The sequence below is a fragment of the Miscanthus floridulus genome, chromosome 6, assembly GCF_019320115.1.
Source record: "Miscanthus floridulus cultivar M001 chromosome 6, ASM1932011v1, whole genome shotgun sequence".
NCBI classification, from domain to species: Eukaryota; Viridiplantae; Streptophyta; class Magnoliopsida; order Poales; family Poaceae; genus Miscanthus; species Miscanthus floridulus.
This window is the reverse complement of record NC_089585.1, coordinates 109,209,348-109,493,549: the sequence shown is the minus strand read 5'-3', so window position 1 is coordinate 109,493,549 and position 284,202 is coordinate 109,209,348. Positions and strand designations below refer to the sequence as shown.

Here is a 284,202-nt window from a genome sequence, read left to right as displayed (position 1 = left end):
ACATGCAATAGCCAGGACTCGACATGTGGACTATTAAAATCTGACACGTGGAAGGAAGTCGTGAAGCCACGTGGATGAATAAAAACATGAAATATGGACGGACAGCGCTGTGACACGTGGTCGAATAAGAAACGACCACATGGACTAATAAAAATACAACACATGGTCCAATGATGAAGTGACACGTGAACCAACCACTAACATGACACGTGTGCCAATAGAAAACTGATATGTGGAACAACAAGGGACCCGACACGTGGTCTAGTACGAACCTGATACGTGCAAGAACCAGAGATCACCACGTTGTGCAATAAGAAGGTGACACGTACCTAAACCATCTCCAATGCAACCGGCTATAGCATGTACACATGGGCTATAGCATGTACACGTTGAAAGCATCTCCAACTGGAAGTACCCACCAGCGTGGCAGCCCCCTGCTATGCATGCCAAAACAGTTCTATGACGATATGTTTTTCATCACAGATCTAAACACTTCTATGACGATTCTGTCAGTTTTATCATAGATGTGCAAGAATGACGTGACTTCTATGACGAACCATTTTTCATCATAAATTCATTATAAAACTAAAATTATAACAAATTTGACTCCTTCAGTGACAAAATCTTTTCATCATAGAAGTGGATATTTCTACTAGTGGGGGCGTGGAGGAGGAGGAGGCCGCTGGGGCCGGTGGTGTGGGAGCGCGGAGACTACCTCCCGACGAGGAGAGGTCGAAGAGGACGAATCCAGACCAGATCCGTGAAGGATGCTGGCGTGGAGGCAAGACGGCGGCGCCTAGGAGTTGGGCAGGCATCGCGACGGTGTGGAGCGAGGACGGCAACGCCTGGGAGCTAGGCGGCGGCGTAGAGGAGACTCAGGAGAGGGATGGGAGCCGCTGCGCTGGAAGCCGGTGTGCTGTCGTCGCCGTGCTGGAAGTCGTCTCGGGCTATACGGTTGCATGAGGGAGGGCATGGAGGAGGCGGCTGGTGGTACAGACTGTGGACGTGTGGAGCCGCGAGCGGGAGGCGAAGAGTGACTGAGCGTGCGACTCGCGAGTCGCGACCACGAGCGTGAGAGGGTACGACGGGTGGGGGAGGGGGAGGGGTGAGGGGGAAATGAGTTAGCAGTGGGCTTTGGGGTTAGGGAATAGGGTGGGCTCTTAGCAGGCCATGGAGATCGCCGGACCGCCACCGGACCTTTTTATAAATGTCATGCCGGGCCATGTTGCCCGTCCTGCCTAAGTAGCGGCCCAGGCTCGACCTGCTCCTACGTACCTGGCCAACCCAGGCCCGCTTGCCACTAGGCCAGGCCGTGCTCATGCTGGGCCAAAAAGATGAGCTTTGGGTCGGGCCGCTAGGGCTCCAGGCTGCATGCCCATATATACTAGAAACTATTCCAGCGACAGGTTTGGAAGGCACACAGGAAACATGAGATCAACACCGCCAAGCACGTAATAGACTGCTCTGTTCACTTGAATTTATCAGTCGTACTGTTTCAACGAAATCACAACATCTTTCTCTCATAATAAATCAGGCATCAACATAAAAATTAATCATTTTTCATCGACCATTTTTCGGCCAGCCGAACAGAGTCAGAAAGCGCGTCCTAGCCGCCGAATCAGCCGCGTCCACGGGCACGGCACCACAAGTCCACGTGCAGGTAGGATATGTGCCTTGCTTCTCGTTGCTGCTGCGGTGCTGCCTCGAGGCATGTGATGTGTCCGTCTACCATCCCAGGCTCCCAGCTGCCTGCTTCAGTCCGAATTGACCCCAGAGACACGATGAATGGAAGGAGAAGTAAGCATTTTCGGCAAAGGAGCAGTTGATCATTGCGTGAAAGACGATTGCTGGTGCCATACTATACCAGAGCAGCCTGTTCAAATGCCGGACTAGGCCATGGACCGAGACAGCCTAGAAACATTTTCTTTGGTCTGGGCTGGTTCTTTTAGGCTTCATTGCCCAAATTAAAAAACAGGAGCCTCAGCCCACCAGTTGTTCTTTGTTTGGTCTAAAAAACAAAGCCTGGGCCCGCCTAGAGTACTGGCCAGGCTAGGCCTAGGTGGCGTCTTCAAGCTGGGCCGGGCTTATCATAAACGTGTCTGAGCCTGACTAACAGATTCTATTTCGAAAAAGTTCATCTCACCTCCCACAACTTTTTTTTGAGAGCAATCCTATAAGCATCTCCGGAGGACTAAACTGGTAGATCTTGAGAATCACGAAGTCACCACAGCGTTGTCAATGGGACGTCCCCTACCTCTAAAAACATAGCATTGTTCAATCATAGAATAAATCCAAAAAAATACGAGCACCCGTGCCAAATTGATAACATGAATCCGGATGGACAGGTTCCACAAGGAACTTGACCAACTAATCTATGATCAGTACACACCTCCCACGACTATTTATGTTAGTAATTCACAAAAAACTATTACATGAGTAAGATTTGTCTCTCAACTAGAAAACCAGATTTTTATAGACTTATCTACTTTTTGAAACTGACCAGTTTACCTCTCTAAGTGGTTTTGAAAGCAGTCTTAGCTGATGTGGCACCATGTCAACCATCCTAGATAGTGCCGCTCAGCCACGAGAAAGGTAAATCAGACTTTTGTGATAGTTCACGGAGGTCAATTAGACTTTATAAAAAAATTGTAGAAATAAATTTTCAAAAATATCTAAATAGTTTTTAGAATAAATATGCATTTAATATTACTAAAATCTATTTAATATTAGAAAACTCATAGAAAATTGTTTTAACTCATAAATTGGAAAGGGGACATGATCTAAACCAACAATAAGACCTTAACTTAGGATACAAACTCAAAACATCGGACTTAAACCGAATTATGCAAAGGCTAGGACAAGTGGTTGTAGGACATGAAAAAATTGTTATCGACTAGATCTACAACTTTACCGTTCAAATTTTTTATTTAAAATTGTTTGGGATCTTTAAAGTATGATTTAAGTTTGCTGATTCTAATTTTTTTTTCTAATTTTCAAATCGCCTCGGATGTAGAGACACCCTAAAGCAAAGTTGTAGTGCTCGATTGGATCTAATACTTGCGGTTTTTTCATTTGATATCATTTAAGTTTTCAAAAGTTTGATTAAAGTTCTAAAATTTTGAAATTCATTTTCTAAATTTTTAAAATGACCTCAGATGAAGACACCCTAGACCAAAGTTATAGTGCTCAACTAGATCTAATACCTTTCAGTTCAAATTTTTTTATTTGAGATTGTTTATTAGGCTGCTAAAATAAATAGTCCGTCCAAGATTCGTGAATGCTAATACTACACAATAGCACTCTATACTTGGTGATAACTGGCTATATGGCGTAAGTGTCAGGCAGCCTCGTGCGACGGTGCGAGGCTTGAGGTCTGTATGTCGTGTGAGAAAACACCTGAGTTGCCTGGTAGGATTATCCCATGATTATTTTTTTGCTATTTTAAGGTCGTTTTTATTTTTTAGAAAATGGTTTACAAAGATAGGCCATGTTGTCAATTGCGCAAGAAATCATTTTTAAGACGGCTGGATATCAGTATCTGAAAATCATGAATTTTTTTGGAAGTGCTAGTGTGTGGACGCCCAACTTGCACCAGCACACTCCCTGCCCCCGCCCACGCGGGCCTGCGCCACCCGGACGCTGCTCGCGTTGTCAGACCCTCCGCTTCTCACGTGTATTGCAACATGTGCAATACCCAATCTACTTTTAAAATATTTAGATGCAACACTTACAACATACGTCTGAAGACAGATGAAATACCTGAAGTATGCATTTGAAACACTTGCAAAAATATCCTAAAAAACACTTGACACATTGCAAACATACGCAACATCGAGATAAAGCACTTGCAACATATATGTGAAACATATGCAACGTTCTGATAAACACACTTGCAACATACGTCTAAAAAAATAGATGAAACATTGGGATGAGAAGCCGTGTATAACCATTGTAACATATGCAACATCTTGATTTATTTTTGCAACATCCATATAAAACACCTGCAACATACCTATAAAATATCTGAAATACTTGAAACATACATCTGCAACATGTGTTTTTAACCCTTCTTTTGAACGACATAGAGCAGAGCGAGGAACAACCGGTTCCAGCCAGCCTACGACCGAGGATGGTGGCATGGTAGTGGCCAGCTAGCCTACGCCTGTCCTGGGGCCGGCCAATGATGATCGTCGCTCTCTTGGCCGCCTTGCCACACACGGTGGGTGGAGATGGAGGATGCCACTACTAGAAATATCCACTTCTATGACGAAAATGCTAATGAAGAATCTGAAATCATCATAGAAGATTGTTTTTTATGATGAATATTTATGTTTTGTCATAGATCAGTGGTGACAATCTTACAATCCTCCCTTTCTACGATAGAATCAAGCATCGTCATAAAAACGTCATAGAAGAGCATAGGATTTCGTCACAGATCACTTGCGCGACTCATCTGTGCCAAATTTGTTTAAACCTACGACGACCAGGGCTTCGTCATTGAACTAATTACATATCTGTGCGGACAATATTTGATCTGTAACGAACGGCTTCGTCATAGATCTCCACACTGTACTTTCTCTATCCGACGTGTACCTGTGGGACTGTAGTTACTCATCCATGACACTTGCAATTCCTCATAAATGTCTTCACTCCATCCTTTCTCTATGCGACATGTACCCGTGGGACCCTTCTCCATCCGACGTGTACCTGTGGGACCAGCGGTTACTCATCCGTGATGCTTGCAATTCGTCATAGAAGTCTTCGCTCGGTCCTTTCTCCATCCGACGAGTACCTGCGGGACCCTTCAGCATCCGACCTATGGGATCCAACAGCTTACGTGTCACGTGTACCTGTAGAACCGTTCTCCATCTCCATCCGACCTGTGGGACCCGATGGCTTGCGTGTCACGTGTACCTGTGGAACCATCCGACCTTTGGGACCCGACGACCAGTGGGACCTTTTTTCATCTCCATTCGACTTGTGGGCCCCGATGGCTTGCGTGTCACTTGTTGCCACTAGGGGTTTAATAAATTCAAACTCAAAAAAAACCATGAGACCTGAGAGTCGAACCCGAGGCCCAGATCAAGGAATAGACCATCTTCACCATTGCGCTAGAGGCCTGGTTGTGTTGACATGTCTTTGGAGTCCTAATAGTAGTATATGTTCTCTGTGTGGACAGGTTGACTTATATATTGGATGTATCCCTTGCAAGTTTAAACAAATCTATGCCCGTTGGACTTGCGATGGCGGCGGCGGCGGCGACGGAGGATCCCCAGTGTGCTATGGTGGCTCAGGCATCCTTTTGGAGGCTAGGCGATGGGTATTCCTAGTGGAGCACGACGGCATTAGCAGTCCGTGTCCATCGTGTGCCGTGCCAGAGGCGACATATTTGATCCATAGGTCTCATTTCTCGCCTTTTCCTGTTCGCTTCACTATTTTGGTCCTTGCTTGAATATGAGGTATACAAGAAACATTGTAGCATTTCAGATCTGGTTAGGCCAATGATGATGAAAAGAACTAGGAGGTGACACCGGTTGGTTTTCTGCCAGCATGTGTCACTTGCAGATCTATCTAGGCAAACAAACAGGCCCTTCGCTTCTGCCTTAAACTATTTTTTTCTGTCCAGTGCTTGCTTGATTCTATATTTCTGTTTCGTATGCTTTAGTGCCACCAGTGAGTCCTTATGGTATCATGAACTTGTAATATATCTGAGGCCACATTTCTATGCCAATGATGTCTATATGGCTATTGGATGTATTAGGATGCAGCTCATATGTTTGCTTTCTTTGTCTTCTCCTTGTTGGCAACCAAGTTATCCATTTGGTTCCAAACAAGATGAAGACATTAAAAGTAAATCAATGCTTTGTGTCCATCATTCACATGATTGAGGCCACTAATTAATGTCTAAGGTGCACATGGTGCTACTGATGCCAATGATGATCACTACACTTGTTCACTGACATTCTACTTGTAAAAACTAAGGCAGCCTGTTTGGGTTGTGCAGATTTGAGATGAGTCGTCCCTACTATGTTGTGTTCGATGACCATGAGCCAGGAGTTTACTACAATTGGCCTGACTGCCATAGACAAGTTCATAGGTTTTGTGGTGCTTGTTATAAAAACTACAACTCCTATGAAGAAGCAATTGCTGCCTTCAAGTTAAGAACCAACTCAAATCCAGCCTTAGCTCATGATGAGGACTTCTATCTTTAAAACCCAACAACTGCTCCACCCTCTTTGCCGTTCAAAACTGTTGTAATTGTAGTCCTCTTAATCTTTGTCTGTCTCCTATGGAAGAAGATCTGAGCTCGTGTACTGATTGTAAGTGTGATGGGTAGACTTGATTTAGCTGGAATTATAATGGTTATAGCTCCATTAACTGCTACTCTAGTTTGAGTTATATATATATCTATGTGGTGCTACTCTAAATTTAGATGAGGTCGTACCATGAAAATTGTTAATGGTTGTTAAAGTTGCACTTTGGTATGAGTTGTGGACTTCACTGATGGATCTTTGTTGGATTATTTTCCTCCTCAGTGATCTCATTACTGAGCAAGCTCATCTTCCTTATGTTGGGAGTACGAATGGAGTATATATTGTTATTCTTTCCTTATGTTATTACTCTTTCTTATTATGTATCTTCCCTTGCATTTTATGTCAGACGTGTTCAAATGTATAGAGGTTTTGATTTGTGAAGTCTGATTTGCATGTTTGTGTTTACTTTTGTTGAACTTTGTATTAGGTGTGTTAAACTCTGTTGAGCATGGTGTAGATAAGGTCCTTTAGTCAATTGGTAGCCTGGTTTCTAGCCCCTGTTGGTTGGTTTTGCCTATAAGTTTCTTTCTGGTTCTCTTTTTGATCTATAGTATGGTTAACATGCATAACGGAATTCATCCGATCAAGTCTCACGTCGATGTAATGCCTAACAGAGGAGCTCTATACTATATAGTGTCTAACAAGATCAAATGTGCTGCATTCAGACTTTCTTGCAAGCGTAGTAAAATATGGGAATGAAGCGAATACGGTAGGAAAGCTCAACACAAGAAGTGAATCGAGAAAAAGAGCTTTTGACCACCATAACATGCTTAAGACTTGCATGCCTGGTGCGATTGTGATAGGTCTTTTCTGTACTTATTTCACTCCAATCCAAGCAGTCATGACATTCGAGGGGTAGATTGATTGCTAAGACACTACTGTCCTACGAGATCAAATACGTAGCGACCGAACATTCTTGCGTTCGTAGTAAAAGTCAACATCTTTGGCTCCTCTATTTTGCATTAGATCAAGGCGAGACTTGTTCAGATGTACTCCTCACTACATGGTTCTTTCAAGTTCAACAATTTTTATCGAAGACACAAGTTGGCTTTAACAAAGATCAGTGGCACTCATGAATGTTTAGCAAATTAAGTTTCAGGAGCTCTAGAGAGAGAAGACAGTAGGTGTATAGCCTTCCCTCTCACCCCTTGTCTTTGCTGCTATAGTTTGGGGGAAGTCGACCATCCCACGACCAAGATGTTTGCATGGGTGGGCGGTGAGGCTTCGCCCCGTCATGTCAATGCGATGGGCCAGAAGGCAATGTCCCCTACTGTAACTGGCTGCTGACGCCACCCATGCGTGCGCGCCTACATAAGAATGCAGGAGCACATCGTCTGGGTAGTCAAGATTTTAGATGGCCATACCTTGTGTGATCCTGTGAAGTATAAAAATCTTGAATAAAAATAATCTTTGATGCATGATTCTTGCAAGTTCAACAAATCTTATCAAATACACGAAAATAAGATAAGTTGGGTTCAACACAGATCAAAGCCTCTAATGACTACTACTACAACTAATACAAATTGACCAAGTGCACTCCGTAGGCAATAGTTTTACTCACTAGCTCTGTACTGTATAGTGTCTGATGAGATGAAATGTGCCGCATCAGACTTTCTTATGAGCACAGTAAAATATTAGAGTGAAGCGAATGCGGTAGGAAAGCTGGACTCATAGCTCTGTACTTGCGGCGGCGGTGGCAACGGAGGATCCCTAGTGTGTTGTGGTGGCTCAGGCATCCTTTTGGAGGCTAGGCGATGGGTATTCCTAGTGGAGCGTGACTGGCATTAGCATTCGTGTCCATCGTGTGCCACGCCAGAAGGCGACCGATTTGATCCATAGGTCTCATTTCTTGCCTTTTCCCGTTCGCTTCACTGTTTTGGTCCTTGCTTGAACATGAGGTATATAAGAAATGTTGTAGCTTTGTAGATCTAGTTCGGCCAATGCTGATGAAAAGAACTAGGAGGTGGCACTGGTTGGTTTTCTACCGGTGTCTTGGTTTTCTGCATATGTTCAGTGTTCCTACTGTAAATACCTATGCACAACTAGGCCTGTTAATTGTCAAGTGCTAGCTTCATTATACCTATCTGTCTAGGCGAACATACAGGCCCTTCGCTTCTGCCTTAAACTATTTTTTTGTCCAGTGCTTGCTTGATTCCACATTTCTATTTTGTATGCTCCAGTGCCACCGGTGAGTCCTTATGGTATTTTGAACTTGTAACATATCTGAGGCCACATTTCTATGCCAATGGCGTCTACATGACTATTGGATGTATTAGGATGCAACTCATATGTTTGCTTTCTATGTCTTCTCTTTGTTGACAACCAAGTTATCCATTTGGTTTGAAACAAGAGGAAGGCATCGAAAGCAAATCAATGCCTTGTGTCCATCATTCACATCACTGAGGCCAATAATGTTTAAGCTGCACATGTTGCTACTGATGCCAATGATGATCACTACCACTTGTTCACTGACATTCTACTTATATAAACTGAGGAAGCTCAGTTAACTGTTAAAATTGTAATGGTTACAACTCCATTAACTGCTACTCTAGTTTAAGTCATATATATCTATATGGTGCTACTTTAAATTTATATGAGGTCGTACCATGAAAATTGTTAATTGTTGTTCAAGTTGCACTTTGGTATGAGTTGTGGACTTCACTAATGGATCTTTGTTGGATTTTTTTCCTCTTTAGTGATCTCATTATTCAGGAAGCTCTCATCAGTACTGCACATAGATAAAATGGAGGAGGCCTCCAACAAGAGGAACACACTGGCTAGCTTCACGGAGGATGTCATTTTTAAGATCCTCCGCCACCTCCCCAGCCCGCTCCTTGTTCTATTGCAAATGTGTCTGTCACGTCCTAGAAAAACCTCATCTTGGACCCCAACAACCATATGAAGCTGCCCTAGACTGTGGCTAGCTTCTTCTACGACCATGGGAATAGCAATCAAAACTTCACCAGTGTCGTCCGTGGTGTACGCCCCTGCTCCTTGGAATTCTTGCACTTCAACATTGACAATGTAGCCCTCTTAGATTGTTGCAATGACCTCATCCTATGCTGGTGCCTTAGGGCTAATGGATACCTACTATGTTGTCTACAATCCAATGACCCAGAAGTTTAAAATATATCACCTAGCACCCATGATGTTGACCATGCTATTGGTGAGGCTCGCTCGGCTGTTCGATCCAATAGCCTCATCTCACCTCCATGTGATCGAATATGTGGATGTCAATGTTGTGTGTGCAGGTGTGGAGATCTACTCATCAGCAAACTCAACATGGATCTATAAGGAATCTGAATAGGGCGAGCATACTGATGTGACATTTTATAGACAACCAAGTGTGTTTCTTAACTGTTGTCTGCACATTATGGGGCACTCTGGTGGGGGGTACTCTATGATACTTGCTATGGATATGGATTGAAGCACATGGAGGAAATTTGATAGGCCGATGGTCTTCACCACTCCATGCATCATGCTTAGGGTCACTTGTTGAAAGGTCCTTGTTTGGTTTTGGTAATTGAGTGACAACCCTAGGTGGACTAATTATGTTAATGTGAGATACATAGGTGATTAGTCCACAGGTACATGTGTGTGGGCAACATATGTCATGGAGGTGAAAATGGCGTGGAGATGTTGTAAAGCTCACACATGTGATGATGAAGGAGCTCATTGCACATGAGACATGACATTGAGTCATGTGATCAAGGTGGAGAAGATCAAGACAAGGCTTGGCTTGAGTGATTTAACTTTGCATCATCGCTAGGATCGAGTGGCATGGCAAGTTGATTGGCTAACCCTTGAAAATGTTTGTGAAAATATGCTAAGACACATACATAAAGGTGATGCACATTGTGTTTAGCACTTGGGATAGTCCGACTGGTGCCATCAGCGCCCTATATAGAAAAGACAGGGTTTCACATAGTGCACTAGATGCTGGTCATGCAGTGATCGGACGTTGGGGTCCTATGTCCGGTCAGTGGTAGCAGTGAAGGCGCAGGCATTAGTCTTTGACTAGACACTGGGTCACTTTTTGACCTGAACATTGGGTGGGTGTGTCCGGTCCCACTGATGTGGCGGCACAAAGAAGTGGAGAAAGGACTGGACGTTGATGCTGCATCCAATCATGACCGACTAGACGTGTTCACTCATGGTTGAGCAGCTCTAGGAGCTTACTAGAAGTGACCGGACGCTAGGAGTCCTACGTTCGGTCGTGATCAAACTGAACACATCCAGTCGTGAATGGAACCTCTCTGGAAACGATCGGACTCGGTAGAGGTGCGTCCGGTCTTGGCACTATGCTGCGTCCGGTCATCACTTGACCATTGAGATAAAGCGACTGAGATTGAACGAAGGCGACATATGGCATGCATCCGTTGACCGAATGTTGGCAAGGTGCGTCTGGTCTATCTGACTAGAGCATTCGATCACCCTAAGCTATACCTAGTGAAGGGGTACAATGGCTCTATTTTCATGGGGGCTATAAATAGAATGGAGTCTCAGCCTTGGGCTGTTAGCTGAGCACACTAGAACCTTGGTGGCTTATGTGGTAGTGCTTGGGAGACCTCCATCTCACATATGTTTGATAGTGATCATCTAATTGTGTGAGAGAGCGATTCTAGTGCGATTGCATCATGAGGTTGCATCGAGTGGCACTAGGTGATCGAGTTGCAAGCCAGTGGTGCTTGCTACTCTTGGAGGTTGCCATCTCCTAGATGGCTTGGTGGTGGTCTCTGTCGAAGCCCGCAAGAAGCTTGTGCGGTGCTCCAGAGAAGAGCTTTGTGAGGGGCATTATGCTCGCCTCACGGGAGCCACGAAGAGCAACTCTAGTTGAGCGTGTCATTGAGCTACCCTCACTTTTGGGGTAGGTTCTTGCGGTGCCTGAGTGCAGGCTTGGCAGGTGATGCCAATTAGCTACCGAACTACCAAGTGAGCGGTCGACACAACAGGGACTAGCGTGTTGGCAAGCACGTGAACCTCAGGAAAAATCATCGTGTCATCCTTGTATTCCTGTTGGTTGCATCCTCGTTACACAAGCTTGTAATTACTTTCATATACATTGTGCTTGTGTAGTTGCTTTTGTAATTAGTTAGCTTGTGTAGCTTCTTTAGATTTGTTTCCTTTAGAGAGCCACATAGGTATTCAAATTTGCTAGTTACCTTCTTGCTTGTGTAGCATAGAAGTAGCTCCCTTGCATGGCTAATTTGGTTTGTGTAACCTTGTTAGTCACATTGCTTAGTTTGTGTAGCTAAGTATTTGCGCTCTCTAATTTGGCATTGGTTGCCTTGTTATTGAGCATTGCTAGTGAGCTTAGTTGGCTTTGTAATTTTGCTTACTATCATGTGTAGGAGCTCCCTTGTTGCTAGAAGTACTAGTGGCATAGGTTTGTGTGACCTTGCTTCTAGAATTAGTTAGGTGAGTTCTAGCTAGCCCGGCACCTCTGTTGCCCAACTAGGATCTTTATAAGGTGCTTAGTGAACTTTAATAGAGGGTGTAGTCTTAGCTAGACCGAATTATTTTAATTCTGCATTTGTTTCGATTAGCCAACATGCGATTGAATTTAGTAATGACTATTCACCCCCCCTCTAGTCGCCATCTTGGCCTTACACTTGTGTGTATGTACTGTTGATGGTCCCAATGATTCTAAGCTTTCAATCTAGATCCTTGAAGACTATGGTACTGATAATTGAACATTGAAGCATACGATCACCACGCAGATCCTGTTTGGAAGGATTAATATTAGATTTGGTTACCTAGATTTTGATGACGAGGACATAGTGATCACCGTTCGCCCAGAATATAATTTGATTTTCTTTGCTAGGAAGGATGGAACAATCATCACAGTATAACATGGACCGTAAAAAAGTTCATGTCATCCCTATCTGTGTCTTTTGGTATAATAGACATATTGTTAAAAAAAGTTCATCTGCAGACCATATTATCTTCCTTATGTTCACTTGTTCTTGGATTCATTAGCAGAGCAGTAAATAAAGCCGTATTTGATGTATCTCTCTATCATGCATTTTAAATGGACAAATGTTGTTTGCTTGTCTATGGACAAGTTAATTTTCTCAATGATGGATGTTATCATTATTTTAGCTAAACTAATGTGTCATTTTTGTTTTGTTTGCAAATTGAATTAATTGTCTAGTGCACACATGTGTTACGGTGGTGTTACAGCTCCTATCGTTGTTTCATCCATTAATTCAGCTATAGTACAATACTTATATTGATTTCTAATGTCATGGGTACATGGGGTATGCTGATGAGGGCACTCTAAAATACACAAAAATGACACTTCAAAAGCACTACAATGCACCCGCCATATTGTACTACTAGGCTATGCTACTATTAAGTTAGCCAAACTTAAAATCATAAACGACACAGTAAAAAGCATCTTAGGAAGATGAGGAGAACTATGGAGGATACTGTCAGACGCGTTTAAATGTACCGAGGTCAGACTTTCTTACGTGTGCAATAACATTTCAACACCAATGGCTCCTCTGCTCTACATTAGACTGAGGCGAGACTTGCGGTCGAACTTTCTTACGTGTGCAATAATATTTCAACACCAATGGCTCCTCTGCTCTACATTACACTAAGGCGAGACTTGCTCCTTGCTGCAAGGTTCTTGCAAGTTCAACAAAGATTGACAAAGACACCAAGGCAACAAAAAAACAAACAGAAACCAAACAACCTGAGCTACACCATGCTCAACAGATTATAAGTGTGAGACTTGCTCCTGGTGTTGAAATCATAATAGTTGTCACATGTACCTTCTTTAGATTTGTTTCCTTTAGAGAGCCATATAGGTATTCAAATTTACTGCGCACGCAAGAAAGTCCTAGCATTGTAAATCTGACCAGGCTGGACACATCTCATGTTATACATAGAAACCTATTTCGTATGAGTACTTTCATTGAATCCCTAAAGGAAACAAATAAAATTAAAATAAAACTACATAAAAGCAAAAGCAAAAATAATATTCTAGACTTGTTCATATGAACTCCTCGCTGCATGATTCTTTCATGTTGAACAAATTTTATCAAAGACACGAGTTGGATTCAACAGATACCAATGGCACTTATGAATGTTTAGCATATTATAGATCAGATCAAAGACAACTAAAAAGAAATCTATAGTGAAAAGCAACCAACAGGGGCTATAAACCTAGCTACAAAATGACTAAAGGACCTGAGCTACACCATGCTTGTCGCACCCAATTTTGCATAGCAAAACCAAGTACTTATATATGTGTGCCCAGGATGTACAAACACACACATATATCACAAATTGCAATAGTATCAAAGTAAAGTACTTATTACATCGCATATCTCATCATAAAGTAAATACAGAGTTTGCTCAAAGGCAATATTATTACAATCACAGCAGAATAACTAGCCCAACTGCCACAGGGACTCCAACTGGTGAACGTCTCTCGAGTAGTCCTAGACATCCTCCGGAAACTCTTCATATCCATTATCTGTTACCCATCTGGGATTTTCATTGGATGTAAAGCAAGTGTAAGCTCACCATGCTTAGCAAGTATATCAAAGGGATCTATGAGGCTCAAAAAGGCTTGACACTGTTTGACTGCGGTTCGCAATTTTAGTTGATCAAATTTTAGCATCCTAAATCACTACTTTAATGAACAGTCCCAATTCCCAAGTGGTATTAAAGTATCATCAAGTTTTATCTCAAATCCCAACTATGCATCATCCACAGTAACCACTAATCTTGAAGGATCCAGACCGCTCATATCCGTGAGCACAGCTGTTATAACAGGTTAATATTTCTACAGAAATTTTACATCTTTACCCACCGAGCCGTGATTCCTAATGCTGGGGTTCGCGAGACCCACTACACCTCTTCCCAGGAAGTGTGACAGAGTTTTACTATGAAACCCTTAGCTAGTTGCACTAACAGGTCATAGCTACAAAGGAATGGCATGCATGGGCATCGTAGCATGGTGCACACCCTAATAGAAAAAGGAAAGATACCCTCTTACCTTTACTGGAGCTACAAACGAGCTAGTACGATCTAGTTAATAGGTTAAAGTCAGAGCCATGTAACACTCAGGGTTGTATGGTCCCTCCTGGGTTGCCGCTTCAAGATTAAGTCCTTATGGAGAGGCACTAGAGTACTCAACCCCGTACTCCAGCCCCCTATCTATTGCTAAAAAGTTCCATTTTATCACATTGCATATAGCCTTTAATCATGTTTAACAATTACTTCATGTTAACCGCTGCAGCATCTATCCAAAATGCCTACCCAATAATCCCAGGTATCAAGGATATGTGGTACAAGGAATCATCTAGGTAAAGTCCTTAAAGGCAATTCAAATTAAACACATGCATGAATGTAAGTAGTAGTAGTTCATAGGTAACAAGGGGCCTTTAGTACACTTGCCTTCCTCAAAGTCGTCCTAGGAGTACTACTGATCCTGCTAGGGGTCCTCAGTCACCTCAAATGGCTCACCCTCTAATCGTGATCCAATCATCAATCAAGCATCATACCAATCATTACATGCATACAAGATAGACTTCCATTAGAACAGTACACTAGGTAGTGGAAACATAAGTTGAAAAGCTTACAAAACTATTCTACGCATTGCTATGAACACGTGAACGAAAGAATCACTCAAATCGGACTTAAAACGTAAAAGTTATGCATGAAATAAGATATAATGGTATTTCTGTAAATAAACTGAACCAATTTTTGAATTAAAACAATTAAAAATGTAAATTATCACGGTTATAGGACTATGGGCATTAAATCTGAAAAGTACAGGGGCCTAACTGATTAAAAATAGGACTAAAAAATAATTATTTTGAATTAAAATGGACTGCGGGTTGATTCTGAGAAAACCGAAGGGCTAAAATGCAAAAATGCTCAGCTTGACTGCGGGTTTGACCCTGGGTGCTGATGGGTCGACACATGGTGGCTTCTGATAAGGGTGGAGCACCACGCAGGCATGGGCGCGCTGACGTGGCGTGCTGACGTGGCCACGGTGGACCGAGTCCACGGCGTACGGTAGACCGAACCGGTACCGTCTAATCTAGACCATCCACGCGAGATCCAACGGTGCAGGGTGAGTGCGGGGCAGCAGGTCGCTAGGGAAGAAGGGCATGCCGGCGGTGCCATGGCCGATGATGGCTGGGTTCACCGGTACGGCGTTCCAGGGCACCAAAACGCAAACGGAGGGTACGGGAGGGATCGACAGCTCATCGTGAGTCGAATGGGGGCGTTCTCAGCATTCAGGACGGCTCCAAAGGTGAGGTCGACAGTGGCGGGGCTTTGGAGATAGAAAAAGCCAGCGGTTGAGGTTGAATCTAAGGTTTTCATGACCAAAATGATGAGACAAGGGTACCTTTGGACGCGGGTGGTCATGGCGGAGCTTCGAGCGGCGTCGGCGTTGGCGATTGAGGCGCGAAAGAGGGGAACTACGGCGGCGGTGGCTCTCGGCTGCCAGCAGAGGATGGAGATCAAGGCGAGGCTCTACTCGGGGTTATATAGGCCAGCCGGTAGGGGAAATAGGGAAGGGAAGCGACGGATTCAGGCGGAGGGGGTTGCTTTCCATCTAGGGGCGACGACGCGTGGCTTGCCATATGGGAGCGCCATCACCGGAAGCAAGCAAGGAAAGAATAGCGCGAGGAAGAAGGGAAGGGCGGCGCTGACGGGCGGGTCCCGTGGAGTAGTGAGGGAGAGAAGGAAGAGAGCGGCGAGCGCTGCGGGCCACGGTGCTGGGCTGGGCCGCCGAGTGGTGCGCGCCCGGGAGGGACGCAAGGCAGGCTGAGCCGTGGGCCAGGCGGCATGCTGAGCTGCGCGCAGTAGCAGGAAAAGGCCATGGGGGGGGGGAACAGGCCAGTGCAGGATGCTGGGCCAACTCCTGTTGCTAGGCTGAAATGGAAGAAAAATGGATTTTTCAAAATCAAATCTATGTCCTCTATTTTCAGGTTTAAATCAAATTCAAATGTGATTTGAGTTCAACTTCAATTCATCTAACCCTACACTCAATCAAAACCATATGCTTCGGCATGAATGCAACAAACAAGTTTCTAAACTTATAGTTTATTTTATTGATCCAATATTTAATATTTAGCCTAAGTTAAAAATACATAGAAAATGTATTAAAGGATAAGAATTTAATTGCTAACTTGTAGTAAGAATTTTGGGTGTTACAAACCTACCCCCCTTAAGATGAATCTTGTCCTCGAGATTCGGATGGTTCAAAGAGATTGGGATAGTCAGTTCTTAGATCTTCCTCTCTTTCCCAAGTTGCCTCATCCACTGAGTGTCTATTCCACTGAACCTTGCACATTCTTATTATTTTGCTCCTTGTGATTCTCTCCGCTGTTTCCAGGATTCTTACTGGATATTCTTTGTATGATAGATCCCCTCAGATATCTAGTTCTTCCAAAGGTAGTTGTTCCTCAGGTACTCTCAAACATTTCTTAAGTTGTGACACATGGAAAACATCATGAACACCTGAGAGCTGCTCCGGTAACTCTAACTGGTAAGCAACTTCTCCTCTCCTGTTGATGATCTTGAATGGTCCCACATACCTAGGTGACAACTTTCCCTTGGTATGAAATCTCTTAACTTCTTTCATAGGTGAAACTTTGAGATAGACAAAGTCACCAATTTCAAACACCAAATCTCTTCTTCTTGTGTCCGCATAGCTTTTCTATCGGGACTATGCAACCTTCAAGTTTTGCCTTATTGTTTGTACTTGTTTTTCTGCCAGTTGCAAGACATCTGGTCCAAAGACTTGACTTTCCCTCGTTTGATTCCAAAACAATGGTGTTCTGCACTTCCTACCATATAATGCCTCAAACGGTGCCATCTTAAGACTCTTTTGGTAGCTATTATTATAGGAGAATTCGGCATAAGGTAAACTCTTATCCTAACTTGTCCCATACTGTAGAGCACAAGCTCTTAGCATATCTTCTAAGATCTAATTTGTTCTCTCGGTCTGTCCATCTATTTGAGGATGGTAAGCTAAGCTAAAGTTCAACTTTGTATCCATTGACTCATGCAATTTTTGCCAAAAATGTGATGTGAACTATGTACCCCCTATTCGAAACAATTTTCTTTGGTACTCCATGTAAACATACAATCCTTTTCATATATAACTCTGCTAACTTTGCACTTGAATAAGTTATCCTTGATCGGAATGAAATGTGCCACTTTTGTCAGACGGTCAACAATCACCCAGATAGAGTCAAATCCTCTCCGTGTATGGGGTAATCCAACTATAAAGTCCATTCCAACTTCTTCCCATTTTCACTCGGGTATCTTCATAGGCTGTAGCAAACCTGCTGGCCTCTGATGTTCTACTTTTACTCTTTGGCACGTGTCACATATAGCCACATGTTCAGCTACATCTCTCTTTAGTCCATACCACCAGTATCTCTTCTTAAGATCAAGATACATTTAGTACTTCCTGGGTGTATGGAATAGGCTGAGTCATGAGCTTCCCTCAAGATAGACTCCCTAATAGATTTTACTTCTGGCACACAAATCCTTTTACCAAACCATACCATCCCTTGATCATCCATGTGGAATCATGGGGCTTTACCAATCACTATACGCTACAATATCCTTGATCCTCTCATCATTCAGCTGTCCCTTACGAATCTCTTATTCTAGAGTGGATTCTACCTCTAACTCCATGGTGTTGGCCACAATACCCAAATTTTGGTATTTGAACTCCTCACACAACTCTTTAGGTAGTTGAGTTGTATAGGCCATGTTCACATAACTCCTTCTACTCAAGGCATCTGCTACAACATTAGCCTTTCCCGGGTGATAGTGGATATCCAAATCATAATCCTTGATTAACTCTAGCCAGCTACGCTGCCTCAGATTTAGATCTGACTACGTGAATATGTACTTCAAACTCTTGTGGTCCGTATAAATCTCACACTTATAACCAATCAAGTAGTGCCTCCAAATCTTAAGAGCATGCACCACAGCTGCCAATTCTAGATCATGAGTCAGATAATTTAACTCATGTTTTCTCAGCTGTTTGGATGCGTAGGCAACAACTCTGCCTTCTTGCATAAGAACACCACCTAGACCTTGCCATGAGGCATCACAGTAGATAGAGAAGCTTTTGGTGAGATCAGGTAAGATAAGCACTAGGGCAGAAGTCAATCTCTTCTTCAACTCCTCAAAACTATCCTAACATTGCTTAGTCCATACAAATTTGGCATTCTTCTCTAACAAAGCAGTCATGGGCTTGGCTAACTTAGAAAATCCCTCGATGAATCTCCTATAATACCCAGCCATACCTAGAAAACTCCGAATCTCACTAACATCCTTAGGTGGCTTCCAACTCAACACATCTCTAACCTTCTTGGGATCTACTGCTACTCCTCCATTAGAGATTATGTGACCAAGGAAAGATACTTCTTTTAGCCAGAACTCACATATGCTGAACTTGGCATAAAGCTGATGTTCTCTAAGCTTCTGCAACACCAACCTCAAATGTCCTTCATGTTCTTCTTCATTCTTAGAGTACACTAGTATGTCATTAATGAACACGACGACAAACTTGTCAAGGTACTCCATGAACACTTTGTTCATCAGATACATGAAGTAAGTAGGTGCATTTGTCAGACCAAAAGACATGACTTGTGAACTCATACAGTCCATATTGGGTCACAAAAGCGGTCTTGGGGATGTCAGTATGCCTTATCCTCAACTGATGGTATCCAGATCGAAGGTCGATCTTGGAAAACACACAAGCCCCTTTCAACTGGTCAAATAGGTCTTCAATTCTAGGTAGTGGGTACTTGTTCTTAATTGTGACCATCATTAAGTGACCTGTAGTCTATGCACATTCTTTGTGTACCATCCTTCTTTTCTACAAACAGTACTGGTGCACCCCAAGGTGATGAACTAGGCTGAACATAACCCTTATCTAACAATTCCCTTAATTGTTTCTTAAGTTCTGCTAATTCATTCACTCCCATTCTATAGGGTCTCTTAGCTATGGGTGTAGTTCTAGGTAAAAGTTCAATTATAAACTCGATGTCTCGGTTAGGTGGCATACCTAGCAATTCCTTAGGGAAGACATCGGGGTACTCATTTACTATCCTTATATCTTCTAAGGTTGTGCCCTCCAACTGATCAACCCGGCAGATGTCTACAGCTGACTGAGTTGCCACATACACAACTTCCTCTCCAGATGAAGTGGTAAGATTCATAGAACTATTACCACAATTAATAACTACTTTCTACAACCTTAGCCAATCCATACCCAAGATGACAGTCAATACCGGTGGAATTTATGACTACAAGATTTGCTTGAAATTCTACCCCCCTTATGCTGAGACTAGCAGCTAAGAATATCCACTCTGCTTTCATTACCCCACCAGGTGAGCTTACTAACATGTGTTTCTTCATAACACTTACTGGAATACCATGCTTCTTTATGAATGTATATGTTATGAAGGAATGCGAAAGCACCAGAATCAAAAAGTACTGTAGCTAAGTTTGAGTTGACCGAAAACATACCGATCACCACATCCGGTGCCTCCTGAGCTATTTTAGCAGTCACGTGGTTCACCTTTCCCCAAACATAGTTCTGCTGTGAGTTAGCCGTCTTCTTGGGGCATCTATTGGAGTAATGTCCCAACTCTCCATAATTGAAGCATTTGTTGTCATTAACTGCATTTGGCGCTTTTGGTGCGCCATTCCTCTGTGGAGCATTGGGGGCATTATTCCTCACCAGTACATTGTTGGGTTGCTGCTGGCGCTGAGCTGGTGCCTTATACTGCTGCTGCTGCTACTGTGCACGCTGGTGCTAGTTGCAGTTGGGACCTGTCTAACCTTGATAGCGCTGCTATGGTTGAGCTTGTTGAGGGTTGGTACAGAAGCAAGAGTTGCTCCCGGATTGCTGTCCTTGAAATTTCCTCTTTTTGTCCTCCATCTGGTGTCATTTGTTCTCAATCACTAAAGCTTTGTCCACTAGCTGCTGGAAGTTAGCAAAGGTATGAGACAACAGCTGGTACTGGAGACCATCATTCAAGCCCTCCATAAATAGCTCCTGCCTCTTTCCATCCTCATCTACCTCAGTCGGTGCATACCATGACAATTGTATGAACTTGTCACGATATTCAGCAACAGTCATGCTCCCCTGCTTGAGAGCCAAGAACTCCGTCTTCAGCTTCATCAGTCCTGCAGGCACGTGGTGAGTGCGAAAGGCACTGTGGAACTTAGCCCAAGTGATGGGATTAGCTTTGGTATGGCTGAAGCAGAATGAGTCCCACCAATTCAGTGCAGCTCCTTGCAACTATCCCGAAGCATATAAAAACTTCTCCTTATCTTCACACTGGGCAATCTCCAGTTGCCTCTCAATGGCACGTAGCCAGTCATCAGCTTGGAGTGGGTCGGCAGAGTGCTTGAATACAGGTGGGTGTCCTTTCAGGAACTCTCCCCTCTTATCCCTGATATGAGGGGGTGCATTCCCATTCCCTTGCCCCATGTTCTGCATGTTCTGGGCCATCTGCTGAAGCAACTAGGTCTGCATCATCATCAGCTGCTCCATGGTGACTGGGGGTGGTGGTGGCAGTTCCTCGCCTCCCTGGTTGTTCCTCCTAGTGTTCACCATATGTAGATGCACCATATAAGTCTCACATGTCCAAGCATATAACTCTTAAAAGATACTGGTGTAACAATAGTAGGTGTAGACAAGAGATATATGTAGGGTATGCAGGAAGATATTTATTCTGAACTTTTCCAGCGAGTTGGACAACAGTAGTGCTGTAAAACTGAGCATATCTCACTCTCTGTTTATCATATGATTGTATATTTTACCTTTCTGGAAAGCTTGTGAAATTCTATACAACTTTCATTTAGAACACTTTTCCAGATTCTAACGTTTACTTAGTCAAATACAGACAACAATCAATACTGTTCTGGAATTCTGACAGCACAAAAACCTCAACTTACAACAGCTGTATCTCACAATTTATAATAGGCATTGAGGTGATTCCAGAGCCAAAAGAAAGATGTTGAAGTCTACTTATCTCCATAAAAAATTTATGATCATTGGACATCTAGATTATGAGATATGAACTGATAAAGACAGACTGCTCCAAATGAATACAGAATGGACAGCATGATAAAACGAAACCCAACTATTTATGCATAATATCCTTAAACCTTAACCTTAACTAAATGACCGTGGACATGCCCACAAGTCATCACAATCATATCAAAGATCCAAATCAAACATTATTCATAATGATAAACATCCAACCATGCAACTAACACTTGTCCAACCATTAAAAGAAAGAAACTAAATACTCTCTCGCGTAACTACGCGTGCTTATTACATATTTTTAAGACTCTCCTATGGGTATGGGTCGATGTTGGTGCTGGTGCTGGGGTCTCCAAACTCTCCTCTGGTCCTCAGGGGGTGACTGAAGCGGGTACTCCTGAATCATTCCACATCTGGACCTCCTAGCTGCCGCTTCAGTATAGCATTCTCATGGGGCCAGCTGCATGTAGGCCCTCCCCATGACATCGAGCTCATCCAGGATCTGATCCAAGTCGGTGTTGATCTCAGCCAAGCACAACAGGGTAGGCCTTAGCCTCAGGTTCGCCTCTCCAAGTGGTGCAGCGATGTTGCACGTAGACTATCCGCTCCGACGGCGGGGAAGATAGTGGTCATCCTCCCAGGCGATGTCGTCGAAGTGACGGTCGCGGTTGACCATCAACGCCTGTCGAGCTACATACCTAATGATGGCCGCACGTGTGAGCCATGCAGTGGTGGCGTGGTGGATGTAGCGCACTCGAGTCCCCTCTCGGATGTACACTTCTGTCTCCCAGAAGCTGATGTAGTCGGGGTGGGTCCAATGCTCCGTCCTGTACTAAACAGTGCCTCTAGGGTGGTAGCAATGCACAAGTGCGAGAAGCCTAGGGTGGTAGTAGCCATCACCCTCCAAGTCGTAGTGGATCTTCGTAGTCCATCCCTAAGCCAATAGTGCATTGTGATCATGATCACTGTCATCACCCCCATCTCCACCATCTCCACCATCTCCACTATCTCCACAATCATCACCTCCATTAGCATCAGAATCATCAGAACCATCTCCATCATCGGGGTCACCAGCTCCCTCCTGGCCACCTTGTTCATGCTCCTCCTCGAGATCCTCCTCAGACTCCTCTATCTCAATGGGCTCCTCGAACATGGGTCCCTCTTATGTTTCTTCATCCATTGGATCCTAGAGCAAGTCCTCCAGAGGTTCCCCCATGGGCACCTCCATAGGCGGTTCCTCCTCCTAGGTTCCTCAGAGCTTCCACCAGATGTGTCGGGACACGCTTGCCCAAAGTGAACCTGGTCCTCCTAGTGGGCATCAGGATGGTCCTCTTGCGCGGGGTCTGCTTGGTATGGGCCATCTACAAGAATGAAAAGGTTGAGTATTAGAACAAAATAATTTTTGGCAACAGATAAAGAACAGAATATAAGCAAAAATTTTATAGCAAAGTAAAAGTAGTAAAATAAAGGTAATGAAATCCTAGAAACATCCATTTCTAACTAGGTTGTTCGTCCTACAGTCAGTTATAGCTTTGATACCAATTTATCGCACCCAATTTTGCATAGCAAAACCAAGTACTCATATATGTGCGCCCAGGATGTCCAAACACACACATATATCACAAATTGCAATAGTATCAAAGTAAAGTACTTATTACATCGCATATCTCATCATAAAGTAAATACAGAGTTTGCTCAAAGGCAATATTATTACAATCACAGCGGAATAACTAGACCAACTGCCACAGGGACTCCAACTGGTGAACGTCTCTCTAGTAGTCCTAGACATCCTCTGAAAACTCTTCATATCCATTATCTGTTACCCATCTGGGATTTTCATTGGATGTAAAGCAAGTGTAAGCTCACCATGCTTAGCAAGTATATCAAAGGGATCTATGAGGCTCAAAAAGGCTTGACACTATTTGACTATGGTTCACAATTTTAGTTGATCAAATTTTAGAATCCTGAATCACTACTTTAATGATGTGGGCGCTGACGTAGCCACGGTGGACCAAGTCCACGGCGTACGGTAGATCGAACCGGTACCGTCTAATCTAGACCGTCCACGCAAGATCCAATGGCACAGGGTGAGTGCGGGGCAGCAGGTCGTTGGGGAAGAAGGGCATGCCGGCAACGCCATGGCTAGTGATGGCTGGGTTCGCTAGTATGGCATTCCAGGGCACCAAAACATGAACGGAGGGTACAGGAGGGATCAGCAGCTCACCGTGAGTCGGATGGGGGCGTTCTTGGTGTTCGGGACAGCTCTAGAGGTGAGGTCAATGGTAGCGGGGCTCTGGAGAGAGAAAAATCCAGTGGTTGAGGTCAAATCTGAGGTTTTTGTGACCAAAATGACGAGACAAGGGTACCTTCGGACGTGGGTGGTCACGGCGGAGCTTCAAGCGGTGTCGGCGTTGGTGATTGAGGTGCAAAAGAGGGGAACTACGGCGGCGGTGGCTCTCGGCTGTGAGCAAAGGATGGAGATCGAGGCGAGGCTCTGCTCAGGGTTATATAGGCCAGCCGATGGGGGAAATAGGGAAGGGAAGCGGCAGATTCGGGCGGAGGGGGTTGCTTTCCATCTGGGGGCGACGGCGCGGTGCTTGCCATATGGGAGCGCCATCATCGGAAGCAAGCAAGGAAAGAATGGCGCGAGGAAGAAGGGAAGGCCAGCGCTGATAGGTGGGTCCCACGGAGCAGTGAGGGAGAGAAGGAAGAGAGTGGCAAGCGCTGCGGGCCACGGTGCTGGGCTGGGCCGCCGAGTGGTATGCGTGTGGGAGGGACGCAAGGCAGGCCGAGCCGTGGGCCGGGCGGCATGCTGAGCTACGCACAGCAGTAGGAAAAGGCCATGGGGGGGGGGGGAATAGGCCGGTGCAGGATGCTAGGCCGACTCCTGGTGCTAGGCTGAAATGGAAGAAAAATGGATATTTCAAAATCAAATCTATTTCCTCTATTTTTAGTTTTAAGTCAAATTCAAATGTGATTTGAGTTCAACTTCAATTCATCTAACCCTACACTCAATCAAAACCATATACTCCAGCATGAATGCAACAAACAAGTTTCTAAACTTATAGTTTATTTTATTTATCCAATATTTAATATTTAGCCTAATTTAAAAATACCTAGAAAATGTATTAAAGGATAAGAATTTAATTGCTAACTTGTAGTAAGAATTTTTGGTGTTACAACGCTCAACAGAGTTTAACCCACCTAAGGCCTTATTTGGATGCGCATGTATTCATCTCGATCCACATGTGTTGAATTGGATTGGAGTGGAATTAAACTAAATTCTATTCCATTCCACTCCTACACATATGGATTGATATGGATACACATGCATCCAAATAAGGCTTGATACAAAGTTTAACAAAAGTTAACACTAACATGCAAATAAGAGTTCACATATTTTGCAAGGGCGTCCTGTAGATCAAACTTATTCATGACTACTAATACTACTGATATGTCCCATAGATCAAGGGTCGAGGTTGGCATGTAGGATCTCGTCCACATCCACCTTCGGTAAGACTATGTTGGTGGCCGGTTCAAAACTCTCGATCAGATCAGCGATGTCATCGTCCGTCGAACATGGTGGAATACCCTACTTCACCACTATGAGGTTCATTGCTATGCCAATCTAAAGTTGGGCAGCAACCAGCACTGTGGCAGCCCCCTGATGAATAGCTTCGGTCACCACGGCTTGAATTTGGGTCGGCAGGGCTCGGAGGTGCTCCTCTATGGCCAAGAGATTATCCACTCTTCCAACGGGTAACGCCATGTTACATACAGCTAGCACAGACATCTGTAAGGTGTTGACCTGCGTGCTCATGTGTTGGGCCTACGGCTAGGTGATCGCCAAGTCAGCTCACGCATGGGAGGCTAGATTCTTGGAAGCTTGAAGTGCGTCGCATGTGGCGTCAGCTCACCGCTCAGCGTCTCAACATTCATCCTAGTTGATGACAAATCTGCTTGGACCTCATGATAATCCTTCAATAATTGATGGCACTCTATGTTGTCTGAGGATTCACACTCTTCTAATGATTCATCCACTTTAGAACCAGAGGGTTGTGCGGGGACAAACGGGCTTGGTAGCAGCAAGCGACGATGGGACGACTCTTCGACACCACCGGGGGAAAGCCCCAAGACCTAGGATGGCACCTTCATGGAGGAAGCGCTGCACAATGCATGCCAAGTTCAAGCCCATATAGGATAAGGGGGAGAGCGATCTGATTGAGAAGGCAAACGACTTTTACCAAACTGAATGGTGCAGCATGGCACAAAATCACGGGTGGCTGTCTCCATCAAGGGATGCATCACGGGGCCGCTTTCCGAGCGTGACCATGGATGAAGAACCGGGCACCGGGGTGAACAAGGCTCAGGATGCCATCATGCCCACTGAACACCTATTGAGATAGTAGGCAAATTCTAAATACTAGTTAAATTAAGCAGCATGAACACAAATACTAGTGTGAGCATTGCTCGCATAATCTAGTTAAATGAAGATAAACAACTTGACGAGCGGTGATGATCTACCTCACAAGGGTGAACTGGTGGGTTAGAGAGCAGGACAACAAGAGATCCATCTATCGGTGGAGGATTGCCAGCGTTGAAGGCCTCTAGGGACTCCACATTGATAGACAACCTCATCCGCTCCACCATGGTCCTAGCAAGAGGCATCGGCGGCGTAGTAGGGTGGAAGGCAAAAGCTTTGGGATGGAATCAGGCGCTCTAGAGAGAGAAGGCAACAAGTATAACCTTCCCTCTCGCCCCTTGTCTCTGCTGTTATAGTTTGGAGGCTGTCAATCACCCCATGACCGAGGCGTTTGCATGGGTGGGCGGCGGGGCTTCACCCCATCACATCAATGTGATGGGCTAGGAGGCAACATCCCCTACTACAATAGGCTGCTGACGCTACCCGCATGCATGCCTACACGGGAATGCAGGAGCATGTCGTCCGTGTAGTCAAGATTTCAGACGGCCAGACCTTGTGTGATCCTGTAAAGTATAATGTTTATGAATAAAAATAATCCTTGATGCATCATTCTTGCAAGTTGAACAAATCTTATAAAATACATGAAAATAAGACGAGTTGGGTTTAACACAGATCTAAGCCACTCATGACTACAATTACTACTGATACAAATGTTGTGTCCGAGTGCACTCTGTAGGCAATAGTTTTACTCACACTGTATAGTGTCTGATGAGATCAAATATGCTATATTCAAACTTTTTTGCGAGTGCAGTAAAATATGAGAGTGAAGCGAATGCATCAGGAAAGCTAGACACAAGAAGTGATTCGAGAAAATGAGCTTTTGACACGCTTGAGACTTGAATGCCTAGTGCAGTTGTGATAGGTCTTTTATGTACTTATTTGATTCTAATCCAAGCAGTCACAATAGTCGAGGGGCAGACTAAAGGCATATTCAGCTCGGTTAGATTTACAATGCTCGGTTAGATTTACAAGGCAAGATAAAGATTTTTTTCCATCCGGTGTGCTTCGCCTCGGGTGCTGTCGTAATCCCTCGGGAACCTCAACCAGTCATACCGTGGAAGGCGTGTTCAACTGGAGATGTAGGAGTATTGATGTTCCCAAGCGTACACTGATGAAAACAGAGCATGTCTCCTCCATTTACGCCAATGTGACGATGTCAATCTCAACGCTGGTTTTTACTACATGTTAGCTCCTCCACTGATGCCCCAACAGTGTGTGCACTCCGTGCATTTGTGACAACACCAGAAATACAGAAAAAAGAAAGCCCCCCTACCACCACGACCACCATGAGAGGATAACGAGAACATAGACATACCAGCAAGGATTCCTCAAGACTATCAAGTTCCCTAGTTGGCACGGCAGGGCTACAAGAAGACTTGGTAGGACCGAGCCAGAGTGACCTGGAGTGCATGAAGATCCTTCTTCCTAGATTGTATGCAGAAACATTGGTAAGTGCCCATTTTCTATGTGCTAAATCCGATCTGCTGGGGTTTGCCTTTGGGAATGAACTTGTCCCTCTATTTGGCTATGTTGATCGTTGTACATGTAGAAACTGATGGCTACAATGGCTTGGGCCGTCGAAGGTCGCCAAAAACTCGAGCTTTGTCTGGATGACGAGAAGACCCTGGCCCAGTAGAAGGTGGAGGTGTTCCTCGATGGTGGTCACTTGTACCTCCGCCAGGGATGGAAGCACTTTTCTCTTGCCCTTGACCTCCAAGACGGGTTCTCTCTTGTATTATGGTGTGACGGCCGATCATAGATTAACGTCAAGGTCTTTGACCTTACCACCTGACGCAAGTAGTACCCGCATGACTTCAAGGCCAGCGGTAGTCCGCTCTCCCTACCCATTATGGAGACAAGGAGTTTTGTAGTGATCCTAAAGAAGTACCACCTCAAAGCAAAGTATCTGGTGAGCACTTGCATGATACGTAGAACATACTGACGATGTCACAAGTTACCATTGTCCTCTTTGTCATTAGTCTTTTTTTGCGTGAGGCGAAGAACATGCCAGTGGACTTCGAGTGAGCGCACGACAACAAGCAGCAGGCGCATGGTCAAGCTGCAGATGGCTGGGCTATCCTAGTTCATGGGCTTGGAGAGGACCCACATGAACTAAAGTCTTGTGAGTGTCATTCAAGTACAGGTGGGGCACCTTCTACGCTAACAACAACCCTAATGTCAGTGACACTTGCTTCTTTAGCGTGATTCGTGAGGCCACCTGTAGTAATGATAATGAGGAGGAATGGGAGGAGGAGCTTGGAGGATGATGAAGCTAAGCTCAAGGTGGAGGTGCGCAAGACAAATGATGGATGGAGGCAGGTGAATTTGACGCAAGAGTTGACACGATCTAGTATTTTGTTGTTTCATCAATACTATTATCTAGCCTGTCGAGATTTCTAAGTATCAGACTGTCTTAGGTCCTTTTTGGATGAACAACGACTAGTTAGCCATGGCTAAAAATTAGCCAATTAGTTGTTTTATTGGTCCATACCTGTTTGTATCAGTGAACTAATTAGTTGGGTTCTATGGACTAGTTGGATGGCGCCTGATAGTTGCCATAACTGTATTTCATTGTTCATTCGACTCACAGTGATCTAGATCATCTATATTTCCTAGGTTTAGGACTGTCTTAGGCTCCAGAAAGTTTCAACTTCTATACGCCCATGTCCTCTGATCAGAAAGGGCAAACATTGTTACTATACTATAGATCAGAAAAGGAACCAGAAAGAAAACTGCATGCAAAAGCAACCAACACGGGCTAGACAGAGTTTAATCTACCAAATACAAAGTTCAACAAAAGTTAATGCAGACATAGTGATTGCGTGGGCTAAACTCTGTTGAGCGTGGTGGAGATCAGGTCCTTTGGTCATTTGGTAGCCATTTTCTAGCCCATATTGGTTGGTTTTGCCTGCTGGTTTCTTTCTAGTTCTCTTTTTGATCTATAGTATGGTAAATATGCATAACAAAATTCATCCAATCAAGCCTCCCATCGATCTAATGCCTAACGCAGGAGCCACATAGCTATTCAAAGTTTGCTACTCACATAAGGGAGTCCGAGCATTATAAATCTGATCGGGCCGGACATGTCTCACGTTATACAGGAAAACTTGTTTCGTACTAGTACTTTTGTTGAATCCCTAAGGCCTTGTTTGGATATGCATGTATTCATCTCAGTCCACTATATTTGAGGATAAATTTCAAATACCAGAATACACTAAATTCGAAAAGAGTGAATTACTAGTTTCTTATTCCAATTTCCCATTCGAAAAAATAGATTTCTTGGCAAAGCCTATAGTCCTCACTGAAATATAGAGCCCTTCATTCTAAAACAATGCATAGCCATAGATGCCACCTATGCACAGAAGATCACCGTACACCTGTGCTAGCGGTGACAGCGACAACTTGCCCCACGTCATTCGGACGACCACCTCGGCAACCGGGAGGCGGCACAACCCACACAACTTGTTGCTTAGCCACCTACTTGTTGGTCTACCACCATCTCCTGCCACTGCTGCCTATGATACTTCCTTGCCCTCGACCCATCTTATGTACCGCCTCATAGTGTCGTCATCGCCGGCATCGCCATTGTGCCTATAGAGCAATAGAGCAATCAGATAGGCCACCAGATTGTGCTCGCTATCAGTGGCACAGGTGAGATCATTGAGGCATGGCTAAGGGCTATGCTTTTCCATGAATATAGTTTGTATCCTGGTGAGGAAGCAAGCCTTTGGGTTGCCAACTTGTGTCAGGCTAGCAAGGATGGCTTCGTAGTTGATGGGGTCGTCCCACATCCTCCCGCATCTAAATTGATCTAGTGCTAGACGCCGGCCAATGGTGGGGTCACTACAGATGGGGCGCATAGACGAGCAGGTCACCCATAGGCTGTGGAGGTCGTCCATGGGCTACTCTGAGGTCGCAATGAGGTGGCCCGCAATCACAATTTGCACCTCAGTAGGGAGCACCATCAGCGACATGATTGTCACATGGATCGAGCTACTGGTGTGTGGACGGTGGTGAGCCGGAGGGCTAGAGAGGTGGAGTGGCATGACGTATGTTGATTGAGGAGGAGGCAGGGGAGGCCACCAAGCAAGGGAAATAGTAGGAGTCAAACAATGGGAGTAAGGCCAGGCTTTGTACACATAGGGACAGTTAGGGTAGGAACAGGCTTCTGACGTGAGCGCACCATGTTCATCATTACTAGTATCTGAGTAATGAATATTTTAGTTGGGTCAAACCTTCTATCATCCAGTGAACTATATAGTGCAGTCCTATCCAAGCAGTCGCAGGCTCGCAGCAGCTAGCTAGAGATGACCACATTATATGGTTTCATAGGTTCTAATCGTCTGCACTCCCTTGGCTGTGTTTGAAGCTACCACTTTAGGATTCATGCTTGTAGCCACAGATGATGCAGCTCTTATTTGTAGCATAGCCGATCAGGCAAAAGTTCTACTCATAGATGTACAAGAGTTACATGTCTGCCCCATTCAAATTTATGCTGCTTGGACTATTAGGCGAGCATATGGTTTACAAGAAATAGGTAAACATCATTTCGTCTAATATACTAGAGGGACGTGGTCAGGGAAAAGTTATGGTCGATAGTTGTAGAGTACACATCCTTGGTATGGAGATTAATGCAATGCGCACTATCGGATGAGGGAAGGGGGATGCTCCTTTCATATAGACCTTGCACGGTTGACGAGAGTGAAGCAAATGCGGCAGGAAAGCTGGACACAAGAAGTGAATTGAGAAAAAGAGTTTTGGACCACCATGACACGCTTGACACTTAAATGCTAGGTGCGGTTGTGATAGGTCTTTTTTGTACTTATTTCACTACAATCCAAACAGTCCCAGCGGGCGGACTTTCTTGCATTCGTAGTAAAAGTCAACAGCTATGGCTCATCCATTCTGCATTAGATCGAAGTGAGACTTGTTCAGATGAACTTCTCGCTGCATGATTCTTTCAAGTTCAACAAAATTTATCAAAGAAAATTTCAACATCAATACACCTACATCCTCCGATCAGAAAGGATGAACACCATTAGTATATTGTAGATCAGAAAGAGAATCCAAAAGAAATTTGTAGGCAAAAGCAATCAACAGGGGCTAGAAACAAGTTACCAAATAACCAAAGGAATTGAGCTACATCACATTCAATAGACTTTAACAGACCTAATATGAAGTTCAACAAAAGTTAACACAGACATGCATGCAAATAATTAAGAATTCACATATGGTTGTCTCACAGACCAAACCTAGCCATGACCTGTACTACTGATATGTCCTATAGATCAATGATCGAGGCAGTCGTGCAGGATCTTGTCCACATTCACCTTCGCTAAGACAGTGTTAGCGGCTACCTTAACGTGCTTGAATAGATCATCAATATAATCTTCATCTTTTGGTGCTGGTGGAAAAGCCTGATGTACCACCCAGACTTTCACCACTACACCAAACTCAAGCTGGGCGGCGACCAACGCCATGGTAGCCCATTGATGGATGTCTTCGGATGCCATGGCCCAAATATAGGCTGGCAAGGCTCGGAGGCGCTCCTCTAGTGTAGGGACTGGATCATCCACTGTCTACACCGGGAAGGTGGCGTCATAGGTGGTAGTAGCATCGACAAGTAGGTTCTGGACCTCCGCCTTAGAGGCCACCTTCTTGTCTCGTGCCTAGGGTGGCTTCTTGTTTGGTGATGCCAAGTGCGGCGCGCGTGGCCTTGAACTCATCGCGTAGCTTGTCGGTGTCCAGACTGGCCCCTGAGTACATGTCTATGACCTTAAGGTAAGCCTCCTTTGACTTAAAGTATTCTTTGTGGTCTAACGATGCATCACTAGAAGACTGTCTGAGGTTAGACGGGACTTCGTGGTCTGATGATGCATCACCAAAAGACTGTCTGGGGTTAGACTGGGATCGGCGATGGCATGTGGCTGATGGCATGTCTCTCTGCATAATGCAAGCCAAGTTCAAGCCCATAGGATAAGGGGGGAGCGATCTAATTGAGAAGGCAAAAGACTCACGAGACTATCCAGAGCAGCATGGGATGGAATCGTCAGCTGGTGGCTGCCCCCATCAGGGGATGGTTCTCGAGGCCAGCTTTCTGAGCATGACCACGGATGAAGAACCTAGCTCTAGGGCCAACGATCCTCCGAACTGCCATCATGCCCACATCCACCTATTGAGAAAGTAGGCAATTTCCAAACACTAGTTAAATTAAGCAGCATGAACATAAATACTAGCGTGAGCATTGCTTGTAGACTCTAGTTAATTTAATGAAGAGAAACAACATGAACAGCGGTACATGAAAAATCACGTCGTCTAGGAGGAACTGGCAGGTGGGTGTGAGACCACACGTCGACTGAGAAGTCCTTCTATCAGTGGAGGATGGCTGGTGTTGGTATTTCTTAACGTGTCACTTGTTTGAAGTACTTAGCCACCTATCATAAACATGTATCCCTAACTTTACTAGGTTGTCATCCCTAGTGTTGATGCAGAGATATTTGTTGGTACTATATAGTATTACTACTAGAATAACACTATGCAGTTCTTTATTAATTATGTGACTAGAGAGAATATATATAAATCTATGAACCAAAAGTATCCGCAAGCGTACAGATAATATACCATTGTAGCATTTTACCCGAGAGTATTCTAGGTATCGTTATTTATATTTTTACCACTAGGAAGGTCTAGCATGGATATGTACTGATAACTTATACTATTAAAGGAGAAATAAACCATAACCAATGTTCTACTCATAACAGGGATAAGTCATAGGATAAGATATGTATATAATAAGTAATAATAATGATAAATCACTCAGAGCACTCCTTTCTATAACATTAGCATGGTCAGGTAGAAAATTAGAGGAATAATTCCTAAGTCATTCTTAATTACAAATCAAAGCATACATTTGATTAGTGCAATTACACCTAGTAATCATGGCTAAGATCATCATCATATCTACATCTAAGGGATATTACTAAGGAAGAATGAGGGTAGAGCTCGTTCTACCTTCGTAATATTCGGGGAGTGGACTACAAATGACTCAACGAGAGTGTCACATCCACGATCTACCACATGACCTAGAATATAGGGTGTATCCATTGGTAAACAACATATAAGCACTATGCTTACACAATGCCGACCACCCACCCCAGTGTACATAAGAGTGAGCGCAATATGAACTTATGCATAAACACAATGATAAACTAGCTATACTAAGAATATAATCAAAGTAGACATTGAACATCATAATGAAGAATATGAATAAGATGAACACTAAGATTGTCATAATAATTGTAACTAGCATATAAAAATAATGGAGAAACAAAAGAGAGAGGGGTACAAAGTTTATATCAAACCACGCTCTTGACAAGATCGGGAATCCAAGCAAAGTCCTGCTTGCCTCCCTCTAGATCTATCCTAACTAGCTATGCTATGGAGGAGGAGGAGCTCTGAGGAGATTAGGGTTTCTATCTTCTCAAATGACTTGATGACTTCTGATGCCTAGGGGGAGATAGGCGCTGGATTATATAGCCCTGAGGGTCCAACATGATCCCTTGGATCAAACCGACTTAAGCAACTGACCTAGATGCAAACTCAAAGGCAGTGGGAGACTAACATACGAAGCTAGCTAATAGGTGGGCCTAGGAGGGCCCCACCTATAGGTTGGGTGGCCCCACCTATCAGGGGGTGGCCCTTCGCTTTGGTGACATGGCTTCTGTATCCTTCTAGAGTCTTCCCATGTAGGTACCATGGTGGAACTCCATATTTTCCTTTGACGATTAGGTTCTCCTTGGCGGTTTTCTGATTAAACCCTGCTAGAAACATAGATTCATCAAAACTTGTGGAATTTATTAGTTTAAACCCCTAAACCTTCATTGGTGATTATATTTATGCCCTTATGTAAGTTTAATTGATGGTTTAAATTGGTTATTAACTACCGTCAACAGCCAGCGCTGAAGGCCGCCGGGGACTCCCCCTACCAAGATCCATCATGTATTCTCCCATAACCTTCATCACCTGTTGGTCTAGGTCATTCTCAGGGATGGTGACCCTCGACTCGATTGTAGGATCCATTGGGCCTCGGAACTCCCACTGGGGGTGGTGCCTCATCTTCAAGGGGAGGATCCGATAGCCTATGAAGGTACGGATCACCCTCGTTCCCATCAGGCCCTGGTCCTTCATGTCCTTGATCACATCCAACAAGTTGGGCATATGGTGCCTGTAGGCCTCTAGGGGTGGTAGTTCCTTCCATGACTCTAGGAAGTCACCACGTAGCCGGTCAGGAGAATAAGACAGCAGCGGCAGGCTCTCATTGGGGATGTAAAGCCATGACTTTTGCCACCCCAAGTCCATGGAAGGGTAGCGGTAAAGGCTTAGGTACCTATCCTCCAATTTGAAACAAAGTTGGATCATGGCACCGCCTATCCAAGGAAGATGGACCCCCCGAGCGCTAAACGTACCACCCAAAATAAAGACCACCACGGCTTATAGTGGGTAGGGACTCCCAGGAAGCCCTCGCACAACATGATGAAGATGAAGAGGTGGAGGATCCCCTCTAGGGTCAAGTTATGGAGGCGAAGCCCATAGTAGTATAGCAACCACCGAAGTAAGGGGTGCACCGGCACCCTGAACCCAAAAGAGTGGAAACAGACGAAAGAGATGACCTCATTCTCCTCCGGCATCAGCTCCACTTTGGTTCTTGGTGGGACTCTCCACCCGATCATGTTGGTGGCTTCTGGGATCACCGCATTCAGTTGTAGCTCATTGAATGCCTTGCGATCGACGGACAACTTCATCCACTATGTGGTCATGGTCCTTGTAGGAGTCGGCGGCGGCGCAAAGGGCAGTAGGGTGGAGGGAAAAAGCTTTGGGATAGAAGGAGGAGATCTAGCGAGGGAAGGTAGATGATCGTAGAAGGCAGCAGATAACCTTCCCTCTTGCGCCCTTGTGTCTTCTATAGTTTCTCGACCACTAACATGTTTGAGTGGGTGAGCGATTCGGCTTTGCCCCGTCATATCAATGCGAAGGGCCACTGAGGTGACATCCCTGCTAGAACTACCTACTGACGCCACCCACGCGCGCACTGCCTGCACGAGAATCTAGGAGCCTACAACATGAAAACAGACGCCGCACGTCATTCATCAATACTACTAGGTAGTCATGATTTCAAACCACTGGACCTTCTATGATAGACCTTATTGCTCCATAGTGTTCGGCTAGTGAAAATTTTAAAGGATCGTTCTGTCTATAGGGTGCAGAAACATTTCAACAGCTATACATCTAGTCCTTTGACGGTTACGATCAGCCCAAATCCGAATTCAACTACTCCCTCCATCCCAAATCGATGAGTCAGATTGTTAAATTTGACAAAATAAAAAAACTCAATGTAATAAGAATGAACCGAAGTATGTGAAGTATGAAAAAAATAAAGGAAGATAAATATAGTTGGACCAACATAAAAACTTCATTCCATTATAGAGAAAAGTACATTACATAGTTTTCTCTAATCTCTAATGTCTAAAATAACTCATCTTACCAAGGGGACTCATGTCAAACGGTTGACAAATTTCATACAGTCGATCAACATGAGTGAAGATGACAGAGTCTCCTCCCATAAACACAGTAACACTACCAAGTCTTTTCATTTGCTTGAAATTCCTAACACGAACAAAAATATCGCCACTATCATAGTCTTCGACAACTGTAACCAAGCAATTTTTACCAAGCTTATAATGAATTGCAGCTTCAACAACGATCTGTCGGGGCTATGGATGAACATGATGTTCCCAAGCAACAAGCACCCCTTGTACGATACCTGGTGACACTCCTAGCTGCCAAAGCGCAAGCTTGGTGATGGAGTAAACACAGGTGTTGTGGTACAATGACATCTCTCTGTATACATATAGAACAAAAAACATAAGGAAAAAATCATTAGAAAAACCACATATGAAACACTACACCTTGAACAAGCAAGAACCAACACAAAGCAATAGAATATTTCCTAGGCCATATCTTATCCTCGATTGAGATCCTGACTAGAATAAATTGACAAATAAACTAAAACTCACCTCAACAAGGATGATCACTATTGTTCTTTGGGCAATAGCTACTAACAAAGTTGTAACATTGCCTCCTTTCCTTGGCTAGCAACTTACAAATGATAAGTAAAAGAGACTAGGAAGGATATTTATACTCGACGCTGATGCTAACAAACGTTGGAGTCCCCATAACATTACTAATTACTAATAAAATAGATTCAGAATGCGAGCAGTCAGAGTTGTAGTGGAGGGGTTGGCGCGTTTTCCTGCTCTGACTATGAGAAAGTCCGGTGCGTTAAATACACAGAGCCATGGACTTTCTTGTTATTAGAGAAGCAAAACGCATCAACCCCTCAACTACTACATGGGTGATTCGAGTAGTAACAACGACGAGCAATGGGAATGTACTCGAGCGATGGCATGTACAGCACCGACTACGACTCTAGTGAGGAGGAGGATGATCTAGAGTACTACGACTCGTCCAGCGATGAGTCTTGCGAGTCGGTGAATCGCTAGAGCACTAGCGAGGAGGAGGATGCTTTTTCACTTTCTCTGGAAACTCAAATCCCCTTAGAATCCATGACATTTTCTAGGTTGGAAAATCCAATAACCCATTTAGTTATTTATGGAGGGTTTTCCATCCCTAGGGCCTGCCTTTCCCTTGCTTTCAAATTATAGGCCTTAGTTCAAACAACCGTAGATGCAGTCACACACATAAAAAAAATAATCGGCAGATACAACACAACAAGCTACAGGGAGTAGGCTTTTTTGGGTAATTTTTATGTGTCAAATTCATGCATCTTTAATTATTTATTTATTATCATCCTCTTTTAGTTTTATGTTTATTTATATTATTATGAAAAAACCAAAAAGGCAACAACTAACTCATCGGATATATAAATAGGTGCATAGGAGAAAAAAATGAATAGACGGATATTAGGTAAGTAACATTTTGTCATAATCATTTCCTATTAAAACATGGAATAAATTCTGGTCTCTGCTGAGCACCGCGCCAAGTAGTCCCGCCAACACACCCTGAAAATTTGATTTCGCACCACGCTGAGCAGTCCCTCCAACACGCACGGAAAATTAGATGTCTCTCTTTTGCCCTCCACGCGGAAAATAAGTTTACCACGCCATTGATTTCAGACAAGGGCATTTGTGGTAATGTGATGGCCACATAAAAAGCAAAAAGTCACCATCTCCGCCTCCATCTCCATTCTCCACCCACACCGTCTCTCCTTCAGTTCCAAATCCTAGTCCCATGGCCTCCCTCTCCACTCTCTAGCCACCCCCTCTACCACCCTGCTACGGACCCTAGGTGCCATCGGCATAGCATCTTGACTCCCTTTTAACTCTCTAGTCGTACCCACTCTCATACATTTCCAAACCCTAGCCTCGACGACGGTATAAGCTAGATCCAGATCCCCTACCTCGGCACCTGCCACAACCTATCGGATCGGAACCCTAGCCGGAGCTAGATCGGTTAACCCTATGTCAACGCCAGCCGCACCAACTCTATGACCACAATGACAAGATCGGATCTAAACACGGACACGGAGGAAGAGGTACCCAAATTTCTTTTATGATGTGTGATCTACTGTAGAGGCTGAACCAAGGATATGTAGATAGCGATGGGGTTACATATTTTCTATAGTTGAGTGTAGCTGACTTGTGCTTTATCGAATTAATGACTTTCGTATAAGTTGTAGTTACATACTAGTTAGACGCTTATCTGCATACTATTGCTCTATTGTGTTGACATTCCATAGGAGCTTTAGTTAATAAATGCCTTTGTAATCTAGAAAGATGAAAGAACTTGGAATACGTGTGGGCCCAAAACCTGTGTCTCCAAAGGCAAAAAAGTAAAGCACAAAGGGCAGACACGGTAAAGATTTAGAATATATCCTTGAACCAGTCAAGGCTTTACTTTTCATTCATACTACTACGTGCAGTCAAGGCTGGACATTGACAAGGCTCACCCTCCAACACAAGAAGCTTGCTGGAATGTATTGCAGTGTGGGGTATGGCAGGCATGCTATAGGTTGAAGCAAACCTACTTCAATGGTGTCCCTGCTAATCAGATCCGTACAACCTCTCCTGTCATGTGCATGAGTGATGCACAGTGGTGTGAACTTATCGAGACTCGGTCTAGTGTTAAGAACAAGGTATGTGTGAACCCGTCGATTTCATATCTAGTCTTGCTATGGTCTACTTGCACTACAGTCTAACACAAATGAAGCTATAGGAAACATCTGAGACAAACAAGCAAAACTATGCAAAAGTCTATAGGATCTCGCTCCTATATTGTCTAGCTACAAACAGTTGTAAGTGATGGTTGTGTTTTATTGTTACTCTTGCCTTTGTATATATATAAACATAAATTCATGTGCAATGTGAACAGAACGAGAACAAGAGGAAGGCCGTAGAACACGATCAAGGACTTGATGAACAACATGATGATCTAGGATTTGAACAACATGGTCGACCTAATGAAGATGTAAATGTTGTGGAAGTCTTCAAGGACTTCCATACTAGTACAAAAAAGGGCCTGAGCGATGCTGTAAGAGCAGCAGTTGTAAGTACCATCATTTGCTTTCCATGAAATCTACTGAACCCATTGCAATAAAAGAAGGAAACACAACAGGAGCCTAATGTGGCAACATTATTTAATTTTGTAGTTATAATTTTACACCATTCAACATGGTACCTGTACATTGTGCTTATGTATTCTCTATCGGCAATAGGCTACAAAAGACCTAAGCCTTGTGCTTATGTAATCTCTATCAACAGTCATCTAAGGAAGTCCTATTCATTACTTGTTATGAATTAATCTCTTGGGTTTTTAGTTGAAGTCCTCTTCCACTATCTGTAACCTAATGTTTTACTGATTGAATTTTGTAGGAAGCTATGAAAGCTATGCAAACAGAACCTGTTGCTAATGGGCAGCAACCAATGACTAGTGTTGATGTTGTTTCCAAGGTTCTCTATCTCTACCAGGGCAAGCGCCCCTCCCAGGCAAGAAGCAAAACCTTTTTTGAATTATGTTGGTATCCTGAGAAGCTCCACTAGAGCAGAGACATCAGTAGAGATGACACTTCAGGGGCAGCTTGCTGGTGAACAGAAAAGTACATCTAAGCTCGTTGAACTAGTGGATGAACTGAAGGTGAGGAGAGAAAAGGCTGAAAGGGAGCATGTGGAATTCAAGCAACAGCAATAGGAAGAGTACAAGAGGTTCAGTGAGCTAGTCTTGTGCTTAAGCTCTCCTAGTAATTAACTCTCTATCTTCAACTCCTACGACTTGATGCGGTGAACATTTGAGGTTTGTTGTGTGAACGCATGTGATGGTTTGATGTTGTGATACTCTATCAGTGGTTCGCTGCTGACATGTGAAATCTTAATTATGGTTATTTGATTGCCAGGCTAAATTGTTATGTAGTCAATCTGTGTAGTGGTGACAATCTCGAATTACTTCTATGACGAATTGATTGTACTCCACGCGGTAGAACCAGAATAGGCCACGTGATCAAATAAAAATACGACACGTGGAGCAACCAGTGCATGACACGTGAAACAACCAGAGCATGACACGTGAGCTATTAAAAATCTAACATGTGGAAGGATGTGGTCAAGCCACGTGGCCGAATAAAAATACAAAACATAGATGAATAGTGCTATGACATGTGGTCAAATAAGAAACAGCCACGTGGACCAATAAAAATACACCGCATGGTCCAATGAAGAAGTGACACGTGATCCAACCGCAACACGACACGTGTGCCTATAGAAAACTGACATGTGGAACAATAGAAATACGACACGTGGTCCAGTAAGAACCTGAAATGTGCAAAAACTAGAGATGGCCACGTTGTGCAATAAGAAGGTGACACGTACCTGAACCATCTCCAATGAAACTGGCTATAGCATGTACATGGGGAAAGCATCTCCAATGGAAAGCACCCACTAGCGTTGCAGCCCCCTGCCATGCATACCAAAATAGTTCTATGACGTTCTGTTTTCATCACAGATCAAGCCACTTCTATGATGTTTTGCGAAAATCATCATAGAATTTCAAGTGTGACGCGACTTCTATGACGAACCGATTTTCGTCATAAATTTGTCATAAAACTAAAACTATGACAAATTTGGCTCATTCAGTGACGAAAGCTGGTCATCATAGAAGTGGATATTCCTACTAGTGTGTGGTGGAGATAGAGGACGGAGAGGGAGAAAGTACTACTAAAAATGATTTATAGCAAAGCCTTCTTTTTTTAGGGGCGGCTCGATATTGAGCCACCCCTACAAATGGTTCACAAACAAGTCATCCTTACAAATCCATTTATAGGGGTGGCTGGTGTTATCAGCCGTCCCTATGAATTCGATTTGTAGGGGCGGCTCTATATTGAGCCGCCCCAACAAATTGACGCCCAATAGTAAAAATTAAGTACTAAAATTCAATTTTTTCAAACGACCTTAGATGGAGAAATGAATAAAATAAAAGTTATAGATCCCAAAAAGTTATAGAATTTTATTGTTTACAACTTTTTCATTTGAAATCATTTACTGCTTCAAAATAATGTTTGAAATTCAATTTTTAAATTATTAAAAAACTCTGATTTCTCTTTTTAATCTCTGGCTAAAACATGTAACTAGTCTTTCTCCCTCATACTGACTTCAAATTTGATGATTTTTTGCTAAAATTTTCTTAAATCTTGCTCTTTTAATTTATTGTGTTCTTACAACTAGCAGTAGTATGCCTGTGCTAACACTATGATAGCATTAGGGTGTGCAAATTAGAACCACAAAAAATATCACAAACTGACGCTCCCTCAAATTACATTTCAATGTTTTACTTTATGGGTAATTACATTGCAACTCCACTAATTACCATACAACTACATGCATAATTGGAACTTGCCAGCGAATCCTGACCTGGGCAGTGGAAATAATCTCTACCACATCACCGTCAAATGTATCATTAGCACAAAAAATTCATCTCTTGGATGTGTTATGAATTTTTCAGTTGAGGATGAACCTTGACCTGCACTTGACCTTTTGTGTGTCTTGTCTATGGTGGGTGATCGAGTATCATGTTTGTTTGACCTGCCACATGAAATGAAGTGCAATGCAAGGAACCCAACAACCATTTGTGTTCGACCACAAAACATAAGTGACTAAATGAAAAGGAGAAAAAAGAGATTTTGTTAGTTGCGTTTTCATCGAGAGTCCTTTGACTTAGAACCAAACAAGAAAAATAGTGACTCCCGGTGCCATGGTAGTACCATGGACTGCTCCTCATATAATGCCATGCTTGTTTCCTTGGCTATTGGTTAGCACCCTTTCTCTATTTACTACCCAAACAAAATAATAAGACATTGTATAATAACAAAAATGGCTTCTAAGAACTTAAATCTAAGTTCCATAAAAGATAATTGGATCAAAACATAAGAAAAGTGCCACAACAATACACCCAAATGTAGACATGTTGGATATATAAAAAAGGAAAAGTAGGGACATGTTGGTATATTAATTAAAATAGTAAAATGCAAACAAAAATTATTTTGTTTATAAAATCAATTTTTTCACTGATCTAACTTATTTGATGCAAGGCATAAAAGCGAATCGCTTGACAACCAATAAGTCTGATATAATAATTGCTACAACTCTGGTCATTAAACTTGCTTTGATAAGCTCTCAGCTTCCATGTTTCACATCACTACTTAGCATGGCCATCATGTTGAATTGTTGTGATGAATACAACAACTGATAGAAGATGTACTGAACAATAAAAGCATGTCAATGCTAGTTATGAACCTATTATCAGATTTCATCTAGAAAAATAAAGGGCATGAGCCAACTGTATTTATAGTTGTGTGTTATTTTTGTCAAACAAGCAGTACGTGGGAATGGCATCAGTGTGACATACACTATGCAAGTTGAATTGAAGGAGAGAAACCTTGAAGCTAACCTATTCGATCGTGAGGCAAACCTCTTGCAGAAAGCTCCTGCAACAAATTAAATAATAGATTTCGATTTGCACCATAACTATTCTGCATATTATGTTGCCACTTCCTTTTGCCCTTTTGCAGTTGCATGGTTGACCTCTAACGTTCACCTTGTTTCTACCTTTAGTTGCAAAATAGCAATGGCACTTTTATGAGCATATGGGCTGCAATGGGTGAGGTTAAGCACAAATCTTATGATACACATGCAAGTATAGAGTACGGTTGATATTGATAAGGAGTTAAGGAGCTAACTGCTTTTCATCAGATAGTAGAGGCAATAAGAGTTTGCATTAGTATTCAATTCTAAAGAATCAACTGCAGGCAAGCAACTGACCCAATTCTAAATCACATACCTCCAAGATGTAGATAGGACTAGAACTCCTCTTCACAGTGGAATACTATCGAATACCTACATTGCATCCAAAAGCAAAAATTGATTAATTTAAACATGACCGCCTACAATTGCTAGATCCAATGCAGAGGGAGGTAGAGAGTGGATCTCACAGCCATAGAGATTGTGGAGGACAGAGACGTTGGCCATGGCCGCCATGGAACCAGCTTCCGCCATCGTCATCGGCAGGGGCGGCGCAATCGCTGCCGGCAGCGGCTGGGTCCCCCTCTCCATCCACGGCGGCCGCCTCGACGACGACGTAGCCATCACGCTCGATCCGGCGCCCTCGCAGCCGGCATCCTTGAGGCCAAGTGGCCTTTCTTTTCTTTTCTTCCTCTCCTTCCGTACATAATGACCATCATTATTTGCTTTCCTTCCTAATTCCTTTGACTCCAGTTGATTTGCCAAGAGATTAGCGCTTGCCATCGTGCACACGGGTGGGAATATTTTTTTCCCATGTGATTTTTGTGCTGGCGATTAGCTGAGGCGTGGGATTCGATCCTCGGTCGTAGAGGACGTGCGGGATGTGGAGCGGAAGTGTGGGTTTGCGTTGAAGCCTGGAGGTGGGGAGATCTGAATAAGGTTGGCCATCGGATTGAGTTGAAGCATGTGCGGGAGGATTAGTAGCCATAGATTTTAAAGATGTTGAAATCTTAGGTGCAATTTCATTGGTGCACTCTCTTAGCGGTTAGCGGGGGACATATTGTTTGGTGTACCTAAAATAGTTTGGATTGGTCCCTTATAGTAGAGAAGATAGAGATTATTTGAGCCATCTTTTCATATGACTTTGTTTTGTCAATTCAAAATTTGAATTTCAAAAAAATGGTAACTTTAAACAATATTTTAAGGCAGTAAATGATTTTAGCTGAAAAACTTATGAACATAAAAGTTGTTGAACTGATCAAGATCTACAATTTTTATTTTAGTCATTTCTTCATCTGATAAAGTGATGGTAACACTGTTTACAAATTTTATATCTTTTTGTTTGAGCGAGGAGGAGAGGAGACCAAAGTGATGTTGCGGACGGCGTCCAAGGACATCATCACGCTGCGGGGCTCCATCGCCATCATCATCGAGTTAGAAGCGTCATTGGCAATGTGCTAGCTACTGCAGCGACATCGCAAGGGCAAGGGAGCGACGATGGCATCATGTGGGCCGAGCAGCAGTGACAGCGCACATGCTGAGGAGCGGTGGAGGTCACGCGTAGGCACCAATGTTCATCCTAATGTCTGGTTCTTTCCTTGTGTGCCCTATCCTTTCTTCCTGAATCACATGCAGTTCTAGTCGTGATTCAGTCAGTTCTTCTCAATCGGTCACTATCATGGTGAATCCATGCTCAAACTAAGGAGATATTATCAAGGAGACCACCACTATTGATTTAATTGTAAGATCGAGGCCTGCTGGTGGGAAGTCATGGATTTGGATGTGATGAAATCAATCTTTTATTGAAAATGGGATTCATATGATCATATCTAAGATCCCAAACATATTATCTTCCTGTAGCTTCAAATACGTGGAATTTCTTTCTGGTGTGTAGTATTTTCTTGCATACATGAGCTCCATAAAATTTGTATACTATTGATGGTAGATCTTTTGTCTTTGAAACCAAATGTTGCAGAATGGCTGAAGGCTGGGAAGCTACAACAGGTTAAACTGGTGATCATGAGCAAGGCCACCAGCGAGGTGCTGAGCTCTAGATTTCAACATCATCACAGATGCTGAGGTCATCGAGAAGGGGTGCGCCACCCTTACTCTTATCCCCACTTCTTCACCCTCTTCCTAGGACCCTAACCAATCCATAAGTAGCAACTACGTGCATCATGTGTCATGGCTTGATTGCATCTTCTTTTGATGGATATGCCCAAGAGTCAAGCCCGAGGCCCAATTGGATTGGCCCATTCTTGTGCTGGCCTATATAAACTAATCACCGGCCATACGGTGTGATTAACCCTAATGACCTAAGCCACCACGATAGAGAGCAAGCAGCCGCCGCACTAGCTTGTGCCTGGACATGCACACGGCCGCCGCCGTGCATGCAGGCCCTGATCATGCTTCTCCGCTAGTACTGCTGCTGTCCCTCGAGCGCAGCATTGAGTGATAGCACACTCCATCGCGTTGTTCTCCTCTCCGTACATGTGGATGTTCATGGAAGTGTTGTCGCATTGCGCACTACGTCATATGGCATTTTGACCATAAACATTCCACCCAAAAAGCATGATGAAGTGAGGTAAAACATCATCACATGTGTTGAATTTTATTTATAACTCTTTTAGTTCCACTTGCACTTGTAGAATTATTTGTATGCAGGAATTATAGCAAAATCTGTGCTAAATGGTGAAGAAAATAGACAAGGGAGGCAAGTGGACGTGGCAGGGGGCCAGGGGCCACATGCCACGCCGGCCGGCCCCACCATGGCACTGCCCATGTGCCAAGTGGCCCTGCCATGTCACTGGTCCATGTGAGCTGCTCCACAAGCCTTCTTGATGAGGACATCACTCCTTTGGATGTACCCGCTGATCCTCCAACCGTCATGCAAGGTCCAATGACCCGGGCTCGAATGCGTCAACTCAATTTAGAGGTGAGCTCGTTCTTAAGCGATTCTTTTTATACTTTTGAGAATAGACTACTACCTAAAGATGTTATCTTGCTTAGGAACATTAGAGAGGGTCATGAAGGACTTAGAGGACGTGGTGGAGGTGAAGATGACCAGCAAGGACGTCCAACAGGAACCAGAGGGCCGGTCCAATATGATTTCGAGTCTGCCTCGGCCTCCAGGACCAGTCTGCATTAAACTGGTCACCCAGGACGCATCCGGACTCCGTTTTCAATGATCCACATATGGATCGAAAGCTAATTTGATAAGGAAGCCAATCCAAGTGGTCTCACATCAAAAGCTCTTCGGAATCAACGGGAATTGTCAAAACAAGTCAGCATCCAGAATCTGCCAGGGTGCTGCGACACCGTCTTTTGGTCCGTTGGACTGTGTATCGTGTTTGGGCCCATTAGGGGGCACGTCCAGGGTAGGCGATGACCCTAAGACCTTTATAATCATACGCTGCCACCATCATTAGATTTTGGGTTTTTCTTAGATTATTCTGTCAAGAATAGTTTCGTCTTTCATCGGTTTGTGAGACCCCAACTTCATGAGATTAATCATTCATCTGCAATTTGGCTGCGTTCTTTCTTGTTCTTGCTTGTATTCTTTGTTGCATAGGTAGGGATTAGCCTTCTTGGCGAGGTCAACCTGGTCCATGACTTGGTTGATAACTAGAGGAGTTGTGGTGCTAAGATTGCAGGGTTTGATCTTTCGATCTGAAGCCGTATCGTTGTGTCATTCTCCGCCACAACGATAGTTACCTCTACCTGACGGAAGATCGGGATCCCCATTTCCATTAAGTGGTAATCAGAGCTAAGGTATACCATCAGGTTCACATTTATTCCCTAGTTTGAGTGTTTCACATTTGTCTCATAGTCCAGTGCCATACTCGTTTTTCCTGTCCTAGAACCTTCCGCGCCATAGCCTTTGCATATTTCAGTTTCAGAGTTCGTCGTGTCCAGTTTGTGTCCTAGTCAAGGTCTTGTTGCTGGTTAGGTCGTGTTAGAGTCCAGTTTGTGTGTTTTCCCCCATCATTTCCATCAAATATTTGCTGTTGTGACTAGTTTTATGCACATTGTTCCCGTTTTGTCCTCTAATTCGGAGCTAATTCTTAAAACTGGTCTAGTTTTCACATACGAACTCTGATTTCGACGTTCCATATATCAAAATCGATCAGAAATTTTTTTTGGATCCATCCATCCCCCACGTTGTTGGGGTTGGAAATTTTTAAATTGGTCAAAAAGTGGTCACAAGATCCTCTTTTCGTGGTCACAAGGTTTGTGTCGATTTTGAGCAAGTTTTCTAAATTTTCCACAGGTGGTCTTTCACTTGTTTAAGCTCATATTTTTTGTGGTTACTTCTTTTATGCTCCTAAGTAAAGGAAAATATCAAAAAAATAAAATAAAAAAGTTAAAATTTCCCAAAAAAACAACGACAACCCAAAAATAGAAAAAAAGAGAGGGGCAAAAGAGTAACAATATCTAGAGGAGCGCATAGAGAAGACCAAAGTGAGCTGTGTTTGTGTGTGCTGTCTGGTTCCTTGTTTGTGTTACTGTTTCCATCCATCATACTTGTTTTTCATACACCTGTCTCCTTGCTATCCACCATACTTGCTTGTTTGTTACACACCTGGTACTTGGAGCATTTTAGACCAGCAACAAGAACAAATACTTTGGACTATAATTCAGCATTACTTTTTGTTACTGACTTGTGTGCCAAATATACATATTACTCTTTGTTTGCCTTCCAAGCTCCACAAATTCTTCAGATCAGTACAGAAAAGGGCTTTGCAATCTTGGTACCACTGCCTCACAGGTATCACGAACCAGCCACCGGTTGTACCGCCCACTGCTTGCATTGGTAAGAACTTTATAAGAGCTTGGTAAGACACTTCCACTTGCTGTGAAAAGTGACACCACTACAACCACGTAGTCATTTGGTAGGGATAACTTTCACCGTTTGTTCCTGTTTTTGTGTTTATAATGGCAGGAGGTGATCAGATTGAAGATAATAATCCCAAGGGTTTCAACGAGTGTGTCTACCAAGAGCAACTACAAGCTGTTGTAGAGGATGCCCAAAAAAGGATGAATGAGGCCGTCAAGAAGGCCATCACTGACACACTCATTGAACTCAACATTGGCAACAACATGGAGAGATTGGACAAACAAATTTCCACGCTAACCGACAAGGTTACTGAGTTGGAAACTTTGGTGGCGGTCAACAACAATGACGTCCCTAGCAGCAACACCAATGGTCTCTTGCTAGAAGACACGGTGCATGATGTCGTGGGGAACATAGATCGAGCAGCCTTCCGACAAGCAAGATTACGATGACGTCTTCGCCGCAATACGACAGGTATGGGTGGTGTCCACCACCATCAAGGTAATAATCACCGTGTACCCGATGATCCTTATGCTAAGATTAAGTTCACAATACCATCTTTTTCGGGTCATTATGATGCTGAGGGATATCTTGATTGGGAGATGACAGTAGAACAAAAGTTTAGTGCCCACCTTGTGCCTGAGCATCATAGAGTTTGACAAGCTACTAGTGAGTTTAAGGATTTTGCCATTATTTGATGGAATGGGTTAGCTGCTCAGGATGCTTTACCTAGTATGTGGGAAGAACTTAAGGTAGCTATGCGTGATCGCTTTGTTCCTCCGTCTTATCATAGAGATTTGCGTAAGAAATTGATGCGATTAGAACAAGGAGATAAATCTGTACAGGATTACTATGGTGAGCTTCAAAAGGGATTGATGCGTTGTAGTATTGTGGAGGGGAACAAAGATGCCGTCTGTCATTTTTATTTGGGTTTGAGGCATGAGATTTAGGACATTGTTGATTATAAAGAATTTAACACTGTCAACCAGTTGTTTCAGTTTGCTATGCTTGCAGAAAAGGAATTGCAGGGGCATGAACAGCAGAGCAAGAGCAAGGTTAGCACCACATACATGCCACGCTCAACACCATCTTCGGGGCTGGCCAAGCCAACCACTTTTCGGGCGCCTCCACCAGTGAGCAAGCGACCAACAGACTCTGGAGTTTCTGCTACACCTAAGGCACCTCCCACACGACCTTCAGATTCAGGTAAAAATTCTTTTGCAGGTGCCTACCAAGAGTGCCTCATCCGTTGCATCGACAGGACGCACTTCGAGCATTCAGTGCCACCGCTGCCATGGCATTGGCCATGTGCAGAAGGACTGCCCAAGTCAGTGGGCATATATTGCTACAAAGGATGGTTACATTAGCACCTCTAACATTGAGGATGAAGAAGACCAAGATGCAGATGAGGAGGATGGCAAAGTCCTTGGTGACGAGGCCACGGTGTCCTATAGGAGCATCATTGTACAACTGGTGCTTAGCTCACAAGTCCAGCAACCTAAGAAGCTACAACGTTATAACTTGTTCCAGATTTTCTTTGTCATCAGCAACCGTTGAGCATGTGTCATTATTGATGGAGGTAGCTGCAACAATTTAGTGAGTTCTGATTTGGTCAAGAAGCTTGGCTTGACCACACGCCCACACCCACGTCCATACCATATTCAGTGGCTAAATGATTCTGGTAAAGCAAAGGTAACACAAACTTGCAGAGTTTCATTTTTCCATTGGTTCTTATGCTGATTCTGTTGATTGTGATATGGTACCTATGCAAGCTTGTTCACTTTTATTGGGTCATCCTTGGGAACATGATAATGATGCTATACACCATGGTAGAAGTAATAAATACACTTTTGTGCATAAAGGAAAGAAAATTACTTTGGTACCTTTGACACCTACTCAAATTGTATGAGTGGTTAGTTATGCCTTTTGGTTTGACAAATGCACCTAGCACTTTCATGCGCTTAATGAATGAGGTTTTAAGAGCTTTTATTGGTCATTTTGTGGTAGTTTACTTTGATGATATATTAATTTATAGCAAGTCTTTTGATGAACATATGGATCACTTACGTGCTGTTTTTAATGCTTTATGTGATGCACGTTTATTTGGTAACCTTGAGAAGTGCATCTTTTGTATGGATCGATTTTTTTTTCTTGGCTATGTTGTAACTCCACAGGGCATTGAGGTGGATGAGATAAAAATTGAAGCATAAAGAGTTGGCTAGTTCCCCAAACCGTCACATAGGTGGGGAGTTTTCTTGGTCTTGTAGGATTCTACTACTGTTTCGTCAAAGATTTCAGCACCATTGCTGCCCCATTGCATGAGTTGATGAAGAAAGGGGTGGTGTTTCATTGGGGAAAGGCACATGAGGAGTCCTTTGACACTTTGAAGGACAAGCTTACACATGCACAATTGCTACAACTTCCAAACTTTGGTAAGACTTTTGAGCTAGAATGTGATGCTAGTGGAGTTGGCATTGGAGGTGTTTTGATGCAAGATGGTAAACCCATTGCTTACTTTAGTGAAAAATTGCATGGCCCTGTTCTTAATTATTCCACGTATGATAAGGAATTGTATACACTTGTTCGTTCTTTAAAGACGTGGCGTCATTATTTGTGGCCTAAAGAATTTGTTATTCATTCTGATCATAAATCGCTTAAGTATCTTCGCTCTCAAAATAATCTGAATCGTAGGTATGCTAAATGGGTTGAATTTATTGAATTTTTTCCTTATATTATCAAACACAAGAAAGGGAAGGATAATGTGATTGCTGATGCTTTGTCTAGAAGATATACATTGCTATCCCAACTTGATTGTTGGATTTTTGGTCTTCAATCAATAAAAGAACAATATGTGCTTGATCCTGATTTTAAAGACATGTTGCTTAATTGTAGAGAGGGACATGCATGAAATAAGTTTATGATCAATGATGGGTTTTTGTTTAGAGCTAACCATCTATGCATTCCAGTTGGCTCTGTTCGCCTTTTGTTGTTGTAGGAGGCACATGGAGGCAGATTGATGGGACATTTTGGTGCCAAGAAGACGGAGGAGGTGCTGTCCACACACTTCTATTGGCCAAGGATGAGGCGAGATGTAGAGCGGTACATGGCTCGGTGTGCCACATGTCAAAACGCTAAGTCGCGGTTGAACCCACATGGTTTGTATATGCCTCTTCCTGTTCCTTCCACTCCTTGGGCTGATATATCTATGGATTTTGTGTTGGGTTTGCCAAGGACTAAGAGGGGGAGGGATAGTATTTTTGTGGTGGTTGATCATTTTTCTAAGATGGCACATTTTATTCCTTGTCATAAGAGCGACGATGTTGTTCATATTGCTGACCTTTTCTTTCAAGAAATCGTTCGCTTGCATGGTATGCCTTCTACTATTGTTTTAGATCACGACACAAAATTCTTGAGTCATTTTTGGCGCACGTTGTGGAATAAATTGGGGACCAAGCTGCTATTTTCTACAACATGTCATCCCCAAACTAATGGGCAAACTAAGGTTGTGAATCGAGCATTATCCACCATGTTGAGAGCAATTTTGAAGCATAATTTGAAGATGTGGGAAGAGTGTTTACCGCATGTGGAGTTTGCATATAACAGGGCGGAACATTCCACCACCAAGGTAAGTCCTTTTCAGGTAGTGTATGGTTTTAACCCCCGTGCTCCTATTGATCTTTTGCCTTTACCTACCACTGAGAGAATACATAGTGATGCTAGAGAGCGTGCTGATTTTATTCATAAGTTGCATGAAACAACTAAAGCAAATATTGAAAGAATGAATGAAAAGTATAGAATTGCTGGTAGTAAAGGTAGAAAAGAGATTAAACTTGAACCGGGTGATTTGGTTTGGTTACATTTGAGAAAAGATAGATTTCCTGAGCTACATAAGTCTAAATTAATGCCAAGAGCAGCTGGTCCTTATAAGATAATTGAGAAAATAAATTATAATGCCTACAAACTTGAGTTGCCACCCGAGTTTGGGGTTAGTCCCACCTTTAACATTGCAGCTTTAAAACCTTATTTGGGAGAAGATGATGAGCTTGAGTCAAGGATGACTCCATTTCAAGAGGGGGAGGATGATGAGGACATCACTCCTTTAGATGTACCAGCTGATCCTCCAACCATCATGCAAGGTCCAATGACCTGGGCTCGAATGCGTCAACTCAATTTAGAGGTGAGCTCGTTCTTAAGCGATTCTTTTTATACTTTTGAGAATAGACTACTACCTAATGATGTTATCTTACTTAGGAACATTGGAGAGGGTCATGAAGGACTTAGAGGATGTGGTGGAGACGAAGATGACCAGCAAGGACGTCCAACGGGAACCGGAGGGCCGATCCAATATGATTTTGAGTCTGCCTCGGCCTCCAGGACCAGTCTGCCTTAAACTGGTCACCCAGGACGCATCCGGACTCCGTTTTCGACAATCTACATATTGATGGAAAGCTAATTTGATAAGGAAGCCAATACAAGTGGTCTCACATCTAAAACTCTTCGGAATCAATAGGAATCATTGAAATAAGTCAGCATCCAGAATCTGCTAGGGTGCTACGACACCATCTTTTGGTCCGTTGGACCGTGTATCGTGTTTGGGCCCATTAGGGGGCGCATCCAGGGTAGGCGATGACCCTAAGACCTTTATAATCATACACTGCCACCATCATTAGGTTTTGGGTTTTGCTTAGATTATTCTGTCAAGAATAGTTTCACCGTTCATCGGTTTGTGAGACCCCAACTTTGTGAGATTAATTATTCATCTACAATTTGGTTGTGTTCTTTCTTGTTCTTGCTTGTGTTCTTTATTGCGCAGGCAGGGATTAGCCTTCTTGGTGAGGTCAACCTGGTCCATGACTTGGTTGATAACTAGAGGAGTTGTGGTGCTAAGATTGCAGGGTTCGATCTTTCGATCTGAAGCCAGATCGGTGTGTCATTCTCCGCCACAATGATAGTTACCTCTACCTGATGGAAGATCGGGATCCCCGTTTCCATTACTTCTCAAGCATATATTTGATGTCGGTTTGTAACAAAGGACATGATGGAGTGGCCTAGGATTCATGGGCCCATTGTCATGGACTAGGAGCCCTCCAACCGACCTTGGAACTGACCGTTTGTCCAAATTTTGACATGTGCTGCCTCTACAACTGACTTTGCGAGCCAACCAGCTCTGTAGGATGCAAAGGCGGTGCATCCTAGGGCCGGCCGGCACCCCCTTGCTGCCACCTGGCACCCTAGGTGCTCCACCGACCTCCTAGTTGCCTACAAATACCGCCACTGCCTCTACACACTATAAATAGAGGGTGTGGAGTTCGGTGGAGAAGTACAACATTCATTTCCAAGCTCTCCAAGCTTCTCTAAGTTCTCTAGCTTAGTATCTTAGAAGTAGTCTAGTAGTGGAGTAGAGCAAGAGCAGGAGCTTCTCTCAGAGTCTGAAAGAGTCTTCTGGGTCTAGTATAGCTTCTTTGTAATTCTTTCATTTAGCATTTACTTTATTCAGTACTCTCTTTTTAGTACTTTATTTAGTATTATTGCTTTGCTTAGTCCAAGTTCTAGTTCATTATTGTTCATCATTAGTGAGCTTAGGTGCTTGCTCTCGGCATTAGTATCATAGGTTATCTTTTAATTAGTAGTCTTTTGTTAGTATCGGTTCCACCGTCTGGTTAGGGTGCTTTGATCCCATTTCATCGAAGCTCAGATCAAAGTAGTAAGTTTATAGATTAAGCGAGGTGTTTAGGCTATAGTTTACCTATGGATATGACTATAGTTTACCTATGGATAGATTGTGGTAGTTAGCAAGTGGTGACAGACTTGTCTATCCTCTGTATTCCACCACGTTAGGTCTAGTTATTAAATTGTAGGGTTCATGGCAGACCTTGTCTATTTAACTCTCCTAGTTGGTAGGCGGGCTATGCCCTAAAGTACTAGCGCATTTCTCCTAGTCATTTGTTTACCCTTTGTTACAGAAAGATAAACTGCTCACTCACCCACCTAGCTATCCTACCTCTAGTTTAGCTTGTTTAGTAGGTTACTTAGTAGTTTACACTCAACCACCATTATCATTTGACCACTTAGGATACACTTAGGCTCTTCCTTAGCAATCCTAACTGTAAAATATAAATTTAACCTTCCACCTTCCTATGGGAAAAATATAAATTCGACACTCGGTACTCACCGATCGAAGTGCTATGCGATAGTTCTATATGCTTGCGGAATCCCTCCACTAGACGTTAAGAAGTATCAACAAGCATTTCTGGCATCATTGCCGAGGAAGGCAACTGGCATCGAATTTATTTTTTGTGCCAGCTTTGCTAGCTAGGCTTTTAGTTATCCTAAGTAGTTTATCCTTTTTTCCTCAAATCCTATCACTACCCAACACGGCCATGGGCGATAAGTTCATTCGTGATTTTTCCACACCCTCGGCTGCACCAAATCCAATGTTATCAATGGGGACGCTAACTTTGAGCTTAAGTGAGCATTAATTATGATGGTTCAAGCTAGTCCATTTTGTGGAAAAACCCACGAGGATGCAAATGCTCACCTCTAACACTTTTTGGAGGTCTGTAACACATTCACCTTAAGGGAGTGACCTAAGAGGCTATATGTCTTCATTTTTCCCCTTCTCTTTGTTAGGAGGGGTTAAGCAATGGTTTTACTCTAACTACAACACTGTAGACACCTAGGACAAGTGCTCTAAAGCTTTCCTAGTCAAGTTCTTTCCTATGAAAAAGACTAATGCTCTTTGCAATAAGATCTCTAGTTTTCAACAACTAGCAGATGAGTCGATTCCCAAAGCTTGGGAACGAATGCAAGAGTATGTCTCTGCATGCCCACACCATGGCATGGAAGACTGGTTTTTGACCCATAACTTCTACCATGGGTTAGTTCCATTAGATAGGAGTCATTTAAATGTTGTTGGTGGTGGAGCGTTTTTTTCACTAAGTGTTGTAGATACTAAGACGCTAATCGAGAATATGGTCTCCAACCAAGGATGGAGCGACTATCGACTCCAACCCCGTAAGCGAGGTATGCATTCAATTAAAGAAGTTGACATGCTTACAACTAAGATGGATCTGTTCGCAAAGCGAGTAGAACATTATGAGAAGATGAGTGCCCAACAGACACTCAAAGCCATGGAGTCCCACATGACTTACAAAGTCTATGGAGATGTTGGACATTTGGGAAATGCCTATCCCGAGACCTAGGAGGATCTCAACTTCGTCAGCAATGACAACGGGTTTTGTCCACAACAACATCAAGGATGGAATCAGTGCTCCAACAATCAAGGAGGTAATAATTATTACTTTTCTCAACGTTTGAGTAATCAAGGTAATAATGGTTATGCTTTCCTTAAAGATCTTGTTTATAGCAATGGTCGAATGATGGATAGCATTAATAAAAAGTTGCATGCTCATAACTAGATGTTGGAAAATATAAAAGCTAAATTGGATGAATTTTCTTCTTCCTTAAAGAATCAACTTAGTTTCAATAAGATGATAGAAACCCAATTAGCACAAATAGCTGCTGCTATCCCATCCTATGAAAAGATAGAATTCCTAGCAAACCTGAAGGAACCATGGAGACATCCACCCTTGTCATGGCAAAGTGTGGCTATGCTTTAAGTTCTTGGGGTTCCTACTTAGTAGATTCCCCTTTTACTATTAAGAAAGATGATCCTGGAACGTTACCTGCTCCATTGGAACCCATACCTTCCATAATGCTCTATGTGATCTAGGATCTAGTGTTAACATCATGTGTAAGAAAACTTATGATAGATTGTTATACACTACCTTAGCTCCAACCTCAGTTTACCTATAGTTAGTCGATCAATGTATTTGTTATCTCGAGGGAGTAGCCACTGACTTGTTAGTCAAAGTAAGGAGTGCTTATGTTCCTGTAGATTTTATGATCTTAGACATGGGCAATGACAAGGATACACCGTTAATCCTTGGTCATCCTTTCCTTAATACTACAAATGCTTGCATATATGTGGCTTCTGGGCAAATCCAATTCCACTTTGCTGGAAGAAAGGAAATATTTGCTTTTGCCTCTGGACAACCCCTCTTTGATGAGAAATAGGAAAAGAAGAAGCATCCGACGAAGAGAATCAAGATGAAGAAACCAAAGCCGATTAAACACTACTACACTTAGACCTTTCACAGCCATGTAATAACCACCATCATAGCTACATTTCAGCCTCGGTAGTAAGCTATCAACAGTGATGGTCATAGCCCTCACTGTCGGCATCTAAGACCGACTATGGTGTACACTATACCGCTGCATTGGCAAATGATCCACCTATGTGGAGGCTATCATCACCATCATGTGGGCACATCAACTGCCTATGTAGTGGTCACCAGCACTGTCACCTTGTACTTTGACTCGACTGTCTACGGTGCAGCTTCGCTGTCACTTCGACGGCCAAGATGTCTGTAGAGGTAAACATCACTGTCGCTTCAGCGTATGAACCATCAGTACAAATGTCATGGTCACCGTCGCCTTGCACCATGATCCGCTTTTGATGATCGTTTAGTCGGTGTTGGGTTACTAATTGATTAGGCGGTGATATACTTTTATCCCTGCCACATAATATGTATAGCGACGGTGTTGGACGTTTGCACCACCAAGGGCGGTGGTGATAACAAAACAATAAATGGCCCTTAACAACTTACTAAACACAAAGCATATAGATATAATCATTGCATCCATAAACCATGTTCTTACAATAACAATGGACGCTTACCATAATATCTTTCTCAACTGATGTCCTAACACAAGCGGTACATAGATTGCAAACTAAAGGTACTGATCTCTACAGACTTACATAACAAAACAACATAGCTCTGCTCCTCCTATGTGACACTCCTACTTTGTAGGCAAAAATGAATATAATTAGTGCATCCTTCAAATTGGTAGAAAATGCACTATGGAACCCATCTTCTTCCTCCTAGCCAATGCAGGAAAATTATTTAAAAGCACTTAGACTCCACCTTCACAAAGCAGCAGAATTAATAATATTCAACACACCATTCCTTTAGTTACGATGCCCAAATTGGCCTATATATAGAATCAAAACAACTACCTACCTGAACAAAGGCATGATGTAATTATAACAAAATACAACATATGCATCTTTACTGCTCTGCTAATGACTCCATGAACAAGGGAACATAAGGAAGATAGTGAGGTCCGCCGCTCATACATAATAGTTTCTAGGTACTTCTAGGATAGCCGATGGCTCAGGCAGGGAGGACATGAACTTTACTACGGTTCATGTCATATGGAAGCAGTCTTTTGTCCTCCCCAACAAAGAAAATCAAATTCCATTCTAGATGAACTGCAATCACTCTGTAGGCCACATCACAAACCTTGGTACCAATTTCAATATTCTTCTTTCCAAATAGCTCCAGCGTGGTCACCTTATGCTTCAATGTCCATTTACTAGTACCATAGTCTTCGAGGATCCAGATTGAAAGCTCATACCTATTCAAAGTATCAGCAGTATATAAGCACAACTGACCCTGAGCTTCATGGACGGAGATTGCATGACCAGTTGGCCTATGAATTTTCCTCAATGTCTTTCCCTCCACATCAATAGCAACTATCTAGGTGAACTCTAGCATGTGCATAAAACCATTAACAAACACACCTTTCCCATATGTGGATACTACAATACCCTTGCCCCATTCAGATTCTTTAAAGATCCATGCTCCAATTTTAGATGAGTAGATGTTGACACCTAAGGAGTCATCATCGTTGATCCCATATTCAAACACATGGAAGTGCAAGGAGACTATCAGATCAAACCCCAAGCAAGTTGAACCACAAGAATGGTTGCTACCCGACAGTAGCAACCATTTCTTAGTCATCGGATTATAGACAACATAGCAAAACCTAGAGTACCAGCAAAGGATGAGGCCTCGGGAGCAATCTGAGATCATGACATCCTAAATGGGGAAGGGCAAGAAGGACAAGGAGGGGTATTCACCGTTGACACTAGTGAAGTTGCGTTTGCATTTCTAGCTGTGGTAGAAGAATCCGACAAGAATCTAGGGCAGCTCCTTATGGTACTCGGATCTCGAGATGAGGCTATTCTAGGAGCGACAGACACACTTGTAGCTACACAATGAGCGAGTGGTGAGGCGGCTAAGGATGAGGATGAAGACATGGTCTATGAGTGAGGATGGCCACTTTGTTCCTCTTGTTAGGGGCCTCCTCCATCTTGACGAGGATCTGGTGGAGCGGGGACGGCGATGGAAGCGGCGGCGCTGTCACCTAAATCAAAGAAGTAGTGACTACAAGGATGTGTTCATGAGCTCATTATTAATCAGATGGAAGCTTCATTCGTACTCAGATGAGTGAAGAAGGGAATAAAAATCCAAGAACAATGCATAAGGGAAGTGCGAAACCATTACCATTGCCTTTGGATCTTGTGGCATTGAGCTCAAGCGGTGATGACGGTGATGAGTACTAGCCTAGTCATCGATGGATCTGTGTTGTCTACCTATCGATGAGGCGTACCGGTGATAGCACTAGCTTGTCGGTGGTGGCTGGCGGCTTGCACATCGCTGAGTTAGGGTGGTCACGCAGTTCGGTACTAGGGAGCAGGGGCGTGATGAGGTATATTGGCACTGAGGAGGAGAAAGATATGGTGGGGTTTCCTTTATAAGCAACTATATTAGATGTGTGAATACAAATTTCTGCAAAACTTTGTAAATATGCATGGGAGTGACGCGTAGGACTCACACGTGGGCTTGGAAATTGATGAAAGCGGCGATGAAGGCTACCGGTGGTGGTGATTGGGAGATGTTAGCACCTACCAATGATGGACGTGTCATACGGTTTGCGAACTCTAAGGCACACAAATGGAACATTCAAGTCACAGCAAACATAGATGAACTCAAAGTAATAACTACTAAATATTATGAATATTTTTATTTAGAATGCATAGGCATGTTACAATTGAACTACTCACAGGGAGCGTTATGAATGATGTCCTTTACATCCACCACGGCCAAGATGCCATCGCCCATGGTGGAGAACTCGCCGATCAGGTTCTCACGCTGTCAATAGCTCGTCTCTCCTGGGAACCCCGCTCTACCACGGTCAGGTCCTCACCCAACCGAAGCTAGGCAGCGTCCATGGCTAAAGCAACCCTTAGGTGAATGCAGTATGTGGCCACCTCTACAACCCGTGGTGGCACAGTGCGGAGGCGGTCCACTAGGGTCATCCCCATAGGCACAGGAGGTGAAAGCACGTGGACATCGTAGCATGTTGCCATGTGGAGGTTCTAATAGCACTTGTTGCTCTCTACCACCATCTAGGAGGATACATAGGTGTTGTCCTTGGTTACCTAGTGAAGGTGAATCACCTCCACCACCTCGCCCTACGCGGCAATCATCTGCTTCTGGATGGCTAGAAAGGAGACAAGAAAACACTACAACTAAAGATACAACGTCGCACGTAGTGAAAGAGCAAGATCATATTGTGCCGAATGCCTTGCCAGCGAGGCACGCCTAGGCCTCGGTGGTGGCAAGCTCCACCGTGGCCGTTTCTTGCTTTACGGCGGCAACATGGAGGCATAGCCAGTCCACCTCCTGGCTTTCCTCGTGGACGGTGGAGGTGGCCATGTCTAGCTGCTCCACCAACACGAGGACATCATCCGTCCCTTATCGTCGTTAGAGGAGATAGACAGAAGCAGGGATTGGCTCTCTTGTGGCGACGCCACTGAGCTGCCCTCCCCTGTCTTGTCATAGCATCGCATGAATGCTGGCGACGAGTAGGGACAACCTTTGGTGACTCTTCCATTGGGTGCTTCATTGCCCGATCCACCATTGGATGAGATCTATAAGATGGGGTGTCAATGCAGAGCACCGGACAAAGAAGATAGAACGAAAAGATAGGTAAGTGTAACAAGTTTAGAAAAGAAAAGGAATTGTGTACTTGCTTCCCCGCCTTAGCCTCCGCTTTTATAGAAGGATGGGTGAGATAGGCGCCTATTGGAGTTCCCTTCGATTGCACTGATCGAGAGTAGGAGTTAAGTCAAGGCCATGTCTCGCACGATCTTAGTGAAGCACGCTTCTCCCAGTGGAAGTAATGGTGATGGAACGATGTTGGAAGTTGGACAGAGAATGAAGATTGACTTCCCCGAGATGTTCAGCATCCCCATACTACGAAACCTTCAAGAATGGAGTGCTCATAAAATCCTAAGAGGGTTTTTTGGAACTCACCTTGCTCCGCTCCGATCCCCCTCCCTAGTGCTCCGCTCTGCCGTGACGTCGCTCCCCAACCCAAGGATCTATCTTTTGCCACCACCGCGCGTGTCCTTGTTCCATGGACAAGCTCCCGATGGAGGTGGCTGCGCCACGCTTTGATTGTCTACATCATCATGCTCCAAGGATGTCATGGTCATCGATGGAGGAGCTCCCAATGGAGGTGGCTGTTGAGATTGCTAGCCGTGTCGCTATGGCTGCAGCGGATCCCATGGAAGATCTTGTCAGCCAGCGTGCAACCTATTTGTAGATGCGTAGGGTGTGCGGCGACGCCGTAGTGGAACGAGCATACCACTATAGTGGGTGCTGCTATGTGGGATGTAGCATGGGACCAAGAAGTGATTATATGACCATGAGTACCGCACCAAGCTCATCACCAGGCTTGCTAGCGTCGACAACCCGGATGCCTGCTTCTACGGTGGGATGCGTGCCATCTTCATGGAAGACCGTGACGTGCTCATGCCATGGCCTGACATGCTTGAGCGCTCCACCACGATAGGCCATGATGTTGCTGCATTTGTTCTCTCCCTTGTGCTCCACGGGTCCAATAACAGTGCCGGCAATGACAACATTGCCCGGCAGTGGTTGAGGAAGGTTGAGGGTGATGAAGCAGGCCCAGCGATGAATGTGACGTGGAAGGACAAGAAATGTACATGTCGCCTCCAATAGGCCATAGGGGTGTTGCAGGACTTGGTGGTGCGGTCGGCGCCAGGTCAGTCGAGTCCTCTGCCTCCTCTAGCCATGCCGGTGTGTCCATGTAGGAAGGGAAGGTTGGGAGGAGTGGGCTATGTTCTATAGCGAGGAGTGTAGGATCCGCAATGAGTGTGATAGGTTCTTCAGAAGTATGTGGTAGATTCTAGGTAGATCAATGTTGACATGTATATATCTAGATGATGGGGATTTGTATGATAAACTCTTCATTCTCCTTAATACAATGACATGCAAGTACAATTCCTTTATAAACTCATTACAATTACCTTCCTTCTCATATGATATGGTTCATATTCCCCTACACATGTTTCCAATTTCTTAATACAAGTTATTCAAGTCATCTCCATTAATAAACATGAGCAGGGAAGGCAACAGTCAAGGTCCATGACATCCACGGCCACCCATGCGAGTCACGGGCAATGAAGTAGGGAAGACGACGTGGATCATTTGATTCCCTACACTTTGCAATCTCACACTAATGCTGAATCACCATATGAAATGGCGATAGGAGCTGCAATAATGATAATTTGCAAACACACTACTAACTTCTAACCCTTGTGCAACGATTGAAAAAACATTGCAATAGGCCCAATTTGGTTGCAAAAGGTAGATGTTACAACCAAATCGCGGTCGTTGCCAATGGTTACAAAAATTCATGTTGCAATAAGGTATTGCAACCGTTGCAAGTTTGGTGTTGCACCAGTTGTGGTTTCTTGCAACCATAGCTATCCATTGCCAAGCATGGCAATAGAATGTTATCGCAACATTCACGATCATGGCAATATAAGCACTTGCCACATTCATTTTTGTAGCAAGAAGTGGTACATGCAATGACCGATAGCGTAGCAATAGAGACATTTGCCATGAACAACATCATTGTAATAGTCTATTGTTGGGGACCAAATACTAGGGTACCCAAAGAGGGGAAGCTAATAACCATTAAACATTGATGCTTCTGAATAGAGAAGAACGCGACTACGCCTTTTGTCCAAATGACTGAGAGTTCACTCCGTCCCGTCTGACCCCCAAAGGTTGGCTCTGCCTCGCCTGTTGTCCAGGGGCTGACTACTCCCCGCCCGATGTCCGAGGGTTGGCTCTGCCTCGCCCAATGTCTGGGGGCAGACTCCACCTCGCTTGACGTCTGGGGGTAGACTCTGCCTCGCCCAATGTTCGGGGGCCGACTCCGCCTCGCCCGACGTCTGGGGATAGACTCTGCCTCGCTCGATGTCTGGGGGCTGGCTTTGCCTCACCCGATGTCTAGGGGCAGACTCTGCCTCGCCCGATGTCCAAGGGCAGACTCCGCCTTGCCCGACGTCCGGGGGTAGACTCCGCCTTGCCCGACATCTAGGGCTAGACTCTGCCTCGCCCAACGTCTAGGGACAGACTCCACCTCGCCCGACCCCCAAAGGCTGGCTCCACCTCGCCCAACTTTGAGCATTGCTCCTTCATAACTACGCACGTAGGTAAGGCAGGACACTCAAGTCAACCACAATACCGAGGATCATACCCTGCACCATACCCTAGACACCTGCAGGAAAGTACCGATAGGATATGACAAGACGAGCGCTTTAAGGCCTTTTCGGGCATGTTAGAGCTCGAACAGTGTTGTGGGTGCCAACATTTGTTTTAAAGTGTTGTGGGCACCGCTATTAGCCCTCGGGCGTGGATCCTGATGGAACCATATGGCAACTACTATGGTCCAAGAGGAGACTTGCGTCCTCTACAGTGATGGACATGTAGTCACTGCGCCATCCACTCCCCGTGGGGTTGTGGATCGACACCCCGGTCCATCGTGCCGCCCGCTGGGGTGGGATGGGACGTGACCACTTGTTGATCAAGCTAGAGCATGGCATCATCAATGGACAGATGCTTAGCATGGAGCTATCCCTAGCACCATCTGCTCTGTCAGTAGGGCGAGCTCAGAGGGAAAGGAAGACTCAGCACCTTCGAAGGAATGTTTTGGCCTTTGGTTTTTCTCCTTTCCACCATGTGTAATCCCTACTTCCCCTTGGTCTATAAAAGGGAAGGCAGGACACCCCACTAAAAAGACAAATCAATTTCCACAGACACCACATAGCTAAGCAGCATCCAAGCTCTCAGCACCCGTTCGACCGTTCCATCAGAGACTTGGGACCTATCCCTCTCTCGCCCGTTTGTATCCCCTACTATGAATCTTTCAGTGCAAATAACACGAGCAACAACCATGAACTAGACGTAGGGACATTTTGCCCGAACCAATATAAACCTTGTGTCTTTTTAGCACACCATCCGAGCCTAACACACAATAATACAAATTTACTTGTTGGTGTTTACTCAAAACACCAATAGTTGGCGCACCAGGTAAGGGACCTTTGTGCATTCTAACATTAACATCAAGCCATGGATGGCTAGCCATGGAATTAGCTGGGTCCTGGGTGCACACGTGCGCTTCGGTGACCTAGACTTTTATCATCATGGTGGGAGGAGAGTTGGCATTGGCTCACGCCACCATTTAACCTCTCCCGTCCATCAGCCTCAACTATGGGAGGCTTGAGTGCCAGCTTGGCATCTCCCTAGGATCCCAGTCATCTAGGGAGGAACCGTGCTGCCTCACCCTCTCTCTGGAACACCCCACACGAAGCGCCCCAATAGTGCTTTCGTTCGGTCTCCGCAATGCCACGTCGATCGTTAGCCACCTTATGGCACAGCGCATGATCCTATCCCCCATGAACAATGAGTTCATGGGGGTGATTGAACGCGTCATAGAATCTTTCCATGACCTCCTAGTAGAGGAGCCAGGGTTGCCCTCTGGCTCTGACTCTAGCAGGGAAAGCCATCACCTCTCTCGTGAACGCCTCATGGCAGGCACCCCCGAGGGGCATGTCAAAAGTGTCCATGAGGGGGAGGCCACTCCAACAAACAGCCTCAGTGATGAGGCCAAGAGAGAGACAGTGGCCCCATCACGCATGCTGGTGGAGCAGCTAAAAGCCCAACATCAAGATATCAAGGAAGCGTGACTCTAGCTCGAGCAGGAATGCATGGAGCTCGACTAGGAGATAGAGCGCCGCTGAGATGATGCGCGCGCACACGCCATGGCCCACGATGTGAACTAGAGGATCATCGCAGACGATGAAGCCCTCCCTCGCTTCGCCCGAGCAAGCTAGAACATCACCACCGCAGTGGCCTTGCTCCATGGCCTTCTAGAGGCCACAATGCCCGAGGATTGTTAGGACCACCGTGAGATCTGCACGCTGCTCGAGTGTGCGGCGGCGTAGTAGGCCGAGAGCTCATTGTCTCGACAATGCGAGCTCGACGCTTGCCAGCGCACTCTCTTAGAACGCCCTAGTAGGAACACATGGGTCCACTAGGAACCACAAGGAAGTAGGCAGCACACCGTGGTCAGGGTGCATCAGCATCTCGACCTCAACCGCAATGCACGCAGCACCCTCGATGCCCATAGATGCGCATACGATGAGCCAAGAGAGGGAGCCAGACATGGCTATCACCCTCGTCGTGGCGGATGCTATGACAGTGGCAAGGACCGAAGCCCGAGCCCCAGCTTGCTGGGGCCTCAATCCTTTAGTCGACACATCCTCAAGGCTGCCTTCCCACCAAGGTACTGGCCACCAACCAACATCTTGAAGTACTCTGGGGAAACAAACCTCAGACTATGGCTCGAAGACTATCGGCTAGCCTACCAAGTCGGTGGTGTGGATAATGATGACTTCATTATCCACAACCATCCACTATTCTTAGCCAATTCAGCACGAGCGTGGTTAGAACACCTACCGTCCAACATAATCCAGAGTTGAGCAGATCTAAAGGAGATCTTTCATGGGGAACTTCCAGGGCACATACAAGCACCCTAGGAACCCATGGGACCTCAAGAACTGCTAACAGAAGGCCGATGAAACCCTCCATGGGTACATCCAGTGCTTCTCCCAGCACTGCAACAAGCTTCCTAATGTCATCAACACCGATGTTATAGGAGCCTTCCTCTTTGGGACCACCTGCGAGTCTCTGGTTCATAAGCTAGGACGCAAGGGCCCGTGAACCACCAAGGAACTCCTAGACATCACCACTAGCCATGCCTCGGGCGAAGAAGTGGTTGGAGCAATCTTCGATCACCTCGATGGCAAGGCGAGGCGAGAGGAGGACGCCGGCAAAGGCGCATGCAATCATTCTACCAAAAAGAAGAACAAGAAGCAACTGGTGTGAGGGCTCTCCCATGGCCGCTACTAACTGAAGAGGTGGTCAAAAGCCCACGGAAGGCACTCTAAACCATTTTGAAAAGTTACTCGAGGGGCCATACCCAAACCATGCTTTCTTGGTCAAGCATCTGTACAAGGACTGTAGCCTCATACGGTGGTTCTTGTCTAGGGGTTCCAACAAAGGGGAGCACAGAAAGGACCCTGACCCCACCATGGATGACGTTGAGTAGAAGGATGGTAGCTTTCCAACACCAGACGGTTGCCTCATGATCTTCGAAGGATCGGTGGCCTATGACTCCAAACGCCATCAGAAGGTCACGCGCCCCAAGGTCTATACGACCGAACCGGCCACACCTGCCTTTCTCTGATGGTCAGAGTCCACCATAACCTTCAATCGGATAGACCACCCAGAGAGCATCCCGCATCCAGGGAGATATCCACTCATGGTTGACCTGATCGTTGGCACGAAGTGGCTCACCAAAATACTAATGGATGGAGACAGCGGCCTTAACATCATGTATGCCAAGACACTTGACAAAATGGGCGTCGACCGGACACGCGTTCGGCCCACCAAAGCACCTTTCCATGACATCATGCCCAGAAAGCAAGCCATGCCACTTGGGCAAATCGATCTGCCTATTACCTTTGGGGATCCATCCAATTATTGGACGGAAACCCTCACCTTCGAGGTGGTTGGGTTCCCTAGAACCTACCATGCCATCCTAGGACATCCATGCTACTGTGAAGTTCATGGTTGTCCCCAACTACACCTACCTCAAGCTAAAGATATTGGGCCCCAATAGGATCATCACCATTGGCACCTCCTTCCAGCACGCCTATGAGTGCAAGGTCGAGTGCTGCGATCATGCCGCAGCAATCAGTCGCCTCCGGAGAGCTCGCCACCATAAAAAAGGAGGTTACCGAAGAAGCGCCCGACCCCAAAAAGTCGACTAGGTCTTTTGAGCCTACGAAGGGCTCTAAAGGAGTCCTCATAGACCTCAAGAGCACCGAGAGAAAAATGGTGCGCATTGGTACCACGCTCTCCTCTGAATAGGAAAGCAGCGCTCGTTGGCTTCCTCTGTGCCAACAGAGACATCTTCACGTGGAAACCCTTGGGCATGCCACGCATTTCGAGGGAAGTCACCGAGCCTACTGTCGCTTCAACAAGGGGAAACATGGGACCATCGACGAGGAGATCGCAAAGCTTCTGGCAGCCAGATTCATCAAGGAAGTATACCACCCAGAGTTGTTAGCCAATCCTGTTCTTGTACAAAAGAAGACTGAGAAATGGAGGATGTGTGTTGACTATACGGGTCTCAACAAGGCATGCCCAAAGGATCCATTTCCTTTGCCACGCATAGACTAGATAGTTGACTCTACCTCAGGGTGCGAAACCCCCTACTTCCTTGATGCATACTCCAAGTACCATCAAATTACGATGAAGGAGTCCGACCAGCTTGTGACATCATTCATCACCCCCTTCGGATCATTTTGCTACTGTCATGATGTCATTCGGTCTAAAGAACACTGGGGGCCACATACCAATGTTGTATGCTCAAGTGCTCTGGGGACCTCATCAGGTGGACCATTGAGGCCTACGTTGATGACATCATGGTCAAATCCAAATGGGCTGACCACCTCATAGCTGATCTTGAGCAAACCTTTACAAAACTCCAAGCAAACAGCATCAAACTCAATCCCAAGAAGTATGTTTTTGGGGTCCCAAGGGGCATGCTGCTTGGTTTTATCGTCTCCGAGCGTGGCATCAAAGCCAACCTGGAGAAGATCTCAGACATCACAAGGATGGGCCCAATTCAGAACATAAAGGGGGTACAGAGGGTTACGGGGTGCCTCACCACACTCAGCCACTTCATCTCATGCCACAGCGAATGAGGTCTACCCCTTTATCGACTTCCGAAGAAGGCCGATCACTTCGAATGGGCATGTGAGGCCCCGGAGGCACTTGACATGGTTAAACAGCTCCCGATGAAAGCCCTGATCCTGGTTCCTCCTACCGAGGGAGAACCCCTTCTTCTCTACATCATGGCCACCATGCAAGTGGTTAGCGCCGCCCTAGTAGTAGAGCGGGAGGAAGAGGGACACGCCCTCAAAGTACAGCGCCCTATGTACTTCATCAGCGAGGTCCTATCCGACTCGAACACCCGCTAATAAGGACCTGACCTCCATGCATACAACCATTCTTGGAGATAGAGGATGAGGAGATCAGCAAGGGTGTCCTAACCGAGAAGGAGGCCTGAAGCTCATCCGGTTCGAGTCACCAAGGTGGAGGCCCAAATCAAGTTTGAGCCCATCTCGGGTTCTAGGACCAGTCTGTCATAAAACTGGTCACACAGGCGCGTCTAGGCTCTGTTTTTGACAATCCATATATGGATGGAAAGCTAATTAGATAAGGAAGCCAATGCAAGTGGTCTCACATCAAAAGCCCTTCAGAATCAACGGAAATCATCAAAATAAGACAGCATCCAGAATCTGCCAGGGTGCTGTGACCCCGTCTTTTGGTCTGTTGGGTCGTGTATCATATTAGAGCCCATTAGGGGGCGCATCCAGGGGGTGACGTCTAGGGATATATAATTAGCAGCCGTCACTCTCCTTAGGGTTTTGATTTTGTTTAGTTCTTGATTTCTGTGTGAAACAGACGCCGTTTTGCTGCAACTGTGCCGCTAAGGCCGCTTGCTGTGAACTAGGGCCCTAGTTCTTGATCTTGTTCGCATGTGGCGATTAGTCCTTTCGAATAAAGACTTGAACTCCTTTTCGTTATCATAAGCCTCATATTTATTTGCAATTTTAGATTGTGTTTATCCCATTCTTGCTTGTGTTCTTGATTCGCTTGTAGGAAAGCTAGGTCAATCGCGTTCGCGTGGTTAATAACCAATGGAGTAGTGGTGTAATGGTTGTGGGGGGTCCAAATCAGTCTTGGTTCGAAGCCTAGGTCATAAACATCGAGTCTCCACCAATCGATGCTATCGTACCTATCGAAAGATCGGGCCTTGTCTACATCAAGTGGTATCAGAGATATTGTTGCCCGTTAGGTATACTTTTATTTTCCCTTTTAGATTGTTACTATTTTTGCTTTACCTATAGTCCACAAAAAGCCAAAAAAATATACATTGCCTCATATTCCCTGTCCTATAGCCTCGTTGTGCCATGCAATTTCGTCTCTGTTTCGCGTTGTTGAGTTTGTGTCCTAGGGCAAGTTCGGGTTGCTGGTTTTAGATCGTTTTTAGTCCAATTTGTGTCTTTTCCTTTGTTGATCATCATAATCCGTGAACACCTTCAAGTCTTGTTGTGTTTCCTTTGTATCCATCAAACCTTAGTCCATGGCATCTAATTTGTTACACTTATCTTCACTATTTGCATCTATCCATAGCCGCCACAACAATTTTTACGCGCATTGTTTCCGTTTTGTCCTCTAATTCGGAGTCAATTCTCAAAACTGGTCTAGATTTCGCATACGAACTCTAATTTTGACGTTCCATATATCAAAATCAATCAAAAAAATTTGGATCCGTTTGTCCTCTGCTTTGCTAGGTTTAGAAAATTTTATTTTAGCCAAAAACTGGTCACAAGATCCTCTTTTTGTGGTCCCAAGCTTTTTGTCCATTTTGAGCACATCTTCTAAATTTTCCACAGGCCACGCCTTTCATTTGTTTAAGCTAACATTTTCTGTGGTTACTTCTTTTGTGCTCCTAAGTGAAGAAAAAAAATAAAAAAATAAAAAGAAAAAGTCAAAGAATCCCCAAAAAACAACGACAGCCAAAAAATAGAGAAAAAAGAGGGGTAAAAGTGGAACAATATCTAGAGGAGCACATAGAGAGCGCCATTTGAGCTGTGTTTGCGTGTGCTAATTTCCGCCTTGTTCCTAATCATATTTTTGTTGTTCACATCACTTGATACATCTGGTACTTGGAACGGGAATAGGCCAACAACTAAGACAAGTACTCGGGATACTTTTTTAGCTTTGCTATTTAGTTGTGAATATTGCTATTCCTTGCTACTATGTTGTGCTTGTCCAAGCTCCACTTTCTTCTAACCAAGTATAGGTTCGCCTTTCAACTATTACACTCAAGCTACAATGGTATCACAGTCACCGACCGATTGCACCGCCTGTTGTTTTGGTAAGAACACTTATAAGACCGTGGTAAGACACTTGAGAGTGTGTGACTTTACTCCTTGACCACATCCTATAGTAGCTGATAGGAAAATACATACTTGTGTGTTTTCTTGTTTGATGCTAACAATGACAGGTTACAACACGTACCTATATGAGACATCAATGGTGCATGAGCCACGCACTATTGCTGCTACACCTCCTCCCATAGGTCAATCTATTCTTTGTTCCCCGCCTACTTATGATGGTATTGGTGCTGATGAGTACATTGAGTGGGAAACTAAAATAGAAAATATTTTTACACAAAGTTATATGTGCGGATAGAGGAAAACTAAAAATGCAACTAGTGGTTTGAGATAATCTGCATCAACTTGGTGGGAGTCTTTAAGTTTTCCAGATAAACCTCACACATGAAATAATATGAAAGATCTTATGAGAGAAAATTTTGTTAATCCATCTCTTGTAATTAATTCAAATGATGAGGTGCATTAACTAGATCAATCTCTTGTTATTCCTCCTGTTATGCCTAACCTTTTGCAGGACAATGTACAAAAGAGCGAGGATGACATGACAGAAAATGAGATGCTCACAGTCTCATGTGAAAATTCAGAACCATCAACTATTACTCCTACTGAACATGAGAGCAAAGGTAATGTCCATGATGCTAAACTCATAGAAGGTGAGAGTTCTCTGGATGTGCTGAATTTTTCCACCAATCATGCTATGATAGAGCAAATTTTAGTGTAGCCTTCGCTTGATTTACCTTTGTCACAAGATGATTTGCTTGATGTTCCTTGTGATGAAGATGACTTGCATGATGATATTTGTGTTATACCCATGCAATCATTGAAGAATGATCATGCTATATGTGTGCTGAAATCGTACACTTGTGCTGAAAATAGACTTGTTATTCATAATGCTAGTGAAGTTGATGAGCTAAAATTGTTGTCTTCTTTAAATACCTTGGGTTACATTGAATTTGATGTTCCATGTAATATTAGTTCTTTAGAGGAGAAACTTTATGCATATGCTGATTTGACATGGTTCTCTAGACATACATATTATGTTTTTTTGGCAAATATAACAACCAAGGACAATATTTGATACGAGTTTACATTTGTACAAATCTAAATTCTCCGTTTGTTGTGCCAAGTAATGATCAACTAGAGGACAGTAAAATCAACACTATTGTTATGCCATATTCATCTAGTTTTTCTTTTCAAACACAAGTGGAATCCAAAGAAAGGGAGCATATGTTTCTTGTTAGTACTAATCTTTTGCAGGATAGTATTGGCAAAGATCGTGTGTATTTCAATCGAGCAGACTACATGTCTATAGGACAAGATATGCTACAAACCTACACATGTGGTCATATTCTTTCTCACAACATTGTCCATTCCCATGATTTTGGAAACCTCGTTTGTCCTCCTGTTGTGCAGGATCGACTTCAAGCAAAATCGATGTCGAGGACGACTTTTCATCAAGAAAGGGAGGATGATAAGGACTTGAGTTCCATGCATACAACTATGCTTGGAGATAGATGATGAGGAGATCAGTGAGGGTGTCCTAACCAAGAAGGAGGCCCGAAGCTCATCCAGTTCGAGTCACCAAGGTGGAGGCCCAAATCAAGTTTGAGCCCATCTCGGGTTCCAGGATGAGCCTATCATAAAACTGGTCACATGGGCGCGTCCGGGCTCTGTTTTTGGCAATCCACATATGGATGGAAAGCTAATTAGATAAGGAAGCTAATGCAAGTAGTCTCACATCAAAAGCCCTTCGGAATCAACGGAATCGTCGAAACAAGTCAGCATCTAGAATCTACCAGGGTCCTACGACCTCGTCTTTTGGTCCGTTGGGCCGTGTATCATATTAGAGCCCAATAGGGGGCGCGTCTAGGGGCGTGACGTCTGGGGTTCTATAGTTAGTATCCATTGCCCTCCTTAGGGTTTGGGTTTTGTTTAGTTCTTGATTTCCTTGTGAAATAGACGTCGTTTTGCTGCAATTATGCCGCCAAGGCCGCTTGCTGTGAACCAGGGCCCCAGTTCTTGATCTTGTTTGCCTATGGTGATTAGTCCTTTTGAATAAAGACTTAAACTCCTTTTCATTATCATAAGTCTCATATTTATTTGCAATTTCAGATTGCATTCATCCTATTCTTGCTTGTGTTCTCGATTCGCTTGCAGAAAAGCCTTCTCGGTGAGGTCAATCATGTTTGCATGGTTGATAACCAATGGAGCAGTGGTGTAATGGTTGTGGGGGGTCCGAATCAGTCTTGTTTTGAAGCCTAGATCATGAACGTTGAGTCTCCACCAATTGACGCTATCATACCTATCGGAAGATCGGGCCTTGTCTACATCACCCGCTACCCCCAAATCCAGAAACTTCTATACGATGTCCTCATCACTAGGAGGAAGCTACACCACTACTTCGAGTCACATCTAGTGATGGTAATGACATCCTTCCCCCTTAGCAAGGTCATTCAAAACCAGGACACCATGGGGAGAACCATGAAATGGGCGCTTGAGCTGATGGGTTAGGGCATTGCGTATGGCTCCTAGATAGCCATCAAGTCCTAGGTGTTGGCTGATTTCATCGTGGAATGGACCGAGGTCCAAATGCCACAAACAGTCATCGATCAAGAGTACTAGATGATGTACTTTGATATATCACTGATGAAGTGGGACATCGGCATAGGTCTAGTCTTCGTATCACCCCTCAGGGTACGCCTAAGGTACATGGTCCGTCTCCATTTCCCCTCATCCAATAATGTGGCCAAATATGAGGCACTCATCAATGGCCTACGCATTGTCGTCGAGCTGGGCATCCGATGCCTCGACATTCAAGGGGATTCCCAATGGGTCGATGACCAAGTCATGAAGGAGTCAAGTTGCCACATTGCCAAGATGGCTATGTACTGCTGGGAAGTCCGCCGGTTGGAGGACAAGTTTGACGGCCTCAAACTCAATCACATCCCGAGGCATCTCAACGAAGCGGCCAACACACTTGCAAAAGCTGTGTCTGGCCAAGAGCTGGTGCCAATGGGCATCTTCGCCAGTGACCAGCACAAGCCCTTGGATCACTACAAGGAGTCAAAACAAGGCGGTGATGGTCCATCCAATCCTAGCTCGGGGGCTAGACAACCCCCAGCTACATTCGACTCCGAAGTCATGGAGCTCGAAGAGGATCTAGCGATAGAGCCTGACCCTCTGGTCAACTGGAGAACGCTCTACCTCAACTACCTCCTCTATGACACACTACCGATGGACAGGATGGAGGCCTGATGGCTCACACATCGTGCCAAGTCCTTTATTCTTGTGGAGGGCTAACTCTACAAGCAAGGCCACACAGGGATCCTACAGCGTTGCATCCCCTTCGAATAGGGGAAGCATTTGCTAAGCGATATCCACGGTAGGGTCTGTGGTCACCATGCCATGCCTAGAACCTTGGTCGGAAATGCGTTCCGCCAGGGCTTCTACTGGCCTACCACAGTAGCCGATGCCGAGCAAATCGTACGCACCTATGAAGGGTGCTAATACTATGCTTGGCACACTCACCTATTGGCCCAAGCACTCTAGATGATCCCCATCACCTGGCCATTTGCAGTCTGGGGACTCAATCTGGTTGGACCACTCAAAAAGGCACCCGAGGGCCACACCCACTTGCTTGTCACCATTAACAAGTTTACCAAATGGATAGAAGCTTGGCCAATCTCCACGATCAAATCCAAGCAAGCCATGCTGTTTTTCCTCGACATCGTCCATCACTTCGAAGTCCTGAACTCCATCATAACGGACAATGGCACACAGTTCACTAGAAAGAAGTTCCTTCGATTTTGTGATGAGCATCACATCCGCATCGACTGGGCCATCGTCGCGCATCCTTGAATGAACGGGCAGGTCAAGCGCACAAATGGCATGGTCCTTCAGGGCCTCAAGACTATGATCTTCAACCGGTTGAACAAATTCAGCGCGCGCTGGGTCGCCGAGCTTCCTTTAGTACTCTAGAGCTTAAGGACAACCTCCAGTCGAGCCACCAGCTACACGCCCTTCTTCATGGTCTACGGTTTTGAGGCCATCCTCCCAACCGACCTTGACTATGGAGCGCTAAGGATCAGGGCATATGACAAACAGGGAGCCGAGGCATCCCATGAGGATGTCGTAGACCAGCTTGACGAAGCTCGTGACGTTGCCCTCCTCCATTTGGCCAAGTACCAACAGGCCTTGCGATAGTACCACAGCCGATGGGTGTGGGGCCGAGCCTTCAACGTCGGGGACCTAGTCCTTCGCTTCGTTCAGAGCAACTAGGATCGCCACAAGCTCTCCCTACCATGGGAGGGATCGTACGTCATCATGGAGGTACTCTAGCCAGGCGCCTACAAGGTAAGAACCATCAATGGCGAGGACGTCACCAATGCCCGGAACATCTAGCAGCTACATCGCTTTTACCCCTAAATAAACGCATACTTTCTCTTATCGATTTTGTAATCAAAATCCCCGATCTTGTGTGACATCTGACCACTACAAGGGCGAGGGGTTAGGTCTCACCTAGGGGCTGATATGAGTGTATTTACCTTGCAAACATTCTCTAGGCTAGCCTCCCTTTCTCACATTGATGCCTAGGAGCTAGGTTTTTGGGAACAAGCTCTGAGTATAACTAGTTGGATTGAGAAAAACCTACGCCCCAGCGGCTATGGCACCTTTGCTCACCAGCATGATCAGAACTGGCTCGCCCGCACTCCAAGCTTTTATGGCCTTAACAGCAGAAAGGGTCAGAGCATGCTAAACCCTTCTGTAGAAAAAGGGGGGAAGAGCTGAAAAGCTATTTGTTGTAACGAAATTTGAGAACTTGTCCATTTTTGCACAAATTCATCGCTTGGCTTATCTGTACAACTAAATTCTTGTGCGAGATACTCTCGTTCTCTACTCCCACAAGAAATCTTGTCTCAATAGGAAACACAAGTCGACCGAACGGCTTGGCCACTGCCTAGAAATGGGTCGATCGAATGGCTCAAAACCACCGCCAAGAGATAAGCACCCTTACTCACATTACATATTAAATTTGTTGTCGAGCCTCCAACCCCAGCAATGGCAGGGGATCAGACATCGCTTGGGGGCTGGCTAGAGAGTCTACTCGCTAGACATTTCTCCTTGCTTGACCCCTCCTTATGTTTAAAAAATGGAGGCGCGATGTGTGGGCATAAAACATTGAGTAAAACTGGGCGAACTGCTAGAATCCTACGGCCCGGTAGCTATGGCATTTTTGTTCACCAGTGTAATCAAAGTCTATGTCCCCGTACTCCAAGCTTTAGCATCCACCTTCTCGAGAAGGGTTCGGATGGGCCTACTTGCAGAATTTCCATCAAGAAGAAGCTGTCAAGTCACCCAAGCCAATCGAATGGCTTGGATCACTGCCGAGAGACGGAAGCAGAAAACTGGGATGCTCGTGCAGTTTACATCGGCCCCATCACGAACATCGAACCCGAACCCCACATGGACATATCTGGTAAGAGCTCCCAGAACCCATCACTCATGCCATCAAGGTAACGTTACCGCCCCCCACCTTTTCTTTATGCTCATTCATTCAATCATCCCATACATCTAAACATTGCACATGTGATTGCTGCATCACAACGTTTCACATTGTGTCACGAAGTGGTACTCGTCTCATTCGATATGAATGGCGATAGACCGAGGTTCGAAGGCTGGCCCGCAAAGGGCTCAAGGCCGCCTCGTGTCAAATACAGCTAGGGGAGAAAAAACGAGATGAGCCCTAGTGGCCTTGCCCGACCCCGCTCAGAAGCGGACAGGGACATCTCAACCTTTCTCATTCGATTCTAACCTCGAGCCAAACCCATAGAATCTCCATCGAGGAGAGGCCAACGGGCCACCCAAGCCTATCTAATGGCTCAGGCATCTGTCGAGGAGTAGGTTAAGAAATAGTGGAATGCCACATGAGGGCTCTACTGACCCTGTCAGCGGATGATGGGCCCGGATTCCACTCAAACACGCCTATTAGCGAGCTCATTGAGCGCGACACTCGAGCCATCGAGGCAAGTGTCGTTAGCTCAGCCCCTCTAGTTGTAGAAACCGAGGATAGGGTGATGCATGAAGCATGGCCAACCCCTACCGAACCCCATGGGGCTCAGGAGCTTGAGCCACTCGATCCTAGATCGAAAGGCCAAGGTTCGAAGGCCGGCTCATGAAGGTCCGAGGCCACCTCAAGTCGAACAAAGAGCCAGGGGGGAAACATAGATGAGCCTCAGCGGGCTATGCTCATCTCACTTAGAAGCGGACAAGGCCATCTCAACCTTCTCATTGGATCCTAGCCTCTAGCCAAGCCCATAGAATCCCCATTGAGGGGGAGTCTATTGGAAGACGGGTTAAGGAGCAACAGAATGCCCCCGAGGGCTTTGCCGATCCCATCACAGGTGATAGGAACATGTTCGATGTGCCAAGACCTTCGTCGCGCTCAGTGACAAGCTCTACACTTCTGACCTTAAAACTTTTTCTACTCTCCACATACAACATGTGGTACTCCATGTTAAGTCATGATGTGCATCCCCACCAATGAGGGGAAGCAGCTCCTCCTCGAGGTCCATGCCGAGATTTGCGGACATCACGTGGCCCCAAGGTCGCTAGTCAGAAAAGCCTTTTGCTAAGGTTTTTACTGGCCCACTGTGCTACAAGATGCAAAGGAGGTCGTCCGTAGGTGTGAAGGATGCCAGTTCTACGCTCGGCAAACCCATTTGCCAGCACAGGAGCTTCTAACCATCCCCATCACCTAGCCATTCACAGTCTAGGGCCTCAACATGGTGGGGCCCCTAAAAAAGGACCCAGGTGGCTTCACCCACCAACTCATAGCAATTGACAAGTTCACCAAGTGGATAGAGGCCAAGCCCATTACCAACATCTGCTCGGAGGAGGCAGTCAAATTCTTCCTCGACATCATCTACCGATTCGGTGTTCCTAACTGTACCATCACTGACCACGGGACTAACTTTACTAGAAAGAAGTTCCTAGACTTCAGTGATGGATACGGCATCAGGATCGACTGGGCCTCGGTCGGACATCCACGAACTAACGGCCAGGTCGAATGTGCCAATGGCATGGTCCTCCAAGGACTTAAGTCACGCATCTTCGACCAACTCAACAAGTACATCGGGCGATGGGTTGCAGAGGTCCCAATGATCCTCTGGAGCCTAAGAACGACCCCAAATCGATCCACAGGGTTTCTTCCTGGCCTACGGAGCCTACGGAGCTAAGGCAGTGCTACCCTCCGAGCTCGACCACGGCGCCCCAAGAGTGAAGGCTTTCGACCGTGACCGAGCCACGGAGGCTCAACAAGACACGGTCAACCTACTCAAAGAGGCCCACGAGACGACCGTCATCCGCTCCGCTCGCTACCAACAAACCCTCCACATGTACCATGAAAGGAAGATCAGAGGGAGGACACTTGAAGTCAGCGATCTCGTACTACGGAGAACCCAATCAATGAAGGAAAAACACAAGCTCTCTCCACCATGGGAAGGGCCCCATACAGTGACCGAAGTAATCCAACCGGGTACCTACCGACGGGAGGACAACAACGGCAACGTTCTTACCAACACTTGGAACATTGAACAGCTATGTCGTTTTTCCCCTAAATTTCGTCTAACCGCTTTTTAGTCAACACTTGCTCCTGTAAAGCACCCAGCCCGAATACTTTTAGCCCAGGTCGCTCGAGGGCTCCATAAGGGGACAATACTACCTCTCATTTTTACTCTCTTTTTTACTGTTACATGGTAAACAACTTCATCCCCGAACGGAAGCGCATTCCTTTTCCTTTGATTGTCCTATGTAACTTTTGTTCTTACTCCTAACCGAACGCACCCCGCCATGACCTACGGTTACGAGTAGTCGAGCCCCGCGGGCCATGCCCAAGCTCTTAAAAAAGTTGTAGCCTACTGAACTAACGGGCAGGTATGAAAAAGAAAGGACAAAAAACAAAAGATATGCTAGGATGAAAATAAGGAATGGATAGTGATTTCTATCAAAAAATAGTACTAATGTATTCATTGATACAAGAAACACACCGAGAGACAGGTAGGAAGCGAAGGGATGCCCCATGTAGGCCATGTTGACTCCATCACAAACGATGAGCATGGGTCCCGGTCGGACATTTCCAACTGGAGCTCTCCAAACCCTGTCACTCGAGTCATCAAGGTAACACTACCAAACCCCCTCTATTTCTTTATAAATCATTTTATACATCCATACGCGTATTCATTCTATACGCCCATGCCTCCTAGACGATTTGGGCCCTAAACCGCCCGGGGGCTCGAGAACTAAGCATCGCACGTGCAGCGAAATGCATCACAACGCTCCGTGTTACATCATGAAGCGGCGGTTGCCTCATTCGACATGAGCAACCATAGAGCCAGGGGAGAAAAACGTAGATGAGCCTTGTGCGTCCCTCGCCCTTTCTAGCAGACAGGGTCATCTCAACCTTCTCGTTCGATCCTAAACCTCTTACCAAGCCCACATAATCTCCATCGAGGGGAGGCCGTTAGGCCACCCGGGTCAGTCTCCAAAACAACCCAGGCATCTGCCGGGTTGCAGGTAAAGGAGCGGTGGAATGTCACAAGAGGGCTATGCCGATCCCATCATGAACGACGGACCCGAATTCCACTCGATCATACCCGTTAGCGAACTCACTGAGCGCGTCACTCGAGCCTGAGCGATTAGGACAAGCAACAAAACTCAGCCCCTCCGGTTGTGAGGAACCAAGGACGAGGTAACACACACAACTCACACCGACCCCTACTAAGGCCCAATAGGGCTCGAGGGCTCAAGACACAAAACGCCTGGGTCTACAACCCCCAACTCGCCCCATCCGGCTACGCTCCGACTACACTCCAAACACCAGGGTCTACGACCCCGAACTCGCTCCATCCGGCTATGCTCTAACTGCACTCCAAACACTTAGGTCTACGATCCTGAACTCGCCCCATCTAGCTACGCTTCGACTGCGCTCCAAAACACCTGGGTCTACGACCCCAAACTTGCCCCATCTGGCTACACTCCGACTGCGCTCCAAAAAACCCGGGTCTACCACCTCAAACTTGCCCCATCAGGATCTATAAGCTCTGGCTCGCCTGATCCCAAACTAACCAAACTAACTGCCTTGCCCGATCCCATGGCGCGCATCGACGCTAGGATCCACAAGCTCCCTCTCAACCGATCCCTAAAAAGACTAAAGCACCTCGACTGCGCAACGACACCTTGGTCAAACAAAACTTCGTCTCGACTGAAGAACACGCACACACGCCCGCTAACAAACACCCCTAGATGATTCTGCCCGAACCGCCCGGGGGCTACACCCGTGAGTGCGCTCGCGCGCACCTGCTGACAAAATGAAAACCTCCCTCGCTGGCAACACGGAAAACCCCCCAGATGGTTTTGCCTGAACCGCCCGGGGGCTCGGGGGCTACACCCGCCGTCGAGGCAAAAATCCCCCAGACGATTCTGCCCGAATCGCCCGGGTTCTCGGGGGCTCCTGTTGGGTTCATAAACCCGGGGTCCCTCGTGGACTGGCTTCCCCGTAAAGGCTCGGCCCAAGCAGGCGGCACACAACTCATGGATCGGCCCAAGTGTCTAAAACAACATGCCAGAAGGGCGGTCTAATCACCGACTGGAAGGTCAGGCCAAGGAGGAACAGCGCCCGCTTGTCGACTCCGGCCCACCTCTTCGACCGGAGCGCTCACTTCGGTCTCCAGCGCCTCCGGACGGTCTCTCCGACCGGAAGGCCTGGCAAAGCACTATCTCTGACTCCGACCCTATGTCTCCGACCGGGGTATGTAAAGACTCTGTTCACTACTCTTCTCCGACTGGCGCAACCAGGACTGACTAGGACCAACCGACCGGGGACACCCGCTCGGAAGGGACCAGGGAACAGACGGAGAAAGCAAAGCAAGGCGCTCAAGTCAAACCATGATACCAGGGACCGTACCCTGCCACCTATAGGAACAGTACTCTGCAACCGCCCTGACACAAACCGTATTGTAGACGCCGATATTTTCCTCTATAGTATTGTGGGCGCCGTTACCTCCCATACGATAAGGCCCCCCACATGCCTCTGGGCATCGACAGTGTTGTGCGTGTCGGGATTTACCGTACCAAGTGAACATGGTGAAACTCCTCACATGCCTCTAGGCTTCAACAGTATATGCAGGTGTCGACATCTACCATACCCGAAACAAGACGACGTAACCTCCCATATACAACCGACATCCAACAGTGTTGTGGGCGTCTATCATCCTCATGTACCCGCCGGCGTGGGCAACAAGACTTAGAAACATACGAACTCTCTCCATCTCACTTGTAAGACCATCCCCTTCATCTATAAAAGGGGATGCGCTCTCTTCTAAGAGACTAAGTGGATTCAAGTTCATACAAGTCATTCCAGATTCATTAGATCAACCAAGTTCACCAGCTCACAACCACAGAACCGCCAGGTTCGGACCTCAAGCACACGTTTGAACACTTAGCTCATAGAGAAGCTCCTGTCGCTCTCGGCCCTTCCGACCGAAGCCGACCGGACCTCTCGTGTACCCCATCTTTCTCCTTCTCGTTTGTAACCCCACTACAAACTTCGAGCATCTGGACTCAAAAATAAAGTCACCGACCGACTAAAACTGGACGTAGGGCACGTTGGCTAAACCAGTATAAACCATGTGTCATGAGTGCTAGACCACCTCCGATCACAACGTACGGCAAAATTATAAATATTTACTTGTTGGTCACTTTCGGCATCGACAAAATGGTTGTATGCAAAACTCTTACATATGCCGAATTAAAAATTCATTTTTTAAAAGAGTTAATATTGTAAATTCTTAGATAAAGTATGTAAAAAATTAGATTAATTTTTCAGAAAAATTCTGTGTAGATTTGTGATGTGCGAGGTGGGGTGTCGCGAGCGCGGCGCCATTTGGCGGCAAAAATCTATGTGTGGGGAAAAAAAGCGCGCGTGCAGGCCGAGAGTACGAGCGCGAAACAGAGCCAAATCACAGCAAGTATATAATGACTGGGGGCGCCTAGGTCACAGAAAAGAATTCGATCGCACCATCGGTCCTCCTCGCGTCGCCGGCTCGTTGCCATCGTTTCTCGTTGCGCCGCCGCTGGCAGCAAATCGCTAGGAGAATCAGCCCTGCTCTCATCACCCATGCCATCTCTACCTCCTCATCTCCTTGTCTCCATGCACGCGCCCATCCTCCCAGCCTTTTGGTGCTTCTGAGATGAGTTATCCTTTTCCCCTTCTCTTCTCTGTGACTTGCCAATTGCTAAATCTCTTTTTTGAGGGAGCCAATTGCTAAATCTTAATACGCCATGTTTATATTCTGTAAAAAAAACTAGTCGAGGTGACGGTTCGCCTACCGCCGCACGCGGACTCCAGGAGACGGCGAGACACGATGCCTTGATCTGCAGCCGCAACCCACAGGTCCGCAGAGGCCCAGGCGTTTAAGCGATGCGTAATAAGCGGAGAAAAAGTAGGAGCTAGGCGTCACTGGCATGTCGGCGGGCGGGCTCACGCGCGGGAAAACAGCGCGGCGCGGCCACGGGCAGGAAATCGTGAAAGTAGAGCGCGGGCGGCCACGGGCGGGAACTGCGAAAACAGAGCACGGGCGGCCACGGACAAGAACGCCAAAACAGAGTAGATAAGGTCAATCTTGTCCGTGCCCACGCTCTTTCTGCAACCCCGTCCAATCTCGATCATTCTGCTGCTGATTGCCGCCCTCATAAACTTGGAGATCGGATCTTCTGCCGACGATCTGAATATATCTGATCGAAGCCGCCGCCGCCATGCATCAGAGCCGCCGCCGACTGCGATTCCTTTGTTTCTCGCGGCTTTTCGCGGATCTGTCCGTGGGCGCGCGCCTCCATTCGGATGATCCCCAACTCTCGTGTTCGCTGTGACGCCTTTCAGGTTTCAGCCTTTGCTATCTTCTCCTTTCTTGCTTGATCTGCTACTGCTGGTTGCTCTCGGTGGAGTTGGGGTCGTCTCTGTTCCAGAACATAGGCGCTACCAGATTTATGGCAGTTTACGTCTAACTACTGGAGACTGGACTAAGAGCGAGTATAATAGCAGGCTGTAAACTGACTAAATGCTGAGATGGAGGAGAGAGGGGAGGAGAGAGAGGAGAAGCGGGCTGTAAGCTTACAGCCGGCTTGGGCACAAGAACCAAGAAAGTCTGTGAGAGAGACAAGTGGGCCATGTGTTAACTGTAAAGAGCCAACTACTATATGAGTGGGCTGAGAGAAGGCTGCAAAGAACCTTACAGCCAGCAAGCCGGCTGTATTATTAGCCTTGCTCTAACAGAGCATAGGCCCCTAGCGTTGTTGCCGGCACAGCCCTGTCCCACCAGGTGCTTATATGTGGTAATTTATCCTTCACTATATTCTCTGCAAGGCAGCAAGTTGATTGATGAATTATTGTCACAGATAATGACAAAAATGTGTTCTTTCACTTGTATAAATACTGCAATTTGTTTGTCTATAAATGTCACTGGATATACACTGCATCATTTGTGTGCTGGTACCTCTCCCAACAACAACAAAAAAAGAAATAAAAAAGAAATAAAAAAATGTTTAATCACGTTTAATCTACGTGTAGTCAACCTAGGCGCTAGATAGTGGCCGAGCGCCTGCCTGGCGCCTAGGGTTTTTTGAACCTTGCTGCTTGGTAAGAGTCAAAATTGGTTGTGCTTCTTCCTGAGTTCTCGTTTACAGCTTAACGCAGGACAACGCGAGAGTTTCGAGTCAGCCAATCAGGCTACGATGGCATGACAGATGACCCCATGTTGTTTTTAGATCGTCCTGCAGTCCATGCATACTTAAAGATTGATTAACTGTATTTAAACTAAATTTCAACTTTTTTTATATCGCAACTCGTGGAAAGTCAGCCAAGTGCTAGCATGGTAAGTCTTTGATATATATTTGACACTATTTATATCGTAATTACTGGAAATTTTCAACTTAATCTTTGAATTATGATTTATCATATTATTTTTTGCATACCCTTTAATAAAATTATAGGCCAGCCACTTTCGAGTGGCTGAGTACGTTGAGAATGACCTGCCGCAGCTAGACTCCAACATATACCAGAAGAGAACGATAACTAAAACTACTGTCTGTTTATTTTATTTTGGACTGTTGAATCTGAAATAGAGAATGATAACTAAAACTACTCTCTGTTGCAAGCTTTCTCCTGAGTTAATTTTAGCCAAAGTTAGGTAGCATGATTGGTGCTGCTATGTATCCGATAAAGTTGGAATTTTTCTATTAGATGTTTACACTAGTGGCGCATGTATCAGTGCACCTTTAATTGGTTGAATCGCCTGCTTTCAGTAGGATTTTATTACTACCTTGTTGCTGCCGTTTCAATTTCTAGGACATGTCCAATACTTACATTTCTTGGAGATTGATTTCTGAAATGTTGCTGCTTTCTAGTTCAATATATAGATATTACTTTTGGCTCTTGCATGAATGTAGTACTCCTGTTAGGTAATTAAAACATGAATTGAACTTCTTGTTCATCAGTGTAGGTTTGCCCATGACTGGACAGCGTACACGTACTTCAGACGATGAGGAAGATGACTATTAATACGTTGGAGATGCATATTATAAGTCAATAAAACGGTTTGTGGCCTTTTCAGCAGCAGGGAAGTCAATGTGAGATAATTGCATGCATGGTTGAATTTCTCAGGTTGTGCACTTGCTTTGGACATGACAACAAGGGACTTCCAATCTGCTGCTAAGGTGGGTGCTACCTTTTGTAGTTTTACAGAGTCTTGGAGTTATGTTAATTTATGCAAATCATCTTTTGTGAATTGCAATTGAAAGTAGAACATTTTTTTTGTGCGCTTAGACTTCTTCGTCTAATTTAATTGTTTGAGATTATGCTTTTCTAGTCCTACAGTCTCTTAGCATTCTGCAGATTATTTATGTGCAATTATTTTGTCTCTAGAATATGTCATGTAGAAAGGCTAGAGCTGTAGCAAATATAAGAGTTTGAGATTATTTATGTTTTGCAATCTGGGTACCAGTGTGCTACCTATCGCATGTGCCTCAATACATATATACATGATGAACGAGATAAAATTTACTGTCTTCTAATTATTTGGCATGCTCTTTGTTTTAGGGAATTGATTGAGTTCTCCACTTCCAAGGTGGGGAATCGTGGCCATGTCAAGCACTCAATTTGTTACGTTAAAAAGTCTGGTTTTGCTTTGAAGTTATTGTAATATGATTTATTACTGGCGTGATAAATACATGTTTGGGACTAAGATTTTCGGCATGTTGGTTTTGTAGTTTTTAAAATCTTTGAAGATTTTTTTTTCAAATCCGTGAGATAGCTTTACTGTATATGCTTGTGTACTTTTGCTTTTTTAAATAGTGTTTTCTAGCTTGCACAAGTAACAACCTTCATTAGCTTCTAGTTTTTTTTCTAGCATATACAAGATAGCACGTGGACATCTTCATTGTATTTGCTCCACCGTGGATCTGCTACTCTCGATCTCAGTTTACAGTGGTGGAGGTCTTCCAAACCGGACCTAATGACTATTGCACTACAACTTTAGCTATTGCAATGATTTATTTATTAGTTGCTATATGTACAGCCTTATTGCAATGCAAGCGACTATTACATACAACGAAACATATTCGTTGCAACATAGACATGCTATCGCAACCATCAAGTAAAGAGTTGCAATATCATCTAAGTATTGCAACAGCAATAAAACTGTCTGCAACGCAAATCAAATCGTGGCAACAGTGATTACTTATTGCAACCGTTCTACAATTGGTTGCTATAACACTTACTTTTCGCAACGATCTCCATACTTAGGGCCACGAAATGATTTGGGTGGCAAAAATCCCATCTACCGCAACCGAAAGTGCAAATGGTTGCAATAACACTCCCTGTTGCAATCAAATCTTATCGTTGCGACAAAAAAGCGTGGCATAAGGGTTGGAAGTTGGTAGTGACAACAAACCAATTTGCAAATAAACCAAGTCAAATACTTCCACCCCAACACCATCTCAGTGAGGTGCTTTATCTTATGTCTATGTAGCCAAGGCAAATACTACGACACTTCAAAAAATAGAGTAACAAGCATCACAACCATTCATTTATTAATTGTTTTTAAGGAAAAAAAACTATATATAAACGACACAGTAATAATTATCATAGCAATTTCATTGATAACTTCAGTTACATTCCACAGTTGTACAATAACAAAGACCTATCGAAGACTATTGGATGTACAATAATAAAGACATGTCGAGTATAGGTACATCCCATAGTCGAGTCTGGAGACAGGCAGTATAAGCTAACGACGAGGCAGCACCTCGCAAAACTTCCACCAGCATCTCAGTGAGGTGCTTTACCTTCCCTGCTGCTGCACCTCTCATGGTCGCAAGCGCGAGAGAGATAGAGGCAAGAAGAGGAGCATCTCAGTGAGTTGCTTTACCTTCCCTGCTGCACCTCTCATGGTCACGAACGCGAGGAAGACAGAGGCATTTACCTCTCACGGACGAGAGAGAGGCAAGAAGAGGAGGTGTGGAAGAGAAGCGTTGACGTCGTCACTGCTGCTCCAGAGGAAGGAGGATCGCCAGGGCGTCGGGATGGTGAATCAACAGTACAAGAAATGCGCAGGGCAAACCAGGGATACCAAAGTGCATTGAGTACCCCTTGGCTTGCCCAAATAAGAGAACCCCCCTTAATTGCAAAACTTTCAGTAGCACCTAGATCGAGCAGCCCCCGCTGCGCCTAGATGCTAGTAGTACCCAATCTTGAAGGCCTTCTCCCAATGTCGCTGCTGTCGCCGAAGGAGTTGGAGAAGGAGCGCCATGGTGATGAAGAAAATATAGATGGCCGACTGGGATAGCTTTGTCTGTATCTATCTGTATCTAAGGAGGAAGGAGCGTGTGGATTGCCAGGAGTGTGTGGATTGCCAAGAAGCGCATCTAGCCTCGGCTTAAATAGGCCAACCTTGAAGATGGAGAAGCAGAGAGGAGCAATTAATACGCATCAGGGAAGACGAGGCATACTCCGTAGGAAAGTAATGGTGATGCAACTGTGCTGTGGGTAGTTGAGAAATGGGGAAATAACTCACACTGAATTTACTACCGCTGGTATACCAAATGGTCGTGTAGGGCCGACGGCCATAACACCTATCCCAGTCGGCTTAGCTTTTCATACGACAGAGAAAATACCACTGCCACATCTATTGTTAACCCGTGGATGGTAGAAGTTTCAATGGCTGGTTTCATTCCTTACTAGGCCTCCCTATTAGTCCAATAGGCGGTGGAAGTATCACACCGTCGCTTCTATCGCTACGGCAGTGAAAGTGGCGACATTGATATATCAATCTATAGTAGTGAAAGAACCAGAGAAGCCTGTCAAGAAGAAGAATAGAAAGAGGTGGCATAAAAAGAAAGAACCGTCCTCAACATCGTCAACCCTGGATCCTGACAAGGCCTCGGAGGTGGAACAAGAGAAAACACCCCCGCTCAAGGAAGAATAACCTTGAGACCCCCAAAAGGTAAGTTTTCTATCCCTTGCATATTTATCGCATTTTAGTAGTTGCATCTCATATTTAAATGCCAATAAAAGTTTGCTTTGCATTACATGATTAGTTAGTGCATTCAGCTACTCTATGTTAATAAATAAAGTTCTGTAGTAGCTATGCATGATAGGATAGGGTTTGCATTTTAAAAAACATTTAATAATAATGAATAAGTTATCTAGTAGTAATAAGTTATCCAGTTAGTCTTTTATGCATCATTCTAGTGGTAGTCAGTTAATAAAGAAAGAATCATAGAGCCGCCAGAAGATATTCCAACCTATGCAAAAGGCAAGCTTGGGGGAGACGTCTCTCCCCGCTCAGGTATAAAAATCCTAAACCCTCTCTTTACATTCATGTTTTACAATACCAATGTCACCATCCATGATCATAGAATGTAGAGAGGAGTGCCCTGAAATTTATCTTAAAAGAACTCTGCTCTAATAAAGATGATAAATTTGGAGATGATGAATAGTTTCTCTATGATAATTTGTAAAAGCTTGTCATACAACCCGATACTTCTTAAGTTTTGAGCATGATGATTTCGAATTCATCTTAAGTTTAATGTTTTTGTGGGTTGCAAATGCTAGAACCGAGTCTAAGTTCTTGTGAGATATGTTGTAGCCAAGATTAGAGTAAATCTTTGAACCTATCTGAGGAATGGTAAAAACAACCTAGGGTTTTTCTTTTCTGCTTCTGAAAAAGGCTTCTATAGATTATATGCTATGAATAAGATACTGTTTGCAGTACATCAGTCAGATCCAAGAGTTTGCATATCATGCTGAACCACTATCTCATCAATAACCACAGATATATTAAACATGTATGGACTATATACACATTGGTAGAAACAATTAATGCCCGATTTCCTTGTTGGATATGTATGACAGGCAAATTACTAGTATCTTGCTGCATAAAAATATAATAAAAATAAGTAAATGCACACCTATATTAGGCATATCAGTGCTATGACTATCAACATCTTCATCGGAAGTTTAATATTGTCCACTCAATAAGGATGACAAAAAGAGAGAAATTAATGTTCAGATTGTTGTTCTCTTCTTCTTTAGCCTTTTACACCTTTTACAGAATATTGATTCCTTTTACTGGAAAAGTGGAAATTTTTGTACAACATTGTTATCTTCGAGAGAAAAAGAGATGCTTCCGCTTTTCGGCTTTGAAAGTAGTCATGCATGGACTATGAACGACAACTACTCTTATGTATCTATGACGATATCAGATATTGTGCTCAATCATTCAACCACAACCACTACCGAAGTGCATTCAAAAGATTGGAATCATAAGAGAACCAATGTCAGAAGTTTTATGCAAAGGCCGGCGTTGGATACAATAAAACAATATCTAGTTCACCAGCATAAAATCTGAGCGGTAAGAAGTTGGTATACAGAGTCTACATGTCTTTGTAACATTTACTCGTAAATAAACCTAATTTTGTCGCCAATGTAGCAGAGAAATCCAATTCATGTTGCTACCTTTTCATTATTGACCTTCCCATTTTTCTTAATTCAATTAATCATAATAAGCTAATGCATGCATTGTAAAAAAATATATATGGACATGCATACGTTTTTCCAGGTATCATCTCTTTATATCTGGTATGTTTCCACTCCCAATGCAACTTTTAATAAGGTATATATGCATATTTTACCCTCCATGTGAAAAAAGAGCTAGTAGATTCTACTTGCTTAGCATTGGATCGAAAGAAAATAGAATATCGATATCCTTATCATGAAAAGAACGAAAGTATTTGTCGACTTTGGAATACTAGTTGGCTAGCTAGAACGATTTCACTTTCACAGTCCAAAATCTAGCATATGCATGATAGCATAGAAAGACCTGTGCATGCACCGAGATGGCCTGCGGCTAGATAAGCTGCCATATGAAGCAAGCTCATTGCGTGGCGGTTGAGATCCATAAGCTGTTTTGGGAAAGGTACTCCGTAAAATATAGGAGAAACAAACACCGGCATGGAACTATATATAATGGTTTTCTTTATAATGTAAATATAACGAAAAATGGTAGAAACAATAGAAAGAAAGTTCTCTACATGATCCACCTAGCCCCACCCAATTATAGCCAATAGCATACAATAAGCTTACTACTACCTGAGACATGTTTTATTGCATAAAATAATAAAAGGCATTCATTTAACTTCTTGGGCGAAGCCCTATCAAACACTAACTCAAGAAACGGCTTCGCGAGAAAAGTTCTAGAGGAGAGAAGCCATTTTTGTACTAGAAGATGAAGCCGTCTAAACGTGACTTCTCTGGCTTCTTGAATAATACTCCTCCATCCCATAATAAATAAGTTTCTAGAAGTTTTTAGACATATTAAGGACGCTCGCAAAATACACATGTGCCCTCATCTCATTTCCTTTTCTGAAAGACATCTCTTTAATTTGGCAGTTATCGTTTGCATGCACCCATGATTAGCTTCCGTATTAGAAGGCAATATTCCATATTTGTGTAGAATATTATTTTTTAGACAAATTTTAAACCCTAGAAAGTTATTTATTTTGGGAATGAGGGAGCATGTTGCAAAGAACCCCTACCAAGCAGGGACTAAATACAACAAACTATGGGCTAGATTGAGGATCCAAACAAGACTTGACTAATAACCTAGCTAATAAAAAAACTAGTAGCTAGCTTTCCAAGCTGACAACTAGTAACAATTAACTTGCTAGCGTAAAACAATGTGATGATATGAGGCAACAACAAAAACAACAATGTGATGACAAAACCTAATGAAACCAGTATGTCTTATATATCAATGCATCAAAGGCACAAGAAAATTGAAGTGTTAAGCAGCAATATTAGTTATCCATGTTTCCTAGGCAGAAAAGAATCCTACAACCCAAGAGAACAAGTAGTCAATGAATGCATAATTAGATTGTTGGACATTATTTTTCTCTAGTAAACCAAAACAAGCATATAACGGCACAATGCTTTACGTGTAAAACATGTAAAACTCCTCGCAAATGAAAAATAGGAGAAACATTTACACTAAAACATTATGCATAGCTTGAAACAAGCTCCGTTCTATGCAACATGAATTGATGCTAGTATCTTATCTTTCCAAAATGCGTGACCATGACAACCACCATACGCACCTATAAGTACTTCATGCTTGGACCTGGTTTCTCCAAGTCGACATTGAGCAAGGCAAAAACCGCCAGACAAGACCAACAACAAGTTGTCCTTGTTCTCCAACAAATGTCTGAGGTGGAACCATTGGTTCTGGCTCATGTGATACGAGATGTGTTGGATTCATTTACACCAACTATACCCCTTAGAATAACCTACAACAATAGGCTACTTCTCGCAGGTGTTGAGCTGAAGCCATCCGCAGTTGTGAATAAGCCAAGAGTTGATGTTGGGGGCACCGACCTCAGGGTGTTCTATACACTGGTAAGCAAATAAATATGATGTGCTTCTGTCATGTGGAACCATGACATCATCCACTAATAAACCTTTTATATATTGTCAACATGACTACAACAACTGAAAGTTTAAACAACTCAATCTCTTGTGTTCTAACTTATTGGTTCTTCATTCACATAAGGTATTAGTTGATCCAGATGCCCCAAGCCCAAGCAATCCATCACTGAGGGAGTATTTGCACTGGTAAGTTCATTATTGGTCAAATGGCAGGTTTGCAATGTCTTTATTAGCTTTCCTAGTAAACTAAATAGCTTGAGTGTTGTCCTGCCACGACACACATTATAGGTTACCTTTTAGATATTTCTTCCTCTGATATCCTCGTTTTAATATATTTTGTGCTGCATGCAGGATGGTGATAGATATTCCAGGAACAACTGGAGCCAACTTTGGTATGATCCCATGAAATCGTCTTTTTCATCTATATTCTCAGTTGTGTTAACTGACTCACAATCAACAAAACTAATCTATCACCTTTTAGTAGTTACAATGGCCCTAACTAGGAAAAACGGTTCCTTGAGAAGTTGTATAAATAGAGAAAAACACGGTCAAAATAAGCTAGTATGACTCTTGCAGCTTCGGCGTTCTAGTGCAATGAAAGCTATTGGGAGAAGTGTGTTCAAAAAATCCTCAGTTGTGTTAACTGACTCACAATCAACAAAACTAATCTAGCACCTTTTAGTAGTTACAATGGCCCTAACTAGGAAAAACGGTTCCTTGAGAAGTTGTATAAATAGAGAAAAACACGGTCAAAATAAGCTAGTATGACTCTTGCAGCTTCGGTGTTCTAGTGCAATGAAAGCTATTGGGAGAAGTGTGTTCAAAAAAAGCTAAAAAAAGTGTTGTTTGGCTTCTAGTTTTAGCTTATTTTGTCCATAAACGGCTTATAAGCCATACCAAACGAGACCAATTTAACATGGTAACAGACCCTGTGTTTAGGTGTGGTGTCTTTGATTTTCCTAGTAGGTAGTCCGTTTCAAATTTGAAGTCATTTTAGGTTTGTCCTAAATTAAAGTTTTCTTAGATTTAACCACATTTATATACAAACATCAAACAAGATCCATTAGATACACCATAAATTATATATGTTTTGATAGTGTATTTTTTTGGTGCTCTAGATATTAATATATTTTTGTATAAACTTAGTCAAAATTAGATAGGTTTGACTTCAGGATAAAACTAAAACAACTTACAATTTGAAATGGAGGGAGTAGAACAAAAATCTATATATCATATACCAAAAAGGCTAAAGTTTATTTTTAGCATTGTGAACAAAATTGAGTTCATAAATATAATTTATACATATATACAAAATACTTGCAGGTCAGGAGCTCATGTTTTACGAAAGGCCAGAACCGAGATCTGGTATACACCGCATGGTATTTGTGCTGTTCCGGCAACTTGGTAGGGGGACAGTTTTTGCACCAAACATGCGACATAACTTCAACTGCAAGAACTTTGCACGTCAGTACCACCTGTACATTGTGGCTGCCACATATTTCAACTGTCAAAGGGAAGCAGGATCTGGGGGCAGAAGGTTCAGGCCCGAAAGTTCGTAAGGAATAACAGATCACTACTACAACTATATATTGCATGCATGATCGTCGTCCTACAGAGTATAGCGATTGTTATAAAATAATGTGCATGGAACTAATACCAAATGCACCCCTAATGTCTGTTACACGCAACAATATATATAGCTCTAAGCCTCTAACTACCACCTCATATGTACTACCCGTATTTACAAGATCAAGAATTTAGTACTCCGCAGTGCTTTCACACCCGACTCTTCGGGTCTGCTTGTAGTCTGCAACGGTTTCTCATCAGTATACTATTTGTAAGTTGTAACTATTGCTATTCGATGATCAACAAAGATACTAATTAGCATGGTTTTCCCCCGCTATATATCATAGTGTCACGAGATACCACACCCTGCTGTGACCCATCGCTGCTTTCGCTAATACTCCCAACTCTAGTTGCCGCTAGCTGTTCATCTCCACACGTGGGCGGCATCCTCGACGGCCGAGAACCCTCCAAAACCAAACGTGCCATAGCGCCCTTGAGATCGAGCGCGGCAGTGCGCTAGGCGCCACTGCCCTTGAGCGTGACTGCGTGACAGTCCTCCAGCGATAGGCCGGCCAACACAGCCACATGCGCGGGGCTGCTGATACCCAACAAGAGCGAGTAGTGGCGCCGCCGCCGCCGCCGCCGTCCTCAGACGCGAGGGCGAGATTAGCTGCTGCTAACGTGCCACTGCACCAACAGGGGAAGACGGCGACGTTATGCACGGGCACGGCACGACCATGCACGAAGCCGCCGGCCACAATGAGTACGACTACGAGCGCGGCGGCGACATCACCGACCGACCTCCATGCACAGGCTTCCGGTTTTCACAACGTGAAACCGTGAAGGCCGCGGCCCGCGGCCCCTGTGCCTGTCGTACTTGAGCTCCTCTCGTCCAACTACAACTATTAGTTTTTTTTATGAGAACAAGAGGGGCATGCCCCTACTGTGATTTTATTGAAAGAGTTCTGAAAAACTTATACAAACTTACATAACAAACAGAGCATAGAGGAAGCTGCTCAAGAAACAAAGAAAGAAATAAAGAAAATAAGCCAACTAAGAGAAGTTAAACTAGATTGCTTAACCATTGACTAATAAGGGGGAAATAACTTTTTTTGCGCGATAGAGAAACAGCGCAAACTCTGACTTGAAGAACCTTTTTGCCTGATCCAAATTAGGCTGAATCTGACTGAATATTAAGTCATTCCTAGATTTCCAAATGGTCCAACACATGATGAGAATAACTTCCATAAAGAAAGGCACTCATTTGCACCTTAATCCTTTCCAAGTTTTGGAAAACGTCACGGTGGTCAAAGTCTGAACCTGAATCCAATTCCAGCAGCAGATAGCAAACGGGAAATTAAAGAACAAATGAGCCAAGGTTTCTTCAGTGGGTCCAATGCAAAGAGGGCAATTGTAGTCTTCCAGGTCCATGTTTTTTCTCCTTAGGATATTTCTTGTGCTAAGCCTGTCCTTTAACAGAAGCCACCCAAAAACCTTTATCTTACTCTGACGGGAGTTTTGTTGGTCCCGAGATCTCCTGCATGGGTGAGCCGACCGCTTATCGACGTTCTCGCACACACACTACGGCTGGAGGTAGAAGAGGGAGCGAGAACAGAGCGCGCACACACACAACACAAGCATCAACGTTGGCCGGAGCTCTACAGAGGAGATGGCAAAACTGAACTCACTCATTTCACTGAGTTACAGTGGAAAGCTATATATACAACTCTACCAATCTAATCCTAGTACACAGACATGCCAGGCTGCCATACTGCTACAGTGACTATATGTGACAGCAAGGAGCCTTTCGACGCCTACCCCTGCTGTGGCTACAGTGCGGCAGAGGAGCCTTTCGACGTCTGCCCGTGCCGCGGCTACAGTGCAGCAGCAGGGGAGCCCTTTAGGCGCCTGCCCCTACCACGCGTACAGAGGGAGAACAGCATATTACTTTACAATTCTTCCCATAATCCTGCTGTAACCCTAGAACCTCCACCATGCCGATCATCTTCTTCAACTCCGTGAACCGAAGACGGCCGAGTGGCTTGGTGAGGACGTCCGCGAGTTGTCGACCAGTTTTGACGTACTCGATGACGATATACCCTCCATCGACACAGTGCCTAAGTAAGTGGAACTTGACGTCGATGTGCTTACTCCGGTCGTGGAGAACCGGATTCTTCGTGAGGGCGATGACGGGCTGGTTGTCCACCATCAGTGCTGGTGGGTGAGCTTCCACACAGGTCAGCTCGTCCAGCAGCCGGCGCAGCCACACAGCTTGGCACGCCGCTGTGGGCGCCGCCACGTACTCTGCCTCGCACGTGGACAGCGTCACCACCTTCTGTTTCAGCGACAACCATGAGATTGGAGCCGACCTGAGAAAGACGAGCACGCCAGAGGTGCTCCGCCGGCCGTCGATGTCGCCCGCCATGTCTGCATTGCTAAACACAGTGAGCTGCAGCCTACTTCCGCCAGTCTTGGGGAAGACGATCACCTGATCCACCGTCCCCTTGACATAGCGCAGCAGGCGCTTCACCGCGGCCTAGTGATCCTCTCGAGGATCCTCCATGAAACGGCTGACATAGCCCATGACGAACGCAATGTCCGGACTCGTGTGGACTAGGTAGCGCAGACCGTCGACGATGCTCCGGTAGAGTGTTGCATCTACCTTCGCCGCGGTACTGGCCTTCGTCAGCTTCAGCCGCTCCTCCATCGGAGTCACGCACGGCTTGCACTCAGCCATGCCGCTCCACTCCAACAGCTTCGAGGTGTACGCGCTCTGACCGAGCGTGAGCGCCTCCTTCCCCTGTCTCACCTCGATGCCGAGATAGTAGGAGAGCGCGCCGAGATCGCTCCTTCGAAAACGAGCCACCATCTCACGCTTGAAGCTATCAATGTCCTCCACACGCACGTCGGTGACGATCAAGTCGCCCACATACACGCCAACGACGAGCTCCTCCTTCCCCTGTCGCCGCGTGTAGAGCGCGTGCTCGATTGCACACCGCGTGGACCCATGCTCGTGTGGCGTCAAGCTTGGCGTTCCACACTCGCGGGGCCTGCCGCAGCCCGTAGAGCGCCTTGCGTAGTCAGAGCACCCTGTGCTCCGCTCCCTTGACGGCGAAACCCAGAGGTTGCCTGACGAAGACCGTTTCCGCCAGCTCGCCGTTGAGGAAGGCCAATTTTATGTTCAGGTGATGGACACGCCAGTCCTTCGCTGCTGCCAAAGCCAGCAGCAGTCGGATAGACTCCATGCGTGCTACCGGCGCAAAGACTTTCTCGAAATTGATGCCCTCGCGCTGAACAAAGCCTCGGACGATAAGGCGCGCCTTATGCTTGACAATGGCGTTGCGCTCGTCCCGCTTGACCTTGTACACCAGGCCGATCGGACGATATCCTGGAGGTGGATCGACGAGCTCCCAAGTCTCGTTTTCCACGATCGCCTTCATCTCCTCCAGCATCGTCCGTCGCCAATTTGCATCGCGCTCGGCCAGCGCAAACATGGGTGGTTCCTCTACACTGACAAGAAGCAGCTCTGAGTCATTGAGCAGCCGACCCGCCAGGCCTGAGGACCCTGTGCCGCCGACGATGTCGTCCAGCCTGCGGAACCGCACCTCCTCACCGTCGTGGAAGACATCCACGAACTCGGTGATGTCGCTTGGAGGTGAGGCGAACTCGATCGGCGTCGATAGAGTCCCCTATTCCGTCGAAGTGGTCGGTACAGCACCTGGAGTGCTCGGCACCCCGGCTGCAGTGCTCAGCACTACTCCTGGACCGCTCGTCACCACTCCTAGAGTGGTTGGCACCACTGCAGGAGTGCTCAGCACCAGTCTTGGAGTGGTCAGCACCACTGCAAGACCTTCTCGGCTCCGCTACGGGAGCGTTCGGCACCCGTCCTAGAGTGGTCGACACCACTGTAGGACCGCTCGGCGCCACTCCTAGAGTGCTCGACACCCCTCGCGGAGTGCTCGGCACCGCCCTAGGAGTGCTCGGCTCTGTTGCTGGACTGGGCGGCACCTCTCCAGCGTCTCCACCACCGTGGATGACCAGGTGCTTGACGACTGAAGGTGCTGGTGAAGCCGCCAGCTTCCCCCATGCTCGGATTGTCCCAGTCCTAGGCCGCCTTCTCATCGAACACGACGTCGCGTGAGACAACCACCTTGCCTCCGCATGGTTCAGTAGAGCCGATACGCCTTGGTACCTTCCTCGTAGCCTAGGAGCGCCATCGGTGTGCTCCTGTCCTCCAGCTTGGTGAGGACCTGACTTCGTCTTCCTGATGTGGCTGATGTATTCGAATGTCCGAAGGAAGGACACGCTCAGCTTACGCCCATACCAAGCTTCGAACGACGTCACACCCTTTCAGGGCCTTTGTGGGCGCACGGTTGAGGATGAACACCACCAGTGGTCACCGCCTCTCCCTAGAACTTTGTCGGCATGCTTTTGGCCTTCATCATAGATCGAGCCATGCCGACCACCGTCTAGGTTCTGCTGCTCCACTACGCCATTCTACTGTGGTGAGTACGGCGCGGTGTGGTGTCGCACCACACCCTGATCCGCGTAGTACGTAGCGAACTCCACCGAAGTGAATTCGCCGCCACGATCTATCCGCAGCACGCGCAGCTTCTTGCCGCTCTCCGCCTCCAGCGCCGCCTTAAACTTCTTGACCACTTCCGTCGCCTCGTCCTTGCTCGTTAGGAGTTACAGCCACATATAGCGACTGCAATCATCTACTGAGCAGGAGAAAGTACCATCTGACCACCATTTGTGGCTGGCGTGATTGGCCCACAGAGATCGTCGTGGACGAGCTTGAGAGCGTCCACCGCGCGATACTTGGCCGCCTTTGGGAACGACAGCCTCCTCTGCTTTCTGGCCAGGCAGCTGTCACATAGCTCGCCTGTGTGCTTGATGTGGGGCAGCCCTCAGACCATCTTCTACACCTGACTAAGCGCGTCGAAGCTGAGATGGCCGAACCAAGCATGTCACAGCCACGGCTCCTCGGTGTGCCATGTTGCCAGGCACAACAGCTGCTCCACCTTTAAGTCGAGCAGGTACAATCGATTTTAGGACCTCCTCACCCTAGCAAGAAGCCGCTGCTCTCGGTCCCTGATCATGAGGATGCCATCCTTGAATAGTACCTTGTTGCTGCGCTCATTCAGCTAGCCAATGCTAATGATGCTTGAACGCAACTGCGGGATGTAATATACATCCGTCAGCGCACGGTGCTCGTCGTTCTGGCACCTAAAGTTGATGGTGCCGGTCACGTTGTCGTCGAGCTCAGAGAAGGCTTCCTTGGAACCCGTCATGTGGTTGCTGGCGCCAGGAGTCCAGGTACCACCGCTACTCCTGCTCGTCGCCCACACGTCCGAGGTGGACTTGGCGCGCGGTTCGTCGAGGTTGACAACCTTTAGAGCCTTGCCGTGCCATTTAACTGCCATCACCTCTCCCTTCTTCTTGGCCTCAACGTTGTGCAGTGCACAGAACGTCGCCATCAGAAGAGTGGCCTCATCATCCTCATCAACCTGCACTAAATGAGCCTCAACCTTCTTCTCCTGCTTGCGATTTAGACACTCCTTTGTCCAATGGCCCGTCTTCCCATAGCGCCGACAGGCATTGGGGTCGACCTTCTTCTCCTCCAAAGAAGCCTCACCGCGGCGCTTGTCATCGCCACTGCGGTTGAAGGAGGCTTCCCTAGACTTCTTCTCCTTCATCCGGGCAGCCCACTCCTCCTCTGTCAGCAGCAGCTTACCGCTGTCCGACGTTGTTGTGGCCTACTCCATGCGCTCGTCCACCACCTACAGATGGCCTATCACATTCTCAATGGTGAGGGTGGACAAGTCTAGCATCGTCTCTATGGAGAGAATGATCTAGATGTACTTCACCGGCACAGAGTGGAGGTACTTGGAGACCGCCTCTTCTTCGTCGATGGTGATGTCGTGGCTCCTCAGCTTGCTGATGAGTGACTGCAGGTGGAGGGAGAAGTCCTCCACTGACTCACCATCGTTGAACTTGAGGTTGGCGTACTCCTGCTTCAGCAGCTGGGTCGTCGCCTTCTTTGCGCGATCGGAGCCAACGCGCATCGCTGCAATGGGCTCCCACGCCTCCTTAGCAGAGTTCTTTGCCCCCAACGGCTCCCTGTACTCCGCTGGCACAGCAGCGAGGATAGCCTCTAACGCTGACATGTCTTCTTCGTTGTCGGTGCCCTTGTCAATAGCATTTCAGAGCCGACAAGCTCTGAGCTTGACCTTCATGGTCACCGCCCACTCACCATAGTTTGTGCAAGTTAGCGTTAGCCAACTGGTGCCGCTGACCTCCCGCACCGTGCGCACAACGACCTCATGTCATGGCTGGGCAGCCATAGCAGCGCCGCTGCTATCACCTATCTCCGAACCGTCCGTCATCGCCTGCGGTTAGTCCGACGACGATGCTTGTACAACTTTGATACCACTTGTTGGGCCCGGGATCTCCCACACGGGTGAGCCGACCGCTCACCGATGTTCTCGCACACGCACTACGGCTGGAGGTAGAAGAGGGAGGGAGAACAGAGTGCACACACATAGCACAAGCACCAGCGTTGGCCAGAGCTCTGCAGAGAAGATGACAAAACTAAACTCTCTCATTTCACTGAGTTGCAGTGGGAAGCTATATATACAACTCTACCCATTTAATCCTAGTACACAGACATGCCATGCTGCTACATTGACTAGATGTGACAGTAGGGCTGACTTTGGCGCCTACCCCTGCTGTGGCTACAGTGCGGCAGAGGAGCCTTTCGGCGCCTGCCCCTGCCATGACTACAGTGCAGCAGTAGGAGAGCCCTCGACACCTGCCCCTGCCGCGCTTATAGAGGGAGAGCAGCAGATTACTTTACAAGTTTTTCCATAGCCAATCAAAACTTGGATGAACTAATCTTTGTCCACTTAACTGTCTATATGCTTTAGATGCTGAGAAATTGGGTGAGTTCCAGATATACGTCCATCTATCAGTCTGATCATTCAGGTCTAGAACTTGCAAATCTTGCTCCAACTGAAGGAACTGTTGAAAAGCCTGCTCCGAGGGAGGGAGATGAAAGAAGCTCAAGAGGTTTGTGCTTAGTTTCCCTGTAGCCACAGAAGTTGTCTGGGACTTCGCATAGGAAAAAAAGCTCCGGGTACGAGAATTTGGGGACTTTGTTGTTCCATTGGTCTAGCCACAAATAACAAGATCTTCCATTGTTAATATTTACCATTGCAAGGCCCTTGTATTTATCCAACAGTTTGAAGATGTCTCTCCACCAGAAAGAGGCCGTCTTTACTTTGGATTGAGGATGTGCATTGCTGTAGTTGCTTTCCCATATCAGCAAAACCCAAGGTATGTCTTCCTTATTTAGAAATTTATGGAGATGTTTGAGGAGGAGAGCCTCATTTTGTGTTCTAAGATCAAGAACCCCAAGGCCACCATTATCCTTGGACTTACAAACTTCAGTCCAAGCTACCTTTGGACTTTGCTTAGCATTGATGTCTGCTCCCCTCCACAAGCAGTGTTTCCTGAAGATGTCAATCTGCCCAATCACAATTGCATGAATAGAGAAAGTGCCCATGCAAAACATTGAGAAAGCTGAAAATATTGAGTTTGTCAGTTGAAGCCTTCTAGCCTGATTGAGGAAGTTTGCGGTAGCTGCTAGTCTTCTTTCACATCGGCTGACCAGGGGGGAGAAGTCAATGATCTTTGGCTTGGCCAAACTGAGGGGTAATCCAAGATAAGTGAAATGTAGAGAGCCTTTCTCACACTTGAAGGTTCTTGCTAAGTGAATAAGTGATTCAGTCTGTCTTCCTGGATATTAATTGGGACCATAACTGATTTGTTGTAGTTGACTTTCAATCCTGTGGATTCACCGAAGGAGTGTAGTAGAGCTTTCAGAGTAATTAACTGCTTACTACATACTTCCATGATGATCAATGTGTCATCTGCATATTGAAGGATTGGGAAGTTTGAAGAACAAACCAGAGGCAGGGGTAGTTTCAACAGGTTTCTATCTTTGGCTTTATTGAGAATTGATTGTAGTAGATCAGCCATAATCACAAATATTAGAGGGGATAAGGGGATCACCTTGCCTAACCCCACGTCTGTAGTGAACTGTCTTCCCTAGGACTCCATTCAACAACACTGATGAGGTTCCTAAAGCTAGCAAGTTTCTGATCTAGCTTATCCATCTGTCTCCAAATCCCTTAGCTTTCAATATTCTTAAGATGGCTTCATGTTTAACCTTGTCAAAGGCCTTTTCAAAGTCAAGCTTAAGAATGATGAGTTCCTTTCTTGACTTATGACAGAGATGAATGTACTCTAGTGCCCAAGCTAGACAATCTTGTATAGTCCTGCTTTTGATAAATCCATACTGATTTTTGTGAGTAATTGGTTCGATCGCCTTTCGTAGCCTGTTTGTAAGCAACTTTGTGATGATTTTGATTGAGGAATTCAGCAGTGATATTGGCATGTAGTCAGAAACTATAAGGGGTCCCTCCTTTTTTGGGATTAGGGTGATGAAAGAGGAGTTAATACTTTGCAAGCAAATATCATTTCAGAAGAAAGCTTCACACAGCCTGTAAAAGTCCTGGGAGATCAGTGGCCAACAACCCTTAATAAATTCATTGTTGAAACCATCCGGGCCTAGAGATTTGTTGTTTGGAAGCTTAGCAACTACTTGGTCAATCTCTATTTTAGTGAAGGGTACCTCAAGGTCTGACAGGTTTTCATCAGGGGAAAGGATTTCATCTAGATTGAAAAACATATCATTAAATTCTGACTTCCCCAATCTCTCTTTGAAACTTTCCCAAATCACTCTTGCTTTGTCCTCATGACTTGAGTAGAAATCTTCTGTCCCTTCCTGCAATAGTGCAATAGTGTTTTGTCTATTTCTAATTGTTGCATGGGCATGAAAATATCTAGTATTGGCATCACCCTCTTTTACCCAATTTATTTTCCCCCTTTGCTTCCAATAGCTTTTCTGCTGTTTGAGCAAAGAGATCAACTTATCACTGAGCATGTTTCTAAAATTCCACTCTAGGAGAGACAAGTCCCTAAGACTTTCAATTGTTTCCAACAGATATAGCAGAGACTTTACATTAGATATTGCTGCTGAAAGATTTGAAATGTTTGCTTTCCATTGTTTAATTATTCTCCTGAGATTCTTAAACTTTCCTGAAATGTTTCTTGCTGGATCAGTGTGCAGGGGAGTATCAGGCCAACCATTTAGAAGAATTGGAATGAAGTCCTCCCTATTCAGCCAGTAGCTCTCAAACCTGAAGATGCTGCCTTTTGGGACTTTGGAGTCAATCTCAACCACACATGGCCAGTGGTCAGAGGTCTCCATCATAAGTGCCTTCACTAAAGTTCTAGGGTATTTTGTTGTCCAGGAGCTTGAGGTAAAAAACCAGTCCAATCTTTCCAACAGAGGGTTGAATTGTTTATTTGTCCATGTATACTGTTTGCCATGCAATGGAATCTCAATCAAGCCTAGCATACTGATGGCCTCATTAAAATGGTACATTTCAGAGATATCACCCCCTCCTTATTTTTGTCTTCAGGTTTCCTAATAAGGTTGAAGTCTCCAAAAATGAGCCAATCTATGTGATCTGGCATTTGGATGTTTTTGAACCATTCCAGAAAATCTCTTTTGCCAGTGGATGTACAAGGAGCATACACAGTTGTCAATATCCAGCTCTCATCATTGATCCTTGAGGTAAATTCAGTTGATATTGCAAATTCATTCTGGAAAATCTCTGTACCACTAAAAACTGCACTTTTCCAAATTACTACAATTCCCCCCGAAGCCCCCAGAGATGATCTGAAGACAAAAGAGTCAAAAGCTTGGGGGCAAATGTTTCTGATAAAGCTTAGGTCTATCATCTCCCTTTTTGTCTCCTGAAGACAAATAATATCACAGTTGCTTTATAGCACTTTATCTCTGATAGAGTTCCATTTCTTATCAGCATTCACACCCCTAACATTCCAGCACAGCACCTTCCAAAGTCTACTTGTCATTGGATTGACAAAATGAATTGATGCACATCTGATGGGAGAGCCAAGTCCCCATCCTTAACAAAAGGACTAAAGCAACTGAGGAAAGCAGAGAAATTAGGCTTCTTCATTTCCCTTGCTTGGCTTCTTCTTTTGCTTACTGATTTTTTCATCATTCTTGGTGTCATTGTCACCCTTCTCTTTATTGTTCATAGGTTCTGCTTCACCATCTTCATTAACATTTCCTGTTCCACTTCTTTTGTTCTTCTTCTTGCTGATTGGAGAGGGCTTGTTCTTCTTTGTAGTCAGCTGTTCTTGAAGGAGGTCTGAATCAAACTGGCAGAATTCAGCCCCAATTTTCTTCAAGTTCTCCATTGACAGGGTAGGAGGATTGATGGAACAATCTAGGCAGTTCTTGACTCTACACTGGTTGCTCTTGAAGCCATTTGTTTTTTCTCTCACCCTGTTGCTCCTTCTAACTTCAGTGTCCACTATTGATGATTTAGCTTTTGATATTTTAGCTTTTTTCTTAGGGGTTTCCATATTTTGACTGAAGTCATCTTCATAAATCTGCAGAACTGGTGGCTTGAGTAGTTTGCCACAAATTATGTGGTTCTTAGGGTAGGATCTGGGGATCAGAAGTGTTGAGGCTTCTCCCTGATGTTGCAGACATGAAGCTAAACCAACATTGAGGAGTTTGCTTGTCCAGTCAAAATGATGAGGAGAGTGAAGCAAGCAATCAAAGAAATCGACCCATCCCTTTGGCATCTCCACTAGAACTTTCTCTGTGTTTGGATCACTGCCTTGGTTGACCAAATCTTTCTACAAACCTAGCCTTTTGGGGACATCAGCAGTAGGGAATATGTCTTTCTGAAAAGGAAACTAATTTGGATGGTAGCTGCCAATAATCTTAACCATCCCTATCTGAATATTTTCAGCCTGAGCAACTTTGTTTTGCTACCAGTCCATGAGTTGCTCATTTTGGGCCTCTTGAATCTCATTGTCATCCATGAGCTCATCTTCAGAAATTTCTCGGTGCAAAGAATTGTTTTCCTTTCTCAGCAGATGAACAGGTACCACCTCTACCTCATTTTCAGCCACCTCTTCTTAGATGACAGATAGAGTAGGCTGTTGCAGCATTATTTCCTGCTCTACTAACTGATCAGCTCCCTGTTGTGGCTCCCAGTTGTTCTGTGCCTGGTTTGCTCAGATACCTGGGTAAATCAATACCTCCTGAGCATCATCTATCATTGAGGGGTCATTGAGGTTTTGGAGCAGAACAAGTGGTGGAACATTCAGATTTATTTCCATTCCAGGAGCTTGTAGCTGCACTTCACCCTGTTGAACTGCTGATAAATTTTCAGACCACTGAAGCCAACCATTATTATCCTGAGGAGCAGCTTCCCCATTCATTGCATTTCCAAATTGTCCCTGGTTCTGCTGATGTTGGTTTTCTTCCCGGTGGTCCGGAGCCTGCTGCCCCAAACCAAAAAAATCAAAAGGAATGGGGTTTTCTTGAGACTTTGTGACAAAAGTATGAGCTTGAGTGAGGTTTTCTTCAGCTGGAATGGGTTTTTCTTGAGACTCTAAAGCTCTATTTGTACAGCGGGGTGTAGCTCTGTTAATAGCCATGGAAGGCAAAGCGCCCCCTAGAGTTAACTCAGTGTTCACCTCAGCTTGTGTCGCTGCATTGTGGGTCATGACTTTGTTATGGCCCACCATTATTGAAGAGCTAAGAAATTTACATGGTATTACGATCGGCTCCAGCAGGCTCACTGAGGATTGATACAGAGGCGAAACTTTCCACCAATCAACAAAGGAGCGAAAGCGCGATGGGTTGCTTGTACTCGGCCCAAGGTCCATGCACGCGGCCTCGGAAAACAACCTGGGCTGCACGAGGTCACCCTTTTCTTTATTGTGAATTGAAGGCTTAGTGCGCATGTAGCTCCGATGGATCTGATGGTTGTGAATGGTGCAATTAACTACAATATGCCCCCAACCCATGCATGCCGGACATTTGATTGGGCTCCTGCAAGCACGCCTTGGATGCTTGTCAGAGAGACAACGCGAGCAAATCCCAGGAATACTTCCCCTTGATGGATATTGGGTCGCAGAGGGATGACCCATCTTCAAATTCAAAGTTGGATCTTCATCACCATTGTCCTGAAGCGCTCTCCCCTGACTAAAATCTGGTTGGCTCTGAGCATGAACTGAATCATCCATGCCATGAAAAGAAGCTCAGAACTGCTTTGAGGTTGGAAACTGTAATCTAGCAAAAGCCGATACTCTCCCAGAAGCTCTGTTTTCTTTCAGAGGAATACGATTCGCACCTGTTAAAAAACCATTCTTCACTGCGTCTGCAAATGTGTGATGTTTGCTGAAGTTATTGTTTCTTTGATCTGCAACTGTAGCTGATGAATGTTTTTTTAAAGAAGAATTCCTCCGGACCTCTAACCAAGCTGCTTCTTCTTCCTTGGGAAACTTAAAAAGTTCCAGATCCCAACAAGGGCCACCATTACCCCAAAGATGAAAGAAGATTTTATAGGAAGAACAGAAAAAACTTTTTAGCCTAAAAATATGAAAGCCCGCCAGCTTAGAAGCAACCGAAAAGCGAAAAACACGATCACCAAGCTAAATCACATCAAAGCCAGAGGCCGAACCCCCAATGGTGGCTTGGAGAATCTAACCAACCGAAAAGGGGCAAAGCCTAAACTTGCAGTGACCAAACAAGGCAACCAAGAAGAAAGGAACACGAAAAGAGCCAATAGGCGAAACAGAGAGGCCAAACTTCTGCTGAATCGTAGACTGAACACCATGGCTAGGATGAAAGCTGAGACCTGGGAGAGCCATGATCTAGTAGAGGGAGCTTACAGGCGAAGAAGCACAGCTATCGATGTCGACCAAGAGACGACGTGGTGAAGAGCTAGGCTCAGCATGGAGGAGAAACTCCAGGCGACGGTGCTCTCTTCAGTTTCCCATTCCGGCAAATCGTCGAGCAGGTTGCAGGTGAGTTCCGCAAAAGCCACCCACTTCCAGCTCCAGCTCAGAGGAAGGGATGGTGGCCACTGGAGTTGCTACACAGCCAAAGCTTGGGCTACAGCCGTTGCCAGCAGTGATAGTCAGCAGCGTGAACCCGGGCTAGGACCGGCTGGAAGAAGACCCATCTTCATGGCGTCGTGGGAGGGAACGGGCGCAGCACAAAAGTGGGCGCCGGTGCAGGAGCGGAAAGAATCGATTTTGGCTGGGGACGCCGGGGCCGGAGTGGCCATCGGCGGGGTTGCGGCGGGGGCTTAGCAGAGAGAGGTAACTACAACTACAAGTGTCCGCCGGCGTGACGATCTTGTCCTGCTCACCCTCGGATGGAACTCTCTCTCTCACCGACCATCTGAATATCTGATGACCAATACCGGCATGCCGCACACCTCGACGTCCCTGCATGGACGATGTCATGTTGTCGTCGTGGATCTATAGCACCGTCTCCCCCAGAGTTTATGGAGGTCTTGCAGATCCGCAGAAACACCACCTACACGCCGCGTGGCTCATCATCGAACATTAGATCCTCAGTAACGAGGAAACTCTCGATTTACATCTAGCTGAAGCTGCTAGGCTTCGGGTATCACCAAACTTAGATAGGAAATGTTTACAAGAGGCATTAAGATACAGAATTAACCATTTGTGCGGCGAAGTAGCCGAGGGTTGAGTGATGGGATATTGTTGATTTTGGTGATCTGCACGTTGTCCGTGGAAAGAAAAAAAGTCAAGTTCAAAGAAGAAGAAAAGTACAATCAAGAAGGGGATTAATTTAGAGGTGATCAAATGAAAGCGTCGGACTAATCTAAACTTTTAGAGAAAGGTTTAGATTTTATTATTTATCAGAAATCAACCGGAGAGATTTTCAGAAAATCTCTTAAAAACCTTTGTGGTGGTAAAGACCTTTTGGTTTGTAGTTTGCAAGTCAAGGACTAAAATAGCGACCAGAGTTGGGAGGAGAAGAGGGGGTTGAATAGGAGTCGATTAAAATTCTTTGCTAAGAAGAAAATTTGGTCTGTGGCCCCGTTCACTTCGTCAAAAAAACCAAGCCAAAACACTGTTCCACTTGATTTGTTGTAAGAGAAAAATAATGTTCCGGCTAAAAAAACAAGCTGAAAAGTACGGATTATAAGAGAAGCGAATATGGCCTATACCCTGGTTAATACCCCAACACACGCCTCTTTAATAATTGCCAAGATCACTCATCTACCAACTAGTGGTGTGTCGACCCTAGCATACTATGTCAAAACATATAAGTGGTAAAAATTAGAAAAATATGTTTTTCTTAGGATTCAAATTCGAGACCTCAACATCTATATTCTCTCGAGCGCACATACTAGCTGGGCTATGTGACAATGTGGTTGTATAGCTGACGCTATCTTTTTAATACATAACTTTGAATCTTATATTATATATTTGACACTCTAAACGATCTCAAATAAAAATATTGTTAACTGCAAAGTTGTAGATGTCGTCGAGTACTACAACTTTGACTTTAACTTTGACTTCATCTCCATTTAATATTGTTAATTATCTGAAATCTAATTCGAGAACTTATATTTGGACTTGTAAATCATCTCAAATTAAAAAGTTGTCAATTACAAAGTTTTAGGTCTCTTTAAGCTCTACAATTTTGATATAAGTTTATCTTAATCTGATTTTATATGAAAGAGTTTTTTTTTTGCAAACAACCTATTACTATCGGTTCAAACCACGACTCTGCAGTGAAGGGTCATTACCAGTTAGTGGCTTCAATCGGCAGTGATAAGTACATAGCTTATCATTGTCGGTTGTTCTATCACTATTACTGTCGGTTTTTAAAAACAACCGACAATGATAGTTCGACATGATGATCTTTCCTGGTGTAGTGGAAACAATTAGGAATTTCTCGAAAACACTCTAGGAACTGACCAATTTAACTAGAATTAGATCATTGGACATAGCTAAAAGACTGCAATCTACACATCACTAGCAAATGTGAGAACTAATGTACAACAAAAATGAACAGCATGAATACTAAACAAAGCAACACCAAGCACTTGATCAAGCAAAAGACAAATAAAATAGCTAGAACTCATTGATGAGCTAATCATTGCTTGATTAGTAGTTCACTATTTCTTGGAAGCAACATGCTACAAAGTAAACACATGTAGTAGCTGCCTAACTACTGAATGGAGCTACAAAAGAACAGAACTTAGATGTACTGAATACCTGGACTACCTAGCTGCAATTGTCGGTCTACTGCTGGTTCACTGATGAGAGGACAACAAGTAGCTGAAAAACTGAAGACTTATCCAACTGTTGTGGCGGGTTGAAGAACAACATAATTGAAGCAATTGTCGATGAAGAAAAAAATGCAACTATCAATCCATTTTCTTCAGAAGAAAAACAGAGAGGAAAACAAGGAAAAAGAGTAGCAACACAAAGCCTGATGTAGCTTTGATGCAATACTAAACTAAATTGATGCCCTGAAGAAGCCAATGCAGCTGAACTAATGATGTTACTGAAAACCAAAGAAGGAAAACAACTTTATGCTAAGGGTTTGTTTGTATCATAGCTGGATTATTATAATCAGGATTATATATAGGATTATTATAATCAAGATTATGGATTATAATAACCAAAATGTTTGGGTCCTTAGATTATGGTGATTGATTATGGTTAGTTAAAGCGAGAAATTCCTATCTTATCCTTTAGCTTGGCAAGTTGGGCAATCGATTGGAGGCAAGTTAAAGTTTCAGCATCCATAATCACCTAAAACTCACCTAGATTCTGGGGTTATGGTAACAAGAGGTTTTGATTATAATAATTCATCATATAATTAATCATGTCTGGATCAAAATTTAATTATATAATCTGATTATTATAATCATAGAGTATTCACACCGGGCCTAAGTAGAACTACATGAGCTGCACTTCAAATGAACTAAAAACCAACGTAGCTGTGCTATCACTCTTTTGAAAACAGAAGTTTCAGAAATGACACAGTACATAGCCTGTAGACCAGATAATAAACACAAAAGAGCCAAACCGAAACCAGATGAAGAGAGATTTGGATCACAACCTCACTACATCACAGGAAATCTATTCCAACAGGAATCATTCAGAAAGATTAAAAAAATGTCATGAATTTCGGAAATTCGAGAAACCCCAACAAATGAAAAATTTTGGAGAAACTTCGAATTCGAGATGCTCAAGTGAGGGATTTTGTTAGGGGATTGATCTAGCCTTGCTCACACGTACCCTAGCACCTATTTACCCCCCCCCCCCCCAAGAAATTTGGTCAAAATCGCAGCCAATGAGTAAGAACAAAAAATCACACAAAATAGCTCCCAAAATCGCAGAAAAGAAAACTTCATATTTGGGGGAGGAGATCGAGTGGAGCACGAATTTGATCCTTAGGTTAGCTCAAGATGTATGATTACAAGACACTCTGTTAACAGCAAAAAAAAGGTCTGAGTAGGTTAAATTTGTTTTAGAGGTTGAGATGTCGGAACTTCCAACACCTATGGGAAGTTCCGCGAGGCTCCCAAGTATTAGGAGTTGGGCATCGGAAGTTCTGACATTCCGACGCTCTTAGGTCTCGAGAGTTGGGCACTGAATGAACCATTGTCATTAGAACTTCCGACGTCCCTGTACTGACTCCAGTTGTTCCCAGATTCGATCCAAACTTCTCCGATCTTGTGGGAAACTTGAAGGTTGTCTTTGGGAGGTTTCCTACTAGGATAAGACCAGTCGACAAAAAACCAATATACTACCATTCTCTATCTCTCTTTTGCCTTAATTTCTTCCAACTCCCATGTTGTTGTTCATCACTTGATCCATCGACCAAGGATGGCATCCTAGACTTGTTGGCCAACCTAGGGCAACCTGTCAGTGTCCTTGCCCCGACGGGGTCTCCCTCGGGCGAGAGTTTTGATGGTTCCTTTGCTAGTCATTCTTCATCACATAAGCGGGATAGTTACCCTTTATTGGTTTGCTTATAAACCTTGCCACTCTTCATCAGTGAAAACATGTTGGTTATCCGCTTGGGTTCTTCGATCCATTTGTGATCTGGGCGACCTAGCCCTTGCTGGTGTGTGACCGATCTTTGCATCAACATATTTTTGGTGACTCTACTAGGGAAGATTTGTTTTGGCTCTACCTTGCAGCCGAGTTTAATCTGCACTAGCCATAATCTTGATTGATCTATCCATCTTGTGTTTGCCATCACCATTGCATCCTACCCAAAAGGTTGATCGCGTATGGTTTTGACCCCTCATGATCTTGCTTGTTGTTGTGCAACATGTTCTTGTTACTATTGTAAAAATCAACAAGTTGGTCAAATTCTTAATCATAGAGTACCAAGATGTTGCACCGCAACACTACTACAACACACCCAAAGTGCAACTTGTAAATACATCATAAGATTTTAATAGTTAGAGTGAATTACATTGTGGGTCCTTAAACTTTTTCCCACTTCTCGCCTAGATCCATAATTTGTTTTCTCTCATCTAGGTCCATGAACTGTGTCTACGTCCTAGTCAGTCATCCAAAGCAGGCCACAAATGACTCTGTTGCCTATCTGGCCGCTGATGTGGCGTCACGTGCTCTTTTTTTATTTCATAAACTAGCTGAAACTTTCAAAAATGGTATAAACCATAGAAAAATCGTAAAAAAGAAAATCCAACTTTTGTTAGACTCACATGAGTATATCTATGCAATAGATATATAATATGGCATGCTTTAGTTTAAAGTTTTTGCTGTAGTTGTAGATCTATGTGTTTCTGTGTTTAATTCATAATTGCAGATCCTGTGCTCCAACTGTGGTGATATTTTTATGGTAGGCTAATAATTGTATGATTGAGCTATGTAAAAATTTCAGCTGCAGTGGATCATGTATGGCTGGGTTATTGATTTACCTAGGTTTATGCTTGTTTAATAGTTAATAAATAGTTAAAAAGGTGTAAAAAAGGAATGGTGGTTCCATTTCCTTTTGATGATGTTGTTATGCATTGTGAGCACTTAACATCACCATGTTCTTACAGGAAAAATATTGAGCTTTAGATTTATCTTTGCATCACATGCTTTCTTTCAATTAAAACTTGTATTTATTGTAGTAATTGATCTACTTATTGTGGGCATGTATTTTATATTAGCTATGTTTTGTTATCATCTATCACCCATAAAATCTCAGATTCAAATTAAATATTTGGTACACCAAATTATAATGGGCATGCTTTAACTAGTCATTAACTATTAAACACACATAAACCTAGGTAAATCAATGACTCAGTCATACATGCTCCACTGAAGCTGAAATTTTTACCATAGCTCAAGCATACAATGAGTAGCCTACCGTAAAAATTTCACCACAATTGGAGCACAGAAGCTATAGTTATGAATTAAACATAAAAACACATAGATTTATAGGTACAACAAAAACTTTAAACTAAATCATATCATATTATATATCTATTGCAGAGATCTACTCGTGTGGAGTCTAACAAAACTAGATTTTACTTTTTATGATTTTTCTATGATTTTATTATCATGACCCAACAGTCTTTCCAAATAAAACTTTCTCGAGAACCTCCTTAATAACCTTGCGCAAGCCCTCTTAGGAAAAGAACCACCACATCAATCTCTCCAAATGGTTCCTAATACTCTCTACTTGGGCAAGGACATGAAATTTGCTAATCAACCTCATCGTTTCCCCAAAATCAACTTAAGTCAACTAGGGTCAACCCTAGTTAGCTATAGTTGACTTAGAGAAAGGTACTCTCAAATGGATGCCAAGTAAGGTACTCTGAAATGGATGCCAAGTACGTACCTTTCCCAATTTATCTAAAGGTGCTTTTATCAACCCTTGGGGCAAAATCAATGGCCCCGATGTCAAGCCTCTCTCTCTAAATAAAATTCTCCAATTTCAGTGGTCTCTCGGACCGTCCGTCGATCCGATGGACCGTCTACTAGGTCACTTGTTCAGCAGATTCAGTTTTGGTGAGCTATCTCTCTCTCTCTCCTCTCCCTTGGTCCCACATGTTAGCACAAAATACACAAAAGCATCAGCACAACCAACCCTTCCCCACTCACTCACTCACCCATTCCCTCATTCCCCATTCTCCCTCCCTCTCTCTACAAGGAAGAACAAGATGAAGAGAGAAAAAGAGGAGAAGAAGAGAAGGAAGAGAAAGAAATGAAAAAGAAGAAGATCAAGTGCTTAGCATCACCATCACAAGATGAAAGGTGGAGATCTTCATCCCCATCCCCATCTTGGTGAGATCAGGAAGCTCGTTTCTCATTTCTCTCACTTTTGAGGGCCCGATTTTCTAGGCTACACTCCAATAGTAGCCCTCAAAATAGAGCTCTTGAACCATTCCAATGGAGTATGACAACTGGTCCCCGCTTGTCACATACTTACTCAGGCCCCATTTGGGACAACGTTTCTTGCTGTGGCGGTCGAGGGAATCTTAGAATCCCGCCAAATACAGCGCAATACGCTCAAATTTTCCCACCGCCCTGACTCAACTACCGCGAGAATGGACTACAAACCCAATTTTATGTATCGCGGCTCCCTAATCGCTGCACAATGGGAGACTGCTGTCCCAAATAGGGACTCAGCCAAAACGCTCAAAATCAGGGGTCACGGGTGGTTTTGGGGAGTCACAGGCGGTCGTCGATAGTCGCTCGGGGCACGAAAGGGGAAGTTACTGGTAATCTCCCGGGTCATGTCCGAGGGAGTCGTCGAGGAGCGTGGAGTCATGGGGAGCCACTAGGAAGTCATCGGTGGAGTCATGCTGCGATGAAGTCGCTAGACAAGCAGGAGAAGAACGTGCGCTCGTGGGGAAGTCACCGGGGGTCGCGTGTCGCGGTGGGGCGTCGTGGTGGGGAGTCACGAGCGGTCGTCGAAGGAGTCGTCAGTAGTCGCCGGGGTATGACCGGGGAGTCGCGCTATGGAAAGCCACAGGGGAGCCGCCGGGGAAAGTTGCCAGTGGAGTCGCGTCGCGGGGAAGTTGGTGAGTAGGAGAAGGCGCCCCCACGAGGAAGTCACTAGGCAAGCCGGAGAAGAAGGCACGCACGAAACGGACTAAAACTGTCGTTTTGGGGCTTGCCCAGAGCCCCCAGGAATGAGGGCCAAGGGGAGAATTTGGGTGCCCACCCAAATTTGAGGGCTAGTAGGAGCTTTGCTGAAGTTACTCTTAATGGAGAGGGAATTTGGGGGTCAATCAACAAATTCGGAGGCTAATAAGCCTGCTAGAGGTGTTTTTTTCTTCACTAGCTATAAAGCAGGGAACTGATAGTTGGTGTTGCTGGAGATGCTCTTAATTAGCTAACAATGTCCCCAAAATTTTGGGTTTCATATATGTGTATTGGAGCCTTAAATCTCTGGAATTTGTTGTTTGAATTTATTTGTAGCTTGGGTAAAATTATACGGCAAGTGCCGCACAATATTTTTTCCTTTTATTTTATTATTAGTCTGTTTTTTTCAAAATATTACAACGTGTGAGCTTTTCCACCAGATTCCAAAACAAAGAAGTCAAACTGCAATTCAAAACCATGCATTCCATCAAGAGAGAACAAGCAACCTTTCAAACATACACAGCATGACAACATTGAAAGCGGGCTTTGAAATATTTGGCTAGCATGACAACGTTGAAAGCCGTTAACAACAGCAAATCGTCGAGCAAGATGTCCCTTTACTGACTAATAATAAAACCAACCGCGGCACGAAATTAAGAAAAAAAATTAAATGAAGAAAAAGAAAATCCAGTCAAACCCAACCACCTCAGCAGCGGGGTCGCCTTCCCCTCCTCCGGTTGTCCCGAGAAACCGTGTCCCCAACTCTCTCTCTCTCTCTCCTCGATCAACAGCAACAGCGGCGGTCAGAAGCTTCCGTCGCGACAGCTCCCGACCTCCTGCCGGTCTTCCCCTCTCGTAGCCGGCGCGAATCCCGAGGCGGAGGAGGAAGAGGAAGAGGGGGGCGGAGTGGGGGCGGGCCCCATCAGCCATGAGCCTCGCGGGCTCCGCCCTGGAGGCGGCGCTACAGGCGGTGGGGCGCGGCCTCGACGCAGCTGGAGACCACCGGCTGCTCTACTGCAAGGGAGCCGGAAGGCTCGTGGCGCTCGAGGAGGACCGTGCGCGGGACCTCCCGCTCCCCGACGGCGGCGTCCTCCCGAGCGTGCCCCCCGACGTCGAGGTCGAGCAGTGCCACAGAGAACCCCAGCGCATCCGCAACTTCCCCTACGGCCCAGGCTCCGCCGTAGCGGACGCGCCCTTCGTCTGCAGCTTCGATAAGGTGAGCTGGGGTGCTTCGTCCCGATTGGAAACTTCCGATCGGATCGTGCGCCGCGTTCTGTTCTGTTTGTTCTGCACTTGTGATGCGAATCCTGGTCGATGCCCTGTGCTCCGCGGCCGTTTACTTCGCGTTATGTGACTCTGATGCCTTTGTTGGCAGATGGCTGAGTATTTCAACGGGAAGTCAGGCTTGTCCGAGACAGTACCGCTGGGTTCCTTCAACTCTCTGTTCAGCTTCACCGGTTCATGGAAGAATGATGCGGCGGCCACGAAGGCCCTTGCGATTGATGGCTATTCTCTGCCTCTGTTTCGAGTGAAAATTAGGAGTTCTGAACTGACGCTGCTTGAGAGCGTTAAGCGCGCGATCCCAAATGTTTGGGATCCATCAGCATTGGCTAGGTCAGTAGGTAATCTTCTTATTTGATACTGTTATCAGGATCCATTTCTGATCAGTCCCATTCTGTAGAACTCTTAGCTTAGTACTTTACACACCCTATTAGCTTAAGCCACTTACTAGCTGAAGCCTGAAGGTCTTGTTTCACTTGTCTGCAGCTTTATTGAGAATTATGGTACCCATATTATTATCTCTGTTACGGTTGGTGGCAAGGATGAGGTATACATTAAGCAGCATTCATCGTCCCAATTGTCAGAGCTGGAGTTCAAAAATTATGTGAGGGAAATTGGGAGGGAAAGATTCTCAGATGTGGAAAATAAGTCAAATGCAACTCCTATCAACTACAGTGAGAAGGTTAGCAAACTCCTTACTGCTTTCTTTGTCTAATTTTACTAGAGGTGTTTTGGCTACATTATTTGGTTTGTCTGAATTGTTATACAACTGTTTGTTACAAAGGATAGTTTGTGCATGATTGGTTGCTTTTTTTATGAGCACTTGATGCATCTCTAAAAAAATGGGTTAGCTATTGTGAATAAACAGTTACAATCAGTTTTTTGAAGGAAAAACTGTGGGGGAGTTCCCCCACAGCACTTCATTTTTTTATTTTTTTTATAAAAAGAGAGTATAACATATGTACAGAAAGAAAAGAAAAATAGATTACACAAGTGACCCTAGCCATTGGAAAACAGAAGGTTGAAGATCTTCTCTGACTCAATGCATTTGGAGGATGGACTGTTCCTTGAATCCCGCGACCCAGAGGCTATGACTAGCACGATCTCCATAAAAAAATCCATTTCTGAGTTTCCAGAGCTCCCAGCAGGCTTCCATGAAAATCTCCATAAAGAATTGCGAATGTGAGCCTCGTCTCACTGCTAAAAGCCTCCCATGCAAGTTAAAGTGTAAATCCCACTGTATGTTGAGAGTATTCCAGCACCGCGTAGCAAAAGGACTGGCAAAGAAGAGATGCTCAATATCTTCCTCCATGGATGTGCTGTTGCTTTTCCTGAGCATAGTCCTTGTATTTAGTCTGTCCACAAACATAAGCGAGGCAAATAATTTAATTCTCAGAACATATGTTGATTTCCAGATCCATCTGTGAGTATTAGGGACTTGGACATTCACAAAGGGTAAATTATAAAGTTTGCTGGAGTGTAAATCTGATTTACCCATATGAAGGACCATTGGTCGATGGCCTGTGTATCAAAGGGCACCATAAGCAGCTGCCTTTGTAAATTCTGCAACTTGTCGTAAGCTTGCTGAGATAGTGGTAGCATGAAGAGGGAGGTTAGGTCTGGTGTGAGAGAAGATTGTTTGTATGTGGTCATTCAGTGGGAAAAACAGAATTTGTTGAACTCATGCTGGAGGAGTTTCATACAGCTTAGCATTGTAGACTTATACTTACATGAACTATAGATACCTTGCTAAGAGCATGCTGCATGCCTAGTGTTGGTTAGAAACAACAAGCTGATGAAAAGCGAACAGAAGCTTGGTTCAGTAGCTCTAATAAACTACAAAAATCGGTTAGTGGGACCATGCCAAATAAAAATGGAGAAAACTGCTCTATGCTCAACTTCCGAGGGTCTGTTTTCCTGTGTTCCAGCCAACTGGATCCATTTGTTTAGTGCCCTCTATTCGAACCTAAAACATGGTTCACTTTCCACAGTTTGATTCCCAAGCGTACAAAATCAAACCACACTGGTTCCCCCCTCCCCCAACCCATGCTTTCAGACTGCATTGGAGTTGCTGTAATGAAATATACTAGTATATGCAAGTAAGCACATTAGGGGCCATTTGGTAGCGCTCCTGAGCCAGCATCCCCACTAGAATCTGAGGAGCACTAACAAACACTGCCGCCTGCTCAAGCTCCACTCGTTAATTGCACGAATCGATTCACCGTTTTGAGACTGCACTCAAGGAGCAAAATACCTACTATCCTTTATTCACTCTGCATTCATGCGTTGGCCGAGCCCTCTCCACTTGCCCTTCTCCACTGACTGCGGTGCCCATCTCTGTCGCCCACCAACCCTCGCTGCTGCCCACACCATCCCTTTTCGATGTCCGCTGCTCCCCCAGCTGCTACTTAAGGGCGCTCAGGGCAAGGTCAAGCAGGATTGCCTGCCACCACTGAGGCCAAGTTGGCAACCGCAGATCCGGCATGTGTTGCACTGCTGCCAGAAGATTGTGGTCTTCTCCGGACTAAGGCAGGTTTGCTTCTTCGAAGACGGAGCCAGGAGACTGTCATTGCATGAAATCCACTTGTGAAGCTATACCAGATGGTTAACACAACAATCCGAGAGGAGCAGAAGCTAGAGCGAGTGGAGTTGGAGCCGGAGCACTACCAAATGGGCCCTTAATCACCTGGAGAACCTACTCCCAGTCATAACCTGCCTCTCCATCTAGTACCAACATGAACTCCCTAGCACGTGTTAATCTACTCACCAGTAACGACAGTAAGGACAGAGGCACATAAAATTAAATCATATGTCTTTGTAACTGATGTTTTAATGTGCGCATGTACAAGTAATGAGAGGCATTGTAGAGTCACCTGTAGATGGAACATGCACTCTCCTGGCACCTGAACTGCCCATCGTTCTAGCATTTATATGTAAACATTGATTAGCTGTTGCTTTATCCTTCACAGGATATGACAGTAATATTCAGAAGGAGGGGTGGTTGTGATCTTGTTCAAAGTTTTAGTGATTGGAAAGGAACTGTTGCCTCAGCACCAGATGTCATAGGCATGACCTTTCTCTCAATTGTCTCTCTTCTTGACGATATACCAGGAAAGAAGCACCTTGCTCGTGCAGTTGAGCTATACTTGACCTGTAAGACCTGCTTTTGATTACTTATTTTGTCCTATGCATTTATGCAACTCATTCGCCACATTGAATATTGTGCATTTACAATACCCTGAGCTTAAAGCTAACATATAATATGATATCTCTTCGGTTATACTGTTTTGATAAGTTCTGTTTTACAGACAAACCTCCAATTGAAGAATTACAGTACTTCTTAGATTTTCAAGTCCCACTAGTTTGGGCTCCAGCTCCACCAGGTATTGCTGGTCACCACAGGAAGGAACCTGTCTGCCCATCGCTTCAGTTTAGCTTAATGGGCCCAAAGCTCTTCATTAGCACAGAACAGGTAAAGGCTACCCCTTAAATCTGAACATATGAGTACAGTGATCACTTTTTCTAATTTTACACTAGAAAGGCTATTTTAATTGTTCTGAAGAAATGCTATTTTGTATTAGCTGAGTCTGTGAAGCACAGTTACCATCATAAACATTTTTCTACTGGGCTGAATAATAATATAATTCTAAAGATCAGGGCATGCAGAAGAACACATATGTGTAAATTGCACCTGAGGCACAAGTGTTGTACCTATGGTGCATTTTACTCATAAAAATATATATTTTTAAGACAATCAATTTTTGGTGAAAATGCTAACTCTGAATGAGACACGTGCAGATCTCTGTTGGGCGTCGACCAATTGTTGGCCTCAAACTGCTCTTGGAAGGAGCCAAACAGAATCGTCTGGCTATTCATTTGCAGCACCTTGGATCATTACCAAAGATATTCCTACCTCATTGGGACTCCCATATTACCATTGGACCTCCAAAATGGCAAGGCCCTGAAGAACAGGACAGCCGATGGTTCGAGCCAATCAAATGGAAGAACTTTGCTCATGTTAGCACAGCACCGATAGAGTACACTGAAACAAATATTACGGACCTATCTGGTGTTTATATTGTTACAGGAGCACAGTTGGGAGTGTGGGATTTTGGTGCAAAGAGTGTTCTCCACCTTAAACTTTTGTTCTCCAGGGTTCCTGGGTGCACAATTAGAAGATCAGTGTGGGACCACAGCCCATCAAGTTCTTCGATTCATAAAGCAGACGAATCTTCATCATCCTCAAGTGATAATGCTAAACTTCTGAAGATCGTTGACATGACAGAAACATTGAAGGGCCCACAAGATGCGCCTGGCCACTGGCTGATCACAGGTGCTAAGTTGGGTGTCGAGAAAGGCAGGATTGTTGTGCGTGCAAAGTACTCCTTATTGAATTATTAACCAAATGTTTAAAGCATTCATTCACTCACTCTGATATTGAGCACTGTGTTTTAAGGTAGCATTTGTTCTTTTGTTTTAAATGTATGGCCTTCCGCCCCCCCTGTAACTTGATGTGGATCCATGCTTCTTGTTGATGCCGTGAGTGAAGTAGCATGAAGATCTTTATGCTCAGTTCAAAAGTGTTTGATCTGGCCTCAGTCATCTCTTCCACAGCCATCTGATCGTGACAGTGAAAATGATGTGTTCCATGAGTTTTGACACTGGTGTTTTGCTCTCCAAAATTCATCAGTGGAACATAATTAGTATATTCACTCGGTTGCTAAGTGCTAACAGTTTTATCGATTTTCATCAATTGGATTCATGTTGTACATCTGGGCGAGTCACTTTTTGACTGCATGATTGACGTTCTGGCACAGATGAGAATGGCAGTGCCATGTTTGTTGCATATTGGCATAATTTTCAGATTCAACAGTTGATAATGAGTATGGAATACTTCAAAGTTTGTTCTGTCTCACATAGATATTACTTGGTTACTCCACCAGACGGTTGGTGTGAGCGATGATACTGCCTGTGTGGGTGAGGGGATGCAACACTTCTTCGTAATAATATGTAACATGCATTCATGTATCCTTTTGTGCTAGTGTTAGCTAACTTGGAGTTTACAACATGCCGTTGTTGTGTTTGTTATTGTTCTAGAAGTAGCTATGTTGTAGCTTTCTGTTACATGAATGTGTCGAGAAGAGAACAAAAGCAGCGGTAACAATGTGTCGCTCTTCTTTCAAGAGAAGAGAAATGAGTCGCTGTGAACAGAAGTACAAGAATTGCTCTTGCGTATGCTTCTTAGTTCTTATAGCTTTGCCTGAGCTCGACATGGTAAGGGACGAGATCAGAAAGAATTGTTTTGCCTGGATCAAGGTATTCATTGTCTTTCGTAATGCGATATCGTTGCTATGCTGAAATTCATGTATCCTTTTTGAGCTAGCGTCAGCAAACTCAGCTCGTAGATCGTATAAAAATGTTATGTTGACGTGTTTCCCATCTGTTTGGAAGTTGCTATTTGTGCTTGTCTGTTACTCCACTCTTGGAATTTGAAAACAACTGCGGTCTGTTCCCGCTCCTCTGATCAACATAGCACTTCTAGAACGACAACAGACACAGCATGTTTGTGCACTCCACAAAAGGATACAAGAATTTCAGAAACATTCATGTTGCATATAGGAGTGCAAAAAAAAGCGTGGTACTCCCCTGACCCATGCAGGCAGTATGACTGCTCTGATTAACTGACCGGTAGAGTAATAATCAAGCAAAAGTGTTACACTATGTGTGTCCAGTAAGGGAACAAAGTATAAAGATATCACATAAATGGCTACAGCGAGCCGTTCTCATTGAAAGGCAGTGCAATCTCAGTCTATGTAACTGTAAATAAAAGGGCATGTGCTCTTCTTGATACTGTTGATGAGTTGATCTTTTGGTATCTTTTTTTTTTTTTTTTTTTTGAAAAAGATGGCAGGAGCTCTGCCTTTCAAGAGGGAAAATGAGTTTTAAACATGATAAAGACAGAGAGACCTCGCACACATGCCCCAAACCACAAGGGCGCCCCACTCAAGAAGACACCAAATAGAATTTCATGTAAGTTACATCGAAACAAGCGCCCTTTCCTTAACTCGAAGTCTTCTTTTACTTTCATAGCCACTTCTTGTGCTGTCATGAAGCGGTTTTCAAAATTCTCCGATGCCGCTATCTCCATAGTTCCACATTACGTAAATGGTCAAGCCACTGAAACGCCGCCATTGCTCTTTTTCTAACTTTTGTGTCATTGCCTCCCATCAAGCGATGATGGACGATGAATCCAGCGGCAGAGCCTGACATAAAACAAAGGAGGTGCAAAACACAACAAACGTGATTGGATAATGGATGTACTGATGCCTGAGCTTGGCGCTAAACAAGCTAACTGTAGCCTACCTTTAGAAACCTGTTCAGAGTAGTGTGTGTGTGTGTGTGTGTGGGTGGGGTGCAGCAGCCTAGCTTCGCCTCCAAGAGGCTCCGCCAGTGCCAGTGGATGAATCGTCCACATGTTGGATCAGACCAGTGTCAAAAGTGTTCCCAGACCAACGCTTGATGCCAAACAAGTTTCGCAAGAGGGCAATGGAGGCACAGGTGTAGGCAAGTTTGAAGTGACCCATTACACAGAACGCAACCACTACTAGAGAACAGACTTTAGAACGATGTCCCAATTTGACATTAGCCTCGACATTTTTTGCCTCCGGGACTAAAGGTTCCTGCCCAACGGCTACTGCGGCAGACATTTGCTGCAGGGGACCTTTAGTCCCGGTTGGAGCTACCAACCGGGACTAAAGGTTAACTTTTACTCCCGGTTGGTCTCCAACCGGGAGTAAAAGTCTACTCCTGGCTGGAGGCTACGTCCAGGACTAGAAAGGGACATTTAGTCCCGGTTGCTGTCTCCAACCAAGACTAAAGCTTGAAATTATAACAGGCAGTCTTTTGAGCCGGGACTGACAGCGTGCTGTCCTGGTTGCATTTATTGCCGTGCTTTACTTGTACTAGAAAGCTTAGAGCTTGAAACTTCAGTCGGGACTAAAGCTTAGAGCTTGAAACTCAAACCGGGACCCATATGCATGTTTCAAGCTTTTAGTCCTGGTTGTCGTGCTTGCATTTGTATGTAGGAATTGAAACTCCAACCGGGTCTAAAGTAGCAATAAGAAACGAAGACGTACTTGATGGTGCTTTACTTTACTTTATGAGCTTTAGTCCCGGCTTGCATTTACCTTCTTGCATTTACGAGCTTTAGTCCCGGCTTGCATTTACCTGCTTGCATTTATTGCTGACACCGAAAACGAAGACATTTAGTCCCGGCTGGTCCGATGCAACTGAACACGACCAAATCAATTAGTCCCGGCTGGTATTACGAGCCGGGACTAAAGGTATACCTTTAGTCCTGGCTGGTATTATCAGCCGGGACTAAAGGTCTTTTAGTCCCGGGCGTTTACAGGAGCCTCGATGGGCCGGCCCAGTACGCAATATGCTGCTATTGCTGGCCAGTTCCACCTATTAGCACCACCTCGCTTGCTCAGAAGAGTGAAAGCTAACTTAAAAGCTCAGCTCTCGAACCAAGTAGCACGAACTTGAACAGGATTGTACCGCTGATCCTTGACTAAAGGTCCTTCGTACTATAGTTTATACAAAATATTGAACATTATAAACGTACGTATATTCTAGCAGCGTAGAATGCGTATTCAAAAACCAAAACGAATCATCAATTAAAAATAGGAAAAAAAGAAAAATAGAAATAGAAACAAAAAAAACCTGGTAGCAGCGTGAAAATAGAAAAAAAAGGAAAATAGAAATAGAAACAAAAAAAAGGAAAAAAAACTTTAGTCTCGGTTGGAGTTACCAACCGGGACTAAAGGGTGGGACTAAAGGTCCCTCTTTAGTCCCGGCTCGATGACCCGGGATTGAAGGTTCCACCTTTAGTCCCGGTTGGTAACCGGGACTAAAGGCCGTTACCGTCCGAGACAACAAGGCCATCCTGTAGTAATGAACAGTCCTGGTGGGCCATCCCCTTAGAAGCCAAAACATCCACCGTGAGAATTTTGCTTTGCATGAGCGTCCACACAAACAACTTACACTTGTTTTCTATGTGAGCTTTCCAAATTAGGTTTGGCTTGTATCTTCTATATAAGCCTTTGAACTGAACCCGGTCCGTTGAATGCGTGGAATATTGTCCATCTGGTGTCCATCTCCAGGCTATTGAGTCTGGGCTGCAAGTGAACATTTTGAAGCCTAATCCACATTGAGACGAGCTCCTCAATTTGGATGGTTGTTGCAATGTCGCTGGACAGGATTCGAATCCAGGCATCATTGTGGAGCTCTTGCTCAACAAAATTGTTTTTCCTTTTAACTAGTTCGAATAAGTGTGGTGCCAAATTTCTTGGTGCTTCCCCATCAATCGAACTGTGGTGCCAAAATCGTGCTTTCCTGCCATTTCCCACCATTATTGTGGTGGATGCATTGTAGATGAGTCGGTCAGCTGCATTGCAGGGCACATCGTTCCTTCCTACGGTTTAGAGTCATCCACCCATTCTTGCCGTAGCCAAGGAAGTCGTAGGTCTCTTCCAAACTTGTCCAAGTCAATGACTCCCAACCCTCCAAGGTGTTTTGGCTTCCTGACTGTTGGCCAATTGACTAGACAGTGGCCACCATTTATGTTGTCGTCCCATTGACTAGATAGTGACCACCATTTGTGTTGTCGTCACCTTTTCATAGAAAAGACCTTCTAATTTTGTCAATTTATTTTCTTGCCCATACCGTTAGGGGGGATATTGTGAGATGGTATGTTGGCATAGAGGAAAGCAGTGATGTGATAGGCGTTAGACGCCCTGCCCGATTCAACGTACAATGCTTCCATCTTGGTAGCCTTTTTCCGATTCGCTCGATGAGAGGTTGTACGTCAATTTTGTGCAATGATCTGGTCTGAAGCTGCAATCCTAGGTAGCGGCATGGAAAAGTACCTAGAGTTCCAGGGAAAGGTTGGAGCACATGCTCAAGATATATATATTTTTTATAAAGGAAGCTTTTATTAAATTCTCAAAGCATTACATCAAAATGATACAAAGCCTTGAAAATATACTTCTGGCCTCTGTCTAACAAAGAGGCACACAACCACAAAAATAAAAGGAGATTGACACATTCTAGTGACTATCAATTCGTAGACTAGATTCATGTGCTGGGAGAAAATATTCTTGGCCACCTACCCCAACTATTACGAGACCACCACAACTAGGGTTTTTAATTTCGGTATTGCAAAAATTTCGGCCACCACCGAAATTACCGAATTTTGCGAAATTCGGCCAAAATTTCGGTGAATTTTTTTTAGAGACTAGCACATGAAGCATGTTTTTTTCTAAAAAAATATAGATCTAAATAAATATGAGTATGATTTATGACTACACATTTATTGAATAGAAGAATATGCAATATAAACAGTAGAAAATATGAGTCTAGAGTTATATAGCATATGTATTAGTGTATTAAAAATTTTTGGATTTTTTTTTCGGCCACCACCGAAATTACTGAATTTCGTAAAATTCGGCTGAAATTTCGCCAAAATTTTAAACCCTACCACAACCAAGTCTTGAGAAGCCACCTTCTGTAGGATAACCCAAGTATATAGCCAGTGGATGACCAAATAGATAACCTACACATGAAGAACATGTTTTTTCTTTTGAATAACAATATCATTTCTACTAAGCCAAAGTGACTCGCAAGTAGCAGCCGCTCCAAGCAGATGTTGTGGTTTTAATTCTTTACTAAATCCTCCTAACCAACCACCAAATAAGTGAGAAACACTGCAAGGTTTAGTTAGTCTAGTAACCACTTGAATAATCGACCAATAGAGAGAGCAAAGTGGCATTCAAAAAATAGGTGCCTAATTGTCTCATTTTTATGACAAAAGCATCACATTTTACTACCGTGCCAGTTGCGCTTAGCAAGATTATCCTCGGTCAATACAACTCTTCGTAAATACCATGAAAAGATTTTGATTTTTAATGGGGCCTTCTGTTTCCATAAACTTTATTAAAATTGGGGACATCAACATTTATTAATGCTTGGTAGTGTGATTTCACTGAGAATTGTCTATTTGGGTGTAAATTCCAATGAAAAACATCTAGCTCCTAGGAAAATTGTATGTTAGTAATGTGTGGTAACATATTATTCCAAGCTACTAACTTAGGACCTGTTAGATTCTGCGCCAAGAGAGATTGGGTGAAAAAAAAAACACTTTACCTAGTTACATGTTTAGGCCTGGCTATATTATAAACACTTGGATATTGTTCTTGCAAAGTTGTGTTTCCAAGCCATTTGTCCTCCCCATAGTTCCCTGATACCGTATCGGCCTATCGGCCGACCTATCGGAGTATCCAATACGTATCGTGATAGCGATACGCAACCTGGTGAAAGATCGGGGTATTCTAGCCCTTGACGCGCGCCGCGGCATCTTTTGGCATCTCATCTGATGGACCTTAGGAGATGCTTGAAGTTGACTTCCTTCCGCTTTCCCTGCAATTTTACAAATCGTATCCTGGTGGACCTTTACTGAAACGTAAGCTGAATTGATTCTAAAGAAATTTTCTCCCGACTATACTATTTAAATTTCAATGCAAGTTGTGCTCCGTTGCTCATAATTTAAAATTGCACATGATGGATCTCCTAATGCAAAGTAGATAAAGTTGGTCGTAAGCTGAATTGATTCTAAAGAAATTTTCTTCCGACTATATATACTATTTTAATTTCAGTGCAAGTTGTGCTCCGTTGCTCATAATTTAAAATGCTGCACATGGATCTCCTAATGCAAAATAGATAAAGTTAGTCGGAGGGCAACTCTTTTAATTTAGGAACAGAAATATGCAGAGTGCAGGCTGGGAGAATTCTTAACCAAAGATTCCTCCTGCGTCCTTGTGCCTTCTGACTTGGTGTTTCCGCGGGGACATTCTCGTCGTCTCCGTGGAATTGTGGATTGCTCCTTAGTTTTACATTGCTGTCTAGCAAAATCCATCATGTGCCAACGCCGGCCCTGGCAGCAAGTGGAAAGCAATGCTCCAATGAAGTGTCGCGCTCTCGAGGGCTGTTTCAGTGTTTCTGAACCATTTTTTGCTTCGATTTGATCGCCGTCAGTGAGGAACGAGAGTAGGAGACACATGGTTTGTTTTCAGCATTGTTAAAGTACAGAAGGACGACGTGTGATATGGACAGGAAAATCCTTGAAGAACACATCTGTGGATATTTCCATGGTGAGTCTACTATGCATTATGCATATGACAGAAGAGCTGGACAAATTGACTAATCTTTGTGTGCACTGAGTTTGCTAAGTTCTAAACCAATGTCTGGCAGTTGTGATTGTATATATCCATGAAGTTGCACAAAAGAATTCGAAGAACTCCACAGTTAATGCCTGTGTCAAGTGCCTCAGCACCCAACGACGCAGGACCGCGGCTACGAAGCTCGTAGTCGCGCTCCAGGCTTCACCGCGAGGTTTTACCCCTCTGCTGGTGGCTTGATGAGAGTAGAAGAGAATAGATTAAATAGTAATGACTTGCTTAATTGATATTGTTCTGGGTACAGAGAATATAAAGGTCCAACCGGCCACCAATCTTGAGCTAATTGCTCCTACATCTAAGGAACTCGAATTAGCACTTGCCTAAAATATCTCTAGCCACTAACCTGACTTTCAGCGGCAGCCGGCATGGAGGCCGCGTCCCTGGGCGCACCAGCGGCCCTGCAGACATCACGGGCGCGCCTTCTCCTCTCATATGCATGACCCCACATGACATCTCTCCCCCCCTCGACTACGAGTTCGTCCTCGAGCTGGAACGCCGGGTATTTGGCGACGAAGGAGTCGACGTCTTCCCATGTTGCCGAGGCCGCCGGTTCTCCTTTCCACCGGATCAGCACCTGGCGGACTCCACGAGCCAGACGAGTGCGCAGGGCGCGTTCTGGTTCAGGAACAGCAGCACCGTGATGGATGGCAGGCAAGGCTGGTGGAGCTGCAGGTGGAACGCCCACGAACTGCTTGAGGAGGCCGACATGGAAAACGTCGTGCAGACGGGTGCGCGGGGGCAGCTCCAAGCGCACGGCGACGTCGTTGATCAGCTCGACGATGCGGTACGGGCCGACAAAGCGGGGCTTGAGCTTGCCTGAAGTTACCTGAGGAAGTGAAGCAGCCGCACGGTGGCGAAGGCGTAGCAGTACCCAGTCGCCGACCTTGTAGGACACCTGCCGGTGGAGCTTGTCGTAGTGGCGTTTCTGCATGGCCTGAGCTTGCTCCAGCCGGTAGCGTACATCAGCGATGAACTCATCGCGGTCTTCCATGTTCCTTGCGACGGCAGCCACCCGAGTATCGCCGGGCTCATAGGAACGCAGGGTCGGCGGGTCACGACCATACACCACGCGAAAAGGAGTGTCGCGCAGCGATGTCTGGTAGGCGGTGTTGTAGACGTACTCCGCCCAAGGCAGCCAACGGAGCCACTGGCGAGGATGATCCCCCGTGAAGCAGTGCAGGTACATGATGATGACGCGGTTGGCTGCCTCCGTCTGGCCATCAGACTGCGGGTGGAATGCAGTGGTCATGTGCAGCTTGGTACCCATGAGGCGCATGAGCTCACGCCAGAACGCGGAAGTGAACACCGGGTCGCGGTCCGACACCATGGACTGCGGCATGCCGTGGAGACGGACGATCTCGGCGAAGAATGCCTGGCCCACGGACTCGGCGGTGTACGGATGCGCCAAGGGAATGAAGTGACAGTATTTGCTGAAACGGTCCACCACAGTTAAAATAACCGACTTACCCCCAACCCGGGGTAGTGCTTCCACGAAGTCGAGTCCGACGTCCGCCCACACCGACTGCGGCACCGGCAGTGGCATCAAAAGTCCGGCCGGGTGCAGGTGCTCAGACTTGTAGCGCTGGTAGGTGGAGCATGCACGCACAAAGTCTTGAACCAGCCGACGCATATTGGGGAAATGGAAATCACGGCGCAGCCTATGGACGGTGCGCTAGACCCCTTCATGGTCGTCTTCATGGACAGCGGTCAGCACCTCGTGCAGGAGAGGAGACGCCGGCGGAATGTATAGCCGACCATCAAATGCCACCATGCCATCCACCAGGGACCACGGTGCCGCTCGGGCACCATTCTGGAGGTCGTCCTTGATTGCCACAAGCGCTGGATCAGTGTTGTGCGCCTGGTGCAGCCGCGCGAGGAGGTCGAAGCACGGCGCTGAGAGAGCCAACAGGGCACCCTCGTCGGTGTCCGTGTCACGGTGAGATAGGGCGTCAGCCACCGTGTTCGAGGTGCCCGGCTTGTAGTCCACGGTGAAGTCAAACCCCAGCAACTTGCCCACCCAATGGTGATGTGGTATGGTGGCAAGGCGCTGATCGAGGAGGTACTTCAGGCTATAGTGGTCCGTCTTTACCAAGAAACGGCGTCCCCACAGATACGGTCGCCAGTGACGGATGGCGTGGACGAGGCCGATGAGCTCCCGCTCGTAGGCAGCGAGAGAGCGGTGGCGAAGAGCGACCGGCCTGCTGAAATAGGCGACCGGGTGCTGCTCCTGGATCAGCACAGCGCCGAACCCGTGCGTGGACGCGTCGCACTCGACAACGAACAACTTGAAGAAGTCGGGCAGCGCCAAGACCGGGGAGGACGTGACAGCGAGCTTGAGGGCCTGGAACGTAGCAGTCGCGTCATCGTTCCATGTGAAGCCCTCTTTCTTCAGGAGCGCCGTAAGCGGTGCCGCGATGGAACCGTAGCTGTGGACGAACTTGCGGTAGTAGCCCGCCAGCCCGAGGAAACCGCGCACCGCTCGAGCCGAACGGGGCTAGGGCCAGTCATGGATCGCTTGGACCTTCGCCGGATCCATGGTCACACCGGCCTCAGATATGATATGGCCGAGGTAGGCGATGGAGTCGATGCCGAAAGCGCACTTGGAGTGCTTGACGAAGAGGCAGTGTTGGCGCAGCATGTTGAGCACCTCACGGAGGTGTCGGAGATGATCCGCCCACGATGCGCTGTAGATGAGAATGTCATAAAAAACACAAGGAATGGCACAACACATCGTTCATGAGCGCCTGGAACGTCGCCGGGGCGTTGCACAACCCAAACGGCATCACCAGGAACTCGTACAGGCTGTCATGGGTGTGGAACGCCGTCTTGTGCACGTCGGCCGGCCGCATCCGCACCTGGTGGTAGCCTGAACGGAGGTCGAGCTTGGTGAAGTACTTGGCACCATTCATCTCGTCCAGAAGCTCGTCGACGATAGGGATGGGGAAAGCATCCTTGACGGTGATGGCGTTCAGGGCGCGATAGTCGACGTAGAAACGCCACGACCCATCGACTTTCTTGACGAGGAGGACCGAAGACGAGAACGCCGACGAGCTGCGGTGGATGAGTCCCTAGTCCATCATGGCGGCGCACTGGCGTTCCAACTCATCTTTGTGCGACACCGGGTACCTATAGGGGTGGACAACCACCGGATGGGCGCCCGGGGTAAGCGTGATGCTGTGGTCGTGGACCCGTGGAGGAGGGAGCCCGTGCGGCTCGGCGAAGACATCGGAGAAGGAGCCTAGCAGCTCATCGAGGAGGGTGGAGCTGGCTGCTATGGCGCAGAGGCCGAGGGCATACGGGCCAGCTGTCCCCGACCAGCACACCCGCTGTCCCACCCGCTGGAAGGACACCGTGTGGCCTGCAAAGTCCTAGAGGAGGGGCCCCAAAGTGGCAAGCCACTGCGTGCCCAAGACAATGTCATAGCCGATGAGGGGCATGACGAAAAGGTCGGTGACGTAGACGTCCCCGGCGACGTTGAACGTGGCGTGCCAAATGACGCCCAGGCATGCCACGCGCTCGCCATTCACCACCGTCGCGGTTAGCCGAGGCCGCTGCTGGATCGGCAGACCCGAACGCCGCGCCACGTCCTCGGAGACGAAGTTGTGCGTCGAGCCCGTGTCCAGCAATGCGGTGAGAGTCGAGCCGCCTAAGGTGACCTTGATCTGCATCGTGTCGGTGAAGGCCACGCAAGCGATCGCATGGAGAGAGAAGACCGGGCTCTCATCGGCGAGGGTCTCCTCGGACGACTCCGGAACATGGGAATCCTCCTCCTCGATCATGCCGTCGACGAAGAACAGCCGCTTGCAGACGCGGTTGTGGCTTCGGGCGAATTTCTCATCACAGTTGTAGCAGAGGCCGAGACGACGGCATTCCTCCTGTTCGGCCTGCGTCAGGCGCTTGACTGGCCGGCCCTTGATGTTGACGGTGTTCGGGGCAGCGGAGTGGACCGGCGGCGGAGCAGGGAGGGCCAGGCGCGGGCAGCAGCCCCTTGTTCGTCGCGCGTGGGGCTGGGACTACGTACTGCTCCCGCAACTCCAACTTGCGTGCCAGGCTCATAGCTCCGGCGAGGGACTGCGGGTTGTGAACCTCGACGTCTAGGCTAAGCGGCGGCTGAAGTCCGCCGATGAAGAGTTGCACGCGCTGTTCCTCATCGAGGGGGCTAGCACGGGGCAGTAGCGCCTGGAAACGATCCTGGTACTCCGCGACGGTGCCCGTGCGCTTGCACGAGGCCAATTCGTGGAGAGGGTTGGAGCACAGGGGCGGCCCGTAGCGAAGATGGAGGAGATCCTTGAAGCGATGCCACGAGGGAGTGCCCTCGTCCTCCTAGACCTGGATGTACCACATCTGGGCGCCCTCCTCCAGGTTGTAGGAGGCCATCCATACCTTCTCTTCCTCCATGATCCGCTGTTGATGAAAGTAAGACTCGCACCGGTTGATGAAGATCAGCAGATCGGACTTCCCATCATACTGCGGAAAATCCATCTTCTGGAAACACGGCGGTCGATCCTGATGGTGTTCGCCATTCCCGTTCTTGGAGGAGGAAGATGACGGGGAATGGTCCTCGCTCAGGCGCTTGATCGCGTGGGTGTTGGCCTCGACAGAGGTTTGGAGGGTTTTTAGGGCTGCAGCGAGGGCGTCTAGGGTGGCTTGGAGGGCGGCGTTGGGTTGCTCTCCCATGTCGGCGGCTGGTGGTGGTGCTGGAGGTGCGGTGGCAGTGGGGCGTGGAGGGGAGGATTGGGTGGAGTGCGAGCGAATCGGCGGCGGCGGCGGCGAGACGGAGGAAAGTCTGGATCTGGATACCAGGTTGTCAAGTGCCTCAGCACCCAACGACGCAGGACCGCGGCTACGAAGCTCGTAGTCGTGCTCCAGGCTTCACCGCGAGGTTTTACCCCTCTGCTGGTGGCTTGATGAGAATAGAAGAGAATAGATTAGATGGTAATGACTTGCTTAATTGATATTGTTCTGGGTACAGAGAATATAAAGGCCCAACCGGCCATCAATCTTGAGCTAATTGCTCCTACATCTAAGGAACTCGAATTAGCACTTGCCTAAAATATCTCTAGCCACTAGCCTGACTTTCAGCGGCAGCCGGCATGGAGGCCGCGTCCCTAGGCGCACCAGCGGCCCTGCGGACATCACGGGCACGCCTTCTCCTCTCATATGCGCGGCCCCACATGACAGCCCGTAGCAAGAATAAACGAATCAAGTGAATATCAGTATTGTTAAGGTACCGAAATTGACGTGTGTGATATGGACAGGAAGGTCCTTGAAGAACACATCTGTGGATATTTCCAATCGAAGTGACTAATTTTTGTGTGCATGAGTTTGCTAAGTTCTAAAACAATGTCTGACGGTTGTGATTGTATATAGCCACCAAGCTGTACAAAAGAATTCAAAGAACTCCACAATTAATGCCGGTAGCAAGAATAAACAAATCAAAAGAATGTCAGTATGCTAGGATGACTCGTTCCTGCAGGCTGCAGCATGGCTTTATATGTCATTGCAGCAGCACCTTCTGCCTATTCCACTTAGTTCTTGGCCAAAATGGTAGCTTTGCTTTCTCTCTGTCATTTCCAACTTCTCATCATGCCAATGTTCTCATCTGTATGATTTTCTTGAATCTTAATAGGAACCCGAGGAGATGAGCAAAGCATCTGAAGCCAACGGCAAGGCAGACTCCATCTTCATGGTATGTGCCTTGGTCCTTGGTTCCCATATATTTTCCTTTTGATACAGCTGGTGCTTAACTGCTTATTAGGAGTATTTCATATAGCAGAAGACATGATTGCTATTACCTTTGTATGAAAACTGCGTGTGCATGGATAACTGTCAACATGACTGTCTCCTTTTCTTTTATGGATTGGATTCTACACTCTGAACTTATTCCTAAAAAAATATGAAACCAAACAATCACGTGCCCGCATCCATGGGCGCTTTTATTGATGACTTGGCAAGAACAAACAAAAAAACAGAGAACTTAGTCGTGTTATTGGCTTATTGCATCCGAACACTTATAGATACCGGCGAAACAATATCAGACACTCATTCATGAAGAAGCTATGGTTGTACGTACTACCTTAAGTGATACTCATCAAACGTTGTGCCTGAGCTGAGCCTACTGATCATATGGGCTGTCCAATCTTCTCATCATAGCGAACTATGCGTAGCTAAGCTGGTTGGGTTCTTTGTGATACAACCTATCCACTTGGATTCAAATTCTCGGCTTGACGCGAGTACTCAATTTTCTTGAACTCGTTCTAGGATTTAATTGTGTTATTCTCCTAGTGGTTGACGATGTGTTTGTCAACAACGAGTCGCCGATGATGATATCGATCCTTACAATTTATTGCTTCCCCGTGACCCCGCTTCAATATCTCTAGCTCACTTCTCCTTCAATCCTTACAATTTATAAGGATTAAAGTAAAGTATTGCTTCCCCGCTTCAATATCTCTAGCTCACTTTCCCTTCAATCCTTACAATTTATAAGGGTTAAAGTAAAGTATCCGGATCCAACAGCAAAGCAGATCACTCCAGATTAAGTTTATATCTGCATTTAATGCTTACTTATCTATATCTGCAAAGACATATTTTCACAAACTTGATCCTAAGCCAAAAAGGATGACAAAGGCATGGCTTGGTTATTCACATATATTATCTGTGGACTAGGTGGAGACACGTGTTGTTGGAGGAAATACGTATGAAGTCGTTGAAGGGAAGGTTGATTGGCGGGGAAGACCTGCATTGCGAGGACGCCATGGTGGTTTGGGCAATAGTTTCTTCATTCTTGGTACCTCCTATTCCTAACTGTTTATATTGTCTCTTAGAAAGAAAAGGTGTAATTAAAACTTTATGGTTTCTGGACTGAATTTGCATTCAGAAGAATTTATTTCTTAAGTACTCAAGTGAATGCACTTGCGAAACTAATTCTTTTGAGCCCATATATTCAGTTTTATCGAGCTAATTCTGTTGATTATAGATAGTAGCAATTTTCTAGACAATGTGTTTCTAGATGATAACATGAAATCGCATCATATGCTGAATGTATATAAAAAATAATAATACCCCATCAAGGGACTATTTATTATGAACCAAAAACATTAGGCCTTCTGCAGTGTTGAGCTAAAGTGATGCCTGAAACAGAAAAAGAACATTTGGGCATCACTTTCAACATTGCAGCCAGTGGTGCCATCTACCAGTGATGCTACAAAAATCGGGAGCGAAGCATGTATAGGCACCGCTGCCCAAATAATAAACTAGCATTGTTTCACTGTAGCACAGGGTGGAAGACTGGATAGGATCAGTACTTTTCTATTCCCTTGGGCCCCCAACATGCAAGATAGCAGCGATGCCTGCATTTTCACACACTGCAGCTTCGTACTAGTGATGCTAGCTTTTCTTGCTGTGGGACCCATTTTATTTGGGCATCACTTGCACACTACAGAAGGCTAGGCGATGGAGTCAGAGAGTTGCTATGCCTGGACTAATAGTCCCCTCCGTTCCAAAATGTAACATGTTTTAGATTTATTCTAAGTCAAACTCTTTAAACCTTCACAAAGTATAGCATCAACATCAAATTAGTTTCATTAAATATATTATTTTTTTATTTAAGTTAAACTTTTTCAACTTTGACAACATCTAACATATTAAATAAGTGCGCTATCATGACATACCTCATGGTATGTCACGATAAATGTTGTCAAAGTAGAAGTTTAACTTAAAACAAAAATAAAACACCCTACATTTTGAACTCATTTGACCAAGTTGAATATATATAAAGTGAGGGACTAGTTAGGCAATTTCTAAAGTAAAATTAACCACTGTACAACCAGTCAATCAATTAGTACTCTGACATGGCCTACAATCTCATCTATATAATTATTAAAATTTCATGAATAAATTTAGTGAGTACAACTAATCAGAATTGTTTATCTTTACTCTACATATCTTTATTCATTTTCTAACACATACGCATAAATACCCCAGATATTTGTTTTCATATTTTGCATTGCACCTTTGACTTGTGGATATTTAATGTGTATTTAGTAGAAACTTTTTCTTATGTTATATCAGCTCTTGTTATATCATATTATTAACATCTTGATTCTATACTATAGCTTTTGATCCTATTAGTTGTTGTAAACTTTTATCCACATGTTAAGTTGAAACTCTAGTACTTATTGTATCTTTTATTCAGAATTGTTCTTTACAATTTTATTTAAAAATTGATCCTAGGTCCTATACTTATTTTTACTACAATGCCAAAATCGGTCATTTTAGTATGTGCCACAGTACTCAACATGTTAAATTTTCTCTATAAAAAAATTATATTCGCAGGGGTATTGAATTTTAACCACCAACATTAGTATATCATAATGTTTAATTCAAAATTATGAACCCATCTAAAATAATGAATTATAGAATTTAGTATAATTTAAAATGAATTATTAGTATCAATACATTGGTACATGGTCTTTTTAAGAGGACATTTTATTCACAATCAATAACCAACCTATTATAGTAATCCTAGCATAAAATATGCACGTTTACTTGGTCTACATAGTGGCACATAACATGTATGATACTTTGAAACAATACATGTAATTTAGAAACATATAGAACATACTTTATGGTTATTGAGTTTGTTTTCCATAATACCTCACATTGGTATTTTAGACGTAATTGAGATTTAGTTTACTTTATTTTTTTATAATGATAAATAATTTAGAGATAAATTAAAGTGGGTAATTTATATTATCTTTCGTAAAAACGTATGTGGGTAATTTAGATGCAAATTTTAGAGATTTATTTAAAATTAAGTTTTATAATGGTAGGGTGGATAATTTAGATGCAAATTGATGGGTTACTCTATTTGTTGTTTTTGTGAACGATCCAATGACTATTATTTGTGACGATGATGAGAGTGTAGAAAATTAGGCAAACTTAAAGGGGTTAATTTATATCATTTTTCATAATGGCAGATTTGGTTAATTTAAAAGCAAATTTAGGGGTTAATTTGCATTACCTTTGATAGTGATAGACGTGTGTAATTTAGATGCAAATTTAGAGGGTCATTTTTAATTTATCTTTTATGATGATAGAGGTGAATTTGGATGCAAATTAGAAGGTTACTTTATTTATTTATCGTAATGGTAGAGGGTAACCTATTGGAAAACAAAATAAATCCAGGGTTATTATTAACTATGTTGATTAGAGTCTACCAAATCAATAGCCAGATGTTTCCGATTATTATGTGAATTTATGATATATCTTTTTTTCTAGCACGTCTCATGAAGATTAACATGGAGCGTCTAATTAATAATATTAAGATACCAACATGTTCACAAGAAATATATAAGCAGCACCAAGTGTTAATTACGCGACACTAGTTACCAGATTTGCCGTAAGTGGCCAAGAAACATCTTTGAACCAAGCATAACACTCGGAGCCGTGGTGTTGATTTTGCAGTCAATTTCGGACTTGAGAACATGGCCACCTTGTCTCTGGCCGTGAACCTCATGATCTACTTCCTGGGCGTCATGCACATGAACCTTGAAGACTCCTCAAACCTACTGACCAACTACATGGGCACCAGCTACATGATCGCCATGCTCATCTCCGTCTTCGCGGACGTCTTCATCGGCCGATACATGACTGTGATCCTATCATCAGTGGTTGAGCTCGTGGTACGAATGCCTGTTCTGTGTCTGACGGATGGTTTCCCTGCTGCTTTATCGATCGCTTGCGTTTATCTGTGACGTCAGAGGCGGATGCACAACATGATTGAAGGAGAGCTGGTCTCTTTTTCTTCATCTCTCTTCATTTTTCTTCTTTTCTCCACCTCTTCTTCTCCCTCACCATTCCCATATTTTCATTGATGCACCAGCTGTAGGGGGGGGGGGGGGGGGGCTGGACCCCCCAGCCCCCCTTTAGATCCGCCCTTGTGTCGCGTTTCTTGCATTTGCAGGGGCTCCTGCTGCTGATGCTGCAGGCGTGCTCCGACTGGCTAAAGCCTCCCCCGTGCGACCCTAGAGAACCGCTGATGTGCCAGCGGGTGCACGGTGGCAACGAGGTGCACCTCTACCTGGTGCTGTACCTCATCGCGCTCATCTCGGGAGGCATCAAGCGGCCCTGCCGGCGCATTGCGCCGACCAATTCGACGCCAAGCACCCCAAGGAGAAGCTGCAGATGTCCACCTGCTTCAACAACCTGCTACTTAGCCTCTGCACCGGCGGCACCTTCAGTGTCACGGTGTTCGTGTGGATCCAGGACTAGAAAAACAAGGGATGGGAGAAGGGGTTCGCCACCGCCACGGGCGTCATTGTGGCAGAACTGCCTAATCTAATGCTCTCCTAAGAATACTTGTCTTTTATTAGACACTAAGTACCCAAGAGAGTGCACTAAATCATGGTGTTCCGTCGAGCACACCCCAAGAAAGAACTCGAAAATCCACATTTTTATATCAGGATCATAAATGAGAGAATAAAGCTTACAACATTTTTAACCATTTCTTACATCACTTTATTACAACATTAGAGTACTTAAACAAGTTGAATGCAATAACAGAATTAAGACTATTTGACATGTAAAAGAGTTTATACATTTTAGGTTTATATTTTTATCTTGCAGCGGAGAACAACATATGATCAGAATTACAGCGGAAATAAAGATTAATGGTGAATCATAAATCTTTTCTTCAAAAAACTTTTAGTGAGGGTTATAAATAAACACTACGGTTGTAGCGTGAAAGAAATCCTCTCTGAGCTCACCAGGAGGTTTCCACACATAAAGTCGTCTACCATCCATCGGTCACCTGCAACAGGGGGAATAAAACCTTGAGTACTTGATTGTACTCAGTAAGACTTACCCGACAGAAGAAAAATAAAAGACTCTAAGGATATGCAAGGCTTGTTTGGTTTGTGGGTTATTGCATTTACGGAAGCATTACTAAATGTGCATCCTTATATTAAATTTTATTAGTAGTCATTATTAGTCTATTAACTATCCATTCTATGTAAGCACCTATGCTACTTTCAAGCAGGTGGTAAGCAATCAGAACCATTTTACCATATTTCATATTTCAGTTCTTACTACGGTGCTAGACCATAGCCAAATCGGTGCCGTCTCACAGAAACGATGATTCGCGAATCAATGTATCCCAGTTGGGTACCCCGAAACACATGTCCCATTTATACCCCAGACACAAACGAGACCAATCCATTTTACTCCTATCGAGGGGTCCAGGTTCCCGTCCAAACTTGGACTCCAAGCCCCTACACTTGAGACCCGGTCTCAACATGGTGCTTAGACCTCCACCTTTCCTCGCCTCCAATCAGTCGGTCCGGAAAGAGCTGGAACCCATGACAAGAGCGCAACGAGTCTTCCCGCTTCCATAAGCAAGTATGTGCTCAGGATAATAAGTCTATGACATGACTACCATCAACAACAATGGACGGTCCTCAATCGACATAGACGGAACAAGTGCAATCCGAGCCTTGCTCGAATGCCTAACCAACTCCAGATCCAAAGTACCATTCCGCTCGGTTTCCAATTATACTCTATATATATTCCATGTGATAGTAATATAATAACAACAATAATATATTTCCTATCTCTCGCGAGTGACAGGTAATCACTCCAACTTCTTCCGGATCCTATAGCATAACAGTCTACATGATCCTGATATACTAGTAGGACTCATAGGATATGGATATATATATGCAAGTGGTTTTCATTCAACTCCTTAAAACTTAATGCACAAGTATAAAATAAAGTACAAAATAATAGGGGTTATGCACCGGAGTTTGCCTGGGCAAGAGGTAACCAAGGATTAACATTCCATCATGGTAACACAATCACCAAGACACCATCTTTTCTGCCACTTCGGTCGACTCCATGATCCATCGTTGTTCCTATTATAATATACATAGATGCAACGCAGAAAATGTAATTAACCCACGACAACCACAACTTTAAGAACATGATTACGCCTCGCAAGCTAACAAGCTAGCTCTAATGACTAGCGTATTAGGCTATGTATCCACATCGTCGAGTAAGGCTAACAAAACATGGCCATCATCGTATTCATCGCTGGCACGCCGATGTACCACATGGCCACCGTGCAGGGAAGCAGTGCGCTAAAGGAGATCTTCCAGGTCAAGAAGGGGCCTGTTTGGTTCTAAATAAGTCACCTACTTATAAGTTAAAAAATAAAATAAGTGACTGATTTTGTCAAACACCACCAACTTATAAGTTACCCCTGCTTATAAGAAATAAGCTGGTTCACCCCTGCTTAAAACTTATAAGCCACCCTTTTCCACATGGGGCCCACACCTTTCACTTAACAGGCATGAGCTTATAAGTCATCTACAACCAAACAGACATGACTTATAAATCACTGGTTTTCAGTCACCTGACTTAATAAGTCACTTGACTTATGGAAACCAAACAGGACCTAAACACCCTCTCTCTCTCTCTCTCTCCCTTTCTCTCCATTCTTCTACCTTTACCATAGGATAGGAAGTAACGAGGTGCGGTAGTTGTGTTTAGGTGTACGTCGCTGCAATCAGGAACAGAAACAGCAGGTCCCTGAGGACCCCGACGAGCTATACGAGATCAGCAGGAACAAAGCTTCTCCTGACATGGAGTTCATGGTGCACAGGGATAGGCCATTCAGGTTGACGCTCAGTTCACTACCATGCTTATATAAAACTACTGTTCAGCCTCAAGAAACTACTCCTGGCAGGCAGGCACTGACGGCACTGTTTGATTGCGTGCTCATGCAGATTCCTGGACAGGGTGGCCATAGTTCAGACAGAGAAGGATGAGGCGGCGAACCCATGGCGTTAGTGCCGGGTGACACAGGTGGAGCAGGCCAAGATGGTGCTGGCCATGGTGCCCATCTTCTGCAGCGCCATCATCATGGACACCTGCCTCGCGCAGCTGCAGACCTTCTCCATGGTGCAAGGCACCACGATGGACATGGCGCTCGGACCGCATTTCAAGATGCTGGTGGCTTCCATACCCATCATCCCACTTGTTGGGGAACAATACTAGGGTATCCGAAGAGGAGGAGCTAATGACTATCAACATCGATTCATCCAAGCAGTCAAGAGCGTGACTACAGCTCCAACCGACCTCTAGGTACACAGGCTCTGCCTCGCCCGACCTCTGGGGGCGGGCTCCGCCTCGCTCGACCTCTGGGGATGGGCTCCGCCTTGCCTGACCCTAAGGCCACAGGCTCTGCCTCGCTCGACCTCCGGGGGTGGGCTTTGCCTCGCCCGTCCCCAAGACTGCGCGCTCCACCTCGCCCAACCCCGAGGCCACGGGCTCCGCCTCGCCCGACCCCGAGGCCACGGGCTCCGCCTCACCCAACCCTGAGGCCACGGGCTCCTCTTCGCCCGACCTTCGGGGGAGGGCTTCATCTCGCCTGACCCCAAGGCCATGGGCTCCGCCTCGCCCAATGGGGTCCCATATAGCCGCCAACCACTCTAGGTCCAGACGTATGGGCCTGGGTCAAAACTCTGACACCAAGGAAGAGACTGGCAAGCCCTAATGTAACCCGTGGCCGTGACGGGCCATACCTGAGGGTTCACATTAAGAACAACATTAGGTGTGCCATTGCTGTTTTGCCTAATGACTAGCGTACTAGGCTACGTATCCATGTCATCGGGTAAGTCTTGTTTCCGGAAAAATATTTTAGTCCTACGATCCCAAGGTGTTTTGGCTTCTTATTGATTAAATTTATATATTCGAACTATGGCTCATTTAGCTACCTTAGCAATTTAATTATTATGGAGCTACAAAAAAATACAATTAGCATCTAATAATGTTAGGAATTTTCTATAAAAATTCCAAAGCCAACAGTACTACCAATTACTCACAATAATTCCTACAAGTTGATGTTCTAACAATATTAAGTGCTTCTAATTAATTAGATTACTCTTGAAATTTTCATAAAACTATGTGAACAAAATACACTAACAGGTAGATCATGATTTTAGGAACCGAACAAAATTGGTCTCACAATTTTTGGTCAACTAGACAAATTTCTATTGAATTTACAAGTTTGGTTTTAGAAACTACTTTAGGAAATGCTTTAGAAAAGAAAAGGGCTTGTGGCGACTTAATCGGCCCAGCAGCCCAGGGCGGGTGTGGCCACGTGCGCGTCGCGACAGCCCAGCGTGGCCCAAGACCGGAAGGCCCCCGCGCGCGCTCGCATTTTGCAAAAGAACCCCCAGACTAACCGGTTATTACGCGGCGCCTCTGATCACTATTGCACAGGAGACGTGTTTACATTAAGGACCTTGGAATATGTTACCTTCACAACAGGGCGGTCCCTGGCGTACCCGTGCGTGACAACATGGCACACCAGCGGCAACAACGGTTACGCCGGGCAAGCTAGACCCACTACGACAGGAATAAAGGGCCGACCACCATCTATAGCTAAACCCGTAAGCATGGATGGCGGTTGGGAACTCAGCAGCATATTGCCTGGAGTGGCAGTGGTGAGGGGCTAGCCGTGGCGGCGGTGTGCCTGTTCCGACGAACCTATGCACTCTCGGAAGGGTAGAGGTGGCGGAGAAGCATCAGTAGCTCACCATGGTGCATGCTCCAATGACGGTTGAAACATGGGAGTGCTAGGGCGGTCTAGCCACGTGCAACTGAGCGGGTGGCGGCTCTCTGAGCGCGGCACTGTCACATCACCGCACCCATGACAAGAAACCAAACCAACCTGTCATGAGCACCAGCTAGAGTGGATCAACACGAGTCTGGAAATGCCACCAATTGGGTTCTTTCCCCATGAATTGGGACTTACCCCCGATCCACTGGTTGCGGTGGTGCCCATGGCCGGCGGCGAGCAAAACACTAAATTAGCGGTCGGTAGCGCTTGACCGGGCATGGGAAAGATGGAACGCCTAGTTGCCTTCTTATGCCACCTGTCGGTATGAGGAATCAAACTATGAAGCCCTGAGCTAGGCAAATTGGAGGGTGGAAAGGCAGAGCTCTAGCCATGGTCATGCCATGGAGAGTGCACCCGAGCGTGGGCGAGTGGATTAAGACAGGGCAACTCCATTTGATGGCAGGTAGCTCAAACATGTCCGCACATGTGACGGTTCGTGGGCTTGGCGCGACGCGCTTGAATGGAGCGGCAAGACCCGAGCGAGGGCTCACTGGCGTCAGCTAGTGAGTGAGGTAGGGAAACATCTCATCACCATAGTGACCGGGGTCGTCGACCTAGGCGCGGCTATAGCAGCACACGTCTAGAGACTCGACGTGGTAGGTAGGATGAAAGGTGGGGTGAGCACCACGATGGCAAGGTGGTGACAGCTATAGCTCTGCCACGACCTCGCACATGGCTCGATCGCTGGCATTGGCACGCACACACTGTGGCTGGGTGACCAGACCACTGCCAGCCGGGTTGGGCCATGCAAGATCTAGGCGCAGCATGGCATAGGCCTAGTGCACGCGGTGATCTTGGTGCCACCACGCCATGCCCGCGGTGATCATGACCCTAGTCTGAATGGCTGCACTAGGTGACGTGCACACATTGCAAAGCATAGCAAAAGTCATTAACGATCATAGTTGAGGTCCAACTAACTCCCCTATCGTAAAGTCTATATTGCCAATGACCTAGCAACGCCATCGCCATGACCAGAGGACCACCAGGGAAGGAGGTAGATGGATGCCAATGTGAGCTCATCGGTCTGAACATTAGTTTGCGAACAGAGCGCCAATGACACAACTTTGACATGTTTTAACGAGGTTCGGGCAATTTTTGTGAGGGTATCGTGACACCCAACACCACTACCACCTAAGACATGCTCAAGTACTCACTTAGAGGCAACCAACAGTACGAGAGCATGAAGTTAGTGTTTAAACAATTTGGTTAGAATTTGAGTGTCAAAACGGCATTGTCTACTATCATTTCTAGACTTAGAAGAGGGCAAGGTTTGGTTAGAACTAACGACCATTAACACTTTTTGTTGCAATTTTTAATATGTCTAAACCTTATTAATTTCAACCAATGAATATTTCACACAATAGCCCATACTACATACTAACCCATAGGAGCAAAACATTTAAGCACCTTTTAACTATTTTGCTCAATATAATTCACCAAAAATAACGTTCGTAACCTAAGTTCAATTTCTTGTCGATTCAACGGAAAGTTCTAGTTTAAATTTTGGATTCGATTTTTGTGCTCCCAAAACCCTAGTTAATAATATTCACTTCCCAAAATTAAAGTTGTATTCTTATCTACACTATCTGCTCACCATTTTTACATAAGAACTATACATATGTTATATTTTGTTTTTGTTTACAGAAATTGTTTTTCGTTGCCTATGTGTTTTAACTTGTTAAAATTCAAAAACTCGTTCGACTAGATTCTCCAAGGCCTTAACCTAGGTGCTAAGTAGGTTCGTAACACCAAAGGTGTTACAATCTTCCCCCCCTTAAAAGAATCTCATCCCAAGATTCAAAACAAGAATCAAAAAGGGGAAAATATGATTACCTTCATTGATCTGAATTTACACGGAAGATTACACGGCTGTGGATACTAAACCACATAGAGATTTAGAGATACATGATTAAGAGCAATCTAGTACAACCAGGGCTTAATCTAGAAGTCTAGCTAGATGAGGGTAATGGAGAAATAGCAAGATAATGATCAACCACAACATGGCGTATGTCCAATAGATCCAGAAGCACGAGGGTGAGAAATCAATCATCATGAACCCTAAGACCTAACTAACCAGAGATAGACTTGAACTTTCTTGACAACACCAAATCCCTTCTTCTCAGATTACACAATCACCTCTGACTGACGACCTCCATTTCATGAGCAACGACTGGATCTCCTAGCTCTATCTCCGACTTATACTTTCTTGACTTAGTTGATTCCCGAGCTACTCCAACTTGCACGAACGGAAGGATCTACTCTATGAGCTCTACTTCAGAGGCGAGGGGGATGGGGGAAAAGAGGAAAGTAAAGACATATTATAGTGGGCGAACGGAGGTGGGGACGCAGCGCATCGGAAGTGGAGGCAGCGTGGAAGGGAGGTACTAGTGGTTCACGAAGTGGGGGAAAAGTCGGCCATGGTGCGCTGCCTACGCGAGCTCAAGCGGAGGGAGGAAAAGGAGGAGGGAAGGGGATTCGCTTGACGAGGAGGCATGCAGATGGCCGTGTTCCCAAAAGAAGAAAAAGGAGAGGGGAAGGGGTGGGTCCGGTATGGGAGTGAGGGCAGGGATCGAGAGCGAACAGGGTACTGGGAAAAGGGGAAGCGCACAGTGCACGAGTACGGTGGATGCGGCATAATGCTGTGGTCACACGAGAACAGGGTGCTAGTGGACCCTAACACCAATGGCGTCCATAGGGCACATGACAATAGTGGCTAGCATGTGTAGCGTGGTCAAGCTAGTCACAGCCTTGGGACATGACATCCAATCAAGCTTTTCCAATCACTCCCGACTATCCGAGGACCAACTTTTCTTGGTCGCTCTTCTTTTCCTTCCCTTCCTTGACCATAATAGGCTCTAGTCTTTCATATAAACTGAGATCAAGACATACATACTTCCTCCAAAACCATGTCCTCTTGGTTACTTTGAGGAAACACTACTTCATCAACCCGTTGTGGATTTCCCGTTTGCACACCGGAATGTTTTCCAAGGAGAATATTTTATAGCAAAAGCGGTACGGTGGTGTAACTTGGCAAAGGTGCTGGTCAACAACCTCGATACCAATGCATGCCGAGCAGCGTCTCCATGTGGCAGTTGTTCCACAGGGGCCCTTGGTTTTGTCGTGGCATCATAAGCTATTAACCAGGCAACTTTACCAACTTACACGTAGTGAAAGCAGTGGAGTCATTGACCACAGAATCAGAGGGGTATTGCAAGGGAAGATTCAGACAACAAGGATTCCTTATACAACAAGGAATAAGGAAATCAAATCCCACGATGGAGTTAATTTATGGAGACTCAAGTGTTCTATTGGGGACATCCATAATTAGTTGATACAGTGTCCTCTGTTATCCAATCCTAACTATTCTGCTTGCATCAGAATGGTTGCTTCTCCCATAACTACTGGACATCATCTCGAGAACCCTAAGCAAGTCTAATAGAACCTAAGGGTAAATTGACGTATCAAACACAATAGAATAAACAACATGCATGTTCCAAACGCCCTTACACTGGTACAATGTACTGGCACTTACTCTCCCACTCTCAACACATTACGTGCCTCCTATGACCAGACGATCTTAACAATTACAGATGAATACAATGGAAAGATTATAATACTGGAGGACAGCGATGAAGGACACTACTGACTATGGTTACATCTACCCTAAGACAACTAATCTACTTCATCAGACCACACAGCTTCACTCCTAGGCTCGGTGGTTTCTTTTATTGCCCGGCTATGGATCTGCCTCCTCTCTTGGTAGTGGCTGAGTGAGAGGAAGAAAGGGCTCTCCTTCTGACACCTCCGAGGGTGGGGTTGCTGGTGGTACTGCAACACTGGCTCTCTATCTTTCTGGTGGGTGGACAGGAATCCCATCCAAGATCAAGGGATTCTACCACTCAGCGGCGAGCGTCCTTCACTTAGCCCTAGTGACAAGGTAGGCCTCTCCTAGCTGATGGGCATGCTGATCTTCAGCCTCCTTCAGGGCTTCCAACATAGTAGTTTCATGATGCTCTGTGGCTGCCACACCGGCATGTGCTTTAGCGAGCTGTACCTGAAGCATCCTGGAGAAGATCTTGGCTTTCTTGGCTCATTGAAGACACTTCCTTAGCTCCGAGGCCTGCCAGTCATACTGCTCATCTAGAGCGAGCAAGTATGTGGTCAAGCGCACCATGGTAGGGCTATATTCTTGTGCCTCTCGCCCTTGCAAATATTCCATGCGAGCCCTCCATACTCGTTGATTCTTTTCCAATGGTGGAAAGAACCTCATAGGGGTACGAGATCTGGCAAAGGTGCCGCAAGGCTTTGCGGGCCACAACCTAGTAGGTGTCAACGAAGTGAAACCCAGTTGCAGTCACATTCTAGGCCTCAGTGATGTCAGGGAACTCCTCACTCTTCCCAATATAGACGGTAACTTCACACCGCTCAGTGCCATGCTTCTCATACTCATGGCCCTCATACTCAGGATGATCTTTGACTTCGAGCTTTTGCAGGGTGGCATATAGGATTTTGGGGAAGCCTTCAGCATTTAGGCAGTAACTTCTAACCTAGGCTCCTGCCATCCTGATGGGTGGTTGCAAGGGAGGATTAAGCAAAAAGCTTGCTCAAGAGGAAGGGCTAGGTGAGCTAGAGTGCACTGAGTGGTGATACCAATGGCTAGGCTAGGCCTTTTGTAATGGCAGAGCAGTCTTTGATCCTGGCGCAGTCCACCCTTGAGTCTTGCATGGGGACCAATAAAAGGAAAGTAGTAGGATTTTTATGCATACGAGATGAGTGATGCCCGAGGCCATAAAGGACTAATATGTCTGTAGGGCAAAGATCCAACAAGAGCGCAGAAGGAGTATGGAAAGTCATGAGTCACGACAAGCATGAACCATAGACTAACATGGAGCATGAAGTCACAGTGCAGCAGTAACTCCTGAACAAGGATGGGTCAGTCATGCATAATGCGACCCATGTGACACCTATGGATGGCGCACCTACAAGCAATACAATCATGACAACTAAGGCAATACCAACACAACGGACTTAAAGATCATATACTATGCGAGAGTTAGTCCACCAGAGAAAGCCTAGTTAAACCTATTTCGAATACTATCATAGTAATAGGGCTACTTATATACTTCATAGACAAACATCCTAACTTTTTGCAAAAATAGGTTATCAAATTTTCATTTAGAAAAGGATTTTGAAGCTTTATCTCCTCATTTATGCTCTGATACCACCTATGACAGAACCGCCTAATCTAATGCCCTCCCAATAGTACTTATCTTCCATTAGACACTAAGTACCCAAGAGAGTGCACTAAATCATGCTGTTCCATCGAGCACACCCCAAGAGAGAACACAAAAATCCTCATTTTCCATCAGGATCATAAATGAGAGAATAAAGATTACAACATTCTTAACTATTTTTTACATCACTTTATTACAACATTAGAGTACTTCAACAAGTTGAATGCAATAGTGGAATTAAGATAGTTTTACATGTAAAAGAGTGTAACAGAACCATCCAATTTATAAGAGCACAAGTACAATGGCAGCCCATAAGCGGTCGCACTATCATACTTGAGCCCATATAAACCTGGTAGTCCATCGAGTACCATGAAGGTCTTGATTCATCGCTAACATACAACCAAGATCATACATGATTCAATATATATGCCACATGTTACATAAGGTTCACAAATACATTGCCATACATCAGAGTGCGATTACAGTTATTACAACCCAAGTTCCAAATACAGTAGTAGTAGCGGAAGCAAAGTAGTTTTTAAAACCAACATCTCACACCATTGTTTAATGCGGGCTACTTTGTGATCACCACCCACAAAAGCATAACAGATAAGATATATAAGTAGAAGCGCCTTGCTCAGGGCCTACTCCTTGTCCACAGCGAGATAGAAGCAATTCTTACAGTAGTCGTGATACACGGTATTATCTGCAACAAGTGGGAAATAAACCCTGAGTACAAGAAGGTACTTAGCTAGACTTACCCGTCATAAACCAAAAATAAGGTGACTCCAAGGAACATGCAAGGCTTTATAAGTGGAGCTAGCTTGACAACATTTTGCATAAAAAACCACTAATTCAACTATATATTTTATAATTCGGTCACCAAGTTAATTATAGCTATTCATCTCTAGATTAACAACTAACCTATGTCAAACATGTGGTATATCATTAGTGACAGGACAATAATAACCATGTTCATTTATTATCTTATTCTCAGAACCATTCCACTTGCCATTAACACTATGATAGAAGGAAGCTTAGTCAAGTTTCTCACTATCCGGGAGAGATGGCGATTCGAATCGATTTCAACCAGCTGGGAATTTATTTCTAACACAAACCCAGACATACCTACGCCAAGGTAGTCTTAGGTCACCTTTGGTACAACTTAGGTCTAATTCACTTGTTCGATTAGCACTACACAATCAAGGACACTACCACATGTGAGGTCTATCAGGACTCTAACCTACCCTTGGCCTCACACTAGTTCCTCGCACATCCTTACTACCTCTAGTGTGAGCACTCTAACAGAATGAGGCCTGGCCTGAGTTGAGCTACTCAGCTTCGCGGTTGGAACGAGTCATCTGGCTAGCTAAGTGAGAGGCATGCATTCAAAATGACCAAGGACCAACAACGATGTGGTCCTTAATCGGCGTAGACGGAATTACATGAGTCTACCTACAACATAGACTCCGTCTGGCCTCGATTTACAACATCCCATGGTTCTTTTACACGATAGTAAATATAGCTAACCGTTGTTCAGTGTCCACCTATATCTCGCAGGTGATAGGAAATCACTTGACTTCTATTGAGCTAAGCATGGCTAAGTAGTTATTTGATCCTAGACCTACATAGGATTCAAGGTATATTTCTGTACAAGGTAGTTCTATGCATCAAGTATTTTCAATCAACTCTTATAACCTAATGCATCAAACATAAAAGACTCAAGTGATATTTGTAAAAGCATAGGAGGCTTAGAATGCTCTGGGGCTTGCCTGGGATCCGACACAAGTCAGTTCAGTTAGCTTGCACCGCCTTGGTGATATCTTTGGTCTTAGCACTTGCGTAGTCCTTCCATCTTTAGGATAGGTCCACCCAACACCATCTTCGGGTTTGGCTCTAACATCACATCCTTCACATGGTGCATCTAGCATACCTAGATGAGATGAAAAATGCAAGTGCATGAACACTAAGAATGGTAAGATGAGATGCATCACATAAGAGCATTTAAGACAAGCACAACATTATGCAAGATATAGGCACCTAGAGTTATTTAACTATACATCAACCAAGCACAACAGGTGGATATAGCCAGCATATCAAGCATGACATACCCGTTAACTTAATTTCAGCTATTGAAAACATTTATCAATCAAGAACTAACTAACAAGTTTAGCCAAACAAGAGTCAGCTAAAGCAATCACTTAGCCCATGTATAGAAATCTGGACAGCAGCACAACAGTTACTCGTTGTAGCCATAACTGGAGTTACAAGCATTCAATAAAAGTGATCTTTGACTTTCTAGAAAACTAATAAAATTATCTATAACTTTTTTATTCATACCAAAAGCTAATTCATAGGTTAACAAGATCAAATATGCCAATATTTGAAGTCTACATAGACAAGGATAGAAAACTGATAGTAACTTCAGAGATGCATAACTGGAGTTCTAGACATTCAGCAAACATGATTCTTAACTTTATGGAAGGCTTATTAAGTTATCTATAACTTTCTTATTATCATCATCTTAAGATGATTTCACATCCAACAAGGCCAAACAACACAATGAAGGCATCTCTGTACAGATTTATACATATTCTAACATTAAACTTGAGACAGCCATATCTTTATATTTAAGCCACCAAAAGGTGTATCTTTAACAATTTGGAAAGCCTATAAAAATCACTTCAACTCTCCTATTATCACCAAGACATAATTCCATGCTTAAATAAATCAAACAATACAATCATTTAGATCTGTTTAGAGGACATGCAAAAGCTGATAGCAAACTTGTAAAATCTGTAACTCCTAAACCAGGAGGCCTAAAATCATGAAATATTAGGACAAGAAAGATGAGGAAATTATATACAACTTTTGTATTCAACATATCTACAGAAAACATTATTTGCATCACAAAAATATCACCACCACAGAAACTATATATGCAGCCATTTTCAGCACATAAGCAAAGTGGTGCTTCACTTCATTCTTTAACAAGGCCATACATGTACCACTAATCACATGGATCACAAACTACTATTAACATAGTCACTCAAAATTAGTTATTGTTAGCTTAAAAATCATCTTAACACATCTCCAAAACATAGATGTTACATATTGATGTCCCTTTCTCATTTTTATTCTATGGGCACTTGTTTACTAATTAGCAAACATAGACAAACCTATAAAGGAAAGCAACCTGCCCTAAGGTGATTAAGGGGCTGGCCTTAACAACACACAAACATACACTAACATACACATAGCACACATTAGAGTAAGAGCTAAAGCAAGGACTAGAAATATGCATAGACAACGTACTCGCTAGTTATTATATTAACAAGAGAGCAAGCACATAAGACATTGAACTAGCTTAAAACCATTATTGCTCCTAGCTCAACAACATTCAACTTAGGGTAAGCAAGGGAGCATCATATGACTTAACTACATGCATCTACTAGCAACTTTTACTCTCCTATTTATATATATAAAGCTATATATTGATTTTTTAGGTGATGTGGCAAACATCTAGTTTGGACCTAAAATTTTTATGGATGTAATATGATAACAAAACATAGCTACTCTTAGAAGATGACATGCTCAAGTGGTATAAATTAATTATGGCAAGCAAATCAAGTTTTAATCACAATTAAACATGTGAGAGCAAGATAAATCTAAAACACACTATTTTCTTCAAACACAGTCATATTATGGACCAACATGACATACCAATGTCATGCAAAGGTAGAGGAAAAGCATTTTCCATTTTTACACCTTCTCAAAAATTATAACTCATTTAAAACCATTTATTAAGCACAAAGCAAGTTAAATCCATAACTCAATCACACATGCACCAATAAACCTGAAATTTTTACCAAAGCACACATATGGCATCAGTAGCCTACCATAAAAATTTCACAGCAATTGGAGCACCACAACTCTATATATCAATTTATTCCTAGAAAACCATAATTTACAAGAATAATTGAAAACAACAAAAACTTTCTACTAACACATATCATATTATGACTCTGATGCGTAGATCTACTCAAAAGGATTCCAAAACATGTTCATTTGCTATTTTTCAATTTTTCTATGATTTACTATGAATTTCCAAAGTTTCAACAGATTAATTGTAATAAATAGAAAAGGAAAAGGAAAAACACTTTTGCAAAGTGAACACAGAATTTTCCCCTAATTAACTAAGCCCATATATGAAAAATCCTTCTCTCTACGCATTTTGCATCTGGACCCAGCAAAAACTTTCTATTTCCTTATCTCCCCTTCTTCTTCCTGGAGCCACACAGAGAGTAGAGGATGGACGATGAAACAGCGACATCAGCCGAGGGAGGGGGTCGCCGGTGGCAAGGAGGGCGTCGCGGCCTTGCAGTGGCCAGCCATGGCCGTGCCATGCCCTGGCTTGGCCTATAGGTTGCTGACCAAGGTAGTAGGTGGCCCGACCATGGCAGCAGCAGACGGCGGGAGCAGCGTACTCGGGTTTGGGTCACGGGCATGAGCACAGGGTGTAGGAGTGGGAGGCGGGCAAAGAGGAGAGGTGTGGGACTGGCTTGAGGAGGCCACTACGGTGGAGGAGTAGCGACTGCGTGACCTCTTATGCTTAGTCTTCCATCGAGAGAGCGAGGGAGAGAGACATAGAAGAGAGAGCGAGAGAGATAGAGAATGGGAGAGAGCGAGAGAGAAGGGAGTGCGCTCGGCTTCTCCAAGATGAGCGAGCAAGGTGCAATGGCGAGCATGTGAGCGAGCGCGAGGGCAACACGGTGTGCGTCCCTTGGAACCAGTCGACCACGATGCTATTTTTGAAGATGTTCCAGCAGCCATCTCCTTGACTAAAACAACGATCTTCATCCTCCTCTAGTTCTCTAACCATTTGATGATTGCTTCAACCAATTGCTCTGTGTTGTAGAGCTACATGAGTACTCCAACTTTGATTAAAGGAGTTTGGTCCAAATCAAAATGGTTTGCGAGATATAAATTGCCAAAGTAGGGTACTTGTAAACTATAAACTGAAAAGTTCAGTCCCAGACTGAGCCAATTTTTGGAACCTGAAAAAAAAACAGCATTGGATTCAAACTTTGGTTCACTATTTTCCTGTGCTAGAGGTCAAACTAGGTCTTGGTACTTAAACAAAGGTTGTTCTACTTAAACTAAACTACAACTTTGCTTAAAGAATCTAGGATTGGTTCAACTAGGTCAGGAAGATACAAGGCTCAAAAGTGGGGTACATGAAACTAAAACTGAGATTCACTTAACTCCTGGAAACAGTTAATCTTTGCTAATTTTGAAACTAACTTCGAAGATCCAAATGAACTCCAAACTTGATGAGACTTGCTTCATTGTTTCTAGCACAAAAGTGTACTTCAACTCATATTTAGGACTCCAATTGAGCTGCCATATGAATTCAGAAGATAAAATTTCACAAACCTATCAACTCACTGTTGCCGATTAAGGACTTAGGGAAATTATGGTGGAACCCAAAACAACACTGGATTTGAAGTTGAGGCCACTGTTTGAGTCACTTCGGAGTTGAATAGAGGCTTGGTTCAAAAATAAAGTTTGTTGTACTCCACATAAACTTCAACTTTTATTAAAGGTAAAACTTCACCAATGGTGCTAAAATCATTGTTTCATCTTGGTCAAAGCAGCATCCCAATAAAGCCTAAATTAGAGTTTTAGGCCGATTGATGCATTTTCTTGGCATTTGTTCAACATGAACCTTTCATGACTTTTGTTGTAGAGTTCAATTAGAGTCATTTGGGCAAGGTAGCAATGTTTGGTCAACATCCTATGTTCCCATTCACCTGATGAAGCAATTCAAGAAAGATTATAACTTATCATTTCTTATGACTTCTTGGCTCCAAACTTTATGAAACTTTTCCAAAGTTCACTATGGATGCATGTTGATGTAATGTACATGAAATAAGCATGTTTAACATTACTCATGCATAATCTTAACCAGGGTCCACATATAAGCAAAGGTGTGTTGTCCAAGTTCAAGTTGGGCTTATTTTCATAGATTTGACCTCAACACCATCACCATTTTAGAGATAAGGAACTAAAGCTTTTGATTGCCTCTTGATCTGTCATGTTTGAGCTCAAACTCATCGCCTAACAAGTGGCTAACACCCAAGGTGTTATAGCCCTCCCACTTATGAGAATCTCGCCCCGAGATTCGGTGTGAAAGACTTTTAAGGGAAGAGAAGCGTGTCATCCATTTTTCAACATCAGAAATAGTTTTAGGTTACTTAGCTTTGAGCATCAGAGAGGCTAATTTGGTCAAGACACTTTCAGATACTTGCTCTTCATAGTAAGTTTTGTCTGAAGAATTTCCTTCATTGACCTTCATGAAGCATTGTTACTTTGCGAGGAATCCAAGATAGCATAGCACTTCATTGTCGGAATACGAAGAGTGCTACGGAGCATAAACTAACTACTCATAAATATCTATTTCTCTAATGGGTATAGCATGTATATGAACAATCATGCTCTACAAAACCCTTCTTGTCAGGAAACTGGCCTACTAGTGGAAGGTGTTTGCGTCGCTGGTGACTATTCAACCACTCATATGCCAACTGAGGAAATGCTACATAAAGTTCCATGTGTACAATTCTCTTTCTCTAATAACAACACTATATTATCTAAGTCTGTTGAGTGAGCGGTGAATGTGATAGTTGACTCTGTCGGCTTAGCATTTTTGACGATCATTATTTAAGGGGATCCTCGTATCCAAGTGGTAACAGTTATCTAGGTTGAATCTGATGCAACCTCTTGGGTAAAAACACATGGAAGGTACCAAAGGACAAGTCCGCCTTGGAAATCCTTGCTGAAGAAGGATGATAGTGAGGTCTAGAGGACAACAAAGGTTGCAAGTAATCATTAACTGGAGAAACAATACACCACCAAGATTGAGTACAATTTCCCTTCATGGTGCTGTTGCACAGTAGGTTGGATTGACTTGCACTATAGCAAAACTAGCCTTGTTGGACTACTTTTGGCATTGAGGCTTCTTTCTAATATCAATCAACAACTCAAAATCATAATCTAAAATCTATTGTTTGACACTTTTTAAATTGTTTTTGACTCATAATGGCACAAATTGACTTGTAGAACACCATGACTGCTCAACATTATTGATATGAGAGGGCAAAAGCAAGGCACAAAGGGGTGTTAGGAGTCTCCTCTAGGGCACCTAAAGGATTATCTAATGGCAAAACATTGAGCATGTTGCTAATCTTGGCATCAATTACAAACACCACCTTCTATTCTGAGGGGTGATAGCAGTCCACAGAGAAATCATAGATTCTGTACACTTTGGTTTTAGTTCATATCTCACAAATTACTGCTCCATTGTGCACAAATTTTGGTAGTCATATAGACCCATGAGTACTCTAATTATTGACCAAAATTTGGCTCAAACAGACACCATTTGGCTATCCAAATAAATCATCTACCAAAACTGCTCTGTTCTAAAAATTTTAGTGTCCCCAAACTGACAAAACATCTCTCAACTCTAATGCTTTACTCAACCAATGCTCAAACCAACTTCATACATCGAAGTACCCCAAGTGAAGAATGAGCTCGCTAAGTTTTGTGACAATCCAACCATGTTTGAGCTTCTAATCACCGGCTTAAAGACAACTGGTTTGGTGCCATGAAATCTAGATAGATTTCCTGTTCTTCTTTTTCTTTGCATCACACATTATCGAGTGTGTTGATGGAGATGACTGCTTGTTATGTGTGAGCTTGGTGCTTAGTAATAGTTGCTTAAGCTAATTGGATTGAGTGTTTCAAATGCTTGCTTAAGACCATGATGTATGTGTGGATGCTTTGTTACCTAGGTAGCATCAAGTCATTACCCCTTTTGTCCACGGTGAGCATACAAGTGTTGAAGAGCCTAATCCTACAAGTTATGTTAATTTCATGATTGTCTCCTAGTAGATTCCCTTTGCTTAGGAGCTTGAGCCTGTATGTGTGATTATTAGGCCTTGAATGTGTGTATCCATGCCTTTGCTTGACTCATGTGCCTAAGCTTAGTTCCCTTGAATGCTTGCATGTGTCGTGGTTGTTTTGCTCCTGTGTGTGAAGACCCTACCCAAAAATCCTTGTTGGACCTCTCTGCTTCTTATCCTAAAGATGGTCTAGTGCAACACTAATCTCTATCTGCCCTGGCTTTGGAACCTAAAAAATAGCATTGGATTCAAACTTTGGTCCACTATTTGCCTATGCTAGAGGTCAAACTAGGTCTTGGTACTTAAACAAAGGTTGTTCTACTTAAACTAAACTACAACTTTTCTTAAAGGATCTAGAATTGGTTCGGCTAGGTTGGGAAGATACAAGGCTCCAAAGTGGGGTACACGAAACTAAAATCGAGATTCAGTTAACTCCTAGAAACAGTTAGTCTTTGCGGATTTTGAAACTAACTTCGAAGATCCAAATGAACTCCAAACTTGATGAGACTTGCTTCGTTGTTTCTAGCACAAAGTGTACTTTAACTCATATTCAAGACTCCAATTGAGCTGCCATATGAATTCAAAAGATAAAATGTCACAAACCTATCAACTCACTGCTGCCGATTAAGGATAGGGAAATTATGGTGGAACCCAAAACAACACTGGATTCAAAGTTGAGGCCACTCTTTGAGCCACTTCAGAGTTGAATCGGGGCTTGGTTCAAAAATAAAGTTTGTTGTACTCTATGCAAAATTCAACTTTTATTAAAGGTAAAACTTCACCACTGGTGCCAAAATCATTGTTTCATCTTGGTCAAAGCAGCATCCCGATAAAGCCTAAATTAGAGTTTTAGGCCGATTGAGGTATTTTCTTGGCATTTGCTCAACATGAACCATTCATGACTTTTGTTGTAGAGTTCAATTAGAATCATTTGGGCAAGGTAGCAATGTTTGGTCAACATCCTCTATGTTCCCATTCACCTGATGAAGCATTTCAAGAAAGATTATAACTTATCATTTCATGTGACTTCTTGGCTCCAAACTTTATGAAACTTTTCCAAAGTTCACTATGGATGCATATTGATGTAATGTACATGAAATAAGCATGTTTAACATTACTCATGCATAATCTTAACCAGGGTCCACATGTAAGCAAAAGTGTGTTGTCCAAGTTCAAGTTGGGCTCATTTTCATAGATTTGACCTCAACACCTTCATCACCATTTTAGAGATAAGGGACTAAAGCTCTTGATTACCTCTTGATCTGTCATGTTTGAGCTCAAACCCACTGCCTAGCAAGTGGCTAACACCCGGGGGGCTACAAAGAGTTTATACATTTTAGGTTTACATTTTTATCTTGTAGCGGAGAACAACATATGATTAGAATTACAACGGAAATAAAGATTAATGGTGAATCATAAAACTTTTCTTCTAAAAACTTTTAGTGAGGGTTATAAATAAACACTACGGTCGTAGCATAAAAGGAATCCTCTCTAAGCCCACCAGGAGGTTTTCACACACAAAAGTCGTCTACCATCCATCGGTCACATACAACAGGGGGAATAAAACCCTGAGTACTCGATTGTACTCAACAAGATTTACCCAATAAGAGAAAAATAAAAGACTCCAAGGATATGCAAGGCTTGTTTGGCTTGTGGGTTATTGCATCTATGGAAGCATTACTAAACGTGCGTCCTTATATTAATTTTTATTAGCAGTCATCATTAGTCCATTAACTATCCATTCTATGTAAGCATCTATGCTACTTTTGAAGCGGGTGGTAAGCAATCAGAACCATTTTATCATCTTTCATATTCCAGTTCTTACTATGGTGCTAGACCATAGCCAAATCGGTGCCGTCTCATAGAAACAGTGATTCGTGAATCAATGTATCCTAGCTGGGTACCCCGAAACACATGCCCCATTTGTACCCCAGGCACAAACAAGACCAAACCATTTCACTCTGTCAAGGGGGTCTAGGTTCCCGTCCAAACTTGGACTCTAAGCCTCCACACTTGGTCTTAGCATGGTGCTTAGACCTCCACCTTTCCCAACCTCCAATCAGTCGGTACGGAAAGAGCTAGAACCCACAACAAGAGCGCAACGAGCCTTCCCGCTCCTATAAGCAAGTATGTGCTCAGGATAATAAGTTTGTGATCTGACTACCATCCACAACAATGGACGGTCCTCAATCGTCATAGGCGGAACAAGTACAATCCGAGCCTCGCTCGAATGCCTAACCAAGTCTAGATCCAAAGTACCATTCCGCCTGGTCTCCAATTATACTCTATATATATTCCAAGTGATAGTAATATAATAACAACAATAATATATTTCCTATCTCTCGCTCGAATGCCTAACCAAGTCTTGATGCCTATCAGCACATCCTCATTCTCTAGGTTGTCCCACTCAATATCATCGGTTAACGATTTTTCTTCCTCCATCACCTCATCATCGTCACCATTGTCATCGTCATCATCGTCATCAGTGTCCTCCTCTCATTCCCATTCCTATAGCTTTTGCTGCTTCTTCCTCTTCTTGTCCTCCTTTGCCTTCCTCAGTCGCTCGCCCTTGGCATGATTTACCATCCTCAAGGCCAAATCCCTCGGCAACGGTGTTGAGTGATCCATAAGGATGAGGTCCCTTGGCTGGTCCCGCCCCTCACAAAGTTAGTATCATGGGATTAGGAAATCAATTGAAGAGAAGGCAAGAGAAAATGAAACTTACAAAGATGATGTAGCCTGGCTCCGACTGCATCAGAGGATGCCCCGACACCAGTGAAAGCTCTATTTTTGTTTTGGTGAATTGATGAAACCCTAAGTGCTAACCTAGTTTATCAAAGTGATTATGAGATAGGTAGCACTACTCTAAGTGGTGAAGCAAATGAAGATCATGACATGATAATGGTGATGCCATGGTAATGATCAAGTGCTTGGACTTGTGAAAGAAGAGAAAGGAAATAAAAAAGCTCAAGGCAAAGGTGAAATTGAAAAGAGCTTTTTGGTTTAGTGATCAAGACACTTAGAGAGTGTGATCACATTTAAGATCGATAGCCATACTATTAAGAGGGGTGAAACTCGTATCAAAATGCGGTTATCAAAGTGCCACTAGATGCTCTAACTCATTGTATATGCATTTAGGATCTAGTGAAGTGCTAACACACTTGAAAATATTTGTGAAAATATGCTAACACACATGCACAAAGGTGATACACATTGTGTTTAGCACTTGGGAGCAAGGGTTCAAAACTTCACCGGCACCCTATACAGAAAAGACAGGGTTTCACAGCATGCACTGAACACTGGTCATGTGGTGACCGGACTCTGGGGAGCAGCGTCCGGTTAATTATAAAAGAAGATGGTATTCTTGGCCTATGACCGGACGCAGGTGACCAGACTCTGACTGAACACTATTCAGTATCTGGTTGTGCTGATGTGGCGGCGTAATAGAGAAGAGGGAGAGTGATCGGACGCTGGGCGCCTCTAGTCGGGCATGACCGGACATGTCCGGTCATAACTAGTACCTTACTAGAAGTGACCGGACGCTAGGTACTGTGCGTCTGGTCCTACACTATAGTGCATCCGATCGTGACTTAACTGTTGAGATCAAGCACTCAGCATTTAAAGAGAGGGACGACGTGGTAGCCATCCATTGACCAGACACTGGCAGGGTGCGTCCGGTTGAAAGTGCATCTAGGCCTTGAGTGGGTTTTGGATGATTGAATGACAACGTGATTAAAGGTCTAACCCATTTGCTAAGTGTGGACAGGTAATAGGTTATCTCACATGTACTGAATGAAAGCCAAAATGATGTGTTATTGTATAAACAATCTAGTTCAAGCACAAGACAACAATGCAAATGGAATTCATGCAAAGGCTTATTTATTATGGGATTTCCATGTACTATGTGAAAGCAAGCTTGTAAAAATTAATTAATAAGACATGAGGGATTGCATATAGAATGGTCTCATATTTGAAGCTTGCTAAATTAAAATGAAAAAGATAACAATACAAATGAATGGTTGATTCAACATAAGATGTGACTTGATGGCTTGAGATGGTGAAGATAGCAAGGAAAGGCTTCGAGGTACTAAGCAAGGGTGAAGGGCAAACGACGGCTTGGCGGCTGAAGAACCTAGATAGGGTAAAGAAGGAAGTACTCGCATTTAGTTGAGGTACTAATCAAGCTATGTGGTCATATTGATGTGGAGGATCAAATCTATATTGGACAAAGTGTTCGAAGTGACTTGATGCATTTGGAGTTATTCATATTTCATGAATGGAATCAAGTCATGTGCTCAAGATGGCTATGCTCAAGTGACAAGATCAATATCAACATGTTGGCACCCTTACTTGATGAAGATTGAAAGAGACAGCATTAATTCAAAAGAGGTCAACTCAAGCGGTATAAATTCATTTTTCCTTTAATCTTGAGTTTAATAGGTATGCCATACTATTAAGAGGGATGCATCATGTTGATAGATAATGTTTCATAAGTGCTTAAGCCAACCCATGTGAGTTTTGAGTATTTGAGAGACAAAAGAGCAAACTAATTTCTTACTGGTCTGGTAATACCAGCCGTGTCCGGTATTTGCCCAGCAGTGGTAAAATTTTTGTTCTCGGGTTGGTTTATCGGGAGTTCTAACATAAGTCGGGAGTTCCAATGGTCGGAAGTTCTGGCAATGGTCCGGGGTTCTAACATCTCGCACTTTAACTAACTTGGAGAGTTCACTGTGGTGGTCATACTGAACGTGTCCGGTATGGATGACCAGAGGCCAATGGCTAGTTTTCAAATGCCTTGAGAGTCAGGAGTTTTGATGTAAGTCAGGAGTTCCAACGGTCGGAAGTTCTGGCATGAGTCAAGAGTTCTGACACCATACATACTTAACTCAGTTACATGGTTTTCAAATATGCTGAGGGTCAGGAGTTCCGATGTAAGTCAGGAGTTCTGACGGTCGGGAGTTCCGGCATTCATCGGGAGTTCCGACACCTCACATTGTCATTGTAACTTAGTTACCGTTGGGGTAGTATAAGTCATATCAGACGTGTCTGGTATGGCAATGGCTATAAAATGGCTAGTTTTTCCAAGGGGGCTATAAATACCCCCAAGCCTCCACCTTTGGTGGCTGCTAATTCTACTGATACACATACATGTTTTGAGCCTTGCCAACTCTCCCAAACCCTCTCTTAGTGAGTGTGTGATCCAAATAGCAAAATCCATTTGTGGGTTAAGAGATAATTTTAAAAAAAAAGAGCAAGCCACCACTTGAGCACTTGTGGACATTGTCTATTTCATGATTTGCATTTGTTACTCTTGGACTTTTCAGTCCTAGATGGTTAGGCGTCGCCAGAGAGCACCCGAGAGATTGTGGTGTGCCTCAGAAAGTTTATAATGGTCGATTCCACCACCTCGGAATCAACTAGTGGAAGGAGGAAAAAGAGTTGGAAAAGACTCTGGCAAGAGTGACCTTCATGGTATCCTCTAGGGCTGACCTTAGATGGGTCGCCTGTAGCCCCCTCAATGGAGAGTAAGACTCGAACGAGTCTGAACTTCGATAAAACAAATATCGTGTCTCAATTCGCATTTCATTTGATATTTGCATTGCTCTAGCTCTTGTGTAGGCTTTCTGTGTATATTGTCATATCTAGTAGGTGCCTATAGTTTGGTTTGAAGATAGAAATCGAAAGAAGCAAGTTCGGGGGTGATCTGCAGAAATCGTGTATACCGGACACGTCCGGTATTAAAGCTCAGTACTGAAAATATTTATTCTCTATTCTAACTTTGTGTTGCAGGGTTGTAGCTTCTAGATATATTATTTATACCTTGTTTACTCTGTGGCCAACTTGTGATGGGTGGTATTACTCTAAATTTAGAGTTTCCATTTTGGAAACTTTCTTTTCAAATTGTTTCCGCATTTAAAGGTGTTAATTTTCAGAAACGCCTATTTACCCCCCCCTCTAGGCGGTATCTTAGGTCCTTTCAATTGGTATCAGAGCAAGGTTCTCACCTAAAGCTTCACCGCCGTGAGAAAAGGATGTCGATGCCTATCGAGTTGGAGTCGGTGCTTCTCCAAAATGATGGTTCAAACTTTCTACCTTGGTCAATTAATGTACTCAATGCTTTTAGGAATATTAGTCCTTTTGTTGAGCATATTGTGGATGCAAGCATAACTCTTCCTATAGTTGATTGGAGCAACTATAAAAAATTGTCAAAAGAGGAAGAGATATGTGTGCAACTCAATGCTCAAGCTATTAATGTCATTTTGAGTACATTAAGTGTAGAGGTTTAAGATAAGGCAATCTTCAATGGACAACCACCTCTGGAGAGTGCTCATCTCATTTGGACTAGACTTTTTAATTTATACAGAAAATCCGAATGTGATGATGCACTTGAGATTGAGTCAATGGAAAGTATGTCCATTGTGTCTTCATGCAGCAAAGAAGCCTCACAAAACCTCAAGAGCACCAAGCCAGAGCAAGAAGTGCATGCAGCGCATGACTTGCTGTCTGCCTGCACATACCGGACGTGTCCGGTATTGCCGAGGCAGCAGAACAACAAATAGCTGTTTGCAACGATGCTCAAGCCCGGTGGCGACCAAGTGATGAGTCAACCTCAGTATTTCATGATACTCGTCACTTGTGTCTCATGGCCAAGAAAAGCAAGAAAAAGAGTAACAAGAAAGATCAAGAAAAGGAGAAAGCACAAGTAGATGATCAAGATGAGAGTGATGTTGAAGTTGAAGACAACTACAACCTTGATCATCTCAACCGCAAAGACAAGTTTATCATCATGAAGATAATTGAAAAGAATGATGAGCTTGAAGAAGAGATTGAGAAGCAAGAGCAATCACTTCAAAAGCAAGAATTGTTTCTCATCTCCAAGATGGAAGAACTAAAGGCTCTAAGTGAAAGGTATGAAAAATTGTCAATTGAGCATGCTTTAGTTACTAACTTCTCTTCTAGTGTTTCACAACTAGAGAAGGAAAACTTTGAGCTCAAGGCAAGGCTAGATGAACTATCAAGCAAGTATAATGTGCTATAAGCAAACTATATTCATCTAAAGTGCTCTCATGATGAAGTAGTAGAATCAAGCTTCATGCTTGAGGTAGCTCATGAGGTTGTGATCACATTGGTAAAACTTTCTCAACCTCTCACACATTCACTCACTAGTACACCATCTCAATTAAATATTTCTTGTATTAATGAGTGTGCTCCTCAAGCAAGCCAATCTTTGATTGAGCTAAATCTTATAGAAAACATAGAGCTCAAAGAAGAGGTGAAAAGTTTAAAGGAGAATGTGATTTAGTTGAAGGGTAAGGAGAAAGCACAACCTTCTCAAGATAACCATGATAACAAGGTGAAGAAGCTTGAGAAGGGTTCAAACCTTGCTTCCTCCAAAACCCAACAAAAGAATCACACTTCAAGTAAGGCCAACACAACCAAGAGCAAGAAACATGGAAAAATGTTATGCTATGGTTGTGGATTATATGGACATGAGTGGGCCATGTGTCCACATAAGAGTTGGGCCAACAAGTGTGAAGTAGCTGAACAAAAGGCCTCAAACAAGTTGGCCAACCAAAAGAAAAGTGATGAACAAAGTGCTTGTCTCATGAGCAAGAAATTGGGGCATCCTACCAAGAAATGCCCAATGATCAAAGAGGCAAGAAAGGAAGCCCAAGTTGCAACAAAAAGATGCTATGGATGCAATGAGATGGGTCACAAGGTTGATAGATGTCCATACAAGCAAAACAAGCATAGAGCAAACAAAGGCCGCATATGCTATGCTGTAGAAAAAAGGGGCATCTAAGCTATGAATGTCCAAATGGTAATGCTCCTAAGCCGAACACATTTGTTTATAATGATAAGCTTAGGAAGACCACAAATGGAGTTAGCACTAGCAAGGTGATGTGTTCACCACAAACTAGTGCTAAAGCCATTTGGGTGCCTAAGCACTTGTTGACTAACTCAAAAGGACCCAACAAGAGTTGGGTACCAAAGTGTACTTAGGTTAATGATGTAGGTACTTGGTGATGAGATGAAGCCATCGGGGTGGTTGAGCAAGCAATTTGATAATATTCACTGAATCTATCAACCAATTCTTATCATAACCTCTTATATGGTTGACCCAAAGATAATTTAATGAATATATTATTTACTTCATCTTCACCATTGGTAAAAAGTACCTAAACCTTATAGGATAGCCACTTCATTTGTTTTGTGCTCAATGACTCACAAATAGGCATATTTGTAAAAAAATTGAAAGTGGCTAATTAGTTTTACTTGATAATTATCATGTTTGTCATATGGTGCTTATATCCTGCACCTATCGGACGTGTCCGGTATAGACAGGGACAGAAAGCAAGTGTTTCTGTTCTGCGTATTCTGGACGTGTTCGGTATACCTACCGGACGTGTTCGGTATTGCAGGAACTAGAACACTGATCGGATTGCAACTGAGTCTTTGATCCATACATTTTCATATATCCTTAACTTACTCAAAAGCTTGTGATTTAGCAAATCTAAGTGGATTGTGAGCATCTCTTGAACTCAAATTTAAATATGGCAAATTATTTGGTTATGGTTCAAAATAAAAAATTGACTCCCAAATTCTTAATAGAATGAAGTGCTAGGTGAAAGTCATTCAAATTACTTAAAGCACTTATTTAGGGGGAGCTCAGTTTCTATTTTGCACCTTGTGGACTAACAAATTTATCTAGCATTATTTGTAGTCCTTTGGATGAAAAATTGATTTCATATCTAGCATGATTATTTGGCAATCAAGGTCAACATAAAGATTATCATGATATGTATCTTCTTAGTGGTATTCTTGTGGGCTTAAGGCAAAGGTATGTATTTACATACATGCATTGTAATTGCATCTAAGGCCCTTTATATGTTAGAATGTGCATTTGTGTGACATAGGAGAGATGTTTTTTCAAAACTCATTACTGGCATGTGTAGGTGGTGTGAATTTGAAAAAAACTATTTGAATCTTGGTCTTTGTGACCCAGCCTTGTCATGTGATAATTATAGCTCTCCTTGATTGTTTGATTGGCTAATTACACATGACATGGCTTTCTTAAGTCCACAATCTACTATGTCTCACAATCTCTCTCTCAAGTAATCAAAATCTATATATGCCAAATATTTGGAAAAGAGAAGTGCTACTCATGGCATTTGGATAAGAAAAGTAATTACACCTTGTTTGGATCAAGAACATACATGTTTTTGGATCAAGAAATGATGGTGAAGGGGATTGGAATTAAGTGAATGAAATTTGGAAAAAGAACAGCCAACCCGCAAATACCGGATGTGTTCGGTATGCAGGGGTTATAAAATAGCCGTTACCCATTCAGCCAAGTGAGGTTTTTCATCTTCTAGCCAACCCAGTCGCCTCTCCTCGACCTTCATTAGCGATTTTAAGTTTCCACCATGAAAAGGAATAGAGGGAGATTGGATCGGAGGAGATTTACATCAAGATCGAAGACTCCTGGACTTGGATTTCCAAATCCTCATTCACTCTCTCAAGGTACCCTAATCCTAGACCTCATCCGATCTAAGTGGTTAGGGCATGATTTTGAAATCCTTTCAGTAGAGATGCTACATTACCTATTTGGAAGCAATGCCTAGAGTTTGGATTAGATTAGTTGAAGATTGAGCGAAGGACCCTGGTTGGGGTTGGATTAGTTGAAGATTGAGCGAAGGACCCTGGTTGGGGTTGTTTTCTGCTCATAATACCAGACGTGTCCGGTATGGGACAACATAGTAGATTTTGCTCTCTTGTTTCAATCTTCTTAGTGGTTGATTCTTAGGACTAAGTTTAAGTGTCTATTGTATTTTGTGAACCTTTTGACCTAGTTTGGTTGAGGTGATTACAAAGAATAGGACAATATTCTTATTTCTATATATCAACTAAAATAAGCTATTGTTTGGGCATGTATCTAAAATTCCTTGAAAATATTTGGATATAGGACAATAGCTATGAGTGGAAGACAGGAGCCTAGGTCCAAGCATAGGCATGATCTAGCTTTGGAGAAATACAAGAAGGCAAGACAGAAAATGCATCCCAGATATAGTTAGCAGGAGTAGGGGAGCAGCAGAGGACTCTCTAGGGCTACTAGAGGTGCTCCACAATACAAAGGGGGAGACAACAGTTCTTCCTCTAACATAGATATAGAGGAGTATAGAGTGGAGCCCAGTACAAGAAAGAGGAAGAGCACTGACAGAGGTTCAGATGGTGGCAGCTCAGATGATGAGCAAGAGATTGAGGAGGAGCAGGCAGTACCTCCAGCTCAGCACCAGCCAGGTCAGGGTATGCACTATGGTTTACTTGAGCCACATCCACCTAGTGTACCCTCTTATGTTTCTAGAGTTGACTATCGAGGGAAATGCATGACTAGAAGGGCTAGAGATGAAAGAAGAATTGATCTAAGGGGCTTGTCGAGGATTCAGTTTGATCATCGATTTCATACAGCCTTTCATATGGACTTCTACACTAGTGTGATCCTCGCTAGGAACCTAGTGATTGCTAGGTCTCAGTGGATTGACTGGTAGTACATTAGAGATTTGCAGAAGGCCTCCATTGATCATGCTATTACCATTTGTGAGCATACAGGGGTTTATGAGATTATGGAGTTCTAGCATGACTAGAACACAGAGGTGGTAGCTCAGTTCTATGCCACCCTGTATGTTGAGGAGGATGAGAGGCGTATGCATTGGATGCTAGAGGGTCAGTGGTACAGTGTGGATTATGATGCTTTCACCGCCCTACTTGGTTTTTTAGAGGAGGGTCTTTAGAGGGACATGATCCATATAGAGTAGGTACTTCCTTCAGAGCAGCTGGCCTACATGTACCCACCAGGAGGTGACAGAGGAGCAGTGGGCAAGGTTCTAGGTCTTCACCCTACTTATAGATACCTAGACAGGATGTTTAGGAAGACCATTGATTGCAAGGGTGGAGATAAGGGAAACATCGTAGATTACTCCAGGAACCTGCTCCATAGGATGGCACCTGATGCTCAGCCCTTCAGTGTTTTTGACTTTATCTAGTGTAAGATCAGGAGTGTCGGCGAGAGGCCCCTCAAGGGCTGTGGTTTTGCTCCCTACATCATGCACATGATTAAGCAGGTCACAGGGCATACCTTTGAGTATGACAAGGTACATAAGGCCCTAAAAATTGTTGCAGATTTGCCTGAGGTTAGGGTACCTCTAGTAGGACCAGGAGGAGCAGCAGCACCACTAGAGGCAGATGCACTAGTAGGTAGTGCAGCAGTAGGATGAGCTTCCCCTCTACCACATGCTCATTCATGTTCTTCTTCACATCGCCATAGTCCTCCTTCTCCTATTCGCAAGATGTTCAGTGCTATCTTTGGGATGTGCAAGGATATATGGACCTGTCAGCAGAAGGAGAGGGAGGCTAGAAGGAAGGATACTCGGACTTTGAAGCAGATTGCTTCTAGACTTGAGCTTGATCCTCCTAGATCTCCACTATCAGATAAGGCAGCTAGTGAGCCTAAGACTGAGGAGGAGCAGCAGGGTAGGTATGACATAGAGTTTGCTAAGTTCCTTCAATGACAGCAGCAGTAGTAGGCTCCAGAGCACCCTGACACTTTACCACTACAAGCTCAGGTGCCTACTCACTCTCAGCCATGTCCCGATGCTACAGACGAGTATGCTTTAGACTGGTGGAGTGACCTCATGAGTAGTTTCTATGACCCATCTAGTGTGGGTGGTTCTCGTCTAGCCAGTGCTACATGCTCAGATGATGAGGATGCTGGTAGAGATGAAGATGATGATGAGTGATCACAGCTTTCAGAGACAGCTTGCAGCCCCTTTGTCCTTAGTATGTTATTGATAGACCTTTGTGGTGATAGATGACAAAGGGGGAGAGATACTAATTAAAGCTTTAGGATATTTGTCTCTTTTGGCTTATCTTTGCACCTGAAGATATGTACTGTAGGCTGTAGTTTGTGAGCTTCATTAATATAATCTTGTGAGCCAGATTGTATCATGTGAGAGATAAGACTCACATATGCTTTATCTATGTATCTCTTGAGACATGATCTTTATTTATATTATATTAGTGGCTTGTGGACTTGAGAAAATGTGTAATGAGTGCTATGTGTGACATACATGTGTTATATTTATTTTCATAAGGACTATGCATGCTAGAATGAAAATATTTGATGTGATGTCTTTATATTTATTCTTGTGTGATATATCTTGTTATATGCATCATGGTTTTTACTTATCACACACACATGCACCCCACGGATGCAATGATTTAGGGGGAGTCTTCTATATGTTTTAGTATGTGCAATTGACATTTGAGGTCATTTTGTGAATTCTAATCATAAGCACATATTAAGGGGGAGCCTCTCATAAATCATTCAACCCAAAAGCTTAAATGTTTATATTCTTTTGTAAGTTTTAATCAAGTTGTCCATCACCAAAAAGGGGGAGATTGAAAGTGAATCTAGGCCTTGAGTGGGTTTTGGATGATTGAATGACAACATGATTAAAGGTTTAACCCATTTGCTAAGTGTGGACATGTAATAGGTTATCTCATAGGTACTTAATGAAAGCCAAAATGATATGTTGTTGTATAAACAATCTAGTTCAAGCACAAGATAACAATGCAAATGGAATTCATGCAAAGGCTTATTTATTGTGGGATTTCCATATACTGTGTGAAAGCAAGCTCGTAAGAATTCATTAATGAGACATGAGGTATTGCATATGGAATGGTCTCATATTTGAAGCTTGCTAAATTGAAATGAAAAAGATAACAATACAAATGAATGGTTGATTCAACGCAAGATGTGACTGTATGGCTTGAGATGGTGAAGATAGCAAGGAAAGGCTTTGAGGTACTAAGCAAGGGTGAAGGGCAAGCAATGGCTTAGTGGATGAAGAACCTAGCTAGGGTGAAGAAGGAAGTACTTGCATTTAGTTGAGGTACTAATCAAGCTACAATGGTCATATTGATGTGGAGGATCAAATCTATATTGGACAAAGTGTTTGAAGTGACTTAATGCATTTGGAGTTATTCATATTTGATAAATGGAATCAAGTCATGTGCTCATGATGGCTATGCTCAAGTGACAAGATCAATATCAACATGTTGGCACCCTTACTTGATAAAGATTGAAAGAGACAGCATTAATTCAAAAGAGGTCAACTCAAGCAGTATAAATTCATTTTTCCTTTAATCTTGATTTTAATAGGTATGCCGTACTATTAAGAGGGATGCATCATATTAATAGATAATGTTTCATAAGTGCTTAAGCCAACCCATGTGAGTTTTGAGTATTTGAGAGACAAAAGAGCTAACTGATTTATTGCTGGTCTAGCAATACCAGACATGTCCGGTATTCATACCGGACGTGTCCAGTATTTACCCAGCAATGGTAAAATTGTTGTTCTCGGGTTGGATCATCGAGAGTTCCGACATAAGTCGGGAGTTCCGGCAATGGTCGGGAGTTCCGATGTCTCGCGCTTTATTTGACTTGGAGAGTTTACTATGGTGGTCATACTGGATGTGTCCAGTATATGGACGACCAGAGGCCAATGGCTAGTTTTCAAATGCCTTGAGAGTCAAGAGTTTCGACATAAGTCGGGAGTTCCGACGATCGGAAGTTCTGGCATGAGTTGGAAGTTCCAACACCTCACATACTTTAACTTAGTTACATGGTTTTCAAATATGCTAAGGGTTGGAAGTTCTAATGTGAGTCGGGAGTTTCGACGGTTGAGAGTTTTGGCATTCATCGAGAGTTCCGACGCCTCACATTGTCACTGTAACTTAGTTACCGTTGGGGCAGTATAAGTCATACTGGACATGTTCGGTATGCGTGTCTGGTATGGCAACGGCTATAAAACAGCTAGTTTTTCAAGGGGGCTATAAATACCCCCAAGCCTCCACCTCTGGTGGCTGCTGATTATGCTAATACACATACACGTTTTGAGCCTTGCCAACTCTCCAAACCCTCTCTTAGTGAGTGTGTGATCCAAATAGCAAAATCCATTTGTGGGTTAAGAGAGAATTTAAAAAAGAGAGCAAGCCACCACTTGAGCACTTGTGGACATTGTCTATTTTGTGATTCACATTTGTTACTCTTGGACTTTTCGGTCCTAGATGGTTAGGCGTCGCCGGAGAGCACCTGAGGGATTATGGTGTGCCTCGGAAAGTTTGTAACAGTCGATTTCGTCACCTTGGAATCAACTAGAGGAAGGAGGAAAAGGAGTTGGAAAAGACTCTGGCTAGAGTGACCTTCATGGTATCCTCTAGGGCTAACCTTAGCTAGGTCACCTGCAGCCCCCTCAACGGAGAGTAGGACTCAAACATGTCTGAACTTTGGTAAAACAAATATCATGTCTCAATTCGCATTTTATTTGATATTTGTGTTGCTCCAGCTCTTGTACAGGCTCTCTATGTATATTGTCATCTCTAGTAGGTGCCTGCAGTTTGGTTTGAAGATAGAAATCGAAAGGAGCAAGTTCGGGGGTGATCTACAGAAATCGTGTATATCAGACACGTGCGGTATTCATACCGGACACATCCAGTATTAAAGCTCAGTACTAAAAATATTTATTCTCTGTTCTAACTTTGTATTGCAGGGTTGTAGCTTCTAGATATATTATTTATACCTTGTTTACTCTGTGGCCAACTTATGAGGTGTGGTATTACTCTTAATTTGGAGTTTCCATTTTGGAAACTTTCTTTTCTAATTGTTTCCGCATTTAAAGGTGTTAATTTTTAGAAATGCCTATTCACCCCCCCCCCTCTAGGTGGCATCCTAGGTCCTTTCACCGATGGATATGACTGGTGCGTTCGGTCACCATGATTTTTCAGTGAACACAGGAGCCAACGGCTCTATTCGTGGGGGCTCTCTATTTAAGCCCCATGGCTGGCTCAAGCTCTCTCTCTCTCTTGGCCATTTGCATTGATATAGCAACCTTATGAGCTTAGCCAAAGCCCTCCCACTCATCTTCATCATTGATTCATCATCTTTGTGAGATTGGGATAGAATCCAAGTGTATTGCTTGAGTGATTGCATCTAGAGGCACTTGGTATTTGTGTTTCACTGCTGGATTGACTTGTTGCTCTTGGTGGTTGCCACCACCTAGATGGCTTGGTGTAGCAGAGGAGGATTGGCACGAATTGGTGATTGCTCATGGCCATCTCCCAATGATTGTGAGGGGACTCGTGCCTTCCCCGACAGAGCACCGAATGGTAACCCTAGTGGATTGCTTGTGTTATTGAGTTACCTCACTTGTGGATAGGTTCTTATGGTGTCCAATTGTGTGGACGAGGTTTGTGCAACACCTCTTAGCCGCCAAACCACCAAGTGTTGGTCGACACAATAGGGACGTAGTGTGTTGGCAAGCACGTGAACCTCGAGAGAAAATTGGTTGTCTCTTGCCCTTTGGTATTCTCCTAGTGATTGAGTTAGTATTCATCTTGTGATTGGTTCACTCCTCTACATGGCGGTATAATCACCTTACTTACTTATTTACATACCTGCAAACTAGTTGTAGTAAGCTCTTTAGTGTAGCTAGAATTGAGAGCTTGCTTTGTATCTTAAGTTCATCTAGTGGAGCTCTTTAGTGTAACAAATGTGGTGACTTAGTAAATTGTGTGTGTAGTGATCATAGTAACTAGAATTGTTGGATAGGTGGCTTGCAACCCTTGTAGAGCTAGAGCAAATTTGCTTTTCGCTATTTGTCATACTAATCAAATTGCTCTAGTTGGTATGTAGATTTTTAAATAGGCTATTCACCCCTCCCTCTAGCCATATTATGACCTTTCAACTGGGTAGACGAAGTCGAGGGTGGCACCCGCATTGTCCCGCAAAGGCTCCATTGCCTCCTTGATGTGTTACACGATCTTGGAGTTGGGGAGCGTTTCCTCAGTGAGCGTTGTTCCATTGAACGATGCCTCGGGCGCCATCGCGTATAGTGGGAGCACGCGTGTCATCAACGGCGCCACCCTCCTCACGTGGTAAGCCTCGATGATGCCCGACCCCTTTAGGCCATTCTCCTTTAGGATGTGGATGGCGGCGATATGGTCTTGGATCTTCTTCTTGTCCTTCTCTAGGACGCCCCACTTGTAACAGAATCGACCAATTATACGAAATTAAGTAAGAAAATCATCCCCAGAGCAGACGATTTAGCAAACTTAAGCCCGTATAACCCAGTAGTCCGTGAAATCACGAAGGATTTCAAACCAACTTCCATTCCAGCCAAGATCGTAATAAGTTTAGCGGTCACCATCACATATTACATAAAAGTTCACAATCACAGGTACATCAGAGTTTCAACATAGTTATTATAAAACCAGTTCGAATAAAAGTAGTGGAAGTCATTTGTTCAAACCACACACACACACACACTCACGCGGAGTTTAAATATAGTGCCAGCGAATGATTATCTCCAACAAAAGCATCAAATGAGACGTAAGTAATGACCATGCCCATGGTCCTAAGCATCACCCATCGCAGGATACAGGCAATTGATACAGTAGCCGTAATACATCTACCCATCTGCAACAAGTGGGAATAAAACCCTGAGTACGAGAAGGTACTCAGCTAGACTTACCCGACATAACCGAAAATAAGCGACACCAAGGATTATGAAGGGCTTTATAGTAGGGTAGCTGACTCATTTGCAAAAAGAAGCATTTTTAGCATTTCAAGAACTTCTTGAAAAGCATTATTGCCAAGTTAATTATTATTAACCTGTCGACTAGATTTGCACCTATACTAGAGTAAACATGTGATTAAGCAGATAATGATAACCAATGATCATTAAACAACTTCCATACTGTCATATTCATTATAACTGTCCAAGTGTTCCATAACATTTACTATGATGAAGTAACTCAAGTCAAGTGCTCACTATCTAGGAGCGATGGCGATTCGAATCGATTCCTAACCAGCTGGTGATTTATTCCTTACACAAACCTCACTCACCCGCTAAAGTAAGATGTTGATCACCGAGTCAACTTTCTAGGAATCTCGAGTTTGCCAGGAACCACATGTACCCAGGGGGCCGACCGACTGCACTTTGGTCTTATCATCCCGCCCCCGTGTCCTACCACACCTGCTTCGGCACAGTGCGTTGCGGGTAATCTACTCGGCCCGAAAAATCTCCCAGCTTCGTGGTCGGAAGGTACTTTATCCGGCCAGCTAAATGTAAGGCATGCGTTCAACATGACTCGAGGCCCAACAACGGTCGGTCCTTAATCGACATAGACGGAAAACACTACAGTCCAAAACTCTGCAAGTCTCCGTCCGGTCTCAACTTCATTTAACACTTAGTTATACCATGACTTCATAGTCATCCAAATAGATTCAGGTAACCACCTGTAGCTCGCAGGTGACAGGAAATCACCTGACTTCTACCGGTCTAAGCCAGCTAAGCATTGACTCGACTGCGGATACCAGGGTAACAAGGATATAGTATAACAAAGGTAAACAAGGTATAATGCAGCAACAGTTGCAAACAACTCCTGAACGTAATGCATCAATTAAAGTAAAGCATTTAATTAACAATTGCAAACCGGGAGAAATATGCTCCGGGGCTTGACTCTCTCGAAGGAGCTCGGATGGTGATCGGGGCACTCTGGAAGTTCCTCAACGTCCTCCTCGTCGGCTTCTGGCACTTCCTGCGGCTGCACCTCGCACTGCTCCTCGGGCTCCTCGGGTATGATGACAGGGTTCTCGGTTTGTGATCCTGTATGATGCAATGCGCGTAAGTGATTATGCAAACGGTGCATCGAAGGAGATGAATGCAATGGATATGTTTAAATGCAAGGTAGTCAACATCATCCAATAAAATATACTACAAGCACATGTCATCTACTGCATTCTCTTCTACTACTAATATGTTTAAGTCAACACACCTTATCAAATGCTTCAAAGATACACCAAAGCTATTATTATTAACTAATCTTGTATTAAAGATGATTATTTTATTTCCTTTTTAAATTAGGGCTACAACAGCAATCTATATTTATGGTGCTTATAAAAATCTGAGAAAATTATAGTACCATGGTACTACTCTAATTAGACTACCATCAGATTTTCATGGTGTTTGAATGAGTGGATTAGCCTACACAAAAATCACAAGCTATGGCATGATTTTATACATAAAAATACTTTGAACTGTGAAAAGTGTCAAACAACATAATTAGTATTTTTCCTAGGTTCTTCATAGCATATAATGACTGTACAAAAATTGTCACATGCATGTTTTATACAAAATTTGCTCTCTAGCTAAAATAACAAAAATCAGCTATTAAAGGTACTTGAACTACACCTAAAAATTTTCCCACAGCACATGCATGAGACATATTTTTCCTAGGAAGTACATGACATAAGAAGATTAACAAACTTGGAATCATATTTTTCTGAAGACTATAGATTTTTCTACATGTTTTTCAAGTTATCAGCAATATTCATGATTAAATAAAATTCTACAGCAAAGTACCTCAAAAATGACATGCACAATTTTTCCCAAGTAGATCTGATGATAAGGAACCTAGCAAAATTTATTCCAATAGATTTGGAGCTAAAAGGAGTACACAACATTTTCTAAAGCATTTAAATAGAATTCTGAAAAATCATTTTTGAAATCCTATTAAACTTCATGCTCAAATCTGCTAGATCCACCCGGTTATCCACCCAAAACCCATGCCAGAGAGACAGACAGGCGGGACCCAGCGGGTCAACCGGCCCCACTGGTCAGCCGACCGGAGGCACGGGAGACCGGTTGACCGGCCACCGCTCGACGACGGCGAGCAGTCCGACGAAGGGAGTGGCACCAACGTGCACAGCACGCGGCCCCACACTGATGGAAGTATCAAATGGTCCCCCTAGCTAAAGCGGAGGAGGTCGCCGGCGGCAATGGCGGTCGTGGCGGCGCTGTGCGAGGTACACCGGCCAACTCCGGCCCTAGCGGCCCGATCTGAGCTTGGCGTGAGCATCAAGGTGACGTAGGGAAACTGAGGAAGGGGAGAGGAAGGAGGGATAGAGCTCCGATGGTGGTCGTCCACAGCGAGCACAACCCTGACTCCGACGGCAATGGCAATCCGCGGCAGAGAAGAAGAAGAAAAGGCGCCTACCTTGACTCTCTGGCTCGGTGGCGAGGTGGAAGAGCTCCAGACGACAACAATGGAGTCGCGGACTAGATGGAGTGAGAAGCGAGGCAATGGCGAGGTGCACGGGCTCGGCAGAGCAATGGCACGGCGGCGGCTTTTCTTGGTGGCTCCAGCACGCGCGAGAGAAAGAAATAGAGGGTGAGGACGAGTGGGATGGCAAGCGGGCGCAGCCTTCAAGTGTTCGCCAGCGAGCAACGGCATCAGGCCAGCCACGGCGCGTGGCGGCCACGCAGCGGCCAGGAGCTGTCGCCGGTCGGCACTGTGCTGAGTTCAAAATTTCAGCAATCAGTTGAAACACGAGTTGACTGACAGCGTTACTTGTTGGCGCTAGATCTCTCAACTCATGGTGAATCAGTGCAAATCGTATACATGAAAGTTGTAAAGCTATGTTAGGGCTACAACAATGCTTTAGACTTTATCAGCTAATTCATAAAGAATAATGAGTTGTATCAAGCCAAAGTCGAGTAGATGAAACTGGACTTTGATTTCTAACTTAGAAAATTCTAAGTGTTGAGTCAGCACCACAATCCGACTTGTGGGCCCAAATTGAACATGTGGTGTTCATTTTCATGAGTTGGTCATAAAACAACTTTTGTTCCTTATAAAATTTGCTACAACTTTGCTTTAGGTTGCCTAGACATGCAAACATTCTAAGTTGTACTTTTTAAACAGTCAAACCAAAACGACCTAGGGTCAAAACAAGTCAAACCATGATTTGAAATCTTAATTAGGCAAAATGATCAACATGAACATTGTTCCTAATGACTTTCTAAGCATAGCTAAGATGTTTAATAATATATTTAGCCATACCACACATTGGTCATACAATAATCAAGCACTAAAGGTACTGAAATGATGAAAAATAATTGAAATGATACTCTTGTTTCATAATCATGTTTCACATGTTTCAAGTGATATATGCTCATGAATGGATGAATGATGCTCATGATCATGAAATGCAAGTGCAATTAGGCAAGACTAACACCAGGGGTGTTACAGCCTTCCCCCCTTATAAAAATCTTGTCCCGAGATTTGGGTTACGAACCATTTGTTATAAAATTCTTCATAAGCTTTTTGCAGATACTCTCCTGTTTCCCAAGTTGCATCTCCCTCATCATGATGATCCCACTGTATCTTGTATGTTTTCACCACACTATTCTGAGTAGCATGCTCCTTAGTGTCTAACACTCAGACTGGTTGCTCACGATACACCAAATCTGATTTGAGTTGAATACCTCGAGGTTCTATTCTTTCCTCCGGAACACGCAAACATTTCTTGAGATGTGATACATGGAAAACTGGGAAAACGGTACTCGTTGTCTCAGGTAACTCTAACTTGTAGGCTATCGGACCTCTTCGTTCCAAGATCTTGTATGGTCCTACAAATCTCGCGGCAAGCTTTCTTCGGATTCCAAACCTTTTCTTCTTCATTGGTGTGACTTTCAGATAAACATAGTCACCAACTTCAAACATAAGGGGTCTCCTTCTTCTGTCTGCATAGCTTTTCTAACATGATTGGGCCGCTTTCATATTCTGCTGAATAATATGAACTTTCTTCTTGGCTTCTTCTACAAAGTCAATGCCATAATACCTTCTATCTACCAGGCTCGACCCAATTTAATGGTGTTCTACATTTTCTGCCATATAAAGCTTTGAATGGGGCCATCTTGATGCTTTCTTGATAACTATTATTATAAGAAAACTCAGCTAATAGTAACCATGACTCCCATGATCCCTTAGAAGACAATACATAGGCTCTTAACATATCCTCCAAAACAGCATTTACTCATTCAGTCTGAGCATCTGTCTAAGGATGATAAGCGGTACTACGAATCAAACTAGTTCCTAAGCCTTTGTGTAAGTGTTCCCAAAAGTGAGCCATGAACTGTGAGCCTCGATCAGATACTATGGTCTTTGGTATACCATGCAACCTCACAATTTCTGCGATATACTTCTCAGCATATTGAGGTGGTCGATAATCTGTTTTGACAGGTAGGAAATGAGCGGTCTTGGTAAGACGATCCATAATTACCCAAATCGAATCATGTCCTTTTTGAGTAGTGGGCAAACCCATGATAAAATCCATACTGATATTGTCCCACTTCCAACTAGGGACTGATAAGGGTTGCAACATACCAGCAGGTTTCATGTGAATGGCTTTCACTCGATAACATGTGTCACATCTGACAACATATGCTGTAATTTCTTTCTTCATTTTGGTCCACCAATAGCGAGATCTTAATTCTTGATACATCTTACTACTTCAGGATGGATAGTTAGCTTAGAAAGGTGAGCTTCATCCATGAGTTTATTCCTTAAGCTCTCGATCCTTGGGAACCACAAGACTGGTCGTCAAACCACAACACGCCTTGTTCATCCACTTTAAAGTGTTGAGACGGCTTCTCTTTTATTTTCTCTTTGATGTGGAATATCCCCTTATCAGTTTTCTAACCTTCTATTATCTTACTCTCCAAAGAGCAACTAATCTGAATACTATGTAACATAGCAGGATGCATTAGATCGAACCCATCTTCAAGCAATGGCTGCACATTCAAGTAATGTGACTTTCTGCTCAAAGCATCTGCCACTACATTGGCTTTTCCAGGATGATATTGCACATTCAAGTTGTAATCCTTGATTAATTCTAACCATCTGCGCTGTCTCATGTTTAGCTCTGGTTGGGTAAAGATATATTTAAGACTCTTGTGATTCCGTGAAAATATTGCACACATTACCCAGTAGATAATGTCTCCAAATTTTTAGGGCGTGCACAACTGCAGTAAGTTCAAGATCATGAGTTGGATAGTTGACCTCGTGCTTTCTCAATTGACGTGATGCATAAGCAATGACTCTCCTTTCTTGCATAAGAACACAGCCCAATCCAGTCTTTGATGCGTCGCAAAACACATCAAATAGGTTTCTCGATATCTGGTTGTGCTAGAATAGGAGCAGTGGTCAACAGTTTCTGCAAAGTGTGGAAAGCTGCTTCACACTCCTCTGTCCACATAAACTTGTGATCCTTCTATAGGAGGACTTGTCATTGGTTTGGCAATCTTCGAGAAATCTGGTATAAAGCGACGGTAATAACCGGCTAGTCCTAAGAAACTTCTAATCTCAGGGAACTGTGGTCGGTGCTTTCCAATTCATAACTTCTTGCACCTTACTTGGATCGACTAAAACTCCATTCTCTGACAGAATGTGACCAAGGAAAGGAACTTCCTTCAACCAGAATTCGCATTTGCTAAACTTAGCATACAATTGATGATCCCTAAGTCTGGTCAAGACAGTTCTCAGATGCTCTTCATGATCTTTCTCGTTCTCGGAGTACACCAGAATGTCATCGATGAATACTACCACAAACTTATCCAATTCTGGCATGAAAACTGTATTCATCAAAAATATAAAGTATGCAGGAGCATTTGTCAAGCCAAAGACATGACAAGATACTCATACAACCCGTATCTGGTGGAAAATACTAGTTTTTGGTATATCCTGTGGCCTAATCTTGATCTGATGATAACCTGGATCTCAAATCTATTTTTGAGAACACCTTGGCCTTGGATAATTGGTCAAACAGAACATCAATATGTGGCAAGGGATACTTATTCTTGATGGTCACAGCATTGAGTGGCCTGTAATCTACGCACATTCTCAACGTGCCCTCTTTCTTCTTTTTCACAAACAAAGCGGGACATCCCCATTCAGACTTGCTTGGCCGAATAAACCCCTTTTTTGACAAATCTTCTAATTGCTTCTTCAGCTCAGCTAACTCATCTGGAGGCATCCGATAGGGTCTCCTTGAAATCGGAGCTGTTCCGGGGACTAGCTCAATTCCAAACTTCAATCTCCCTATCTGGTGGAAGACCAGGTAGCTCATCCGGGAATACATCCAGAAATTCACACACTACCAGAATCTGATGAATAGGAATGACTGCCGTAGCACATGTAACACTTATAAGGTCTGTTCTCCGAGGCAATGGTACTTGGAAAGTACCCTCACCCAGGGGATCCTTAAGGGTAAGTACTCAACTTCCAGTATCTATGACTGTTCCCCAATCCTTCATCCAATTCATCCCTATAATGACATCCAAGACTAACCCAGGCATAACTATCAAGTTCACTCGGAACTTCCTGCTACCTAATTCAAGGGTTGCCCCTCGAACCATCTGGTTGGTCAAAACATCAGCCCCTGCTGAACTTATACGGTACCCATAACCCAATTCTGTGCATAGTTGTCTATGTTTCTGTGCAAATGCTTGACTCATAAAAGAATGCGATGATCCAGAATCAAATAGAACAACTGCAGGGTTTTCAGTTGACAGGAAACTTATCAGCAGTGACGTGCTCTCCCTCAGGAATTTCATCCACTATTGTACTATGCACTCTAGCATTATAAGTCTGCTGCTTCTTCTTGGGCGGGTACGGACAAAACCTTGAGAAATGGCTGGGTTGATCACAGTTATAGCAGGGTCCTCTCACTATCCCGGCAGATCCCACAGCTCCCTTGGAACTACCTTGTACCATAGTTGCGGCTGCTTTGTTGGGCTGTACTGCCATCTTGTATGGCTTTTGAGGTCCACGGAAATTCTGACTTCTTTGCTGAGGTGGCCGGAACCTAGCGCCAGGTGCCGATGGGCGATATGGGGGACAACCTCCCATAGGGGCTCTAGCTTGAGACGGCCCACCTTCAAAGGCTCTCTTACGTGTCTTGGCTGCGGTGCTGGCATTGTTATTCTTCTCCTGCTTCAGACAGTCACTGATGAAGTCATTGAATCTGACGCGGTTGTTGGTACCAACATGCTTCATCATTTTTGGATTGAGACCCCTCTTAAAACTAGGCTATTCTTTTAGCATCTGTGTCAACCATGTTGGGAGCATAGCGACACAAGTTGTTGAAGGCATGCAGGTATTGCGTCACAGGTCTTGGTGCCCTGGTTCAACGCCAGAAACTCTCCCAACTTCATCTCGGTCAGCCCTGGTGGAATATAGGCTCCATGGAAGGCCTCAGCAAACTCTCTCTAAGAAATCTGAGCATTTGGAGGGAAGGTGGTGCGATGGTGCTTCCACCACATTCCCGCCGGTCCCTGTAATTGAAGTGCAGCATACTCTTTTGTTAGAACCTCAGTCATTCTCAACACATGGAATTTATCTTCCATCGTGTTGATCCATTCCTCAGCATCGAGTGGCTCTGTTGCTTCCTTGAATACTGGTGGCCTGGTGTCCATGAAATCTTTGAAGCTGCTATATTGGTTCACTCCCATGCCACCACCTTGATTGTTACCACGTTGAACGTTGTTGGCGATGGTTCGAAGAAGATCCTCCATGTTCTTCTGGGATTGTTCCGCGTTGCGCTGACTCCCGAGCAGCTGTGCGAGGAACATCTCGGGGGTAAACGGGGGAGGAGGTGGCAAATGTGGTTCATGGGGAGGTTCATTGTTGTTGCCGTGGTTTCCACCACCACCACCAGTCCCCGCACCGTTAGCACCGGGCTCAGCGGCCTCATACGTGGTTCGGCGAGTGTTTGTCATCTGCATATTTCAGCAATAAGTAATGATTGAGTGAAGCTGTAATAATTGCGAGTGAAGGAAAAATTATGCCATACTGAATTTACTGGAGAGAATAAATTCATACAATAAAACAGAGGCACAACAATCGCATCCCAATTAAAACAACAGCACTTAATCGAATTACTTAAACGGCAAACATCGCGTCCATACAATTAAATTGCCAGCATACATACACTGGACTTTTTATGCGTTCAGATATCGCATTCGAAAATCAAGTTCCAACCACATGCCAAGTCTCATACGTTCGAAGCAACATCCGATAGGTTACATGCCAACAAAAGAAAGGTCATCGCGACTGAGACCTAGATACTAGCGCAAGGCAACTAGCCTACTCCTCGGGGCCATCGTCGGGATCGGAGACGTCACCATCGCCCCCAGGTGAAACTATAGGCTCGTCCTCGTTGTCGTCGTCGATGTCCATGCCAGCGGCGTCTGGTGGAGCATATGGGCCAACCCCATTGTAGAGCGCGTGAAACTCCTCGTGCAGGTAGCCGTTGTATTCCTCTAGCTCATCGACCCTCTGCAGCAGAAGGTTTCTTGCGTTCCAGGCTTCATTCCTTTCCTGAACCAGCTGTCCAATCATGCGGTCTGTATTGTTGTTGGCTTGAGTCAATGTATGCACTCGCTGCATAGCTCTATCACCTCTCTCAACCGCCTGATCTCGCTGTAAGTTCATATCAGCCAACTGCTCCTGCAAGCTAGCTATAGCACTGTGCCTATCTCTTCTTCTGCTTCTTTCCTTTTAGCTTATCCTCACTACGCAAGCCAGTCAAAGTCCAGTAGGTACTCTCAAGACCTTCATATGCTCTGATGGCGGCGAACATAGCACTCATTGCCTAGTTGTCGCTAGCCTGTCCTTCAGCTGGACCTCTGACCAATGCACTTCCTTAAGGCTGAACCCAAATGGCATCACGAGGATCATCCCTAGGAAAAGTACCAGCTAGAGCTGCTGCAAGCTCACTGGGAAATCTGCTCATAATGTCCCTGATGACACGGAAGGCTGCTCCCTCTGCACCCTCAGCTAGAGTGCGACCCTCAAACTCCAAATGCCAACCATCCCAATCTGGAGCATCACTGAGAGCAGGAACCGTGATCTCCACCACTGCAAGTCCATCCTCTGCTAACTGGCTCTCATTCCAAGAGTACACCGGCTCTTGACCCTCTGGGTACCCCACATCATGGAGCACTCTCCAAAGCAAAGTTGGCATGCCAAACTCGCTCAAGAAGGTGTCCGTGGTGCGGTGCTCCCTCAGGGCCAACGGACATCGAGGTGCTCTTCCTCCGGTGGACTTACGGGCGGTCTGCTTCGTGCGGGCCATCTATAGCAAAAGTTCTTTTATTACCTCGGGGAAACATATTTTAGGTGATACAACTTTTATCAAAAGAGATAATCAATTTATAAGGGGAGGAATGCATGACATGAATGAAATGCACAAGTAACATGATGTATGTACGTGCCGTACGTTCTCACAAACTTAGGAAATAAATAATTTCTAACGACGAATTCGGTGGCATACAACGATCTCTCAATACGTAGCTAATACGTTCTACACGATAGCGTTGTTATGTACCTGCAGAAGATTCATTTCAGCCCAATTCCCAATGAATGCATAAAAAGCAGTAACTTTTATCTACACGCTCTACACGAATCCCCAGATACGTGTACAACGGTAGTAACTACCCGAACCATCGTCCTATTGACGGCATCGCCTCCATAGACGGAAGACCCATACATGAGATACCTTTGTAAAACATTGCGTAGAACATGTAATTACTCCAGCATCATATAAGCATTCACCCTAGATCGGCGGTGTATCCGATCATGCTCTCACAACTCACACTTACCGATGCGTAGAGGCAATTGATCCATTCATTACCACTCAAACAAGTGGCACTCATACAATAGCACGCCGTATGAGCGACGAAAGAGAAATATGATGCAAGAACCCCAAGTCAGTACTTAATTAGGCCACCTAAAGTCCTTAACTGGGCATAAAGGATATGATCACTGGCACACTTTATAGTTTTAAAATCACGTTTTCCAAATGCCTTTTTGTTTTAAATACACTTGTGAACAGTAACACGCTAAACCATGCTCTGATACCAGCTATAACAGAACCGACCAATTATACGAAATTAAGTAAGAAAATCATCCGCCAGAGCAGACGATTTAGCAAACTTAAGCCCGTATAACCCGGTAGTCCGTGAAATCACAAAGGATTTCAAACCAACTTCCATTCCAGCCAAGATCGTAATAAGTTTAGCGGTCACCATCACATATTACATAAAAGTTCACAATCACAGGTACATTCAGAGTTTCAACATAGTTATTACAAAACCAGTTCGAATAAAAGTAGCGGAAGTCATTTGTTCAAACCACACACACACTCACACGGAGTTTAAATATAGTGCCAGCGAATGATCATCTCCAACAAAAGCATCAGATGAGACGTAAGGAATGACCATGCCCATGGTCCTAAGCATCACCCATCGCAGGATACAGGCAATTGATACAGTAGCCATAATACATCTGCCCATCTGCAACAAGTGGGAATAAAACCCTGAGTACGAGAAGGTACTCAGCTAGACTTACCCGACATAACCGAAAATAAGCGACACCAAGGATTATGAAGGGCTTTATAGTAGGGTAGCTGACTCATTTGCAAAAAGAAGCATTTTTAGCATTTCAAGAACTTCTCAAAAAGCATTATTGCCAAGTTAATTATTATTAACCTGTCGACTAGATTTGCACCTATACTAGAGTAAACATGTGATTAAGCAGATAATGATAACCAATGATCATTAAACAACTTCCATACTGTCATATTCATTATAACTGTCCAAGTGTTCCATAACATTTACTACGATGAAGTAACTCAAGTCAAGTGCTCACTATCCAGGAGCGATGGCGATTCGAATCGATTCCTAACCAGCTGGTGATTTATTCCTTACACAAACCTCACTCACCCGCTAAAGTGAGATATTGATCACCGAGTCAACTTTCCAGGAATCTCGAGTTTGCCAGGAACCACATGTACCCGGGGGCCGACCGACTGCACTTTGGTCTTATCATCCCGCCCCCGTGTCCTACCACACCTGCTCCGGCACAGTGCGTTGCGGGCAATCTACTCGGCCCAAAAAATCTCCCAGCTTCGCGGTCGGAAGGTACTTTATCCGGTCAGCTAAATGTAAGGCATGCGTTCAACATGACTCGAGGCCCAACAACGGTCGGTCCTTAATCGACACAGACGAAAACACTACAGTCCAAAACTCTGCAAGTCTCCGTCCGAGTCTCAACTTCATTTAACACTTAGTTATACCATGACTTCATAGTCATCTAAAGCAGATCCAGGTAACCACCTATAGCTCGCAGGTGACAGGAAATCACCTGACTTCTACCGGTCTAAGCCAGCTAAGCATTGACTCGACTACGGATACCAGGGTAACAAGGATATAGTATAACAAAGGTAAACAAGGTATAATGCAGCAACGGTTGCAAACAACTCCTGAATGTAATGCATCAATTAAAGTAAAGCATTTAATTAACAATTGCAAACTGGGAGAAATATGCTCCGGGGCTTGCCTCTCTCGAAGGAGCTCGGACGGTGATCGGGGCACTCCGGAAGTTCCTCAACGTCCTCCTCGTCGGCTTCTGGCACTTCCTACGGCTGCACCTCGCACTGCTCCTCGGGCTCCTCGGGTATGATGACTGGGTTCTCGGTTTGCGATCCTGTATGATGCAATGCGCGTAAGTGATTATGCAAACGGTGCATCGAAGGAGATGAATGCAATGGATATGTTTAAATGCAAGGTAGTCAACATCATCCAAGAAAATATACTACAAGCACATGTCATCTACTGCATTCTCTTCTACTACTAATATGTTTAAGTCAACACACCTTATCAAATGCTTCAAAGATACACCAAAGCTATTATTATTAACTAATCTTGTATTAAAGAGGATTATTTATTTCCTTTTAAATTAGGGCTACAACAGCAATCTATATTTCTGGTGCTTATAAAAATCTGAGAAAATTACAGTAGCATGGTACTACTCTAATTAGACTACCATCAGATTTTCATGGTGTTTGAATGAGTGGATTAGCCTACACAAAAATCACAAGCTATGGCATGATTTTGTACATAAAAATACTTTGAACTGTGAAAAGTGTCAAACAACAGAATTAGTATTTTTCCTATGTTCTTCATAGCATATAATGACTGTACAAAAATTGTCACAGTGCATGTTTTATACAAAATTTGCTCTCTAGCTAAAATAACAAAAATCAGCTATTAAAGGTACTTGAACTACACCTAAAAATTTTCCCACAGCACATGCACGAGACATATTTTTCCTAGGAAGTACATGACATAAGAAGATTAACAAACTTAGAATCATATTTTTCTGAAGACTATAGATTTTTCTACATATTTTTCAAGTTATCAGCAATATTATGATTAAATAAAATTCTACAGCAAAGTATCTCAAAAATGACATGCACAATTTTTCCCAAGTAGATCTGATGATAAGGAACCTAGCAAAATTTATTCCAACAGATTTGGAGCTAAAAGGAGTACACAACATTTTCTAAAGCATTTAAATAGAATTCTGAAAAATCATTTTTGAAATCCTATTAAACTTCATGCTCAAATCTGCTAGATCCACCCGGTTATCCACCCAAAACCCATGCCAGAGAGACAGACAGGCGGGACCCAGTGGGTCAACCGGCCCCACTGGTCAGCCGACCGGAGGCAGGGGAGACCGGTTGACCGGCCACCGCTCGACGACGGCGAGCAGTCCGGCGAAGGGAGTGGCACCAACGTGCACAGCACGCTGCCCCGCACCTGATGGAAGTATCAAACGGACCCCCTAGCTAAAGCGGAGGAGGTCGCCGGCGGCAATGGCGGTCGTGGCGGCGCTGCGCGAGGTACGCCGGCCAACTTCGGCCCTAGCGGCCCGATCTGAGCTTGGCGTGAGCATCAAGGTGACGCTAGGGAAACTGAGGAAGGGGAGAGGAAGGAGGGATAGAGCTCCGATGGTGGTCGGCCACGGCGAGCACAGCCCTGACTCCGGCGGCAATGGCGATCCACGGCGGAGAGAAGAAGAAGAAAAGGCGCCTACCTTGACTCTCCGGCTCGGTGGCGAGGTGGAAGAGCTCCAGACGACAACAATGGAGTCGCGGACTAGCTGGAGTGAGAAGCGAGGCAATGGCGAGGTGCACGGGCTCGGCGGAGCAATGGCACGGCGGCGGCTTTTCTCGGTGGCTCCAGCGCGCGTGAGAGAAAGAAATAGAGGGCGAGGACGAGTGGGATGGCAAGCGGGCGCGGCCTTCAAGCGTTCGCCAGCGAGCAACGGCGTCAGGCCAGCCACAGGCGCGTGGCGGCCACGCGGCGGCCAGGAGCTATCACCGGTCGGCACTGTGTCGAGTTCAAAATTTCAGCATTCAGTTGAAACACGAGTTGACTGACTAGCGTTACTTGTTGGCGCTAGATCTCTCAATTCATGGCGAATCAGTGCAAATCGTATACATGAAAGTTGTAAAGCTATGTTAGGGCTACAACAATGCTTTAGACTTTATCAGCTAATTCACAAAGAATAACGAGTTGTATCAAGCCAAAGTCGAGTAGATGAAACTGGACTTTGATTTCTGACTTAGAAAATTCTAAGTGTTGAGTCAGCACCACAATCCGACTTGTGGGCCCAAATTGAACATGTGGTGTTCATTTTCATGAGTTGGTCATAAAACAACTTTTGTTCCTTATAAAATTTGCTACAACTTTGCTTTAGGTTGCCTAGACATGCAAACATTCTAAGCTGTACTTTTTAAACAGTCAAACCAAAAAGTCCTAGGGTCAAAACAAGTCAAACCATGATTTGAAATCTTAATTAGGCAAAATGATCAACATGAACATTGTTCCTAATGACTTTCTAAGCATAGCTAAGATGTTTAACAATATATTTAGCCATACCACACATTGGTCATACAATAATCAAGCACTAAAGGTACTGAAATGATGAAAAACAATTGAAATGATACTCTTGTTTCATAATCATGTTTCACATGTTTCAAGTGATATATGCTCATGAATGGATGAATGATGCTCATGATCATGAAATGCAAGTGCAATTAGGCAAGACTAACACCAGGGGTGTTACACCACTTCCTCCACTGCTCTAGGGCCTCTTTGATCAGGCACCTGATGAGCTCCGGTAGAGGGGCGGTGGCGTCATTCTTGAGGTAGAACCACTACGAGTGCCATCCCTTATTGGACATCAAGAGACACATGGATGGGAACTCGCTGACCCGATTGTTCCAAAGTTGGATGCCGGCGCACCCCATCGGCATGTGTAGCTCTTGCCTACCACTTTTCTCCCTCTTCTTCTAGAGGTTGATGGCAAAGAAATGCCTCCATAAGTCGAAGTGGAGGCAGATCCCTAGGAATCCCTCGCACAGCACGACGAATGCCACCATGTGCTGGATCCCATTAGGATTGAGATGTTGTAGTTCAATCTTGTAGTAGTGCAGTAGCCCCCAAAGAAATTTGTGGGCGGGGGTCGTGAGCCCATGCTCTTGGAAGTGGGTGAATGACACCACGTAGTCGTCGGGCGGTGATGGCAAATCCTGGTCACCGGGTGTGGGGGTATTAACCCCTATACCCTTACAGCTAGGCTTGGCCCGGCCCGAATCAGGGGGTTTGGTCCACTAGAAGATGACCTATGGCAAGGAGTCAAAGTAGATTTGGAGATCAAGCAAGATCCTGCGCAAGGGGTTCGGCCCGAATCAGGGGGTTCGGTCCACTAGAAGAACGTGAGGCTTGGCGCGGCCCGGTCAACCTATTCAGAGTCCTACGCAAGGAGTCAAAGTAGATTTGGAGATCAAGCAAGATCCTGGTCGGTTAGAATAGGAATCCTTATCCGACCACCTATGGCAATTGTAACTGGCTAGGATTAGTTTTCAGATCTGTAACCCTGTCCCTCGAACTATATAAGGCAGGTAGGGACCCCCTCTAAAAGACATCTCTCATTGATATACAGCAATACAATCAGACGTAGGGCGTAGGTATTACGCCTTCTTGGCGGCCGAACCTAGATAAAACCTCGTGTCTGTCTTGTATCACCATCTTGTTTGTGGCTTGCGCATCTGTCTGCTGACAATCTACTACCTTGGGCATACCCCTAGGTAGACTGCCGACCATATTTTGTCAACAGTGGCGCGCCAGGTAGGGGGTGTGTGTACTGCTCTCCAACTAAACAAGATGGTCATCATCCTCGGCTCCATGGCTACACTGAACAGCCTCACGTTCACCGTCGATTAGATCACCTAGACCACCGGCTCCGATGACTTCACCTCCATGACCACGGAGGAGGCGCAGATTCAATCTACGTCGACCGCTGCTTCACCTGCATCAGCTATGGCTCTGACCACAGTGGATATGGCTCCAACCATGGTGGATATGGCTCTGACCATGGTGGATACGGCTCTGACCACGGTGGATCTGGCTCCGACCATAGTACATCTAGCTCCAACCATGCCCGAGTCATCTTTAGCCACATCGACAAACCATCATCCGCTTCCTCACTATAAAGGGAAGCAGATCGACAACACCGACCTTCTCGACTCCATCGATTGAGTTGGCACCAAACTTGCTGAAACCCTAGCTTTGGTAAGTTCGATTCAAAGTCAACCTAATGAGCATGTAACCACAACCCACAACAGAACTACCTGACCAACTCGAGCCAGTCATCCTACATGACTCGGTATAGATCTCATGGTCACATCTACTCCTAAAGGGCGCTCCGCTTGTCGTTGGCCAGCCTCCGCGATGGGTCTCTGGCTTTCCAAGCACGAAGCCTTAATGGAGAACTACCAGGTCCAGCCCTACGGCCTGCGAAACACTACCTCCAACTATGTGTACAATATACAACGCTGCTCGGATCTGTGTTTTATACATCGACCTCGATCAAAGCCATGCAACTTCGTCAACATGATCCGGATTGAGGATTATCAAGAAGGATCCGTCCACACAGTCCAAGAGGGTGACTCTAGCTCCTCATCTGGCATTGCATCTAATGCCTCCGTCCACACCGAGCTCTAGCATCACAACGATGAAGGCATCGAATATGATTTGGATATCCTAGACCACGCCCCGGGGTTCCCACAATTCCTGTCTTTCCCACCAAGGCGAGGGGATTTGATCAATGTTGTCAGTAATGACAAACCACCAGCAGTTGGCGAAATAGAACAAGAAAGGATTGCACACAAAGCACACAATATTGACCGGTTTAATCACCGACAAATCGAAGCTGAAGCAGAAGAGGAGGCACAACGCATAAGGGTCCAGCCATGCGACCTCAACAATGCCTTCGATAGGGTGGGGGACAAATAGGTCTTTAGGACTCCCAGTGCCAATATAGCCATTGCTATGGCAACAATGCAATGGCTACCCAATACCCCGGAAACCCAGGCAGTTCGCGATGATATATAAGCTTACCTGATGGCTACTATGGCCTAGACCGTAGAGATTGTAAATCAAGCCTGGGCTCCATCCATCTTAGTCGAATCAAGCTATAGCCGCCAGTACTCAAGTCGCTCACAGCCACCCAACCAACGTGGCTCATGCAACAACGACCCGTCAGACAACCATCAAGGCAGAAAACGGTGGCCATGATGGTGGTTGGGATGACAACCGCCATCAGGAGGACAACCACCATGATGTTCGGGATGACAACCGCCGAGACAACCATGATAATCGCCACAATAACCACAGTCGCAGGGTTAATCAAGATGGCAACAGAAATCATCATGATGGCAATAACGATCTTCGCCATTACCTTGGAGGACATGATCTGTGCGATCACATCAACCAAAGAACCAATGATCGTGCATCCCATGAAAGCTATCGCCGTATGGAATATGATACTGCCCATGGCCCACCAGGTTTGAAGCAGTTTACTCCGCACCTTCGCCAAGTCATATGGCCCAAGAACTTCAAGCTCGAAAAACTTCAGAAGTACGACGGCAAGGAGAACCCTGAATTATGGGTCATGCTCTACAAAACTGTGTGTAGATCAGCCATGGCTGATGAGCATGTCATGTCTAACTACTTCCCAGTCGCTGTTGGCCATGTAGGTCACCAATGGCTGGTCATCTTGCCGGCGAACTACTTTGATTCTTGGCAAGAGCTCAAGCAAGCCTTCATCAACAACTTCATTGCTACTTGCGAGCAACCCGACAACAAATACGATCTGTAGCGGATTCGAGATTGGAAAGATGAGCCACTGCGCGAGTACGTCCGGCGTTTCTCAGAGATGCGCATCAAGGTCCCATCAATCTTCGACAATGAGGCAATTGAGGCTTTCATCACTGGCCTCTGCTTCCACGATGCCCTAAGGGACAAGCTCCTCCGCAAGAGACCTGAATCAGTCACAGCGCTCCTAGCCACCGCTAAAAAATATGCGGACACCGACGATGCTAAAAAGATAATTATCGAAGAAGCAGCAAGGGTTCCACGCTCCGACCACCCCCCACACCACGACGACTACCGCGGCAGCTATGGTTGGATTGACAATTTTGACCGCCACAACCAGCGCAATGACTCCCGCGACCATCGCAACCAACGTAATCAGCGGCGTAACCACCGTGATGATTACAGGGGCAAGCGTGCTCGGGAAGACGACGGTGAGGTCAACATCGTCAAAAAAGGTGGCGGATGTCGTAACTACGAAGAAGACTACGCCAAAGCATTAAAAGGGCCCTGCTAGCTCTATCCCAAGTCAAACCATACCATGGAGAATTGCCGCATTCTCAAGTCTATCTACACGCATCAATAGGCTCCGAATACGTCCGACAAGCCTAACAACGTAGGGGAACAACATAATGAGGACAACGATGATGAAGACGCAGATCCCCATCACAAGTACGTCAAGCCAACTGATTGCGTGCACACCATCATTGGAGGCAAAGTGTGTAACACCCTCGGTGTTAAGCATGCACTTAACCTTGACATTTCATGATCACAATCATCATTGAGCATTCATGAACATGAGCATCATTCATTCATTCACAAGCTTATATTGCATGAAACATGTTTTCAAAACATTGCAACATATTGTATATTTCATGTGTGTTGTTCTATGAAATGAATAGTGTGCAACATGTACAACTCACTTTAGTTAAACATGGTTAGTTAGCTATGCAACAAGATCATGAAACATGTGAAACAGGACTATGAAACAAATGTAACATTTCATTGGTTTTTCATTGTTTTAGTACTTACAGTGCTTGATTCTTGTGTGACCAATGTTTGAAAGGTGTGTAGGACCTTGGTAATGCTTTAAACATGTTTAGAGTAGCATAAGGAACCACTTTGGTATTCATGACTAAGTCTAGTTTAGTCTCTAAGTCATTGATATGGTGTATGACATTATTTTAAGTGCCATGTTTGACCAAGTTTGAACTAGGTGATAGAACCTTTGCATGGCAGTGAACCTTTAAACAAAGTTGTAGTATTTGAGTAGATCAACAACTTTTATGTTTGGGTCTTGAGCTAATTTTATGCATAGCTTAGTCATTTTGAGCTCACAAAAATCTGAAAAACTCAATTTCCAACACTTAGGAATTTTTCTGAGTTCTTCTCGTTTTCTAGTTTCGCAGGCTTGACTTTGGCATGATATTACTGCGTTTTGGTTGCGAATTAGAATTTGATTGTTTAACCAAAGTTGAAGGTGGTATATAGGTCTACAATTTTGATTTAGATTGTTCGCGCTAATACTTCACGGTTTTAGAGTTTGAGCGTCGCCAATTCACGCTGTCAGGCTCCCATCGCGGTGACTGAATCGCAGCTATAGTGCACTGCCTGTTTCAGAGCTCGGCCACCACGTGGCGCCACATGTCGCCGGTGTCCTGATCGCTCAGGCCACGTCGAGATGCAGCACGGCATTACATGCCCCACACTTGCCCGCTCCCTCCCGCGCTCTCATTCGGTTTCCTGCCTTCTCCCTCGCCTCCGCGCTCGCCCGTAGCAAGCAACACAGCAGCCACCACAGTGCTGCCATCGCCATTGCCGGCCGGAGTGCACCGCGTCCCTCCTCCATCTCCGCCATAGCTTCACCGTGGTTCCACCGCACCACCGCGTCCACGTTGGCTAGCTAGGAGCGCTCGGTAAGCCGCTACACTGCGCACGGACCTCACCGGCATACGCCGCCTCACTTCAGCACCGTGGCCGCACCGCCTCCGACCACCTCCAGTCACGCTTGCTGGTGCTATTAAACCACCATCGTAGGTAGAGGCTCATCATAGCTCTTGATTGAGTCATCAGTGGCCAGCTCTGACGTATCGCCGTCAAGCCGCGCTGTCTTGCCGCCATGGTCGCCGCCGTCGTCTTGAGCTCCGACGATGGGTCTTGTTAGGTAGTTCTCTAGGTGCACAAGGTCATGGTGATGCTCGTCGTGTCGTTGGTCTCATCGGGAAGGTCGCCGTCGGCGAGCTCAGCCGTTCCCACACCGGTCGGCATCGGCTCCTCTGTTTCTGTGTCTATGACACGTAGGCCTCGCTGACTGGTGGACCCCAGTCGTCAGCGACTGTGTATTAGAAGGATAGTTCATTTTTACAGATTTGAATGCAATTTTGTGAAATCCATATCTTGAGTTTGGTAGATCTAAATTGGGTGTTTCTAATTTTGTTAGGATCTTGAGGAAGTCTAGTATTTAAGAAAAATATGATATGAGCATATGTTGTAGAAATTTTGGATGAATTAAATAGGGATTTGAAATGTATTTTCAAATGCATGTAAACTTGTTTGAATTGTATCTTGAGTGTCTGTGATCCAAAAATTATGAAATTTTGTGGGTAAGCTAGTCTAGCTTAGTAGAGACTCTGGTTAAAATTTGAGAGTCATTGCATGTATGGTTTTTGAGTTATAGATTTTTCCTTTATCACTGATTGATACTTGTGTGAATTTTTATAAATTATATAGGAATCCAGTGACCATGAAATTTTGTGGGGAGTATCCTAGTACCTTAAGGATGCTAGGAAAAATATGAAATCTGTTGCTTGACACTTTTCACTAAGGTTTCCTAATTATTTCATTTTAAGCCATTATGCCTTATCATTTTTATGTAGGCTGTTATACTTACTCAAATGGTGTGAAATTTTTATGGTAGTCTACTTAGAGCATGTAGTACCTACTGTAATTTTTGTAGATTTAATGGTAGAGTTTTCATATATGTTTACCATTTCCCCTGATTAATTAAATAAATTAAGAAAAGCATTAAAAGAAATGATTTGGTGGTGAACACCCTACTTTCTGGTATTATTTTGATATGTGTGATGAGTTAGTAAAGTTGGTCTTGTCCAATTATATGTTTGAAACATAAGTTAATAATTATTTTCTCACGTTATGTAATTCTGGACAGCAAAGCATAGATTTACTATTTTGGCTATGATAGATTGTGATTCGGCTTTTGGTGATTAAATAAGAGTTGTAGGCAATTTTATAAGCTTTCCAGAAAGTCTAACATCAAAGCATTTGGATAAGTATAACTTCAGTTATGATGTAAACATGTAACTGCCGTATGTAGTTTAGACATGGCATTGTGTGAAATTGGTAAGTAGATTGAGAAGAGATATGCACCTACTCAATTAGTAGGGAGTTAGCATTGTTATCATTTTTCTACTTAACATCATTGTCATAGCATGTACCTCCTGTTATCACATCCTCCGTGATCCATCTTATGCATTCATGGTACTTATTTATGCATATGCATGCAATAGGATGCAACCGAGGGGATCGCACTTGTGGAACTCGACGCCGAGCCGCAGGAGGAGAATCAGGAAGTTCAGCACCTGGAGGTTTCTGGAGAAGGAGAGCCTGAAGCCGATCACCTTCCCGAGTGCCCCGATCACCAGCCTTCGACGTTTGTGAAAGGCAAGCCCCGGAGCATTATAAGTCTCCCTATTTTATTAATGTCACTTAAAGTTATTCGTATTGCTGCATTACGTGACAGGAGTTGTTTGTAAACACTTGCTGCATACTACCATTCCTTGACCAGATATATCTACCACGGATCCTATTTAAGTCTAGGAACATTTATCATGCTTAGCTCTGCTTAGACCGGTAGAAGTCGGGTGATTCCCTGTCACCTGCGAGCTATAGGTGATAACTTAATCACGGTTGGCTATATTGTGCTATCGTGGAACATAACCTGGTATTGTTGAATAAATGGAGACCGGGTGGAGTCTTATATGTGGTATTGTAGTGACTCCACCTGTGTCATTTAAGGACCGGACGTTGGAGGTCATCTTGTCATGTTGAACGCAGCCTCTCACATAGTTGGTTGGATAAGTCATTCCGACCGCGAAGCCGAGTAGCTCATCTCAGGCCGGGACCACGAGCAGTTCAAGTGCGCACTCTGGATGGTAGTAAGGATGTGCGAGAGCCATTGGTGTAAGCCCAAGGCGGGTTAGAGTCCCGATCACCCTTGGCAGAGTGGTTCTCTGATTGTGCGGCGCTGGTCAGTACCCACGAATTTGGTTCCTGATTTGTACCAAAGGTGACCTAAGGCTACCTTCAGCGAGGTATGCCTGGGTGTGTGTTAGGAATATTTCCCCAGCTGGGTAGGAATCGATTCGAATCGCCGTCTCTCCCAGATAGTGAGAACTTGACTTGAGTTCCTTTCATCGTAGTAAGTTATGGAAAGGATGAAAATGATGGTTATGAGATTATGCAAGAACTCAACTAGATATGGTTATTATTGTGATGAATTAATGGTATCAACATGTTTGGCATAGGATAGTTGCTAATCTAGTATGAGACAGGATTTAATAACTGGTGATTTCCAATTAAAGAGATGTTGGATAACTTATGCTTTTCTACAAATAATGTCTACCAGCTCTACTTATAAAGCCTTGCATACTCCTTGGTGTCTTAGTATATTAGTTGGACGGGTAAGTCTCGCTGAGTACCTTCTCGTACTCAGGGTTTTATTCCCTTTGTTGCAGATAACATTATGTTTCATGGCTACTGCAAGAACTGTCTTGCTCCTGCTGTGGATGAGGACTAGGACCATGGGCAATGGTCATTCTATTTTCATCTCACCTTTGTGCTTTTGGTTGGAGATGACTATGACACTGGCTTTGTATTAAACTACGTGTGATGTTTATGTTAAACTACTTTGCTTCCGCTACTTTCAAACTTGGTTTGTAATAATTATTCGAACTCTGATGTATGAGACATATTTGTGAACTGTGATGTAACATGTGACTGGTTGTGTTGAATCTCTACGATCTTGGTTTGTATGTTGGTTGTTTGAGATCTTTCGCGATTTCGTTGGACTACCAGGTTTATATGGGCTCAAGTACGACGGTTTGATTACTTCGGTGATTGCTATTGTACTTATGCTCTTATAAATTGGACTGGTTCTGTGACAGCTGGTATCAGAGCAAGGATTCAACATTAAAACTTGTCATATGTGTATTTAAAAACAAAGGTTTTGTGTTATAAAAATCTAAAGTGTGCCAGTGGTCATCTCCTTTATGCCCTAGTTAAGGACTTTTAGGTGGCTATTTAAGTACTAACATGGGAGGGTTTTTACTTTTGTCGTCCATACGGCGTGCTATTGTATGGATGCCATTCACTTGAATGGTAATGTATGGATCAAATGCCTCTACACTAAGGTAAGTAGGTAAGTTGATGAGTGGCATGACCGCAAGACGTGAGCGTGCGGTCGGGGACAGCTAGTTTTGATACGGCTGTATATGCATGCTTGCATGTGTGTATGGTGCGTATTTAATTGTGGGTATAAATTGTCATCGGGTAGCTTTGATACAGAAGTATATGTATGGGTATACATATATGGAAGTATTTAGTTGCAATTTAGATCCTGCATTTACATTTCTGTACTTATATCTGTTGGGTTGGGCTGAAATGCATTTTCTGCTAGGTACACTAACAACTGAAACGTGTAGCTCGTCTAGTTACGAATGTATTGAGAGAACGTATGTATGCCACCGAGTATGTCGTAGAGATTATTTTTCTAAGTTTGTGAGGATGTACGGAACTGAGCATACATCATGGTGCATTGTTCATTCATGTTCCTGCATGATTCCCCCTTAAATGATCTATCATTAATGTAAACCAATTCTTTTGCATGTGTCTCCCTTAAGTGGTAACTAAAGATGAAGAGGTGAAGTCTTGTGAGGATGACCATGGTGATGGTGTGCCCGACATCGATAGCGACCACCCTGAGGAGTAGTTTAGCTATAGTAGTGCGAGCACGATAAGCGATCATTTGGTGATGTTATGCTGTGGAATTGGATTGTTGTGCCTCTATGTTATTGTATGAATTTATGATTCTCTCTAGTAATTACAGTATGGCATAATTTTTGCAATTCTTCTGCAATCTTTGGGCATCCTCCAATAATCACTTGTTGTTATAACTTCGCAGATGACGAGCACTCGTAGGGGAATTTTTGGTGATGATGCGGGTGGTAACGATGGCCGTGGCAATGGTCACGAGGATCTTCCCCCACCACCACATCCTACCCCAGCTGAGATGATGGCGCAGCTAATGGAGACTCAATGTGCTATGGGTGAAGTGCTACGTGGTCTCGCGTAGAATGCTGGACAAGGACATGGGAGAGATCAGCATCAGGGACCTGAACCTAACCAGTTCAGTACTTTTAAGGACTTTCTCGACACCAAGCCTCCTATCTTTAAGAAGCAGAAGAACCACTACAGTCAGATGAGTGGTTGAATACAATTGAACAGAAGTTCCATCTTTTAAGGCTCACTGAACACTTGAAGACCGAGTATGCATCGCACCAGTTGCATGGACCAGCGGGCATATGGTGGAGTCACCATCGATCCACTTTGCCTGGAGATGCTCAAATTACATGGAATCAGTTCAAGGTTGCATTTAGGGGGCATTATATTCCCCTAGGTCTGATGAGCATGAAGCATACGGAATTCATGAGGCTGACACAGGGAACTAAGGGTTTGACAGAGTATCTGCATGCCTTTAACAATTTGTCAAGGTATGCTATAGAGTTTGTGGATACAGATGCAAAGAAAATTGCTAGTTTCAAGTGGGGCCTTAGCCCGAAGCTGATGAAGACGCTCGCTAACAACAAATGTGCTACCTTCAATGAGTTTGTTAGTGATGCACTAACCCAGGAGAACCAGAACAACATCTATACAGCGTCCAAGAATCGCAAGAGAGCTTTTGAAGTAGGAGTATCTCAGTCCCAAGCTCCTACCAATGCAAGACCCTAGTTCCAGCCCTCCAGCTCCAAAGTTTAGACCACCCTAGAAGAAGGCATAGCCAAGTCAGAACTAGCAAGTATACCGCAAGGCTTATTCTGTTGCTCTACCTAAGGGTAGCACTGGACAGAGTAGCTCCAATGTTCCACCTAATGGTATGCCATGCTGGAATTGCAACAAGACTGGCCATTGGTCAAGAAATTGTCCATATCCCAGGAAGAACAACAACCAGAAGTAGAGCAATTCCAGTGGACGTCAGGGACATGTACACTATACCACCATGGAAGAGATTCCCTCTGGTGAAGTGGTCACGGCTGGTATGTTTCTCGTGAATCATCATTCCTGCAGTTGTTTTATTTGATTCTGGAGCTTCGCATTCTTTCATGAGTCCAATATTTGCATCCAAGTATGACTAGAAAATAGTTGTAGTAGAAAAGGGTGGTTATTGCATAAGTGCTGCTGGGAGCAACATTTCTACCAACCAGATAGTTAGAGGTGTACGCATCCAAATAAGTGAATGGGAGTATACTGCAAACCCTAGTGATATTACCGGGATTAGGTATTGATGTGATCTTGGGGATGAATTGGATGAAGAACCATGATGTTCTTATTGATACCTCGACTAGAACTATTATGTTGAGGGATTCCAAGAATAATGAGGCTTTTCTAGTACCCCTTCCTCGGGAGTTTGATCTCCATAATGTGGCCAATGCTATCTAGCCTATGGCCCTTGCTGATATTCTGGTGGTATGTGAATTTCCGGATGTCTTTCCTGAGGAATTGCCAGGATTACCACCGGACAGAGAAATAGAGTTCAAGATAGAATTGTTGCCTGGTACCACGCCTATTTCCCAAAGTCCTTATAGAATGCCTCCCAATGAGTTAGCAGAATTGAAGATTCAATTGCATGAACTTTTAGAGAATGGTCTCATTCGTCCCAGTTCATCACCTTGGGGTTGTCCCGCCATATTCGTGAAAAAGAAGGACAAGTCTTTGTGAATGTGTGTGGACTATCGACCACTCAATGCTGTTACTATCAAGAACAAGTATCCTTTGCCTCGCATTGATATCTTGTTTGATCAATTGTCGAAAGCAAAAGTGTTCTCTAAGATTGATTTGAGGTCAGGTTATCACCAAATCAAGATTAGGCCAGAAGACGTACCTAAGATGGCTTTTTCCACTAGATATGGCCTTTATGAGTATTTAGTCATGTCCTTTGGATTGACCAATGCACCTACCTACTTTATGTATTTGATGAACTCGGTGTTCATGCCTGAACTTGACAAGTTTGTGGTTGTATTCATCGATGATATCTTGATTTATTCTGAGATGGTAGAAGAACATGAAGAGCACTTGAGAGTGGTATTGTTGAGACTAAGAGAGCATAAGTTGTATGCAAAGTTTAGTAAATGTGAGTTTTGGTTGAAGATGGTACCTTTCCTAGGTCACGTTTTATCAGAAAATGGAATCTCTGTAGACCCATCCAAAGTACAAGAAGTAATGGATTGGAAAGCCCTAACCTCAGTTCATGAAGTCCGAAGTTTTCTTGGTTTAGCTGGATATTATCGTTGGTTTATCCCCGATTTCTCCAAGATATCCAAGCCTATGACCAGGTTACTTCAGAAGGATGAGAAGTTTGTTTGGACACCAGAGTGTGAAGTGGCTTTTCACACTTTGCGGACGTTGCTGACTACTACTCCTATGTTGGCACAGCCTGATATTGAGAAGCCGTTTGATGTATTTTGTGATGCCTCAGGAACTGGTTTAGGGTGTGTTTTGATGTAGGAAGGCCGAGTCATTGCTTATGCCTCACGCCAATTGAGAAAGCATGAAGTCAACTATCCAACACATGATTTAGAGCTTGCAGCAGTTGTCTATGCCTTGAAGATTTGGAGACATTACTTGCTTGGTAATGTTTGCCATATCTACACTGATCACAAGAGCCTGAAGTACATTTTCACTCAACCTGAGTTGAACATGAGGCAATGAAGATGGCTAGAATTGATCAAGGACTACAACCTAGAAGTGCATTATCATTCGGGTAAAGCCAATGTAGTTGCCGATGCCTTAAGTCAGAAGTATCATGGTAATTCTTTGTTGGAGGATGGTTTCAACTTATTGCATCTGGTGGTCCTACACAATATCACAGTTAGTTGTTCTATAGAGTCAAGGATCATTGAGCTGCAAAAGACCGATGTTGGTATATTCCACATCAAGAGAAAAATGAAAGAAGAAGAAAGTAAACATTTTTGGTTAGATGAGAATGATGTTCTATGGTTTAAAGATCGGCTTGTAGTGCCAAAAGATAGGGAGTTGAGAAACCAAATCCTAGAGGAAGCTCATTCATCCAAGCTATCCATTCACCCGGGTAGCAGCAAGATGTATCAAGATTTGAAGACTAGATTTTGGTGGACAAAAATGAAGAAAGAAATTGCGGCATATGTGGCAAGATGTGATAATTATTGCCGAGTGAAGGCCATTCATATGAAACCAGCAGGTTTACTTCAGCCACTGTCTATTCCAAGTTGGAAATGGGATGACATTAGTATAGATTTCATTGTCAGACTTCCAAAGACCCAAAAAGGTCATGATTCAATATGGGTAATTGTTGACCGTCTCACCAAGTCTGCACATTTTATTCCTGTTAATGTCTAGTATCGACCTCATCAATATGCAAAGCTCTACATGGAACAAATTGTCAGATTGCATGGTGTACCTAAGAGTATTGTATCAGATCAAGGGTCCCAATTTGTTAATCATTTTTGGGAACATCTGCATAAGTACTTGGGTACTACATTGATTCATAGCTCTGCTTATCACCCCCAGACCGCAGGTCAAACTGAACGTGTGAATCAGATCCTGGAAGATATGTTGAGAGCATGTGTGATTTCTTCCAAGGGTTCATGGGAAGACTGGTTACCTTTAGTGGAATTCTCCTACAATAATAGTTATCAATAGAGTATTAAGATGGCTCCATTTGAAGCTTTATATGGTCGCAAATGTAGGACCCCTCTAAATTGGATTGAGCCTGGTGAAAGAAGATATTATGGAATTGATTTTGTCAAAGAAGCTGAAGAATGAGTCCAACTTATTCGGCAACATATAGAAGCCGCTCAATCAAGACAAAAGAGTTATGCAGATAAGAGGAGAAGTCCTATTATATTCCAAGTTGGAGATTATGTGTATCTGAAGGTATCCCCAATGAGGAGAGTGCAAAGATTTGGAGTGAAACGAAAACTTGCTCCTAGGTATGTTGGACCATACAAGATCACTGCACAAAAAGGGCCAGTAGCCTATCAACTCCAGTTACCTCCAGAAATGAAAGCAATATTCAGTGTTTTTCATGTCTCCCAACTTAAGAAATGTCTTCGTGTGCCCGAAGAAGTAATTGAACCTACTAGTATCAAGATTCAGTCAGATTTGACTTATGAAGAGAGACCTATTAAAGTGCTTGAAGCAATGGAAAGAGTGACCCGTAGCAAAGTCACCAAGTTCTACAAGGTGGTTTGGAATAATCATAGTGAACAAGACGCTACGTGGGAACATGAGGATTATCTTCGAGAGGTTTATCCTAGTTTCTACGAAGAATGGTAGGTCGTGCAATCTCGGGATGAGATTTCTTTAAGGGGGGAAGGGCTGTAACACCCTCGGTGTTAAGCATGCATTTAACCTTAACATTTCATGATCACAATCATCATTGAGCATTCATGAACATGAGCATCATTCATTCATTCACAAGCTTATATCGCATGAAACATGTTTTCGAAGCATTACAACATATTGTATATTTCATGTGTGTTGTTCTATGAAATGAATAGTGTGCAACATGTACAACTCACTTTAGTTAAACATGGTTAGTTAGCTATGCAACAAGATCATGAAACATGTGAAACAGGACTATGAAACAAATGTAATATTTCATTGGTTTTTCATTGTTTTAGTACTTACAGTGCTTGATTCTTGTGTGACCAATGTTTGAAAGGTGTGTAGGACCTTGGTAATGCTTTAAACATGTTTAGAGTAGCATAAGGAACCACTTTGGTATTCATGACTAAGTCTAGTTTAGTCTCTAAGTCATTGATATGGTGTATGACATTATTTTAAGTGCTATGTTTGACCTAGTTTGAACTAGGTGATAGAACCTTTGCATGGCAGTGAACCTTTAAAAAAGTTGTAGTATTTGAGTAGATCAACAACTTTTATGTTTGGGTCTTGAGCTAATTTTGTGCATAGCTTAGTCATTTTGAGCTCACAAAAATCTGAAAAACTCAATTTCCAACACTTAGGAATTTTTCTGAGTTCTTCTCGTTTTCCAGTTTCGTAGGCTTGACTTTGGCATGATATTACTGTGTTTTGGTTGCGAATTAGAATTTGATCGTTTAACAAAAGTTGAAGGTGGTATATAGTTCTACAATTTTGATTTAGATTGTTCGTGCTAATACTTCACGGTTTTGGAGTTTGAGCGTCACCAATTCGCGCTGTCAAGCTCCCATCGCGGTGACTGAATCGCAGCTACAGTGCACTGCCCGTTTCAGAGCTCGGCCGCCGCATGGCACCACACTCCTCCATCTCTGCCATATCTTCACCGTGGTTCCACTGCACCACTATGTCCATGTTGGCTAGCTAGGAGCGCTCGATAAGCCACTGCACTACGCATGGACCTCACCGGCGTACGCCACCTCACTCCGGCACCGTGGCCACACCGCCTCCGACCACCTTCGGTCATGCTTGTTGGTGCTATTGAACCGCCATCATAGGTAGAGGCTCGTCGTAGCTCTTGATTGAGTCATCGTGGCTGGCTCTGGTGTCTCGCCGTCAAGTCGCGCTGTCTTGCGCCATGGTCGCCGCCGTCGTCTTGAGCTCCGACGATGGGTCTTGTTCTCCGACGATGGGTCTTGTTAGGTAGTTCTCTAGGTACGCAAGGTCATGGTGATGCTCGTCGTGTCGTTGGTCTCGCCGGGAAGGTCGCCGTCGGCGAGCTCAGCCGTTCCCGCGCCGGTCCGCGTCGGCTCCTCTGTTTCTGTGTCTATGACACGTAGGCCCAGCTGACCGGTGGACCCCAGTCGTCAGCGACTGTGTATTAGAAGGATAGTTCATTTTTACAGATTTGAATGCAATTTTGTGAAATCCATATCTTGAGTTTGGTAGATCTAAATTGGGTGTTTCTAATTTTGTTAGGATCTTGAGGAAGTCTAGTATTTAAGAAAAATATGATATGAGCATATGTTGTAGAAATTTTGGATGAATTAAATAGGGATTTGAAATGTGTTTTCAAATGCATGTAAACTTGTTTCAATTGTATCTTGAGTGTCTGTGATCTAAAAATTATGAAATTTTGTGGGTAAGCTAGTCTGGCTTAGTAGAGACTCTGGCTAAAATTTGAGAGTCATTGCATGTATGGATTTTGAGTTATAGATTTTTCCTTTATCACTGATTGATACTTGTGTGAATTTTTATAAATTATATAGGAATCCAGTGACCATGAAATTTTGTGGGGAGTATCCTAGTACCTTAAGGATGCTAGAAAAAATATTAAATCTGTTGCTTGACACTTTTCACTAAGGTTTCCTAATTATTTCATTTTAAGCCATTATGCCTTATTATTTTTATGTAGGCTGTTATACTTACTCAAATGGTGTGAAATTTCTATGGTAGTCTACTTAGAGCATGTAGTACCTACTATAATTTTTGTAGATTTAATGGTAGAGTTTTCATATATGTTTACCATTTCCCCTGATTAATTAAATAAATTAAGAAAAGCATTGAAAGAAATGATTTGGTGGTGAACACCCTACTTTCTGGTATTATTTTGATATGTGTGATGAGTTAGTAAAGTTGGTCTTGTCCAATTATATGTTGAAACATAAGTTAATAATTATTTTCTCACGTTATGTAATTCTGGACAGCAAAGCATAGATTTACTATTTTGGCTATGATAGATTGTGATTCGGCTTTTGCTGATTAAATAAGAGTTGTAGGCAATTTTATAAGCTTTCCAGAAAGTCTAACATCAAAGCATTTGGATAAGTATAACTTCAGTTATGATGTAAACATGTAACTGCCGTATGTAGTTTAGACATGGCATTGTGTGAAATTGGTAAGTAGATTGAGAAGAGATATGCACCTACTCAATTAGTAGGGAGTTAGCATTGTTATCATTTTTCTACTTAACATCATTGTCATAGCATGTACCTCCTGTTATCACATCCTCCGTGATCCATCTTATGCATTCATGGTACTTATTTATGCATATGCATGCAATAGGTGCAACCGAGGGGATCGCACTTGTGGAACTCGACACCGAGCCACAGGAGGAGAATTAGGAAGTTCAGCACCTAGAGGTTTCCGAAGAAGGAGAGCCTGAAGCTAATCACCTTCTCGAGTGCCCCAATCACCAGCCTTCGACATTTGTGAAAGGCAAGCCCCGGAGCATTATAAGTCTCCCTATTTTATTAATGTCACTTAAAGTTATTCGTATTGCTGCATTACGTGACAGGAGTTGTTTGTAAACACTTGCTGCATACTACCATTCCTTGACCAGATATATCTACCATGGATCCTATTCAAGTCTAGGAACGTTTATCATGCTTAGCTCTGCTTAGACCGGTAGAAGTCAGGTGATTCCCTGTCACCTGCGAGCTATAGGTAATAACTTAATCACGGTTGGCTATATTGTGCTATCGTGGAACATAACCTGGTATTGTTGAATAAATGGAGACCGGGTGGAGTCTTATATGTGGTATTGTAGTGACTCCACCTGTGTCCTTTAAGGACTGGACGTTGGAGGTCATCTTGTCATGTTGAACGTAGCCTCTCACATAGTTGGTTGGATAAGTCGTTCCGACCACGAAGCCGAGTAGCTCATCTCAGGCCGAGACCACGAGCAGTTCAAGTGCGCACTCTGGATGGTAGTAAGGATGTGCGGAGAGCCATTGGCGTAAGCCCAAGGGTAGTTTAGAGTCCCGATCACCCTTGGTAGAGTGGTTCTCTGTTTGTGCGGCGCTGGTCATACCCGCAAATTTGGTTCCTAATATGTACCAAAGGTGACCTAAGGCTACCTTCGCGAGGTATGCCTGGGTGTGTGTTAGGAATATTTCCCCAGCTGGGTAGGAATCGATTCAAATCGCCATCTCTCCCAGATAGTGAGAACTTGACTTGAGTTCTTTTCATCGTAGTAAGTTATGGAAAGGATGAAAATGATGGTTATGAGATTATGCAAGAACTCAACTGGATATGGTTATTATTGTGATGAATTAATGGTATCAACATGTTTGGCATAGGATAGTTGCTAATCTAGTATGAGACAGGTTTAATAACTGGTGATTTCCAATTAAAGAGATGTTGGATAACTTATGCTTTTCTGCAAATAATGTCTACCAGCTCTACTTATAAAGCCTTGCATACTCCTTGGTGTCTTAGTATATTAGTTGGATGGGTAAGTCTTGCTGAGTACCTTCTCATACTCAGGGTTTTATTTCCCTTTGTTGTAGATAACGTTATGTTTCATGGCTACTACAAGAACTGTCTTGCTCCTGCTGTGGATGAGGACTAGGACCACGGGCAATGGTCATTCTGTTTTTCATCTCACCTTTGTGCTTTTGGTTGGAGATGACTATGACACTGGCTTTGTATTAAACTACGTGTGATGTTTATGTTAAACTACTTTGCTTCCATTACTTTCAAACTTGGTTTGTAATAATTATTCGAACTCTGATGTATGAGACATATTTGTGAACTGTGATATAACATATGACTGGTTGTGTTGAATCTCTATGATCTTGGTTTGTATGTTGGTTGTTTGAGATCTTTCGCAATTTCGTTGGACTACCAGGTTTATATGGGCTCAAGTACGATGGTTTGATTACTTTGGTGATTGTTATTGTACTTGTGCTCTTATAAATTGGACGGTTCTGTGACAAAGTGTCCATTGAGACCAAACGAGAACGTAAGATGCTCGCCCGTGCTTACTTGAACATGGCCAACACCGACAACCTCATCACCGATCCACGGCTCCCTCCTTGGTCTTACCGCAAGATCTCCTTCAGCAGAAAGGACCAATGGGCCACAATACCTGAGCCAGGACATTTTCCTTTGGTCCTCGATCCTTGTATCAACAAGGTTCAGTTCGACAGGGTGCTGATTGACGACGACAGCTCCATCGATATACTATTCAAGAACAGTCTGCTAGCCCTGAAGATAACCCAGGCGGATCTCAAACCATACGAGGCATAGTTCTAGGGTGTTTTCCTCGGACAGAGCTCTACACCTCTCGGGCAGATCATGCTACCTATGCAATTTGGGACCTCAGACCACTTCCACACTGACTACGTCAACTTCGTGGTCACTGACTTCGACGGCACCTACCATGCTATCCTGGGTCGGCCATCGCTCACCAAGTTCATGGCCATACCTCATTACAGGTATCTGGTGCTCAAGATGCCTACCGAGAAAGGAGTTTTAACCCTTAGGGGCAACGTATACATAGCTTATACCTGCGAGGATGACTAGTAGAGGCTCACAACCTCTCTATTCGCATGGCCGAGACTATGCTCGATGCCAGGAAGACCTCAGTCGACCACCTAGAGATCCCAGAGCTCAAGGCTCCACGCAAGAACATCAAGTCTAAGGAGCACAAGGTGATCCAGCTGGTCGACGGTGATCCCAGCAAAACGGCCCTTATTGGGGCCAACCTACATCCCAAATAGGAAGACGTGCTCGTTAGGTTCTTGAGGAGCAACATGGATGTGTTCGCATGGAAACCTACTGACATGCCCGGTGTACCTCGGAACTTGATCTAGCACTCCTTGAATGTCAATGGCAAGGCCAAACCTATCAAGCAGAAGCTATGATGGTTCACTCGCGATAAGAAGGAGGCGATTAGGGTAGAAGTTACACAGCTTTTGGCAGCTGAATTTATCAAAGAAGTGTATCATCTGGAGTGGTTAGCCAACCCGGTTCTTGTACGCAAAAAGAATAATGAATAGAGAATGTGCGTTGATTACACTGATCTCAACAAACACTGCCCTAAGGACCCCTTATGCTTACCTCACATAGACGAGGTTGTAGATTCAACCACCAGTTGTGAGCTGCTTTCCTTTCTCGATTGCTACTCTAGTTATCACCAGATCGCTCTCAAAAAGGACAACCAGATCAAGACATCTTTTATCACGCCTTTTGGCGCCTACTGTTACACGACCATGTCGTTTGGGCTCACGAACGCCGAGGCTACCTACCAATGCACCATATAGGCGTGCCTCAAAGACGAGATAAAAGACGACCTCATCGAGGCTTATGTTGATGATGTAGTTATCAAAACCAAGGAAGCACATACCCTTGTTGACAACCTAGAACGCACCTTTGCAGCCCTTAATACATTCCAGTGGAAATTAAACCCAAAGAAGTGCATCTTTGGTGTTCCTTCTGGTATATTGCTTGGCAACGTTGTCAGTTACGATGGCATACGCCCTAACTCGGAGAAAGTCAAAGCTGTCTTAGACATGAAGCCGCCCAAAAAGGTGAAGGATGTCCAGAAGCTTACCAAATGCATGGCTGCCCTCAGTCATTTCATATCAAGATTAGGAGAAAAAAGACTACCATTTTTCAAACTACTCAAAGCATCCAAGAAGTTTGAGTGGTCGGAGGAAGCAGACGCTGCCTTCACACAGCTAAAACAATACCTTACATCACCTCCAGTCCTCACTGCTCCTAGAGAAGATGAAACTCTCCTACTTTACATTGCAGCAACTAATCAGGTGGTCTCCACTACCTTGGTGGTCGAGCACGACGAGCCTGGCCACGCCTACAAGGTATAGCGACCAATTTATTTCATCGGTGAGGTACTCAATGAATCTAAGACTAGGTACCCATAGATTCAGAAACTGATCTACACCATACTGATAACATCCTAAAAGTTAAAACATTACTTCGATGGATATTGTGTGGTGGTCATGACCGAGTACCCTCTAGGAGACATCTTTTGCAATAAGGATGCAAATGGGCACATCATCAAATGGGCAATGGAGCTATGCCCTTTCTCCTTGGAATTTGCAAGCCGTACTACAATCAAGTCTTAGGCACTTGTCGATTTCATCGTTGAGTGGATAGACTTAAGCACGCCTACCTCTCAGGGGCCCGATGAGTATTGAAAGATGTACTTCGACGGCTCTCTCAACATCGACGACGTAGGAGCAGGAGTTCTTTTCGTGTCACCATCCAAGGAGCAGCTCTAGTACATCCTCAGGATTTATTTCCCAGCATCTAATAACGCCGCCGAGTATGAAGCATGCCTACATGGTTTGCGCATTGCGGTCAAGCTTGGCGTTAAACGTCTCTATGTCTATGGAGACTTGGCTCTGGTCATCAACCAACTCAACAAGGACTGGGACACGACCAGCGAAAAGATGGATGCATACTGCAAATCGATCCAAAAGCTGGAAGGTAAGTTCTATGGCATTGAGTACACACACGTGGTCCAGGACAAAAATCAAGCAGCAGATGTGCTGTCAAAGTTAGGATCATCCCAAGCCAAAGTCCCACATGGCGTATTCGTCCAAGACCTGCTCATGCCTTCCATCAAAGAGGAAGATCCCACGATCGACAAGCCTCTAGACCAGCAATTGGTGGCTACGGTTCCGGCATCGAGCACCACTGAGCCACCTCCGACCACTCATGAGCTCGACTGGAGAGTACCTTTCATCAAGTACCTGACAGATGGCAGTGGTTACACTAATCGGATAGAAAACGAGCGCCTAATGCATCGTAGTAAGCAGTATCTGCTCGTCGATGGCAAGTTATGGCGCAAGAACGCAAAGGAGGAAATCTTGATGAAGTGTATAACCTAGGAGGATGGTGAACATCTCCTAGACCAAATCCACTCTGGCTCCTGCAGCAACCACGCGACCTCGAGAACGCTAGTCGGTAAGGCTTTCTAAGCAGGGTTCTATTGGCCATCATCGGTAGCCGATGCAGAGAAGCTAGTCCACCACTATGAGGGTTGTCAGTTCTTTGCCAAGAGAATCCACGTACTAGCACATGAGATCCAAACAATACCAGCCTCTTGGCCCTCTGCATGCTAGGGACTAGATATGATCGGACCATTCAAACCGGCTCCTAGGAAATTTACATGTGTCTTTGTGCTGATCGACAAATTTTCTAAGTGGATAGAGAACATGCCTCTGGTACAGGCATCCTTAGAAAAGGCTGTCATGTTCCTCGACCAGGTCATCCACCACTTCAGCATACCCAACAGCATCATCACTGATCTGGGTACTTAGTTCACCGGGAATGCTTTTTGGGACTTCTACGATGAAAGGAGCATAGTAGTAAAATACGTCTCGGTGGCGCACCCTAGAGCTAATGGATAGGTCGAGTGGGCAAACGGTATGATTTTGGATGCATTGAAGAAGAGGATGTACAGAGAAAATGACAAAGCTCCCGGAAGATGGCTCAAAGAGTTACCAGTCATGGTCTAGGGCCTCAGAACTTAGCCCAGTCGTAACACCGGCGTCTCACCATACTTTATGGTTTACGGCGCTGAGGCAGTCCTCCCAACAGATATAGCTTTCAGATCAGCATGGGTAGAGAACTTCGATGAAGGCAAGGTCAATGAAGTGTGGGAGCTAGAAGTGAATAGTGCAGAAGAGAAGCGGCTCGATTCTTGCGTACGTACAGCCAAATACCTTGCTATTTTGCGTAGGTACTACAACAAGAACGTTAAAGAGTGGTTCTTCATAGTCGGGGACCTGGTCCTGAAGTGGAAGACGAATCAGGCTGGTGTCCATAAACTCGCAACTCCATGGGAAGGGCCCTTCATGATCAAGGAAGTCACACGACCAACGTCTTACAGGTTAGCTCACCTAGATGATACGGACGTACCCAATTCATGGCACATCGACAAGGTTAGGTGTTTCTATACTTAACTACTAAGATATGTACTCCTCTTGTACTTTCGATTTAATTCAATAAAGCTATTATGATTTCTCCGACCACTCTGATGTGTCACTTCGAATTTTACGGTTATTCTAACTTAGCCAGTCAAAGCCGACCACCATTCCTTCCTGGGTTTTTGGAGCAGGCCCTGTCTCCGGTTCCTCCCAACGCGTGCATGGGATCCGCTCTCTACGCTACGGGTGATCGGCAGGTCCCCCTTGGTTTGACTTGTCCACATCTACGTGTGCATAGGTCACGCACCTCACACTTCGACCACATGGCAAACCAGGGCCATACAAACTTTTTAGGATGACATGTCAACTAAACTGGTACAACTAAATAGAATGCTAACATGTTCTCACTTAGTTATACCAAGACAAGTTTCAAGCTTAAATACGTTTTATACAAAACAAACAAGCTTATTATGATATACAGTTATGTTATTACAAGCTTGCTTGAAAAGGTACAAGTTTACAATAACACAACTACATCTTCTTCTACAGCTATAGCCTATCCTATTGGCTGGTTAGGGCAAGTGGCACCTACTGCTCGCTGCTCCTGACATCTTGCTCGAGTCTCGGAGACTCTTGTACTGGTCGAGCTGAAGAAGATGGCCCCACCGATGCCTGGCTGGTCGAGACCGTAGGCTTCGTCAGTTGGCTTAAAACTGATGGTGCTTCCAGCTGACTCGTTGATGGCATACCCTATATAGGTGCTGTCCCGCCTCCACACAGGTTAATATCGCTAATTATTTTTGCCGACAAGTCTAGCTGGGTCATCCGAAGCTCCTCAGCCTTGTCTGGATCTACCTCCTTCGGGTACCTAGCCTCTAAGCACTTGAGATCGATCAGGGGGTAGTGCACGCACCATGCTTAGCACATGTGCGCTTGTGTACTCACCTGCCTCCTTCACAAACTCTTGGAACCATCCCTATGCCTTTTGGCATCTCTCGACTAGTCCGAGCTGTGGCATCCTTGGCACTTCCTCTATAAGCGCTGGGTCGATAAGGTTGAGGACGGGCAAAATGCCAGTTGCCACTTCCTGGCACTAGTTCTTCCATGTGTCCTGATCCTCGGTGATCTCTAGGCATCGTGCCTTCCAGCCGTCATGATCTTTCATCACGGTTTCTAGATGCTTCTTGGCATTGACTTTTAAAACTACAAACCGCACAAGACATTAAAATGTCACACCACGACAAGATAAGGTGGGCAACAGAGTGAGCAAGGTGGTCTGGAACACTTACTTTTCAGTTCCTCCTTCATCTTGGTTGTGCGGTCTTGGAGTTACGACTGGTCGTGCACCAGTTTCTTGTTGTCCTCCTTCAGGCGACCACACTCTACGGCCACATGGCTATTCTCCTCTTGGAGATGGACTACTTCGACTTCTAAGCCTACACTATAGCTGTTACTACCAACAATGCAACAACACGTGTCATGCACTTGTTGTGATAAAGTGACAACTTACTTGTTTTTTCCTGCTCTTTGTTACTGAGCTGGACAACTAGGTTCTGGTTATGTGCCTCTTGCTCCATCCTCTCCTGGTTGGCGGCTTCAAGTTGGTGGCGCAAGCGTTCCACCTCGGCCGCTAGTTCTTTATTGCTTGCTGTGATCCCCTCAATGTGGTCGACGCACTTCTTTCGGTACCTTGCGGTCTTCATTAAGTCCTGCATGTAAAAAGCTAAGTAAGATAGTTTGACTGGATAGCAGGATCAGGTGGTCAAGCAAAACATACCTAGACTTCCATCACCAGATGTTTCGCCGCTCGTTCAACTTTCATGGTCTCTTTGACCTCTGGATTTCCTCATGAACAACCCATTGGTCGTTCCACCAGTGCAACACATATACATGTTGTCATTTGTCCTAGGGACAGCCTAGGACCTCCTCTACTTTGTCCTCTTTGGCCTCTTCTTTGGGTAGCGGTGCTGGTCCAGAGTTTGCAGCTTCTATGATCACTATGGCCTTCCTATGGGCCGTAGCATTAGCAAACGTGCCCTATGCCACCTTTGGCTACTGCTCCTCGGTTTGGTCTATTTCCCTTGGTGCTGAAGTGTCCCCCTCAGTGGGGTTAGTGCTCGGAGCAACTATACTTGGCTCGGCTCTCCCCTTGACCACCTACTCGGGGACTGTTGTCTAGCCACTTGTCTCCTAAGGCTCTGGTGGACTTTTTGCTATAGGTTCTTCCATGGCCGACAGCTAGGCAGTTTTCTCTGACATTGCTGGCGGCGCCACGCCGCTCCCAGCTAGTTGGTTGGGATTTTCGGTGGGCACCGACCTAATATATCTGAGATAAGTTCAGAAGACCACAGTATTCAATATAAATTGAAAGCTAACATCAAGGTTACAAGTACTTACATGTTGGAAGCACGGAATGATGTGGCGAACGCACGTCTCTTCGGCCGTGCTTGCTTCGCGTGCTCTACGGGTGCCACCTGGTCTCCCTCTACGACCAGCACCGGTGCCGGGGCTTGATGCTTGACCCCTTTGCCGATTGTCCTTAGTGCTGTAGGGGTATGTGATGTGAGTTCCACTGGCACGGAGGAGCCACCTTGCTCCGTCGACTCTAGTTGCCTCCTCCTCTTTCGAGGGATGAGCCAAAAGATGTCTGCATCCTCTGTGTCATCGTCCGACAAAGTCATGATCGCCTGACGACGCTTGCTGGTCGTCGGCTGCTTACCGGTAGCTCTGGCCGCTGCTTCCTCCCCAACTCCGAGCACAGCCCAGTCCACGTCCTCGCCCCCGGTGCTGGTCTAGGTGGTCGGGTAAGCAACTTGTGGCCAATCTACACTAGGGGGTGGCGACACAAACACTGTCGCTCTATCCCGACCATTAACCTGGGAACAAATAGGCGATCACACAGTAAGTTTCTACTACAAAATGAGACTACAGGTACAAGGCAAGTTAAGTTACCTTTGGGGGCGGTCGGGCAAGCTTGAAAGCATGCTCGATGGCGCTCAATCTAACATAATTTAGATCAGCTAAGTTGAATAGCTCTCCAATTCTGGCTCTAATTTCGATCTTGTCAAGCGCCTCCTGCCTTGTTCTCGTTGGATCTGCGCTACCTTGGTACTCATAGCTGGGATGTACCCTTCTCTAGCAGGGCTAGATCCTTCGGCTGATGAAGTTCTCGACCATGCTTGGACCATCTAGTTTCTTCCACAGGATCATCCCAAGAAGTTCTGAGATCTATTCCAAGTGCTCAGGCTTCTCTAACCAGCTGTTCTTCTTCTCTGGAATGAACCCCACGTTGCATAGTGTGATCGTGTTTGGCTCTTCGCGGATGTAGAACCACTTCTTGTACCAGTCGTCAAGCGACTTGTTCCAAGGGTAGTGCAGGTACTGGGCCTTCATCCCATCATAAAGATTGAGGTACACACCTCCGGCTATCTTCGATCCGCCGCTTTCTTTCTTCCGTAGACAGAAAAGGTGGCAAAAGAAGTGGAAATGGGGCTGAAAGCCACCATATGCTTCGCAAAGATGAATGAAGGTGGAGACAAGAAGAATCGAGTTGGGATGCAGATTGCAAATCCCAACCTCATAATACAAACATAGCCCTTGAAGGAAAGGGTGCACTGGGACCCCAAAACCCTGCTTGAAGAAATCTTTGAAAACCACAATCTCGCATGGTTGTGGATCAGGGTACCCCTCGCCCTCCGGCACGCGCCATCCTATGAGTTCCTTGTTGTGGAGTACTCCCATGATGACGAGGTCTTCGATGGTTTGCTCGTTGCTTCTTGATTTCCACCACTCCTTCGCCATGACTCCAGCTTTCTTCTAGGCGTCACTCTTCACCATGAATCCGCCCTTGCTGATGGAGGTGGATATAGTGGAGGGGTGATTGGTGATGATTTCGGAGGTATTAGGGTTGGCAAGAGGAAGAAGAAGGCTACGGCAGCGAATGGTAATGGGGATCGGTAAAAAGTAACTTACCAGTTCTATATTATAAATAACCAAGAGTTCTACCATTTTGTCTGCCCGAGATTCTTGGGAGACGTGCGCACACACCGCAGATGGTTGTTTTCACAACCTCGAGATCTATGCCAATATATGCGCCTCTTTGTTATTAGTGTATGCGCCTCTTCGTTGCTAGTGTGAGAGGGCCCACACTGACGCACCTCCTTACAGGTGCCAAGCGACTGTTTGCTTGAAAGGACAAGAAGGCAGTATGACGTGCTATACCCATCTGCTTTTTTGACCAGACGTGTCAGATTGGACTTGACAGAGTAAGAAGATAAATAAATACACCGAATAATAGTACAAGTGGCATTCGTTTCTTCGCTGCATGTCTCGTGCTCAGAGATGGTCCATACCACTGTTGTGCTCGGGGACTGCCCAGACACTACCGTACTCAGCGATGGTCTAGACCACTGTTGTGCTCGGGGACTGCCCAGACCACTACCGTACTCAGGGACTGCCCAGACCACTACCATGCTCAGGGACTGCTTTGACCACTACCATGCTCGGGGACTGCTCCGACCACTACCGTGCTTAGGGACTGCTCTGACCACTACCATGCTCGAGGACTGTTCCGAAGAATGCTCGGCGACTGCTCTCCTCGGCTACATGTGACGTGTACTCACATACAGTCGAGAGGCATTTATTTGGACCTTGCTACAAGGCTTATACTTCTCCTTCCAGCAAGCTTAGGGACTATATCGGTATGATGCACCTGCCGGTGCATCTCGTATTGATTGTACAACGACTGGATTCTTAACTTCAGTGGAAATTTTTTTTAGACCCTAGCGCCACGTGCCTACGTCACCTACAACCAGGCTCGGGGACTAAGTGGGCACACTTCACCTTACGGTGAATGTGTTTATTTTATCGACCCCTACGCTTTGACTGATTGCCAAGATTACTACTATCTAAGGGTCACTTACATTTCTTATCAGAAATATAAGTGGACACACTTGATAAGGAAAGAAATCTTTTTCTTTTTTCTTTAAGAGCACCATGCATTCTTCGGACAACTAGAATCTTTGGCTATAATCATGGTCTACTGCTCTCAGTTCTGATCAGAATGCTGGCGCATTTGATTGGTCAATGTTTCAATCAGTTGAAGATGACATGAAGACAGATCGCATTAGTCGAAGGAGATCCAATGGCATGTTGCAGCATAATACATGGTGCTCGGGGACTAGCTGTGGGGGTATTAACCCCTATACCCTTACAGCTAGGCTTGGGCCGGCCCGAATCAGGGGGTCGGTCCACTAGAAGACGACGCGTGGCCTGGTCAACCTGTTTGGAGTCCCGCACAAGGAGTCAAAGCAAATTTGGAGATCAAGCAAGATCCTGGTCGGTTAGAATAGGAATCCTTATCCAGCCACCTATGATAATTGTAACTGGCTAGGATTAGTTTCCAGATCTGTAACCCTGTCCCCCGGACTATATAAGGCGGGCAGGGACCCCCTCTAAAAAACATCTCTCATTGACATACAGCAATACAATCAGACGCGAGACGTAGGTATTACGCCTTCTTGGCGGCTGAACCTGGATAAAACCTCATGTATGTCTTGCGTCACCATCTTGTTTGTGGCTTGCGCATCTGTCTACCAACAATCTACTTCCTTGGGTATACCCCTAGGTAGACTGCCGACCATATTTCGTCGACATCGGGTAGCAACCACTCCTAGGCCGAGGTCCATGCGCGGAGAAGACCGCGATGGATGAGGCCCTCCATGCACTGGAAGGTGATGTCAGAACAGCACCACGGATCCATTGGAGGTGGGGGCGGATGGATACGGGCTCAATGGCGGCGGAGATGCGGAGGCAGGAAACCTAAGCGTTGGCGGCGGTGGCGTGGCAGCAGAGGTAGGGATGCAGCCGTGCGTATGAAACATGGAGGGCTAGCTCTTTGGTTTTATAGGGGCAACGGATGCGAGGAAACCAACCGTCCGCCAAGATCTTCGCGCCTACCATGACCTATGACCATGACTCATCGTGGGGCGTGTGCATGCAACCTATGGCCATCCCCTTGGAAAATGCACTGGCCATTTTGCCTCTCTGAACGGGCCATGATCCATCATAGGTAAAAGGGATACAGAACTGAAAAGGCTCCTACGACCCATCTAGGCCTAGGAGTTCAAAGGTTGGCCCACCGATAGGTTCGACAACCGCTCCAGACACCTTTAGAGTCAGGGGTGGAAAGGGATGGGCCTCCTAGCGGCCAAAACCTGGGCGCATGAGTGCCGTGGGCATCTCGGCCCACGTTCGAGTCTCGGCCAGATATGATCTATGGTTTTTTCTCAAAGAAAGACAGAGAGCCCTCGGGACTATATGGATTGACCGCTGAGAATCTGGAGTCGGTCACCAATTGACCCAAGCCAGACCCCCGTGAATGGGATGCTGGGGCCCCATTCAAACTAGCCTGTTAATAGCTCACCGAGCGCCATGATTCATCCATAAAGAAAAATCATGGCATGGCTCAGCCCCTCTGTTTTTATCGAAAAAAATGTTTGAGGGAAAACGATCACAAAGACGAGCCGGCCCTCGACTGGACCCCTGCTATGGGTGGGGGCTCGAGGAAAGTTGGACTCACAAGGAGACCAAACGCGCGGTCATAAAACAACAGACCCCCGTAGGGGTCGAAATCAGGAAAGACCTTTTCTGACCCACCAAATCTCACGGCTATACCCCCGAGAGGTCCGATCTCGACAAAAGGGAATCACCGTCCCTAGGTCACGCCGTGGGCGACAAAAGAAGGCCAAGGCCCTCAGAGTCCTCCTATTCAGAAAAGCCTCTGAAGGAGTATTCTACTCCTCCATAGGCTTGGGGGCTACTATCGGGGACCAATACTAGGGTACCCGAAAAGGAGGAGCTAATGACCATCAACATCGATTCATTCAAGCAGTCAAGAGTGCGACTATACCTCCAACTGACCTCTAGATATGTAGGCTCCGCCTCACCTGACCTCTAGGGGCGGGCTCCGCCTTGCTCGAACCCGAGGTCGTAGAGGGCAGGCTCCGCCTCGCCCGGCCCCAAGGCTACGGGCTCCGCCTCGCCCGACCTCTGGGGGCGGGCTCTGCCTCTCCCTACCCTAAGGACGCGGGCTCTGCCTTGCTCGACCTCCAGGGGTGGGCTCTGCCTCGCCCAACCCCGAGGCCATGGGCTCCGCCTTGCCCGTCCCCGAGGCCGCGTGCTCCACCTCGCCCGACCCCGAGGCTGTGGACTCTGCCTCACCTGACCCCGAGGCCACGCGCTCTGCCTCGCCCGTCCCCGAGGCCGCGCGCTCCACTTCGTTCGATCTCTGTGGAAGGGCTCCGCCTCGTCCGACGGAGTCCCATACCGCTGCCAACCACTCTAGGTCCAGGCGTATGGGCCTTGGTCAAAACTTTGACACTAAGGAAGAGACCGGCACGCCCCGATGTAACCCGTGGCCATGATGGACCATACCAGAGGGTTCACATCAAGAACAGCGTCGAACATGTTGGTATTGTTCTGCCTAACCATCGTACAAACGCTGATAGGCGCGTTAGTTCATCACGACGTCTGTCGGGATGGAATGGAACGCCATGACCGACAGACGACGCCTGCGTGTGGCGCTAGTGACAGACAGGGCCACGACGTGGAGCTGCCCCTGTTGACATCTACAGGGTCGGCGGGACCCGCATGAAGGAGAAGAAGGACCCGACGATCCTGAATGACTTCTTCTCCCTCTCATTCTTCTCTTTTCCTCCACTATAACCCGTGCTTTCCCTTGGTCTATAAAAGAGAAAGCAAGGCGTCCCATGAAGAGGATTGACTCATCGAGAACTGATTGAATCACCCCGGACCGATCAGAACACGAGATAAACACACAAGAATACGATACGAACACACAGCTGAGCAGCGATCGAGCTCTCAGCACCCGTTCACTCTTTTCACCAGAGATTTAGGATCATTTCCCTCTCTCGTCCGTTTGTACCCCTACTAAAAACTTACAGTGCTAGTAACACGAGCGGCAGCAACGAACTGACTTTCTGTCTGAACGAGTATAAACATCGTGTTCTCTAAGTACACCATCCGAGTCAGATGCGTAATATTAAAAATTTACTCGTCGTCGGTGGTAAGTCGAAACACCGACACCGCTCGTCTTCCTCATCTTCGTCGTCCCCATCTACGACAAGCTCTTCGTGCCCTTCGCGCGCCTGACGGGCATCCCCACCGGGATCACGTACCTACAGCGCGTGGGCGTCGGCCTCGTGCTCTCCATCGTCTCCATGGTCATCGCCGCCGTCGTGGAGGTGAAGCACAAGAAGGTGGCCGAGAGGAACGGCATGCTGGACATGTTTTCCGGGCTCCAACATCTGCCCATGTCCTGCTTCTGGCTGGCGCCGTAGTTCGCCGTGTTCGGCATTGCCGACATGTTCACCTACGTCGGCCTCATGGAGTTCTTCTACTCGCAGGCGCCTGCAATGCTCAAGTCCATGTCGACCTCGTTCCTGTGGTGCTCCCTGTCGCTGGGCTACTTCATGAGCACCATCATCATGAAAGGCCGTCAACGCGGCCACCAGGAGGTCCACGGCCAGCGGTGGATGGCTCGCCGGCAACATCAACCACAACCACCTCGACCTCTTCTTAGTGGCGGACCTAGGTTTTTATCTCTGGGTATACGCAGCAAAAAAAATTCTTATACAATTCGGTAAACCAAAAAAAATTCTTATGCAATTTTTTTATATTGAAAATTTCTATCTATCTCTATAACTGGTGGACCCCAGGGTATGCGGTGGCCCACCCTGTAGGTCCGTCCCTGCCTCTTCTTCTGGCTGCTTGCCGTGCTTAGCACCCTCAACCTTTTCAACTATCTATTCTGGGCAAGTTGGTACAACTACAAGCCTCAGGAAAAGGCGCCAGCCACCGAGGAGCAGCGACAGCAAGTGTGATGCATTCGTGTGGTTATGTATCTAGCTAGCCTCTTCGCGAGTACTGTTTTGTTTCACTGTCAGCTAGAGGTGGGACTTGTGCCGGTCCTCTCGTGCTTCGTACCGCTTCGGGTCATATCCTCCAGACATGTAAGGCAATCGGGACGTGTCGTGGTAAATCTTTTCTGTGGTCAAGCACGAGGTGTGACACATCCGTACATCTTCAGATCACGCCGGCCCAAACATAGCTCTCGAAATATCTCCTAATCTTCTTTTTATGCCCGTAATTATGAAATCTATTTATATTGTGTGTACTGTTTTCATGAAGTTTTAATAATTTTTGTAATCTATTTAAGAATTAAATGAAAGGTATAACAAATGCTAGGAAACGAGTTGTTTTCATGAAGTTTTAATAATTTTTGTAATCTATTTAAGAATTAAATGAAAGGTATAGCAAATGCTACGAAACGAGTTGTAGATATATCTACATGCCACTTTCGAGTCGCGCTGGCCCAAGCACAGCCCGAAATATGAGTCGGGCCATGTAGCCCGTCGTGCCGAGACCCTGGACACCATACATGCACCCCTCGTGTTCGCGTCATGCCAGCACGACAAAAATATGTTTCATACCGTGCTATACTTCGGGCCGTGCGAAAAGACGGTACCATAACTCACCCTCAAAATGGCACGACCAAAAAATCCAGCTCTACTGTCAGCCCTTCTTTGTTGAACCTTGTTAGACGTGCAAGCGTCGTCATATTGCTGTTTGAGCAAAGGATTAGCAATTCGAAATTCAGAAGGAAAGAAAATTCCACTTGTAATTGGGAGGGGCGCAATTGCAGTTCTAGTTTAACACTTTATGTGTTTTTCTTTTTCCATCAATCCACTTCATCCATACACACGCATATACGTACGGCTGATTTGAACACTCATGAACTGAAAAACAAATAAACGCATGCCATTCATGAGTTCGGAGACTGCTGGTTGGTTGCTCATTTTGTTTTATTACACATGCGCCACTGCACACAGTACTGGTTTTGCACACGTACGGCTCACAGGAACGGCGCGTGACGCTTCATCTCGTGCGGCACGCCGTCCACCGCGAACCCCTTGCGGTGGCGGAGCCAGTAGTCGGCCTGCCCCGGGTGCTCCTCGGCGGGCGCCTCGACGTCGAACCTAGCAGCGCGGAGCTCCTCCGTGGAGAAGCCGTACCTGTCGTCTCGCTTCCGGACCAGGTCCGGGGCGCACGATGGCGGCGGGGTCGGCCTGCGGGGGACACCATCAGCGCGGGGGCGCCCAGCGGCAGGCGGTCGCCGCGGTCCACCTGCCAGGTCAGGTGCACCAGAACTTGCCGAAACGTGGTGGCCAGGTGGTCCAGTTCCGCCTTCTCCAGCGGCGTCGGCACGTGCGGACTCGTCCACAGGCCGGACTTGATCTCGTGCGCGTGTGAGTGCCACAGCCGCTGCTCCTCCGCCGGCAGCGACTCGAAGATCTTCCTCGACACGATGTACTCCACGCCTGCCATTCAAAGATTCATAAGCTGATGCCAAAGATTAAATGGGTGCACGGTGCACGCACCGATGAGGCGCGCGTCGGCTCTGTCGGAGTCGTAGACGGCGCACTGGAGGAAGTCCTGGTTGAGGCGGGAGACGTAGTGGTGCGTCTCCACCTGCCGTTTCGGGTCGTGCGCGTACAGCGCGAACGTGCTGCTTCACCTGCTTCACGGGGCGCAGCAACTGCATCGCCGCCGCGCCCATGTCCAGCACCTTGGACGCCACCGTGGTCGGCTGCCCCGGCGGCGCGGTGACGCCGGCGCCGCCCGCAGAGGCCGGGGTTGGCAGTGGCTTCCCGTCGCTGGACGCCATCGTCGGATCGATCGGATAGATCTAGCTCGCTTTGCTCAGCCTTGTGTCACGACATCGGATTGGGGCGCTCCGGCGAGCTCTTTAAAACACGAGACCAGAGACATCGGGAATGGCTGGGCGTGACACGTATGGAGCTCGTGGTCTCGACGTGGCGGGCGGCATGTGACCGAGGTGGCAGATGCCTGAAACAGCTGTAACGACAAATGTCGCCGACTGCGGTGCTGTGCGAGAATTTTGAGTGGCCGCGGCCCGTGGCCCGCCAAAGTGCCGAAGCGTTGTAGATGGGCCCGCCTTGGTTGGGCTCTCTCTTCCCAGGCCACGAGCCCACCCATCCGCTAAATGGCAAACCCACCACGGCCACCATTTCGCCACCGCTTCCTTCCCGATGCCGTCGTCGACGATCCGAAGCATCTCCATCACGGTCTCCGACGACGACGGTGCTGCGGCGGCACCGACACGGAGACCGCGCGCTGTAAGGCGGAAGGCGGCAGCGCGTAGCTTGGGGCAGCGAGCGGTGCGGTTGGTGGCGCGGTGGTGGCCTGTTCTCCTGCTCCTCCCGGCCGTCGCGCTCCTCCTCTTCGAGGCCTCGCGGCTCCGCGCCTCGTCCCAGGGTCCCGCTCCACCGGTCTCCAGCCTCGGACGGCTCGACCCGACCACACACCTCGTCCATGGCGTGCGCGAGCGTGAGTTCCCCCCCACCTACTCTAGTTCGATCTACACATAAACTGTTCCTACTCCCCCGTGCCCCTGGCGATTGTAGAGGAGGTTTGGTACCGAATTGACTAAATTTAACAAGGAATCAGTGTGGCTAATTGGTAAGCGCGAGTGCTGCATTGCACGGCGATATGCCGTACTTTTGTCGGTGCTGGTTGCTGTTTTTGCACAACTAATTAGATATTCATGGGCGATTGATCTGAACATTTTAGATCTTGCACGCTGACGAAGTAGTGATACATCAGGCAGAATAGGAGTGTGAAAATGCTTGTGTGCTCGTTTCTACTTATTAGTCAGAGATCGTTTTTCGTGTGATGGTCTGAAAGATCACAGATCAGTAAGCTTTTCCTTGGTTTGGATACCAGAGTCTTTAGCCTCTTATTAGTTTGACTTCACCTACAACTGAATGTTAAGAGTGGCATGATTAGTTTTTGTGGCATTGATATTGACAGCTTGCTTGAAGCTCCTTAGCCCCAAAAGTTTGGGGAATTTGGCATTCCCAGGAGGGCACAAGACTCGGTTCTGTGGTGAACAGAATCACTTACAAATCTGATGACAATGACTATGACACGTACCACTCCGAAGCAAACTCTACATATTTACTGCAACATGCGGAAGCAACAAGGTTTAACCTGTTTACAGGATTTCAGACACTTGCTGAAAGAGAAGATAGCTTCAAGGTTTTAAGGCTTACTTATGTGTACTGTTTTGCTGTCACAAAGTTGCGCCTCCCTGACATGTTTAACGTATTTCCATACTTGTGCAGGTGAATGAGACTGTTAGTGTGCACTGTGGTTTCTACAGCGACAATGGTGGCTTCAAAATTTCTGAGGAGGACAGGAGATACATTAGAGCCTGTAAAGTTGTTGTGTCTACCTGTGCATTTGGTGGTGGGGATGATCTATATCAACCTATTGGAATGGCCAATTCTCCTTCTATTGGCAGGGTATTGCATCCTCCAAGATTTTCAGAATTGAATGTCAGAGTAAACCATCACATTTGATGATTATACGAGTTTATATGGTCTTGTGGTAAAGCAGGTTTGCTATGTGGCTTTCTGGGATGAAGTGACACTATCAACTCAGGAAGCTGAAGGAAAGGTAATTGGTGATGATGGCATGATAGGAAGGTGGCGGATCATTGTTGTCAGGAGCCTCCCTTTTGTAGATCAACGATTAAATGGGAAGATACCAAAGGTAGAAACCTTAAGATGCTATAATCTATCCTCTGTACCAATTGGTCATGATAGAAGCATGGGTAAAGTAATTTGCTGCTATTATCATCCTCACTTTCCTAAACCTGAAATTTTATTTTTAGGATTGGGCAACCCCAACTTGTTTGGGACTTAAAGGCTTTGTTGTTGTTGTTGTAGGATTGGGCAACAACGTGTGTTCTGATACCAAATCACTTAACATGATCTTTGCAGATGTTGACTCATCGCCTTTTCCCGGAGGCAAGGTACTCCATATGGGTTGATTCTAAATACCAATTTCGAAGGGATCCTATAGGAGTGCTGGAAGCTCTTCTTTGGAGGACAAACTCTACATTTGCTATCTCTGAACATGGAGCACGGAGTAACATATATGATGAGGGGAAAGCTATTGTTCAAAAGCACAAGGCTACTCCTGAAGAGGTAGAGGTACAATTAACTCAGTATCGTCAAGATGGGATGCCGGACACAAAAAGATTGCACGGACTCAAAGGTCAGTTTGTTAATCTTTCTCAAAACAATTATTCTTGTGCTCCTGTTGAATATTTCTGTATATGCTCTGCGAACTGTGAAGCAGGTCTGATACGATGAATTTACCTGTTTGATTTTCAGCTCTTGCTGAAGCCTCTGTTATTGTGAGGGAACTCACCCCTGCACCGAACCATTTCATGTGTGCTTGGTTTAATGAAGTGGTTCGTTTCACATCTCGTGATCAGCTCAGTTTTCCATATGTTTTGTGGCGACTAAACATGCATGGAATGAGCATGTTTCCTGTATGCACTCGCAGGGACCTTGTGAATAGTTTGGGTCACACAATGAAAGTAAAACCTCTTACACAGACAAATCCATAGTCTTCTACTTCGTAACCTTTCCCTCAATTCATGTGCTGGTAGTCAACTAACCATTGATTTACATATGGTTCTAATCGTCGACATCTCTGGTTCACAATTTTGTTGTTGTATATTATTATTATATCTTTGCATTCTTACTGTAAAGGAATCACGGATCTGAACCTGAAACACGTTAAGCTGTTGCTTTACTGCAACACAATCACACGATGTTGCCACTATATGTAAAAGATATCGTCTACTTTGGTTAGAAGAGAATGAACATTGTTCTGCCCCCTTTTTCTTTCCTGACGTGTTGAACATGTGAAAATGGTGTCCATTATCAATTAATTCGGCTTCTGCTGCTGATGGCTGTCGCGGAAACTAAGCAGCAATGGAGATTTTCTGTTCCCATCATTTATTTGGAGTTGAGAATGCCTCTGAATATTCCTGTTCGTTTCGCTGAAATTTGGCTTATGCTGATTTGTTGTGGGGAAAACACTGTTCATTCGTCGAAAAGTGCTGCTAAAGTAGTCCAAACAAACTGGCACACAATGTTTCACTAAAATTTGGCTTATGCTGATTTATTTTTAGTGTGGTACTTGAACAGAGGAATCATTTGAACAAAGGGAAATGAAAATATGCGACCGTCGAGCTGGAGGCTGGAGCGCAACCTGCTCCCACGCTCCCTCTTCCTCTCCCGCTCCCACGCTGTTCCTCCTACCCGCGAGCCTGTGTCCCATTGGAGACGAAGAAGAAGACGTCAGGTGGGGGAAAAAGTCTACTTAACCCCCCACCTTTTATACTTGGTCTACTTCACCCCTCAACTGTAAAGCTGCCTGTTTTACCCCTTGAATTTTCTAAAACCGTCTATTTTACCCCCTGGGCGGTTTTCAGCGTTGGTTGCTACAGTAACAGCGGGTCTGCTACAGCAACGGTGGTTGCTACAGTGCCGGTGGTTTTGCATTTTCCTTTTTAAATTTATTTTCGGTGAATTTTTGAAAAATCATAGAAAAATCATAAAATGAAAAATCTAATTTTATTAGACTCCACATGAGTAGATCTACACAGTGAATATATAATACGGTATGCTTTAGTACAAATTTTTTTTAACTTTAGATTAATTAGAAAATCCAATTTTGTTCGTAATTAATTAGAATTTATCTATAACTAAGTTATACATAGTCCAATGAATACGAAATTTTTACTATAGTTCAAGCATACAATAATTAGCGTACCATAAAAATTTTACCACAATTGGACCATAGAAGCTGCAGCTATGAATTATTCCAATTAATTACAGACAAAATTATATTTTTCAATTAATCTAAGGCTACAGTAAAAATTTTATACTAAAGCATACCGTATTATATATTCACTATGTAGATCTACTCATGTGGAGTTCAACAAAATTAGATTTTTTATTTTATGATTTTTCTATGATGTACTGTGATTTTTCAAAGATTCACCGAAAATAAAAAAAAAATTCAAACCTACCGTTACTATAGGAAACCCATCGTTACTCTAGCAAGCCCACTGTTACCGTAACAAAACCGCTGTCAAAAGCCGCCTGGGGGGTAAAATAGACGGTTTTAGAAAATTTAGGGGGTAAAACAGACGGTTTCATAGTTGGGGGTGAAGTAGAGTATGTATGAAAGATGGGGGATTAAGTAGACTTTTTCCTTTCGGTGGGTTAGGGATCTGCTCTCCTGTAGAGAAGAGGCGCGGGGAGGAAGAAGGCGGGGGAGAAAGCGTCGCGAGGAGGAAGACAGGTCGCGCACGGGGTGCGCGCAGCCCATCACGCGTTAATGGCAGGAGGAAGCGAAAATTCTGATTGCGCAGTTCTGTTTCCTCCAACTACTAGCGCAGCTGTTGGCCATGTTTTTCTAATGCATTTTCCTTCTTTGCGCAATACATTGAATTTCTTGTTAGAGTCCGTCTAAGAGGACAGGAGACAGAACATGGAAGGTTAAGTCATCTAAAATTAGGCTCTAACAGATTGTCTATATAAGAAACTTATTTTTAGAAATTTATTTATAGAAAAGATTTTTTTAATTTTATTATTGAAGAAGATACTGAATAAATATTGAATTAAGGTCAAATGGCTGTTGTATTTTGGGTGTTGACCCTTGAGATAGTCTTATCCGCTCGACGCTCCCCACCTCGCCTAAAAATGGCCGCGTCCCACTGAACCAACCGTCTGAGACACCACCACATCCTCCTGCTGCTGCTCGCTCGCCGTGCCGCAATGGCTACGGCCGTCGCCTCCCCTACGTTCCTCTCCTCCGCCTTCGCCCCGCGCCACCACCGCCGCCTGACCCGGCTCGCGGGCCCGCGCCGGGCCGCCCCGGTGGGACTGGCCGTGCGGTGCGAGAAGAGCGACAAGCAGAAGAGGCAGCCGCTCTCCGCGCTCGTGCCCCGCGAGCAGCGCTTCATGTTCGAGGGAGATGAGCTCTGCGGCCCCGTACGACGCCCTCTCTTTCCTCTCTTGAAACAATGTGCACACTTTCGCAGCTTGTTTACAGAATCGTAGCCCTGGACTGCCTGTCCATCCCAGTTTGTTCGTGTTTCACCGAGCTCATCTTAATCCACCTCAGATTAGCCTTTTATGTGCATGATGATGAGTAATCAAGTTACAATATTACTGCTTACATTATATATGTTATCTGCCATGATCCATCACATCCAAAATTAGCCATGGGTTGTTTATGGTGAGAGAGAATTCAGTAGAAATGAGCTTAATAGGAGATGGAAGTCAAAGTAAATTGATGTCGTATGAGAAATTACATTTTCGGATTACATGTGCGATGGTTGCCTTGGCTCTGGTTGCCCACCAGCCTGTTCATAATTGTTACAGTTTAGGATCAGTTAGTATGGGCACAATGTGAACGGTTCGTTGGTACCATGCCTTGTTCTTTCTTCTTCTTATGAATTACTCCACTAGTACCTGAGTCGTACTGAAATCCGATTGAGTAATTAATTTGCAGGACATATGGAATACAACCTGGTATCCTAAGGCTGCAGATCACGTAACCACGGAGAAAACATGGTATGTTGTTGATGCAACAGACAAGATTCTAGGCAGGCTAGCATCCACCATTGCAGTACATATCAGGGGAAAGAATGAACCCACTTACACTCCCAGTGTGGACATGGGAGCTTTTGTTATTGTGGTAAGCATCCTCTCAATACCTATAGTGTTAGTATACACACTATGGTATTCTACTTCCCTCAGGTTATTTGGTACTGAGGCGAATAAGCTTCCTCAAATAGTCTTGAAACTGTGGTTGTGCATAGTCCTTTTGTGACTGGTGTATCTCTGAAGGCTCATTGCCACATAGATGCTATGCATTATTGTGCTACTATGCTGAAAGTCTTTAACAACTTTTTATGTTCACATAGGTCAATGCAGAGAAGGCTGCTGTTTCTGGTAAAAAGCGATCGCAAAAGCTCTATAGGAGGCACTCTGGACGGCCTGGAGGGATGAAAGAAGAAACTTTTGACCAACTTCAGAAAAGAATTCCAGAGAGAATTGTCGAACATGCAGTTCGTGGCATGCTCCCCAAGGGCAGGGTAAGACACCATCTTGTACTAGCTGATTGCCTCAGGTCTACATGTTTTCTTTCTTGTTTTAGTGCACATGTTGTAATGTATACCAAATATGAAAATGACAACTGAATTTCTGGGTGACCTTTCTTTTGAGGCCCCAAAAATTACAAATTTACAACTTGATATTAGTTAGCAGCTGTGGAAATATTTTTGAGATTGAGAATTACGATGGTTAATGGTGAAGTGTATTGGGGTCAAAGTGTTGCTCATGCATCAGCATGTGCCCCCGAGTGAAAGCGTGACTTTCAGAATAAATCACAGGACGAAATTCAAGGGAATGCTGTTGTTGAACAAAATTAATAAGTCCAGATTGAATAAGTTAATTGGAAAGCAGCTATTGAAGTGCCTGAACCGTGACTTGGGGCTCTTGGTGGGTTTCAACTCTAGTCTACCCCAACTTGCTTGGGACTGAAAGGCTATGTTGTTGTTGTTAAATAAGTTAATTATTTTGTGAACCTTTTTTTCTTTCATTTTTTTTTGTAAGTTCGCAAAGGTGTGTTGTGTGAACTCCCGAAAAAATTGCCTTTTAACCTTTTCTTGCAAAAAGAAATTGCTTCTTAGTTCAATTGTTGGGTAGTACGGATGCAGTTACTGAAACTCATATTCTGGCAGGCAAATATCTTGTTATCTGAAGCATTTCCCCTTGCCATTCTATTCTTCAAGTTGATGAAATTATTAATTTAACTTAGTTTCATAATATGCTATATACTTATTCTATTTATTTTGCTCATCTTTTTGGACATTTCGCAGCTGGGAAGAAGATTATTTACCCACCTCAAGGTATACAAAGGGGCAGAACATCCGCACGAGGCTCAAAAACCTGTCCCACTCCCGATCAGGGATAAAAGAATACAAAAAACTGGCTAGAGAATTCCATCGATTGAAAAGGATGCAGTGACGATTTCCTCCCCAGAAGGTTTTCCTCATAATCATGCCTCTGATCGGGGGGGGGGGGGGGGGGGGGGGGGGGGGGGGGGGGGGTATAAATCCTCTTTGTAATTTGGATGTTTACCAAAGCATGAAATTCAGTCAGGTATAAATCCTCTTTGTAATTTGGATGTTTACTAAAGCATGAAATTCAGTCATATTTCTGTCAATGAGTAGTCATGTAATATGGTACGGTTTAAATCAACCTAAAATCTCGATTTTCCAGTTGAAGTTTGTAATTTTGACCTGATATGATATGAGGTGGTAGATTGTTTCATTGTTCGGCCTGCAACTTAAATTGGAAGGTGCCATCTGGACATACGGGGATTGATCGACTGTTTTCATAACCAATTTTCTTGGGTGGCGGGGTCTGGTATTTTCTTCTGTGTTTGTAGAAGAGGCATGTTCTTCCTCGTTGTGGCCTATCTTGGGGTAAAAGTCTTGGGAATGTAACTGAATGCTGGAAATGCGTGGGAATAAACATGGCATCAAAGAATACCACACATACATGTGACGTTTTGTGCTGTTATACAAACACGATTGGGTAAAACGCAATCATGTTTGTATTAAGAGAGGTGAATTGCCTTATGAATATTGATTTGGCCACTTACATCCTCCGTCTCAAAATAAGTACATATCTCGTATTTCGAGGAGTCAATCACTTTTAAGTTTAACCAAATATACACAACACAACATTAATGATTATGGTACCTAATAGATGTCATTAGATTAATCATGTCATGTATTTTAATAATTAACTCATTTAGAGATATAAATATTAATATTATTTTCTATAAATCTAGTTAAAATAGATCGATTAACTTCTTCAAGTGCGAGATGAGCAACTATTTTGGAACAGCGGGAGTAGGGTATACGCATAAGCTTAGCTGAGGGTTAGCTGAGGGTTATATTTGTCAGAGATTGTATATGATATATAGCGAGTGATAGTGCTTCCTTCTTAGACCTGAGCAAATTGAGCCCGGGTCGTCTCTGATCGTGGGACCGGCTAAAAGGTCCTAATGGCTAGAAGGGGGTGAATAGCCTATTAAAAATTTCTACAACAACACTAAGACAAATAATTAGTCAATAAGATGGCGAAGCGAATTTTGCGCTAGCACTATACTTGGGGTTGCAAGTCACCTACCCAATTCTATTTTCTGTGATCTCTAGTGTATCACAACAAAGCTATGCCACTAATATACACCTAGGAGATCAACCTAGTGAGAGTAATACAATTAAATGATACACTATCTAGTCTTAACTACTACTAGCTCTATCCAAGTGAATGTATAATTAAATACAGGAGAGTGGTAGAGAGGTAACCATCGTGGCAAGTGACCAATGAGTGAATACCAATGAATACCAAGGAGACAATCAAGACACAATGATTTTTCCTCCGAGATTCACTTGCTTGCCAGCAAGCTAGTCCCCGATGTGGCGATTCACTCACTTGGAGGTTCACGTGCTAATTGGCATCACACGTCAAAACCCTCAATAGGGCACCGAACAACCAACATAAGATGAAGATCACACAAGCCATGAGCAATTTACTAGAGTACCTTTTGGCTCTCCGCCGGGAAAAGATCAAGAACTCCTCACAATCACCACGATCGAAGCCGGAGACAATCACCAACCTCCGCTCGACAATCCTCGCTGCTCCAAGCCATCTAGGTGGCGGCAACCACCAAGAGTAACAAGCCAGACCCATAACGAAACACGAATATCAAGTGCCTCTAGATGCAAACACTCAAGCAGTGCACTTGAATTATCTTCCAATCTCACAAAGATGATAAATCAAAGATGAAGATGAGTGGAGGGCTTTGGCTAAGCTCACAAGGTTGCTATGTCAATACAAATGGCCAAGAGGGTGAGCTAGAGCTGGCCAAACGATATTTATAGACACCCCCAAACAATAGAGTTGTTGGCTCAATTATTGGGATGACTGTGGGACGACCGGACGCGCAGGTCATGTGCACCGGACGCGTCCGGTGTGGCGACCGGACGTGTCCGATCGCAGCCTGACCGCCATATGTCTCTTTCAAATTGTTTAGCCATTGGCGCCCAACGGCTATCTCTACGCACAGTAATACTACGTGATTGGACACGCTGTTAGAAAACGACCGGACCCGGGAGACGCAGCGTCAGGTCGAGTCTAGAGAGTTCCCAGAGCCGCTCTGGGCCGACCGGACGCGTCCGATCACACTGGACCTGATGCTCCCAGTGTCCGATGAATTATTGCGCTGAAAACCTGAGACTTGCTAGTTCATAACGGACGCGTCTAGTGTGGCAACCAGACGCATTCGGTCGCTCTCTACAATCCTACATCAGGCTATATCACTTTGACCTGACGCTGAACAGTAACTCGTCAGCGTCCGGTCACTCCACTAAGCCAGAGTCCGGTCACTTTCACTTAGTCGCTCACCTTGGGTCCAAATATCGGACGCGTCCGGTCCTAATTACGGACATATCCGGTCACTTCTGTCTGACTACCCCAGGACTGGATAAAATACCGGACGCATCCGGTCCCAATTTTGGGCGTGTCCGGTCACTCTGTGACCAACGCGACTAACTCCTTTTCAACTCTATCTTCTTTACCCTTGCTCAAATGTACCAACCACCAAGTGTATCACCTTGTGCACATGTGTTAGCATATTTTCACAAATGTTTTCAAGGGTGTTAGCATTCCACTAGATTCTAAATGCATATGCAATGAGTTAGAGCATCTAGTAGCACTTTGATAACCGCATTTCGATACGAGTTTCACTCCTCTTAATAGTACGGCTATCGATCCTAAATGTGATCGCACTCACTAAGTGTCTCGATCACCAAAACAAAAAAGCTCCTATCAAGTTTCACCTTTGCCTTGAGCTTTTTGTTTTTCTCTTTCTTCTTTTCCAAGTCCAAGCATTTGATCATCATCATGCCATCACCATCATTATGATTTTCACCATTGCTTCATCACTTGGAGTAGTGCTACCTATCTCATAATCATTTTGATAAACTAGGTTAGCACTTAGGGTTTCATCAATTCACCAAAACCAAACTAGAGCTTTCAATCTCTCCCTTTTTGGTAATTAATGACAACCCTTTCACAAAGATATGAATTTAAATTCATTTGAATCCATGTTGCTTGCCCAAGCATATTTACCATGTGTAAAAGGATATGGACAAGTTTCATGAACCTCAAATGGTAGCAATTGCTTCCCCTACATATGTGCTAAGAGTTTGGATTGTAGCTTGCACATATACTTAGATAGGAAATATAGGAGACAATGTCTACCAAATAATGCTAAGGTATAAAAGATGGACCTTTGAAGCTTGATACCAATCGAAGTGCACCAATATACCATCCTTAGCACCATTAGTAACTAGACATACACAAAAACTAAAATACCCCATGAGATCAACATTAAAAGCAAGAGTCTAGTTTCCATAAAATAAACATAAGTCTAGTTTCTTAACCTATGTATGCTAGTTTTTTATTTCATCATTCAATCCTATAACTAGCATATACCACGCAAGCATAAATATTGAAATTTAAAACTTGTGCCATGCAAACAAACATATGAAATGCACATTCAAATGCATCTACCAAGCCCCCTACTTGTGTGCTCAAAATTTTAATTGGTCCCTTACTTTGTCATATCTCTCCCCCTATGTCAATTTCTCAATTTTCCCCCTTTGTTATCTTTTCACTATCTTTGTACACTATTTCTCCCCCTTTGTCATCAATGACCTCAAAGGTTTAATTTTAAATAGGTTGAGATTATCAATGTTAATCAATAGGGTGAGGATCATTTTTCTAAATTTGGTCCAATCTAGATCACTTGTCAAAGATATTTAACTCGGTTTGATCAAGGACAAGCTTCTTCACACCTTCAAATAAGGGTTATCTTGTACCATGTTGAGTTAAACACTTATAGCTTATTTTCTAGATCAAACACTAGGTTTATAAGCCCATAAATATGTCATATGCTACCACTAGACCAAATTAAGCATAGAAGTAATAGTGGTACCATACAAACATTAAAATCATTTGATTTTTATGAATAAGCCTATTAAATATGAAAAATAACTAGATGCACTAAACATGTCCTTAGCAAGGATGTATGCCATGCCAATTAACTTTTACCTTAGATTGCTCGAAGGAGAGGCATGTCATATAAGTGGGGAGGTGCATCAACACATATTTGAGAAATCCAATATGTTCAACTCATTTCTTAGCTTGCAAAACATTTTCTCACCTAATGGCTTGGTGAATATATCGGCAAGTTGATCTTCGGTGCCTACACTCTCAATGCAAATGTCCCCTTTTTGTTTGGTGATCTCTTATGAAATGGTGGCGGACATCAATATGCTTTGTTCTTGCATGTTGAACCGGATTATTAGTTAACTTGATTGCACTCTCATTGTCACATAGCAATGACACTTTCTTGAACTTGATTCCAAAGTCATTCAAGGTGGCCTTCATCCAAAGTATTTGTGCACAACAACTACCGGTAGATATGTATTCGGCTTCGGCGGTTGATAATGCAACACTATTTTACTTCTTTGATGACCATGAAACAAGTGATCTTCCCAACAATTGACATGTGCCCGAGGTGCTCTTCCTTTGAACCTTGCATCCCGCATAATCGGAGTCAGAGTAACCAACTAGCTCAAACTTTGCTCCTTTGGGATACCACAAACCAATATTTTGTATATGCTTCAAATACCTCAATATTCTCTTTATAGCCTTCAAATGACTTTCTCTTGGTGAGGCTTGAAATCTTACACATATGCATACACTAAACATAACATTCGGCCTTCATGCGGTCACATAGAGTAGGCTTCCAATCATAGACCGATATAATTTTTGATCCACCATATTGCCACTTGCATCACTATCCAAATTGTCATTTATTCCTATTGGTGTACTAATGGCTTTGCTATCACTCATGCCAAACTTTTTGAGCATGTCTTTGATGTGCTTGCCATGACTCACAATGTACCATTCTTCAATTGCTTGATTTGAAGACCAAGGAAGTAACTTAACTCTCCAATCATAGACATTTCAAACTCATTAGCCATCATCTTTCCAAACTCTTCACAAAAGTCTTGATTGATTGATCCAAATATAATGTCATCAACATAGATTTATAACACAAATAAGTCTTTACTAATCTTCTTGGTAAAAAAAGTGGTGTCAACCTTATCCATCATGAACCCTTTAGAGAGTAGAAAGTTCCTCAATCTCTCATACCATGCTCTAGGTGCTTGCTTCAAGCCATACAATACCTTCTTCAACTTGTACACATGGTCGAGTTTCTTGTTATCTTCAAAACTGGGAGGTTGCTCAACATATACTTCTGCATTGATATAACCATTGAGAAATGCACTCTTGACATCTATTTGATAGAGCTTGATGTTGTGGGAACAAGCATAGGCTAATAAGATTCTAATTACTTTCAATCTAGCAACCAGGGCATATGTTTCTTCAAACTCAAGACCTTCAATTTGTGTATATCCTTGTGCTACCAATCTTGCTTTATTCCTTACTACTATCCTATCTTGATCTTGCTTATTTCTAAAGACCAATTTGGTTTCAATTATATTGTGTCCCTTTGGTCTCTCTACTAATTCCCATACTTGATTTCTTATGAAGGTGAAGTTATTTAATTCTTCATGCATAGCATTCACCCAATCAATATCCTTCAATACTTCATCTATCTTTTTTGGTTCAATGGATGACACAAATATGAAATGCTCACAAAATGAAGCCAATCTTGATCTAGTTTGCACACCTTTTGAAATATCACCAATGATAGTGTCCAATAGATGATCCCTTGCAATATTGGTTGGATGAAGGATTGGAACTTGATTGCTTGCACTTGCTTGATCATTGGGTTGAGATGATGCACTAGCCATTTGATCTTATTCATTATCATGAGAGCCACTTGTATAAGCTTGATTTATATCATCTTGCGTATTTGAGTTAGAGAGCACTTGCACTTGATCATCTTCATCATCATTCACTTGCCTAGGCCTCAATTCACCAGCATCCATATTATTTATGGCATTTAAAAGTTGAATGCCTCTAACATCTTTCAAGTTCTTATTCTCTTCGTGTGAACCCTTGGTTTCATCAAATTCAACATCATGAACTTCCTCAAGAGTACCACTATCTAAATTCCAAACTCTATGCTTGGCTAGTAGTTGAGTATCTAAGTAGGAATCCTTCATCACATTTCTTATCAAATTTGCCTAATCTAGTGTCTTTCTTCAAGATATAGCATTTGCAACTAAAGACCTAAAAATATGCAATGTTAGGCTTTCTACCATTCAAAAACTCATATGGTGTCTTCTCTTTTAGTGGGTGACAATAGAGGCGGTTGCTACAATAGTAAGCCATGTTGATAGCTTTGGCCCAAAAAGATTGACTCACATTGTACTCACTAAGCATAGACCTTGCCATATCAATGAGTGTTCTATTCTTTCTCTCAACAAGGACATTTGATTATGGAGTGTACTTGGCCGAGAATTGATGTCTAATTCTAAATTCATCACAGAACTCATCAATTCTAGTGTTCTTAAACTCACTATCATTGTCACTTCTAACTCTCTTGATAGTTGTTTTAAACTCATTATGAATGCCCTTGACAAATAATTTGAATGTTGCAAACACATCACTTTTGTCTACTAGAAAGAATATCCAAGTGTATCTAGTATAATCATCCACTATCATAAAACCATATTTGTTACCACTAATGCTAGTGTATTGAGTTGGCCCAAATAAGTCTATGTGCAATAACTCAAATGCTTTACTAGTGCTCATCATGCTTTTCTTAGGATGGGTGTTTCCAACTTATTTTTTGGCTTGACAAGAGCTACAAAGCTTATCTTTCTCAAACACTACATAGCCTTTAACCAAGTCATGCTTGACCAATCTATTCAATTGTTTCATTCCAACATGATCAAGCCTTCTATGCCATAACCAACCTATGCTAGACTTAGTGAACAAACATGTAGATAATTGAGCTTCACTAGCATTGAAATCAACAAAGTATAGATTCTCATATCTAGAGCCCTTAAAGATCAAGTTAGAGCCATCTACACTTATGATCTCTACATCATCTACCCCAAATATGTATTTGAATCCAAGATCACACAATTAAGCTACGGATAGCAAATTAAAGTTCAAGCTCTCTACTAGCAACACATTGGATATGCTCATGTCATTGGATATTGTAATCTTACCAAGCCCTTTGACCTGCCTTTGCCATTGTCACCAAATGTGATACTATCATAACAATCATTGCCATTGGTATTAATTGAGTTGAACATTCTTGCATCACCGGTCATGTGTTGAGTGTACCCACTATCAAGAACCTAATGCATTTCTCCAGCTTTGTAATTGACCTACAAAAGAAGATTAATTCTTTTTAGGTACCCAAACTTGCTTAGGTCCTTGAAGGTTAGTGACCAAGCTCTTTGACACCCAAATAGCTTTCTTCTTTGAGCCCATCCATGGTGTACCAGTGAACTTAGCTTTCACACCATTTATGCCTTTAGTAAGCACATAGAAAGAATTAATCTTAATTAAGGATACATTAGTACTTTTCCTCTTTTTTTGCACTCATGCTCTTTATGACCAACTTGCTTGCAACTAGTATAAAACCGATCATTGTTCTTCACAAAACTAGTCTCGTAAGAAGCAAAGGCCGGCTTGCCTTTCTTTGGGGTATAGCCCAATCCCTCTTTATAGAGAGAAGCTCTTTGGCTACCCAAGCACATAAGCAAGCGGTCCTCACCACCATAGGCCTTAGCCAAGGTATGAGTGAGCTCATTGACCTTCTTTTTAAGGGTCTCATTCTTAACCATTAGTGAGGCATTACATGTGAAACCATCACTATTAGATGAGGTGGAAGTGAAAGTGCTATAAAAAGGGTTAGTGGGAGCAATAATGATAGGCTTATATAATGATTCATCTATAAGGTCACAAGTTAACCCTATATTACATGTCTCAACATGCTTCTTCTCATTTTGCTCATCAAGCAAAGTGGAATGAGATTTTTCAAACTTCTTGTAAGCCTTGCCAAGCTTCGCATGGGCTTCCTCTAGCCTCTCATGAGATGCATTGAGCTCACCAAAGGCTTGCTTAAGGGCTTTTAGTTCCTTACGCAAGCTTTTGCATTCCCTTCTCTTAATGTCAAAGTGTTCTTTAGCATCATCTAGCATGTCAAGTAGTTCATCCTTAGTTGGTTCATTATCATCACTATCACTTTTATTTTTATTTTCATTATCATGTTCCTCATCGCTTTCATCATCACAAGTTTGTACCTTAGTAGCCTTAGCCATGAAGCATGATGAAGTGTCGAAGAGAGAAGGCTTCTCATTGATAGCAATGCTTGCAAGTGTCTTCTTCTTGGTAGTCTTGTCATCATCACTATCATCATCATCACTTGAGGACGCATCACTATCCTAAGTAACCACATATGAACCACATTTTTTCTTCTTCTTGAAGATCATCTTGTCCTTCTTCTCTTTTTTTTTCTTCTTGTCCTTCTTCTTGTTCTTCTTGTTGTCATCATTGTCACTATTGTATGGGCATTGAGCAACAAAATGATCTTTGGTTCTGTAATTGAAGCACCTTCTTGATTCTTTCTTGTTCTTAGATGAAGACTTCTTTCTTCTAGCACTGTAGCCCTTCTTCATCATGAACTTGTCAAATCTCTTAACAAAGAGAGCCATCTTCTTATCATCCATCTCATCAAAGCTCAAGTCTTTATCTTCACTTAATGATCCTTACTTTGCCTTGCCCTTGGATGATGTGGCCTTGAATGCCACACACTTCTTCTTCTCATCCTTCTTCTCCTTCTTTTCTTTCTTCTCATCATCATCTCTATATGTATCATCGGTCATTATATCTCCCAACACTTGGTTTGGTGTCATGGTGTCCAAATCACTCCTCACTAGAATAGTGACAAATATGCCAAATCTTGAGGGTAAGCATCTCAAGAACTTATGGGAGAAGTCCTTGTCCTCTACCTTCTCACCAAGTGCTTTGAGATCATTGACAAGCACTTATAACCTATGGAACATCTTTAGCACACTCTCATCCCCTTTTATCTTGAAACTAGCAAACTTCTCCTTGAGGATATATGCCTTGGCACCCTTCATGGCTTAAGTTCCCTCAAATGATTCATTTAACTTATTTCATGCTTCATGAGCCATCTTAATGTTCTTGATTTGCTCAAATATTCCCTCATCAATAGCATCATAAATGGCACTAAGAGCAATATCATTATTTTGGAGAAGCACTTCTTCAGCGGTGGTGGAGTTCTCTGGATCCTCTATCTCAATCTTGATCTCCACCACCTTCCAAACTTTTATATTAATTGACTTAATATATGTTATCATCTTAGCCTTCCAATAGGGTTAGTTTGAGCCATCAAATTGGGGTGGCTTCTTGGTGTTGTTGATTTGAGTCATTTTTGCATCAAAAGTTGTTAAGCCTCAAATCACGGTGACTATGGCTCTGATACCACTTGAAAGATCCTAATGGCTAGAGTGGGGTGAATACCTTATTAAAAATTTCTACGACAACACTAAGACAAATGATTAGTCAATAAGATGGCGAAACAAATTTTGTGCTAGCACTATACTTTGGGTTGCAAGCCACCTATCCAATTCTATTTTCTATGATCTCTAGTATATCACAACAAAGTTATGTCACTAATATACACCTAGGTGATCAACCTAGTGAGAGTAATACAATTAAATGATACACTATCTAATCTTAACTACCACTAGATCTATCCAAGTGAATGTATAATGAAATACAAGAGAGTGGTAGAAAGGTATATCGCCGTGGCAAGTGATCAATGAGTGAATACCAATGAATACCAAGATAATCAAGACACAATGATTTTTCTTCCGAGTTTCACTTGCTTGCCGGTAAGCTAGTCCCCGTTGTGGTGATTCACTCACTTAGAGGTTCACGCGCTAATTGGACTCCCACGCCAAACCCTCGATAGGGTACCGCACCACCAACACAAGATAAAGATCACACAAGCCATGAGTAATTTACTAGAGTACATTTTAGCTCTACACCGGGGAAATATCAAGAACCCCTCATAATCATCACGATCGGAGCCAGAGATAATTACCAACCTCTGTTCGATGATCCTCGCTGCTCCAAGCCATCTAGGTGGTGGCAACCACCAAGAGTAACAAGCCAGACCTGTAGTGAAGCACGAATACCAAGTGCCTCTAGATGCAAATACTCAAGCAATGCACTTGGATTCTCTTCCAATCTCACAAAGATGATGAATCAAAGATGAAGATAAGTGGGAAGGCTTTGGCTAAGCTCACAAGGTTGCTATATCAATGCAAATGGCTAAGAAGGTGAGCTAGAGCCGACCAAACAATATTTATAGATACCCCCAAACAATAGAGCCGTTGGCTTAATTATTGGGCTGACTGCGGGACAACCGGACGCGTAGGTCATGGTGACCGGACGTGTCCAGTCGTTGCATCCGATCACATCCTGACCGCCATGCATCCCTTTTTAAATTGTTTAGCCATTGGCGCCCAACGGCTATCTTTGCGCACAGTAATACTACGTGATCGAACGCGCTGTTAAAAAACGACCGGACCCGGGAGACATAGCGTCAGATCGAGTCCAGAGAGCTCCTAGAGCCGATCTGGGCTGACCAGACGCGTCCGATCACACCGAACCGGACGCTCCCAGTGTCCGATGAATTATTGTGCTGAAAATCCGAGACTTGCTGGTTCATGCCGGACGCGTTCGGTGTGGCGACCAGACGCGTCCGGTCGCTCTCTGTAATCCTGCATCGGGCTATATCACTTTGACCTTACGCTGAACAGTAACTCGTCAGCGTCCGGTCACTCCATTGAGCCAGAGTCCGGTCACTTTCACTTAGTCGCTCACCTCGGGTCCAAATATCGGACGCGTTCGGTCCTAATTCTGGACGTGTCCGGTCACTTCTGTCTGACTACCCCAAGACTGAATAAAATACCGGATGCGTTCAGTCCTAATTTCGGGTGTGTCCGGTCACTCTGTGACCAGTGCGACTAAATCCTTTTCAACTCTATCTTCTTTACCCTTGCTCAAATGTGCCAACCACCAAGTGTATCACCTTGTGCACATATGTTAGCATATTTTTACAAATGTTTTCAAGGGTGTTAGCATTCCACTAGATTCTAAATGCATATGCAATGAGTTAGAGCATCTAGTAGCACTTTGATAACCGTATTTCGATACGAGTTTCACCCCTCTTAATAGTATGACTATCGATCCTAAATGTGATCACACTCACTAAGTGTCTCGATCACCAAAATAAAAAAGCTCCTATCAAGTTTTACCTTGCCTTGAATTTTTTGTTTTTCTCTTTCTTCTTTTCCAAGTTCAAGCATTTGATCATCATCATGCCATCACCATCATCATGATTTTCATCATTGCTTCATCACTTGGAGTAGTGCTACCTATCTCATAATCACTTTGATAAACTAGGTTAGCACTTAGGGTTTTATGAATTCACCAAAATCAAACTAGAGCTTTCACCGGCTTGAGCCTGATAGGTTTTGGCCCGCCCACGAACCTTTAGTGGACAGGGTCTAGGCATAGATCTCACTACATAGAAATTTTTTTCTTAGCTCGAACCCGCCCTAAAATATTGTTTTTTAGAATTACATAGTACAACGTAGACGTCCACACACGCACGCACGCATACCCATCCCTATGAATACACGTACACAAACCTCTACCTCTATTAGCACCTTCGAATGACTGAGCTGGTAGATCTCGAGGTTTACGAAATTACCACAAGCGTCTCGCTATCGATGGAAACGTCGCCTACCACTGAAATCATAGTGCCGTTAAGTTATCTTACATGGTAAAATATGTAGGCGTCCCACCTAGCCCAAGCACGGTCTAAAAAATTAGGTCCGACTTTTCCAGTGAGATAGTCATCGGTAAGACTTTTTTTGCCCGGCCCGCAAAATGTTTCTATTTCTTCTATGGCCTTTTATATATAGAAAGTAAGACGGAAAGAGTGATAATTTAATTTAGGATAACTATATAAATTGATTTATTTTGGAACGGAGGAAATACTTTGCTAGACAAGCGGTGACAAGCTCCTTTTTCCCAGATCCGACGGTAGCGGAATGCGGATCACGCGGTCGCAGAGCGACGCGGCGCCAATGGTTGCACAGGCCACAGGGAGAGGGCACATCTGCTAGGGTTGGAAATGTCGAGGAAGTCAACCCGCCGGCAACCGCGAGAGGTATCCAACCACTCGCCCTGAGGCCCGATCTCGCACGGCTCCCCCGTGCCCTGCCATCGCATTCGCATCGCCTCCACAAGCCGCGGCGCCTGAACGCGTCACTGCTTACCTAACCCAACCCGACCCGATCCAACCGAAACCTCGCACTGACAGACGGACGGACGTCGCCTGGCTCCGGCTCCGCGATCGAGGTCGAGGCCCACGCAGCAATCTGGAGTAGCCTTCTGGAAATTTCCACCAATCCGATTCCGAGCGGCAGAAAATTTCCCCTTCTCTCGGCCACCAACCAACCAAACCCAGCCTGAGCCACCGCCGCCTCGGATCACAATTCACACCTGGCATGCGCCGCCCCGCCGCCCGCGCCGCCGCAGCCTGAGGAGGAGGAGGAGGTTGGAGGAGGCGGTGGTCTGGAGGGGATGGAGGCGGGCGGCGGGGGCGCGTCCTCGCTGCCGCCCTTCCTGAGCAAGACGTACGAGATGGTGGACGACCCGGCCACGGACGCCGTCGTGGCGTGGACGCCGCCGGGGACCAGCTTCGTCGTCGCCAACCAGGCCGAGTTCTGCAGGGATCTGCTCCCCAAGTACTTCAAGCACAACAACTTCTCCAGCTTCGTGCGGCAGCTGAACACCTACGTAAGCCAGCACGGCGCGATCCTTCATTTTCTTCGCCCCGTCTCCCTCCCTCTCTGTCCACCTGCGGTTTTGGTCGATCGGGGTGCGTGGCGGCGCGATACTGTCAGCTATGGCTGTTGCGCCTTTGTGAAAACTCTACAATTTGGGTGCCGGATCATGTTATTAGCCTTATAATAGAACAGTTGTTTAGGGGTATCGTCTTAGGCCGAATGAATTGCTTCCTTGTTATAACATAGCGTATTGGCAATTTGGCGATAGCTTTAATTCCATGTGTCCATTTTTGCCTTATATATCTATAGTATATGCTCAATTATCTTGGTGAGATGTTTTTCCTTTTCTAAATCCAACAGAACTAGTGTACGTTTTGACAAATGATGTGCTGTTAAGTGTTAACCCAACAGAATTAGTGTACCTTTTGGCAAATGAAGTGTTGTTGACGGTAAACGCTGTTGAAGTGGCATCTTTCTCCACACCCAAATTAAATCAAATAGAAACCAAAATGATTTAGGATGGTTTCTTCTGATTTATGAGCCTTGACGACTCATATTTCTATGATGTTGTGGTAACAGCTTCCTGCTTCTTCTTGTGTAGGGCTTTAGGAAAATTGATCCTGAACAATGGGAGTTTGCAAATGAGGATTTCATTAGGGGAGAACGGCACCGACTGAAAAATATACACAGGCGCAAGCCTATATTCAGCCATTCATCGCACACTGGTTCTGGACCGTTAGCAGATACTGAAAGGAGGGATTATGAGGAGGAGATCGAAAGGCTTAAGTCTGACAATGCAGCTCTGACCTCAGAGCTTGAAAATAATGCACAAAAGAAACTTGTTACAGAGAAACGAATGCAGGAGCTAGAAGATAAGTTGATCTTTTTGGAGGATTGGCAGAAGAATCTGATGGCATATGTCAGGGATATTGTACAAGCACCAGGATTTTTATCTAGCTTTGTGCAGCAACCTGATCATCACGGAAAGAAAAGGAGACTACCAATACCTATTTCTCTCCACCAAGACGCAAATACTGAGGGGAACCAGATTGTGCAAGGCGGCTTAACGAGCCCACCGGCTTGCAGGGAATCATTTGACAAAATGGAATCTTCCTTGAACTCATTGGAGAATTTCCTTCGGGAAGCGAGTGAAGCATTTAATATTTCATATGACGATGGTCTCCCTGGCCCTTCATCTGCTGTTGTTATCACGGAGCTCCATTCATCTGGAGAAAGTGATCCTCATGTACCATCACCTGTGTCAAGGATGCATACATCTTCAGCTGGTGCAGGTGATTCGCTCTCTTCTCGTGATGTAACAGGGTCAACTAGCTGCGCAGAAAGTCCTCCCCTCCCTCAAATGCAGTCCTGTACAGATCCACGAACTAAGGTGTCTGAGATTGATGTTAATATGGAGCCTGCTGTTACAGAAACTGGTCTGTCAAGGGAGCAACCTGCCGAGGAGCCTCATGTAGCAACTGGGGTAAACGATGGCTTTTGGCAGCAGTTCCTCACGGAGCAGCCTGGTTCTGATGCACATCAGGAGGCCCAATCTGAAAGGCGAGATGGAGAGGATAAAGGGGATCAGACGAGAATAGGAGATCGGGAAAAATTTTGGTGGGGAAAGAAGAATGTTGAACAGATGACAGAGAAGCTGGGGCATCTCACCTCGGTGGAGAAAACCTGACTGTTTGTATTTCTTGTAGCTGAAGAACAGTTAGTACAGAAACACATAGGACGTTGGTGCCTCTGACATGTACTTTGCAGTGTATCATATCTTCGCCACCCGCACCTGATATGTTGACTGACATCGACTTCATACTTTTTCCCCTTGTACTTTGGCCGTGTTTAGAATGATGCAGAAACTAGTTGATATACTTTTGTTAGGAGTGCTGCATTCATACTTGGTCAGTAGACACTTCCTGATACTGTTGTCCACAGCTTCTATGATTTCTCAGGTTTGTAGACGTGGTTATCTATGTAGATGATAATATTCACTTTTTCTTGAATAGTACTCCCTCAGTTCCAAATTATAATACGTTTTGACTTTTTTAGATTCATAACTTTTGCTATGCACCTAGATACATGTTATGTCTAGATATAGTAAAAATTATGAATCTAGAAATGCCAAAACATCCTATAATTTGGGATGGAGGAAGTAGTATCTATGTAGACTAAAGATCCAATTGCACTTCTGAAACATCATGTTTTTCATAGCCACACCTCTTCTGTCAGAATTTTCAAAGATGTGCTACCTCTCTTTCTTCATGTCTCATTTATTCATTTTATACTGTTTGCCCTGCTTAATTATACTCCCTCTTTCCAAAAAATGCAATTTTAGATTTAAATCTAGTCAAAATTTCTTTAAATCTGACTAAATTTATAGAAAATATTATTCTCCAAATAAATTTATTATGAAAATATATTTCATGATTAATCCACTGTACTTATACGATATCATAAATGTTAGTGTTTTTTATCTATATATATTTGTTAAAATTTAAAATAGATTGTCTCTTGTAAAAAACGAAAAGTGCATTCTTTTTTGTTGGAGAGAGATTGAATTTCCTATTGGTATAGAGCCAGAATGTTAAATCTTTTAGATTGTTTTCAGCTTTGTGGAATGATAGACCTTTATTTTCGTTATGCCGGCCTGGGCGGCTTACGTCCCGAGTCCCGTTTTACCACAGGTTCTGCCCGGTGCGCAATCATATGGAATTATGGATCTGCTTCGTTCAAATGTTTAGAATATGGTGATTGCGTCGTCCTTCTTGCTCATGCCTGACCTAGCAACGTGGTGTGATGCATTGGGACTTTCGGAGGCAATGCTTCCCCTGCCTTCAGATTGCCCTTTCTGCCCACCGGCAGCATCTCCCCTGACCAGATCAACTTGCTGACAGCTTCTCCCTGACCAGATCAACTTGCTGATGCTGACGCATCACGCACGGCACTGCTCCAGCGTCCACTGTACTCAAGAAAGTACGGTGTACTGTATTTACCATGCACCGGCTACAATTTCTAGTGTGTTCACTGTTCAGCCCACATGGCATACGGCTGCTGCACGATTTGATCGTTGGGTGCGATGTCTCCAAGCTCCTGTTCTGCAAGACGATGCTTGCAATTACAGGGGCCAGCGTGCCATTGTGCATGGTAGGTAAGTTGGCGTGCTGAGATGCACTTTGCATTTCCATGTTCGCAGATGCATTTTAAGGTGCCACCACGCATGGTGCTGTGCAAAATGCTCATCAGGAGTACCTGTATATGCATATCGGCTGGGTATAAATACCTGGGCCGGTCCATGGCTTTTAAGGTTCCATCACGCATGGTACTGTGCAAAATACTCATGAGTGCCTGTATACGCATATCGGCAGTACCTAGGCCGGTCTATGTTTCAGCCTACTCTACCATGATTTCTGTCTGTTGTTCTGTCCAGCTGAACATTTCACGCTGAACAAACGTCCAGTAAATCGGCAATGCCCTAATAGGGTCATGGCAGTTGAACTCCGTAGTGTTTTACTTACTTTTTGTTTATTATATACATATATTATATATAATAGTATAGATACGAGACGCATCACTTCGCTAGGAACCTATACTGCAAGATCCATGATAGCATAAATGGTTGTCCGTGTTACCCGAAGAAATCGAAGGGTAAGAACGCGACCAGTCCACAGAAAACCTTTGCTACTACAAGCAAAGCTGCCACACAACGCCCAACATAATCGCCAAGCATCCAGCGCTAATGGGCAATGGTAATCAAAATTGACAGGCACCTAAAAATATGCTATCTTCCACCTAAAGGCATTTCTCAACGTAACCCCGGAAAACTTATAAAAAAAACACCACATGAGGGGAAAACGTAGGAGCGAAACCATCATAGAGAGGAGCCAAGATCCGGCTTTGAATCAATTAATCAATTCAAACCTCACCCCTGAGATTGCTACTACTGATAGGTTCAAAAAGTGACACCACTTTGTAACGGCGTGTTAATAAGGGATCGTATCACAAGCTGCGCACGTGCTCCTTTCACATTTGCCACTCCTATACCTCCCCCAATCACTTCAGCCACACAGTTCCCTTGCCTTCTGTGAGGCTTTCATTTTACTTCAACCACAAATGAGAATGTGAAAGAACGTGCCAAGAAAGTCGGCGAGTCAGCTATGAACATATGGATCTACGCCTTGCAGCAACAGACTGTACTATCTTGCCCAACTGGAGAAACTCTGGAGTACAGCAGATTGAGAAGCTTCCCTCTGGAGCATCCGTAGAACCAGTTGTTAGTAGTCGAACTTCATATCCATCAGAAAATCGTGTAGAATTGACTATTGAAACAATCATCATATTCTGAAAATACAAGAGAAAACTGGCTAAGACCCTCCAATTGGTCTATCACTGGATTCTGATTGTTCGTCACCAATATCAAGCGATGAGATAGATGCAGCCAATTCATCAGCCGAATCAGTCTCCAGTTCAGGTCCTGTGGCATCTGCAAGTGCGCTCAGCATAGTGACCACTTCGAATGTATCGTCCAGGTAGAATTTGGCTTTGCTTGGTTTTTGTCCCACAGTGCACGCAAACAGTGATGTTCTTGGATCAACCACATTCCTCTTAACGATATCAGCAATATTTTCAAACATGTCCTCATCGGACCTATCATCGCCGATGCACAATACGAAATCCGCCTGCTTTCCTCTCTCCTTCACTGATGCAAGTATCCTCTCCGCAACTATTCCCTTGCTTACTCCCTGCAGATTAGTGCACAACAAAGGAATCAATTTTAAATAAGTAAATACCAGAAACTAAGTGAAGGTCAATCATGCAAGGTAAAAAAAAACCATATGAATCAACTTATACTTCACGACTAGTACTAACCACTTGCAGGAAAATTTTTGCAGAAGGCAAGAAAGGTGGTAAAGTAACTACAGCCTAGTAGCCTAGTAGGCAATAAGGCAAACAAAATAGTGCCTTTCTACAAGGCTAGTAGGCTACTAAGCCAAAACTCTAAAACCTGCAGAAAAGCATCACCATGCTGCTTTTTAGAAAGTTGCTTTCACCACAACCAGATAAAAATCCAAAACAGGCCCAAATGAGATCTTCTTTAACTGAGGGGAGCTACTAGCTTAATACTGAACAAAAATGAAGCCAACATATTTGCAACAAGAAAAAGAACTGTACTGGGTCCTTTCAAACTTTTGAAGCTAATTATCATATTAACTGTGAGAAAACAAAGGTGCTAGCTGAACTCAGTGATCTACAGTTCAACTCTACCTTTTAGACTCGTGAAAATATAATATGAAATATTTTTTTAAGGCGTAAATAACTGAACTTATAAGTTGAAACCACAGATCTTCAAGAAAGGATTTGAAAGGCTAAAAGATGAACGAACCTGTGGTTTGACTTCAACAATGAACTGGCCACTCTTGACAGAGACTGGTTCATTTGCTAGTACACTTTCCAGGTGATCAAGCATCTCCTTTGCCTGTGAGGATCCAAAGCCTGGGTCAGCATCCTGATGGTGCCACACCAAGGCACTTTCCTTGGTCTCAATGTAGGATCCATCAGTTGCTTCTGTATACAACTTCATCACTGGTGTCGCCATTTGCATCCATCCGAAGTCCAAGGCCTGAGTGCATGTTTGCCACTCTTCTTCTCTAGACCACCTACCAAAATTTTGAAATCTTATTTCACAGAGCCTTTCTAGCTAAGACAATTCAATAGCAGCCGATTAAACCAATTACTGCCATTAACTAACTAGCACACATTATCTAAAAAACTAACCAGCAAACAAGATAGCCTATGATTGATCTATCACGTTCATGTTCTTATACAATCTCTAGGTTAAGGGATGTTAATGCTCCGTACAATCCAAAAAGGGGAAACATTAAGAACCAACTTAACAGCCTCCATACAATATTGAAGCGCTAATTGATAAACTTAAAACCATCAACCATGAAAGGTAGCAATACTCCCTTCATAATTCTTCAATTCCATAAAACACTATTAAGGGTTTTGTTTTTTAATCTCTTTTCCGATGCATTATAGCTCTTCCCAGTTTCACAGAGAATGTAATCAATGCAATTTGACATGTTGCACAACTATCCAAGCCACTTAAAACCTTATACAGTAAGTTCAAAGTTTAGTAGTAATAACTATGAAAAAAACAAGACAGCTGTATTGTTCTTGCTAAATATAGAAAAAAAATATCCAGCTGCCACTACTTCACAAAAAAGTATCAGTTGTGCAGAAATGGAAAATCGTACCTCAAGAAGTAACCATGTTCAGCTGCAATCCCCAATTTTGGACATGAGGAGAACCACTTTCCCAACGTATCTTTGTCTCGCCCACTGACAATAAAAACGATGTTTCTACTATCTGAGCAAAGGGTATTGATGATGCTCAAAACCTCTGGACTAGGTTCCTTGTTGATGGAAGTTTGAGGAACCAGAGTTCCATCATAATCAAGCAATATAGCCCTGCTCTCTGAAATCTCATAAGCATTAACAATCAAATCCATGTTAAGCTTTGTGAAATGAGAGTCCAAGGCCACCACCCTGAAACCAAAACCCAACCCTATGCCCCAACAAGTCCTCGTAAAGTGCTCCTTACAAGCCCTTTGCAAGTCTTGGATGAAGCTCTTTGACCAAAAAGCAACATCATGGCTGCTGACATAACGGTAATGTTTCTCATGCCTCAACTGTTTTTCCTGTTCCGGCATTGAAATGGCCTCATTCATCGCCTCTGCAGGTTGCCTCTATATTCCATGGGTTAACCCTAATAGCACCACTCAGTGACGGTGAGCAGCCAATAAACTCTGACACAACCAGCATGCTCTTCTTTGGCCCACTCACCTCTGACATGGACTCAGATCCTGGTGCACCCTGCCTACAGACAATGTATTCATATGGTGTCAAGTTCATCCCATCCCTCACAGCAGTCACCACCACACATTCAGCTATTGTATAATAGGCAATCTTCTCAACACTTGACACATCACGATCGATGAAAACAACAGGGCTATACCCTGACTGGCCAAAGTCTCCATTGATCCTCTGGCAGCTCTCCTCAATCTCAGCCTGGATGGCTTCCAGATCCTTACCCCTTCCACGGGCTGGGTTAGCAATCTGCACTAACACTGCTCGCCCTTGCCACTTGGGATGTGTCCTCAACATGTTCTCAAAGGCAAGAAGCTTCAAATTGATCCCCTTAAAGATATCCATATCATCCACACCAAGCAAGACAGTTTTCCCCTGGAACTGCTGTTGAAGCTCAGAAAGTCGCCATTCTCTATCAGGCAAGCGCAGACCTGACTGTAATTGACCCATATGAATTCCCACTGGCATGATTTTGATCCCAACAGTGCGGCCAAAGTAATCCAATCCAATGTACCCACGCTTGGACTGGTATTCAATTCCCAGCATCCTACTGCAGCACGAGAGGAAGTGCCTGGCGTAATCGAAAGTGTGGAACCCAATGAGGTCACAGTTGAGCAGAGCCTTCAATATCTCCTCGCGAACAGGGAGGGTGCGGTAGATCTCGGACGAGGGGAAGGGGCTATGGAGGAAGAATCCGATGCGGAGGCGGTTGAAGCAGGCGGCGGAGGAAGGTAGGCAGCGCCATGAGATGGTAGTCGTGAACCCAGACGTAGTCCTCCTCCGGGTTGATTACCTCCACGACCTTCTCGAAGAAGAACTTGTTGGCGAGCACGTACGCCTCCCAAGCGCTGCGGTCGAAGCGACCGTTGCCTGGTGACGAAGTGGCGATGGAGGAAGAGGTGGTGGCGGCAGACTGCGGATGATGAGAAGGGGAGCATGTAGTGAAACAGAGGCCAGAGTTGGCGCTTGCAGAAGCCGTGGTAGAACCGGTCGTTGAGGTGGTCAGGTAGGAACACCGGCGCGCAGCGGAATCGGTCGAGCAGCGCCTGCGACACCTCGTCCTGCTCGGCTACGGGGACATCGGCTCGGAGGGAACCGACGAAGAGCACTTCCATCTCGTCGGGAATGCCGTCGCGGAGCTGGAGCAGGAGCGAGTCGTCGTCCCATGAGAAGGACCATCCTCGGCCGTCGGGCCTTCGACGCGCGACGATGGGCAACTGATTCGAGACCACTATGACGCGGTCCGCCGCCACCGACGAGGGCACGTCGGAGGCAACGCTGCTGGTCGCCGCCGGCTCCGACTCGTCCTCGCCGTCGAGCTCCGACAGCGTCCCCGGCACCGTCATCACCCGCGACATCCGCCTCATCCCGAACGATCCCTGCCTCTGCCGCCCGCTGCCGCCGGCCGGGCCCAGCGCCGCGAAGTTGCCCTCCGCGAGGTCGAGCAGGTTGGTATACGACCGCGACATCATGGCTGAAACACCGAGCAGAGCAAAGAGAAAGCTTCGCCGCGAGAGGTGAACAAACCCTAGCCCTTCGGATCAGCGGGAACGATGGTTTCACCAAACCCTAAGAGGAGGAAGAGGAGAGGAGGAGTTGGTGTTCCGCTTTGATCTGATCTGATGGCGGCGGCGATAGAGGGAGAGGTGGTGGGTTCGCGAATTCGGAATGGGAAACGCGACCGGCGCGAGGCGAGAGGTCGGGGAGGGGGGAAGGCAAAGGACGCGCCCGTATATTCCACGGGTGTGTTGGTCTCGGCGCGCTAGGCCTCTCCTGGACCACTCGTCACTGGACATATGGACCCATGGGTCTGTCGGTGTGTTAGAGCTCCTTGGACCGCGCCTAGGGACGAGTTGCCTCGGGAAAAGAAGATAAGGTTGCGCTTGCCCTCTCCGATGCCAGCTGGCGTCACGCGCGCCCACCTTCACCTGTGGGGGCCGCTCACTGGACGGTGCAGATATGAGCAGTTCGGGCCGCGCCGGCATGATCAACAGCCGTGATCGTCCAAGCCACCAGAGGGGGCTGGTGGTTCGAAGGGCAATGGGCCCGCTTTAAAGAACTGTTGGCAATTTTATCTGTTCCTGGGGGGTTGGTTTGGATGTTTTCCTCAATGGCATACTTCGCGTATAGGAACTGCCACGTCGCTTTGCCCGTGTGACGTCAGCTGTGACGAGTGGGGAGTGACTCCTTACCACGTCCTCTGCTCTATCCAACTCCCGCGTTCTTTGCCTTTCTCGACAACAACAGGAATTATCGAATCCGTCTTCACCTCAGAATCCTCCGATAATTTCCCGACATACTTCACGGTTTTATAAGGCCAGTATACGATTCCAACTTGTCGAATTGGTGGTACTTTGGGTAACATCGCGACGATTTTCTGTTGTTTTGCATTCCGTCTCCGTCCTATTCGCAATCCAGAGGCTTTCACATCCGTAGGCTGTAACAACAATGCAAATGCCACTTTCACCGTGTCTGTGTTCTTTACAGAAGAATAATCGTTTCAGTGTTTGATTTTGTCGTTTTCACCCCAAGACAAACCGCGCATCGCTGGATTTTATACCTAGTGTTGTCAGCCAGGTGCGGCGAGCCAACTTTGTGACGCTGAATACAACAGAAGACGTCGATGTAATCTGAAGGTAATACAAGTAATTGACCTGTACACGACGCTTAACGAAGCAGACCAAACCAAGTTTGTTTATTTTAATTCTCCGAACCGATTGCTGTCAAAAGACCCTCCCAAAGGCGGAGGAGGCTGGCTGGATCCGCGTCGTCCAGCGAGCGAACGCACAGATCGCCGCCGGGGCCGCGGTCAGCTAGCTGGTCGTTGCCAGACGCCAACTCGGAACCGGCTGGTCCGCGACTCCATCCGTCGTCGTACGTGTTGCGGGCGAGGAGCGGAGCCGGGGCCACGGCTGGCTGACCAGCGACAGTTGAACCACGTGGTGGTGGTGGCAACTGGAGGGTGGCGGGTCGCGTTGCCCTGCGGCGAGCCCCGACCCACGCGCGTGAAGGCTGCTGTGATTGTGAGCGGGCGGCGGCCACCGTCGCCCTAGCTGCGTCCGCGTCGGCGTCGAGTCAGCCACCCCATCCGCGTCGGCGTCGGAACGGAGAAGGATTTTACATGCAAAAGCATTTCGAAGCTGTCTTATCCTGTTCTATGTGTGGACTCCAGGTTGGACTGTTAGGTCAGGCCCAGCGCGGCGGCGACGGCCGGTCTCCGTGCGCGAAGCTATTCTAGTATTCTTTTATCTATCTATTACACCAAAAAATAACAAAGCCTAATATTCATCAACATTGATTCATCCGATCAGTCAAGAGTACGACTACAACTCCAACCGATCCTTAGGTACGCGGGCTCCGCCTTGCCCGACCTCTAGGGCGGGCTTCGCCTCGCCCGACTCCTTGGACGTGGGCTCCGTCTCGCCCGATCCCAAGGCCATGGGCTCTGCCTCGTCCGACCCCAAGGACACGGTTTCCGCCTCGTCCGGCCCCTCGGGTGAGGGCTCCGTCTCACCCGACCTCAAGGACGCGGGCTCCGTCTCGTCCGACCTCGAGACCGCGGGCTCCGTCTCGCCCAACATCGAGGCCGCGGGCTCCGTCTCACCTACCCCCTTGGGTTCGTGCTCCGTCTCGCCCGACCATAAGGCCGTAGGCTCCGCCTCGGCCGACAGGGACCCATACCACTACCAACCAATCCTGGTCCAAGCGTATGGGTCTGGGTCAAAACTCTGACACCAGGGAAGAGCCTGGTATGACTCGATGTAACACGTGGTCATGACAGGTCATACATGAGGATTCACATCAAGAACCGCGTCGGACGTGCCGGTGTTGTTCTGTCTAACCCTCGTTCGAACGCTGACAAGCGCGTCAGTTCACCACGACATCCGTCGGGATAGAATGTGACGCCATGATCGGCAGACGACGCCTGCGCATGGCGCAAGTGACGAATAGGGCCACGACGTGGAGTCATCCCTGTTGACATCTACAGGATCGGCGGAACCTGTATGAAGAAAAAAGAAGGACCCGACGATCCTAAAGGCCTTCTTCTCTCTCTCGTTCTTCTCTTTTCCTTCTTTGTAACCCGCGCTTTCTCTTGTCCCATAAAAGAGACAGCAGGGTGTCTCATGAGGGAGATCTGATTCAAGCCGGATCGACCCATCAAAAACCGATCAGATCTAGATCTGCACAAAAGCACGACACGAACACACGGCTGAGCAGCGCTCGAGCTCTCAGCACCCGTTCACTCCTTCAACCAGAGGCTAGGGATCATTTCTCTCTCTCGACCGTTTGTAACCCATACTACAAACAATGAGTGCTAGTAACACAAGCAGCAGCAACGAACTGGACGTAGGGACTTTCTGTCCGAACCAGTATAAATCTCGTGTCCTCTAAGCACCCCATCCGAGCCAGACGCGCAATACTATAAATTTACTCGTCGGTGGTAACTCGAAACACCGATAGTTGGCGCGCTAGGTAGGGGCTTTTTGCGTGTCTCGACGTCCACATCAGGCCTCAGATGGCTAGTCACGACGTCAGTTGGGTCCTGAGCGCGCACGTGCGCTTCGGGGACTTGGACTTCATCGTCACGACGGAGGGAAAGTTGATGCAGGCTCCCATCGCCATCCAACCTCTCCACTCCACCGGCCTCGATGCGATTGCTGAGGCGCTTCAAGAGCTGCAGCTGCACGCACCGGAGGCCCGTGCCCCTAGGAGTGACCAGCTTCTCGACTTCGATTATGGGAGGCTAAAGCGCCAGCTCGGTGCCTTCCTGGGACCTCAACTGTCCTGGGAGGACCTAAATAGCCTTACCTTCTCGTCACCATCTGCTCTATGACATATGAAGGCGCCCCTTGAATGCTCGAGTCCGCCCATCCCGCCGAGGGTACAGGCACCACCATGGGTGGCGTCCGACCGACCGGTGATGCGGTCACACTAGCGCCACTCCTACCTAAAACGAGCATGACACAAGCCAATAGTTGTAGCCTCTATTGGAGGGCAATGCTCTTTTTTGGCGCCAGCGCCAAAGGATTCCGCTGCCTGCCGACACTACAAGGGAAAAAAAAAACAAAAGTCACGATGAAATCTGACTAAGACAGGAAAAAATAGAGGAATTGATATCTCACCTCAGCGCCGTCAGGTGGCAGATGCGTTTGGGGGATGAACCCCCTGACCCTTGCTCCGCCTCATCGGAATGAGGCCATTTTGAACCCACCCCCTGCTCCTGGGCAGAGGGGCTCACCCCTGGTAGCTCATGGGGCACATTAGCGGGATGCCCCACTCTCCTTGGCTCTTGGGGCATGATGGCGGAGCCACCCGCCTCTGCTGGCACCTCGGGTGCAACGGTAGAGCCGCCTGCCTCTATTGTCTCCTAGGGCAGGTCGCCAGTATGTCCTACCTCCATTGGTTCCTAGGGGGCATTGTCAGAACGGCCTGCCTCCACCGGCTCCCATGACGTGCCCTCCCCTCCATGGAACAGGAAGGGTCCCGATGCCTACAAGGATGAACCGACCCCTGTTAGCGCATCCTTGTTCTCCAGGTTGTCCCACTCGATATCGTTGGCTTCCATTTCTTCTTCCTCCATCACCTTGCCATCATCACCATAATCATCGTCATCATCATCATCAGTGTCCTCCCCTCATTCCCATGCATGCAGCTTCCGCTGCTTCTTCCTCTTCTTGTCCTCCTTCGCCTTCCTTAGTTGCTCACCCTCGGCGCGATTCACCACCCTCACGCCCGAATCCCTCGTTAGTGGTGTCGAGTGATCCATGAGGATGAGGTCCCTCGGCTAGTCCCATCCCTCTTAAAGTTAGTCTCATGGGGTTGAGAAATCAATTAAAGGGAAGGCAAGAGAAAGGGAAACTTATAAAGACAACATAGCTTGGCTCCGACCACTTCGGAGGATGCCCCGGCACCGGGTAGACGAAGTCAAGGGCAGCACCCATGTCGTCCCATAAAGGCTCCATCGCCTCCTTGATGTGTTGCACGATCTTGGAGTTGGGGAGCATTCCCTCAGTGAGCGTCGTTCCATCGAATGACGCCTCGGGCACCATCGTGTATAGCGGGAGCGCACGCATCATCAACGGCGCCACCCTCCTCGCGTGGTGAGCCCCGATAATGCCTAACCCTTTTAGGCCGTTTTCCTTCAGGATGTGGATGGCAGTGATATGGTCTCAGATCTTCTTCTTTTCCTTCTCCAAGACACCCCACTTCCTCCACTGCTCCGAGGCCTCTTCGATCAGGCACCCCGTGAACTCCGGCAGAGGGGCGGCACCATCATTCTTGAGGTAGAACCACTGTGAGTGCCACCCCTTATTGGACATTGAGAGCCGCATGGATGGGTACTCGCTGATCCGATTGTTCCGAAGTTGGATACCGGCGCACCCTATCGACATGTGTAGCTCTTGCCTGCCACCCTTCTCCCTCTTCTTCTGGAGGTTGACAACAAAGAAATACCTCCACAAGTTGAAGTGGGGGCTGATCCCTAGGAATCCCTCGCGCAGCACAACAAACGCTGCCATGTTGTGACAGAACCTCCTAAATTATAGGGCCCACATGCACCTGTCACTGTCCAATGACCTTTGACATCTATGCATATGTTTCCAGTAACTTAAGAAGACTGTTGGGTGTCCTCAGGGAACCCCGAATCATCCATGATTTCTGAGCAGGATCACATTACAGAGTCATTGCAGTATTACAAATTTATTCAAATATATACATTAGAGTAAAAACAACGGAAGTCTTACAATAACTTAGTTTACAAACCAGTGGTTTCAAACCTTACAAACTAAGTTCGATAGTTAATACAAAGCGTAGTAGTGGAGTGGCATTATACATAATACAAAACACACAATAGAACTACCCTACCCAAGGGCCACACATTTACTTCTCATCGTCAGATCGAACAATAGTCATGCAGCACGATCCAAAACAGATCTGCTCATGAGGCTCACCTACAACAAGGGTCAACAAACCCTGAGTATAAAAGTACTCAACAAGACTTAACCGAAATAAAATCGAGAAGACTCAGGAATGCAGGCTTAGGGATTCAAGGCATAGCTTTAACAATAATCAAAGTTCTTTTGCATTAAAGCTCTTTAACAAAATTCTTTATATAGAAACCTTCATAAAATCATATACAAAGCTGACATGATCCGTGTTGAGATCATGAAACTTCAAAGCCAACACCTTCACAAGCCTTATTCGAGTTCCAGTTATTAGTACTACGATGATGAATAGAGAAGTGAGTCTCCATAACCGAGGAGCAACGATGATTCGAACCGATTATAACCCAGCTGGGGATTCCAGACCACACGACATATGCAGATCCCCGACCTACATATACCAACCTATTCTCGGATCCTCTAAAATAAGAACGGGTCCGCGCCACCCGAGAATACAATACTCCACCAATCCAGCCCATTGCCACGTGGGTACACGCTATTCCCGCCATCTCTCCACTCCCAGTGCGCGAGTAGCTATTCTCGTAATAGAATAGCCAAGTTAAGGCTTACCGGAGTATGTGGTTAGTACTACAAAGTCTCACCGCACACAGTTCAACAATGGACGGGCCTTAACCAACACAGGCGGAAAGAATCTGCTCACAAGACCTCCATGTCTTGTGGCTCACACACACCGAGTCCGCCCAGTCTAGATTTATTACTCCACATGCTCATATTTCATGATCACATAAGTAACCAAAGATCCATTTAAAATCTGCAGGTGATAGGTAATCACCCGATTTTGATCTGTCTAAGCATGGCTAAGCGTAACTAGACATTTATGACATAAAACTAGTAACAAGGTAGATACGAAAAAAAACGATATTGGTAATGCATCAATTAGGCTTTTACTTAACTCTTAATCACTTAATGCAGTATAGAAAAGCAAAAGCAAAATTAATTTGTAAAACACAAGGTAGGGTTGTATGCATCCAGGGCTTGCCTTCGTTGACGGAAAAGTCCAGTTCCTGCGACGTTCCACAAGTATTCGATCCGACCTCAACAGACGGATTAACCTCCTCAACCACTTGATTAACTACCACGTGTTCACCTTCGTTCACTACACGTAGTAATAATGCCATGTTTAACATGATGTGGAATACGAAACATGATGCTCGATGATGGATGCAAAAATTAAAAATTTGAATACAACTTTCCTTCGCGGTACAGTTACAAGTAATTATCATAAAGCATTTTTAGTCGTTCTTCTAATCAAGTCAAAGGTTCACTTATCATACCTGCTTACCAACTAAAGCTTTATCATGAAAAGACATGTATAAACAATATACAAGGAAATGTATAACTTTTACTTTTTACCCAAGAGGTTTCATCTAAGAAGCAATTAAGTTTATTAACATACATTTACTAACAAAATTCTTAACTAAGTCATTTTGGATTATTAACTAAAGGGCGAACATAAGCATATCAAGAAGGTAATCACTTGGCCATGACACAGCAGGGGTGGGGTGTTTCATTATCTATAATCAACTCCAAAAACCAATCAGGACGTCTTATGATCTATGTTTATCATTTTGATAATTATTAACTAATAATTAAGGCATATAAATAAGAGTATAATTAAACATCATCAAATTAATTCCAAACTTTTTGTGGAGGTAGGCTTTAATAATAAACAAATACAATAAAAGTTTCATGGTCACTGGATATTTATTTTGTCCTAGAAAAATTATGGAAACTCATTTATTAATTAATTTGAGCAATTTTTATCACATTCAAAAAGTACTAAAAATCAACAGTTCATATTTTTCTTAAATAGTATACATCACAGAGAGGTTACACAAAAAATTTCATAATTTTTGGAGCTCTATTTAATTCTACACAAAAATAACAAATCACAACACTATTTAAAATAATCACTAACTTTTCATTTAGCACCCGCTACAGTACAGCGTCTTCTTCCTCGGGCCGAGCCGCGCCAGGAAACACGGCGGCGATACTGCTGGCCGATCAAGGCAGTAAAAATGGTGGTGAGGTGGCGCAAGATCATCGCAAGACTTGGCCGCACCGATAGGTGGACTTGGCGTGGCCTGGGATGACCCCGACCTGCCTGCCCACGGCAACTAGCAGCACACACGGCAGACCACGACGGCGCAACGCTGGAATGGCGACTACGGCGCAAAACTGATCAAGATGGAGCTAGATTAGGCATGAAGAGACTCACCAAGACTTGAGCGGCTAACTAGATAAAGCCGAGACGTGCTGGAGCTCCCTGCCGATGACGGCGGCGTCCATGGCAATCCGCACCGACGTCGCGACGGTGTTCCGACAAACAAGGCGATTCCGGCCGGTAGCAGTAGCTAGGCTGGGCTCAATCGAGGCACAAGGGCAAGGCGAAGCTATGACAAGCTTTGCAGCGGCTGGAGTGCGCTAAAGCGACAGTGAGAGCTCACCGGAGTTATGGCAGTGGCGATGGCAAAAGCAGAGAAGAAAGAGCGACGACGATGGCGTCTCAGCCTTAAAGAGTGGCTCAGAAGCTCAAGGAAGCCACGATAGAGCCCTATCCCGCGCCAGTGCGATGCCACAGACGGCCACGACGCGCCTAGAAACAAACCGAAGGTCGCCGACGGTGAGTTGGCTTCCGCGGTTACTGTTCATCAAAATTACAGAATTGCCACTCGCTTAATTTCCCAATTTACTCCAAATTTTATATGATAACTCAAAAATCTCCAAAAATAAAAGTTGTTCAAAATTCAAAGTTCTACAACTTTGCTTTTATAACTAACCCCTAATTCGGCTTACATTCTGAAATGAACTTTTTAATTCAAATAGGGGATATTTAACGAATTACGCCTTTTCGAATTACTTCAAATTTTTCATAACCACTTTGAAAACTCCAAAAACAAACTTTGTATAACTTGACAAGCTCTACACTTTTGCTTTTGGGCTCAACCCTAAAATATGCTTAGATTTTGAAATGAGTTTTCAGGGTAGAATTTAAATGCTAAAAATCCGGGTTTTCTCGAAAATTCCAAATCCAAACCAAATTTTTGAACTTGATTCAAACAATTCAATTCAACATTCATAACATAAATGTAAACTTGTTTTAGTGAATGCATATCAAAGTTTGCAATATGACCAATGCCTTGCAATGCATATGATGACATGTCCTGTTTTTAATATTTAAACACCCGAGGTGTTACACATGTGCTGGATCCCATTGAGATTGAGATACTGTAGCTCAATCTTGTAGAAGTGCAGTAGCCCCCGAAGGAATTTCTAGGTGGGGTCGCAAGTCCACACTCATGGAAGTGGGCAAACGACACCACATAGCCATCAGGTGACGATGATGAATCCTCATTGCCGGGATGTGTCGGTGTTTTGGACCGGAGGGTTCTCAACCAACCAGTAAATTTGTACTGCGTGTTCCTGATCTCGGATGGTGATGCAAAGAGACATAAGGCTTATACTGGTTCAGGCAATTGATGTCCTACATCTAGTCTGAGAGATCGATCTTGTATTCCTTGCACCGAAGTGCTTGTAGTAGGGGGTTACAAGCTCGGTGAGAGAGGGAGCTAGTCCTAGGTCTCGGTGTGGAGTGATGCGGGCTGCTTAAGACGTTGCTCTTAGGCGGCCGGGCCATGTGCAATTTATAGGGTGTTGTTTTTGTGTGTGTCTCCTCTCCCCAGAAATGGCCCAGGTCCTTTTCTTTTATAGTTGAAGGGAGGACAAGGGTAGTACGTGTGCTAACTATACGATGTCATGCGAACGGAGGCGGCGTGTCCGAGCCCTGTAGCATGTTCCTGTGGTGGTGTGGTCGTCGGAGTGTTCCGTCCTTGAAGCGCTGGGGTGACATGCTGGTCACATCCAATCCTATGCGTCATGGGAGCTCCAGGGCTGCCTCGAAGCGGGCGTGGCGGTCAGCGTGCGGGTCGCCGTGGATTGACTGCGTGCGAGGCCGATGCTCGGTTGGTGCCAAGGCCGAACCATGGTGGGGGTCTCGGCAGACATGAATCTCAAGATGGCCGAGGCCCTGACGTAGAGTGCCAAGGCTCGGAGGGAGCGATCGATCTGGTACGCTAGTTCAGAGGCGATGATGGCCCGGGTGACTTCCCATGCCACATTGTCTTCGGGGCATGTGTTATGGGGGCACAGCGTAGCGCCAGCCCTAATCGTGGGCACAGCGCCAGAACACAGTGACTGGTAATCCCCACCACGGCTTGTCTTAGCTAGTATGGCGTTGTTGCGACTTCTTGTCCTGTCGGCCACTCCATGGTGTCGAGCCATTATTTGACTGAGATTGCGGGAGTGGTTGATGCATTAATAGGATGTGACATGCTGTCATGAAGGCTAGTCGAGGCGGGAGCGACGGGTTATTGATAAGCCAGCCTCGAGCGATATAGAGGATAGCTGTCTTGTTCGAGGCTGTACGCATGGGGCCTCGGGCGAGACGGAGATTGGGCTCCTTGCCGAGGCCTTCCGCGAGAGGCCTCGCGTGAGGCAAAGATTTCGTTAGGGCGTCAAGACCTCCTGTGCGAGGCCTAAGGCGAGGCAGAGAGCCGATGGGCTCGGACGGGGCCGGTGATGAACCCATGGCTTACCTTCTGGTTTTGTTGTTGATGGGATTTAAGTGACTCTTTTGGTGTATGCTCAGGGTACCCCGTTTTATGGTACCCGACAATAGCCCCTGAGCCTTAGGGGGAGTGTGAGCGCTCCTCCTGAGGGTTTGTCGAGACTTGGCTTGCAGCCGCTCCTGTAGGGATTGTGTTTTGTTTCTTGAGGTTTTGGTGGGTGCGCGCGAGCGCACCCGTCGGGTGTAGCCCCCGAGGCCCTAGAGGAGTGGATTTACTCCTCTAGGGGCTTTTTTCGTGTTTGAGTGAGGAGTTTTTATCGTATTTGCCGAGCCCACAAGTGCGAGTTCGGGCCGCGGGGTTTCGGTAAGGTTGCAGGGAGAGCCCCCGAGCCTCTACACGAAGCAAGAGGGCGATCAGGGGTGCCCCTGACTTTTTGTGCGACCCTCATGCTTCCTTTTCGCTCAGAAGGAGGGGTGGAATGTGCCAGGCTACCCTCGGTGGGCACGAGCGGTGGCACGAGCGGTGAGCTGTTATCGGGTAAGTCCGAGTGGAGGCCCGCGCCCCGTTCGCTAGGGGATGGCTAGTGGTCTAGGGACGCACTCCAAGAGTACCAGAGGGTTTCTCTAGTGGGTGTCGAGGCCGTTCACTGGGCCCCGGTGGCTCGGTGCCTCCCTATGGTGGGATCCCATTCGGAGACCTCCCTGCCGGTCTCGGACATGACTTAGGACACCCCAAGCGATTATTTGCTCGGGCCTTGGCCATACATGGGCTCGCCCATAGTCGTCCCTGACTCTGTTGCCCTAGGGCGGCTGTCGAAACCTCAGGGGGCCCAGCCTTTGAACCCCTAGACCGTAACGTGCTCGGTGCCCTTTATCGTGTTTGTAACGAAACTTCTAGCGTGGGCTTAGGTCGTTTGTCTTTGTCTTGGGTGCAGAAGGAGCCCTCGAGCCTCCGCCCAGAGCGAGAGGGCGATCAGGGGTCCCCCTGGCTTTTTTGTTCGACCCTCACATATCCTTTTCATTTGGATGGAGGGGTTGTTTGCCAAGCCCATTCAGGTGCGAGCCTAGGCCGCTGGGTCTCGGCAAGGTTGCAGGAAGAGCCCCCTATCCTCTGCACGGAGCAAGAGGGCCATCGGGAGTTCCCCTAGCTTTTTATATGCCCCTCGCGCATGAGGGTTTGTTTGCTGAGGCCCCCTTGGGTGCGAGCCTAGGTCGCGGGGTCTCGGCATCTCTGTAGGAAGGGCTCCCTAGCCTCTGCATGGAGCAAGAGGACCATTAGGAGCTCCCCTGGCTTTTTGTACAACCCTCGCGCTTCCTTTTCGCTCGGAAGGAGGGGTTGTTTTGCCGAGCCCCCTTGAGTGTGAGCCGGGGTCGCTAGGTCTCGGCAAGGTTGTAGGAAGAGCCCCTTAGCCTCTGCACGGAGCAAGAGGTCCATCAGGGGTTCCCCTGGCTTTTTGTACGACCCTCATGCTTCCTTTTCGCTCGGAAGGAGGGGTGGAATGTGCTAGGCTACCCTCGGTGGGCACAAGCGATGGCACTTCTGGTGAGCTGTTATCGGGTAAGTCCGAGTGGAGGCCCGTGCCTCGTTCGCTAGGGGATGGCTAGTGGTCCAGAGACGCACTCCAAGAGTACCGGAGGGTTTCTCTAGTGGGTGCCGAGGCCGTTCACTAGGCCCCAGTGGCTTGACGCTTCCCTACGGTGGGATCCCATTTGGAGACCTTCCTGCCGGTCTCGAACACGATTTAGGGCATCCCAAGCGTTTCGCTTGCTTGGGGCTCGGCCCCATGTGGGCTCGCCCGTGGTCATCCCTGACTCTGCTACCCTAGGGCGGCTATCAAAACCCCTAGGGGCCCAGCCTTCGAACCCCTAGACTATAATAGGCTTAGCGCCCGGTTCCTTCATCTAAAAGGAATAGGGTGGGGGGAATATCTTCCCCATCGGCTTGGCAATAGCTGACGCTCCTTTTGAGGCAGTTTTCTAGGGAGACAGAACGATGCCTGCTGTCGCAGCGGTCAGGCACGATGTGGTGTCAGCGGATGGGACATAACTGTTCCCGCAATTAATGAGGAAAAGGTGGGCACGTGGGCGGTAAGATTGGATCGGGGTTAACCGCGTCGGATCTAGGGGAAACTTCCCCGATTTCATCGCCCGTCCGTTTCACCTTTGCCCTGCATAAATGCAATGAGCCTCGCCCCTCCCTGCCTTACCTTGCCTGCATTAGCTCTGCCCCCATCGAGCCATCGCTAGAGCAGTGGGCACTGGGAAGAAGAAGGGAGAAGGGCGAGCCAAGGAGAGAGAGAGAGAGAGAGAGAGAGAAACTCACCGCCGTATTCAAACCCTCCACTGCACTCATGGTTGGTGACATCATTGTCATCGAGGTGGACCCTTGGGATCCATCTGACGTCACCATGGAGATGCTTCAGTCGCTCATCGACGGCGGACTCCTTCATCCGGTGACGGACCCCAGCAGGCCGAAGTGGATCGCTCCGTCGGTCGAGCCAGAGCCGAGGCCTCATGACGGTTATGTCATGAGCTTCGTCTCCTTTCACGAGCGCGGCCTCAGCGTTCCAGCGGACCGGTTCATATGGGCACTCCCGCACTATTATGGCGTGGAGCTTCACAACTTCAACCCCAACTCCATCGTGCAAGCGGCCATCTTCGTCGCTGTTTGTGAGGGGTACTTCGGGATTGCTCCCCATTGGGAGTTGTGGCTCCATCTCTTCCGGGTAGGGCATACCACTAAGCCGACGGGCACGTCGAGCATGAGGAAGGCGGTGAGGGCCACGCGGCTGCACTCTCCAAGTGCATCAGGACCGCCAGCACCTCTACATCCTGGCCTAGCTCGCGTCATCCAATCGTCGATGGTACACGAGCTAGTTCTATCTCTGCAACGACGACGGCGGACTCCCCCCTACACTAGGTGGATTGTGGGGAGCTACCTAGAGAGGTGGAAGTACGGCGTCCCGAGGAAGGATCAGCCCAAGCTGTAGCCACTTTTGGAGGGGCTAGAGAGGCTACGGGGCTGTGGCCTTACTACGGCCGTGGTTGTGGCTGCCTTCCACCGCCGGAGGGTGCTGCTGCTGATGGCTCGGCGGCGGCGCCTATTTGAGATGAGGCCGGGTGAGCCAAATGAGGGCATCCGGATGTCCTCCTCCGTCCTTTCTGATGAGGAAATTCTTCACCGGGTGGGGAAGATGGTGGAGGGGAAGCTGAGGGGCGGGAACCTGACCCCCATCATGACACGCCCGTCGTGGGGGTTCCTCTCATTGGTAAGTCGCGCGCCGCTGCAACCCCCGAGCCTTCTTCGTTTCTCCTTACTTCTCGTTCCCGTATATGCGTTCGCCGTTCCTATAGGGGATGAGGGACGTGCGCGCCTCTCTGCCACCCATTCCTGAGGACGCGAGGCGGCGGGCAATCAACCAGGCGCACGCCAAGGCACAGAAAAAGTGGAAGGATGCCAAGGCGGTGAAGTGCACGAAGAAGATCCTCTCGCACGAGGAATTGGATAAGCGCCGCCGGTAGCAAAGGAAGGATGGCCTCCCGTTGGAGGAATCCCTGTCACCGTCGCTATCGACGGATGCCTCAAACTGGGATGACGAGGGCGAGATGGGGCAGGGTCCCCTGGACCATCTCCCTGACGTAGGGGAGACGGTGCCCGGGGCGTCGGCTAGTAGCCCGGTGCTCCTAGGAGGAGGAGGAGGAGCTGACCTGGGGTCGGCAATTGCCCGCTTCGGGGCTGAGGCCGACACGCCTGAGGCGCGGGCATTGGGCAAACACGCTGTCAGCCTGGTGGGCTCGGCGGCAGCGATGGAGCATGTGGCGGCGGAGGCGACGCAACTACCCCTGTAGAGGACCGAGGGGGCACCGGGGTCCATTAAGGACCAACCGGTGCCGATGAACACGGAGGTCGTGCCTCTGCCACCACCACCGCCTTTGCAGACAAGGGTCACCGTGCTGAAGCGGTTGCCGCCTCGCTCGAGGTAGGTGTATTTTTGGTGGAGTCACAGTGCTTTCCGTTCGTTCTTTTGTCTTGTGCTGACCCTGTAAATGTTTTGTCCTTAGCCAGAAGTGACCTGTGGAGGTGCCTACCTTGGCACCCCTAAAAGCGCTCAAGGTTAACCCTGGCTCCACCGCCCACTAGGTGGCAGAGGCGCAAGCCGCCCTACAACATGGCGTGGCGTTGGCGAGGGTCGACCCGAGGGAGCCAGCCTCCCAAGGAGGGGCTACTGAGGCAGCCCTAACACAGGAGGGGGAGGGAGCGCCTCTGCCCCGCGATGGCGAGGCCCGTGGGCCAGATGCGGCCGAGGTTCCTTTGGCTACCGAGGCCACCAGGATTGAGGTCCCTAGGGTGATGGAGGCCGCGGTGCCCAGGACCATCGAGGCCGCTGCGGCGGGCACCAGAGCCCCCGCGACCACCGAGGCCACGATGGCAGGGGCCAGAGCCCCCAGGACCACCAAGGCCACGATGGCAGAGGTCGGAGCCCCTGGGACCACCAAGGCCGTGATGGCGGAGGCCAGAGTCCCCGGGACCACCGAGGCTAACATGATCGTGGTGGGGCCATCGGTCTAGGAAGTGGAGATGAAGCCGGCGGAGGCCTCGGTGGCACCCTTTGTTCAAGGCCCGCCGTCGTTGCGGGAGAGCACCCAGGAGGTTGAGGTCCTTCCGATCTCCTCCGATGATACTTCTCGGGCGTAGGAGATGGCAGACGCCAAGGTGGCCGAGGCTGTGGAATAGCCAGTTCTGACCCTGAGCGAGGGAAGCTCGGCCCTCGTGCGGGTGCGACCTGAGCCTCGCGGGTGGAATCACCCGCGTGTCCTGTGGCAAAGCCGGGATGATCCTAAGGCAGAGCCTCTATTTGCCCTCGATGATGCGGCCGAGGGCGGTCACTGGGACATGTTCGAGCAGTACCGCCAGCTGGCGAAGCGGTCACTATGGATGGTGCTGTCCGTGGTGGCCAATGATCTACCTAGAGTCACCTAGGTTCGTGCTTTCTTTTCTCACGTGGTGGTCTTTTCCCGAGTTTTCTTTGTAGGGATTAACCCTTGTTCTGTTTCTCCCAGGAGCTCGAGACCTAGTCCCTTGGGAAGTCGGTCTTTCTCCGATGGGAGAGGGACGTCTAGGACCAGGTTCAGCGGTAGAAAGGCCTTCTTGTCGGCACCAATGAGCTCCTATCGGCGCGGAGCACAGAGGTGGAGGACCTCCAACTTCGTTGTGCCGATGCGAAGGTCGAGGCGGTCATGGCCTAGGAGCAGGTTGCCCCTCTAGCGACGTGGGTCAAGGAGTTGGAGGAGGAGCTAACCCGCGTGGCCGGTGAGCGAGACGCCTTCAAATCCTGGGTTGGAGAGGCCACGACCTCGGGCAAGGTCCTTGCTGGACAGCTAGGGGTGGAGCAAAGCGTGCACTAGTTGACGAAAGGCGCCTTGGATGAGGCCCTTGTGGTGGCCGAGGCCTCGTGAATCGAGGCTGTGGTTTGGAGGGGAAAGGCCGAGGGTGAGTCCTATTCCCCTTGTTTTATTCGCTTTTTCTTATGTTTGCTCCCTAACTCCTTGGTGTGACATAGAGCTGGGGAGTGAAGCTTCTAGGGTAGCTGAGGCTTCTCGGGTCGAGGCCTAGCGCCTAAAGGAGGAGGCCATCATTTCTCGGGTCGAAGCCCTGCGCTGGAAGGAGAAAGCCAAGGCCTCTCGGGTTGAGGCCCGACGCTGGGAGCAGAAGGCCAAGGGTGAGTTCCATAGGCTTCTATCCTTATTTGGCTTGTTTTTCCTCTCGCTCAACCCCATTCCATTTCCTATGGTGCAGAGTTGGAGGCGGAGGTCACCCGGGCAGCCGAGGCTTCCGTCGCGGTGCAGACTGTGCTCGAGACCGAGATAAGGGAGCACGACACGTAGAAGGGTGCCGCCCGTGCCACCTAGGAGGCCCTGGTGGTCGAGGGGGTTCAGTCAGGCAGCTCTCTTGGGAGCCGTCTGATTGCACTGAGCGGTCAAGTGCATGAGCGGCTCCGAGGAGCACTGCATACAGGCATCAAGCACGCACTAGCCGTCATCGCCTCGCACTACGTCGGTGTTGACCTCCAAGCCATCAGCGATGGCTACATCTTGCCCGATGATGATGATGAGGCCGACGAGGTGGTGACGAAGCTGTTGGAGGCGGCAAAAGGCCCTGGCACGGCGCTGGCAATGTTGTTTGAAGAGGAGGTGGTCCCTCCCCCACCGTCTGCCGATGCCTGAGGTCCTGAGCCTTGAGCTGGGCCCAAGCAGCCATGTAAATAGAGTAGGAATTAACTTTGTATCATAATGCTTGTGGCTGTCTAGGCCTTTCTTTTAAAGTACTCATGTTTCTTAATCGTTTGTCTTGTATTTCCGATCATCTACCCTCTTGTTGTCTCTGATCAGATTTCTTCGCAAGAAAAACTTCCTTGGAGCCTAAGCCGTCCCCTGGGCGAAAGGTGGTGAGGGAGTGCCGTAGCCCAGAGGCTTAGGCCATCTCGCAACTCTACCGGCCTTCTAGCCCTGAGACGGGCTTTCGGTCCTTGGGTTTTTCGCAACCGATTCGTCAGAGCGTGCTAGAGGGTTTGGCGTAGGAATTTTTTTGAAAAAATGACTAAAAATGGTGCATGGGACTTAGGGGGAATCCCCCATGTAGCCCCTAAGGGAGGCTCGGTTCTACAGAGGCAGAGCCGAGTCTCCCTTACAGTGTCATCGTATTGCCGAGACCCACAATGGGCTTGGGGGGGTTTCTTGAAAAATTAGAACAACTAAAGAACGCTTTTCAATTGTATTCCAAGAAACAATATATACAATGCTTGGAATTTTAAGGGTAAAAGCGACGTAGCTGTTCTATGTTCCAAGCATTGGTGAAGATTTCGCCCTTCTCGTTGGGTAGCTTGTAGGTCCCAGGCTTCAGCACTTGGGCGATGATATACGACCCTTCCCATGGTGGGGTCAGCTTGTGGCGGCCCTTGTTACTCTGTGTCAGCCTTAACACCAGGTCACCCACCTTCAAGTCTCGGCTTCAGATGCGCCAGGCTTGAAAGCGCCATAGGGCTTGCTGGTATTTGGCCGAGTGTAGCAGCGCGATGTCTTGGGCTTCCTCTAGTTGGTCGAGGGCATCCTCTTGGGTGGTGCGGTTGCTTTGTTCGTGATAGGCCTGTAGCCTTGGGGAACCATATTCCAAGTTAGTGGGGAGGATGGCCTCGGCTCCATAGACCAAGAAGAAAGGTGTGAACCCCGTGGCTTGGGTTGGAGTGTTCCTCAGGCTCCAGATGATCGATGGGAGTTCGGCGAGCCATTTCTTGCCAAACTTCTTCAACCGGTTGTAAATTCTTGGCTTGAGGTCTTGTAGGATCATGTCATTGGCATGTTCTACTTGGCCATTGGTCCTTGGGTGTCCTATGGCCAATCAGGCCACACTGATGTGGTGGTCATCGCAGAACATCAAGAATTTTTTGCTGGTGAACTGTGTCCCATTGTCGGTGATGATGGTGTTAGGGACCCCAAACCTGTGGATGATGTTAGTGAAGAACAGCACTGCTTGCTCGGATTTGATTCGATTGATCGGACGAGCCTCGATCCATTTGGAGAACTTATCGATTGCTACCAGTAGATGGGTATAGCCCCTGGGGAACCTTTTGAAGAGGCCTGACCATGTTGAGCCCCCATATGGCAAACGACCATGTAATGGGAATGGTTTGGAGGGCCTGGGCTGGGAGATGTGTCTGCCAAGCATAGTACTGGCATCCTTCGCAGGAGCGTACTAGCTTGGTGGCGTCGGCAATCACCGTCGGCCAGTAGAACCCTTGGTGGAAAGCGTTTCCTACGAGCATCCGAGGCGCCGCATGGTGCTCGCAGGCCCCTGCGTGCAAGTCCCAAAGCAGGGCTCGGCCTACCTCGGCGGTGATGCATCATTGGAGGACACCGGAGGGACTTCGCCTATACAATTTGTCATTGTAGAGGACGTAAGTCTTAGCTCACCGTGCAAGCCATCGGGCTTCAGTCCTGTCACTAGGAAGCTCCCCCTGAGCAAGCTAATCAAGGAATGGGATTCGCCAGTCCATGTCCTGGTCGGTCTGGGGGGGGCTCGGTGTTGACTTCCATGACCTTGGGCTTGGTCAAGAGAGTCTCGGCAGCAGAGGGGGCGTCGAGCCCCATCGTGGGTTCGATAGGTGGGCCCTCCTCTGCTGCCAAGGGGTAGTCAATGGAAGGTTTGTGGAGGTCCCTAGCAAAGACGTTCGGGGGGATCGGAGCCCATGCCGAGGCCATCTTTGCCAGTTCATCAGCGGCCTCATTGTACTTCCGCGCAATGTGGTTTAGTTCGAGACCGTCGAACTTGTCTTCTAGGCAACATGCCAGCTTGCAGTATGCCTCCATTTTGGGGTCGCGGCAGTTTGACTCCTTCATGACTTGATCAATGACGAGCTGTGAGTCGCCCCGAACGTCGAGACGCCATACCACAAGTTCAATGGTGATCTGCAAGCCGTTGATGAGGGCCTCGTACTCGGCTACATTGTTGGAGGTGGCAAAGTAGAGCCGCACCATGTAGCGCATGTGTACTCCGAGGGGCGAGATGAAGAGCAGTCCCGCGCCTGCCCCGGTCTTCATCAGAGACCCGTCGAAGTACATGGTCCAGCATTCTGTCTGGACTTGAGCAGGTGGCAACTGGGTGTTGGTCCACTCAGCCACAAAATCGGCTAAGACCTGAGACTTAATCGCTTTCCAAGGCACAAAAGTCAAGGCTTCCCCCATAAGCTCGATGGCCCACTTGGCTATCCTGCCCGAGGCTTCCCGGTTATGGACTATCTCTCCCAAGGGGAAAGACGATACCATGGTCACTGGGTGGGACTCGAAGTAGTGACATAGCTTGCACCGGGCCAGGACTACGACGTAGACTAGCTTCTAGATGTGGGGGTAGCGTGTTTTGGTCTCGGAGAGCACTTCGCTGATGAAGTAAATAGGTCATTGGATGGGTAGAGCATGCCCCTCTTCCTGCCTTTCTACTACTATGACAGCGCTGACCACTTGGGTTGTTGCGGCGATGTAGAGTAAGAGGGCCTCGTCCCTGGCCGGCGGTACTAGGATGGGAGGACTGGTGAGCAGTGCTTTGAGCCTATCAAGGGCTTCTTCGGCCTTGGGGGTCCAAAAAAGCGCTCGGATTTTTTAAAGAGTTGGTACAGAGGAAAGCCTTTTTTGCCGAGGCGTGAGATGAAGCGGCTTAGGGCCGCAAGACATCCCATGACCCTCTGCACTCCCTTGAGGTCTCGGATTTGTCCCATGCCGGTTATGGCCGATACCTTCTCTGGGTTAGCCTCGATGCCACATTCCGAGACTATGAACCCTAAGAGCATGCCTCGGGGAACCCCGAACACACACTTCTCAAGGTTGAGATTGATGCCCTTTTCTCTAAGGTATTTGAAGGCTATCTCCAGGTCGTCGACGAGATCCCCGACTTTTCTAGACTTGACCACGATGTCATCCACATAGGCCTCGATAGTTCACCCAATGTGCTCGCCAAAGACCTGGGTCATGCACCGCTGGTATGTGGCTCCTGCATTTCTGAGGCCGAAAGGCATAGTCACATAGCAGTACATGCCGAACGGTGTGATAAAGGAAGTCGCGAGCTGGTCGGATTCTTTCATCTTGATTTGATGATAGCCAGAATATGCATCGAGGAAAGACAGGGTTTCGCACCCCGTAGTGGAGTCAACGATCTGATCGATTTGAGGTAATGGGACGGGGACTTTTGGACAGGCTTTATTCAAACCGATGTAGTCTACACACATCCTCTATTTCCCATTTTTCTTCTTGACTAACACAGGGTTAGCCAACCACTCTAGGTGGGACACTTCTTTGATGAACTCGGCCGCTAAGAGTTTTTGCACCTCTTCATCGATGGTCCTACGCTTCTCCTCGTCTAATCGGCGCAAGCGTTGCTTCACCAGTCTGGAGCTAGCCCGGATGTCCAAGGCATGCTTAGCGACCTCCCTCGGTATGCCCAGCATGTCCGAGGGACTCCATGTGAACATGTCGGCATTCACGCGGAGAAAGTCGACGAGCATGGCTTCCTATTTGATGTCGAGGGTGGCGCTAATCCTTAGTGCCCGGTCATCGGGGCAGGCTGGGTGAACCGAGACGAGCTTGATGGCCTCCGTGGGCTCGAGCGCTCCCGCACGACGCTTGGAGTCAGGCGCCTCGCCACCGAGTCGGTCAGGGTTGGCAATGAGGGTCTCAGCCTCTACGAGAGCCTCGACATACTTGATGCACTCAACATCGCAGTCGTATGCATGTTCGTTCGTGGATTCAATTGTGATGACGCCGTTGGGACCTGGCATCTTAAGCTTGAGGTAGGTGTAGTTGGGGACTGTCATGAACTTGGCGTAACACAGCCACCCAAGGATGGCGTGGTAGGTTCCCCCGAATCCGACCACCTCGAAGGTAAGGACCTCCTTATGGTAGTTGGAGGGGGTGCCGAAGTAAACGGAGAGGTCGATGCATCCAAGGGGTCGCGTGCATTTCCCTAGCACGATGCCATGGAAAGGTGTGGCGTCGCCCCGAAGCTTTGACCGGTCGATCTCCAAGAGCTCCAGGGTGCTGGCGTAGAGGATGTTGAGGCCACTACCTCTGTCCATCAACACCTTGGTGAGCCAGGTGTTGCCCATGATTGGGTCGACGATGAGCGGGTACTACCCAGGATTTTGGACATGGTTGGGGTGGTCCTCTCGATCAAAGGTGATCGCCTCCCAAGACCAGTCGAGGTATTGGGGAGTGGCACCTTGACCGAGAAGACCACTCGGCGTTCCCTCTTTCGCTGGCACACCATAAGGCACACCAAGGGTCCACCAAAGATCATGAAGGCGTTGTGCACCTCGGGGAACCCATCGTCCTTGTCATCGTCCCGGTCGCCATTGCCTTTCTGCTTGGCTTCGTCGTCGAGGAGCCCGAGCCTAGCATAGTAACGCCGCAGCATGGAGCAATCCTCGAGGGCGTGCTTTACTGGGCCCTGGGGGTAAGGGTAGGGTTTCTTAAGCATGTCGTCAAAGGGCCTGGGGCCCCTAGGGCCTCGAGGATTCTTGCGTTCTATGGCCACGACCAGATCAGCTTTGAGGATGGCCTACTTCCCCTGGCGACCTTTTTCTTTCTTTTGGGGAGGTGGGGAACCAAGGCCTCAGGGGCCTCATCCCTCCGCTTCCCCTTGGCGTCGTTCTCGGGGAAGATGGCCCCTATAGCCTCTTTGCCTAAGGCGAAGTTGGTGGTGATGTTGAGGAGTGCGGCAGCTAAGCGTGGCACATTCCGGCCTAACTCTTAGACCAAGTCTCAGCAGGTGGTGCTGGAGAGGAAAGCCTAGACGATCTCTAAGTCACCAACGCTGGGCAACTCGGTGCACTATTTAGAGAAGCATCGAATGAAGTCTTGGAGAGACTTGTCTAGTGTCTAGCGACAGCTCTTAAGGTCCTAGGAGTTTCTAGGGCACACGTATGTGCCCTAGAAATTCCCGACAAAGATCCTAACCAAGTCACGCCAGTCGTGGATCTGAGAGGGAGGAAGATGCTTGAGCCAGGCTCACGCCGAGTCTGATAAGAGTAAGGGGAGGTTGCAGATGATGAGCAGGTCATTGTCCACGCCACCTAGCTGACAAGCCAGTCGATAATCAGCAAGCCAGAGTTCGGGATTGGTCTCTCCGCTATACTTCGTGAGGTTGGCTGGTTGTCGAAACCAGGCTGGGAAATGTGTAGTGTGGATGGCTCTGCTGAAGACTCGAGGACCAAACGGTTCAGGAGAAGGACTGCGGTCTTCCTCGCTGTCATAACGGCCACCCCGATGTGATGGTAGCCCCGGGTAGGCCCCTCATTGTCATGGTATCATCGCCTACTGACCACCTTATGGTCTGCCTGCACCTCGCATTGGATGCCGAGGCGGTCGAGTCGCAAGGGGACCCCGTGGGCTGTTGGCGCCCGAGTGGGCTTGGGACAAACCGAGGTCTCCCTATCCTACCGATGCGATGGCGAGGAAAGGTCCGAGGTAGCTCCACACCACCGGGAGGCGGAACTCTCGGCTTGCTGTACCGCGGCGGTCTTGAGGAGATCCTAGAGCTCACCGCGAACCCAATGCCCTTTCGTGGTTGAAGGCTCAGGCATTGCGCGCACTAGCATCGCTACAGCCGTGACATTTTGGCTAGCACGATTGAAGATTGGGGGACGATCGTCCCCTTCGTCATCATTGATGCGGTGGTGTACATCGTGGGCCCACTACCGGGCTCCTCCGCCATCAACGTGGCCCAGCTGCTCCTGCTCAAGAGTGTTTCGGAGCTGTTGCAGATGGAGTCGATCTTGCTCGACCATGGCCTAAAGCTCATGGAGCTGCTCCAGGTCTGGGTGTCAAAATTGTCCAAGGGCAAGGTTCTTGTTCTGTGCTGCCGGTGGGACAATGCGTGAAGGCATGGCATCGCCCATTCCCTAATGAAGTGAAGTACGGTTGCCTACCCCCTCATCCTCGTCGCCCGTGCTTGGCATCCCAAGTCTGACGTGGAAGCACTCACGAGTAGGATTGTAAGTACCTTCATCATCAGAATCATGTTTATTGATGACATCCTAGTATATTCCAAGAATAAGAAAGAACATGCGGAACATCTTAGAATTGTTCTGACCCGCTTAAGAGAACATCAACTATATGCCAAGTTCAGCAAGTGTGATTTTTGGCTTAAGGAAGTGCAATTTCTTGGACATGTCTTGTCAGCCAAAGGAGTTGCAGTTGATCCCAGCAAAGTGAAAGATGTGCTTGATTGGAAACCGCCAGCCACAGTTCATCAAGTTTGGAGTTTTCTAGGTCTGGTGGGGTATTACCGTCGGTTTATTCTAGATTTCTCAAAAATATCAAAGTCCATAACTGAATTGTTGAAGAACCAAGTTAAGTTTGTCTGGTCATCAGATTATGAGGAGGCTTTCCAGACTTTGAAGAGACTGTTAACCACCGCACCAGTGTTAGCCCAACCTGACATCGAGAAGCCGTTTGATGTTTATTGTGATGCTTCAGGTATTAGTATTGGATGTGTGTTGATGCAAGAAGGCTGAGTCATTGCCTATGCATCTAGGCAACTTAAGCAACATGAAGAACATTATCTGACTCATGACTTGGAGTTAGCAGCTGTGGTTCATGCTCTAAAGATTTGGCGGCATTAACTGCTTGGTAATACATGCCATATGTATACAGACCACAAAAACTTAAAGTATATCTTTACTCAGTCAGAGTTGAACATGCGACAAAGAAGATGGTTAGAACTGATTAAGGATTATGATTTGGAAGTACATTATCACCCCGGTAAAGCAAATGTGGTTGCAGATGCCCTTAGTCGCAAAAGTTATTGCAATTGTCTGACAGTGAGAACAATGGGTTTGAATTTATGTCAAGAAATGGAAAAGTTGAATGTAGAAGTAATTCAACAAGGAAGTTTGACCAACATAATTGTTGAAGCCACTATTCGAGATCAAGTTATTGCTGCTCAGAAGGAAAACAAGGGTATAGCCCATATCAAGGAAAGAGTCAAGAATGGAAAAGCGGAATGCTTTAGTATTGACAATGAAGATGTGTTGTGGTTCAAGGATCGCCTGGTGGTACCAAAAGTTCCTGAGTTGCGGCAGTCAATTCTAGATGAGGCACATGCTACTAGGTTATCAATCCATCCGGGAAGTAACAAGATGTACCAAGACTTGAAGCAAAGATTCTGGTGGACTAAAATGAAAATAGAGATTGCTAGATATATAGCAAAGTGTGATACTTGTCAAAAGGTGAAAGCTATACATTTGAGGTCTGCTGGTGAATTACAACCATTACCTATTCCATCTTGGAAGTGGGAGGATATAAGTATGGATTTTATTGTTGGTCTACCCAAGACATCAAAGGGATTTGACTCAGTATGGGTTATTGTAGATCAACTCACTAAGTCAGCACATTTTCTTCCTGTCAAGACAATATATCCTATGATCCAATATGCTAAAATGTACTTAGCAAGAATCATAAGTCTCCATGGAATACCCAAGACTATTATGTCAGATAGGGGTACACAGTTTGTCTCCAGCTTTTGGAAACACTTGCATGCTTCGTTAGGTACCAAACTACTGTATAGTATAGCTTATCATCCGCAGACTGATGGACAGACTGAAAAAGTCAATCAAGTACTTGAAGATATGTTAAGGTGTTGTGTCCTTAACTATTCCAATAAGTGGGATGAATGCTTACCTTTGGCCAAGTTCTCATACAACAATAGTTATCAGAAAAGCATTAGAATGGCTCCATTTGAAGCACTCTATGGTCGTAGGTGCAGAACATCATTAAGTTGGTCTGAGCCTGGAGAAAGAAGGTTCTTTGGAGTTGACCTTGTGAAAGAAACAGAAGACAAGGTTAGGCAAATACAGAATAATTTGAAGATAGCTCAATCCCATCAAAAGAGTTATGCGGATAGAAGGCGGAGGCCATTGGTATTTAACAAAGGAGATTTTGTATATCTGAAAGTATCACCAATGAAGAGAGTTACCCGTTTTGGTGTTAAAGGAAAGTTGGCGCCTCGATATATTGGACCATATCAAATTTTGGAAAGGTATGGAAAAGTAGCATATCATTTGAAACTACCTGAACATCTCACAGTTGTGCATGATGTGTTCCATGTTTCTCAATTGAAGAAGTGTCTTCGAGTGCCTGAACAGAATGTTGAAGTTGAAGGAGTAGAACTAGAACCGGATTTAACTTATTCCGAATATCCTATACGAGTGTTAGATTAGAAAGATCATGTTACTCGAAGACGGACAAACAAGTTCTATAAAGTATAATGGAATCAACATTCAGAAGAGGAAGCTACTTGGGAATCAGAAGATTACTTGTTAGAAAAGTTTCCAGAGTTTCTAGCGTCAATATAGAATAGAGTAATGTTAGTTGACTTCGGTGGTACAAGTTGTGTTTTGTAAAGGAACCTTAGTTGTTTTATGGATAAGTTCTAGATGTTTTGGATTAACACATTTCCTTTTCCATTACTTACCCTATAGCTTTGAATCTCGGGGCGAGATTTCTTTTAGGGGGAAGGATTGTAACACCTCGGGTGTTTAAATATTAAAATCTGACATGTTATCATATGCATTGCAAAGCATTTGGCATTTGGTGAAAACTTTGATGTGCATTTACTAAAATAAGTTTACATTTGTGTAATGAGTGTTGAATTGCATTGTTTGACTCAAGTTCAAAGTTTGTCTGGGTTTTGAATTTTTCGAGAAAACCTCGCTTTTCGACATTTAAATCCTACCCTAAAAAATCCATTTCAAAATCTATGCATATTTGGGGTTGAGCCCAAAAGCAAAAGTGTAGAGCTTGGCATGTTATACAAAGTTTGTTTTTGGAGTTTTTCAAGTTGTTTAGAAAAATTTTGAGTAATTCAAAAAGGCGTAATTCGTTAAATTTCCCTATTCAAATTCAAAAGTTCATTTCAAAATCTAGACCGAATTAGGAGATGGTTATAGAAGCAAAGTTGTAGAACTTTTGATTTTGAACAACTTTTGTCTTTGGAGATTTTTGAGTTGTTATGAAAATTTCAGAGTAATTCATGAATTTTGGCGAATGGCAAACTTGTAATTACTGTGAACAGTGTTCACCGCTTGCGCTACACCGCCGGCGAGCTTCGGCTTGCTTCCAGGCGCGCGTGTGGCGGCCTTGGCTTCGCGCTGGCATGGGAAAGGCGTTGTCGTGGCTTCTCCTTGCTTCCTTGGCCGCCCTATAAAGCTCCGACGTCGTCGTCGTTGTTCTTCCTTCGCCCTCTGTTTTTCCCGTCGCCGCTGCTCCACTCCGGCGAGCCCGTACCGTCGTTGTCATGCTCCACCATCGCTGATAAGCTAGTCCTAGCTTCGCCTTAACCTTACGCGTCCAACCGCCCCACCAATTCAGTTTATCTCCATCGGAAACTCGCTGTCCACGTCTTTCTTCTTTGCGGCCGGCAACTTTCCCGTCGCAAGCGCATCTCCGTGGTCAGCGCCCTCCGGTGAGCTGCTGTCCTTGCTCTATGTACCTATGGCTTCGTCTCAATACTGTGGTGCTTACTCCATAGTTGGTTGTTCATTTTGACCACTGCAGTCGCTGGTACACCATCGCCGACGACGTTTTGCTTCGCCGTGCCCACGCTGATCGTCGAACCCCCTTGCTGTTGCTCCTTCGGCTCGGTCTTTGGCTCCAACGCGTTCGGGGTGAGCTCCTGATGCTTCATGTGTCCTTTGTTTAATCACTACCACACTGGTGTCGCCGGCGTAGCATGGCCGTGCCGTCGTGTCTGCCATGGCCGCCGTGGTGCTTGGTCCAGTTAGTGTCGAGGCTCGTTTGTGCCACCAATCGGAGCGTAGTGGTGTAGGGAACGTGGTAGTGCTTTCACCATCACCGTTAGTCTCACCGGCGGCGAGAATTCGCTGGTCAGAGCTGTCACTGCCGTGGTCAACGTCGGAGGTTGAAGATGACATGTGGGACCCGGGTGTTAGTGACTTAGCGTTCTAAGTGGATTTTCTATTTTTCAGTATTAAATGAATAGTGTCTGTTTTTGTTATTTTTGTGTAGATTTATTTAGAGCTCCAAAAATTATGAAAATTTTTGTGTGACTTCTCTATGATGTATATTATTTAAGAAAATATGAAATAATGTTTTTCAGTAATTTTTGAATGTGATAAAAATTGCTCAATTTATTAATAAATGGATTTCCATGATTTTTCTAGGCTTATTTATTTATCCAAAAATTATGAAATTTGTTTTGCCACTTAGTTAACATGTACTGAACATTTACAAAAAAATTTTAGCTCAATTAGAATAAGTTGATTTATTTCATAATTTTGAATTAAATAATTAATTCATAAAAGCAAATAGTAACCTTTAATGATTTAGGTTTTGTTTGAAATTTTGGATTGAGTGATGACCTTGGGTCCTTAGTTGATGATGGTCCTTGGCAATTGATGTATGTGTTATGAAAAATATTTAGTTGTTTGACTTGCAACTGTACCGCGAAGGAAAGTTGTATTCAAATTGTTAATTTTGCATCCATCCTCGAGCATCATGTTTCGTATTCCACATCAGGTTAAACATGGCATTGTTATTACATGTAGTGAACGAAGGTGAAAATGTGGTAGTTAATCAAGCTATTGAGGAGGTTAATCCGTCTATTGAGGTTGGATCGAATCCTTATGTAACGTCGCAGGAACCGGACTTTTCCATCAACGAAGGCAAGCCCTGGATGCATACAACCCTACCTTGTGTTTTACAAATTAATTTCGCTTTTGCTTTCTGTTACTGCATTAAGTGATTAGGAGTTAAGTAAAAGCCTAATTGGTGCATTACCACCCTTGTTATTCCATGTTTACCATATTACCAGTTTTTAAACTCGTATATGCCTAGTTTTGCTTAGCTATGCGTAGAACGATGAAAGTCGGGTGACTACCTGCCACCTGCAAGTTCTAAATGGAACATTGGTTAATTATGTTAGCATGTGATATGGGAATGTGGAGTAATAAATCTAGACCGGGTGGACTCGGTGAGTGTGAGCCACCAGACATGGAGGTCTTGTGAGCGGGGTCTTTCCGCCTGTGTCGATTAAGGCACGTCCGTTGTTGAATTGCATGAGGTGAGAATTTGTAGTACTAACCACATACTCCGGTAAGCCTGAACTTGGCAATTCTATTACGAGAATGGCTACTTGCGCACTGGAAATAGAGAGATGGCGGGAATAGCATGTACCCATGTGGCCATGGGCTAGAATGGTGGAGTACTATGTTCTCGGGTGGCGTGGACCCATTCTTGTTTTAGGGGATCCAAGGGTAGGTTGGTATATGTAGGTCGGGGACCTGCATATGTCGTGTGGTCTGGAATCCCCAGCTGGGTTCTTAATCGGTTCGAATCGTCGTTGCTCCTCGGTTAAGGAGACTCAACTCACTGTTCATCATCGTAGAATTAATAACCAGAACTTGAATAAGGCTTGTGAAGGTGTTGGATATGAAGTTTCATGATCTCAGTGCGGATCGTGTCAGCTTCGTATATAATTCTTGAGAAGTTTTCTATATAAAAATGTTGTTAAAAGAGCTTTTACGCAAAAGAACTTTGATCATTGTTAAAGCTATACCTTGAATCCCTGAGCCTGCATTACTGAGTTTATCAGTTAATATTTCAGATAAGTCTTGTTGAGTACTTTTGTACTCAAGGTTCGTTGACCCCTTGTTGCAGGTGAGCCTCATGAGCAGATCTATTTTGGATCATGCTGCATGACTATCGTTTGTTCTGACAACGAGAAGTAAATGTGTGATCCTTGGGCAGGATGTTTATTTTGTGTGATATGTCTATATTAATTATGCCACTCCACTACTACTATGGTTTGTAATAATTATCGAACTTAGTTTGTAAGGTTTGAAACAACTGGTTTGTAAACTAAGTTATCATAAGACTTCCGCTATTTTACTCTAATGTACATATATTTGAATAAATGTTGTAATACTGCAATGACTCTGTAACGTGATCCTGCTCGGAAATTGTGGATGATTCGGGGTTCCCCGAGGACACCCGACAGTCTTTTTAAGTTAATGGAAACATATGCATAGATGTCAAAGGTCGTCGGACAGTGACAGATGCATGTGGGCCCTATAACTTAGGAGGTTCTGCCACATTCCCGATCCTAGATGGTGATGCAAAGAGACACAAGACTTATACTGGTTTAGGCAATTGATGCCCTACATCTAGTCTGAGAGATCGATCTTGTATTCCTTGCACCGAAGTGCTTGTAGTAGGGGGTTACAAGCTGGGTGAGAGAGGGAGCTAGTCCCAGGTCTCGATGTGGAGTGATGCGGGCTGCTTGAGATGTTGCTCTCAGGCGGCCGGGCTGTGTGCATGTTATAGGGTATTGTTTTTGTGTGTGTCTCCTCTCCCCAGAAATGGCCCAAGTCCTTTCCTTTTATAGTTGAAGGGAGGACAAGGGTAGTACGTGTGCTAACTATACGGTGTTGTGCAAACGGAGGCGGTGTGTCCAGGCCCTATAGCCTGTTCCTCTGGCGGCGTGGTCATCAGAGTGGTATGTCCATGAAGCGCTGGGGCGACATGCTGGCACATCCGATCCTGTGCATCATGGGAGCTCTAGGGCTGCCTTGAAGCGGGCGCGGCGGTCAGCGTGGGGGTCGCTGTGGATTGACTGCGCACGAGGCCGAGGCTTAGTTGGTGCCAAGGCCAAACCATGGTGGGGGTCTTGGCAGACGTGAATCTCGAGATGGCTGAGGCCCTGACGTAGAGTGCCGAGGCTCAGAGGGAGCGGTCGATCTAGTACGCTAGTTCGGAGGCGATAATGGCCCGAGCCAGACTTCCCATGCCGCATTGTCTTCAGGGCGTGTGTTACGGGGCACAACGTAGCACCGGCCCTGATCATGGGCATAGTGCTAGAACACAGTGGCCGGTAATCCCCACCACGCCTTGTCTTAGCCGGTATGGCGTTGATGCGACTTCTTGTCCCATCGGCCACTCCATGGTGTCGAGCCGTCGTCCGACTAAGATTGCGGGAGTGGTTGACGCATTAATAGGACATGACATGCTGTCGGGAAGGCTAGTCGAGGCGGGAGCGACGGGTTATTGACAAGCTACCCTCGAGCGATATGGAGAATAGCTGTCTTGTTCGAGGCTGTACGCACGGGGCCTCGGGCGAGATAGAGATTGGGCTCCTTGCCGAGGCCTTCTGCAAGAGGCCTCGCGTGAGGCAGAGATTTTGTTAGGGCGTCGAGACCTCCCGTGCGAGGCCTAAGGTGAGGTGAAGAGCCAGTGGGATCGAACGGGGCCGGTGATGAACCCATGGCTTACCTTCTGGTTTTGTTGTTGATGGGATTTAAGTGACTCTTTTGGTGTACGCTCGGGGTACCCCGTTTTATGGTACCCGATAGGATGCAACCACTACTCGGCCGAGGTTCGCACGTGGAGAAGACCATGACAGACGAGGCCCTCTATGCACTGGAAGATGATGTCAGAATGGCACCATGGATCCATTGGAGGTGGGGGTAGATGGATGCGAGCTCAATGGCGATGGAGATGCGAAGGCTAGAAACCTAAGCATTGGCGGTGGCAGCGTGGCTGTGGAGGTAAGGCTATAGGTGTGCGTATGAAACACAGAGGGCTAACCCTTTGGTTTTATAGGGGTGATGGGTGCAAGAAAACCAACCGTCCACCTAGATATCTGCGCCTACAATGACCTGTCACCATGTCTCATCGCGGAGCGTGCGCACACAACCTATGGCTGCCCCCTCGGAAAACACAATGGATGTTTTGCCTCCCTAAATGGGCTATGACCCGTCATAGGCAAGGGGGATATGGAGTTGAAGATGCTCCTATGGCCTATCTAGGCCTAGGAGTTCAAAGGTAGGCCCAACGACGGGTTTAACAACCACTCCAGGCACCTTTAGAGTGAGAGGAGGAAAGGAATAGGCCCACTAGCGGCCAAAAGCCGAGCACACAAGCGCCATGAGCATCCTGGCCCACGTTCGAGTCTCGGCCGGATACGATCCATGGTTTTCCCTCAAAGAAAGGCAGAGAGCCCTCGGGACCGAATGAACGGACCCAAGAACTATATAGATTGACCGCTGAGAATCTAGAGTCGATCATGCGCTGACTTGAGCCGGACCCCCATGAACGAGATGCCAAGGCCCCACTCAGACTAGCCTATTAATAGCTCACTGATTCATCCATAGAGGAAAATCATGGCATGGCTCAGTCCCTCCATTTTTATCAGAAAAAAACGCTTGAGGGAAGACAATCACAAAGACGAGCTGACCCTCAATCGGACCCCTGCTACAGGTGGAGACTCGAGGAAAGTTAGACTCACAATGAGACTAAACACATGGTCATAGAATGATAGACCCCCATAGGGGTCAGAATTAGGAAAAACCTTTTCTGACCCACCAAATCTCATAGCTATACCCCTGAGGGGTCCGATTACGATGAATGGGAATCGCCGTCCCCAGGACACGCCGTGGGCGATAAAAGAAGGCCGCGGCCTTTAGAGTCCTCCCGTTCAGAAAAGCCTCTAAAGAAGAATTCTACTCCTCCGTAGGCTCGGGGACTACAATCGAGGACCAATACTAGGGTACCAGAAGAGGAGGATCTAATGGTCATCAATATTGATTCGTCCGAGCAGTCAAGATCGCAACTACAACTCCAGCCGACCTCTAGGTGCACGGGCTCTGCCTTGCCCGACCCCTTGGGTGTGGGCTCCGTCTCGCCAGATCCGAAGGCCACGGTGGTCTCACCCAAGGTCACGAGCTCTGCCTCATCCGAACCCTTGGGGCAGGCTCCATCTCGCCTGACCCCAAGGATACAGTTTTTGCCTCACCCAAATCCTCGGGTGAGGGCTCCATCTTGCCTAACCCTAAGGCCATGGGCTCCATCTCGCCCGACCTCGAGGCCATAGGCTCCATCTCAGTCAACCCCTTGGGTTCGTGCTCCATCTCGCCCTTCCCTAAAGCCGTAGGCTCCGCCTCGCCCAATGGGGACCCATATGTACGAACGCTGATAGGCGCGTCAGCTCACCACAATGTCCACCAGGATGGAATAGAACGCCATGATCGACTGGTGCCAGTGATGAATAGGTCCACGACATGAAGCCGTCCTTGTTGACATCTATAGGATCAGTAGGACCCGCATGAAGAAGAAGAAGGACCCAGCGATCCTAAAGGCCTTCTTCTCTCTCTCGTTCTTCCCTTTTCCTCCGCTATAACCCGCGCTTTCCCTTGGCCTATAAAAGGGAAAGCAGGGCATCCCATGAGGGGGGATCCGATTTAAGCCGGATCGACCTATCGAAAACCAATCAGATCTAGATCCGCATACAAGCACAACACGAACACACGGTTGAGCAGCGCTTGAGTTCTCAGCACCCGTTCACTTCTTCCACCAGAGACTTGGTATCATTTCCTTCTCTTGTCCATTGAGAACCCCTACTACAAACTTTTAGTGCTAGTAACATGAGCTGCAGCAAAGAACTGGACATAGGGACTTTCTATCCTAACCAGTATAAACATCGTGTCCTCTAGGCACACCATCTAAGCCAAATACGTAATACTATAAATTTACTCGTCGGTGGTAACTCGAAACACCAACGATCGTCTTATCACCCCACCTGGCGTTACCCATAAAAAAGTTTGCATGGAAAAAAATGAAACCTGAACATACTCTGAACGCTTGTAGGAAAAAAGCAGAAAAAAGTTTGTAGGAAAAATAAACGGGGAAAAAGGTTCCACAGAAAAAAAACGCAACCTGCCAATCACCCCGCCTCGCGTTACCCTGAAAAAAGTTTGCACGAAAAAAAGGAACGTGAACGAACTTCGAACGGTTGTAGGAAAAAAATGGGAAAAAAGGTTCCACGAAAAAAAAAACGGGAAAAAAGGTTCCACGGAAAAAAACACAACCTGCCCCTGTGCACCGACACTGCCCAAATCCGAACCAACCTTGGACTCTGAATGCTTTTCCAAAAAAATCCTATATGACAAAAAAAGGTTTTAAAAAAATACATATACGACAAAAAAAGTTTCTGAAACAAACTCTTCCACATCTAAAATCATATACGGCAAAAAAATGTTTACAAAACAAACTCTTACACTTCGAAAATCTTGTAAGAAACTAATTTCAGGCTAATGAAAGTGACCAACACATAAATATTTGTAGTTTTGCCGTACATTGTGATCGAATGTGGCCTAGTACTCAATGACACAAGCTTTATACTGGTTTAGGCAATGTGCCCTACGCCCAGTTTAAGTCGGTCGGTGACTTTATTCCTAAGCTCAGGTGCTCAAAGTTTGCTATGGGGTTACAAACGGAAGGGAGTAAGATGGGGGGCGCAAGTGGTCCGGTCAGACTGTAGACCGAAGGGCCGAGAGTAACGAGAGCCCCTACATGCGCTAAGTATTTGTGTGTGAGCTCTGTTGGAATCCTTGGTCGTTTGGATCATCTTGATCGTGTCGATCGTGTGTGCATGAATCGTCCGTCTTCCTTTTAGAGAGAGCGCATCCCCTTTTATAGATGAAGGGGGTGGCTTTACAAGAGAGAGAGTGTGAGAGGAAGAGTGTGTGTGCCACCTAGTCTTGTTGCCCACACCATCGGGTACAACATGGTTTGTCGGCGTCCGCAACACTATTGATGTTGGATGCATGTGATAGGCTCCATCGTGATCTTCTGGTATGGCCGATGTCAGTGCCTACCATACCGTAGGATAAATGTCGGTGCCCATTACACTGTTGGTGTTCTGATATGTCTAGAAGGATATAAAGTACCCTCCTAACATAACTTGATAGTACTGTCCTGCATGTGTGCAGGGTACGGTCCTTGATATCGCGGTTGACTGGAGCACCTGCCTTAATTGCTCTGTCCATTTCCTGGGTCTTCACCGAGCAAGCATCCCCTATCGGTTGGTCCCAGTCAGCTCTGACTGCGCTAGTCGAAGAAGAGTTATAAGCAGAGGTTTGGTGCATCCCAGGTCAGAGATGCAGGTCGGAGTCGGAAGCGGCGTTGGCCAGGCCTTCTGGTTGGAGAGGTAGGCCGGAGTCGAAAGCGAGCATCGTCCTTGCTCGTTGGCTAGGCCTTTCGGTCAGAGAGGTAGGCCTGAGTCAGAAGCGAGCGTCATTCTTCCTTGGCCAGGCCTTCTGGTCAGAGAGGTAGGCCAGAGTTGGAAGAGAGCGCCGTTCTTCCTTGGCCAGGCCTTCCAGTGAGAAATTGGATCACCCTTCTAGCCTGTCGTTAGGATTTTAGACCGGCCTAGGAGTTGCACCTCATTCGCAACATCGTCTGCTAGGCCAAGCTTTTGCTGGAAAGCAAGGCCATGAGGGACCCTAGGTTTATGAACCGGACAGGAGCCCGCTAGCCCCCGGGTGATTTGGGTAGAATTGTCTAGGGGATTTTCTTGGTTTTGACGGTGGGTGCGCGCGAGCGCACCCACGGGTGTAGCCCCTGAGCCCCCGGATGATTCTAGTAGAATCGTCCTAGGTGGGTTTCGCATTGCCAGCGGGGGCATTTTTCATTTTGATGGTGGGTGCGTGCGAGCGCACCCATGGGTGTAGCCCCCGAGCCCTCAGGCGATTCAGGCAGAATCGCCTAGGGGTTTTTTGTCAGTAGGTGTGTGTGTGCGCCTTGGTGGGCGTAGCCTCCTCTTTCTAGTTTTTGACCCATTGTTTCTAGGAGCGTGGTCCTAGGTAATTGCTCATGGCCAAGGGACTAGGCGAGACTGAGCCGTCAACCAGGGCATCGGGCGTGCCGAGGGTTCAGGCGAGTCGGAGTCGCCAAACAAGGCATCGGGTGCATCAGGGGATCAGGCAAGATGGACTTGCGGATCTAGGCATTGGGCATAGTTGAGGGATCGGGTGAATTAGAGTCATGGATCTAGGCATCGGACACGCTAAGGGATCAGGCAAGTTAGAGTCGTGGATCTAGGCGTTGGACACACCGTGGGATCGGGCGAGTCAGAGTCATGGATCCGAGCATCAGACGCATTTAGGGATCGAACAAGTTAGAGTCATAGATCTAGGCCTCGGATACACCATGGGATCAGGCGAGTTATAGTCATGGATCTAGGCGTCGGATGCGCCGAGGGATCAGGTGAGTTGGAGTTGCGGATCTTGGCATCGGGCACTGGGCACAGCCGAGGCATTATGTGTCCTGAGCCTCTAAGCCCGATTAGGCTTGGTAGGGATCAGTTGAGTTTCATGCGTTACCCCGTCTATGGTTTCCGCAACCGGAGGGGCTGAGCTAACGTCGCTTGGCTCGATGGCTTGAGTGACGCGCTCGGTGAGCTCACTAATGAGCACATTCGAGTGGAATCTGGGTCCGTCGTTCATGACGGGGTCAGCATAGCCCTCATGTGGCATTCCACTGCTCCTTAACCCGTGTCCTGATAGATGCCTGGGTCATTCTAGAGACCAACCCAGGTGGCCCGGTGGCCTCCCCTCGATGGAGATTCTATGGGCATGGCTCGAGGTTAGGATCGAATGAGAAGGTTGAGATGACCCTATCTGCTTTAGGGCAGACTGGGCGAGGGCCACTAGGGCTCATCTATGTTTTCTCCCCTAGCTCTATTTGACGTGAGGCGGCCTCGAGACCTTCATGGGCTGGCCTTCAAATCTCGGTCAGTCATTGCACATGTTGAATGAGGCAACTTCCGCTTCGTGATGCAACATGGAGCGTTGTGATGCATCAATTGCATATGCGATGCTTTGGATGTATGGGATGAATGATGACTATATGAATGAATGTGTGAATGCATGTATGTGAATGAATGAATGATCATGTATCAGAAGAAAATAAAGTAAGAGGGATCAGTAGAGTTACCTTGTTCACCTAAGTGACAGGTTCGAGGAGTTTTTATCAGATATGTCCAAATAGGATCCAAGCTCATCATTTGTGATAGAGTCGGTGTGGCCCACATAGGGCATCCCTCTGCTCCTTACCTATCTCTCGGTGTTTGCCTAAGCCATCTGATCGACTCAGCAAGCCTGTTGGTCTCTCCTAGGTGGAGATCCCGTTGTTGGGCCCTTCCAAGTCTTGCCTAGGAAGGCGGAGGGCCACCTGCGCATAGTTGCGCCTTGTTTCCCATGCCCAACATGCAGTAGTGGTGGGCCATACCTAGGCCACGTCCCGACTAACCAGGCACTGTCTCATCGGGTAGGGTATGTCCCATCGATCAGGGTCCGTCCCATCGGTTAGGGCGCGTCCCATCATATCCCATCCATATTGAATGGGGGAAGGGAGAGGGTTTCTCGCCCCAATCCTTCACCTTTCCTCAACTATCATGCCTCTTCTTAAATAGGGAAAGGGAGAGGGCTTCCATCTCGTTCCTTCACATATTCCCCATCTATCGCCTTCTCCTCCTCCTTCCTTCTCGCCAAGAGCGTTCATGTGCCACAGCGGTTCCTAGGAGAAAAAGGGAAGAGCGAGGGAGAGGAGAGAACTCACACATCCATTCATGAATCTAGGGAACAATGTCGAGCTAGAGGTCATCTTGTGTGAGTGAGTCGGTGCTGCCTGCCTTCGCTGAGAAGGGGGTGCTACCTCCGAAGAAGGTGGCGCACTGATCGGCTCCTGCGGGGGAGGATTTCCTATGACCTTAGGCCAGCGAAGTTGTCTCCTTCCTTGCCTTCCATGAGCGTGGGTTAGGATACCCCATGCACTGGTTCCTACACGAGCTCCTCAATGACTGGGGCCTAGAGCTACAGCACCTCAATCTGATTGGGGTGCTGCATATTGCCGGCTTCATCACCACGTGTGAGGCGTTCCTTAGGGTGGAGCCGCACATCGACTTCTTTTGGTGGATCTTCTCTAGGCGAGCTTTGTTAGAGGGGAAGCCGCTTAGGATTGTGCCAGTGGGGGGCTTTGCGCTGTAGAAGAAACCGAGCGCGTCAGGCTCGTACCCCATGTACACCCCCTGCGATTCCAATCGGGAGTGGCACATGGAATGGTTCTACATTAGGAACTCGGCGGAGGCACCATTCCTGCCTTTCACTAGTAGGAGGCCAGAGAGGCAGGAGAGCTAGTCATGGGGCCCCACCAGCCGGCAGAACAAGAAGCTGGAGATTATTGGGGCGGAGCTCTAGTGTGGCATGGCCTTGACGGGGTGTGGGTGTTCCACACCTTCTTCTGCCATCGGGTCGCCCTGCTGGTGGAAAGGACGCGGCCTATGTGGATGTACACTGGCCCGATGGACCCCAACCACATGTCGTCAGAGTAGTTAGCGACAGACGAGGTTTGGAGTTGGCTTGATCGGGTGCTACAAGTGAGGGCCAAAGAGGCCTTCGAAGGAAAGCCCAGAGCTCTTCACACCTCAAAGCTATCCAACCTAGTACATTCTCTTCTCATTACTTCATGTCCCTTTCGATCCTGCTCTCCTGTAATCTTGACTTTGAGTCATCCTTTTCATAGGGACTCGAACGCTACAAGTCCTAGCTGCATCTTCTGAAGGGGGTGGAGGGCATGGCTCGACAACCTAGCCTGAAGGAGGCAGTGGACAGCAAGAAGAAGAAGAGAGTTGAGAAGGCTCGGAGGAAGCATAGATGGGAGATGGAGATCGCCGGTAGGTCCGAGCAGACGAATGTAGGAGCGATGTGGAGGTGAAGCTCGAGTCAGAGGACCACATGGAGGTGGGGGACAACGTGAGCTCTTCCGAGGATGGTGGAGGATGGAGCATCATCATGACATCAGCAAAGTGTTGCGAGCCTGTGGCCACATATGCTAGCGGTCGGTGGGACACAGAGAGGCGTGGTGACATTCCCATGCCAAGGAAGCAGGCCATAAGCTCGGACGCCGTTGGTGAGCGGGAGGCGAAGCGGATGCGGTCACCGTGCCCTTTGGAGGCGTCGCTGACCTTGTCCCCACCTGCTCTAGGCATAGTGGAGTAGGCTAGGCAGTTGGAGGAGTAGGCTTGCACCCACGCATCATTGGGGCTGGCGCCGGTGTGCGACCCACAATGGGGAGATGCCCCGTCTACTGCTCTAGTCGGCGCGCCTCGAGCCGAGGATCGCGGTGACTCATAGGCCAACCGGTTAGATCCCCCGGTCGAGGTAAGGGGGCATGGCTTACGGCTTGTGAGCGGCCCTCATCCGGTAGGCCCGTTGCCAGTGGGTCAGGGCTTAAGAGCCATGCCACTTACATCCCAATATGCTTTCTTCGTTTCTTTTTGATCTCGTAGTTCAGCTTTTTGGAGTATGATTGACCTGTACATTTTCAACAGTGGCTAGATGCTGCCGAGGTTGAGCATCACCCCACCTCCTATGTGGGAGGAGTGGAGGCCCACCTTGCATCGCATCGCGATGAGCAGCGGGGAGAGTAGGGTGGTAGTGGTGTGACCTTCCCTTCTAGGGGGCACAGCCCCCGGGTCGGTCATGAGTACGGCGATAGCGGTGGCGATCCTAGTGGCGACGATGGAGGCTGTGTCAGAGGTGACCCTCATGGTCCCTCCTACATTGGTTGCGGTGGAATAGGGGAGGGAGATCAGGCTCCCTGCCTCGCCGGTCAGAGGGCCACATGGGTTGCCCTCCCGATTGAAGCTAGAGGTGTCAGGCAGAGATGTGACCAGGCCAGAGGTAGAATGTCCATCGGTGGGCCATGAAATCGAGATAGTGGAGGTCTCCTCTGATGGCAAAGTAGGTGATAGGGTGGAGTCACCGGTGCCGTCGCAGGAGCTAGTGGTGGTCTGATCATCAGCTGGGCCTTCCAGCGGGCTGGGGGCTACCGACCTAGTGTGCCCCTGCCCCTAAGGATCCGAGGAAGGTTTGGTTCATCCTTTGGGATGAGCAGGAGGATCAGCTCTAGGGCGTGCTTGGGGGAGAGGACTCACCATGGAGTCCAATCTTGCCCAAACCGGGTCAAGTCCATCTAGCAAACAATTACTGTTGACCGGCCCCACATCACAGAGGTAGGTTCTCTTCATTCATCATTGTCTCCTTGGTCTTCCACTGGTTATCTCAGGGTGTTTGCCTCTTATGTTGTAGGGTTTGGAGAAGATGTCAAGCCATAAGTCTTGCTTTCTCTGGTAGGAGCATGCCCAAGAGGCTAAGATGTCGAGGTGGGTCACCGAGCTCAAGCGCAAGCTAGAGTCCACCTACCATGAGTCCCAAGACTGGGCGGCAGAGGTGACTAAGGCACGGGCGGTGGAGCGGGCGACCGCTGCTGAGTGGGGGCTTGAGGCGGTGAAGGTCCATTGGGTGGAGACTGAGGTGGTGCTCAGAAGTCCTTAACAGAGACTAAGACTACGCTCTAGGGCTCCCTAGAGGCCCTAGAGTTAGAGCGGAAGGCCCTGGAGTCGGAGCGGAAGGCCCGATCAGAGGTTGACCAGGAAGTGCTCGCGCTCCGGGGCTAGGTGTTCTGGATGGAGGAGGCAAATGCTCAACTACATGAGTAGGTGACTTGGTAGGAGGAAGGGCTCTCCATACTCGAGAACACCTGCCTTGGTATGTACCTTTTCTGCTTTTGGTTGATGTCTTGGTTTTTTCTTTAACTTGCTCCTGAGCTCATCATCCTTCTTCTAGAACTAGGCAGAAGGGTTGGGTCACTAGAGCAGGACCTAGAGACGGCCAGGGTGATGATTGGCTAGAATGCGGAGGCACTAGCCATGTGCCTTAAAGAGCTACGTGCTCTTGAGGGGGAGCTCGACCAGCTTTGTAACGTCGCTGAGGTCATCGTCTCAGAGGTCTTCGGGTCGACGCCGAGCACCAGCACGCCCGTTGTCCAATTGGTGGAGGTCCCAGATGAAGTGCAGGCGCTCATCACTGATGGGATGTTCTATGGAACATCGAGGGTGCTGACATCGGTGGTGACGCACCACCCGGAGCTGGCCTTCGCCGCCATCTATAGCGGGTATGCCAAGGGTTGGAGTCTAGAGGCCATTCCTACGCTCGAGGAAACATTGCTGCCACACGCACAGTTGGTGGCCGAGCAAGTCTCCACGTAGTGGGTGATGGATGCCCGCCACACAAACATAGCTGAAGGCGCGGGCTAGGAGGATGTCGCATAGCCTACGGATGGAGTGGAGTCTGGATCAGAAGCGAACATCGCCCCACCTCCAACTGGGCAAGTGTCATTCAGCCAGGGAGCGAGCAGCCCCTGCCTTCGCTGGTCACGCCGTCAGCCGATACCACCGGGTAGCCACAGTAAGATTTAGAGTAAAAGTAGTTTAGCACATGTAAAGGATAAGCTCATGGGGGAGCCCCTGTGTAAACATTTTTGTGTATTAATGAATACAATCCATTTCATTTTTGTGATGGAATCACTTCATTTGGGGAAGCTTGTCCCATCCGTTCCTTATTTTTACCTTAGCATAATTTTGTTTTTTATTCTTTCTTTTTCACACCTACTTGTCCGTCCCGTAGGCTGCAACCTTAAGAGCCCGGGCATGGCCCGCAAGGCTTAGCTGCTCATAACCATAGATAGAGGCGGGGTGCGATCGGTCAGAATGTTTAAAGCAAAGTTACGTAAGGTAAGTAAAGGAACGGACTACCCTTTCGTTCAGGAAAAATGGATTTACCATAAGATAGTGAAACAGAGGGGTGGTATCACACCCTCGTGGAGCCCCTGAGTGACCCGGGCCAAAAGTGTTTTGGGTCGGGGTGCTTTGTAGGAGTGAACGTTGAATGAAAGAAAATGGTAAGACTGAATTTTTAAGGGAAGAAATGTTGTAACTATTTGATGTTCCAAGTGTTGGTGAGAATATCACTGTTGTCGTCCTTCAGTCGGTAGGTGCCTGGTTGGATTACTTCGGTCACCGTGTAGGGTCCTTCCTAAGCTAGAGAGAGTTTGTGCTTCTCCTTGGTCGATTAGGTCCTTCGAAGCATGAGGTCTCTGACCTCGAGGATCCTTCCTCTGATTTTCCTCTTATGGTACCTGTGGAGAGTCTACTGGTAGTGAGCAGAGTAGATGACAGTTGTCATGTGGGCCTCCTCGAGCAGGTTGACTACATCTTGCTAAGCCTCCATGGCTCAATCGTGATAGAAAGCCTTCACTCTTGGGGCGCGTGGTCGAGGTCGGAGGGTAGCACTACTTCAGCTCCATAGGCTAGGAAGAAGGGTGTGAACCCTATGGATCAGTTTGGGGCCATTCTTAGGCTCCAGAGGATCATTGGGACCTTTGTGACCCATTGCTCGGCATACTTGTTGAGTCGGTCAAAGATGCGTGGCTTAAGTCCTTAGAGGACCATGCCATTAGCACGCTCGACCTGATAGTTAGTACGTGGATGTCTGACTGAGGCTTAGTGGATCCTGATGCCGTATCAATCACTAAAGTCCAAGAAATTCTTCTCGGTGAAGTTAGTCTCGTGGTCAGTGATGATACAGTTAGGAATGCTGAATCGGTAGATGATGTTGAGGAAGAACTTGACTACCTCTTCTAAGCAGATGTTGGTGATGGGCTTCACCTCTATCCACTTGGTGAACTTGTTGGCTGCTACGAGTAGGTGAGTGAAGCCGCCTGGGCCCTTTTTTGGGGGTCCTACAAGTCGGGGCCCTAGACCATGAATGACCACATGATGGGGATGGTTTGGAGCTCTTGTGCTGGTAAATGAGTTGGTCGGGCATAGAACTGGCATCCTTCACACCTGCGGACGACCTCCTATGCATCTCATAGTGCAGTGGGCCAGTAAAAACCTTGGCAAAAGGTTTTTTTGACCTACAACCTTGAGGCTACGTGATGTCCATAGATTCCGGCATGGACCTCAAGGAGGAGCTGCTTGCCTTGGTTGGTAGGGACGCACTTCATGAGTACTCTCGATGGACTCCATTTGTAGAGTTCATTTCCGATCATGACGAATGTCTTGGCACGTCAAGCGATCCATCACACTTCAGTCCTTTTGGGTGGAAGAACCGCCTCGAGGAGGTAGGCGAGTAGCGGCGCTCGCTAGTCGGCTTGATCGAGTGCTAGCACGGCAACATCGACGCACGACGTTGTCATGGAGGCATTGGGGTCAGAGCCCCTGAGTGTCGGGTTGGCATTGGGGTGTGTCTAGATTGGTCTTTCTAGGATGTGGGTGGATGGCTCATGAAGTTCGTTGATGAAGACCCCATCCGAAGTCGGAGCTCGCCTAGCGGCCAATTTCATAAGAAAATCGACGGCATCGTTGTCCTTTTGGGGGACATGTTGTAGTTTGATCCCCTAGAATTTATCCTCAAGTTTGCACACCCCTTGGCAGTATGCTTCCATGAGAGGGCTTTTGCAAGAGGACTCCTTCATAACCTGGTCGACGACCAACTCTGAGTCACCACGAACGTAGAGTCGCGTAGCGCCGAGC

The 284,202-nt window shown here is 45.6% G+C and overlaps 4 protein-coding genes, 1 non-coding gene and 4 pseudogenes across 5 annotated transcripts; 6 read left to right on the top strand and 3 right to left on the bottom strand.

The window, feature by feature from the left end:
- Positions 1 to 53,500: 53,500 nt before the first annotated feature.
- Positions 53,501 to 53,609, bottom strand: LOC136462023 (small nucleolar RNA R71). Its single transcript, XR_010760551.1, has one exon. It is a non-coding gene; the product is annotated as a small nucleolar RNA R71 (small nucleolar RNA).
- A 34,241-nt stretch (positions 53,610 to 87,850) lies between these two features.
- LOC136459003 (protein HEADING DATE 3A-like) lies at positions 87,851 to 90,057 on the top strand. Its single transcript, XM_066458904.1, has 4 exons — positions 87,851 to 88,095; positions 88,250 to 88,311; positions 88,477 to 88,517; positions 89,449 to 90,057. The coding sequence occupies exons 1-4, from the start codon at positions 87,901 to 87,903 to the stop codon at positions 89,682 to 89,684; spliced, it is 534 nt and encodes a 177-aa protein (XP_066315001.1). The 5' UTR covers positions 87,851 to 87,900; the 3' UTR covers positions 89,685 to 90,057.
- A 20,432-nt stretch (positions 90,058 to 110,489) lies between these two features.
- Positions 110,490 to 115,646, top strand: LOC136456558 (MACPF domain-containing protein CAD1-like). The gene is made up of 6 exons (XM_066456463.1): positions 110,490 to 110,983; positions 111,143 to 111,381; positions 111,535 to 111,730; positions 114,018 to 114,201; positions 114,357 to 114,520; positions 114,847 to 115,646. The coding sequence occupies exons 1-6, from the start codon at positions 110,696 to 110,698 to the stop codon at positions 115,447 to 115,449; spliced, it is 1,674 nt and encodes a 557-aa protein (XP_066312560.1). The 5' UTR covers positions 110,490 to 110,695; the 3' UTR covers positions 115,450 to 115,646.
- An 11,374-nt stretch (positions 115,647 to 127,020) lies between these two features.
- LOC136460998 (protein NRT1/ PTR FAMILY 4.5-like) lies at positions 127,021 to 211,987 on the top strand (annotated as a pseudogene).
- A 1,031-nt stretch (positions 211,988 to 213,018) lies between these two features.
- Positions 213,019 to 213,831, bottom strand: LOC136460997 (oil body-associated protein 2A-like; annotated as a pseudogene).
- Positions 213,832 to 214,169: 338 nt separating this feature from the next.
- Positions 214,170 to 216,877, top strand: LOC136459000 (probable hexosyltransferase MUCI70; annotated as a pseudogene).
- A 1,848-nt stretch (positions 216,878 to 218,725) lies between these two features.
- On the top strand, positions 218,726 to 221,132 carry LOC136459001 (large ribosomal subunit protein uL13c-like). Its single transcript, XM_066458902.1, has 4 exons — positions 218,726 to 219,046; positions 219,570 to 219,755; positions 219,985 to 220,155; positions 220,942 to 221,132. The coding sequence occupies exons 1-4, from the start codon at positions 218,831 to 218,833 to the stop codon at positions 221,056 to 221,058; spliced, it is 690 nt and encodes a 229-aa protein (XP_066314999.1). The 5' UTR covers positions 218,726 to 218,830; the 3' UTR covers positions 221,059 to 221,132.
- Positions 221,133 to 233,531: 12,399 nt separating this feature from the next.
- On the top strand, positions 233,532 to 235,902 carry LOC136456557 (heat stress transcription factor A-4b-like). The gene is made up of 2 exons (XM_066456462.1): positions 233,532 to 234,037; positions 234,629 to 235,902. The coding sequence occupies exons 1-2, from the start codon at positions 233,822 to 233,824 to the stop codon at positions 235,712 to 235,714; spliced, it is 1,302 nt and encodes a 433-aa protein (XP_066312559.1). The 5' UTR covers positions 233,532 to 233,821; the 3' UTR covers positions 235,715 to 235,902.
- Positions 235,903 to 237,884: 1,982 nt separating this feature from the next.
- Positions 237,885 to 242,608, bottom strand: LOC136456556 (probable alpha,alpha-trehalose-phosphate synthase [UDP-forming] 7; annotated as a pseudogene).
- Positions 242,609 to 284,202: the final 41,594 nt, after the last annotated feature.

Excerpts from the sequence above, each read along its gene's own strand:
- LOC136459003 (XM_066458904.1), top strand. The coding sequence starts at position 87,901 with ATGTCTGAGGTGGAACCATTGGTTCTGGCTCATGTGATACGAGATGTG. Across the intron at positions 88,096-88,249 it reads TCAGGGTGTTCTATACACTG|GTATTAGTTGATCCAGATGC; the intron begins GTAAGCAAATAA and ends CATTCACATAAG. Across the intron at positions 88,518-89,448 it reads AACAACTGGAGCCAACTTTG|GTCAGGAGCTCATGTTTTAC; the intron begins GTATGATCCCAT and ends AAATACTTGCAG.
- LOC136456558 (XM_066456463.1), top strand. The coding sequence starts at position 110,696 with ATGAGCCTCGCGGGCTCCGCCCTGGAGGCGGCGCTACAGGCGGTGGGG. Across the intron at positions 111,382-111,534 it reads GATCCATCAGCATTGGCTAG|CTTTATTGAGAATTATGGTA; the intron begins GTCAGTAGGTAA and ends ACTTGTCTGCAG. Across the intron at positions 114,202-114,356 it reads AGTTGAGCTATACTTGACCT|ACAAACCTCCAATTGAAGAA; the intron begins GTAAGACCTGCT and ends TCTGTTTTACAG.
- LOC136459001 (XM_066458902.1), top strand. The coding sequence starts at position 218,831 with ATGGCTACGGCCGTCGCCTCCCCTACGTTCCTCTCCTCCGCCTTCGCC. Across the intron at positions 219,756-219,984 it reads TGGGAGCTTTTGTTATTGTG|GTCAATGCAGAGAAGGCTGC; the intron begins GTAAGCATCCTC and ends ATGTTCACATAG. Across the intron at positions 220,156-220,941 it reads GCATGCTCCCCAAGGGCAGG|CTGGGAAGAAGATTATTTAC; the intron begins GTAAGACACCAT and ends GACATTTCGCAG.
- LOC136456557 (XM_066456462.1), top strand. The coding sequence starts at position 233,822 with ATGGAGGCGGGCGGCGGGGGCGCGTCCTCGCTGCCGCCCTTCCTGAGC. Across the intron at positions 234,038-234,628 it reads TGCGGCAGCTGAACACCTAC|GGCTTTAGGAAAATTGATCC; the intron begins GTAAGCCAGCAC and ends CTTCTTGTGTAG.